Genomic DNA, 266,059 nt, shown 5'->3' with positions numbered 1-266,059 from the left:
ATTAAAAGTATACCCATTTGTACTAGCCACTTATTTCTAATAGGGCTGTAATTTACAGACCCTTTATAAGTTGGATAGTTTTCCAAAGAGCAGCAAACACTTTATTTTTATTTATTTGTTTTATTTATTTATTTATTTTTAACATATAATTTGATTATTCATTTCAACCTTTTTTTCACAAACAGAAAGACATTCATGGTCTTCACTGAACATTTCTATTATATATATATAGCCTATAATAATATAATAATATATCTATAATATATAAGTAACAGTTTTTAAGAAGATACAATCAGCAGTTTAATTGGTGACAGGTAAGGGTGTCAGCATTGGGTATAAAAGAAGCAGCCACTGAGTATTTCCAAACAAGGATGGAGCTCATCATTTCTCACTTCATGCCAAACATTTATAAAAATATATCTCACACAGAGGTTACAACTAACTACAAAAAAATCAGGGAGTTTGGGGAAATCTTCAAAGATGGATGCCAGCAGATGAACGTGACACTGGGTCCTCAGGTTGCACTGCATAAAAACCTGGTATCCCACTGTGATGATCTCAGTAAAGCCACATGAGCTCAGGAAAACCTTGGGAAACTATTTTGTGCCAGCACAGTTTGCTACTGCATACAGAATTGTAATCTGAAACTGTATTATGGGAAGAGGAAGGCGTATATTGTCTCTGCATAGAAACATTCCTTCTGAACTAAGATCTTGGGGAATAAGTTAATTTCAGACCAACAGAAAGACAGTGGACACTGCATCAAATTGTAGATTTGATTATATTTTCTGTATGTAAAAAGAAGTTGGTATGGAAAGACACTAAAAATAATTTTCTTATTCTGAGACTATTGAATAAAGTTTTAAAGAAATTAACAAACTTAAAGAAAACTTCCCAATTTTTTCTGAAAATGGGGTTCTCAGCTGTTAACTGTTTTTATAGGATATGTGAAGGTAACATTATAGACTAATTAATCAATAGGAAACTTTTTAAAAAAAAAAAAAGAAATAAGAAGTAAGGTTGTTGTTGTTCCATAATTAATACTAAACCAAAAAAGGATGATGGAAATAATTAAACTGAAAAACTGGTGTGTTTTTTCTACAATTCGGTGTAGTTTTTTTTTTTTTTTTTAATTCCACATTCTTGCCTTTTTCGGCAATATCACACTCATTAAGGTTATTTTATGCTCAAAGTTACATCCACATATGGACAGAACCTTCTGTGCCTTCTGTGTTCATTTGGTGCATATTTCAGTACATTTTCAGAGAGCTTTCAGTTGCAAACCAACAAACACAAACAGAGCAGTACCACCAGAAATCGTGATGGCAGTGTTGCACAGTATAGCTCACGTGCAACCAGTGAAAGCAACAAATAAGAAGAAACTGCAATGTTAATTAATGGCTAATTAATGAGTATTATCATTAAATCTTCCACATTTGCCAGGTTTGTGATGGTATATTGCTATAGAAACTGACAGTAAACTCTGAACTCTCTACTGCCCTCTAATGGAAGTATGGCCTAACATAAACCATGTATTGGTATGTGAGCAGTGACACCTGAAATGGACGTGTATATTTACACATTTAAAGTGAGCACAAATAAGCCCTTAGACTCATTGCATTACTGATTAAAAGTTTGTCTTTGCAGAGTAGAATTATAGTTAACATTTATTAAGATAAAAGACTAATTTTACTTTCTAATTGTTATATAATAATATAATAACACTTTAATAGTATCTGTTTTTCATGCAAGTTGGTTTTATCCTTTTCTTACTCATCAAGGGTTTGAATCTGGCTTGCAATCTCCCCATACCCAATGTTTGTTACAGTCACGTTTAACTTTAAAATCTTTCCTATTTCTAACAGCCATATCAAAGTTTGCCTGAAATTTATATAAGAATTAGCTTAACCAAAATTAGCTTCACAACACAGATAGTTTTCACTCAGTTTGACTTATGCTACTAAGATTGTAAATGGCACCATATTTTCCTAACATTTATTCTTATCCATTTATTTCACAGAATTAAAAGGTTGGTACAGTGAAAGTAATTTCCTCACATAAAACATTTTTCTTGAGTGTGTAGATGAACCCATGCTGGTAGTTATCCTGCATGGTCTGACATGGATCCTGTCCCTGGTAAAGTCATTCAAATCAGCAAGGCAGACCAAAAACAACCCCCTCTTCTTAACCTCAGTGAGCCCCTGCAGGTGCTGGTGTGTGTGTGTGTGTGTTTGTGTGTGTGTGTGTGTGTGTTTGTGTGTGTGTGTGTGTGTGTGCTTCCTCTGAAGGGTGACATAGCAGTGCTGAGGTGATAAAAGCTTTGATAAACAGGATAAACAGGAGTGCTGATGTGTCAACTCACACACACCTCAGGGTACTACAGGAAAACAGCCTGAGAACGGGCCGGTATAGTGAGCATGGGGAGTTTGTGTGTATGATATGAAGGTACCCATATAGTCCAGCACTTCCACCCACACTGTGTGTTTTGGAAACATAGTCAATGCATCATAAAGTGTATCTGATTTCGCGTTCTGTGTGTATTTGTCTGATGCATACGTGTGTAGCCCACCTATTTTTAGAATGTTTAAAATGCTAATAAAACATTTTAATCATTAAGGATGCTGCACTGTTTTGTTGTTGTTATTGTTAGGGTTTCAATCCTCATTTTGCATTACTAAAAGTAACATAATATTTAAGTAACACACAAATGTTAAATCCTGAAATCTGGAAATGTAATGTCACTATTAAAGTTAAATATGTTCAAGATCTTTTTTTATTACTATTGTTTGTATTTCTTGAAACAAATATGATTGAAACATTTTATTAGCAATCAGTTCAGAATTTAATGGTACTTCTGGAAATATCTAAAACCCCTTCTTTGGTCTCTCAGTATATTGCCCAAACTGTTTATTATTGATGATCGGATGTTTCTACTGAATTATTACCAACAATTTGATTGTGTCTGACTCCATTTTGCCTCAAACTTTAGGGTTTGAGATGCTCTGGCTCACTTTTTTTTTTTACAGCTAGCTGGTTCATCAAACAGTTTATATTTCAGTGGATGTCAGGATTTAACTTTGAGATCAATAAAGTAAAAATGATCTAAAAAAGTTTCATATAGTTGCAATTTTCTGTCATGCTGATAGAACTGATTGATTGATTATAGCTCTTCCATGTGTTGAAGCTGCTCTGGCTGAATCTTCATGTGGTCATCTGCCTGTGCCTATTCATCCCATTGTGTTCACTTCCCCATGCGAGCCGTCCCTAGCATTGTATCTCATCACCCTTTTAGTGTAAACAGCCTTTTTAGCTGTTTACCCAAAACAAAAAGAGGTGTGGACAGACGCATGAAAGCACCGTCTCACTCAGCCCATCTCCATCAACCTTTTGTCTCTTTCCTCTGCCCTGATGCAGGACCCTCCTTCCATTTATCTGCATTAGCCCATCCAACAGCAGCCTCTCTACCTGCATCGATCCTCACCGGTGGAGTGAGATGTGTTTGAGCACGCCTTTACGAGTTGCCCTTCAGGGAGTGCAGCAACAGCCCGGCCTATCGTTGCCGATCTATTTCCGACACCCCCTGGCACCTCGGTAGCAGTAACATCCCTGAGTAATGATGACTTAATAAATGGTGACACACTGTTGGCAGTGGAATGAGACACCCATTGACAAGGGGCTTCCAGAGGCTTTCAGCGCCTGGTGGTAAAAATAGAGGGGGACATGAGACACCCTGCTTATGAGGACGTAGCGAATGAGGGGGACAGGCGTCAGGCAGGTCTGGGTGTGTGGCCTGTGTCAATGTGCTGTTACTGATACGCTGGCGTATCTTCATCCTGTGCGCTGTTAATGTTCTGTGTGTGCGTTGGAGAAAATGATTACTGTAACCTGACCCCTGATGTCTGTTTTACACAGAACATCGGAAATGTTCCACCCTGGATTTCGCACACATCGCCCTTTGACCTTGTTTAGCCCACACCTCCAGACCACCCAGCTCATATCCTAACTGACCCCATGTTCCTGAGGCCATTGCCACTGGGAATCCTGCAAAAAACCTGTCTCTATAAGTGATGCATGAAGTTCAAGGTAGGAAAAACCATCATTTCCTTGACACTGTGGGAGTTCCTCTTCCTACTCACTTCCTATTCCTGAACACAGCATCCTATTGCATGGTAACGGGGGTCACAAAGCAGCCACTTAGTCAGCAAAGCAAACAAAAAGTTCAGAAACGACAGGAAAAGGGACAAAGGAAGAGCAGTAGCAAGTTGTGGGAGTTATGACAGAGCAGCATTTACTTATGACAAAATATCGACCAAGGCCCTAACCCTGATCAACTGACAAGAAAAAGAAAGATACTGGGTTGGGAGTGGTGTAATGTTGTCATATATATGGACATGCACATGGGAGTGGGAAGGAGTAGGGGCAAAACACAGGGTGAGAGAAAAAAAATGTAAAATATTTCCACAAACTACTGATATATCGCAAAAAGCAGGAAAAATGGAGTATAATTTAAGGAGATTAAGATACAAGTCTGGACTTTTCAAGAAGGGTTACTTTTTAAATAATTGGTGGCACAATCAGTATATCACATATACATATTTACCTGAACATGTAGGCATAAGAAAGGGACAGAAAATTCCTGCAAATAGTCTTGTCAGAGTATACAATGAGCCATATGTAACACTTATAAAGCAAGAAAGTATGTCTCTTTGACCACTTTATGTCAAAGATCATTTGTTTCTCAGATAAAAAGACACCTGGAGTGTAAGAGGAATAAGGTATGGTAGTTGTTTGACATGCTGACCTCATTCTAAGTCTTCACAAATGCAAAAGATATAAAGTCAGGCCTCTTACAGCATGTTATCATCAGTCCAGTCAAGTGTTGACACCTGTTTCTGCTCTTGCATGCTCGTTTTGCCCTACATTTGCTCTTCAAACAAAGTGGTGGTTTCATTAAAAGTCCATTCTCAAGCTCATTAGCAATGCTTTCGTTAAAGAGGAGGTTTCCCTCCATTTCATCACTTCTCAAAAGGTCAGAGGTCAGCCTCCAGGTTTACAATGGGGGTCACACAACCTCATCATGTGCGTGACGGAGCTTTGGTAATCTCTTACAAAGCCCTCCACCTATATATACAGAACCACGGTTCCATGCATGCACATCCAGTTTCCACATCCACTCAAGAAGAGGACAGGAATGAGAGAGTAAATAAACAAAAGTGGAACCACATTACACCATGGGAAAGAAAACAGTGCAGAGCTTGTAACATCTGTTGCACTGAGGGTTGAATGAAAGGAAGTTGTTGGGTGTATTTATTCATTGCTGACGCTCTTCCATCCATCTTCTGCTCATGTAAATCTCCTGTGGAGGCCAACCTCTCACAGATGTGTCTACCTTTTTTCAACTGATGACGGTGGTATGCAGCAGATCAGGTCCCATTTACAGGAAGAAAGGGAACTTCCCTGAAACGTTGCACTGATTCATAAAAACTGCATTATTTCCCGCAAACATTTGATGATGACGGGGGCAGAGGAGCTGTTTACGTGACGTTTACTGACATTAGCACTTATTGAGCAACAATTTAACCACGTCAGAAGTAAATAGTAATTGGCTTTATACATGAAAGCAGCCAGACAAAAAATAAGCTGTAACAGAGGAATAAATGAGTCACTTTCAACTGTGAGATAAAAGATCTCTATCTTAATTCCACAGGAAGCTCATCATGAAGCATCAGTGATGTGGAAAGGACCAAAAGGGGTAGTGGACTAATCCAAGACAAAAGATTCCTTTAAATTGTATGTATATGCAAATGCTAAACACACCATTTGTGAATGAGAGTTTGTTGGGGGAGGACTTAAATCTGCAGTCAGGCAGAAACAACAGTGAGAAGCTCATTATTCCTTCTATACGGTTAAACCAGGGAGCTAGCAGCCTCTTTAAAACTCCCTCACCCCTTCTTTGCAACTACTAAATCAAAGTAAATGGGACCTCTGGCAGATCTCTCAAAGAGCATTAGCTTCTGTGCTAGGTTACTTAAATTAAAGAGTAGCCAAATACCTGGAAATAATGATGCCCACACCATAACAGATTAAGTTTGAAGAGATCATTGTCACTCTTTGAAAGTCTTTCTGGAGTTTCTTTCATTAAAATATAAAAAAAGAAAAAGAAATGCTTATATTGTTAAATCTGGAATTTGAAACTCAGTTTAACATAGCAGGCCATCTATGCAAACATGGGATAAGGCCTCAGCAGTCGGTTTAACTGACAACACTCAGATAAAGGTACATTTTCCGTTCTCATCACTGCTCCATTCAGACATACTGACAACTGTGACGAAAACGTTACGACACATGCAGTATTTTGACATGGCTTCCTGCAACATGTCTGAGTTATCCCTGCAATTCAAATTAGCATGATGGGTTGTGGTTGCTTAAAACATGGTGAAAGCAGTAAAAAATATCGCCTACATGTTGAGACTTGTTGAGACAGGCCACATGTGCAGCAGTAATGAGTGTAGCTGTTGTCTGCTTTAAAAAAACATCAATTCACCTGGTTTAATGTCTCCACTTTCACCTCTTTTTTTTTTTTTTTTTTCCCATTGTGTGTTTGTAGCAGAGAGGAGAGGCTGCAGCCTGCAAAATTAACAATAAGAAGAAAAATAGCATTATAGTATTAAACATTACCATTAGCATTTATTTATTTATTTCTAAAATGATGTATCCTGCATCATTCAGACATATAATGTGCCAAATCAGGAAAAGACCAGCCACTGCTACTTATGTATACCTGTCCATGTAGGCAACAGCAAGCAGTTTAGGGTTGTTATAAATGTTGGAGAGTCTGATGAGTAAGATGACTGTAGCAGCTGTTACTGAAAAGCTTGATGTATTTTGATGCTGTCAGATTGATGGACACAATCATGTGAAAGAATGACTGTATGACCAGCTGATGTTTGGTCTATTTGCTTAAAAACGTATCCAAGCTTTCTTTTTAAATACAACATTTTTTCTTTCGTTCGTTCTTATAATTAACTTTATGGTAAAATACAAATAATAAGATAAGACATCCTAGACTTCATGACCATCACAACTGAAATAACTCTAATTTTAAACATAACCTAATTCCAGCCCTGACTCTAAGCCTTAAACTGAAAATGAATAAATAAAAAAAATTATTTTATACTGTCAAAATCTACTGTCCCCATGTTTACATGAAGTCCCCATAAGTTGGTGTGCAGTAATGTGTGTCCCCATCATGTATGACAATCAAGTCACACAAATACAAAAAGACCATTTCTTATGAAAATTTTCACAGGATTTGGATTTTTTTTTTTTTTTTTTCTAAAGCCTAACAGGGACTGAAATGCTTGCAAAAGCTGTCAGCTTGAAAATATGAATGGAAAAAGTATTTCAGCTTGCATCTTTCTTCTGCAAACAGCATGACCAAACAGATGCCCGAACACACCACAAGTCTGGAATGCTTTCACCCCCCACAAATCATATTTCATACATATCAAGTTTGGAATCAACATCTATACCAACTTACATCTTCTTCATCCATAAACAGCTTTTATATCTATGTCTGTGTTACTGGATCCGAGAATGTGACTGTGACCACGAATAAGATCTGTTTTTCTAGCCACTCCATAAATTTTCTCCTGTCAGGAAAAAGTCCTCTCAGTATTTCCTCTCTCTACATCTGCAGGGCTGACAGGGCAGGAACAGTGACACAGCACTCCATCGCGCTCTTCTATTAAATATTTACACGCTTGTGAAACATATAAAACTAACCGCCAGTGCTGGCATTACTGTGCAGCAGAGGAGTCAGATTTAATATGGCTCGCATTCACTTCCAAGAATATGTGTTAAATAAGGAGAGCTGGTGCGAGATACACTGACAGAGATACCAATACTGCTGAGAGAATGTGTGAAAGTTGGACGGAAATGATTTTTTATGGTTTTTGTGACAAACCGAGGCATAACACCCCTTATGAGGATGTTCCACTAATATATTATTTTAAAAAATTATATTAAAAAAATTAGCTGAGGAATTTGTGGCTTCGATGACGTCTCTTCCTCTATCATTAACGTGGTTTTATTTTTAAACCGAACCGTAATTTAAAATGCAGTGACTGAGCCTCTGTGGATTTCACGTCAATCCTGTTTATCTTTTAGGGCTGGTAGATGCGCTTTAGTCATAATCTAATTATTTCTCAGTGTTGTCTAGCACTGTGTGACAAATTAATATTTAATTTCCAGCAATAACACAGCACCGACAAAGTTTAATTCAGTTAAATGTAAGCCCTCAAGATAAATGGATGTTCTGTGCATGAATTATGCATAAACATCCATCAAATAATCTTTAGCTGCTTCCTTTCACTCAGAACACATTTTTTTACACAATTTCTTTTTTCCTCAAAGTGAAAGTATTTTAAGTCCTGCTATTCTAGAATGAATAATTATTACAGTAAATATTTAATTTTTATGCCAATTACCAGGGAATGGGAATAAAGTTGCATTTCACATGTGTTTCCTGTTGCAGCAGGGAAACCTCTAAAACCTGCAGGACAGTTGGTGATCTTGCATTAAATTGCAACATATCAGCCCTCCTCTCTACATTTAGGGGAAAAAATGCTATGAACTGTATTTCAAATGTCTCAGTGGGTCTAGATGGATTTTGGTTCAGAGTAAAAACTTTTGGATAAGTTATGTTCAGAACATATTTACTAATCTGGATAAATTTCTATGTTCTTCTACAGGTTTTCTAAATTCAGTAAGGGAAAAAAATCTGTCCAGAGATTGTTTCAGTTTAAGCTAAAGATCAGTGCTGTTACTAAATGCTGGTAGATAAAGGGGGAATATTGATTTTAAATTCCTTGGATATTATAATGGAGTCTACTAAGCAGAGAAGACGGAAGATTATCTTCACACCTAAAAGTGACTTGAGACTTGACTTGGAAAAAAAACTGGCGAACATCTCTGCTGATTATTGACAAGAAAGGGGATATCTCAGTTATCTTTAGGAGCAGCATCCCACCTTATGAAGGTTACAAATTTGTTGTGTACAAAGCAGAAGTTGCCTCTAGTTGTACATAATTGGAAGGTGGAAAATATTTATTAAAAATCAAATATTTAATACCAGCAGGCCTGCATGAGTGGTGGGTTCTTGATCCTGGCTGATGCATTCAGACTGAAAATAAAAGTTGATTCAGAACCTGTAAAGTCAGTTCCCAGTTGGAACCAAATGGTTCTTCTTTGTAAACTGTGACATTATTACTGGGCAAATGCTGTGTTTACCTGAGCTCCGGACCAAATAATCAATAAGATAAAGCTTGTTTTAGTTCGGTCAATTCATACTCTAAAAGAAGCTTTCAGATAACCAGGGTGCAGAATTCTCCTTGTGCAGCAGCCACAAATGAAGAAGAAACTGACCGACCACTGCCTTCCACCCCTGTGTCTTTTACAAATGAAAATGGCATAGAATAGAAATACTTTACTAATCCCTCCGGAGAGCCCTCAGGGAAATTTGGGACTACATGACTAAAGTGTTTTCAAACAATTAGAGTGAGCTGCCATTTTGCTTTTGCAATTACCTTCATTAAAAAAAATTCCTCCCACTTTGGTTCTTGTTAAACTGAAGTGAACGTGGGCTAGTTTGAGACTCCAGAATGGAACTGGAGCCAGAACCAAAACTGTCTGTCTGAAAGCACTAACAATGTTCACGGCTTTTGGCTTGATGTTTATGTTTGCCAACCACCAGGAAAGACCCAAAAATACTTCACTATTGTAAGTAAGTAAGTGTGTTACTGAGACTCAGGGCTAATGTACTATAAATATGAGAATCATGAAGAGTCGAAGAAAACAACCACTAAAACATTCTGTGTGGATCGCCTTTATTAAATGGAAAAGAAACCTGCCAGTTAAAACTAGCATATTTTTATTTTTTATTCAATCTTTATTTGACCAGGAAAGTCCTATTGAGAAAATTAAAAACCTCTTTTCCAAGGGAGCCCTGGCCAAGAGTTGGTAAAAATTCAAACAAACAACATAAATATAAAACAGGTCATGAAAAACAATAGCAAGTTACTGAGGTAGTCTGATGCTTTCAGCATGGTTTTGAAGGCATTTAAGGGTAATAACTGTAAATTTCCAGCCTTTCTGCAACATGTGCCAAGCGAAAGGAGCTGTGTGAACAAAGGCTCTTCCCAAGCTCTGTGAGGGCAAAAGCAATAGAGAGCAACAACTTTTGATTTGATCGTAAAGAGTACAAATCAACACTTTTCTGTGTGATTAAAGCACAAATGTGTGGAGGCAGTAGTCCAAGCATAGCCTTGTAAATAAATGTGTACCAATGACCTCCTATTGGCCAGAGAATGCCATATAAGTCAAAACAATTTGAGATTTTAAAGCAAAGCATCTAAAAATCAGCTTCATCACCAAATAAAGCTCAATGTTAGACATAAAGATATCAGCAGTTTTGTAAAAGTGAATGTTTTCAAAAATTGATGGAAAGTGTTGAGCCTTTCTATAAAGTCCCATTGAAGAAGCACCGTGAAAAAAGGACTAGAAATAAACTATTTGATAATACTGTAGGTGAGCTTTGCACTCATTAAGCAAGTGTAAAGCAGGCATCTCATCACAGATTCACAGACAGCGCTCACAACAGGGTCGTATGTAACTGTCACGTTAATAAGTATTTGAGTGGAAGATGCAGAGCTTTTCTGCAGGGCAAAGCCTGAGCTGCACACTGCTGAATACATTATTTCCACAGCTACTAAACACAATAGAATAGAAGATAGCAGAATTGTAAAAGGTTTTATTGTCAAGCGAGTTTGCATGAAACTCAACAGTAGCCAAATACAACAGCAAATATATAAATATAGGCAGGAGGGTATTTGAACGGGTAAATTTCAGAGAATTTGAAAAGTATGTTTTCTTGAAATGTCTACCCCGAGTAGTTAAATGAGCTGTTTTTTTTCCAGGAGCAAGTCCTTTTTGATCATGTCCATGTGATTCTAGGAAAGGTTCTCTGAAAGTAATATTATTTTCACTAACTTGCTGAATATCTCTGTTTAATATAATAGATGAGCTGTAGTATGTGAGCCACTCAGTCACCACATATCAGTATTTCTCCACTGTGATTTGCTCCAGCTGTGTGAACAGACCAACACTTCCACGCCCGAAAAAAAAGCTTACTGTGTTTTATCAAGAAGATAAAACTCCTCAGTCACGCAACACTCTTAAGTCTTTTAAGTTTTTTTTTACCTTTCATTACTTAGAACTTTATTTTTCCTAAAGATAGAAATCACACCTAAATAGTTATGGCTTCTTGTTTTTGACCTTTTAACCATAATTATCTTTTTTCCCCAAAATTTATTTATTGTCTCAGTCTTCTTTCAAAACCATTAGCACAATATTATCAGTTCAAAGTTATTAGGCCTCATAAAGCAACCTTGGGAAACTTCAGACAACCTTTGTGCCCCTGTCTGTGTGTGGGGGGAAATGGTTCTTGTCTGTCACCTTTAACTTTTTTACAAGACCTTGTGTCACAAAACCCTGAGAACAAAACTGCCATGCACTCTCCATTCAGACAAAGTCCACCTACTCTGCTGGCTTTACAGCATTCATATAGGGCCCTGGGTGAATACAAACCATCTGTGTAAACATAGACTTCTGACAGGTCTGTATGGTGAACGATGAGTCCCACCTGTACAAAAGTAGAATACCTCAAAAAAGGTCCTAAGAAGTGGTTCTTTTAAAAATCACACACATGAACTCATGCAGACTCCGGCTTTATACCTAGGAGAGGTCGTTCCCTGATGAAACTGATGACTGAAATGACTCACTCCATTTGGACAGGGGATAATTGAAGGACAAGCAGCCATGTTAATGAATGATATACCCTGCCATCTCATCTCTCTCTAGTGCAATCAGCCACTCACGAACTGATACTTCACATTCACTGTCCCTTAGACACCTTGTAAATCAAGTGTAATTGACAGACAGAAGTGATGAAATGCAAAGCGGTGCAGCTAAATGACTCATCATCAAAGCAGCTCCATTTAAATCTCCTAGGTGACCAATTATCTTTCACACTCGCTTGGCGAATATCACAGACTTACTCCTAACACCAAACTCTTGGCGGTGCACTGTAATGCAAAAGTAAGTTCGACATGAAGTCATAAAAGTGCAGTTTGGGGAGTAAAAACTCTTCGGTACAGCAACAGTTTATTGCGGGATTTTGGAATCCAGCTGGCATGGCTCTCTATGCACATCCAGCTCTTTCATTTGTACTGCCATAAGTTTAAAGGCTTGGTCATAATCGACAACTCATCCTGGAATTAGAGAAGGAAAAGAACCTTGCAGTGAATAAAATAAATGAACAAATGAACAAACAAATTTATTTCTAACGAACAAAACAAAAAACTATATTAAAAAAAGAAAAAACAGAATAATAATAATCATATTGCACTATCAAATCATAATATAAAGTTTGAAAAAGGAGAATTGAGCATGCAGTGTCAATGTGCTTCACAAATAAGTGCTGAAGGAAAAGTATAAATTTAGCTATGTTCTGCATTTTTAGGACCCCTAAAAAGAATTTTTGTAAATGCTTTGTAAACCCTGTTTAAATCATAAACTCTGGAACTGAGCAGAAACAGAAAAAAACAAAAGCCAGTCAAATTTGCTTTGTTATCTGGTATCGATCACTAAAGTTATGGTTTCGTATACCTTGAAGCGAAGCAAAATTTCTAAAATGTTGTTGCCCAAAATAACTTATTCCTTTGAGTCCTTTGTCTGTTCTTTCAAGCCCATGCTCAAAATATTGCATACCCATAATGAAATGAATATATTTCTGCAACCATAAGGTCTATGTAATTACTTTTGAAGCTGTGAGTTTTTAACCCTGCTTTCTGTCTGTTGACCTGATGCTGATATTCATCACATATTGTTCCTTCTGTGTTCAGAAGGAAGCAGCTTCACAGCTTTAAATTCATCCCGCTGACTTTTTACCTTTTAGTTAGTAAATTGTGTAATGTGTTTCCGGATTTCTTGAGCTTCTCACTGAATTTGTGCAGTAACCACAGAAGAAAAACTGCAACGCTATGCTGTAACCCTACGCTCGAGAGCGAGAGCTTATCTCACGAGCTGCAGCTATGCCGGCACTACCGTACGCTAGGTCTGAGCAGATCAATCCAAATATCGATAGTATCAATACCGAAGCTAGTATCCGTGTTGGTCGATACCAGCGTGATGAGATCAATAATTTTCTTACAGAGTGTTTTGGGGCAAAAAGCCAAAGAATATGAATGAGAGCCAACCAATAGTAGCTTTTGCTTTTGTTTAGCTAGCTCTCAGACAATTGTATCATAATCTTGGATTATGATAATAAAGATTAATAATTAAAGGTATCAAATGAAATTTGATGAAATACTTGCCCTGGATTTACTTGGTAGGATTTTGATACCAAAATGGGCAGTACTGCCCAGCCCTGCCGTATGCAGAAGCCACGCAAGTAAAAATCCAGCTTTACAAGGAATGTGTTCATGTAATACTGTGAAACCATGTGTAAAACAGACTGTGTCAGAGACCACAAGTAAAAAACAGTCTGATGCCAGTGTGTTGCAGTGTAAATATAAATGATATAATGTTCTCTTGAACCACTATGATATTTGTTATGTTTGAGTTGTTTTAGATAATGAATATGTTGCTCTTCTGGTTGGCTTAGCTCCCCCATCAGAATCCCCCCACTTGTTTCTCCAAAACTAAGAGCTCTCTGAATGCTGTCTCCTAAATTCAGACACTGACTACTCAAAAGTTTGATACAAGCCTTTCAACAAGCTGGAACCTGGTATTTGAGCATTACAGTATGTACAGTTTTGATTTATACAAAAAAAAAAATGTTCTTTTAAAAGACTCATTACCATCTGCAAGAAATATTTTTCCCACAGGTAAAAAAAAAAAAAAAAAAAAAAAAGTTACTATTAGTCTCATCACTCATCATCATGCAGACTCAATCATTTAAGATATTAAAGAATCCCTTTCCTCAGCTGCTTCCCCTGACAGACTGCAGAGCCTTTCTGTTCCAAGGCTAAACTCGGACTATTAAACAGATGGACAGACGGATTCAAGCACTGTCTTCAGGGTGATTAAGTTTCATTATGGCAAATGAAACACCCCATTACTCTTTACTGTCTTATAATAAATGTCTTTAAGGAATGCTTTAGAAAAAAAGAGATAGTCCAGAGATTGGAAAAATGACCGCAATGACTTTTGAGGCTTCGACTGATCGAAGAAAACCAGAAAGACATGAAGGATGTCAGAATGAGGAGAAAAGGAATATAAATGTCAGCAGCTTGTGTCTGTATGGTAGGACCTTGTTAAAATAAATAAGTCAGCGTATCATTTGGATGCTCTGTTCGACTGGCACGACACAGTCCATCTGGAACCTGAAGCTCAAGCATGAAGACAAGCAATCCAACACTAAACTTTCTCCTCCTTGGTAGAAATACTGACAATGCAGAGGTAACCGTTCTGCCCGATATCCAAAGCACAACACACAACATGCGTTGCAACACTATCATTCTGTTTGGACAGTTCCCTGGAAATACTACTATCTCTGCATATCAATAAATGAATGTGAGGAGGATGGATAGTAGGTTAGCTGAGGGTTTCTCAAGGGTGGAGCCTTTAGATGGTGACCCCTAGCTGAGGCTGTCTGGCAAGGGATCAATCCCATTTCTCTTCAGGCAGAGGCTCCTTTTCTTTGACCCGTCAGGCTTCAGGTCTCAGAGAACTGACAGGAGAATTGCAGCTTTAAAAGCAGCCTCTGGTCCTGCTGGTGAGAACTGGACACATACAAGCAGTCCACTGAGCTCAAGCCACATTGGATTTGGTAGAGCTAACATGACAGTGTGCATCAGGATGCATGACTGTGATAAAGAGAAAAGTTTAAGATGACACATACTGTATGTATTAAGTGTCACAAACAGCTGCATTGCAAATGTTTTGGCATCGTTTCCCGCCTTTGAACTAGAGCCTTTGTGATGTCTGTAAAATAAGACGTCGAACACCGACAGTGTCAGAAACCGCATCAGTAACCTAGAAAAATTGGAGCATAATGGTGCACTGTTCGAATTAAGTAGTTTTTTTCTTGAGGTATAACTTTTTTAAAAGTGCTCTAAAGCCTGAAGTCTTTTCAGACCTCAGTGCATTCAAGAAAATGCATTCAGTCCAACTTTTTGCACACTTGTCTGCCTCCAAATGGAACAAAAGACAATAAAATGACAACTTTTATGTGGACATGAATGACTGGAGGAACTCTTTCCTCCAATAACAGTACAAGTTTCCAGGCTAGTAGCCATTCCGCTTCACCAGTCACCTCAGGCACAGAAACTCCTCACATCTTGTTTTTCCTGTGCCAGCCAGGTTGGACAATAACAGTGCATCTCAGCGCTGTGTTTTTCTTCAGGGTGGATTCTTGTTGGATGATAGATGAAGCAGTGTCCTCCTGTTTCCCTCTGATGTTTGGGCTCTGGATTATCCCTGAGCTCAGTGTGGTTGTTTTGGGTGGATTCTGCTCTAATCTCATGTGCTTCTGTCACACTGTGATGAAAGACAGCCTGTTGGTATTGGCTCAACACTGAGGCTGACTCATTCGCACAGGTGCAGCATGATGGAGGAGATTTTACACCAACAGAGCCCTTACAGTGCATTTGCATCTAATGCAAAGCATACAAATAAAGGCAGTGTTTTTCCAAACAATCAGTCAGAAAAAAAGCAATAAATTAGCCAAATAATGAAGTTTAATGTTAAAATTTGTATCCTGATGAAGTAAAACACTAGTTTGAACTTGAAAAACCTGAATTTGCAGTGACTAACCTGAATGAATTCTAAATTCTGCTTTCCCCTCCCACAATCCTTTACAAAGGTAGAGGTTTTCTCCTTTTTTTCCCTTTAAAAACAAATCAGTCACTGTCTTCTTTGTTGTAGGATTTTGCTAACTTGACAAGTTTAGCCTCTGCAGCCATGCCGTTTAGAATGAACATGACTACTATTTCTAAAAACAGGATTACCTTAAAACAACAGCTGTCAGGACAAATATGTTGGAAAAACCTACATCACAAATTAAGACATGTCTCCTCAATTATCTTTTTATCTGCACCAACATTGGATTATCGTACTCTATACAATATCTGCATGTTATAGGTGTGTTTGGTTTTTGTGAGTCAGCATAATTTTTCCTTTTCTGGAACTCTCTTGGCCGGCATGTTGAAATCATGATATAAATGTTCCAAATGTTTTATCTCAACAAATAAGTTTCATGTGTTTCAGAGTTTGCAGACTGTCCACTAGTGTTTAGCATTTAGAAATCTTTGAGCAAACTTATTAGAATTATTACATTTTACATAAAATGACTGACCTTGGCATTTGGTTGATTTTATAAATAAACCTGTTGTGCTGGGTCTACAAAAACAAAGTCCCAGTGGACTAGGTGGGTTTCCTAACCTGCTGCCACACAGCATGCAGCCTCTAATCCTGCCAGACAACTCCTATATTTTCCGCTTGGTCAAATATCAACATGTTTTGTTTACAGCCGGTGAACATTAGCCCTTTCAGAATGTACATTAAATTATGTCGGGGCATGGGAGGAGGAGGGTCCTCGTCTTTGGCCTTCTACCTGCTGGGGTGAGATGAGTAAACAGTGGCTCTAATAGTGGTTGGTGGTCTACAGCATTCAGTGGTTTACTGGTGATTTGCTCCTCTGGGGAGCAGTCCTGAAGAGGAGAGGATTACCTCAATCCTCTCTCTCTGCTTCACCCCATCCAAGCCGACACTTCAGATTCAAACAAAGGCTCGGGGACTGTGGGCCTCAGGCCCCTGGCGCGCTGCTAATCCCATTCCAGCTGGACAACAATCCGTCTGGCTGGTGGCCCCTGTGGGCCTGTAAGCCCCCCGTAAGAGGCTTGGAGAAGTCAGACAGCTTGTCAAGGATGAGGACTTAATTAGCCATGCAAAGTCAACCTGGCTAATTGAAAAAATTCAACCTGAGTGCCGCCAGAGGAGTTGGAGAGAGCTTTTTTTTTTATCTTTCCATCTTTCTACCATTCTTCAAGGTGTTTTGTTGCCAAGCACACAAAAATGCCAAGGATGAGGTACCCCCGCTGCTTAAGAGTTGGCAACATGAAAAGGCGCCTGCTTGTAAGGTTAATTGCACTGGACACAGTGCCAAGATGAAGTACGGGGAAACATGTCATTAAGTGTTTTGCTGGATCTGAGCTTAATCTTTCATGACGGCCTTTATCGTGGGGTCACAAGGGTAGTTCTGGGAGTGATCCTGAAAGTTGGTTTTATTGAAGGCTACAAGTTAAAAAAAAAAAAAAGAAAGAAAAACTTATATCTGCCTATATGTAGATGTCCATATGAGTATCTCTCAGTTCATGACATTGCATGTGAGCCAAAACACTCTCAGGTTTGCTTGGAGGAGAAACGAATGACTCAAGTAAGTTTGTGTATCCAGTTTGAGCTGATGTCAAAACTCAGTCAGCACTCAATGGGCAGACAAAGCACACACACCTCACTGAAATAAAACAGAAACTCTCTTGACCCCTTCCCTCTCCTCTCTCCATCAACACTCGGTTAAAGCATGCCATCGCCGCTCCAGCATAATGTGTTTAGAAACACTCGCTCAACCTCACAGACTCTGTAATGCATTTTGCTACATGACCCCCATCTCTCTTATCCATAATGTGTTTGAATACGCCACCTCTCCTTAAACACCATGTGTTTAAAAAAAATGCCACACTCCAGCTTTCAGGCTCAATCACTGCAGGATGTGTGAGAGCACAAACTACCTCTCTCTCTTTGTATGATTTGTTAGACGATGGCAGCCTCTCTGACGCCACTTACATCTAATGCACATTCACAGAATCACAAGAACACAGTAAAACACATGCAGAGTGATTTTTTTCATACAACTTATTAAGCTTTAAGCAGATAAAATGACTAATTCATGAGGTCTGGCAATCACCAGTTCTGCCAACATTCGTAATGTCTAAGACTTTATTAAAAAACAGCAAGATGAGGCCTTGAATTAAATATATATATATATTAAGAGTATGTAATTAACACTTTTTTTATCTTTGAAAGTTCACAATATTGGATATTTATTATATATTCATGTACATACATATTCATGGCTCTTTGTGTGGTTATGTGAAGATTCTCTTGCAATGTCTTTTTGGGGTGAATTCCAAGATGAACATGTTAACATGCTAAATTAAATCTGTGTCTAATATTCCCAATTATTTTATGTACTACTGTTCAACCTTTTAAGAAGAAATGGGACAAATTTAAACCAAATATTAGCCTGAATTAAGCAAATAAAACAACCAAGGCAGCGATGTCCAGTTTCAGTACTCTAGGCGCTAGAGCAGGGCTACTCCATTCGGTCCTAAGAGGGCCGCAATCCAGCAGGTTTTCAAATTAATGAGTTATTGTGTAGAACCTGATTGGCTGTTAGAGACACCTTATTTGACTCAGGTGTGTTGGTGCAGGGATACATGGAAAACCTGCTGGATTGTGGCCCTCGTAGGACTGAATTGAGTAGCCCTGCGCTAGAGCCTATAGGGCCACAATCCCATATGTTTTCTTCCCTCCTTTAACACACCTGACTCAGACTGGCAGCTAGTTAAGCCTTTGCAGCCATTTGATTTTAATCAGGTGTGTTGGATGTCTAAAACCTGCAGAAAACCAGATCCTTGAGGACCAGAACAAAACATCCCTGAACTAATGAGATACTGAAACAACTTTAGTTGAGTTAAAAATTATCCAACAAATAATATGAAAATAAAGATAGCGTGAGCCATTATCTTCAAGGAAGAATTTGTATAAAAATCTTGAATGACTGTGAACAGAGTACACTTAAAGGTATTGACCAGACAGCTGGGTAAATGTATGAAAACTAATTATTAATCAGCCTAATTAAAAAGGTGGTTTACTTTGTTTGGAAGCACAGATTTTAAAGGTTTCCTGTCCATTGATGCTTTTTTTTTTTTTTTTATTTATTATGTTGAATTAGATGCTTCATAAATATAAAACTGGAGGAAAAAAAATTGACAATCCATATATTGCATTTCATAATAAGCTGTAATAAAAGCTAAAGATGCACCAAAATATTAGTAAAAAAAATAAGATTTGTGTATGGTGGATTTTTTCCTTGTTGTAACTTCTTGGCATTAAATCTTATACTGTTAGAAAGCCTGTCTATTTCCTTTTTTTCAAAGGTGACACATTTGTAAGGACAATTCATTTATAGGATGAGCAGCAAAGTGAAGAACGTGGGTTGCACCCATTGAAAAACTTGCCAAATCTTCTCCACCAGTGCCAAAGAGCTTGTTCTGCTATTGACTCATGTTTTGAGCTCCTGGTAACCCAGTTGCTGACAATGAGATGACTGATTTGCAGCACCTGTGAGCATGCACCATACTACAGCAGTCAGTGGGATTGTAGGCTCAAAGATGTGTAGCAAATCTGGAGAATGCTGTGCGGATAGCTGCATTGATAGTGTATCAGCTTTCAATGGAGGCCGTGTCATTAGTTCCTTAAAAATGTGCCACCATTTAAAAAAGAAAAAAACAAACTTTCCAACTATATAAGATTTACTCATAAGAAGTATTGTTACAACAAGGAAATAATCAACAAAATGTAATGTAATGTGCAAAATGTATAAAAGAATATTTGATATACATCAATGAAACTATGGCCTGTACAACTGTTTTCATACTAGAAAACTGGTGTATCTTACAATGTCACTTCCTGAGAGTCCTGTTGTCACTTGGTTACTGTGGTAACCAACCAACACTTTTACACTGATGTTTAAAATAAACTACTTTAAAAGCTATATGAGGGCTGGTAAAATTTTGTGTTTGTCTTTTACTGCATATTATGGGAAATTTATGCCAATGTGTTTGTACACTGTACATCAGCAAACATTCACCTGCTGTGTATCATAATGTCAGATTTACCACTGAGGGCTTGCTTCTCATGCTAGTGTTTGTCTTAGGCTCAAGTCATACTTCAGTCAGACAACTCAGGAGTTGCTGGATAAACGTTTTATTGAGCATTGTAAGGCTCAGATTCTATCACTTCTTTTGCATGCATGTTTTTAAGTATTGGAGTGAATGCTGAACAATATTTTCTCTTCAAACCAGTGCCTGCAGGTGGATGATGTGATGGCAGAGGGGCTTAAAACAAAAGCAGACAATATGCAGTGATCATGGCAGCAGCAGCAGTGGTAGTGGCAGCAGGTATGAAGCAAACAGCATGAGAGGATGTGTGCAGCTTAAGTATACCACCCAGATTGGATGGGTATGTCTGATATGTCGCATGAACCTTCGAGGCAAATCACATGGGATGCAGCACAGCAGCTTGAGTTTTCTCCCTGAACTTGCTCACATGTGTTGTTTCACTTATGTTTCTTAATCTGTTCAGAAAAATATGTAACATTAATCTGTTATGAGCGATAGCATTCTGTATTTCAGATGATTTAAATAGGCAGACATTAAAAAGGCAAAAAATTTAGTTAACATTACTTTCAAATCTGATACTGGCCTTTTTTTTTAATACAATCAGCAGAACTGAAGGCGCTTGTAAGGGCTATATAATGTTTTACAATTACGTTTCTGTCTTGTAATTATGACTGCAGCATAGGAGATTTCAGCAGTCAGCATATCCTTAACAGGACAGGATAAATAATTCAGCGACATCAGCTGTCAACATTCTTGTAAGCTGGAACTTCTGAACACTTTTCTGCCTTGTCAACCTAAATGTTTCTTTCAGTTAGTTCTTCTGTCTCTGTGTGTCCTCGTTCTTGTTTGAAAATCTCACTTGGGTCAACATCTGTCCTTCTCCTTCTTCCTGCTACCTCAAAGTAAACCCAGCGCTGACCCAGAGCCGCAGAAATCAGTCACCCACAGCTATGATGCTAATGGTCTTCACGGGGTGACGATATTGTGCACAATGCAGTCATAAGGGATTAGAGCAGCGCTTTGCACATGGCCCCATCACTCAAGGGTGAGGACAGCTGAGAGTAAAAGGAGTGTGAACTGAAAATAATTTTTTGGATCGGCTTTCCTGGTTGCAAATATCATTAAATACATGCAAAAATACGAAAATAAGACATTTTTCTTTTCTTTCTATTTTCTTTTTTTTTTTTTTTTTTTTTTTGTACTGTGTTATTTTATTAACATATTCCCAGCACTGAACCTCTTCCCATTCACATGTGTAAATAATCCAACATTTTGTTATCATTACACAAATCTCTTGTCTGTTTAGTATCAAAAGCAGTGCTTCTGGAATTAGCTGAAATAGCACGGCTGGCGTTTGAGGCAATTATCCTTTTCCACTATGTAAATGGCTTCGGGGAGAAAGGGCAAGTCAAACAGGAATGCAAGTCTGCCTGTGCGTTTCATCCACTCGGAAAACTACAAGGCACATTTCAGGAGAGGCCGCAGCTGACATGGGAGTCATACAAGAATCCCTGCACAGTGTGTGTGTTGCAATGGTGGGAGCCAAATGTAAAATAAGTGTGGTCTGTACAGCATCGTTTGGAGTTAATAAAATGGGGGAAGGGGAGCAGTGTGTGGATGCTGAAAGCAGTTGGACGAAAGGAGGTAAGACACAAATAAAAACTAAATCAGTCAATCTTGACATGAACACCCCTTTGTTCTTTGATGCGATGGCAGCAGCCACACAGTCGGCAATGTGATACATCATCCATGAGGGCGCTGAAGAACCCCCACTACCTTCACCATCCCCTTTCTATTACCTCCAGAAGACCACATGCACTCACGTTCTTTCTGGCTCGGTCTTCAACTCTCTCACATATACACACTTTGTGGTTTAATACCCCCCTTCCACCTCCAACCCTTACCTAGGAGGCTAATACCCAGAGCATGATAATAGAGCGCTGTGTCTGATTTGTGTCTGCAGGAAGGAGCCATGAAATTACCTTCTTATGCATCAAGGGCTATAGCATAAAGCTGCACCTCAATCACCAAGAGAATAAGACCTATTGTTGCAAGCCAGAGCTTTTAAGAAAGTAAGTGATCCTACTGGGAAAAAAAGAAGATGATAAGCCTTGATATCCCTGAATAGTACAACTGTTGCCCAGAGTTAGAGCTTTACATAAATCCAGGTCAAGCCTTAACTGTGTCTCTGAGATCTTGAAGGAAACTATTGAGCGTGTGATTATATATTAACCCCTAAGAGCAAGAGAATATGTGTCCTTCTGCAGGGTAAGTTTCAGTCAAGGATTCCTATCTTTTGTCTTCCTAAAAGCCAGACTTTCAGTGTGCTGCGGCTATGAAACTTGGCAACAGCAAAATGCCATTATCCTCCTTTTAAATGCTATAAAGGGCACGTTACACTGAAACAGTGGCATTCAATGACCCCAAACACTATAGGTAAAAAGAGTTTTGCTCGAAAGGTCTCTAATGGCAAGAGGTCAACATGCCATGTTTGTCTTGCCTCCAGTGAATAACAATAGAGCAGGGTGGCGACGGACGGAGGCCGGCAGGTAGACAGATAATTAGATGGATGAGTGGACGAAGAGTTGAATGTTATCAGCAAGAAATAACAAGGAAGTAAACAATATCTGATCACCATGTCCTAATCTCTTTGTTGGATACACAGAGTCACAAGCTCATCAGACTCACAATAATCATGAGGTTAAATCTGGAGCCGCAAAGGCCTCAAAACATTTTGTGAACAATTTTTTTAGGATTATTTAAAATTGTATGCAATATATGGCTGACGTGTGATGCATGACATAAAGCAAAATTTAGCTGTAAAGTGGCGCAGCATCCCAGAAAGCATCCTAGAAAAGTTGTGAAGTGTGGATTCTCAGCTTTTGGATGCTGCTGGATGACAACTGTTCCAAGAATGTACATAATAAATGTCACTATGCCATCAAACTGAGTCAGAAACATATTTTTAAGGTCAGAAAGTCACATAATGCTACAATAATATTAGGCTAAAAGTTTATAGTTAGAGCTGGGTTGGATGACCCTTAGCCATGTCTTGAGTTATGCTGCTATAGGCTTAGGCTGATGGTATAAATATCATAGTACACCAACTTGCTCTCAACATGACATGATTATTGCCTTTAACTTGTTTTTTCTTTTTCTTTCTCAGCAGTTATCCTGATATCCCAACCAGTTAAGGCAGATGCCTGCCCAGGTTCTGCTGGAGGTTTCCTTTCCTGTAAAAGAAAAACTCCATCAAAAAGAAAATATGAGAGTTATTATTTATTGGACTAATGCCGAGACTCAAGCCAGAATAGGCCACATATACACAACAAGGTCCTATATACTGTATGTATTAAAAAAAAGTAAAAAAAAAAAGAAGAATTCCATTTTTGTTGAAATCCACAAAACAAGCCAAGATGAATAGTGGTGCAATTACCAAAGCAAGAACAATAAGTCGTCAGTGGCCGTAGGCGCTCGGTGACTTTAACTGGGTTGGAGAGCTCTGTGGTGGAGAAAGAACTGTGATCAAGATCGATCAAATTTTCATTACCGCTGAGTGACAGGCGTTTGAGACGGGTCGATCCTGAACCAGCACTGACATTGACTCAGTTCCCTCGCTGCATGAGTCCTGTGCCACCCAAGTCCATCATCACTGTCATCAGCACCCAAAGCCCCCAGGGTCAAAATGTGCATGAATTGATTGTAGGGGGTGCATGTAGAGTATTAGCTGTGGAGGCGCTAGACCCCATCCAAAAATCCACATCCATCATTACTGCATCTCTTTTATCAATTTACCATTATGCTTAAATTAGAGCTCAGCAGATCGCCAGTCAGACACCAGCAGAGATGTGCAGCTCTGTGATTTTAGATAAAACCTGCCTGACTCTGCATCACAGAATGAAGAGACCAAAAGAAGAGTCAAAGTGCTTGTTGTTACATGCTCTAATCATACCCACCGTTCTCTCACTTTCAGTCCATTTGCTTGAAGACCGTTATATGCTTGGTCTATGAGAAATGATGATTACATGCAGCTAATTAACAACATCACATATTTTTAAAAGTTAATTGAGTTATTTGATTTCTTTTTCTTTTTTTAGGTTAACATCTTTTATTTAAACTTCTAGTATCTTAGTTTTCCTGATGCAGTTGGTGCAGGTTAGGACTTCGCTTTTAAGACATCGTTTTATGTATGTGCATGTGAACATGTCATGCATATGTTGGATTTATGGGTTTAAGAATTAAGTGAGATGAAAAATCTTTAATAATTTTAACTTTCATAACACCTTGTTTATTCATGTAACCATGGGGAAAAAAAGTATGACCAGACAAGGTCAATATTTGGTTGTTATTAATAACATTTATACAGTACATGTAGCTTATATCTGCATTTGGTACAGTTATAAAACACTTAAAGCATTTTGGTGCTTTATAATCCAAGTGTGTGTTAAGTGACTGGAGTTACTTTCAGTGGCATCAAGCTTGCTCATGAATTTGCTCTGACACTGTCACACATACTTGTCTCCACCAAATACCATTAAAAGTACTTTTATAATAAATTCAGTGCAAGAAATGCTTAATTTTATAATAGTTATTTTTCCCCATACCTTAACTCGTCACTCTTGTCTGACTCTATAGGAAACAACAAACAATTTACAAAGTAAATTCACAAGTTAATGTCTTTGTGTCTGTTTTCTGTTTGTTTTGTTTTTGTTTTCCTTCCACATCTAAAATCTAAGAATGTAAATATATGCCCCAGCTCAAACAATTGGGTGCTGTGTGCCATTACAGTACAGTAAAGACTGTTTAATCCCCCTTAGTAATAACTCTTTTTATATGTTAGTATGGTCAATAAAAAAGTTTTAGTTTAGTTAGTCAGATTTTGTTGGTGTAATAACGGATGTAAGTTTGAGAGGTGGGAGGGGCAGAATAGTACATATTGGACAAGTCTGGATCAGTGATTCATGGTATTCTCTTCGTTTTAATCTTTGATTGAACCACTTACCTGTAGCTATGGAGGCACACTTTCAAGCACGTCCTGCTATATTTCTGCAAAAAACATTCATGTCAGAATAAAACTTCAAATCGAAAATCACCACAATCTACTCTTTCCTGTCAAATCAATAGATTTCTTTGTCACATCATCTCTTATCCACTGTAATGTGGCAATCTTAGTAGTGCAGCTTCTGTCTTTCTTTCAGCAAAGCCCCCCACCAGCTCTTCCTTCTAACCCTTCTCCCGAGGGAATCACTCCAACAGACAGGACCAATTTTCTGCTAATTGGGCCTCAGGAAATTGCTCCTCGTTTTAATTTACTGTTGGACAGCCATGAAGACATGCGATCCACCTCTGTGTCTCCCTCTCCCTCATTTGCTCTCTTCTCTACAGTGTGCAGGTGTGAGGAAGAGAGAACAGAGCACAGCCTTCGCCCTCTTTACTTTCTGTAAAATGAAACAGCATGCAAAAGTGGAGACTGAAGCTTTACTTATTGTGGTATCCATATGTGTTAAATACTCCACAGTCCAGGTTGATAGGTCAGATGCTCACATGGTGACGTGACTGAAATGTATTTAAGTGAGCGATTTCCTTTAAAGCAGAGCAAGTTAAATATGTGTGGGCCAGTTGGGAATTTTACCAAACAAAGACTGTCACAATATTATCCAAACCACCCGGACATACTGTCCAAACAGGAACTGTATTCATTGGAAAGAACATTAAGATTCGTTATCAGGCAAAGGCGGCCGAGCAGTGAGATCACTGGGATCGAATGACTCTTACTAACAGAGCTGCATCGTCCAGAGGATTGTCCGGATAAGATTAATAGCTATATAGTGACAAAACTAACACAACAAATATGACATTAGCGACACAGATTTCCCTGTTAGCAATTACAAGGAGAGAAGATCAGGGAAAATCTACACCACACTGGAGAATTTGAAATTGAGAGAGTGATAAATGAGTGAGAGTCTTTGTCTTCCTCCACAGTAATACAGAGATTATAGAGTTATGTTAAGTTTAAATTACACTTTCATTATGGTGCACGATTCAACGTTATTGAAAGATTTTAAACATTTGTCATAGTGTTGATACCAAATGCATGTTTCACAGTCTACAAATAAAACTGTATGAATATTTGGAATTTTAAAAAAGGAATGTCCTAATCAAGATATGTCAATTTATTAGTAAAATTTTCCAAATAAATTAAAGAAAACTTGAATGCATATCTGATTTTGAACTTATAATTTAAACTAGTACAGATGCTTGCCCTCAGAGGCAGCTTATCTTTACTGGTGACATCACCCGTGGGTGGGGTTGCAAATGGAAAAGTCATATCTGCAAGCATAAATCAAATTTAGCAAAAATTTAGAAAAAAATTAAGAACTGCTTTGAGTGTAACTTTATTTACTCTCCTATACTGGACACATTTTGTCTTGTATTAGATACGGTATACAACACTGACATTGCTGATATAATTTGAATAATTAATAAAAATAAAGGTTATCTCAAATATTTACAAACAAGTAAACTGGCTGTTGAAGTGAGCAAATAAAAGACAGAAATACAGACAGATATCCAAAAAGAGATGGAAAAAAAGAAAAATCTTGCATTGAGTATAAATGAAAGAAACTGATGACACCGTCCCAAAACATGACGTCTGTTGCTGAATTTTTATGTGCAAACATTTTCAACCTATGGAGCCAGACTGTAAGTAAATGGACTGCAGAGTAGCTAACCTTACACAACGCCTACAAATACAGATTTAAATTTAATCTTTCTGTATTTACAAAGCAAGTTAAAAAAAAATACATGAAGACAGAGGTAGGAGAAGTGGGAACAGCAGGTCATGAACATCACTGATACCATCTTTCAAATGAACCTGAACCGACTGTAAAAAAAAAAAAAAAAAAAAAAAGAAAGAAAGAAAACACTGAAAATCTGACTGTGAATGACTGAGGTCTTTTACAGATTATATAAAGAGTGTGTGTAGGTTACTTTACACATGTGGACTGAGTTATATCTGAGATTTCTGTTCTTTTCACAGCCTCCCAAATGTATTTATGTGGGAGTTGCAAACCTGTAACCTTCTAATCAGGGCACATTTAAGTACGTATATTTCACACAAAACATCCCAGCATCATGTGGTTTTAATTCTGGTAGCTGCTTGGTATTTGTTTATGAACTGGGGAAAAAATGCATTTGGGAACACCACAAATTACTCACGCCTGTCAGACATAACTGTAAATCCCACTTCTGCTGATAAATTATGAAACGTGCATTTCTGTCCATACCACCATGTCTTTGGCAGAGCTGAGTTCTACTCTGCGAAGCTGAGCTGTCCCTCCTTTATGTATTTCTAAGAAAACAGGAAATAGGTGCAGTAATTCACTGAAACATGTGCAAACAAAAAAACATGAGCTTGAAGGTCAATATTTATTAATTTTATTCTTCAGGAAAAGTTTTCCAGGCTTCTTGAAGGACTTTCCAAAGCTCAGCTTTCGATTTTGGCTGCCTTTTGTTTAATTCTCTGTCAAGATGATCCCAAACTGCTTCAACAATGTTGAGGTGTGGACTCTGGGAAGGATTCATTTTAGTCCAGTTCTGGTTTAATTTGGCAAACCTCAGCCCTTTCTCCCTATTATGGCTTCTTGATAGCCACATTTCCATGTAGACCATTTCTGATGAGGCTTTGGTCAGTAGTAGATGGGTTTCTGCATCGGGTATTTGTTGGATTTATTACTATTTCTCAAGGACATCACTTTCAGCAACCTTCAGGGAATATAGATAGTTGTTTTTTGTTTTCTTCCACTGTAATTTACGTGTCCAGATTCCTCAAATTTCGGTTCAAGCCTTGAGTTAGGTGCATTTCTATGTTTGAATATTTCATGAATCAGTATTTAGTGGCTTACCAGTTAAGAAAAGAAAGACTAAAGATGGTTAGATACAAAACTGGGCTCAAAATGAAAAAAAAAAAAACATGTCCAAAGACTTTGACAGACCGCAAGAAACCCTGGAAAACTATGACTGAAGACTATAGAAGATTACAAGAAAGTCTGGCAGCTATGAAGTAAAATATTAAGAAATGAAACGCAGCTCGAGCCATATTGACAGTACTGTGCAGATCATGGTGGATTTTATTAAGTTTAGTTTGTCACATTTATTGCATGTCTTACAGGCATAGCTGGTCTTTTGTTTTCTGAAATGAAAGTATCCACTCCCCTTGTGTCAGAGGGCTAACGTGTTCAACTTCAAGCTCTTGTGAATCAGTCAAGGTGTCTGCAGAAGTCAAAGAGAACTGACAGCATTCTAAGAGCGCCTAATGGAAAATTCCTTTCTGGTCTTCACGGTTATATATTTTTCTCTCTCTGACAGCATCAATCACTTTGACTACAAGCTATTGTTTTTTAGTGTTTTGCAAACAGAGGCAAAGTCAGAAGAAGTCTCTATATTTTGAGGTCAACTACTTGACTGACAACTGTGAGAATAATTCAACTTTAAATGGATTTCTTTTAGCGGTTCGGCTTTGATGACACTTCCCTGCATATCACAACATGAAAAAGAATATCTTTAAATTAATTTTGGTATAGCTACATGTCACAGGTCTGATAGCGCTGCAGTTACATTTATTACGACACAGTAGAAAATGAAAGGCTGTGTATGAAAAATGTTTTAGGAAATTGTTTTTGTGTTCACAGTGGAGACGCTCAAATACTCAAAGGCAAAAAGGATGTAAGTTTGTTCAAAAGAAGCACAGCTATGGAGAAACACTGCACGCTCACATTGCCCACAATCTTTCCTAAACACGTGTTGCTGAATGACTGCACGTAACCTTGGCTGACATTCACGTCAACACATCCACGGTCCCCCGAGGGCCCACTCTGACCCTTACGCTGGGTTCATTTGCATCAACTGATCAATACACACAAATATTTCAGCAGAGAATTCCTCTACTGCTGCGTATCAATACGGACACATTTCCCAAGCCAAAGATCCATCAAGCAGACCGGCTTGATTTTGAGCCAAACAGCATCATCCATCAGCACTGGACTTTTATAAACCTAACGACCTAATATGAATCAATAAATCACGTTTTTAGACTTTCTGCACAGTCGATATGCAAAACTGCAGCTGTGACCTCCATTCAAGGACCTGAAAGCAATCACAACAAAGACCCGGCTGTGTGGAAAGACAGTCTTTTGTGTATTGATGTACTATGCAGTAGGTCACTGTATAGAAGCAGGAAATAAAGTTAGCATGACTTGTAATGGTGTTCATTGATCCTGTATTTCTAGGGATTAGTGAGCAAACAACGGCACAGTTAAGTAGTCATGGTTGATAAATCTGCTGTGCTTGGTAAGCTGTTTTGTTCTCTGATCATTAAAGAAAGCCATCTGAATGACTCGTGTTTGTTAGAGAGGAGGGAACGGAATAACCGCTGAACACAGACTTAAAGAAAAACATTCAAGCATGCAGACACCATCAAAAATACCTCTTTTGTCTTGCACACTCAAAAGCACACACATACACACACTGAGCTCATTACATCCACCCTGCTGCCTGATGTCTGGTTGACAACTTAGCACCTCCAACTTACTTTCACACTTTCCAAACTTCCTAACTGCTTGGCCTCTGCGCACTGCAGAGCTGATTCACTTGAGGGAACAAAGCGGCGAAACCCGTCTCCCTTAAATCCAGTTTCCTATCTGCCTGAACTCCTGACTTTCTACTCGTACTTTAATTGTTCACATACTAGCTAAACAATGCTGGACAAAATTCTCCTAAGTAAAAAAAGTGGAAAACTTTTTCCCCAAAGCGAACAAGGGGTACTGTTATGACCAAAATGTCCATCCATCATGCAGATAGGTATGTGTCCCTTGAGGGGGCTCTGGCACTCCAGCTGCTGTAATAAAGTAAACCCATCAGTCAGGATGGAGTAGACTTATTACTGTCTGTGTGGCCTCCCAATACTTTACACTCTGTAAACCTCCTGCTGTTCATCCTCACGACGCAATAACACGGCTGCATGAAAGGTGGATTTAGGAACAGCGGGAGGCGAAGCCCAGGGTTACAGCTCAGAGCAGGGGAAGTATAACTAGGGTTTGGGAAGTGTAATATTCTGTGATGACAAACACAAACATGCACTGAAAAACAAATGCTAAAAAAAAAAAATAATAGAAATTGAAACAAATTACTTGGGACTTGTTTTTTAGGCTGAATAATTAGGATTTTTTCCTTAAAAATAATTAAAAATGTTCTCATTCGCTGCGAAGGATAAAAGGAAGCTTCCCTATAAACAATCTGAGTCCGACATCAACAATGCCTTTGTCAAGTTTTTCTCCTTCAAAATAAGAGTTCCGTGCTGGAATAACTTGGGTGCAAAGTGTAGCTCTTTCCAACTTCCTGGTTCCTTAACCAATCATATGCGACTCTCCACGGTTGCCTAACAACAACAAGGCAGCGTTTGGTATTTTATGTCGGCAAAAGAGCAGCAGCGTGCACGTATGGAAGCTAGTAAAAGAAGCGGACCAGATATAGTTTCAGAAAACCTAAAAAGCCTCGGCATCAATATTGGAGAATCTTTTGAAAGGTGGAGAAGTCTGAGCTGGCAAAGTTTCTCCTCGACAGGTAAGCACCAGAATTTTGCTTAAATTAACCGAAAAGTTGATCTTGATTTACAAAGAATTTACTCTAATTTATTTCTCGGCACTCATTAAATGAATTTGTGTGACTGTATGGATGTATTAGTGGAGTAAATTGGTGGCCTGTTGGTTTACAACAACAAATGTAATGATGTTTTGGACAAGTCAATACTGTGTTCGTCCTTATAAACTTATGAAATTACAATCAAATTAATTTATTAACTGAGACTAAGGAAAAACTGCTGCGTGGGATTTGTTGATTAATGTAGCGTTTGTTGACACTCCATTTTATGCTAACGTAAATTAGAGCGTGAAATTAGTGCTAGCATTGCAAAGCATAGCAACTTACTGTGTGTGTGAATCATCTTCGCTCCTCATCATGATGTTTGCTGGCGCTACGTTCTCCGTCCTTCAATGCTACTTATTTGGCCTTTAACTCAAGCCGTTTTTGATGATGTATTGTTTGGCTATATTCATGAGGACAAGAGCCAGACACATTAAATCAAAGGACAATAAAACAATGTGCTGCACTGCAGTCACCACAGACAGGCTGTGGCTGTAGCAACAAGACAAGGGCATTATTAAGGATGCAGCACCACTGCAAAGACAAACAGAACTTTTTTTTCCCCTTCAGAGAAATCCCTCGGCACAATGAACTTTCAGACAGCAGACTTATAGATGATGAGGGTTTGGTTCTCTAAGTGTATTGCCTCCAGATAGCAGATAGCAATACAATGTGATCACAGCAGAGTCCGATATGCGTACGACCTCCATTGTAAAAGTGATTTACTTTCCTATTGTGTGTCTGAACTGAAAAACTGCAATCAAAAGAGCCACTTTAAAAAAATAAGCCTTGACTTTCTCTGGTAAAGAAATTATTACACAAGTGAGCCAAAGGTTAAGTCTAGCCAATTGACTTATGCTGTTGAATTATACAGTTGCTGCCCAAAAGTTAATGTATCGGGACAAGCTTTAGTAAATCACAGCTTGTACTTTCACGTATAGTACCCAAACCTGCAATTTGAAAGCCCAGTGGGTTTCTAATGGTGCAGCAGGGCATCTGGACTATGTTGAACAACGTTTGAGGCAATGCAGAGTAAGAGTGCTTGCTCAATGAACACAGTAAATATTCAACCTGGGTGGTGTACAGTGAGAAATTACTGGGAAGGATTGTTATGGATTTATACATGTCAGATATCACCTGTCAAAGAAGGGGAATATGCACGGGCTGAGATCAATAATGAAGTGGCCGTAACCTGTAAATTGGTTTTTTATATCTGTGGGGGTGAGGATCTTTCTCCTCTTTGTCACACCTGTCTTATCTTGTACTCTGTCAATACTTTTGCTTAAGACAACGACTGCTGGTCTCAATTGTAAACTTGTCATTAGAAAGTCCAAAAAGCTATAACGTCTATCAAAACGTTGTAAGACTCAGATTTATTTGGTTATTGTTAGAATCCTTAAGCATTTGTTTCAACAGTGCTACAGCTCATGGTTTACAACCAGCACTTGCTCGTGGACCAGGCTGTACTGCATCTGACTCCTAACTCCACCACACCTTTTCTCCACTAAATCTCATTGACGTGGCAAGTTTTATTAATCCCTGTCTGATTTAGAAATGTCCTGTCTGTGTAAGTTTCTATCAGTTTTACTTCCTGCAATGCTCTCGCCACACCTGTGCTAAGTTTATCATGCCTCATGTTTACTTTTTTCTTAGCAATACAGTCGCTTTAAGCAAGATTTATTACCATTTTTTGTTTTGATTTTCTAGTGTTTCATGTTTTTTTTTACTTTTTTATTCCTTGTGTGTCATAATGTTATTGGAGTTGTATTTTATGGGCTTTTTCCTGCTCACTGCCTGTTCAACAGGTGATTCCTCATGCTTTCAGCCAGCATATCTAATAAAATTTTATTTTGATTTTGATTTGACCTAAGCTCTTTTACTCTGGTAACACTGGTTAACATCTTTAAGTGCAATGGCAAGAATTTTATCATTTAGTATTCCTCAATCTACTCAATTGATGCTGATGGCTCCAGCTTCCATTGGCATTTATGGGAAAACAACATTCAGGTGTAAATGCTAGTTTTTAATGAAAGTGCTGCACTGAGGGCTAAAACAGTTGGCACAGCTCACCTTTCTTTAAAGAAAAAGGAATGGAAGCTCTGAAACTGCAACAACTTACAGGCAAAAAAAGACAAGATTGATTTTAGAGTCCTGCGCATCAGCTGGAAGCTCACTGTCAGCACAGCTGTGGACCAACATTTTCACCCCAGTCAGAAATAAGAACGTAATTACTTGTATCTCTAGAAGTCATGCTTAGTAGAAACAGCAGCAAGATACAATAAAACTATACAGATACAACATCCCGTGGCAAGAAGTAGAACTTACTGGATGCAACTCCAGTTGTTTGTTGTAGCCTACACCAACCTGCAGGTGAACACGCTCCTACTGGAAATAGGAAAAGATTTAATCAGTTGGTGTACAAGTTAAAAAAAAGAAATGATAAAACACTGCTTTAATGTTGAATCTCTCCACAGTCTGGGTCCTCCACCCCTGAGTTACACTTACAGCTCGCTTATTTTGACTTTGTCATGCAAGTGGTACCACATACTTACTGATACTTTTTCAGTACTACCTCACCTGACTGCTTATTGATCAGAAAATTATAACCTCTGGGTGTAAAGAAGCACACACAATGACACACCTTCCTGTTCTATAAAACATGTTTATAACTAAGTATGGATTCACAGATCAGTCTGTAAATTTTTTGATCTGTGAAATTATTTATCTGAAATCTGAATCAGAGTTTAGGTATGTAGAGCTCAATCGATATACCAAAACATCTTCAATTCATGTTCATGAGCATGCCAAACACACACACACACACACACACAAAACATACCTGGTTGTGTGTCGTCTCCATGTTGCCACAGCTTCACACTGATTAAAACACATCAAATTAAAATATACTACAAAACGCAAGAATATAGAAAAGTTCTAAAGATGTAATTTCAAACATAGTTTTAATATGTTTAAAATGACATATAAAACATACATTTAATATTACTGTCTGACATTTTCTACCTGTAAATAGTAAAATAAAGTGTTAACTCTAACACCAATACAATACAATAGGCGAGGGTGCTGTGATCAGACTCCAGGTGCTATGGCCAGTCATTATCTTGTTTACTGCCCAGGTAAAGGAACATGCTGCCATTCCCAGCCTCGGCCTAAAGCCAACTTTCAGGTCATATTTTGAAGGACTGCCTGTTCTTTCTTGCATCATCGTGTACAAGCTCTTTGCCTCACCTGAAAGCTTTAGGGGAACAGAGCATCACAGGGTCAAGGAAACACACTGGCTCTAAATTGATACCCATCACCTGTCATTATATGGCCCAAGTAATGCACTTAAAACAGCCCATGGAGCCTTGGGGGTATTTCTCTGTTTTAAGTGTCCACAGTCAAAACTCCTTAAAATATCACTGGTTTCCCCTGGGGTTAGGCACACCGGCAACCTTTGACCCAAAAGGTCAGTGGACTAATTAGCCAACACCTCTGCGCAGCCCTGGAATGCTCTGTGCTGCAGGCGAGAAAACTAGAAGTGTTTTTCTGTCAATCACGTTCTGAGACTGTAAACACTTGCTGAAAGATACCTGAAAACTGGTGTTATGTTACGTACAGTCAACTAAAGCGCAGTGGGTCAAGCAGAAAGCAGCCGATGAGAAAGGGAGATTAAGTTTTAGTTATGGTTATGAAGACAGGGAATTCTGTGAGAAAACAAAGAATAAATGTGCTTTGATATGACATTACATCCAGGGAATGTAATGTCATTTGATAACATTAACTCTGGTCTACTGAAAAGCTCCTTTTCATTGCCAAAGAACCTGAAATTGATGCAGTATAATTTAATGTGTTTAGATGGCGGCTTTGAGCTAAATCTAATGACTTATAATGGTCTGTGTCCTACAGGGGTTTATTGGCTTTTCAAGGACATAATGACAGTCAATGGCCATGCATTACATTGCCGACCATGGCCTCCATTAGGCCCAATAGAATCTTTCATCTTCTACATTCTTACTTGTGGCCAACAGAGGATCCTGTGTCATTGTCAAAATGCACTCCCCACGGTACAGGAATCAACTCCAGGCCACCTTGACACAGAATTCAACATGATTGATGGTAATTGCCTTTTGTGAAATGCGACGGCCGCTGAAGACTTGTTTTCCTTTTCCTCTTTCCTTCACATAAAGACAAACTAAAAGACTTTACCTGCTCCATATGAAGAAATAGTAAACACAGAATGAAACACATGACACATTCAGTTCGCTGCTCTAAATGGCTTAATTACAATGATGACATGTTGCAACTCGTTGGCCCATTTTGACGAGGTGGCTGTGGTGAAGCAGAGCCAGATTTAGAAGGGATGAAAAGCCTATTGTGTGAGGATGAACGGGAACAATATTTAAGTAGAGGCATTTGAAACTGAAACCAGATGTGTGCATAAGTGTGTATGTCTGTGCAATTCCAGTCCTTGATTTAAGACTACCAAAAATGAAGATGCTTGGGCAGTATTTTTTTTTAATGTGCGGTTTTAGAAAAAGTAGTTTAGGTACAATTAAAATAAAGGATAAAATGAGTAACATGGTCAAGCAAGAAACTTAGCAGAGAGTGCCTTAGGCTGTAATGTGATTTGTAAGAGGCAAAGACTAATAGGAAGGGAAGTTATGGAAAAATGCTGTCCTGACTCGGGAGAAACGGACAAGATTGGAGGAGAACCTGACATCTTGGATTCACATCACTGCAACAAAGAATGGGCAGAAAACCTCACCCTAAGTTGGCCTGCATGAAGCAGACATCTTATGTAATTGACTGTCCTACAAAGAAAGAAACTCAGCAGCTAAATGTTTAGCTTATTCAGAACTCAGCCAATCAGTAAAATAACATGACTGAGCTACAAAAAAATCACTTATGTTGGGGAAGTAATGAAAAAAAAGTGCTCTGGCATGGCTCTGGACAATTTAAGCCAAGAGACTCATTCCACCACAACTTTACAAATGTCCCTTTTCTTTGCACCCCAACCATTTCCCGCCAAGACAAATAAAATCGTTCCAGGTGCACCAATGAAAAGGACAGACCTCCTTTCCAAAATCTGGGGCCAAGGGCTGTTAAACAGAGGCGTGAATTCAGCCGGCTTTGTATTAGCTTGAAGTGCTGGCCAGTGGTCCCTGTGAAGGTTGAGTGCCCTCTCTCACAATACTGAGGAGTGTTTTATTGACAGGTGTCTGCTAAGCATTAGAGCACATGGCAGATTAATTCAGTCTTATTGCCTTTGTCAAAAAGAAGCAGACACAACCCAGGATACAATTTTACAAAGATACTCAATAAAAGAAGTCCAGCCTCACATATAACAGGTGAGTTCGTCCAGATGCCACAAAATGAAGAACAACCCAACTGCTAAACAGTTGGGACACTGCAGAGAATTCAAATAAAAACAGAATGGCATGATTTGCAAATCTCAGTCAGTTTAAGTCTGGATGGCAGGCAGGCCAGTCCAGCACCCAGACTCTTCTCCTATGAATACTGTTGTAGTAATGCAGTTTGTGGTTTTGTGATGTCTTGCTGAAAAATACAAAGTCTTATATGAAAAAGACATCACATGGATGGGAACACATGTTGCTCTAAATTTTTTATTCCCTTCAAGGTGATGTAGCTTTTCCATATGTGAAAGCTGTCAGCTCCATCAGTACGAATGTGCCTCCATACCATCAGAGATGCAGACTTTTGCTGGATGGTATAACTCCTCTTTAATGGTAGTATTTCTGGATGATGTTCAGACATTCAATAATGGCTTGTTTGAAGAATCACATCCAGATTGTTGGAATCGCGATGATATAATGTACTATACTCAACTTTTTTCAGACATGCTGCTGCCATTATATTCATAAAGTACTAATATACAATGTAAAATATCTCACTTTTAACATTTCATGCATTTTCTATGTTCTTCTGTGAAAAAAATATTGCTTTATGAGATTTGAAAATTGTTTCATTTTGTTTTAATTTGTTCATTAAATTTATAAGGTCCCAGCTTTTTGGAATTATGGCTATTGTTTTACAACAGAGGCCCAGAAATTGTGGGATATTAAGGATTTTCATTGTGTTAAGTGTAAGTATTTTTGTGTGGCAATTTCTTTGTAGAAATTTGGACTGGTTTTGTGAGGAGACAATGTGTGGGGTTGCAGTGTTGTGGTGTCCTGGCGCCTCATGAACACCTCATGGGTGAGGTGGCTGGTGGGTGGAGCACTTCCTCTTATTTGAGTGTAAGTGCTTCAGCTGGTGGGGAGTTGAGGCCAGCTTCTGAAGACAAGTCGGATAGAATGCCACAAGCGTCGCAAAAAAGGTTAGCGACCACCTTATTTGCCGACTCATGAAACCAGCACCAGTCACCTATGGCTTGTCTTTAGTTGACCCAATAGTCTGAATGCTAGGTTACTCGGTGAGCTCTGCTATGTCTTAACAATTGGCTGTTTCTTTCTATAAGACAGCATCTTTTTTTTTTTTTTTTTTACATTCAACTCTAACTTGAATTTTTTATGCCAATCGCAAACTGACTAAATGAAAGATATTTTTAGTATGTAAATAAATAGCAAAATGAAAGACCAGCTTGTTCTGATTCTGTGTGAGCTGATGTGCATTTTCTTTTGTTTGTAAGTTTTTTTTTAATTTCCACTGGGTTCTTTTTCTGTAACAGAGGTGAGTTTACTGTTTGCACCATGTTATTTGTTCTGTTTGTGATCCAGAACTAAAACTTCACTGATGAGTGTTTCTACACATCTGCTGTAACTGTTCTTCTAGTTTGCTGCTGCGTTCATTGTCATGCATATCTAGTTGTGGTAATAAAAATATTATCATCTAATGGCTATTTATAGAAGTGTCTGAATTTATTAATTCAAGATTGTGCTAAAAATGGCAATTGTCAGATTCATGTATGTGCATTTACTTTAACAATGATTGAGATTCACAAAAGAGAACCATGCGTTCACACCGCTTGATAATTTAAGTAAGAATTCATGTACATTTCCACTGCTGGATACACAGTTTTAGTCATTAAACTACTGCTGTTTAATGCATCTGGTTGCCAGTGGGAGACTGCTTTCCAATAAATATTATTATTTTATCTTCAAATGATCTCTTCTTATTGGACTGTATGTGAATGAACAAGCATTTTATAATGTATGTCATTTAAGATCATATAACTGTTACACTAACTGTTCATTACACTATCTAAAACTACAAAAGTCATTTTTAAACATTACAACAGTTAACAACAGTTCCAGTTTTGTGGATTTCTTTCTAAAGCCCTCACAATCACCATCAGATCTCTCTGTCTGAGGTCCATCACTGCCAGTAAGCTGAAACCAGAACAGAGGGAAAAGGGCACCTCCACGTATGGAAAGGTTTAGGTGAGCAGTAAACTCCCTCTTATGGAACTGATGAGAAACACCTGGGTGTCTGAACAAAAACATCAGCCACACAAATCAAAGCCAAAAGAGATGATCGAAAGCGAGGCAGCAAATCATGACCCCCGATCAAACAGTCCAGAGCTGTATACGAATGTCTGACTCAATGACGCCGGAATGAAACCTGAAACTCTTCATCAAAGACGCAATAGAAACAATGGATGATTAATAGAAAATTCACCACATTAATCAAATACGTCACAGTAAATGTTGAACACACAAGTGTAAGTCTACATAAACTGAGAGATCCAAGTCTATTTCATGAAAAAAGACCTTCAAATGCTGCGATACAGTGGCAACCCGTCCAGGTGTACCCTGAATGCTCCAGCTTCCCCTCAGCCCTGAATTGGACTAAGCAGTATAGAAATGGATGGATGGAAGACCATCAAATGCAACTTTCTTGCAGGTAAAAGGGGTTTGTGCACAAATAAAATCACATATGGACTGCTTGCCTCATTTCCCCACATCCTTTCCCTTGATTGCACCATAAATGATTAAAACTGGGCATTCTATCTGTGCTTTGGCAAAACCAAAATTAACTCATTGGAGAAATGACTGTAAAAAACAATCAGTGAGAGCAGAGGAAATGCAGAGGGTCTCGAGCTGATCTAATCCTTAGCTAGTGTTGCCAAGGACTTCTCCCTTCATGCAAACAGCTATATGTTAGGCAAGACCAAGATTTTAATGTGTCATAGGCAATTTTAGCTCACTTCCCTGAGTTGCAAGCTATTTTGGATGGTGTAACCAGACATTTCTTAACTTAATATGTCTTCATAAATCCCAATTACACCTCAACCAAGGGTACCCATTCTAGATGTTATTCATCAGTTGAAAATAATTATATTTCGGATAATCGAAGGGGTTTGATATTTTAATTTCCTCTGTGCGGGGAAGAAGAGGCCGTTGGGAAACAGTACACAAACGGAAATGAAACACAAACGTCTCTCACCCTGTGGTCTGAGATTTGTGATGTGTTTAAGCAGGCACCATATGAAACGTGCCCTTTAGTGCCGACCGGTGCCTAGAGTATGTTTCTCTAGCATATGAAGGGAAGAGAGTTGGTAAAAGTTTTTTGCCTGCACTTTGTTATATACCATGAATTCCCCTGCTATGCAACACTGTACCCTATGTTTACACTCCTGTGTGTCTGCCTGCTGTCTGCTATGCTTGTGTGTTGGCGTCAGTACTAATAGGTCTGTCAGATGAGATGCTGCTGAGAGCGGTTGTCATAGCCCCGTGTCCAAACTGGCAGCATTCACTTTCCACTTCCAGTCCCTGGAGAGAGTTTGACCGGACTGGAGCTACCACAATCTGCTCTCATACTGCCGAGTTGGTCATCCAACTCTACACGTATTTACACACACACAAATGCAACATGGATAAAAAGCTTTAAAACCGAGTACAAAAACCATTCAAGGACAGCAGGCATTATTTTCAGAGCTGTAAAGTAATCAAGAAATGTAATCCTCATCAACTGCATGGCTTTGTGTAGTAGAAAATGAAACCCCAATACCTTTCACCAAAATTGACATTTTTAAACACAACAAGGTGATTTTAAGTGTAAAGACGTGATTCTTCAAAAAGTGTTAACCTGGGTTTTGAATTAGCTGTAGTGGGAAGCAAGTGGCTCTTTACCCCTTTATGTAAAGTGTGTGTGAGAGCCAAGCTGCAGCTGCTGAGTGCATGCTGACATTAGTGATAAGATTAGTCACAATCAGTAGATAGGCCAAGATTTATCTGGATGTTGTACACTGTTTGGTTTGGGGCTGAGAACCTGGAAGGTTAACAGCACTGTCTTCTACTTCAGCTACATTCCACAAAGTGCTGAACTAAAAGTTTCTGGTGCACTATTAACACACATGTTCAAGGATCAAACGGTGCACCCTGCAAACTTCCAGTGCATGTTACCCCACTTAACCATGTGAGCCAAGTGGCTGTGCATCTGTGTTGATTTGCAGGATGCTGACTTTTTTTTTTTTTTTAAACGTTTGATGGAATATTTGTTTTAAATGTTCAATATGTGAACAGATCCAGAGTCTAATGATTTCATTACTAGTCCTGATCTTCCACTGTTTCCTGTGCTTGACAATGAATCTGAAACTCTGGAATAATCTACTTACTCAGTTGGCTCCATCATTTTTATTTCGTTGGTGGCTGACAAACAGTTTGTGGTACATAAGTGAACCCCAGCAGCTGGAAGGGAAAGTGGTCAGGAAATCTAAGTATATAATAACTAAATACAAACATATTATAAATGGCAACAATGTTTTTCTTTCTTTTTTATTTAAAAACACATACTTAGTTAATAAATATTGATGATATACACTTACCGGCCGTTTTATTAGAGACACTTGTTCAACTGCCTGTAAGCACAAACATTTAATCAGCCAATCAAACGGCAGCAACTATATTTAGTCATGTAGACATGGTCAAGGTGACTTGCTGAAGTTTAAGCTGAGCATCAGAATGAGAAAGAAATTAGATTTAAGGGACTTTGAATGTGGTATTGTTGGTGGTAACAGATGGGTTTGAGTATTTCAGAAACTGCTGATCTATTTTGACATTGATTTCCACATGCAACCGTCTCTAGGGTTTAAAGAGAATGGTGTGTAAACCCTAGTTCAGTAAAGTAAAAAATATCCAGTGGGTAGCAGTTGACTGGACCAAAATGTCTTCAAAAGGTCAGAGGTGAATGGGCAGACAGGTTGGAGATGATATAAAGGCAACAGGAACTCAAATTACCACTGGTTTAAACCAAGGAATGTACGCTGCTCAAAAAAATAAAGGGAACACTAAAATATCACATCCTAGATCTGAATGAATGAAATATTCTTATTAAACACTTTGTTCTTTACATAGTTGAATGTGCTGACAACAAAACCCCACAAAATTATCAATGGAAATCAAATTTGGATTTGGAGTTACACTCAAAATTAAAGTGGAAAAACACACTACAGGCTGATCTAACTTTGATGTAATGTCCTTAAAACAGGTCAAAATGAGGCTCAGTACTGTGTGTGGCCTCCACGTGCCTGTATGACCTCCCTATAACGCCCCCTTCTTGCCGCGGATATTGGATACCTGTCAATCAAAAGGACACGCCCCAATTATGCCGAATTTCAAGATTAAATAACATCCAAATGGATGCGTTAGAAAAAAAATTCACCCCCTTCACAGTTGTCATGAACAAAAATTTGACCTATAAATCCTAAAATGGATTTTTGTACCAGGCTTTAAACATGTTTATTTCTGCTGTGAAGTTGGCCTTTTTAACATGGGAGTCTACGGCTGGTAAACACGGTGTTGGAAATCAACACAAAGAGACGGTGTGTGATGTCATGCTTTACTCCAGATAAAATTACACCTCTAGTTCTTCACATAGCTATTTTTAATTCCTTTAATATAGAAATTAAGAATTTCCGCTTTTTGCCCCTTTAAATAAATAAATAAATAATTAATTAATTAATTTTAAAAGGCATAATGCTCTATATCAGTTCGGATTGGTCTGCCTGGTACTGGCATGCAACCACAGACTGCTCTTGTCAGTTGTCACTAATAAGCCAATGCTGATTGGCCAGTAGCCTAATCAAGATTTTTTTTTAAGATTAATCACATGAGCAAAGCGCACAGAGGTGGAACAGATGAGAGGACAAAGAACGTGGTGGTGAAAATGGACTCGGGTAAATGAGAAAAGGGGGAGCAGAGAGAGGCCTTATTAAAAAAAATAAACACACTTCAGGATGAGTAAACGTTCTGATGTTTTCAAAGTCCCCACCAGCACCAGCCTGCAGCAACAGACTGGTTAATAAATGCGTGATACAGGTGACACAGCTGGTGATAAGCTGAATATATCACGATTATCACTAACTGAGATCCTTTATGACCCTTTTTATGCCAGAACCACAATACCATTTATTGACATTATACTGATACAACGAGATTGGGAATACAGTACTGATGAGGGTAGCTGTAACAATGACCCTGGTACTACTTACTGTCAGAACTTCATTCTACTGTTGTTGTGGTTTGTTGCAGTTCTATCTGCTATTAGCTGAAACATAAAGCTACTGCTTATTTCAACCTTGGATATAAAGTTGGTCCTACATGTGATTTCCTGGCATTATAGATAAAATATCAGTTATGTGCTGTGTTAAACTGACAGGTGGGTATTTTGATACTTTGGCTGCTTGGTCTGTACACAGGTCCACATCTGTCCAGCTTAGAAACAGCTGTGAAAACTTTGTGAATAAGGAACATTTTATTAGTCCAGGTTAAATACTAATGAAGAAACCTTTTAATCAGTGTGTGAGTGTGTTTTTCTGGTTGTAAATGATGTGATTGCAGCTGTTTTTGCTTGTTGGTTAAACGTTGATGTCTGAAGTTTTAGTTAACTCCATATGGAGTGTGTGTTTGTGGGTGTGTATCTGTTTACATGGTAATGACATGACTTATTCTACTGCATGAATAATTTGGTGGTTCCTGCTGAGCCAAACATGCCTCCACCAGCGGGTTGCTGTCTAATAAAATTTGGGAACCCCTCCTAATCACATCAGGTGAAGTTGCTGTTGATCACAAATTCTTTTTACTTTAGTTGTGAATATTGGTGTTGGTGTATTATGTGTACTTCAGTAAACTTGCATCTAAATAATTTGCTAATAAAATGATGTCACCATGTTGTTTATCTCAATATAAAACCATTATTGATGTAGAATCCTGTTTTGACTGTTGTGTTGAACCTTTCGAGGAGGATAGAGAAGAGAAAATCTATGTGGTTTGCTGTTTTACATGGATGTACGTCTGGAATAATAAGCTTTGGGATTACTTAGCCCATATATGTGTGCATGTATACTTGCGCGAGTGTGAGCACATGCATGCAGTATATGAGTTAAGGTGGCCTGAGTGACTATATGACTCCCAGCCTGCCTTTGTGTCCCAGCCTAGCCCTGCAGAATACCATCTGAATACCATCTTTGAACGTACAACACGTCCAGCCTTGAAGCACATGGGCTACAGCAGCAGAAGACCACACTGGGTGCCACTTAACTAAGAACAGGAAACTGAGGCTACACACAGACTCACTAAAACTAGACAATAGAAGATGGGAAAAAAAAGTTGCCTGCTCCATTTCAGTTGCAACACTCAGATGGTAGGGACACAATTTGGAGTGAACAACATGAAAGCATGGCTCCATCGTGGCATATATAAACAGTTTACACTGCTGGTGGTGTAATGGTGTGGGGGATATTTTCTTGTAACACTTTGGTACGAATTCGGCATGTTTTAAACACCATCGCCAGCCTAATGATTTTTGTTGACCATGTCCATCCCTTCATGACCACAGTGCAGCATCTTCTAATGGCTACTTCCAACAGAATAATGCACCATTTCACAAAGCTCAAACCATCTCTAACTGCTTTCTTAAACATGACAATGAGTCCAGTGGACTCCAACGGCCTCCACAGTCACCAGATCTCAATCCAGTAGAGCAGTTTTGGGATGTGGTGAAACGGGAGATTGTCATCGTGGATGTGCAGCAACTGTGTGATGCATACAGTCAAAATGGAACAAAACCTCTGAGGAATGTTTCCATCACCTTGTTGAATCTTTGATACCAAGAATTACGGCACTTTTGAAGCAAGTTGTCCAATTCTGTAATAGTAACATGGTCCTAATAAAGTAGCTGATAGGTGTTGCTTCTAACAATTACTCCTTTACAAATAACCCGACTGATCTGGATAAAAAATTAGATGTGTTTCTTAGATTTTTGTGGTTTTAACAAGCAATCAATAAATCTCAACTCTTGTAAATGGAATTTTTTGGTGGCAAAAAGTCTTCAACATACAACTATTTTAATAGTTCTTAATTAAACTTAAAAGTCTGGCAAAACAAAACAAAAAAAGAGAAAAAGAAGAAAGGAAAGGAAAGGAAAGGAAAGGGAAAAAAAATCTCATAATGAATATCCCAGTTCCACATTTTCAACAAAACTTTATAATTCCAACCACCATCTTTAAATATTGTTGAAGTGTTCTGTTAGGAGACAAAGTAATGAATGAGCTCCATGTCCACTCACTGCTGCTAATGTCTGCTTTCTCTGTGCCAAAGTGTCAAGTGAGAGGAAAATGTCACTCAGGCTAAAATTAGAGTCTGTCTCTTGGTATCGCTATAGGTTATCTGTCTTGAAACTTGTTCTCATAAATCCTAATTTCCTTGGAAAATGTCAAAACAACAATGGCTCTTCCTGCCCAGGGTCAGGGCACAGCCTCACAACTCAGATATATAATTCTCCTCGTGCATGCAAATTTTTAAGGTCACATACTTATACAGACTTTTCTTGCTACAAATATAGCTCATAAAAAGAAAAAATAAAACTCCCACTGTGCTCACAGATGAAGCTGTGTACACAATGGGGCCAGATGACACAGACCTCAGCAAAGATGTAACAGAAGAACAGCATGCCGGCAGCACGTTAGCCTGCCCATAGACATCTCACAAGGAAAACAGACTTGTATTATTCCAACCATGGGAAGCCTAAATTAGCCATTTTGCCTATTCTGCAGCAAGACCTGTTTAGTCTTTGACTGGTTTTACAGTAACTACTACTGTCTGTGGTGTACAATAACCACACAGCTCATGCTTTCATTGGACCTCAATGAAAGCAGTGACCTCACTACTTCTGACTGGACCACCCTTAAGTGAAAACTTACAAAAAAGTGTTAAAATTTGGGGCCTTATGTGAAACAATTCTCCCCATCAGGCGCCTTTGTTGAGCCTTAATATGCAGTCCTGAAACACTGTTTCTGGATTGAGGCAGCTGTGGAATACACATGTGCTGATGTTTATGAGTCAAATACAGAGTTCTGTCATTGCTTTGTATAAGCGTCTGCATGATGCTGTACATCTGCAATTGCAAACACACAGCACCACACAGATTTTGGACAGAAAAAGTGACCTCAGCCTGCAAATACTGCAGTCTTTTTATCCTTCATGAGCAGTTTACTACACTCACATAATCTATTTAAAAAAAAAAAAAAGCAACTTCCTGCAGCAACGATTTCTCTGAACAAATAAAACTGCACAGAAATCAAAATGGAACTCATCCATCTCTGTCTCAGGGGTTCTTTTTAATAAATAAAGAAAGGTCATGGTTTTAGCATAAGAATGCAAGACTACATGTGTGTGCGTGCTTGACCGAGATTAATTGTGGGACAAACTGTAATGCTTGTAGTACTGCTTGTAGTTTGTGCAGCAAATACTCCCTTGCAAGCACAACAGAGGACAAGTAGAAGGCACCCAGCTCCAAATGACTCTGTCCCTATGCATTGTTGCTGGCTCAGCAGGGTCTGAGTCCGCCTCTGTTGGCTCCCTGATTGCATTGGCCTTCTGTCCACCAAAGCCATTGATTTCCATGCCCCAGCCAAGCACTTTTCTGTTTGCCTGGCTTTCCTCTCAATACCTACATCTAAAGCTGCTTCAATACCAGTATTACCACTGTGTTACCTGTATTAGTGCTGAGGTCAACATGTTTAAGAGGAGACGGCTCTTGAGTAGCAAAAGATGTATGGATCCTAGCTTAGGCAACCTGACATAATGAATTATACCCTGCTGCAATAGTAAACCAGAAATTGGCCTGAACAATCTAAAAGGTCAGAAGGTACTGTTTCATCATTCCTCTTAAGATGTCAATCGCTTTAACTCAAGTTTAATAACTGGTAAGTGAAGTTCTATAAGCAAATGCTTTGCAAAGGTTGCAGGATTTAGTGGCAAAATACATAAAACCCTTATCCAGCTATACATAACATCCTATCCAGGGAGACATCTTAGCAGTTAAAATATCACTTTCAGCTTAAAACCTCCTCAAAAGCTTCAGTTGCAACTGTCAGACCAGCATTGGATCAAGATCATCCAAAGTGAAGCTGCTATGAATGAAAGTGATACTTGGTTTAAAAGAGAGCTCTCCGTGTAGGGAGAAAAACACAGGGAGCACATTGTATTTGTACTGGCTTCATATTAGATGAATGTCTTTGATAATAAGCTGTACAACTGAGCAATGAAGACATTTCAGGACTGTAATGCGTGCTGTCTATGACATGGTGAGATTTGATCCTTGCATTAGCACTGTCCCGACATTCATGCTCAGCTACAAGGGGGGTTTCATAATGGATAGAAACGTGAAACCGGACGCAGAGGTGGGAATGTTCGCAGACACTAAATATTCTGTAAAACAACCACAAAAGAATCCAGGTCGAGTCTTTGAAGATTAGAAACCTAAGGAGGAAGCTTGATCATTCCCTGACAGGGAAGTTTTATAGATCTGAAATTCTTTTTTTTTACCCCTCGAAGACCGCACACTGAATTTACCTGTATTATTTGAACAGAGACTACATGAAAGGTGGGAACTGTGGATACAAAGATGACTGATATAACATGACACAAAAGCACAGACTGGCTCTGTCATTTCGTTTTAGGAAACTCCTAAGAACAAATGCTTGGAGTAACAAGGGAGATGCTATTTAGAAAGTGCAAAGTGCAGGCAGACTGACCTAAAGGATTCCTCCTAATTATTTGACTCTTACATGTGGCCATGCACTTTAATGAAAATCAATAGTGTAATTTTCTACTTAGATAACCCAATCCCTCGAAACTGATTCCCTCATTTCCTCTAGGTCCATCTTCGATTCTTCAGCCAGAGAGCTGAACCCAATGGCTCCTTGGTTTGGAGATTATAGTTTTAAAGTCAGTCAATCCAACCCCTTAGGCCAGTCTTCAGGAAAGTTCATGGCAATTCAGCCCTCCCACTCCAAAGACTTAAATTCAGCAGCTGCTTGTACTATAATCCCTCTCACTAAGTCATGTCTCTCATTCATGACTTAATCAATATAGACCCTAACACCAAGAGGCCAATCAATATGATTACAGGGCTGTTAAGAATCCGTACACACTTGCCGAGCCTTAATAAAAATATGCTGAATGGGCGGCTTAAGAGGCTGGCGGTTAGTTGTCAGTCACTGAAGTCTTTATCAAGCAGCATCCAGGGATTTAGCAAGAGCTTAATCTGGGCAGGGGGAATTGTCCAGTTTGTGCAAATTAAACAGTCACCAAAATTTGTTGTATTGAGTTTCTAATCATCCAGGCCCAATTCCCTGTTCTTACGTTTTCCAGTTTTCCCCTAAGACATTTGAAATTATTAAGCAATAGCTGATCCAGAGTCTGGAGAAACTTCTGTGTGATTTTCCTATTTTCACATTGTTGAACAATTGTGATTTAGGCCGACTTCTTTATTTTTTTTCCCCTAGTGGATGCAAATTTCATTGTTCTAAACTGTCAAGTTTCCATTTCAGCTTTTGTTTCCTGTCAGGAAAACGGTAAAGCTAGCTGTAAGTGGAAGGTGCTGCAAGCAATTATGAATGTGTCTAGACACATAAACTGGGCTGGAAAGGGAGTAAAAGATAAGCTCAAGGAATGGCCCGAAAGAAAATGCAAACCATATATATATATATATATATATGTGTGTGTGTGTGTGTGTGTGTGTGTGTGTGTGTGTGTGTGTGTGTGTGTGTGTATAAGATGTATAAAATGTATAAATCTGAAGGGTTTTATTTATCCACTTATTTATCAAAAAAGACAATTGCTTCACTATAAAATTTTTTATTTCACAATCCGTACCTGGTTTAGTCTGTAAAAGGGTTTTATCGTGTGTGGGAGCTCCATAAATTCCAATATGCTCATGAAACCCAGGAAAGCTGTGCCAAAAGTGATTGGGAAGCTCATGAAAAGGAACCATTGTCCAGATGCAGTTAGCATGGAATTTCTGATTTGGATTTAATATGTTGTCTGATCTGGGCCTGAGGTAAGTGCAAGCTGATAGCTCCCAACAGCTGGTACGTATGCTCATTTCCATCATCTGGATGATCTATCTCCTATGGAAAACAGAAAAGGGGCTTATAAGGTCAACGTTGTTCACAGGGGGAGGATGGAGACACAGAAGGTAAAATAAAAAAAGGAGGATAGAGAAAAGTAAGAAGGAGGCAGATGGAAATAAGAAAAAGAGGACCAGAAGAGATAGAGGCGGAAAGTCAAAGCCTCGTGTACCTGATGAAACAACTTGACAGTGTGTCAACACAAATCTGGAGCAAACACATTCCCGAACACATTCCCTCCTTCTCTTATGAAACCAACTCCTCCCTTCCTCCACATTCCCCTGATACACAGAGATCTTGTTAAAACAAAACATCAGTGCAGTAATACATTAAAAGAAATGCTTACTGTAAAAAAAAAAAAAAAGACACACTCTAATTACATAATAGTTTCGCTCTCACACGACTCCTTACCGTCTGTTCGAGTACTTGGCAAATATTCCACATCTTTCATTCTCTTGTTTGTGCTTGGCCGCCTCGTCTTGTTTTTCTGAACCAGCCCTTTTTAATCCTTTCTAATAACACGTCATGCAAACAACACATGATACTGGAGTATACAATGAGCAACTGCACAAACACAAACATGTCCTAACATTTACAGCAGTGACTGGGAGTCAAGGCCTGAAATCTTACAGGGTCGGAGAGAGTCCATTTCCCCAGTGAATGCAGAGTGCATATGCGTGAGCTTCAACAGTGACCATGTGTGATTCAAGGCATGTTCTGGGGATTATTCTTAGCGGCTGGACGTATTACATCTGATATTGCTTCTGTACTGTAATAATAAACCAGTTCATCTCTGCTCAAAGGATGGACAACACAGTGCTTCCTGAAATGATACACCACATGCTGAGGACATCTTTCCTGTCTGATATAAACAGAACAGCAAACAGAAATGAACTGCAAGTTATCACTTCTTCAAGTGCAACACCTTTTAAAATGGTTGCAAATTAAAACAATGACTGACTCTATGAAAGAGGAGATAAATTAACTAATCGAATAGGCGATCAAAGACAATAACTGACAGCAGATGAGTTAAACAGCAGACTTAGTCACACACATGGTATGAAGATTCACCAAAACAGAAACAGATGCTTATCGCACTCAAGTGCACACAAACAATCCTGAAATCCTGAAAGCCCTGATGATATAACCGCATGTGTGATCATTAAACGACTGTGGCAGGTTGGTCTTGCCCAGGCTGCCCTCTCTGCATCTGTTCCCCATAGACCCTCATTAGTGGAATTCCTTTGAGAGCTGATGGGCAGGTCAAGAAGAGGGTCCCAGAGCTCTGCTGTCTGTGGATCTGACAGAGCTGATAATACTCAGGTCTGGACAGGATGAGGAGAAAAGTAAGAAGAAATGCACTGATCGGGACCCCTGACCTATGTGTTGATCATCTGATGAAAGGGTGCGGCTAAGGAAGTGTGTGAAAATGGTTTCCCAGCTTGCATCAGTGAATATAGTTATTTCACCCATATGGATATGATGGTGCTTTCAGACATTGCTTAACATGACATTTCCACCTGAATCAATGAGAATGTTGAAAAACTGACAGGAAGAGTTTACAAAAACACTGTTCTGCTCTGACACCTTGGGCCCCGGCCCTTAAAGCAATGACATTTCCAAACTTCAACAACTCTTCAAGGCGCATAACAAAAAGCTTAAGACTCACCCAGCCTTAAAACCTCCCAGATCCCAATCCATTCAAGCATCTGTGGGATGAACTTAAACATGTTCGATCCCCTGAAGACCCATCCTGCAACCCACAGGTCTCTTGTCAATGCTCCAGTGATCAGAGGTATTTTGGCTGCACACTGGACACCTATATAATGTCAGACAACTGCTTTTAAGCCTGTAGTTTATAGTCTAACATTTTTTTTCACACTTTAAAACTTTGCTACCTACTGCACAAACTGCACTTTCATATTTTAGACTCAAAGTAAGTGTACATGTGATTAAAACAGGACTTTTAAAGTATAAAACTAAGGGTGCATTAACACCAGCCCTTCTTAATTAAACCCTTACAGTATATGTTTACTAAGAAAGTCTGGTTCATTTGGGGAGATGTGAATGCCCAACTGAACTCCGATTCACATCAAAGACGCAAACTCTGGTCCATCCAAATAAGTAGTCTCCCAAATAAGTCTCGGTTTGCTTCAGTTGAACCAAATACAGGAAGCAGACTACAACTTGTGAGGCGGAAGTTGTCCTGCTTTAGCCAATAGAAGAATGACTTTTCTTGTTCATTGTTCTTTTGTCTTATCTAGTAATGCTTGATGCAGCAACACCACAGGTAAGGAGGAGAATATTCAAATGGTTCAGTTAATTTGACCAAAACTGTTTTCACCAACAGAACAGGGTTTATGTTTATGTGTTTCCACAGGCAAAGACTGGAATGCATCTGATACAACTTGTCCTACTTTTCTGGGACCCTTCTGTTGGGGTCCCAGGCTTGGATAGCAGCTTGACACTGCGATCCATTAATTGGTCCAAAAAAAATCATCACCTTCTGCGTAACTCAGCAATAAGACAAAAGAGACTAAATCAATGTTTAAATATGCCCCATAGTCAGTACAGTCAATGCAAACTATACTTAACACAGACCAGATAATTATCATCCACTGTTATCAGCTGATGTTATGTCACAGGCCAGCAGGCCATTTGCTGTCAGCATGCTGGATGTTGTCCAGTACCACTGTTAGAGTAGTATGGTTTACACCACCAGTAAAGATTCACGGCTGGACATGCTATCGGTTTGTCGACAGGGAAATCCTTAAATAGTTTCGTGATAGGTCAAAGAGAGAAAGGCCATTATTAAAAAGCTGACAGTGGATGCTCATCTCAGTGAAGTTGACATACTTTTGTCAACAAAGTAATTTATGTAATCCCTGCCCCTTTATACTATACTTTAATAATACAAATTAAATTGTCTAATTAAATGGCTGAAAGAAGTGCACTTCGGTTCTACCGTAGTCCTGGAATTAGGTTTCTTAAGTATACATATGTCTAATTATATTAATCTTTGTTTTTATTTTGACTTTTTACATGTTTAAGGGTATGTGTAGTCTTGGAAGCTGTGATAAGTCTGACTGGCAGAAAAAGTTGAAAACAAGTTGATATTTTTGCAAGTCATTATACACTGATAACACATGTACCTGTGTGTAGGTCATATCAGCTGCCTAAAAAGATCTTGCATGCAATTACAAACATTTGCAATGGCACAAGCAAGACTGTAGAATATCTAACGGGAACACGTGTGAATACTTCATTCATGGACATTGATCTTTCAGTGTTGGCATCGGTGGCAAAAGATTCTCCAGTTGATTTTTAACGTGTTGTCTCTAGTGGTAAGTTTTTGATTATCCTAAGGGAATTTTGGTTTTATGTGCTGAGACTTCCAGATATTTCTCAGGAAACCTGGCAAAGTGCAGATATAGTTCAAACAATAATCTCTGAATTTGAACAGTAATGTATCTGTACAGAGAAAATCTCCTTTTGTTGGTTTTGCTTTTGTACTGAGCTCACAATCCACTCTGTTGACAAGTTTGATGGGCTAACCTCTTCTGAATATCACAAACAAATTCCATCTTCCTCCACCGTATTTGGGTAATGATCAAATCTAGATTGACCTGAAAATATCAACAGATAAAAAACAAACTATATCGGTAATGTGGGAGAGCTAATGGTATAAGGTCTATCACTTCAGCCATCTCTCAGACTTCTAACTACCACATCTTTTCCCCTTATTCCTGTCCTTCTCATAGTTTATTTCACCAAATCCTTCCTGTCGGACACTTCTCTTCCACTGGCTTGTTCCCCATCGCCAGTTTACATTTCTTTGATAGCAAAATCAGTGTGAGTCAGAGATAAATATCAGCAAACAATGAATGACGTCTCCCAGCTGGTTTTGATTTTTCTGCTGTCTTAGCAGGTCAGTCAGCGTCTTACACCGGATCACAAAACCTGAACATGATACCTTGCAAATCCCGGTGGACCATTGGGGTTTGACCACTCTTGTCCCTGAATTATACACTTGGATGAGCTGCACAGCTAAGCGCACACACATACACTCATGGTCAATACCAGTGAAACTAATAGCATTCATGTGTACTGAGATATAAGAAAGCTAACACCCTGCAGAACAAGAGCGGAACACCTTTTTCAAGAAACAGCATTATTGGATACACTGGTTTTATATTATTTGCTTTAATGGAACTCGGTCTTAAATGATATTTTAGATCTCAGCATGTACTCTTTTCTTAATTAGAGGGATTTTTGCCTTAAGTCAGTCTATTTGAAGTAAATTGGAGCTGCATTCTTCAGCTGTCAGGTCTAAGGTGAGAGGAAGTTCACAGACCATCAATGCAAATGAACAGCTTTCACAAGCAATTTAAGTCATTCTGTCTGCTACTGAGCTGCCATCAGCTTCTGACAGACTTGGAGTTAAAGTATCTTGGCACAAAATCCAGTTTGATCTATTGAAAACATATCATAATGACTTATTCAGATGATTCCAAATAAATCTGACTGTCAATCAAATGAGTCGTAAGGACATGGATTATACAAAAAGGAGGCTCCTGAGGCATTGTGTTTTGTTTGTTCTTAAGATTTAATGGTGGATTAGTGGAGGTTGTTGCACTTCTGAACTGGCAGCAGAGAAAGTTAAGAGATAAACTGACATGTGCAAAGCTTTGTTTATGCTTCATCATTAGTGCTTTAGCAGTGTGGGTTTGTGTTGGTCTGCACCATTAAAAGCTTATATCTAATCTTACTTCAGTTAACAGCAACTGAAGATAACGGTAACATAATTATGGATCAGTGACTATGCAGAGAGCTAATAAATACTGAACAGTGGTTACTTTTACTTGAAATTTTGCAACATGGAGAAGAAGGAACATATTAGTGGTGTGTATGTGCAAGTATTGAACCAAATTTTAACACAGCCTAGCAGCTTTTTTTTTCTTTTAAAGGTGCAGGTGAGTACGACTTTAAGTGTTAGCATTACAAGCTAAGCTGATCCAGTTACCACTTCTAACATTGTACCACAGAGTCAAGTTATTTCAGCATGTAAACACATCCCATGTTAGCCAATCACAATTGTTTTCTGTTCCATGTAAAGCTATACACAGCTGAGTCAGTCTGACATTAATGCATAAATCCAGCTTGAAAGAGAGCAGTGTGGCAGAACATGCCTGTCTAGATACTTCTGCTTTGTCACCTCTAACTTTGTGTAAAGGAACAAAGGAGAATAGTAGCACCGTAAGAGGGCTGTTTTATAGCATAATATTGTGATTGGAAAGAAAAAGGCTCCAGACCCTAATGATGTTGTCACTACTTCAAAGCAGCACTAGAAGCGTGTGAACCTTTAAACTATGTGCTGTTGATTCATTTGGATAGCTCACTACTGTATGTCCTTAATGACCTCTCAACTTTGGTTTCCATCCCAAAATCACATACTGTAACTCTGTTTACAGTTCCACATGCGAACACCTAGATAACAAGGCAGTTTCCCTCTGATAAAGTTTAATAAGAAAAAGGAAAAAAAGAAGGTCAGGGGAGACACAGTGGGGCGACCAAAGACAATCCATTTGGAAAAAGTGAGGAAAAAGAGGGACAGTGGAAAAGAGAGGACCAATGTAAACACTGAAATTACTTTTAATCAAAACAAAACAGGAGAGAAGCTAATTCAGCCTAGTTGTTATTAGACTAGTAAGTCATAAAAATTAGCTAACAATCAACCCAGATAAAGTTGCCCAATTTGTAGGATGCAAAAAAACATGGTAACAATAAAGGAGGTTAGTATTTGATTAATTTCGAGATCACAGCACAAAAACAAAAATCGACAGCAATAGTATTATAGATGGTATGGAAGGCTCAAAGCAAGCACACCATGTTTTGTCTTAGAAACTTTACATCTCTTTTATTGTTGTCTATTCTCAGACCATAAATCCAGTCAAATTGGTCCCTACACTGCCCCGAGTGGTTACTCGCTTATTGCATCTTGCAGACTCATTGTGCTAACGTCTAAAGATGTACAAAAATGACACTTTAAACAAATGCAAAATACACAAGGCAGCCATGTAATCATGTATATTTAATTTAAAGTCAGTATATTGTCAGCTTAAATGGGTTTCTTACATTTTTCTAAATCTTACAATAAAGTCTTGGAAGTTTCCAAACTTTCAAAAAGGTTTTATGAAAGCTTGCAAAACAGGGCACTTTGATGTATACCATGCAAATTCCACTGTACATGTATTGATTTCACAGATATGCCACATTCAAGTACTTAAAAAGCTAGAAAATTTTAATTAAAATTCTTATTTTTGTTGATGTCGCAGCATTTGACAATATATTGTCTTATACTTGTTAGGTCCAATAACTATTGTCACCTTACATTTTTGGCAACTTCTGGTGTATCTGCACAGATCAGTGGTGTTAAACCCCACAACTGTAGGGGGAATCATGAAACAAGAAAAACGATAACTTAAAATGATTATCATGTTAGATAATATGAGTATCAAGCAGTGTTTTTTTTTTGTTTGTTTGGTTTTTTTTTGCTGCATTGTGTGCAACTTTATTAATACATCTTTTAATCTTTTCAGTAGTTATTACATTGAAGCTACTAAAATATTGTTTTAATTTGTCAAATTCAAGGAAAAAATATACATTTCATGAGTTCACAGAAAAACATTTTTGTTACAAATCCAAACTTGTGCAAAACATCAAATTTTATGAACTGTAAACTACAATGTTTCAAATTACAACTAACTTTGCGTTGAATGAAGTGTTTCAGATATATAATGAAAAACACATTCACATTTTTCCACTGAGCTCTCGTCCAAGCATTGATAAAATAAAAAGCTAGCAGCTTAATGAGAGCTTAATGGCTTTACATCTCAGACATGTGCCAGGATTGTACATTGCTTTTATTGTAAATGAGCCACAGTCAAGAGTGCTGCATAAAACAACTGTTTAACTCTCTCACCTTTTCCTTCTTGTCACACATGTGGTGCCATATTTTCCTTGTCTCATGCATGCACTGCTTCTGCATTGCATCACTCATAAAGAGTACAGTTAACTATTGGCAGGTACTCCAAAATCTGGTTGGATTTAATGAAATGTGACTGCCCATTTTAAACAGGCCTCAAATATGAAACTGTGCTCCCTCCACCTAATCCCACAAGGCTGAAAATATCCATATAAATATATCACATTTGTCTAAATCTCCAGATTTGACAGCTCACAGTGCAAGCCATCGTTTCGGGCTGACAGACGCTATGGTACGCTGAGAAAACAAATAAATAACGAATCTAAAACAGCAGTGCTATTTTACAATTTCATCCTCTTTCCATTTTCGTTATATTAAATCTCCCTACTTCCCGCAGTTTAAGAATTTCAGTAGGATTTTTCTGCATCAGCTTGAGGGGGAATTGCATCCAGATGTGGCCTGAGCCTGGCTCATGGTCATTCAGGCCTGGAGACAGAATAGGTGACTACAGGAAGGGGGACAAGGAGAAACCACGTGGCTTTCGGCACGCTCCAAGATCCACTGAGTAAATATAACCTCATCCTGACCCTTTACTCACCAGCTTCCCCTTGGGGGGCTCCTGCAGGTCCATTAGACATGTTCAGATACCTCGGGGCTAACCTGCCCTATTTCAAACTCAATAAGTGTCCCACAGGATGAGAAGTTATATTGCTGTAGAGCTACAACACACCACAACAAGGGTCTTTAATGGTGGAAAGAGAACTTTTATACCTTCAGGAAAGAATCTGGCTCTGCTGAAGGAAAACAATTCAAGCACTAAATTAGGTTTTGATTCTGTTTCTTAACAATATCCAGCTCACACGCCAAGGAGGCACAGAGGAGGTCCCAGAAGATAACATGTTTGGTTTCTGAAAAGGTTATTTTTCATGTATGCATTGTAGAGTCATGTCTAAAATCAGCCTTTTCATTCGCTGTAATGCATTCCTGTGGCTGCTCTTGGCCGTCATGCTCAAGTTGGTGAGCTGCATCATGAAAACACATTTGGAAAAAAACTTGTGTGTTCAACTGATGTCCTCTTGTTCCATTAAATGTAAAAGAACACAGCCACATAGCATGTATGTCAAACAGACTGATAGCTAAATAGGCACCCTGATACCACCCACCATTCGTTACACATGGGGGATTTTTGATTACTAATGGCTCACTGTTTAGTCTTACCTTATCCATCACCCCTCTTACTGAGGTAAATGGAGAAGAGTCCAAAAAGGAAGTACCAATTTTCCATTTAACCAAAGACTGGGCAGGAGAAAGCTTTCACATCAGTTCTTGGATAGTTGGAGCATTACATGAACTAAGACCCAGATCTTAAAATAAATCTGACAAACACAGAAAGCCAAAAAAAATATAAATATAATTAGTAAGATTGAAACATCTCAGTGTTGCTTTCATGCCATAAATGTAGTAGCTCAGCCACCTCAGAGGCTCATCCTCACTTTTCTACTCTACTTTTGTTTGGGAGCTAGCAGTGACTCTGCAGGCGTTGTGATCGTTATCAGCTCCTTTTAATACCAACGCTCACAACACTACAATCAGCACTGCAGGCACTTATTTTCACATGCTGAAGAGTAATTACGGAATGGTTGAAACTCATTGACGTTCTCACTGTGCCATAGTGACTGTAATTATATATTCACGCATCACATTCCTAAGAAAAGTGTTATTGATTCCAGCTGTGATGGGGTCTCGCTGCTGCTCAGAGCAACGAAGAAGCAGCAGAAGAAGAAAACATGTTTTCATTTTTATCAGCCATAAAACTCAGGAAGGACATTTAGCTCAACATACAAAACAAGTCTGAGAAAAATTACATGCTTTTGCTTTTAATGCTCTCATTATACCTGATAGTTTGATTCTCTTTATTTGTTATTGGTTTACTTCTTCTAAATTCCATATTTTTTATGTAAGAATATGTATTTGATAAAAATCATATTTTTCTTTTTAAAGACTTGTAATGTTTAAAATTGATATTTTTTATTGCTAAATCCTTTTATATGGTCAAACAAAGAGCAGCAGTGTTGTGAATTAGTATTGAAATAAACTACATAGTACAAAAAGTGAGTCTCCTTTACAATGAGGTATAACTTCTAAGGATCATGCTTCTGTGAAATGAGCAACAGCTGAATGTGTGGGTAGTTGGTAAAAAAAAAAAAAGGTGCCAAAACCCCCCTGCAAGGAGCTTTCAATGCTCCATCCTCCAGGTTAACAATGCTCTGCTCCCACACAGCCAGGATCATCACAGAGCACCTCCAGAATTTGGATGAATGACCTGCCATGAGTCCAGATCTCAACCCAACTGAACACACGTGGGATCAGTTTGAACGTGAGACGTGTTGCTCATTCCTTGAAAGCATGATCCTTACAAGTAATACCCTGTAAAAGCGACTTATCGGACTTCACAACTTTGCATAAATTAGTACCCACTGGTATTATGGAAGGTTAATAAATAATTAACCACACACTAATTTTCTTGCTTTTTATGCTAAATTTCTCTAATTTTCAAAATAACTCACATGGTAAATGAATAATTTCATGTTCTATTCTATTCTATTCTACAGTCATTTAGCAGACACTTTTATCCAAAGCGACTTACATTTGAGAGTAAGAACAACACAAGCATGAATTCAAACAAGATGGGACGTCATAATTAAGTGATAGACTGCTTTAAGTCCAGTTGGACCCCGGTGCTGTCATGTAGTGCTAGAGGCAGTGCATACATATATATATTTTTTTTTTTTAAGTTTTTTTTTTAAGTTTTTGTAAGTCATTTAGTTTAAATGTTTAAATACAAAAATCACAATTTCATCAAACAATATCATCTTGGGCATAAGTGCACACAGCTTCTTCAGTACTTGGTTGAGCCAAAGAGCTGGACAAATCTTTCTAATTCATTCTGAGTAGAAGAGTTAAGCTAAGTGTGTAAAATGCTCCTTAAACAACTGAGTCTTTAGCTTGCTCTTAAAAGTGGATAAGAACTCTGCGGATCGGACAGAGTTTGGTAGATCGTTCCATACAGTTTATGTTGACTGTAATTTTCTGTTTACATGTTCTGACCAACAATTATTTTTTTTACTTGGTCTTTACCCCCTTTACTGATATCTAGCAGCTCATCTCCTGCAGCAAGACAAACATAAAGCTAACTGCTAGTTGCTTTTAGGGGTCATTGATTCTAGCATTTCATCACTGTGTTGTTTCATACAATGTCAGCCAAAAATGCACCACTGTTTTCCTGTAAAAGTTCCACATTTAAATAATCTACAGGGAAGTGACACAATAAAATAATAATAAATTGATAATATAAAAACAAAACATGTTATTTGATCAACCCCTCACAAAGCCTAGACATTCACAAACAGGTGAAGAGACTAACTGACTGTCTTGTTACAATTCTGCCGAACCAGGTGGGATATTTTAGGCAGCATTTGTTCAAATAGGTAAGGATCTAAAAGACTTTGACAAGGAGAAAACAGGTGGATTAAACCTGTTTTTAGCCAGATTAAACTATGCAAGTCAGAAATACCTCCTGAAATGGGCCAAGAAAATATAAAGTATAAATGTAAAAACAATTTAAATTTAATAAGAACATTAAATTGCATAACTGAGTCATGAGTAAGTTGGAAATAACTAAGAAATGACCTGACTTTTGTACATTTATTACCAACCCCTTCTGTGGTGACAAAGGTGTTATGTACTCTTGCACAGGTAAATATTGTATGTCATAGCTGACTGGATTCAAGTGCAAATCTTTTGCTTACATGCAGGTGATGTCATAATCGAAGCAAATCTTCACTGATTTATGATTTCAGTTTGGTTTCTCAGGGTCTTTAATGGTGGTTATATAAAAGTGCATAGCAGCTTGCGGCACTCTCTAAACAGCCATGCTGTTCCTTGATGCAATGGGCTCTCGGCAGAAAAAAAAACATTTTTAAGAATGGTTTCACTAACATAAGATTGGCCTCTAAATTCCCCAAATCTTAAGCCAAACATAAATGAGACATGCTGGGAAAGAAGTCAGATCCCTCAAGGCTCTGTTTTTATGCCAGCTTCAGGAACTAAAGCATCTGCTACAAACATATTAGTCACAGGGCATCTTAAAAGGTCCTGTGACTAATATGTTTGTCATTAAAACTCAGCATTATTTCTTCATCGAAGCTCATACGAATATGTGCACAAGAACAATTTCTATCTTTATGTAGAATGAGAGTAACAAAACCACATGCTACACAGATAAAATCTTCTGTACAGTTTAAAGTGTTTTTGTTGACAGACAAAAACTGTTTTTGTCGTGTTTTTGGCATACAGGAGATTTTCAGTGCTTTCATGAATCTTTCCCTGTTAAAGTCATCGGATATGTTAGAATAAAACCTCAGTATATAGTTTAAAAATAGCAACTGCTACATGTTAAAGGTCAACTTCTCATCTAATTATACATCAAGCATGAATTAATCAGAATGTCAAAATAATTTGGGTTTGGAATTAGATTAAAAGATCTTGACAGGAGGAAATCATCTGAGAGTTTGGCTCTTGGAAGTTACATTGTTACATATACGAAAGTGTTTACTCTTTCCATGGCTCATCACTGACTGATTGGTTAATTACACAAGGGGCATAAAATCAACGATTGGACGACTATGCCTCTGTAGATTTCACCAAGCGGGGAAGTTATTCTGGGACTGCCGCAAGATTATCTGGATCCTTGTCAAGGCCTTAAATTGAAAACCACAAGCATCTGAGGCACTTCTCCCAGACCTTCAACTAATCAAGAAAGGAGACAAAAAGTACAGTCTTGCAGGTACTGGAGCAACCAGGAGTGGGCTTGACTCATTCACAAGCAGCTCTTTAGTACTTAAATTAGTACATCTGCCAAGAAGCCTTCTAGTCACAAGTTTCCCAAAAATTCCCACACGATTCTGTGCCGAAAATGAAGACTTTACGCTCATTATGGATGTGTTTATACAGACCACTGTATGACTGCTTGTGAACTACGTTCAGGGAGTGTTAAAAAAAGAAACGGCTGGCTTTTCAAGAGCAACTCTGCCCACACATAAAAACATCCACAAATATGTTACAAGACTATAGGGCAAATAGATATCACACAGCCTACAAATAACTGTCAAGCAGCAAATAAAATCATGTAACAATCAATAAAATGTCATGTTATGATGTTAAAGTAAAAGAGGAATCTTTCCCAATGCAATGTTGGTGAATCAAGTCCTTTAAAGACTTGCAATGTGGGTTTTATTCCATTGTTTTATGAGTTTTAAGGAATGAATGCTCATTTAGAAAAAAGAGCCACTAGGTTAAAAGCTCATTATGAAACATATTTGTTTTGATAACATATTTAAGTGTATTATATGGTGAAAATTGCATGGTCCAAAATAATCACAAAGTTATTAACATAAAAGGCTAAGTTTTGTTTAAAATATGAATTAGGAATGAAAAACAGGGAAGATGACGAGATAACATGAGTACAAGTTGATAAGTGGACACTTTTATCCCATTAATAATAACAAGTAGTTTGTGTGTCAGAGAAAAAAATGTCTGCAGACAGAAATATACATTTCCTACTTACTTGGCTCAAATTCTGTAAAAATGATGCTTGTGAGGAATATGAACGTTTCCACATGGAAATTAGGCAGATTTTTGCACTTTAAGGTCAGAAACGTATGTAGTGTTGCTACATAATCTGCAGAATTTTTCCCAAAAAAACAAATAAAGCCATCCCTTTGTGAATGTGCCTGTTCACGACTGTGAGTGTAAGCAGCTCAGACTTATAAACTGATGATGAATACGTCCAGCCTGTGAGATTGGGTTGCAGCTTTAGCTTGAAATCATGATGCTGACATGAAGCCAACACATTAGTCAATGCTGATAACAATGATAGTGTTGAGAATGATTATATTTCAGATACAAGTTCCCATGATCTGCATTATCTTGCAATAATAAAGCTATTTCAAATGTTTAAATATTAAAAGACTGAAGTTTTGTAGTTTTACTACTAAAAACTGAAATTAATATTTTTCTATGAAAGCCATTGTCCAAAAAGGAATGACAGGGGCTCTCATTGCAAAATGTGCTCACAGCACTAAAAGCCTGAGGGAAAAACCAGAGATCCTCTCTAAAGACAGAACCTGAAAATAATAACGATCATATGTGCTCTTCTCTATTATTGGCAGGGATGAGGGTAACCCTCTATACGGGATCAGTGCATTGCCACATAGCTGCATCAATTACTGGTTGCTGACGGTTGGATTGTTTTTCACATTTCAAGTCCAACCTGAGTTTCTACATCATAGCTTACATTCTGGACTGGAGTGAATCAGGTACCCAATGAAGAGTTCACATATGTTTCTAACAGGGTGAGAGGTCCACAAATAAACCCAGCATTCAAGATTACAACTGAAAAAATAAACAGCATCTGCACAAGCGATTGAGGCATGAACTCAGGCTGAGTTCTCAGTTGATTACTGCTTCTCTGTTTCTGCTTTGTGAGCAGGAGGGTTTCATTGCATCCAGGCCTCTCGCAGCCGGCTGGACATACTTAGACTTTTTTTAAATGGTGCCTTTCCTCTTCACCAGTTAAAAGTGTGTTTCTGTGGAAGTGCAATTATTAAGCGCATAACTGTGCTCCATCTAACACCGATCCCCTGCCCTTTTAGCCAAAACCACTAATTAGGTTACCACACTTCCCAGCCCAGCCAAAACCAGCAATGATCTGAACTCTTGAGAGCAATTCTGCCAAAACAAGGACTGCCATGAACAATGTGTAGTTGTCAGAGGTCATTGAAATTATCTGTCAACAAATTACTTTGTGGGCTCATGGTAATGTGAGGCCTCAAGCAGAGAGGGGGATGGGGAGCAGCAAATTCATGTCTCCTGGATAATGTCGGGTTGGTCTCAGCCCAGAAAAGTGTCATCGCAGTTCAGATGATCTCTCTGCGATCCTAACCGCTGACACAGAGGAAAGACGCACCATTGCAAAGCATCGGATACACGGCCACAGCTCTCATATCCGATTCCTTAAATTGTTGGTGTTGTTGAAACATGGCCAGATTGAAATGATACAGCTGGTTCCTTTGTCATGTTGTGATTGAGGATTGATTTACACAGGATTTTTGATTTATTTTTTAGGGTGTGTACATACATTATTAATGTTTAATAATCCTTAGATTGACAGCTTTTTTTTGTCCGTGCGTGTCTATGAAACTGTCATGGTAAAACTTTTCCTTAACCGAATCTCGTTACAGATCTATAGGCTAAGGTATTAATGTAGAAACTCACATTGTGACATGTTCACTGACATGTCAGCACCTGTGTTGTTAGCAAGTCAGCAGGTGTTTGCTCAGTCTGTTCCCAACAAAACTAGCCCGGCACTATTCTCCCACCAAACACACTGACCTGCAGTGAAAGTTCAGCTGTCTTCCGCCTTCTAGGCAGTTACGGTCATATACGAAGCAACAAGTGGGAAAGCAATCACGAAAACAAGAGGACAAGTGTGAGCTGGGGGGTGGGGGCGTGCACAAGAGAAGAAGAGCTGGTCACTCCTCGGACAAACAGGGTCATTAGCACTTTCAGAGGGAGTCCCAGCAGGAGGTCGGGACTCTGAGAGTTTGATCTCAGTCAGAGTGTCTGAAGCCGTGAAACGTGGGGGCAAACGCAAACCATGGGGAAGGCCACAAATGGTAGAGTGATCACAGGGCTGCAAGTGGAGCCTCACCTTAAAAAAAAAAAAAAGAGAGGTCAGGTGGCTTTTTTATCTCTGCTGTGGGCATTTGGAAAAAGTGACAGGATGCACAATGAACAGGCGCTGTGTTGATTTACAGCCAAGAGAAGAAAGGGTTAATGATATTCTACACACCCATGCAGACTCAACTACAGGACAACAAAGCAGAAATAACAAGAAGGTAGAGCAGCTAGGCTAGTCTCAGAGTTTCTCTTAGACAGGAGGATGAGAAATTGGACATATTAAGAGATGGATGCTAAACTGTCAGTTCTAATGGGCAGCAAGGCTGGAGTAGTGTACTGCTGCTTCAGGAGTCCAGGAGAGAACACTCCAATGATCAACACAAGGGAGCCAATTAAAACCCAGACTTTGGCAGCCAACTGCATTTCACAGACCCTCATGTGATGCTGGAAACACATCAAAATCCAGGGAGAGGGATTTTATTTTATTTTTATTTTCTGCTAAAACTTACCCAGCATTTTCAGTCTTCACACTACAGGATATTATCGATCCGTGGTCTCCTGTTAAATCACTGAACCTCTACTTATTTTTAACAGACTTGCTGCAGGAGTCTGGCTTCACCTCTTGTTATGGTGAAAAGAGATGAGTGCTGACATCATTCCCTCCTCTGATAAGATTGAGAGCCAAAACGACAAGGTCACTGAGGTGGAGGAGGTGAGGTCGCAGTCTATTCTGGAGATAACGCGTTTCTGTGAAGGCTTCTTTTGTGCCGTTGCCTGCAGAGATCAAACATAGAGACTGCTTTTTTCCCACTCTGTGGTTGAATTTGTCTCAGTTCTCAGCGTTCGCTTGTTTTCTCTCACTAATTGGAGAAGACTCTCAGATCCAGGATGCAGGAGATTGCTGAAACAAAGGAAGGTCACTGATTTAATGTCCCTATTTTTTCTTTCAAACCTCTTTGAAATTGTTTAAAAAGTGCTGTGTTTAGTTTTAAAAAGTGGAAGATCTCATGAGATAGCGAGGCATCCTTGAACTGGGGCATCGTCTGCCAGGTGACCAAGCAGCAAACGTGCTGGCAAAAAGAGATGCATTCTAAATACGGTGGAGTTATTTTTGTGTGGGAACTTCAGCACTGAAAGAGTAACTACGCTGGAGGCAACTAATTATATGTTGCTTATCGTCAGCCAATCAAAGAAACAGCACACATACATGGTCACATAAGTGTCGTGACTAAAACACGTTTCAGAGTGAAGGCAGCTGATGAATTCATAAAAATTCAAAGCTTGAATTTTTGTCTAATTTATGTGAAGATGGCAAATGGAAAACAGAAAAGAAATAATCCAAAACATATGGTTGGGTCCAGAGAGAGAAAAGTGCTCGTCTTCATAAAGCTTTTGTATCCTTCTTTCAAATTAAACCCCTATTCTATCACAGTGTAACATCACCACATCCTAGCAGGTACACTGACAGACTTGGTGAAAGAGATAGTGAGTGTGGAGTGTCAAAGATGCTTGAAGATGCGACAGGGAGGGTGAGGCCGACTGGAAATAGCACTCCCCAACAAGCCTTTGGTGTCGCTTCGGTTTACACTCATATGACCAGCGGTTCCACCTGACTGACATTCAGAGTATTAATAAACAACCTCTGAAATCAAATAAAAGCTCAATGAGATATGGATTGGGTCATGGGTTTAAGGTCTTTAAAACAGAGGTGCCACAGTCAGTCATTCCTGTCGTCTAGCGGGGGTGATTCCCCACGTTACTGTGTTTCGTCAGCCGGGGAAGCAGCAGGTTCATCTATCACCATTTATCCCCTGCAGACCTCCACTGTCATGCGCTAACATCTATCAAGCCCCATGTTGAATATCTTAAAGACTGATGGTATATCACATCTGCAGGGTCACACAGGTCCAACTTCTCTGTTTGATGATGAGCATATGAGACACATGCCGGTCAATCAGGTCTGAGAAAAGATGAGAGTTCCTCCTGAGACCTGTGAAAACTCTGAAACAGCCGAAGTAAAAATACATGTAGGTTTTTTTTTAAAAGAAATGCATCGCAATGCTATTAAACTTCTCATGCTAGAATAGGAAGAGAGGTGAGAGGAGAGGGTCAGGGTTCAGGAAGTCAAAAGGGTCGCGGTCTATCGACACATTTGTCAGGAAATACTTTCTGGCCTTATGTCTTCATCTGTTGTTTTGAGTTATGAGGGTCTCTGGTACAGTGGAAATACAAACACTGCTCACATGCAACTCACTGGAATCCTAACAAAGACTTAACAGGTCATCACGCCATCAAAGAGCCTCTCAATCACCAATCATAAAGATCAAAACTTTGGAGCGGGTTGTGTTTATTAAACATGCATGCAAATATGTCCAGCACACTCTTTCCACTGCGGTAGTTGAAGCCTACGCAAATGTTTGAAAAAATATGTCCATTTGATAAACTTCTGCATCTGGTCAAAATATTAAGACACACTTTTTATCGTGTATGTATAAGTCTGGAAGGGATTTCTGAATGATGGTGTGTGGGTGGCGGGAAACTTCTCACCATGCACTATTTTGGGATGGGTTGGAGTCAATGTGCAGACAGAATCATCTTTCCAATGAAGGGAATGTCAGGCTGCCTGGGTGAATTCCTGGCCCCTAGTTTAGGGGTCAACCCCCTACCCTTTGCCCCACAAATCTTCAGGTCCACAGGCCCTTTTACTGTTGGAGTCCAGGATGGCCGTCATGGCTGACTGGAAGAGACGAAAGTGAGGTGCTTGTTCTTTTCATTATGTGTTCATGTGTTATTCTTTAAACAGGAATTTGTTATGCTACCATTGGGAAGCCACGTCACCCCCTGCTGTTTGCTGTCTAAACTGAATAAATTTCTTGACATGAAGCCCAAACAAAGACAGACATTACTATTCTAATACATACACCTTACTGTAGCTGCTAGTGATTATTTAATTTACCTTAGATTTTATTTTCAATCAACAGAATAGCAAAGGAAAAACATCCACGTAAAAAAAAAATGTATTTTTCTCAATGATGCATCCCTTGGTAAGGAACAGACTCATTGCTTTGTTATCTACAGCCTCCCCTCACCATTGTAGACGTGTACATTTATCAAGCCAGGATCTTTCGCTTCGCCTTTACCTCTCTCCCACTCAATTTAACTCCTGCCATCCCTCCTACTCACGCCCACTCATTCTATCACCGTGTCTCCTCTCTCCGTCCCTCACAGGCCGCTGCAGTTGAGAGGATGAAATCACTCCATCAGTGAAAAGGCGCCTCTGCTGTCACTGGCATCAGACAGCTCTGGAGAAGGCCGTAATTAAACAACTCAAGCTCTGCTAATTATCCTACAGTGGCCGTAATTACCCCATTCTCAGGGTGATTACAGTCTACAGGGGAGAGGACGAGCACACACACAAAAAAAAGGGGGGAGGGGGGTGATTGTGAGGCTTTACTCCAGTGCTACTGTGGAAATGGAGGAAATGAGCAAGTGTATGTAGACAAAAGAACGATGTTGTTCTTGAAAGGCAAAACACGAGAAAGAAAGGCCAGGGAGCAGGTAGTGCTAAAATAAGCCTGGTGTGGTAAGAAAGGACAGCAGGATGCAGCTGTTTCAACTGCAACGAGAACCACAATAAGGCTGAAAGCTGTTCACACCGATGTACCAACGGCAACACCTTGAAACTTTGCCAAAAGGTTACAGTCAATGGCGTCCATCATGTTCAGGAGTGTATCTTACACAGATCAGCGCATCTCCTCTCTGTCTCAGCATTTTTTGTACAAGAGGGGCTATGCTGCTCTAAGCATATCGCTCTCTTCCCTGAGGACGCTCCGGCTGGGGGAGGGATCGATGCTCCGCTCCAACAAACACTGGTTTGTCGATTCAGCACCTGATCAGAGAAGCAAGCTAAAAGTAAAAGAATGAGGTGACATCTCAACTAAGTCTGAAGAACTTATGGCCCTATATGTGAAGGTGATCTTTCTACATGTAGGAACCCCAGGGACCACCGCAGAGTGGCTCTGTCCTTTGATGGAACAATGCAGCAAAGCTCACAAACAGCAGGATACACAGTGCAACACAGACAAATGTTATTCCTAATAGAACATAAACAACGTATTAGATGATGAAACTAAAACATTTTACTGTTTCATGTTAAATATTATTTTAAATTTGATGACAACAAATCTAAAAAATGACATTAAAAAAGTAATAAAGTATGTATTATTATAACAAGGACAACAAAAGGCTTGAAAAGTAATTGGTACAAATCAAAATCAGCTTGGATTTGACAACTAATGAGGTTAACTGGCAACAGACCAGTCACATAACTGGGTAAAAAAGGAGCATTTCAGAGAAAGATGAGCAGATGTTTACCAATCTGCAACAAATTGCATCTAAAAATTGTGGAACAAGTTCAGAAAAATGTTCCTCGATAGAAACTTGCAAAGAAATTTAAGATTCCACCATCTACTATGTATAGTATCATACAGAATCAGGAGGAATCACTGTGCCCATGGGACCTTCTTCCGGCCCTCAGGTGCATTAAAAACTACATGGTTCTCTATTGTGAATTGCTAAATGGGCTCAGGAGCACTTCCAGAAATCACTGTAAAAAATGCAGCTTAAAGATCTATCGTGCAATAACATGTGAACAAGATCGAGAAACACTACTTTCTTCTCTGAGCTAAAACTCATTTAAAAGCGCAAAGTGGAAAATTATTCTGTACTCAGAAGAATAAAAATTTTAAAAATTCTTAAATAGTTATTTCTTACGGGAATATTACGTAACAGTAAAAATCTAAAATTTCTATGCTAGTTATATCCGCCTGCACTTAAAAAATCGACTAATTTGAAGAGATATGTGTAGTTGAAGCATCCATCCTGTTTGACAGGATATCTGCAGTTCTGCACCGTTTAGAAAAAGCCATTAGAAAAGGGCAAGACCCCCCACCAACAGCCCCAAACGACCTCCATCACACTGCCTCCGCCCTTCAGGAGTATGACGTCCCCAGGAATAGGTTAGCTGGTTACTTACAGGTTTCTCAAGTTCAGTCTTTCATTCTCAGTTCTAACTTAATACAACTGAAATGAACTGAACGTTGAACGAGTTCATGAGAAGCACTGCCAGCTAATCAGTGGACAGGTGAAAAGCTGCATCTCTGATGGGATGGGGCTGCATTAGTACTTATGGCGTGGGCAGCTTCCACATCTGTGAAGCTCCATCAATGCTGAAAAGTACATGGAGGTTTTAGAGCAACATCTGCTCCCATCCAGACAATGTCCCTTTCAGGGAAGGCCTTGCAGATTTCAGCAAGATAAATACGCAATGTTTTTAAACTGTTTTTTTTTTACTGCAATTATTCATATTGTTTGCCAGCTTTGATAAACACACATCAAGCTCAGTACATGCCTTTTTTTTAGAGCCCCATCTTCTAATTATTTTCTTATTTAATCCAATTGTTGATCATGTTTTTGATTCAACCCTAAATTCAAACACACCTTTCACGACGAGTTGGCAGGTAAACAGAAAAGACACTCCTAAGTTTCTCTTTGATTGCTCATTTTACATATAATTAACACTGAATTTACAACACAATCCTATTTAATGTATTTGGATTCTGTCAGATGATGCTATAATAATTTTTCAGCATTGAGGGTATAAAGATTAAACATAGGGAGTTAAAAAGCACATTTTTGGTGCATATCTTATTAGATGAAACAGACAATGGTAAAATCCAGAGATGTTGATTATAGCCTTTAAGTGCACATAACATACTCAGTCTCTTTTATAGACCTCATCACTGAAAGAAAACAAACAGTAATTACTGCAGCAAAAGCTTTAAGATCCGGTTAAAACACCAAACAAGATGCTCAACCACACCCAACACCTTGCAGCCATGTTTGGATTTGTTTCGCCAATGCTACAAATCAATGTCATTAGCATGCATGTGGCATTATTTCTATGTGTGCAGGAGGATCAGAGTGGGACATCTGCTATGTGTTGAGTGAATGAGGAGGGCCATTTGAGCGAGTGTGCTGAGGACCCTGATTGATGTCGCACACAGTAGAAAGTCCCAGTGGCCCCATTAGCAGCTACAGTCTGCATTACTGTCACAGCCGTCAGCCGTTATGCAGGACTGTTCTGCCTCTACAGCCATCAGTAACCTGCCCTGTCTATGAAACGACACACGGGGACAAATGAATCGAATGCAGCGCCTCCCAAATGAACGCTGGCTGAAACCAGAGACTCACAGTGCTTTAATGCACCCCCCGGCCCTTGTGAAATTACTCCCATTTCCAGCAGAGCACATTTGGCATTCATCAAAATCGATATCACCTTTCATTTTCTCCGTTCCCTCTGTGGCCTGTTCTCACTCCTAACTATTCACTTGGGATTAATAAATAATAAATTTTGTCGGATTACTTGACAAATATTTACATGACAACACAATATGATATTATGTAGAATATGTGAACCAGGCCTAATGCTTTCCTTTGTTGGGATTGTCCAGATGCAAGATTTCATTACTTCCTCTTTCTCATGGATGAAAAATGATATTGTTCTTACTCACAGGTGCAACACAGAAGAGATATGAATCACCAAAAAACTGTATGTCAAAGGTCAGTCTAACACACAGGATAACATACTCTTGTTTAGCAGAAACATATACATGTTTCTGCTAAACAAGAGTATGTTATCCTATCTCCAGAAATGTTCTGCAGAGAAAAGATAGGTCAGTGTTGAACATTCTCAATTGGCAATTCTCACAGCCTCTGTCATGACTGAATTACCCACAAAGCCCAGAGGACCATGCCATCTGTCAAACTGGTGCTCTTAAACTTAAATCAAAAGTCTCTTACTGTTTAAAAAGCAATGTGATTCACTACACCAGACAACACTGTAACACAAAAGTCATCTTGTCATGGGTTTTGTTATTTCTCATCCCCACAGAACAGTTAGCTTCATATATGACGACAGCCCTCTAAAGTGTCTGTAGAAAAATTATTTACTCCATTCAATCTCATTACCCTGATCCCTCCTCTGCTTTCCAGAAGCCTTCAACTCACAATGGAAGTGTTTGTAGAAAGCCAAGTGGGGATTTTAGTTGACATAATGATGATGAATATGTAACTCGACCAAAACAAACAAGCGCAGAGATTTAAAATTCCTCAGTAATTAAATTAAAGCGTGACAAGATGTATCACATGTTGTGACATGATTAGCTGCTGTTAAGTAGAATGAACATACTGGATTATGGAAGTGCTAATAAATGTGCACTTATGTGTGCAAACACACATTTTATCTGTATCTAGACATCTGCACAACCCCTGTGCAGCATACTACATCCATACAGTATGTTCACTGTCTAAAGTCTGTTTTAATGGATACGCTTCTACCCTTGCTGAGCATATAAGTTATAGTTGGACCATCTTTAGTTTTGATCACGTCACATTGTTTCAATAAGTTCATGCAGTGTTGCACCATTTCTTTTGTCTAGAGTTTAGGGGTGTAAATTACAAATTTTACCAGAAAAATAAAATTATTTCAGTCGAGTGGATTCACTGTCTACTGATGTCGCCAATTCTGCCACAAAACAATTTCAATTTGATTTAATTCAAGAACCAGCAGCCAGAATTACATCATTTCACATCAATTCCATTTGTATAAAATCACAAAAACTAAAATATCATTTAAAATTCTTATTCAACTTAGACCTTTCACTAAAAAACATCTGTTTTTTTAATAGAACTAGGCTGTGATACTTTTAAGACTTAAAATAGGAAATAGTGGTTACCTGATTCCTGTTTAGTCTCAAACAGCATATTTTTAGAAGTCATCCAGGGATTGCCAACCAATGTTCCTGGAACAGAATTTCTACTCGCTATATGCTATTCAAGTAAAATAAACCAGATTAAAAGTGTAATTGTATGTATTTAATGGTACATATGTCTTTGATTTGTTTTTATTTATAAATTTTTATGAAAATTCCAAACAACAACAAAGAATTCCCTCAACTTTCTCTTTTCCAGCAAGGAATAAGGACATTTTTGCTCTTAAATATTTGAAATGACCTACATTTAGGTGTTGCTTAGTGGATTTTAAATGGTCTCATTTCTTTCCGTACACCATCCAACCACTTTTTTTTTTCTATTCTACAGGTCACTTACCTCATTCACTTTGTTCAGGGTACCCAGTAGCGGATTAATGACACTATGCACGCTGAAGTAAGCAGACAGCCAATGGATATACAGTAAGTCATGGAATAGTATATATGGGAAATGTAGTGATAGCAATACCAGCACAAATAACCAAAATCATTCATTATCTCCCAAGCTGGCAAGTAAGTTTTCATATCTTCACCAAAATTGATTTGAATCCACATTTGGCAGGTTGTTGAGTGTTAATTTAGACCTCAGATAATAAGCACGGTGGTACAGTCAGACTTTTTTGAGGTTATACTATACCTTTCAATACTGGCAATAAAATACGACATTCACACAATTTCACATTCTTTCTTAAGTGTTTCTCCCAAATGATTACGGGACTATATTTAACTAATATTTTCAATTTGGTTCAAAGCTGTTGGCTCATCGGTCATTGAATCAATGCAGACTGATGTACTGTTACATCCCTACTGGAGTTGCATTTATTTTTAGTTGAGATCTTCTAACAATGATGGGAGACTCAGACAGTTGTAGAAAAGACTGAAAGGGATTCAGGAGTCTGGACTCCGTGGTGGCCAATCAATGTGTGAAAATTACGTCTCATAGTGGCGGAATAACTCCTTCATAATTTGAGCCTGATGAATCCTGGCATTGCTGTCTTGAAATATGTCTGTTTGAAGAAAATAATGTATTTTTTATTGCTTGTGCTTCCTAACAAACGTAAGGTTTTTTCTTTGGCCAGCTGATATGTGGTTTAGTCACAGCACCTTGAGCTCTCTTTGCGCTGTTCGAGAGGAATATTTTACATAGCCATGAGTTTTCCTGTCATTTTTCCCCCCGATTTGATTTCACCAGTTGTTTAAGTGAATTTCGATCACAATTTTCTTCTGACCACACTTTTTCCTGGAGGATGATGGTTCACTACTATCCTTCCAAGTTTTAATGCCGCATTGGACAGTTCTTAACCCAACTTTAGTAGTTTCAGCGATATCCTTAGTTTTGATTGCTTGATATAGACCAAACAATTTTATCCTTGTGAAACAGAGAAACAACTTTTCTATGACTGGATGTGTCTTCCAACATGGTTGTTTAAGAAATTAAAAGCTGTTCACTGCATCAGTTAAGGTTAAATGGCATGATGCTGGCTGAAACATATTAAACACAGAAGACTTTCCAATAGCAGACTCGTACTTATTTGCTTAGATAAATTCAGGTGCAGACTTTTTCTTTCCGTTTTCATCAGCCACTGAATTTGTAACACTTTGTGTTTGCACAATGCAGTAATCTTTGGTAATTACTCTCTGTGTGACACAGATGATTTGATGGAATCTTTAGGAAATTTACTTTCAGCAGCGGGACTCTGCTTACTTTAGAAGAAGTAATGTTTCTGGTAAAGGGGCTGATGATCATCAGAACTCTGCAGGACTTCACTAGGGAAGAACAAAAGGTCACTGAAGGGAGGTCATGCTCCTTGCTAGCTTAACATGAAGCTGTAAGCTCTGTTCTACATGGTTGCTCTTCTTCATCATTTTAACATAAACTGTGTTGCAGAGACCTTAAAGAAACAACAAAGAGACTGTATTTTTCATCAGGCACATGTACATTACATTTTAACCCAGGAAACTTCACATCGTTAATGAAAGACTATTAGCATTAACAGATATAATACTATGTTATTTATGATCATGTCCTCTGCTTTCACCCACAGAACAGATCCATTAATGAGTATAAGATATGTATAAATAGGCTAGTACTCAGGCTTTAAAGTGATGGAAACTGTTCGTATTTGCATTGTGTACTTGTGAATTCACATCTAACCTGTGGCCTCCATTAAAAACAAACTCCTTTTACCTTACGGTTCACGTGGGCTGGCATTAGAGCTGCTGATAAACACCTTCAGCTGACATGACCCGAGTGTTTCACTGCAGAGCTCATTTTTACCACGATTCTGAAACTGTAGTCTGCTTACTTGCTGGTTTTCCTAAGTATTGAATTTTGTCTGAGTGGTTAATTAGATATTTTTCTGCTCTGTGGTAACCCAGTACACATATTTATAATCTATTTTATGCTTTATATAACTTCTGCAGACAATTATTAGTGTTAGTAGTGTTATTAAATGTTATGCTGTAGAATTGATTTCATAATTACGGCACTGTTGGACAGAATTGCAGAGTTTCTGACATTTTGGGCCTCTGGTGTGTGTCACACAAGCAGACATGAGTCAAGAATGATAACACATTTAGGCATGACAAATTACTGAAGAGCTGTTGTTTTTAACTGCATCACAGTGAACAGGTGTACTTGTTTGTACAAGTAGAAAAGGCCAAACCAAAGACACCATCAAAAAAAAAAGCCATGAAATGGGTCTAGTTTTTTTGGTGGGAGGAATTTATGTTCTGATCACTCGTGATGCTTCTAGGAAGACAACTGGAGAGTTGAGCCAAAGGCCGCACACTGTGAGCAGCATGGCAACTTTAAAGCTCCCTTCGACGTTACCACAAATCCACTACGACAGATGCCTGACACACATGTTCTCTCAGCCTTTAGTCTGTGCAAGGAGAAAGCAGTGGTGGATATGAGTGTCAGTAATGAGAGCAGAAAACAGCTCAGCTGCACTGTCTCAGCCTCATTGATCACATGGCTGTGAAGACTGATGATCCATGGTGCAGGGTGAGAGCAGTGTGCATGTTCTAATTCCTCTCGATCTATTCTAATTTGGCTCTATATTGATAACATCTCCCCTAGAATACTGTGTAGCCCTATGTTGTGCAGGTATAGACCTTTTATAGCCACTGAGAAGCATTCTTCATTCTGCTAAAGGCTGATACAATTGGAGACATTTATGGATGGATCCGTTCCCACTGTGTGTTCAACAGAAGGCTGCGTCAATACTCACATTAACAGATACTCTGAGCAAACAGTTTGGAAATGAGTTATTTGATTAAGTTACTTTAACACTTTGCTGACAGTAAGTTTGTCGCCATTCATCAGGATGAAGGCTAACATTTCACTGTATGATGCTGAGGTGGCAGAGCCAAGAGTTGTAGCTTCATCTTATGCTTCTGTCTCTGCCTCACAAACTCATTCTGTCTCTCAAAAGGTCATACTGTGAAGTGGCACTGTGTTTCAGCAAAGGATCCCATTTGATCCAACACCATTAACCAGTACGATTTCCCTTTCTTCTATATTTTCCTCCAGTCCATGCCTCATAAATGTCATCCCCGTCTGTGTAAGCATTAATCTCTATGAGGCTGGGGCCCAGTGACTCTCCAAAACAAGCCGGTCTTGTTGAACTGCTCCCCTGCTGAATAGTAGAAGCTTGGCAGAGCTAAAGGAAACAGAAAAGTATGGATGGGAAGGGAGAAGAAGAGGGAGGAGGAGGGGGTGTCTGTCCATTTTTAGGGGTAGTGAGGGGTGCAGCAGCAGCAACAGTGGGGTCTCTAGTGGGAAAAATATCAGCAGCATTATGGAGTGAGGCTGAGCCTGCCATCTCTATCAATGAAAGGAAGAGGCCTGTCAGAGCACACAAAGGAGAAAAAGACAATCCCAGACAAATAACGGGAGGGATGTAAGGAAGGATTGAGGAAGAAAGAGGAAAAAAAGGAAACAACACATAAGGAAGTGAGAGACAGACAAAAGGAAGAATGAAAAAAATAGAATTTCAACCAGGAATTGAAAAGAATGAGCGGGAAAGAGCTGAAGAGATCACAGATGAGAGAGTTAGATAAAGCACCACAGACACACTGGCTAATTGAAAGAGATGGAGAAAGATAACAAGCTGGAAAAAGAAAGACAAAAAGAAAAAGACAAAGGAGAAGCAGGAGTGGGCTTAAAATCCAGAGAAATTAATTAATGATTGAGAAGAATGAGGCGAAGAGGATCAATAGGGAAAAAAATAGACAATAGGAGACAGAATTAGATGAGAAGGAGAAAAACATCCTGTCGGTGGAACATCAGAGCCTACATGTGGCACCACTTGATAAGAAGTATCTTTGCCACCCTTCACGCTGGCACCCAAGTCCCTCCTCCTCTCCCTTCCCCAACCATCTGCGACACATAAACACACCAAGCTGTCCATCACCGACTCTAGCTTACAACATCGCCAGTTTTCTGACATTGGCCCCGAGTCCGGTTCTCAGAAACCACAAGGGGCCCAGAGATCGGTGACATCAGCACATGAGTGGAAGGTGCCAAGCAGTTAGCTCCCACAGAGGAGGAGGATTTGAGTCATGTGAGCTGGGATTTCAACCACAGCGGCCTAATGGTTATTCTGCAGAGACACCCGAGAGAAACAGAGACAGATACAAGTTCACAGGTTCCGCTCCCCTCTCTCTTTCCTCTAAACTCCCCCCCTACCCACTCTTTCCATCTAAAATGGCTGTGAACAGCTGTGGGTATTTGAGTTTGGCTTACGCACCACCAGCAGGGCAGCACCCGGTGGCCAGGAATGACGAACATCTGACAAAGAGGAGATAGGCGTGGAACACAGCGTGGAAGAGTTCAACACATGGATGAATGATAAGTAGAAATGCACTCAGCAAGATTAAAACCTTGTTTCCTCAATGTTACCCATAGACCCCCTGAAGAAATATATTTTTGTGTAACTAACAAGTTATTTGGTCATTTTTCATTCAGTATTTTTAAGCTGCTACCTGTTTGGCATACTCTATTCTCCCTAATACTGAAGATATGCTATCAAATATTCCAATCAAAGTCCTAGAAGAAATTAAACAGGATCGCTATGTGATGAGAACAAGCATTAAATATGACGCACAGTTTTCTAACATAATCATTAAGTCTAACTTGACCATGTACTTTTAAAGCAATGCTACATATGTTTCTAACCTTAAAACTCCTTCTGACTTGTTTTGATGGCACACTGACATTTGTTGTGCACATTCCTGGGAGCCTTCGTTGTTCCCCTGCACAGTTTTAGAAACCATACTTCTCAACCTTGTCTACAAGCCCAGGGCATCATGTTGCAGCTGCATTTTCCTTTCAAGATATAAGAGAAGAGTCAACATCGGACTGACTTTTACTGGCTGAAGAGAGCTCAGAGAAGACACAGGGTGCAAGACAGATGCTGGATTAGCCGTTGTTAGACGGAGCCAAAGCGTAAAAATCTAATCACAGAAATACAGCAAAATAAAAAAGCGAAAGCAGCTTGGAAAAGATTGTGCAGGTAAGGATGTGAACCAGCAATTCTTTTTTAATGAATGGCTGAACAGCTGCAACTTTCTGCATTAAGTAACCAGGATTCATATTTGTCACACTGAGTCAATGCACACATTTTATGATCCCTTCTAGAATAGATATTAATCATATAAAGTAGGGGTGGTCCATCTATCGATACAGATAAAACTGTACAAAAACTCACAAATAACATAAAGAAATTCAAACTAGATGTGACTCTTGAGACTGATGACTCGCTTTTGTTGCTGCATATTATTTAAATTGTATACAAGAGAATGAAACAAGTCACCATCGTGTCATCTACTGAATTTTGAAGCCTTTGATTTAGCATTTAGTCATTACCGCTTTGGGATTTTTCAGCCAGAAAGGATATCTAAGGTAGGGCTGGGCAATATATTGATATTTTCAAATATATCGACATTTTATCAGATGCAATATAGAATACGGGAATATCGTTTATATCGAGATAGCTTGTTTTGAGTTAAAAGCATCTTTTCTTTTGCATTTAGCACAGCTGTATTGTTATTATGGTCATTGAAAAACATTTTTCATTAAATTTTGTTTTAGGAGCATTTCATTTAATATAAACTGTTTTAATGCACATGTGCTGCTAATCCTTAATAAAAGTGTACTTAGCACTGAAGGCTGTAAATTAGAACTTTTTCTGTGGTTACTTGACAATACATATATATATATATATATATATATATATATATATATATATATATATATATATATATATATATATATATATATATATATATATTGAGATATATATTGTATATCGTGATTCAGGTAAAAAATATCGAGATATAAAATTTGGTTCATATCTCACAGCCCTAATCCAAGGTGTATGTGTGTGTAAGCGTGTTACAACAGAATGTATTATAAGTGGTTTTAATACTCATTTTGGTACAGCTAAACTATTATATTGCTATATGATGGTCAAGTCAGGTTCATGTCATAATTTTAGATCAGTTTATCAGTATTAAATGAGATACGTACGGCCAGCCTTCACTTGGAAAAAAAGAAAACCATAACAAATGAACAAACAAAACTGAATATCAACATAGTTTCTAATTAATTTAGGTTGGTCAGAACTAGTGGTTAAAGTCAAGAAATAACTAACACTGGAAATGTGGGATGTTTCTTAAGATGAGCTGAAGTTTAAAATATCAAATAAGTTAATTGCAATATTTCATTTTGTACATGAGAGTAGAGCTTAAGTTAAATCAGTTGCATTCTACCTCTATTTGTGAAGTAATTTCGTAATACAGGCAGAAATATCATGCAGCTTTCTCAGGTTCACTCTTCTCTGCTCTGTATCCTGTTTTAACTACCAGCTGTCACAATACAAAACAGAGCAAAACAGCAGGTTGCCTCAGTAAGAAGGCAAAATGACATCTCCTATCAGCTGACAAGATCATTAGATTTCAACTTCCTTAACAGAAATACAGAAGCTATGGTTACTGTTTTCCCTCCTCTTTCTCTTTCCAGGTTATCAAAGACCAGCCCTTCACTCAGCCGTTATTTTCCTGTTTTAAATGTATCTCAAAATGTAAAAAACTGATGCAAGGTAACATTATATCCATGGCAACGAATCAACTATTGTAAAGAAAAGGGGCGACTATGGAAAAAATGTGTCTAAATGAAATCCTGAAAAGAAATTAGAGCACTTTGTCTTTTTCCCACATGTACATGTTACATCCCATCGCAAACTATCTCATGTGAAGTGGAAGTGTTCCCGCACTGCCAGGCAGTGTATAAAAGAAGCTATAACACTTCTTTCTTTGGCTGGGCAGGTATTCAAACAGCCTTCACAGGCTTTGATGAAGTGTCCTGTCATGATGTCAGCCTCCCTTGGTCTCCAGCTCACCTGGGACCTCCCTCACTCTTAACAACTCCTGGCTAGGAGTGAAGAAGGGGGAAAGAAATTAAACAAAAAAAAAATCTGTCCTCTTCATTCACTGCTTCTGCTTTTTACTCCTTACAATTAAAACAATAATAATAATAAACCCTGATTCATTCTTATCTCATGTTTCTCCTCCTTTCTTTCCTTCATCTTCCTCTTCTCCCTCCTTCTCTCCTCCTCCTGCTTGCTGGCTGTCAGCAGGTTAAAAAATGCCTCGGCACAAGCAAGGGAGAAACAATTACTCATGCCTCAGGCTGCAGACATTGGGAGCCCTGTATTCCTCTGCGATCTCCGGGCCATGTGTTTCTAATTAAATGGTGCACTGGAGGACTTATCAAAGCTTAAGATTGCATAATGAGCACTGGCAGACATCTGCGGCAGGCGGTGACACTCTTTGTCTCCAGAGGCACAAAGTGCTTATATTGAATTAAAATGGAAACGTGTCAATAAGTGTCTGGCAGACACAATTTCCTTTCTTTGTTTTATTCAAAGACAAGATTCTCCAAGTATTTTCTTAATGTGTTTGTTCTGTAAACGACTTGTTGAAGCATCATGACTAAAAACCTGACAGGTGGAGGGGGCCGAAGAGTTTATTTATGACAGTATTTTCCTATTCATAAATACAACGCTGCCTTCAGATCACATTTCTATGCGTGTGTGATGATCACTAACACCTACCCGTTTTCCATCATTGTCACACAGCACCAGTTGGCCGGAGACGGGCACGGATGATTTAGCTCGCCAAATGGAGGCATGTTCATCCTTACACAGAGAGACACTTCTGTAATAGACGTCAGGCCAGCTTTTGTAAAACATCACCCATGCACATGCATGTGCTCGTCACACAAAGCGTGCAGACACACTTAAATTCTGGTCTCCATGGTGATTGTTTTAGTGCCCATGTGAACTTGCCCCCTGCATCTGTTTCTGTTTGTGCTGTTCATTTAAAAAGAAGACAATTACTTATTTGAAACTGCACAACTATTTTCATTTTCTGCAGCATTTTCCAAGCACCATAAAAAAAAGACCAAATAAATACCAGGATCTGAATATTACAATAACAAATAAATACAGGGAACAAACTATTTTAATGTCATTAGAAGGCATGCAATCTTTTTTTAAGTCTGGCCCTGTTTAGCTCATGTATGTCTCATGTAACACACTGATATGTATGATCATCCAAGCCACCAGTACACAGTCCAAACTGAAGGTTTACACGTCTTAGAAGAGAGACTAGAAAAGGATGCCTGCCTGGCAGTGCCAAAATGGCCATTTAGACCACCGAGTCCATCTGGTGGATAAACAAAGAATCACATCAACCGTACCCTCTTCTTTTATTGCTCTGTTTAGACTCGTAGCCAACACTTCACTCAGCATCAGCTAAAGCAGATTTGATTCTCATGGGGTACATCTCTCATGCACACATATGTGAACAGATAATCTTGGATACACACATGAAAAATCTACAGAACTTTGCAGGGGCCAGGAATAATGTAAGGCATGTGTGCCAGAAACCATGTTTTTTTTCTCTGTGCAGCATGAATCCTATTCTTGCTGAAGAAATGAAGTGAGTGTCTGTGTAAGGATTTGAAGGAGTCATCTAGAGTTTCCTTTTAGACACAAACGCACACATTCACGCCATTTGTGGTAACTGGTATAACCAGTGTCTGCTGAATCATCTGAACACTAAACCACACTCAAAGTTAAATCTGTCACAAATAAATCTTATGTCCATCTTTAACAGGATTTAAAGTATCTGACAGGGGAATTAATAAATAAATCTTCCCATATTTTTTTTTATTGCACTAATCTACAGGTTAAAGATTAAATTTTGGGTTTTATATAAAAAAAAAAAAAAAAAATTAAATGCTTTAATGCTTATTAACACATTTTTGCCACATTGTACTGCTGCAGCACCTTTTTGTAATTTTCAGTCTGAATTGCTTCATTTTAAAGCAACAATACTTCTAACCATAAAACTCTGTGCTTCTGACTCATTTTGATGCCACACTAACATTCACCATGCACATTCCTGGAGCCGTCATTGCCCACCAGCGTCTCGAGGCTGAGAAATCGCACTGCACAACTTAAGGTAGATTTTTGCTCGTGCGTGTCTGCGTGCGGTCGGTTACGGCGTAGCTGACGCTGGTGAGTTTACTCTTGCACTCGAGCGTAGGGGGTGCATGTCATTTTGGTGTCGTCTTGCAGTTTGTCCTCCTAATCTAAAGGTGGCAGCAAACAGCACAGTCAAATTTATCTGGAAATCTTCTACCTGGAGAGTGTTTTTCTAAAAGTTTTTTAGTACTAAACAACTGTGTCTGCATGTGAACGAAAGGCACAAATGCATAGAAAATACTGGCTCTGACTGATCAGTGGTTCAGTTATAAGAGATATAGTCCAAGGCAGTGGACCTTTATGTATTAGCAACCACTATGCTGAAAGGATTCACGGAGATGTTAAGTTATGCGGAAAAAAATCTACAGTACAAATGTTGTTTCTGGGAGTTAGCACAAGATTCATTTTAGTGAGCATTTTAAACGTTGAGATTTTGCAGACATGCAAAAGCTAAATGGAACAAAGAAAGTCAGGGAAATCCCTCAAATTTAGTCTTCTTTAAGGATCAGTTGCAGTGCACATTAACATCTTATTGTTTTATTTATTTATTTAGTCTTGTTTTGCATTAGTACTGAATCCAGCTGTTCCTCAGGCCCTGCTCAGTCATTTGTTTGCTAACATTTTCATGAACTGTGCACTTTGTGTGGCAAGTTTGCAATGTTACTTCATCTTGTGTTTCCACAATATTTTTAAGCAATTTATTTCTTCCTTAAATCATCTGTGGGCATCAATCATTTGTATCCCCCCTATTTTTTTCCCGCAAACAAGACATGTTTGCTGAGTGTTACCACATGTACGTTTCACAAAAGATCTTTGAATTAGCTGCATTACAGCTACATTTCTTTCAACGTGCTGGACTGATGCTTTTGAAGAATGTGATTCGAAGCAAACACTTGACAGAAAGGCATCTTTTAGGATAAATTATATAAACAAGGATCTACCCAACTAGATTTCTTAAAATCAGGATGTTTTGTAGTTTTTCCCCCTCTAGGAAACACAGAAACAAATGCTCTGTTTATAAATCACATCAGCTTGTAATCATTACATCTCGAATAAGTTCCACAGATGGGACGCATCACACACCAGGCCCGACCACTACAACATTCAAAATCATGTTCGGTGGATAAACCTTGATTTACTGAGACACATTTCATCTGAGTTGATGTTGAAATGAATCCCCAGATGCTGAGACTCCCGTGGAAGCAAAGATGCTTCCACATCTGCACACCTTAAGCCTCACACGCACCTTTCCGCCTGCACAAGAGGAAATTAAGGTTGACGCTTTGAGAGATGAATGCATAAACACTATCTCACTCCCATGAAACCCCATACACTGTTTATATTTCTAAACCTGAAAGAAAGATTCAGAAATGTCAAAATTATATTACCAAATAAGCCTAAGATAAAGATAAATACTTCAAGTGATTTGCTGCAGTCAAGCTGTCACTTTGGATAATAGTTTTTTTGTAAATACATAATTTCCTGGTCTGCTATGCCACATTAGGAACCCCATGTGGTGGTTTTATGTGCCGTGTTGGAAGGATTTGGGATTTTGTGCAAAAGAATGTGGGATCATTCAGGCTGTAAAGACTAATATGAGTGTTGGCAGATTTTGGAGACATTGAGGAGGACAAATGCAATTGTTAGGAGAGCTGTAACAACACAGTGCTAAACAGTCATGAACATCTAAAGCAGGATTCATCATCAAATGTTGTGTTTAAATTAAACCAAAATGTACCTTTCACTAGCTTACTTCTAAGTTATCTCTATAATCCTAATGTGGCGTTTAAGAAAGGGCTTCGAGTGTTATCACAATAAATGGAGTTATCACCTGTCAGGACCTCGATGGATATTGCCAGGGGTCGGCTATCTCCACTTCCTAATAGGTGCAGTCAGATTTCATCACCTACTCCGATCACTGATGAGAGACAAAGAAATCAAGATCATCTCCTGCAGATGTGAGTAAATTTAAGCAAAAAAAAAAAAAAAAAACACTTCAAAGATTCAATTTATAATAAAAAATACAAAGTGGATAAAAAAAGAGCTCTGGGGATAAGACCGATAATCTTTTATTCTTTTTAGGGATGCTGGTGGAATTTACTGCATGTAAAATATGTTTTTATTCAAAAGCTCCAGGTTTAATGCAAAGAAGTTGTTTGTTTTTGTTGTGCCAACAGGCATGTTGTTCAAATTGCAGCAACAAAGATGCTAGTAAATTCTCTTAGGAAAACATATGTACCCATTCCCTAATTAGGTAGTTTTGGTGCTTGAACTTAACCAAACAGTGATGGAGAATCATATGAGTAAAAGAAGTGTAAATTAAAACATTAACATTCCAATATTAAGCAAGAATTTGTTGAAGTCAAAAACCAGCTCATACCACCACTGGCTTCTCTAGTGTATATTTTGCTTTGTGCTGTGATGATAAAGGCCAAATCTGCCTCATTGGAGAAAGAATGGGGCAGCTCTTAGTCACATCTATAAGTCCAGTATATACAAGCCAAATACATTTTGTAAAATGAAAATTCAAACAGAATGCAATGATTATAAGATTTCATAACCCCCTATATTATTCCCAATAGAACAAACAATATATCAGATGTTAGCTCATATTAGCTCATTTTGAATTTCGTGGCAGCAGCATATCTCTACAAAGTAGGAACAGGGTGATGGTTAGAAGTGTGTGTCGTCTCCTCTGTCAGTAAACATCTGGGAAGTGGGGAGAACAGTTGCTGGAGTTTTAGGAGAGGAATGTTGTCCCATTCTGGTCTGATGCAAGATTCTAGCTGCTCAACAGTTGCTGCACAAAAGTTATGCTCTAAATGTTTTCAATTAGTGAAAGCTCTGGACTGCAGGCCAGTTCAGCAGCTGACTCTTCTCCTGTGAAGCCATGCTGTTGTGATGGATGCAGGATGTAGTTCAGCATTGTCTTGCTGAAATCTGCAAGGCCTTCCCTGAAAGAGACATTTTCTGTATGGGAGCAAATGTTGCTCTAAAACCTCCATGTACTTTTCAGCACTGATGGAGCTTCACAGATGTGGAAGCTGCCCACGCCATAGGCACTAATGCAGCCCCATCCCATCAGAGATGCAGGCTTTCACCTGTCCACAGATAACAAGCTGGATGCTCCCCTCTCCTCTTTAGTCTGCAGGAAACAGTCTCTCTGGTTTCTAAAATGAATTTCAAATATCACCAGCATCCATTTCTGACCTTTAGCCTTGTCTTTTTTGCACACAGAGATTCCCCCTAATTCTCTTCATCTTTTTATGATATACACTGTAAATGGTGCGGTCTTCAAAGTCTTTGCAATTTTTAGATTTAAGACCATTTTTCTAAAGTTTTTAGCCACATTTTTTTGCAGACTGCTGAACCTGTACCCATCTTTATGTCTGAACTACTCTTTTTATACCCAGCCATGTTACTGATACTGATGCCAGTTAACATAATAAGCTGAAAATCACTCCTCCAGTTCCTGATATGTGATCATTACGTTTTCAGTGTCATATTATAATAACTATAACTTTGAGTTGTGTTTCTGCCATCAAATTTAAAATGAGCTAATATTTTTTATAATATAGTAAAATGCCTCATATAAAACATCTGGTATGTTGTTTATACTCTGTTGGGAATAAAATATGGGATTTGTAAATCATTGATTCTGATTTATGGATATTTTACACAACACCCAACTTTTTGGGGGTTGGAATAACTTTTAGATATTGGTCTGATAAATATTTCAAAGTTATATTTACTGCACAACAAACGTAAGGAGAAAGGAGCACATGACAACATTAGCCCTGAGGTATGCAAAACACCATTTGCCAAATATTTTCAAAACAATGGGCATGAAATTTTGTTTTTCCATTTTCATTCTCTTCCCTCCCAGCTAATTTCCCATCTGCCTTTATTGTCTTCATTTTTACTCTCAAGGCTGTGCTCAATAATAGCAGTGCCCCGTGTTTGTGTTTTGACTTCCTGAAGGCCATTTTAAAAACTCTACTATTTTCACCGACTCAGTTCACTCACACGGCCAAGTCAAGGTTACTCTGATGCTCCCCTTACTGCCATGAATCTCAGGGGAAGAAGCAGAACTTATTCTCATGCTATTTAGTTCCTGTGCCCCATTTTTTTTTCTGTATGTAATAAATACATCCCCCCCTCCAGATATCATAACCACTTCCTCCTCCTCGATTCGTCTTCGGAGCATAAACAAACACAGGTCGACAGACTAATCTGTTTACAAAAGCCTTATCCTTTCCAGCTCACAGCTCGTTGTTTAAACTGATACCACTTCTCTCTTCATTTCGGGAGAAGCTGTCAGTCAGATTTTTCCATTGACTGGAAAGATAGAAGGTATTAATATCGTGCACAAATCTTATACACAAACCGCTCATGTGCGTCACTTGTTCAGATATGCTACCACAAATAAGTGCCTGTAGCAAATGAGCCATTAAGACATAACAAAAAGCAGCTCCTTCCTTCTAACCTCATCTCTGCAAATTGATCCTCCTTATTTTGCATTATGGCTTTGCTTTTGTCTGATTTTCTTCTTTTTTTTTTTTTTTTGTTAGTGCATGCAAAACAAAGGTCAGAACCATCCATAGGATTTAGAGAGAAACTACAGCCAGATTGCTCAAGTTTAAAGACTCCAACCCCAGTTGTAAACACAAACACCACTCCCTCTAAATAAATTAGATTGGATGGGTGCCATTAGTGAATACTAAAGAAAACCCAGCACCCTTTACACACTTAAAGCCTGAAATTCCACCACTTTTTTGGCCTCCTTTACTACATATAAGCAACACAACATCCATCACTTTGAGATCCATTTTTTTTTAATCCCACAGACACATTTCTTTGACTCACACTGGGAAACAAGCCTGTTTAAGTATGTTGTAATGTAAGCAAATTTGATCACTCACCACAAAATCACAACAATCTATTCAGTACAAAGAAGGAGTGTTACACAAACACACTGATGCACAAACCTACATTGTATAAGCATGTTAATTTAACTGTCAGAATTTATCAGAATGGTTGATGCTGGTCAAGTACACAATAGAGGAGTCATGAGGCGGCAGATGTTATGATGACCTCTTAACAAATTCCTGTTTTATCGCTGCTTCACCAGGTACCTCTATGGTATCTGTCCTGGAAGTTCTTCACGTCCCAATGTAGCCGTAAAAAGCTTCTTAACCACCCCGACATCTGTTCAGTATCAATCAACGCCCTCATCAACTCATCTCATCATCATTATCAGACAGAAGGCTTTTGAAAGGCCGTCTTGAAACACTTTCTGAAGTTTGTTTCCATTTGAACTCATTCTCCCATGGACAAAGACCCTCCCACACACAATGAAACATATACACACATACCGCCCAAAAACCACAGCTCTCTTAACTATGGGGGTACTGGGAAACAAATAAGAAACAATGTGGTATCTAAGAGAGGCCTTGATTTTAAATTATCATGTGACATGTTAAACATGTTAAATATGCTGATAGAAGTCTAGGATTCAGTTTCAGCAAATCCACTTTCATGCGTTTTTTTCTGTTATCTTTACACGTTGGGTCCCAACTACTCATTTTTTTTGTGCATGTGTCAAAGTAGTATTCCCTTTAGACTTCTGTGGAGAATGTAAAGGATTTCCTAATGATTTAGTGTGCTGGAAATGTTTTATAGCCAACATCCTGAGGGCCTCTTGAGGAAATGCAACCTGAAAAACCAACACATACATGACCAAAAGTAGCTCATATCCATGCTGGCTCCTCTTTTTGCTTCATATGGGCATCTATTAGGTTTCAGTTTATGCTGCTGTGCTGGTCTTTGGCCTTTTTAGCCTTGACATTCGCTGGTGAAGTTATCTCAACATACCACCTTCCTCCCTGCACCTTCGATCCTTATGGAAGCCTGTCAAACACATTCACGGGCAGAGTTAATGTGTTGCAGGCCAGATGCAAACTTGTTGAAAGGTGAGTCACACTCTGAAGGCCCATGTAGATTTACAGATCAAATTAAACACAGAAGTGATTTTGATCTGGAACAAACTGGGCCTTGCAAAACCTAAATCTGACTTTCATTATACTGATAAAAAATTTTTGTAGATGTAGCTATGCTGTTGGATCTACCAACCAGTGAGTGAGTGGCTATGCTGGTACTGAGTGGTTGCATGAAAGTTTATGTTCTGTAGTTGTGCACAATTTTGCACCAGTAGTTTGTGTTCTTGATTGTTTGCCATGTTGCTTTGAAGCCTTTTCCAGCTGTTTTAAAAGCTAACAAATGCTAACTGCCCATTGTTATAGAGTCTAATTGTTCCTCATTACCACATTAAATGTGTTTTGCTGAGCTTCTGACAGGTCCAATCAGCTGCAGCACCTGGGTAAAGATGGGGCTCTTGGACAGTGATGTAATCTCAGTTTCCCTTATTGCCCTTAAGCCATGTAAACAAAGGCATGTTCAACAACCGTGCCCAAACAATTTATCATTAAGCAGGCTTTTGCACTTTAACACACCTTCCTTTGAACACAAAATGTTCTACAGGAGTTTTTTCCCCAGATATCTATTATGCAAAAGGCGCAGCGGTATTCAATCACCACAACTGAAGCCTAAGTATTTTTGCACATATTGAACACAGGTGCATTTCCTGAGGCCCGCAGAATACACTTTAAAATACGACGGAGAAAACCCATAACTCAAATGTGTTGTAACAGGTCAACATGCAAGAGACTCTCCACTGAACAACACTTCAGCTTCGTGTGTGTGTGTGTTATCTGTGTGAATGCAAACACACAGTCATGATTAACAGATAAATAGAGTAATATTTGCTCTTGGGTAACTTCTTTGGACATCCTGCCGAAATATCACCCCTGTAGCTACAAAGTGATGAGGGTGAAGGGTGTAAATGGTGTGTGTGTGCATGCCTCTGGTACAAAGAGGACTAAACACTTGAGAAGTGTTGAATCTCCAGCTGCTCTCAATTCTCCCTCGTAGATCCGTCTTGGCAAAGGGAGCAAACCGCATGCTAATGTGTACAGCCTCTCAGCTATGTGTGTGTTTCTATCTTGTCAATATCTCTGAATCGTAATATGTGTGACATCTGCAGGAAATGAGAGCCATCCTCCTATAGCTGATGAAGACAAAGGAACTGACAGCTTCTATAGGCTCGCTGAGGCCAGGATGCTGGAGAACATCCAGGCTCTTTTAAAACTTTGCCCCTTTTTTAACTAAATGGGTGACAATGATGGATTGCTTTGAACAAACAGTTGCAAAAGTAATCTGGAGCAGAGAAACAAAGAGGAAGGGAGAAGTTGTGCGTCAACGACAAATAGCTAGGTCATGTGGCAATGATATAGCAAACAATGCATAAATAAGCTTAGAGCATGCTGGAGAGTTTCATATGTGGAGACTTCCCTAAAAAGAAAAAAACTCATACAGAACTGCACTGCAATACTGCCTCATAACATAAAAACAGAGGCGGTTTTAACTGGACATACTAGATTTCAAATATGGACATCTCATGCACATTTCAACACTGTTCTTCTGTTTGCCAAACAGGCACTGGGCCTAAAAGCTGAACTAGAACATTGTTAATATTGTTGGAGCTTGATTAACTCCCGCATTTACACCTTCAATCGTTCTCAAATGAGCCTAGGTGCTTCAAAGTTCCATTTTTCTGCATCTTCAAGAATATTTTTGAATAAACGTGGAGCACAGTTGTACATTATTAAAGCTGAATATGAAATGAAGCTGCTCTCATTCACATACTTTTCTTTCTACTGTCAGATGGTTAAATGTGTCAGAAGCTGTGTATGATTGAGAGCTCATTATTACTGTGCCAACATAAAACATTACCAAGCTGTCACTCTGCTCTAATAAAACCTGATTTTCCTCTGGCATAATCATTTAATTAACTTAAAATGGCTTTTTACTGTGAATGTCTGTAAGACAACATGAAGCTGCAAACTTGCTGGTAATTAACATTAGCATCAAAATGAAGAGACATCAAAACAAAGGGAGTCATCAACTTTTTTTCTCCCCCTCTTCATTTTATAGCTACATCATTGTCAGAGGAAATAACTGGCAGGGTATACTTACTAATCAGAATCAGTTGCAGACAAGCAGAATATCTCTTGAACTTCTCAGCTATCATACGTGCTTTGAAGTTATTGCTCACAAAGATAGTTCTAGTAATAAATCATGGCATGTTCTGCATTTTGGCTCTGTTTTTAATTCATGTTTAAGACATTATGGCAATTTATAGGTATGTTCTTCCCCTTGGTTCATCTTCAATAGCATTATTTAAATCACCCCAAAAACATTTCTGTAACACATTTTTAAAATGCAAAGTTTTTACCATTAGCTGAACTATCTCTGAACACACAAGCTACTTCAGTGGATTCAAAGCAGGAAATGATTACAAGAGAGGACCACCACTAAATGTGCAGATGACATCCTTATCCAACACTTACAGGTTCTGTTTCCGAGGCTCTGTCAAAGCAAATCAGCACAAAACATTTAAGAAAAATCTCTAACAAGTATTTCTTAACCATAAAAGTCAGTCAAGTTATTCTCAGTTTAACAGATTACTCTACAAGGTGGTACAGCTGCAAATGGAAAGTCTTTGTTGCCCTCTAGTGGTTAATTTCGGAGTTGACATAATCCTGAGACCAGGAAACAAAAGTTGGTCATTGAGGATGTCTGTCCTGCAGGTTCTGGCTGTTTTCTTGCTTCAACACACCTGACCCAATCTAATGGCTCATTGTACAAAACTTAATAAGCTGTTGGATCTATTTCAATAAAATAAGGTATGCTGGAGAAGGGAGGCATCTAAAACCTGCAGGACAGTGGTCCTCAAAGACCAGTTTGCTAACCCTGCCCTGGATACATCACAATCAATCATCATGATATAAAAAACCTGAACATGCCAATTCAGTCCAACGTCATTCACCCATGGATAGTGAGTTGTCAGTCTGGTATGCAACAAACATTTAAACATTTATTTATAAGTCTCAGATCATTGAATACAGTCAGTGGTTGGAGCACATGCCACTGTTATATAATCAAGAACCAGTTACATACATTAACATCCCTCCTTGGAAAGTCAGAAAAAAAAACACATATAGCTACAGTTTACACAAATCCCCGTGAGTCCCCTTCTACAAAATGTAGTACATCCATATATGGATTCTCCTTACTTTATAACATTTCATTTTTATTCCCACACCATAGACTAACAAACATCATGAAAAATTAGAGTAGGCACAAAAAAATGTTTTTGTATTCTTTGGCTCACAACATGATCAGTATCATCATTGTAGAAAACAAAATGTCAGTGTGTCTAGAAAATTAAGATCACTTTAAAACTTACAGAAGATTTAATGTGTTTGTTTTAAAAATAGAATCTTTAATGCTGTTTTACATCAAAGAAATTAATGACCAGTGGCAGCCTCTAGGTGGAGCTCTAAACCTAGAGATGTAGCAGACAATTAAGAAAATGACTTTAATAATGATTTTTATGTATAAGTGTACATTGGAGTGTTACTGTTGATTTAGCTTAAATAACACAGTGTGTGTCATTGTTCCAAAACAGTGACACACAAGTCTGGAGTGCCTTTACTCAACTAACTCAAGTCCAAAAATGGACAAAACTATGTTTATTAAAATATAAATTGAAAAAAAAATGTTATTTTTGCATTAGATGTGCAGAAAGGACAATATTTCAGTCCTGCTCAAATTAAAGCATGCATCTAATCTTTTGCATCTAGCAAAGGTGATGATGAAGATGTGCATGAAAACTACCCCGAGTTTACTGTAACCTGCTAGACTCAACAGCCTGATTTGTTTCTGAATGTAATGTTGGTGACCTGGAGCATGAATGTGCACCTGACTGAATAATCAACCAGAAGTCAAAACTCAAAAGTTCAAGTTAGAAATCAGAAGGCCATCTTTCATCTGCCTGTTGGTGATGGTGTGCTCAGTAAGGGTCCATCTTGATCCTCCTGTACAAGCAGCAGGTGAACACCATCCCACAGATCTGAAAACAGCAAGTGTTTAGTCAAAACCCGCCATGGAAGACTAGAGGAAAGTTGATATGTTGTCGACTGTGGGGTAAGGAAAGGGTTAAAGGTGATGGAGTTAGATGCTGCTGGAAAGTATGCAGCTGGTTGCTATGGAGATGTCAGGAATTAGGTAGCCATTACTGCAGTAACAGTATGAGTGCACAAATTTGCATAAACAAAAAAATGCTGGGGGTGTGGTGAAAAAGCATATTCATGCACAAATATTCATTTAGGTACAATAAATTCTTATCTGAAAACAAATAAATAAAACCACAACTACTTCATATGAATTCAGTTGTTATTCAGTTGTTTTCTATTGATTACAAAACTTTGCATTGTAACACAAACGGACACATGTCCACCACTTAAAGGGAATAATTTAGATATGACAAAAGGATAACGAGAAGCAAATCCATTATTTAATTCTGTTATAACAGACAAAGCCTGCAAAAAGTGCTGTGATGTCTTGGCATTAGGTCAAGAAAACGCATCCATATGCAGCAGAACCATAAACATCTGTATAATACTAAAAGCTGAAGTGTTACTGCAAACATTAACAGAAAAAAGTCTTTAAACAATGAATAAATAAATAAAAAGAACAGCAGCATGAACGGATATTGACCCACACTACTGGCTCCTTCCAAGCTTGATGGATGAACAGGCAAGTGCCCAGATTCTATCTGAGTCTCTAAAAGCCCTGAGTGAAAGCCTCATGAAGTGAGTCAGCATTGTGTTCTGACTTTTCACCTCTCAGTTCAAGCAACTTTGAGATTTGTTTTCTTTTCAACCACCAGGGCCGGATATATGTGGGAGCATTTAGATTTAAGGTTATTTTGACAAAAGCTGACAAAAAAAACTCTTTTTCTGAACTCTAATTTCCTCAAAACCTAATTTTAGGACACTGCAAATCCTTAAAAGCACTTATGTAACTGTAATTCAATAAAAAATAAGTAAATATGACACATAGTGTCCAGCTGACAGAGTATTATGTCAGGGTAATCCAGACAACTTTAAATACCAAAGAATATTCACAATAGCCTGGTCTGTAGACAGCAAGTAACTATAGCAACAACATGAAAGATCTCCTCAAATGTAACATTAAGGGTTAGTATGAAAAAAGCGAAGAGAAAAAAGTTAATATAGCATTCAATCAATACTAAAAACTTCTTAAGAATCTCCAAGTTCCAATGAATTTCATTGTTTTCAACTTCACTGCATTATCCCAAAAAATTTAATTATTTAACAAATTTATAGTATAATTACACTCTTGATGATTACAACTTCTCCTTAGGCCAAAACGCTGGAGTTAATACAGATTTCAGTACAAAGGCATGACGGCGCTACATACAACAAAACAGTATGAAAAAACAGATGTGAATGAAAAGTTTAGTTGTGATTCACAAGATGTGTTTGACCTTTCTCAAGATGGCACATACTTATCTTCCATAAAAGCTTATTATCACAACATGCATAGGAGCAATCTGTAATACGCAGCCAAGGAGCCAAGCAGCCAAGCAAGCTCATGTAAGAGCATAAAGCTTATTCAGGATACATGCAGACTGCAGATCTCACATGAAGCACATAGCCAGAAGGCAGATAAGGACAAACATGCAGTCAAATATCCACAATGCCCTCCAACCTTGTCTTTCCTTTTGATTAATACCACCAAGATGCTCTAGAGCCAAATTACAATGCACCAAATTCTTCTTCCTCTTCTTTATAGAGCAGATAGATAAAGCAGGCTGTCAAGAGAGCTCCGGCCAGCTACAGTGAGACCAAACACACAAAGACATACAGTGCGATACACCAAAGACCAATTAGTGTGGTACATAGTGGTAATGCTACACATTTCTGACAAAAGCTAACAGTAACCTAGACAGAGACAAGTCCAGTCAGTAAGAAGATAGACAAACATTTAGGAAAAACTAAATTACTCTCCGAGCCTTTTATAATTTAATTGGTTTATGAATACACCAAATGTTAAACCTCTCGTTGTGTGAGGCGAATGGTCCCTTCAGAACGTTACTGGAAAGCAAAATTCTTTAATTCCCTTATTGACAGCAGCAGTTAGCATCATGCTGATTAAAGACCGGTCATTTTATCTTATGCTGTTAGTCTCCATAATTATGGCAGAAAAATCCTGGCTTCATGTCTTTATTCTCAGTTCCCTGGTGCCTAATTAAAACTGAGCAGCATGCAAAATGGTGGGCAGTGAAGTGCCCATCAGTTTTACAAATATAAATGGAGACACTCAGAGTAGGCTAGTTTGGTCTCAAGTTTCCCTCACAATAATTTACAAAGAGCTGCACAGCTGCAGAAAGAGAGGGCGGTCAGCCTGCACAAAATAGTAAATAAAAAGCATACGTGTGCGTTTGGGCTCTGCAGGCTTAAAAGCTCAAGCCCATTTAGGATTGAAACTAATTAAATAACAGGAATGACCTAAATCAAATAATAACAGAGAGACCTGTGTGATCTGAAAAGAGATGTCCATTTAGAGATCGTTGACCTGCCAGGCTGCATTTTCAGTAATGACAATAATAAAACCCATCTCTCTGGGTTTTGTAAGAATTTATTCAACAAGGGCCACAGTTCAGTCACAAATGAAAAGTAGCTTCAGTTATCCTCAATACAATATTTAGGCTTAAATATTGCAAAGCTTCTTCTTTACCCACTGTCACTACGAATCATAGCCTGCTTACCTGCAGACAGGCCACTCCGATCCCAACAGCACCGATAACCAGTAGATGGTCTGCTAGAAACTGCTCCAGCTTAGTGATGCAACCACCCTGTAGAAGAAAAGTTTTAAAAATCACTAACATAAGAATCCATTGAAGAGCAAGCACAAAAAAACTCAAACATGGGTTTATTACCTGCATGGATATTTCCTCTGAAGGTGTTGTTTTTTTTTATTGTTTTTACATTTACAGGAAATCAGTTGGAAAATGACAAAAAAGTAAAGTTTTACCATCCTAAACATGCAATATGTCATGGCATGTAATATTTTAAAATACTCATGAGATGCCTGTATTCATACACTGACACATGATCCAAGTGTTGTGAGTGATAAGAGGAGGGAAACTGAAGAATGTGACACAAGCGGGAGAAAAAATGTCCCCTGTGCTGCTGGGATAAGCATTAAAAACCTCATCTTTTATTCATTGCTAGAAGCTCACTATCAGAGAAATGTTTCAAACTCCAGAGTTCTTTGTTGTTTCAATTTTACTTTAGAAAGTGAGACATCAGGATGTAGGGAAATCTCAGACATATTCTACTGACATCATTTTATTTCCAGTAAACGAATAAAGGACTAAAGGAACTGGCTCTCCTGCAGTGTATGGTGATAACGTTGCACAATGGCATATTAGTAGACATAACATGGGAATCTCATACATCTCAGAAACAGAGGAAACAAAATGAAGGGCAAAGCTGAAGCAAAAGAGGAGTCTGGGGAGAAGTTCATTCTGAGAATGTGAGATTCCTCCATCATTCGAAATTAGCTTAGCTATAGCACATGTGATAAAGGGCTGCATGATAGCAGAAGGTTGTGAGAATAAGACTTGTAAGATATACTTCAATATATGGTTTAGCTTATTATTAACAAGGGCTTCATACCACTTGTGTGTTTGTGCATGTGCGTTAGTAGAACATGGAAAAAAGCCCTCATAAACACACCTGTGATTTTCATAGTTCTTCCAAGTCATACAGTCTGTCATGAACATTTCCAGTCCAAGCAGCCTGTTACAAACCATTGTGCATGTTGATATTGTGATTGAGGTAAATGTTTGCTGTATTTTGCTGCCCTCACTGGATGTGAATGAGGCATCCAAACAGAAAGCAGATTTATATCACTGTGACTCATAGAGGCAGAGTTCTGCCAGACATTGTTTGTTATACTGTTATTTTTAATCTTATAATCCATTCAGGACTTAAAAACACCTTCTACGATATGTTTCCCAAACAGACTCTATAGGGTTGTTTTTTATTTAGTGTTTACTTTAAGTGTGAAGTTCACTGACCTCCACCTTGTAGATGTTTGAGGGGTGGTCTCTCTTTCCACATTGAGGGGTGATGGTCTTACAGCAGCTGTCGGGCACCACTCTGTGCTCTGCCTGTGTTGATGAAATGTACACGCTCTGCATCCAGTCCTGGGAGTTGTTGCTGCCACAGCATTTGAACTGGATAAGGACAGTGAAGAGCTGAGTAATAACCACTTAGCAGGTTTTAATGCAATAGTTAGCTCAAATCTCTGCTTTAACACAGACGTGTAAAATCAACTATTCCTGCAGCTGAATTTCACCACAAGGCTCATTTCTCCCCTTACAGGGAATACTTTGCTCCGACTACTTCACTTGTCAGTTATGATAGAATGCTTGGTGAAAATCCTGATAGAATATGCAGAGCTGGGAGAGATGTGTTCTACCACATCTCAGCATAATTTCAAACTCATTTGTCTGCATCGCTACTGCAGACTGACAATGGTAAACACATTCACAGCACATACACCTGACCATACTGGCAGATAAGGACTCCAAACACTCTTACATTAGCATATATATATACATATATATTACTTTTATTTATTTTTTTATGGATATATTTTCCATACATCCTGCTGTAGTCTGTCAACAGCTGATGTGATGGCCTCCTTTCCTGGCTGAGCGTAATTCTCTGTCATAGTCTGGTTGAGATGCTGCTTCAGTTCCTCACTCAGCTGGGAATAAGAAACAGGAAAATGAAATAAGTGCAGTGAGTACAGTGAAGGGTGTGTGTGTGTGTAGTTATGCAATGCTGATTCAACATTTATATTTTGCAGCCAGTTACTTTCATATAAGGAAAGGATGAACAGGAAAAGAACATTAGTAAAAGCTCTACAGTTAAATGTTGAGTGGGAGGTTTCATGTTAGAAAGGTCACATAAGTGCTGTAACAGAAGAAGAACGCATTCCCCACCACCTAAAACATGGATTTGATGAATTCATTAATTTGGACTCTTTGCAGTGCTGTCTGACAGACAGGGAGACCACTTCTATATTACTGCAATATTTCCATTATTTTTCCTTTTCAATCTGATTTAGACGCTTTTGGAGAGTAATTAATTCAATTTCTCCAGGGAGCTCAAAAAATGTCATAAATTTTTATTTTACTTTATATTTTCTGTGACCATAGATGGAAGTTTATTACAGACAGATGGGGCCTGCAAAAGGTGACTGAACCCCAGTCACTTTTTTTTCCCAAAATGGTCGTCAGACATCAGAAGCCTCATACTGACTTACTTTCTCGTTGTCTTCTTGGCACTTTGTTTTGCCAACTGCGAAGCTTTGACTGTTTTTCAAAATACTCCTCATCATATTCTGCGCAACCAAAAATTTAAACATGAACTCTTTAAAACGCAACACAAAAATTTAGACCAAAGAGACATGTCAGTAAATAGGTTTGATGATAATTCATCTAGATAATAAGTCCATCTTTCAGGGCAGTGTGATCTGTAGATCTGGGCAACATATTGATCATCTCACTCTGAAAACCCACAAACTTTATTTATTTTATCTTTATTGACAACTCAATCATATTCTTTTAAAGTGCACAGCATGAATTCTAACAAAGGGCTGGACAAACCAGAACTTATGTCTTCTTTCCTCTCCACTTTGTTGCATTTTGTGCCTCAATATGAAATTTCTTCTTATCCACTAAACCTTCAAGTACATCTCCAGATTTGTCTTCACCAACTTGTGTTTGTGTTGCACAGCACCACTCAACTTGGAATCAATAATAACTGATCACTTACCTTTTGGTAGTACACATAAGCCAATACTCCAGCCACCAGTTCGATCAAGAAGATCAACAGCAGGAAGAAGAAATACTGTAATTCAGAAGAATAATGGGGAGAAGAAAGAAGAGAGTTGTTAAAAAAAATCTAAGATTGTCCTCTTTACAAAATCAAGCTGCTTTAAATTGTGATGACGCGATATGAACTTCCATCAACTCTCCTGCAGCGTTTTCCAACACAGATGGCAATGCTCCACAAAAACAAGACAACTAGAAAGCAATCTGACAGGCGGTGGAATCCAATTCTCACAAACTGCAGCTTTCCTAGACTCTAATAGTGTAAGCAAAAGTTTTTATCATTTATGAAACAGCTCCTATACCCATCACAAACATGGTCCATGCCATGTTATACAAACACACACATCTAATTAGAACCAGCTGTCACACAGTGGGACAAAACAGCATGACCTGAGCACCAACAGCTCTTCTTTCAGGACCATTATGAAGAGGCAGATGCTGCACAACACACCAAGCAAACAGCTGCAGGGAAGTCATGCTCACAATGAAAACGCTTTAACAAATGAGGGGCATTATGATGCTGACTTGCACAGCTGAAGCTCCTTCCTAGAGTTGTGCAGCCACAATGATAAGTTTATTGACGCTTCTCTTAACTACTAATATGATCAAATAGCTCATGAAGGTATTAAAGTTTTAGTAAACTGAACATTCACATGTAGAAGATAATGCTCCCATTCTGTCAGTATCAGTTCATTCTGAAGGAGCATGTGAAACAGACCCTTCACCAATATTTAAGCCTTTTTATAATAATTTTAAGCCAGTTTACATGTTGATGAACTGTGGTATATAATATCTCCTTAACCAGAATAACATGCACATGAAAGCTACATTAAAAAATATTACCATGTGAATCAAAATAATCACTCAGCAACTTTTAAAATATTAAACACAGGCTGAAGTGCTGGTTAAATGTAAGACTTGAAAGTTATTTCATTTTATTTTTTGTGCAGCAGTTGACATAACATTAAAAAAATTATTACTAATTAGCATAATCAGCCTAGTACATATAGTTATAATGGATTCTGCCATAAAGAGGGATGTTGTGTGAAAGGCAAAAATTTATAAAAATATATAAAATGTTTAGAACAGCAAAAAATAAAAAAATAAATTAAATTAATAAAATTAAATAACTATCAATATTTTCTTTATTTTTAGTTCAGTTTTTTTAAGTGTAATTTTTTTTTTAATTAAGAGTCTGGAACATGTCACAACACTTAACTTTTTTAATATTTTTGTCCTCACTCTTTATTAATAAACATTACTCTGGTGGTAAGCCAGCGCAGGATCATCCAGCAGCAGCTTTGTTTCATTTTCAGCCTGGTCATGAAACACAGGTGAACGTCGTGCGCTCTGAATACAGCTGGAAGCTGCGCCGAGAAGACCAAGCCTCGTGTGAGTGCTTTTGGAAGGGGGAGGGGTCTGCACAGCACCCGCTCCTCATTGGGAAGAGTAAACTACGTTCATTCACGTCAGTCTCCAAAAGTCTCCAATAAAACCAGAAAAAGTCGCTAGATTTGTCGTTAGTCGCTTAAAAAAAAATAAAAAAATCACTAGAGGGGTCTGAAAACTCGCTAAATATAGCCACAAAGTCGCTAAGTTGGCAACACTGAGGAATATTAAATTCCCACAAGACCTGTCTCTTTCCACACATAAGCCAGTCACAGTGGTCATTCATCCCGCTCACACGGACATTGGCTGTCGTCTTCTTCATTGGTGTTCGTCTCCTTTTCTCGTATTAAAGTTAGTTTGAGTCGGCAAACCAGCAGCTAATTTGCTCATTACTGTGAACTACGGGGCTGAAGAGGGGAGCAGAAGTTTGTTAGTGACCAAATAAATTCAATTATAACTACTACAACAAAAAGACCGGCAAATATATTGCTCAACATTGCGCAAGTAGATGAAACATTCACTTGCACTGTCTCACATTTTAGTCGCAAAATGCGGCCATTTGGTCGCAGTCTGGAGCCCTAAAATTGCAAGATTCTTTTAAATTTTTTTCTTAGCATGAACTTAAAAATACCAGACTGTTCAGCTATTAAATAAAAAAAGGTTTGATGTTATGCTTTGTTTATTTACTTTACAAACTTAAAAAACAACATCCTCTGAGACTGGTTATAACATAGTTTTTGCCAGTGTTTGTACCTGTGCTCTAGTCCAGCAGGATAGAGATTTGACTATGTAAACAAATTAACAAATGTTAAGTATCAATAAGATAAATTTGACCATTTGTTTATTTTGGCCCAACTTTGAATCTACTTGTCATGCAGTTATTGAAGCAAACATGTCATGCAGACACACAACATGCTCCGTGTCTCCTGGTTACAAGACCTCCAGAAACATCTCCGTTGCTAGGTCTGCTGCCCACGCAAAATGCTCACTTCACACTTCAACACATACATCTACAGTACATACAACCATCACTCATTAAGTGATCCATAATAATCTATATGGACCATTGATGCAGGTGGTGTTGAAGCAAACAGCAATAAAGATCCCAAATGTTCTACATATCCACTTCTTAGCTCCTGCAAGCCCCTTGCTCCCTCCTATTGCTCCATCCATCATCGGTTGATAGGCAGACCTATAAATAGTCCTACAGCAGAGAACATTCACCTCCTGCCTGCTTCGCTCCCTCTGTGCCCTGTCTCTGTAAAATAATGAGGACAGTAAGGGTGCTGTCAGAGTCATTTGTCAGCATCTGGTGGCAGACCTTACAACAGGGCTAGCATGGCGTCATGTAGCCGTGCAAAGAAAGCACATCTTGGCATACAAGTAGACAGGCATCTAGCTTCTATAGCTAGGTCCTAGAGTGGACCATCTGTGGATTGTATATTGATGAAGGATTGCTGTTACCCATCTGGCATCCTTCATTTTAAACAATAAATGGTAAAATGTATGAATGTCTCATCTTTCATGTGTCCTGATTAATATTCCAGTTGCACAATAACTGCATGTCATTCATCTTCTCTCCTTCCTTACACTTCCTGTCTCAGTTTTACTCCATAAAATAAAAGTGGGGAAATAACTGTCACCTATTACACGTGTGAGAAACCTGCTTAACCAGTATGAATGCAAATATTATGGCATAAACAAAGAAAGAGATTTTGTACAGTCTGAACATTATGAGCACTCTGGCAAATTATAATTCACATGCAGTCACACCCACAACAAAGGCAAAAATTTCAGTAGAAACAGCCTGTGTGTGTCTCCTGTCCCTCATTTCTCACCGTGGACAGACAGCTTCTCTGCTCCCGGATAACAGCACAGCAGCCCAAGAAGCCAGTTACCACCACTAGGCTGCCAGCCAGGATGAGGATATACGCTGAGACGGCAAACGTGCTGGAAGCCAGCAAGCTCAAGTAGTCACTCTTCTCCAACAGCGTCCAGACTCCTACCCCCAAGACAGCAGCTCCGCCGACCTGGAATGAAAACGGCAGAAATAGACAACTTAGATAGAAATGGAAAGTCTAGCAGAAGGCTACAGAAGTTAAACTAACAGATTTGAAAATAGAAAAGAAAGATCAAAAGCACTGAGTATGTCAGGTCAGTTTATTCATAAAGAAATACTTTAAAAGAACACTATTCGAAGAAGGAAGTGAGTTATAGCCATTAGATGAGTCACAGATGTAAAGTAATGACAACAAAGGCAGGAGGAGGAGTGTCAAGGGGGCATAGCAGAGGGCAAAAAGCAAAAGAAAAGGAGGAAACGGGAGAAGAAACAAGAAAAGTGACACAATCACAGCCTCGGGAGCAGTGTGACCACAGAGATCAAGTCTGGGCATAACTACTTCCTTACAAACAATCCTGAGCAACTGGTCCAGGGTGGCTTCAAGATCTGTTCTTCCCATCTAATGAGTTTCACAGGCTGACCAAATAGGAAATGCCTCAGAGAGTTATTCCCCTTTATCCTCCCATCCTTTTCCGTCTTTTTCACAGCAATGTCCAATCAAAGGAGGCACCATATGGACAGAGGGCCCACTGAAAATGTATTTTTACATCTACAAAACTGTATCATATGTTCAATGATGTTCCAATGAACTGTAATAAAGTGAGATGTCTTTTAAATGCTCTGAACAGGGCATTCAAAAAAGTGCCCAAATGGTTGTGGGGAAAGCATTGAAAGAAAAGCTGAGGCCCCCGGGGGAGAGGAGTACAACTGTTTCTTCTAGTGCTGAAGCCTAAATATATCAACTCCATAGATTTATCCATTCAAATTCTACTTTTTGGCCCAGACCCAGAAACTGTTTCTAGGAAGACATTCAGGACTTTATCAGCAAAATGCAGTCACATAAAGTGGGATGCCAGACTGCAGGTTTCCTACACACTGCACCGCCATGTGCTGACAAGCTGTAAATAATCTATGACTCTCTTTGGGATGCATCCATAGCTCTGCCCTTTCAGACAGAACTTTCCTGTGCCTTTATTTCCATTATCTTTCTTGTCTGAAGTTCAAAGGAAGATTTATGTTGTGCATATGCCAAGCAAGCATTCAACTTCCAACATGAATGACCGATGACTTGTTACTATGATCACTGATATGTCAAAGTGAATCACATTTCTATGTACCGATTGCCTGGAGAGGTTAACTTTGCTGCTCATTTTATGGAAGTGCAGTTTATATGAGTAGCTGTAGCTAAGAGATTTGGTTTCTAACTAGCAGCTACTTACCCAGAAGAGAAAGTTGAAAACAAAGAGCAAGTACTTGAGACATACAGTCAACCAGTCTTCCTGGTCATCTTTATAAACCGCTGACATCTTTGCTCCAGATTAGTTTTGAAGGTCCAAACTATGTTTTCCTTACTGAAAAACAGAAAAAAGACAGCAGCAAAACCATAACTTTAAAGTGCAAAATTAACAAAAATACAGCTTAAAACAATTCCATGTAATAGAAACATGACACTTGAAAGGTGTCAATGATGATGCTGACACTTCCCTAATTGACTGATTTCAATTCTCCCCTCGTTTGTTAAATTCAAGGCTCTAAATCGGCATGAGACAATACATTTTAAAAAAATTAAATGTGGAGATCTGGCAAGCCTCAAAGTTAAATCATTTTTCCTCTGACAGGTATCATGTTTTGTTTCTGCAACAAAAAATACAACAATCTTTGTAAAGGGAGAGGAAAATGACATGATAAATAAATGATAGAGAAACGCAGACACCAACTGGTAAGTAAAGCAGTCCAATGTAGTGTGGCAGTGACATCTGGCAGATCTGCATTCAGTTTGTCCCACAGCAAGTGAGAAGTTACCCGTCAAGCAACATCTCAGCTGCAACATGAAAACCGCATTAAATTATTTTATGTAAAACATGCTAAAATAAAGTCGCGCTTCTACTATTATCAAGGTCTAACTTTTTGTTTTTGATGTTATCACCTTGTTTGTTATATAAACCACATCCTGAATTATTTATAACACTGAACACATCAACCTCTGAATCATTAACTGAGCGTATAGTTTCATTGCTGTAAATAAAGGGCAACAGAGTGGGAAGCACTTACTGAAGACCCATGAAACTGATCTATAGTCTGTCCTTCAGTGGACAGCACCACAAGAAACACAGCTAGTTCAGCCAGTCAAAAAAAGGAACAGTACATTTATCTAAGGGGGTGTTGATAGATTAATAACTACCTCCTTAAGATCCTTATCAGACTTTATTTTACTGAATTTGTATCATCATGTAACTTTAGTAAGCAAAGCAAAAACTCCTCAATATTTACTCAGGTAATTAGACATAATCTGGAATCCTTAAAAAAAATAAAACATCAAAAGTCAGAATAAAGAACATACAAAATGTCAAACAGATAAGTGTTTATGGTAGACTATATAGCTGTGTCCCAATTCAGGGTCTGCGCACTTCAAAGTGTGCAGACCCTGAATTGGGACACACCTTATATGTTCAGTCTGGTCCCTTAAAAACACTATATAAATGCAATACATTGTTTTGATCATTATTATGTATAATGACTCTTTTTTTTATCTTTAAGGTGTGGTGTCCTGTTTGCTTAACAATATACATTAAAAGGACAATTAACTGCAAACAAAATTAAATGGTTTATAGAGGAATGCATTCAATGAGGTATATATTTTGTGTCCAGTAAACTAAAGCATCTTTCCCCCTCGGTTTGGGTTTTTTTCCTTTACAAGAGCGCTCTACCTCAATGTGGGTGAGGACGTCATAGCCAGAAACCCCCGTGACATTTGTATGGCACACAAAGAAGACAGCAGAGAAGGACATCAGGGCGATGGTTTACCTGCTGCTAGCTCTATGGTGTTTGTTGGATTTGAGGTAAAAAAGAAATCCAGAGAAGGCTGCAGGGGATGAGATATAATACTGGAAAAATAGAGTAGAGTTTGGTGAGTTCTTGTGAAGGAGTCACTCTCATGATTCATCCAGTGCCTTCCCTCCCTGGCCAATCAATTGCCTGCAATCTCAACACTGTCAACTCAGCTTTCTTTGAACCTCAGCTGAGTCAGTACTAAATAGTACCTGGTACTAGGAACTACTGCCAAATGGTAAACCCTAAAAATTGAGTCCAGACAAGCCAAGTACACACTTATAGAAAAACCCTTTAAGTTAAGCTACAAGCAAAATGCAGTGCAATTGGTTAGTTTTATTTCCTTGCTTTGTACATGACCTTAAATTGTACGCAGAATGCAAATGACTATTTTAACTGAATTTGAGCTAAAGCAGTGTTAAATAATCAGCTATTCATCATCAGTTTTATTTTCTGACCCCAAATTTACCTGACCCACTAGGTTAACAATGGCAGTAGCAGTATTATACTGAACAATACTATAATACTAGACTGAAAGAAAACAAAAGCTTTTCACAAATTATCAGGAATCACAGCAGGTAAAGTTAACGGTGCATATTTGGATGGATCTCACTTTCTAACAGTATTTCAATAAATATAAATCAATAACATGTTATGTTAAAGTTTTGTAAAAGTATTATTGAAACAAAGTTTGCTTATTTAGAATGTTTGTCAGTTTTCTATTAGTTAACATAATATATATAGAAAGCAACCATAATCATATAATCAGTTATAAAATGTATATATATTTAATTAATTAACGATAATGAAAGCGTAGTAGTGTGGCCCCGCTCCGACTGCACGTGTGCGCGCTCCCGCGCCTAAAATCACACTTCCTATCAGGGATAACTAACCTGGCACAACACTGGCCGTCTACTGGCTTGTGCAAAACCACCTGTGACCGCTCCTTGTATATTAATTCACACCCAAAACGTCACCTCTAAACCTTTCCCAATCACTTTGTCATCAATAACAATGCAGTTAACCATATTCTCATAGTGGTTTGGAAAGTCCTGGGCTAGTCATATCAACTTTTTTTTCAGACTCTACAGCTTCTAAGCTAGCTGTTAACGAGGCCTCACTTCGCTCCATATTAATCTTATGTCCAGATGCGTTCACTGTAATAAACCAGTCGAGATACCTTTTCTCATGTCTTCTAAGAATAACATACGTCGCCTTGGGCAGTTTGGACTTTGACTAGTGCACGTGTTCTTCACCGTCGTATGCTACAGAAAAACAAAAAGAATGTATCTTTGATGTTTTAGGCCAAACTTTCTTCCCCATTCCCTTGGGATGGGACAAGAAGCCGAACATCCTGAAGGGGATGGAAATAAAACCACCTGCGCCGCTGATAAGGAGGAAGTTTAACCAAATTATATTACATTTACATCGATTTAACGAATGTTCTATTCTCATGCTCCAAAATATACTCACCAAAGTAACGTCGAGTGCGAAAAAATCACCTCGGCTTATCCGTCTACTATTGCTTTCTATGCACATGAACACCACTGCAGTGGTGGGCGTTTTGTCCAGTCCAGCTTGTTGCTTTCAGGGTGTCCGACCGTTTGCTGGGATGGTGCCTTTAGGTGAAGCTCGTATTTTTGAGTAGCTTGTAACACAACGGAAGCACCTTATAGATTCAAAAGATTTTTTTTGCGTTTACAATGAGATAAGTCTTTGCCATGTTTTTATTAAATTGTACAAAGTATAAACCGCTTAGATTACCAGTTCTATGAATATAAAAGGAACAGTTCTTTTTCTGACTAGACAACTTTTCACGTCTTTTGCTATACAATAAGACTACAGTGTATTGTGACATATTTTTGGCATCCAGTAAAATATGCATTATTAAAACTTTGACTTACAGTCAAACTCAAAATCTATAGTAAATACATAGGCTTTGTAAAAAGCAAGAGTTTTGAATGATAGATAGATAGATAGATAGATAGATAGATAGATAGATAGATAGATAGATAGATAGATAGATAGATAGATAGATAGATAGATAGATAGATAGATAGATAGATAGATAAACATGGTCATTTAATAGTTGGTGAATTTTAAATGGTAGTGCTATCATAAAGGTTAAGTATCAATTACTAGTAGTCCTGGTAATACTGCTGCTCGTAATTCTACCTAGAAACCTGTAGTCCTGACTGGCTTTGCCCATCTATTATATTTCTGACAGCCTATGAAGGTAACACTGGAGAGGGAGATGGAGCTTCTACAGTACTTTCCATTCCAAGATATGCCAAATACCACGTGCCTTTAGCTGCACAACCCAGGTTACAGTGTAACCACATACCCCCTCAAGCATTCATGATTGAACAAAGACAAAGAGGTTGTAACAAAGAAGAAAAGAAAGTACTGTGAACAAAACCTCACAGGTTTGTTCACAGATCTATCAATGATTGTCCAAAACCTACTGTTACTATTGATTTAGACACATTTCATTAGAAATTCCACATAGTGTAGTAAGACTGACAATTTTTCAGTGGATCTATATCATGTAAAGTGGACAGTTAAATAATGACTGTATTCAGTGACTTGCCTAGACTCATTTGTTTCATTTTGCAAGAACAATCTAATTACCAAAGACATTTAAACAGAGTGGCAATTATAAACTAGGAGAAAAGACAGCTAGAAATAAAAAACAGAACATATTAATTCATTATTGTACTTTTTGTACCTGCTTTAACACATTTCAATGACATAAAAGCCAAAAAGGTTTTTTTTTTTTCTAGATACAAACTGAAAGACCTGCTTGTCAGTCCCATCTGATGCTTGACAGTACATCCCTACCGCACAGTTATGCATTTTTAACCTAATAATCTTAATTACAACAACACTTCTTCGAACATGACCCCCAAGTTAGTCTTAGCTTCTTTTTCCATATGTAAGTCAATATTCAAACTGTTAGTGGATGACGGCTGCATGGATCTATAGTGGTCACCTGCACTGGCGACCATAAGTCTACCAAAACAACATTACTTAATGGAGGAAGTCATCCATCAGGTTAAATATTCTCCCAATGAACATCATCTAGTTAGAGCATTAAAAGCACATCATGATATATTTCTATGGCTGGTAATTTGGCAAATGTCTGCAAAGTCCCCAAATGCGACAGAAGATAACAGACTGTAGTTTCCCTCCTACGCTTCCTAAGGCCAGCTCATTTCTGAGCCCAGTCAGTAGCCTTGGTGCCAAGTTTCAATCTGCTGGAGTTAGTTTATCACCCCTCGTGCTTTTGTTGCTTGCTTAGCTCTCTAATTCAGTCTCCCACGAGGGGGGTTTAGGGGCTGGGCGTGACTGAGCATGCATGTCAAACAAACTGGTTAAGGGGAAAGCAAACATGATGTGCACTGGTGTGTGCATGTGTGACCAAATGAAACAAGGAATGAGCATATAAAGAGAGAGCAGGAAACATTGTTGGTGCTGTGTTTTCATAGCCTCATTTAAGGTTAACTTATATTTTCTAAGTTTTGCGTGTTTGGCTTTCTGGCTTCCTTACAAATTATGTAGATCAGTGTTTAACTCATGCTTAAATAACTTGCAAGAAATTGGAAGGTGGAGAAAGTCAGAACAAAATTTCTAATCAAAAATCTTCAGACAATGAAATAAAGAATTGGCTAAGGTATAAATAGATTTAGATTGATAAGTTTAGCTCATGGAAGCACCCTCAGAAAGTCCTGCTTGTTGTGCCTGACCTCTTGTGGTCAGACTTCCTCTGATGTTATAACACATGCCACACATTTCAAAGGAGAGAATAGATGTTAAAATTCCTCCATCTGTCTTCCATCTGATCCAAATAGAAAAAAAAATGTCTAAATTTATCAGCTTTGGTTTAATTAAAAAATCACCACAACTAATCAAGTTTTAATGACCTTACAAGGGAAAAGACAAAGGATGAAAACACAGACAAAAAAACCCAATCCAAACCAAGACAAACAATCCAAACCAAAACAAACCAAAACAAAACAAAACAAAACAAAACAAAACAAAACAAAACAAAACAAAACAAAACAAAACAAAACAAAAAAAGATAGAAAGAAAAAAAGATAACTAATTCCAGAAAAGTTGGAAAAAATAACATGAAAAATGAATTCAAGGATTTACAAATTTGCTAAACCAATAGTTTAGTCACAGCAGAGCATAGACATATATCAAATGTTGAAAGTAAAATATTTTACTATTTCATGAAAAATATTAACTTAAGAATTTGAAAACAGACAAATGTCTCAATATTTTTAATAAGAAATTATAATAAATATAAATAATTAACAATTTCTGGTAATGTGATACTAAAAGTAGCACCTAGGAGAGGCAGAGCCTCTCAGAAATAAAGATGGGTGGAGGGGAATCTCAAGGAACAAATTGTCATATGTCACGGTTTCTGGGTTTTGGTGGGTGTTTTGATTGTTTAGGATTTTGGTTTTTGTCATGATTAGTTTGGTCATGTTCTTGGTTTGTAGTTATGTTCATGCTTTAGTTTTCAGTTTTGTCATGCTTGGTTTTCCCTCTTGTGTTCCTGTGGTTTTCTGTTCCTGCCTCGTTAGTTCACCTGGTCTGATCAGTCATCCACTTCACCTGTGTCTTGTTACTCCCTCTGTGTATAAGTACTCCCGGTTTTCAGTCATTCATGGTCAGATCCTCATTTTGTCATGTTTGGTTTTTGTTCTCTGGAGTTTATCCCCGTCGTCTGTGGTTCCCTGTCGTGAGTTCCTGGGTAATAAACCTTTTTACCTGCACCAGTTCTGCCTCCTGCCTGCATTTGGGTCCTCACCTCCACCTCCATTCGTGACAGTAGGATCTGACCACAACTGGACCCAGCAGGTTTGATGGCTTGGCGTCAGTATTACGATCCGGGGGTTGCTGACTGGTTCCCTACGGTGGAGGAGCCAGACCCGTGGTTTCCTGATCCTCCTCCTACAAGGTCCAGGAGGAGGAGGACGTCCAGGAACCAGGGGCGACAGCCCCTCGAATACATGACATCAAGCGAACTGGTGGGAATGCTCCTGGGACTGGAGACGGAGTGGGAGCCGCAGGATTATCCAGAGCGGTCACCATTCTGGGGAACCAGACTGGCGATTAGCCCCAAACCACTGGGGCGGTCTGCATCTCGGAGGTCAACACCAGCTCCACGGTCCACATCTCGGGTGACGCCATCTGCTGTACTGTCACGGTTGCCGCCACCAGCTCCCAGGCCTACGTCTCCAGCTTCGCCTCCTGCTCCAGTGCCCCAGCTCTCCACGCCGGCTCCCAGATCTGCTCCAGTGCCTCAGCACCCCACGTCTGCGCCAAGGTTCTGCCCTGCTCCGCAGCGTCCGACGCCGGCTCCGAGGTCCTGCCCTGCGCCGCAGCGTCCGACGCCGGCTCCGAGGTCCTGCCCTGCGCCGCAGCGTCCGACGCCGGCTCCGAGGTCCTGCCCTGCGCCGCAGCGTCCGACGCCGGCTCCGAGGTCCTGCCCTGCTCTGCAGCGTCCCACGCCGGCTCCGAGGTCCTGCCCTGCTCTGCAGCGTCCCACGCCGGTGCCCAGGTCCTGCCCGTCTCTTCTGGTCCCAGTTCCTGAGGGGGTCTCCAGTGGTGACGCCTCTCTTCTGGTCCCTGTCCCTGCGGGGGTCTCCAGTGGTGACGCCTCTCTTCTGGTCCCTGTCCCTGAGGGGGTCTCCAGTGGTGACGCCTCTCTTCTGGTCCCTGTCCCTGAGGGGGTCTCCAGTGGTGACACTTCTCTCCTGGTCCCTGTCCCTGAGGGGGTCTCCAGTGGTGACGCCTCTCTTCTGGTCCCTGTCCCTGAGGGGGTCTCCAGTGGTGACGCCTCTCTTCTGATTCCTGTTCCTGAGGGGGTCTTCAGTGGTGATGCTTCTCTTCTGATTCCTGTTTCCGAGGGGGTCTCGGGTCGAGACGCCCCTTACCCACTACTGGTGCCCGATCCAGAGCTCCAGTCTGCCCGTCCGCCGCCAGAGCTCCAGTCTGCCCGTCCGCCGCCAGAGCTCCAGTCTGCCCGTCCGCCGCCAGAGCTCCAGTCTGCCCGTCCGCCGCCAGAGCTCCAGTCTGCCCGTCCGCCGCCAGAGCTCCAGTCTGCCCGTCCGCCGCCAGAGCTCCAGTCTGCCCGTCCGCCGCCAGAGATCCAGTCTGCCCGTCCGCCGCCAGAGATCCAGTCTGCCCGTCCGCCGCCAGAGATCCAGTCTGCCCGTCCGCCGCCAGAGATCCAGTCTGCCCGTCCGCCGCCAGAGATCCAGTCTGCCCGTCCGCCGCCAGAGATCCAGTCTGCCCGTCCGCCGCCAGAGATCCAGTCTAAGCCTGCCCGTCCTCCAGAGCGCCAGTCCAAGCCTGCCCGTCCTCCAGAGCGCCAGTCCAAGCCTGCCTGTCTGCCTGGAAACCTGTCTGTGCGTCCTCCGGGTCGTCCACCGGAGGTTCTGCCCCGGTCCGTCCGGCCCCCCGGCCGGCCTCCTGACCTAATCCTGCCGTCTGTTCTGCCTCCAGGTGGCTCCCCCTGAACTTTGTCCTGGGGCCTGTCTTGTTTTGGTCGGTCCCTCCTCCGGGCCCCCTCCGCCCACCCTGGGTGGCCGGCTTGGGGTTTTTCTCTTTTGTGGACTTTGTTGGGCCGTCTGGTATCCGGCCCTTGAGGGGGGGGGGGTTCTGTCACGGTTTCTGGGTTTTGGTGGGTGTTTTGATTGTTTAGGATTTTGGTTTTTGTCATGATTAGTTTGGTCATGTTCTTGGTTTGTAGTTATGTTCATGCTTTAGTTTTCAGTTTTGTCATGCTTGGTTTTCCCTCTTGTGTTCCTGTGGTTTTCTGTTCCTGCCTCGTTAGTTCACCTGGTCTGATCAGTCATCCACTTCACCTGTGTCTTGTTACTCCCTCTGTGTATAAGTACTCCCGGTTTTCAGTCATTCATGGTCAGATCCTCATTTTGTCATGTTTGGTTTTTGTTCTCTGGAGTTTATCCCCGTCGTCTGTGGTTCCCTGTCGTGAGTTCCTGGGTAATAAACCTTTTTACCTGCACCAGTTCTGCCTCCTGCCTGCATTTGGGTCCTCACCTCCACCTCCATTCGTGACAGTCATAATAATATTGCTCAAGGTAAAATTGTGAAGATCTTGAATATTTCATCATCAACAGCAAGTATGTAAATATTCTGAGTAACTGGAGAAAATTTGTGTGCAAAGGGAAATGGCTGAAATCTTCAAGCCCTCAAACTGAACAATAAAATCAGGCATGATTCTGTCAGAAATTTCTGTGTGGGCTCTAAAACTTTTCTAGAAATAACTGTCTCTGAACACAATTCACAGTGAAATTCACAAATGCAGGTTAAAGCTACATCATACAAAGAAAAAGTCATATGTGAACCTGATGTAGAAACACTGCCGTCTTCTCTGGTCATTGAAAATGGACTGAGCCAAAATGGAGACTTTCCTGTGGCCAGACCTCCAATATCTGAAATTTTCTTTTTAAATCAAAGACACCACATCCTTGGGATTATTATGGAGGAGAGAGACCATCTGGCTTATTATCAGCGATTAGTTCAAAAGCTCTCTGTCAGTAGTAGTTTCATTAGGTCCTATGCATCTAGCAACTTTCACATCTGGAAAACGACAGTCAGTATTGAAAGGTTTCAACAGGTTTTAAAGCAATATGCTCCCACCCAGATAACATCATTTTCAGAGAAGGTCTTGCATATTTTTAGCAAGACAATGAATAGTAGCTTAGTCGACACTGCTGGGAACTTTCAGCATCTTTACTGCAGTGGTAACACAACGGCTTGTGCATTCTTTTTTTGTTTTTTTTTATTGGCAACAATACACAGACCACAACAAAATCATTCTTCTCCTTTGTCACAATCTGTCAATCAACCTCATCCAGCAATGAACAGTACCTCTAGCAAAGAAACCCGTGAACATAATTTACCACATTTCTTCACAATGCTAGAACACATACTGCGTCTAAGCAACAGCAAGGCTTTAAAGATGCAGAGTAGTGTTTCTCTAATAGGGGTATACATACCCTTTGGGGTACATGGCAACACTCCAGGGGGTACATGAGAATATAAAAAATGGGATAACATAACTTGTTATATCTTTTATATCTTTCTTACTCAATGGATCTTAATGTCAGGATTACCACACAGATGTGGAAATGAACATATATGTACATTCAAAATAGTTTCTAGAGCTTGAAAAGTTAATGTACTTATCATAATATGAACTACTGATCACAGATACCTGTGATTAAAGATTTGGTGATTCAGTAAATCCCAAATCTGCAAGTTATAATGCAAGTGAAAAAAACTCGTATTACACATATAAATGTGTAATATGTAAATTAAATAAAATCTGTAAATAAAATAAAAACAAGAAAATAAATAAATATCTAAAATATGTATTAAATTAAAAATGGAATATATTTAATATATAAATAAAGTATATATAAATATATAAAATTGATCAATGTCTGAATAAATTTTATATATAAAATCTAAAGTTTATTTGCTAAATCTGTATGTATTTTTTTTTATCAAAAATGAATTTATTATTTTATATTATTTTAATTTTACATTTGCATATATATATATATATATATATATATATATAAAACCTGGTGACATTTATTACTTCTACTTGTGAAAACTGTTTTTTCTAAACTTAAACGGGTCTAAAAACAGTCTAAATACAAAGTAACAGCTAAAAATCCGTCTCAGTGAGTGCTTGTTATTGACTGCATTGAGTAATACAGCTTTACAATGGAACCCGTCAGAACAGAACATCACGTCTTTTTTGCCATATTAACAGCTTTGTGAATCTTGCAAATCAGTCAGTCGACGTCTGCCTAATGCTTTCACCTAACCCTGATGATGTGCTTCTGCCTCCACACTGGTGTGTGCATGCAAGTGATACAGTGGATGCACAAGTGTGACGCGTGGGCCGATGTTCTTAAGCTGAGCAAATTGTGCTCACTCATAACTGTGATTAAAACCTAGTGTGTTCTGTCCTTAATTAACACAAGACTATTTTTAAAAGTATGTTGCCACTTCTGAATCCGTGGATGCAAAATTAAATAAGTGAGAAAATGTGAAAATCAAGCATCCTGTTACAGGTATTTAAATCAAAAAAGCCACAGAGACTACACTCACCAGTGGACTTATGGTAAAAAAAAGAAAGAAAAAAAAGGGAAATCACGGGGATCTCTGTGCATGCCTATTGTAGTATTGCATCACATAATTGATAAGGTGGTGGATGTTTTTCGTTTTTGTAGCAATATCAGGTCTATTGCTTCTCCCCATAGCCATTCTTTTATCTGTTAATGGGGGTAGACTAGACCCTTGTGTCTAACCACAATGAATCCATGTTGGGAGCTATCAGGCTGACGTGTTGAATAACTTTGGGGACAATGGAAGGGTGGAGCCATATAAAGAACAGGTATCAGTGAATGGTCACAACATTGACTTTGAAATACACACTGGAGCAGGCAAAAAAATTGTGATTGAGAAAATATACAAACAGATTGGATGAGTGCTTCAGAGCACCAAGACTAAACTGTACACCTATACAAAGGACAGAATGGAAGTATTGGGAAATATGGACACATATGTTAGTTACAAGGGACAGAGCAAGAAACGACCACTATTTGTGGTAATAGGGGGAAACCCCAAATCCACTGGAGAGAAGTTGGCTCAAAGCCATCAGGCTGATCTGGAGGAGCATCTTCAGACTGCAGACAGGGCAACCACAAGAGCTTGAAACATTATTCTCACAGCACGTGTTTAAAGGTGAACTGGGCACATTAGAGGGGGCCACAGTCAAAATTTACATGGACCCCACTGCCAAGCCACGTTATGTCAAGGTCTGACCTCTACCAAATGTGTTGAGAAAGAAAGTGGAGACTGAGTTGATGAGGTTGGAGAATGAAAGCATGAGCCACTGAGTGGGCTGCTCCGATTGTCCCCATACTAAAACAGGACAAAATAACAAGGATAATACACAGCTGCTAGCATAAAACATGCTTATTGTATTCATGCTTTCTTGTTTTACTAATGAGAATTTCTACGAAAAATGTATGAAAAATGTAAGGGTTTTCTTTGAAATTTATTTTTTAAGAGATTAAGGAAAATTGCTACTTTAATCTAGTTTAACTAGAGCATAAAATCTATCTAAACAGCTGCTTCTTCATCTTGCTTGTCAATGAACGGCTCTGGCTTGTGTTCTTTAACAGTATAGAATAGAATAGAAAATACTTTATTAATCCCTTTGGGGAGTCCTCAGGGAAATTTGGGTACCAGCAGCAATACAACACCAACAGTAAAGCAGGATAAGCACTAAGATATAATATATACAGGTATAAAGTTATCAGTATACTGAATGTAGAGTTTCCACATCTCTAGAAAGGTGTGATATTTAAAGCCCTATGACCATAGATACACCTGTCAACATTGGCTTAGTAGTGAGGTAGTCTTTCACCCACTGGTCCACGGCCTCTCCTCTTTTGAGTGGGTTTGCCACCTCTACTGTGTTTCTCAAGAATGCTAGAATCATATGTCATATATGAATTATTCATACGATGCGACAAATCTTGTGTCAGTTTGAAAAATTAAAGATATGTAAGCACGTCATCTTGCATGTGCAGTTTGAACACAAACCAAAGGAAGGTGTGATTTTTTTTGGAAACCTCCGTCCACTCAAACAAAATCCCTGGACAGTCCTGGAGTGAATGCCCTCTTAGGCTAGGTACACACATAAAGATTCTTTGTAAATCTGATTAGATGTTTTATCTAATCGAGACCTCACACGTGAAGACAAAAATCAGCCATTTAACAGTTTTGATCATATGTGTGTGGTGTGCTCTGACAATCTCATCACAGAACAACAGCACAACACACACATAACGATGCTGTCCTGCAACCGATTTGGAGTCTTCTGAGCCAGAAATCTTGCGTGATCAAATGGGATAGACAAAAACAAAGAAGAAACATAGCAACAACCAGAAAAACAAAGAAGAAGAACCATGGCAACAAACACAACACCCAGCATGGAAGAGGACATACAGGATGAAGTAATGATGGTGCTCTTGTGACTATTGTTAACAGAAAAATCTAGAACTGAAAAAAAGACTGGAGACAGTGTGAACATTGACTTTATATTCTTCCTTGTTCCCCGTCAGTTTAGCATCATGGATCTGATCAGCTGGTCTCTCAATCCAATTGACCAAATTTATTTAAACCGCAAAATGGGCGTAGGGGAGCCTGCTTGTCCTGGTAAAATGTTCGTGGCTGGATAAGTGATGGACTCCTGGGGGGTGTGGAAGGTCATTTGTCTGTCGCTTCTTTCTGTTGAGGACGTTGAGGATATCTACACATTTGGATTCATGATAACTGGGTTTCTGCTGTTTGGAGCGGGCGGTTTCCTGGTGTATTGCAAAATTTGGGCACTGTTGGCGGCCACTGGCAAGCTGCCAGACTTTTGTGCAGGTGTACTCTGCCAAGCTTTGAACAATCAGACTATGACGTTACAAGAGCTTAATTGTAAACTGGATGCCATCCTAGCTCAGAATGGCAAGCTGGTTGCGGTTGCGGTTGCGGTTGCGGTTCCTGAGCTGCTCTCAGGTGGACACCAACTTGGAGAAGTTGTCCGCTCAGCTGGGTGGGAACAGACCCAAAACTCAGCTGATTAAGTAGCCAGCAAGACCACTGAAGACTTAAGGCAGACAAAACATGCTCTAGCCTGGAAACAAAACAAATGCTGTTATCTTAATCTGGCTCCCTGAACTGGCCTTGGATGGTTGGTTATCATGTTCCCCTGGAATGTTATGCAGTCTGATGCTCTGAACCTGCGCCTGAACGCAGTGTAGAGATGCCTCTTTTTTTTCCCCCTCACCCATTCTCTCCCTCATGTTATCTTTTCCATCTGTGAAAATGGTGTGCTGCTGCCTCAGTCTGCCTGATCCTGTTTGTTTATATGTTGTTGATGTCTACTCTTGGACGGGTTTGAACTGGAAAAAAATTTGATTGCATCTGTTGCAATGACAATAAAGTTTCATTCATTCATTCAGTCAGTCAGCTTGCTCTCAGGAGTCACCGCCTTTGGCTGCACCAGGTATAAAAGGTTTCGCCTATCTTCACTCACCTCTCACATTGACTGTTTTTCTATTATATGGTCACTTGATTTTTGTTCTAACCATGGTCATAGTTGATCACAATTAAGCTACTGCTTTACTGTTATTGCTAAACCATATGTGAGATTGGTTATATGCTAGATTGGCCTTATTTTCTTATTAAGCCTTTCTTGTTATGGTTTAAGTTCACAGTTCCAGCATTTAGGGTTTGCAGTTCTTGTTTTATATTTCTTTAGTGACCACAGCTTTTTTGATTTAACTACCTTTTCACTTATTTGGTCTAAGCTTTTATTTATTTACCACTATATTTTGTTCTTATTTTATCCTTATATCTGTGCCTGTTATCTCTTTAAATATGAGAGGTTTAAGAAACAACTAACAATTACGGGCCATGTAAGACAGCGAAAACTAGCTCAGCAGGCCTATAAAGTAAACCCGGTAATGACAAACTAACAAACACACTGGTATTGGGGCTTCCACAGTGCATCTACTTTGATAAAAAATGTCCATCAATCTTATAAAGCCTGGTTGGACAGCTACCGTCTTATCAGACATGAGTAAAACAGAAGCTACACAACACGTAAGTCAGAGTGAGGTTGAAAACTATATAACCAGATATTGCTCCTAAAATGTCCGTCCATAGTCCATGAGGGTGCATTCTGACCTCCTGGCTGCAGTTTGATGACCTCATTATTAGTGGACAAGGAAGTGTTCTTAAAGGGCCATTCCACAACTGTTACACAACGTTAAACACAAAGCCGTATTGTTGATCTGTAAACAGTTTACCACAGATTTTTTGCCTTTTACAGGAGTCCCACTCAGTTGAACAAGACAACTCTTTTTGGAGGTCACAGTGGGGAGATGACTTGTGGATATCCCATGGTACAGAGCGCTCTGCTGGCATCTGTATACTAAAAAGCAGATTTAATGGAAACATTTTTACCTCTGACTGTGACAAAGATGGTTATTATAATTTTGTGATACTTCAGGCTGCACACTATAAATATTTTAGTCAATGTGTATGGTTTCAACAGTCAGACAAAGAATATTTACTATTTTGCTAAGTTTACTGCACTGGTTTTCCAAATACCCAAATTCTTTGATAATCTTTGGTGGCAGTTTAAGGTCAATTTCTTTATTGGATAATGATTATAAAATATTAGCAGTGATTCTTGCAAATAGAGTAAACCCTATTTTAGATACCTTTATTAATGAGAGTCATTCTAGTTTTATGCAGAATTGTCATATTAAAAAAAACACAAGATTAATTTTAGATATAACAAATTATCCAGAATTTGTGCAGGATGGTAGTTTTATTATTTATTTATTTATTTATTTGGAATTTTATAAAGCTTTCGATTCTTTGGAACATGACTTTATTATTTCTGCCTTAAATAAATTTGGTTTTAGTGGCTCCTTTTGCAGTGCAGTTCAGATGTTATTTTCTAACACTAATAGTTCTATAAAACTTGCTAATTGTACTTCCCCAAGCTTCATTTTGAAACGTGGAGTGAGGCAGAAATAACCCTTATCAGTGTGTTCTGTACAACTGGTTATCACTAACAAAGAAGTATTCATAAGTCAATTAGCAGATGACACTGCTGTCTTTCTCAGGGATGCTTCGCAAGTATGGGTGGCAATGGATAAAATCAAATCTTTTTCAAAAGCCTCCGGACTTTCCCTTAACTTTAATAAATGCAAACTTCTGCCTGTTAAAGACTGTTGGCAACCTCAATTTGTGAAACTCTACAGCATACTGTGGTATTCAAGTCACTAGAATTAAGCAATCTAGATGCTCTATAAACTTCACCCTCATTATAGAAAAAAAACCCAACATTCTTTATAATATATATAGAATGATGCACAGATACACCTGTGTTATGTAAGAGAGAACAGCTGAGAAGCATAGCCACCCTGATAACAGGAGAGCGCGTGGGTTTTGTTTCTGTGGGGAACCTACCCTAGATTTTTTTTTTTTTTTTTTTTCCACCGGCAATGTTCATTTTATGTCACACTCCCAGTTTGAGCTGTTTTTAACTTTATCTTCAGGGAACCTATAGCCAGATCAGAAACACATAAATACAACTCCGGGCAGTGAGATGCGAATTGTGCGACTTTAGGCATCAGAGTCCCGATTCTTTGACATGCCTTGAAGAAGTGGCGAGAAGAAGAAGCATTTGGTGAAGTTTTGCTTCTGGCGTGCAGCTGGACTCATTATTATTATTATTATTATTATTATTATTATTATTATTATTATTATTATTATTATTATGTGGATTCGTGGGTAACGTGAGCTCGCGTCCGGAGATGTAGACACCTTCATGTAAACGTTGCACGTGGGTGTTAAATGGATCGACTGTCATTGCTGGAAACAATACTACAACCTTCCAGTCGCAACACAGTCCCTTCAACCAATAGACTGCCCTGCCACATTGAGTCCACCCACTGAAACAACCTGTATCACATTTACAGTATGGATACTCGAGCGTTTCACCTTGAGCAAATTCATTTCAGAACTTTTCTGGAGGAAATAGGTTTTACCAAATCTTGTCGAAAAATATTTATTTCAATGACTTTCATCTTTACATGTGCTTGTATCATATATTCTGAAGCTTTGTGTAATTTTTGACATATTGCTCGTAGGATTTTAGAGCCTCGGTTCACTTAAAAGAGTTGAAGCTTAAATCTCGTTGGCTCTCATGGGACTGAGGCATTCGTCGCGTTGTTTGCTGCTACGGAGGATCATGGCGGAGGCGGACAGCTCGGAGGTAAGGACCTTTCGGTGCTTTGTACTCGGTAAGAGTGGGAGCAGAGCACTTCTAGTCGTTATATGTATTGTGACAACACATTTGGCTTATATTTTATGTGTTTCTGTTATGTTCAGACACCAGTAAGCGCATTTAGAGTGCTATGACGGCGTGCAAGCAAAGTGCATTACACAGTGTCCTGCAGATATTACGGCTGAGTCTGCATTTACACGAGCAAACTCATCAGATTTCATTGACAGAGATAATGCAGAGTATACAGATGATTTGCATTTAGATGAAATGATCTTGTTACACTGACGAAATTAATGTGGTTAAATCCGCTGTCCTTGGTGCTGAAACGGAACTAGCATTTTTTTTTTTTTTTTACCTCCCTTTCCTTCGGTGTGCCATAAATTCTCCAATCTGTGCGATGATAAGGGCTGAATAATGTTAAAAATTCCCACTGCTTATTATCTTATTATCTTTAAGTTAAGATATATATATATGTATATATATATATATATATATATATATATATATATATATATATATATATATATATATATTATATATATAGGCAAATTTACTCACAAAACGACTCCAGTTATTACCTTATATGAAACCAGTTAATTGCGTTATGGGTTGAAAAAATTCTGATATAAAGTCATTCAATCCGTGTGTGCTTTTCCTTCTTCACAGCGGCAACAGCCTGTCATGTCCCCCCTCTCCCAGTCTGCTCAGCCCTCCCCACTGCCTAAACCAGTGCCTACTACCCACCACGTGCCCTGCATCCCCCATGCACCTCATGTAGCATCCCTGGCCACCTGTCCTGGAAGAGGCAAGCTTGCCCACTTCATCAGCCCAGAGGATATGACATCACGGGACTACTACTTTGACTCTTATGCCCACTTTGGCATCCATGAGGTAGGCAAACCAGGCTGACAGGGGGGAGCTTGGTGTGATTAGAGTAAAAGAATGGTACCAGATGCCTCCTGTTAACTCTGCCAAGGATTTTCAGCCCTGTTAGTCTGATTCTCTGGAAGCAGAATAAGCCAAAAACCTCAGCTGATTCAACGCTATGATTTCCATGGAAAAACTGGCTTTGACTTTGATAGTGATTTAATCAATCCATATGTTCGTGGTATATATGTTTTATCGGTACCTAGTAGACTAATGCATTCACATCCTTAATTCTGAGGCTTTTTGTTGTAGGAGGCTGATAGATTTCATGTTTTAAGAACAATATCTTAGTCGAAATAGGAAATTGTTGAATTAACTAATTTGATATAACTTGTGTTATTTGACAGATATGAGGCTTTTCCTTTACCAGCTAGTATAAAACACCCCAGAGGCTTGTAATAGTCTATTATCAGCACATCAACACTGAAAACTACCCATGTTTGTCTTTCACAATCATCTGCAGTAATCTGCTGATGCTTTAACCTAACTAATGACCTTGGAATGTAAAGGGAAGGTGGTGCAGAAGTTTGGGGACATATAGGCCTTCTTAAATAGTGTCCATATTTAGCATGTGGGTCAGCTTTTTGTCTGGTTGCAGACAAAGAGAGTGTCCTGATTAAAGAGTTCAAAGCAAGATAGAAGGAAAGTGGGATATGTGAATGGGCTTGGGGAGATGGGTATCAGGCAGTCCCCAACGGCTTTGTGTTGTACTCCTGTCTATTTCAAGAAGCTCAGCCACTGTCACTGAGTCTTTTTGGCCCAAATTTTTCATTTTTTACCTTACCTTTAAAAAAAAAAAGAAAAAAGAAAACGCATGCAGATATGCAACCACATTTTATTGAATCACATTTCTTTGCACCCATGGTCACGTGTCAGGTATAGAATGTGTGCTAACATGAAGGTATGTCAAAGCCGTGATTTCTTATCTCTGATACAGGAGATGCTGAAAGACGAGGTCCGGACGCTGACGTATCGGAATGCCATGTACCACAACAAGCACGTGTTCAAGAATAAAATCGTCCTGGATGTTGGCAGCGGCACAGGGATCCTTTCTATGTTTGCTGCCAACGCCGGTGCCAAACACGTGTACGGGGTGAGGCAACTAGTTGCACCTTCAGGCCAAAAACAGATGCTGCAATCTAACACTCACACCAACGTGGTGGTCAAATTAATATCATGAAATTGATGCTGTGGTCAACGCTGCTGCCTCATTAGCTGCCACATGGCATGCAAAAAGAGAATTCAAAGAGCTTTTAACCAATCATTACATGAAAGAACAGCTTGCAAATATTAAAACAGGAAAAGAAAAACATTGTTCATTAAAAGCAACATTAAAATGCAGTTGAAAGCAATTGATATTATGCAACAAAAACTAGAATTTGTATCGTATCATTGGCAGAACGATGGCCGCCCAAACTGATGGTTGAATATAAAAACAACAGAAAGAAAATAAACACATTATGATCAGATTCTGACATAAGTCTTATCTATTTTCTCTGCAAAATCAAGGAACGGGCTGCACTTTCTCTGATGAGCGAGCTAAATATAGCCCCATTTTCACCACTGGGTTGAATTGGTGCAGATTAGTCTTTATGTATTTTTTCATTTCCACAAGCAAAAGTTGGAAAACCTGTCCTACTTTTTTAGGACCCTTTCGTTGGATTTTTAATCTTACCAATCTGACCTAAAAGGGCGCTGCTTTACTGCAATCTATTGGTTGGTCGAACAAACACTAGGACACTAAAAAAGCGGCAACAGCGCCCTGTATAAATATACTGTGGATTTAATTTAATTTATTTATTTATTGTTGTTGAAAAAAGCCAAGATAAAGTCCAAAAACTGTTAGATGTCCATTGTCTCATTCTTTTTTTTTTTTTAAATTAAGCAAAGCATCACCCTGCTACGACATCATGCTATCACGTAGCTGACACATCTATCATTATCCGGCTGTAGAAACGCAACAGAGACTGGGGTTTACTAAACCAAAGCAATCTGAGCCGGATCCCTTGGTGGAAACCAGGCTCATGACAGCCTATTTAATACACATTAAGTTTACCATTTTTCATCTTCGTGATAAAAAACAAACATATGGGTCATATGATGTCTGGTTTGTTCATTGCGTTTTTGTGAGGAAAAATGTTTAACATTTTTTAAAATTTTTACCACAGAGGATTTTTAAAAATGCATGAAACCTGGCTTGGAATAAAATATTTAAAGCGTCAGTCTAGTGCAGAAACTGAAAAGGGCAGAAGTCACAAGTTTTTTATGTTTCCCAAAGTTTAATTCATATTTTGCTTTACACTTTGGGATGGCAGAGATCTCAGGTCAGGGGGCTGATTCCTTTGTGTTTAGATGGATTTGCAGGCCTTGATTAAATTGATTTTTTAGTATTATCCCAGGAAGTGAAGAGTATAGTGAAAGAAAAATGAGACCCCTAATGACCATTGTTACTGATGTTCTTTTGTTTTTATTTTACATTACTAATTGAAGCGTCGGTTGGATGTGGAGAGGGGGCTTGTGTAACCCGCTGTGTGGTCTTGTCTTTGTTCCTGCAGATTGAATGTTCAAGTATATCTGAATATTCAGAGAAGATCATCAAGTCGAATCACCTACATAATGGTAGGTTGAAGGTGTTTTTTCTTTCATGCAATGCTTTATATCCATCTGCCTGAAGACAGAACTGTGTAATGGCTTTAGGGTTAGAAGGAGCATGGAAAATCTGCCTATTTTCATCATTACGGTCTCACATAACAGCATAAGTCATGGTTCTGATGGTTAACTGGCAGCTCCTCTCTAATGTCAAATAACCATAATCTTTGCTATCAATCAGAATTCCCTTAGCAGGGCTTATTGTGAAACGCCACAGTGAGCTTGACAAATGGAGGACTGGCAGCAGATATTGGGTTCCATAACCATCACATCTGGCTGGATTTAATTAGATTTTTTTATAGTCAAAATTAAAGCATTTTCTTGTCAAAAAATAAGACTCAAAGGGTCATTTTTATTCACAGTCAATATAAAGAAGTGATAGAAAATATTAATGAGCCAATAAATAACCAAAGAAATTAGATGTTGTGGTTATTAATTAGCAACATGCAAGGAAAAATCTAGTTAGATGCTATAAAACAAGATGAAAGACATTAAGGTACACAATGAAAATTTTTTGTAAGCTGTACTCATTTACAGCCTTCCCAAGGCATGACAACAGTGTGATCTGAGAACAGAGTCATTGTCTGGATTGTGTTAATGTGATGAAGAAACTGTGAAGTAATTTGTTGCCTGCTGTTTTGTGTCTCTTTACAACACAGTCATTACCATCTTCAAGGGCAAGGTGGAGGAGGTGGAGCTCCCCGTGGAGAAGGTGGACATTATCATCTCCGAGTGGATGGGTTACTGCCTCTTCTACGAGTCCATGCTCAACACAGTCATCTTTGCAAGGGACAAGTGGCTGGTATGATGGTGCTGCTGGAGGCCTGGGGAGTTAGGATGGGCTTAATGTGTGTATGTGGCCTGGCTAGACAAAAAAAAGGGCAACTGACACATCAATACAGCAGACAGTGATGAAGGAGAGGATTTACTGTATGGTTGCTTGCTTGTGTGCTTGTGTTGTTGCCCATATGATGAGGTCACACATGAATGATTGGGTTTCTACCCCCAGTGGGTGCCAGAAGGCTTAGATTACATGCCAGGTGTGAGAACAATAAAGATGATGGATGACCTTTGTCTGTGAGTGTGTTGGAAACCTGAAGACTTTTTTTGTGTTCAGAAACCTGGAGGCTTGATGTTCCCTGACAGAGCATCTCTCTACGTCGTAGCCATTGAAGACAGGCAGTATAAGGACTTCAAGATTCATTGTAAGTAGTTATTGGAGGTTCTTTTCTCTTCTGTTTCTCTCGTCCTTTCAGATGTGAATACTAGTCAAGCTTTATGTTTTTAATCTAATGAATGTGTTATAATGTACTTGTAGTCTAAGTCGTTCTGTAGCCACTTGAAGGCACTAAACCGCCATGTTTTTGCAAGTCTTCTAACTTAATTTTGGCCTTCACCTATTCCATTGGGAAAAGTATAATTCTGTTCAGCTATTAGCTCCACTAAAATTCGCCAGGTCTTAGTTACAATATAAATTCCAGCATACAGTGGAGTCCAGACCTTAATATATTGAATTACATTCACCTCACTGCATGTGTTCAAATAGCTTTCACAGCCAGAGTGCAGAGCTTAACCCTATGATCCAGATCAAGGCACCGATATTAAAGGCACCATTCACTCTTGTATTGGTATTAAATCTGGGTCAATAACTCCCACTGAGTTTCTTTATGCTGCACAGGTGGTCTTCTCTGTTTTATTACATCTGAAGTATGCACATAAGTGTACATTCTTTCACACAAATCCCAAAAGAATTAAGTCTACCCAAACCTTCACATTTTTATTTTTAGTTGTTCCGCGTTGGTGGTGCATTCCTCCAATATACAGATTTAGTGTTTGGCCCCTCAACAAAGCGAGGGGAAGGGGAGGGACAGATGGATTGGGGCAGGGAAAGGTTGTTTTGTGTGTTATCAGTACATATTTTGATAGAAAAAAGGCTGCCAGACATACTGGAGGAGGCTGGAGTTTATTTTTAGGAAAGCTTGTCTTCCTCTACACAATATAATAAGTGAGTGTGGGACAGTCCTTGCTGGCAGGGTTAAGTGCTCTCTTCCTTTTTTTAATCCCCTTTTTTGTGTTGTCTGATTGGCAGAAACAAGGAGAAATGTTGCATGAAAACTAAGAAAACAAATACAGTATGCACATGAGTTGGATGTTTATGTTTTTGTCTGCACAGGGTGGGAAAATGTGTATGGGTTTGACATGAGCTGCATTCGCAATGTGGCCATCAAAGAGCCTCTGGTGGATGTGGTTAACCCCAAGCAGGTGGTGACTAACGCCTGCCTCTTAAAGGTTAGTTTGTATGCACTTTTCCAGAGATTTTGTTGTGAATATGAGATTGTTTCATACCTTGAAAAACCTTCCCAAGTTTCAGCTTTTCTGTCCAAGAATTGTTATAGTCACAGAGCCGTCAGCCCCAATCCCTCTGAACATTTACCATCCAGAGTCTATTTTCTAGCACATAATAGAGGTTTCTGGCAAACTGTAATAGACTGCAGCTCTGTTTCCATGCTTGACGATGCAACAGCGGCTTTCCTTTCATCTCACAAACAGAAAGCGAGAGCATTCAGAGAGGTGATGGCTTTTTTGTTCGTCCCATCTACCTCCTCTTGTCATTGCTTCCCCTTTCAGCATCCTCTCTGCTTTATTTCATGTCTCACTTGAATCACTCATTTTTTCTTTTCCCTTCCCCCTCTGTTTAAATCAGAGAATGTTTCAGGCTTCACTAGTGTCAACGAACAGGGAGGTCTCACTGTGTTTCTCCTTCTGTGTGATGGTTAAATGTCACACAAAAGCAGGCATTGAGTCTCCTCTGGGAATGAAATAAGCTCTGCATTACTACAATAAGTGAGGGTCCTCCTTTTGTGTTTAAGAAGAAAAAAAAGGTGATGTGTGTGTCAGGCTGGAAGGCTGGTTACCAGTAAGATGCTGTGAATTAATTCTCACTCCCTTTTCTTGTTTTCTACAGGTATGAAGTCATGGTTTGTTCACCCATTTTCCTCTGCTGCCAACCACCTCACGCTGTCTTAATTCACACTGTCAGTCATTCCTCATGCTAAAATTACAAAGTTGCTACCATGGATTCTTTTTTTTTCACCTACCACAATTTGCTGTATGGGCCTGATATCATTGGAAAGGACAGAGGTGTTAAATCACAATCTGTCACGCTGACACCTCATGGCTGGCCAGGACGAACAGGTTGCAGTGTAAAATTCCTCCCTCTGCTTTCAAATACAACATCAATTAGATCCAAAGCAGAGACAAACCGACTCCTTCTCCATGTTAAAAAGACCCAACAGGTAGCAGCAAAATGTCATCCATATTTCTACCTACAAGGCATGGCTTGATTTAACGCACACACACACACACATTAACACAAAATTTCTCTCTCTACAAGACCCAAGGGGAGACACCCACACAGCATGTGTACTGTGAGCAGGCTTTGTTTGCCAGCCATGATTCAACCTGTGGGCTTTCACAAACATACACTCACACATGCACAATAGCCGTTGTGAATAATCAAGCTCTGGCATATACGTGGACTGCATGTGTGAGGGTGATGGCAAGTGGTGGTGAGAGGTTGCATACGCTTTGTTCATGATTGAATGTTAATTTTCTGCTATTCCAGCAACTTCAGTACATGAACTAAAAAGAAATGGATATATTTTCATTAATCATCACAAAATAAAACATTTTGTTTTGTTTTTTTTTTTTTTTATCCAGGAGGTGGACATCTACACTGTGAAGCCAGAGGATCTGTCCTTTACCTCAGCTTTCTGTCTGCAGATCCAGCGCAATGATTATGTCCATGCATTGGTCACATATTTCAACATAGAGTTCACCAAATGCCATAAGAAGACTGGCTTCTCCACTGGTGAGGCTGGACAAGACTCATTTTTATATTAATACTCAGACTCAACCAAATGCAAAAGAAAAATTCAAACCTAATTTTAGCTACTGTTTTTGGTGACGACACCATGGCTGAGCAGCTCCGTCTTAACAACAGTACATCTGTGACATGTCAAAGCAGCACACCAGGAACAAGATGCTTATGTTAGCATTTCTTAGCTGTGTGCTAGAGGATTCAAGCTCATGTTTTCTGCATCAACATGTGTTTTATGCTCGCTTTCTGCTCTGTCTCTGGAGTATTTCTGCTGTGTTTTTGGTGTCTGCCAGGGTCAGTGTGAGCCATGGTCAAAGCTCCTCTGTGTTTAGCATGAGGAGCTTTAACCCACAGCAGATGCTGGGTCATGATCAGAAGTACACTCTGCTCTGGAGTCATGGATCTGTGTGTGCGAGGGGTCATAAAAGAAACGAAGTGCAATCCATCAAAGCCAACACACACTCACACACAAGGACAGAATACCGGTCGTGTCATCTCTGTTTATGGACTTAAAACTTCCCAACAACTGTTTTCTCATTGGTCCAAACAAGTGTTAATCCACTGAAACAGAGACCTGTCAGTGTTCTGGATCTTTCGGATTTACAAGTAAAGCACTGAGTTTTACTCTTGTGCTTGAAAAAAAAAAGTACTTTTTCTTTTTCAGAACTACATCCGAGCTTCTTTCTAGCTTTAAATTAGGGAATAAAAACTGCAGACAAACAAAGAAAAGAAGAGAAAAGAGGTAGGGCTTATTTACACACCCCTACACATACATACATACACTAAATTCTAAATAAGATATAAGTGAGTTACTCCTAAACTATTTTTAGGCACAAAGGGATCATTCCCTGACAAAAAAGAAAGAAAGATGAAAAATGTAAAGGAAAAAGCTCAGGTTAGGGGTTTAATCGATGCTGAAGTAATGTGAATATGTAGCCACATGTTTATTGGCCTCTACAGTATTATGACATGCGTATAAAATTACCTTTATAATACAATGGAGGAGCATGAATTAAGTTTACAAATAAAAATGTAAAATGTTTTTTTTAAGCGTGGTATTGCCTGGTAAAACATGCCAATAAAACCCTGTCTCTTTGCCAGTGGTGGCAAGCTTTTTCCCTGATGGCTAGCATACAACAACATGAAGGGATGGCATTACGCTGCATCCTTCTGGCTCTGTTGGACCACATTTTCTGATTATTACGAAACAGAGAAAGTTAGGCTAGTTTGTTATTTTTAACCAGACTAAGGACATCAGCCCCACACAGTGGGACTCAGAGTGAGCAGCCATCTGTCTTACAGATGGTAAAAACAATCAAACTCATCTCTTTTTGCCTGAAAGTTGTTGCTGTCCATTTTAGAATCTCCATCTGGAACATTAAGATTGGTAAAAGTGTGTTTCTGTATAGAAAACGTGAATTAATCCTACTATTGTGTCCCAAAACTTTAGCATTCTCACTGAAAATTAGATTGTACACCCGGAAGTTGTGTTCAGATTGATGCCATGCAGAGCTAGAGATAATAAAAACCAGCAACTACAGCAGATTTGACATGTGACTGAACACTTTAAGGGTTTCTTTTCATACTACGGGCCCCCAGACCTGACAAATAGAGTGCATATTTTAGGTTACCCTGCAGCAAAGTGAGCACAAAGTATTACAGCTGATTATTTTAGCTGTAATTGCTCTTGGCTACATTCTGTATATATGTTACATGAGCCAAACTGGCATTTGTTCCAATGGAATCACCACTCAACTCATGGTGTTGTAAGAGTAACAAAGCTGTTATGTAAGTTTATTTTAATACATGCATGCATCCACTGCTTACATAATCTTGTGTAGAGGAGGTTCTATGTTTGGCTGTGTCTGGTGGGCCTGGGGCAGAGCATCACCGAAGGAGTTTTCTCTGCTATCTGCCTCTGTCTTTCTCCCACCGGGTGAGTGGATCTCAGCCACTTTGCTATCAAATTTAGTCCATGTTTACATGTTCAAGGTAGTTTAGGATTATCAGAACTGTTCTGGATATCTTTTCATTTCACCTTACTCCTCTGTCTGCCTTACCTTTTTACTGCTTCACCACATCCCTCTTTAACCTCATTTTACCTTCTGTCCTGCCTTCAGCTCCAGATGCTCGCAGCACACACTGGAAGCAGACCGTGTTTTATTTAGAAGACTACTTAACTGTCAAGAAGGGAGAGGAGATCTTTGGCAGTATCACAGTCAGACCAAATGAGAAGAATGCGGTAAGACTCAATAGTTTAAATTTAAACAGTCATTCAGATCCTTTATCTCAAGCTTAAGTGGCAATACCACAGCGTAGAAGTGCTCCATTAAGAGGAAGCCCAGGATCAATGACATTTTGGGTGAAGTATATTCACTCTGCAAGAGGAGCAGATAAAATCATTATTAGGCTTATTCACAATAGATTATTCTGTTAAAGCCTGTTTGAAATAACTTTTACCACAAAATGAGACAAATCATTATTTATTTGATACAGAAGTAATTTCTTTTATGTTGGGGTATTTGCCTATCATGTTTTCTTTCAGACTGCTGGAAAGAAAACTACACATTTAGAGGTTTATTCTAATACACTTTGTCACTCTGTACAAACCAGGACATATTTAATAAGGCAATTCCTCATTTGCATTTTTAATATTGTCCTTCCTCTACCTTTTCAGTTTCTTGATTCACACCCACGACTTTGCTCTTTAATTCTTAACTTTCTTTTCTGCCTTGCCTTTATTTTCAGCCCACAAAGTATGATGTAAAGTGGAGAATGAATAGTAGCAGGATGTTGGGGATAGTTTTTTTTTAGCATGCAATTTTTTAAATTTGACCAAAAACAAAATGTTCCTCCCTTTCAGCCAAATGATAGTTTTTTCCTAAATGTGTGTTTTAGACATGTAAACATAAAAAAAAATTCCAGATGAAATTAGTTGATCTGACTGTAGTGGTTAAAAAATCTGGGATTTCTGCATGATAAAAAAGGGATTTGGTGTGGGACTTTGGGATTCTTTGGGAATGTCTCTCCAGATTTGGATATCTGGAAACTTTTGCAGATTTTAAGCTGATTCAGATTGGATGAAGAGCATCTGTGAAGATCTGTTTTTTTTTTAAGTCTTTCCACCTATGCTCAGTTGGATTTAGGTCTAGGCTTTGACTGGGTCATTCTAACACATAAATATGCTTTCATTTAAACCAGGGATCACCAAATCTGGACCTCTTGGCCCAGTGTCCTGCAGGTGTCCAATCTAAACCATTCTACCATTCTACTAACTTTGGTCTCATCTGACCTGAGCAGCTTCTTCTGTCATTTTCCTGCACAGCCTTTAGTGAACTGTAAATGAGACGTCCTATGGCTTTCTTTTTTTGCCTTTTTTTTTGCATTTGTGCCATACTCTTTCCATTTGCACATGATTGGTTGAACAGTGTTCCATGAGATGTTCAAAGTTTTTGTTTTTTTTTTGTTATCCCTGCTTTAAATGCTTCACAACTTTACCACCTAACCTGTCTGGTGTCTTCTTAGTCTTCATGATGATGTTTCTTTGCTGATGATCTCTAGCAAACATCTAAAGCTTTACACAGAACAGCTGTATTTATACTGTGTATTGATTACACACAGGTGGACTCTATTTACTAATTATGTGACTTTTGAATACTATTGGAGCACTGGATTTTATTTGGGGGCTATTAAAATAAAGGGTGGTGAATACAAATGCACACCACACTTTTCAGATTTTTGTAGTTGTAATGTGACAAAAATGTGGAAAAAGTTCAAGGGATGTAAACCCTTTTTTAAGGCACTGTGTATGTAGGTTTTTTTCTAATATGAAGTTATATTTATTTACAAAGTGGAGATTTTTTCTGTCAGATTTACTAACTGTTATTTTACCTTGTACAGCGCGACCTGGAGTTCACCCTCGAGCTAGACTTCAAAGGACAACTGTGTGAAGCCGCCATTTCCCACGACTATAAAATGCATTAGGAACAAACAAAAGCCCCGGTGCAGACCTACCCTCCAACCCTCTGGACACAACTAGAGAGCAGGAGGTGGGCACCGCCTCTCCCAACAACAATTCTGTTGGAGAAGAAGGGCTAGCAGGCTCATCAGATAGGACGGCATCAAGCCAGCATCTACGTGATGCCATCAGAATAAGTATCGCTCAGCAATAGTGCCATCACATGATCGGCTGGGGCTCTTCACTGAATGTAACATCCTAAATGAACTTGATTTACTTCAGTTAGAATTTTGAAATTTTATTATTTTAAATAAGAAACAAAAGCATTTCAGTCCTTACATTGTAAGTGATCTGTGGATGTTTGGAGGATCAATTTATTTTTTATTTTATAATTTGTTGAGTGTAGAAAAGAAAAGAAATAGCCATGTGTAAATCTATTATTTTGGTTTACAACTGCTCTGGAGTTTGCTAATTTCATGAATGAAATTGATGAATTCTGCCACAGTAGAAATTAAACAAATCTTTTTTCATGCTGTTAGCATCTAATTGGGCCAGTTAAAAGTCAAATTAATTGATCTAGTGAATATTTAATTTTAGGTACAGTTAAAGCCTCGTACAGGTTGACTTTTAAACAAAGAGAACAGATTTACAGTTTTTTTTTTGACCCTAGACAGGCTCTGTTCTTAAGATTTATGATATGCCATGTAGGTGTAAAGATGTTACAGTAACTCATTGTGTTTAAGTATTATTTAATATTTGCACGTGAAACTTTTTGGTTCAGTAATTAAAAAAAAATATGTGAAAATGTACTTTTATTTATTTCTTTTAATTCAACAGAAATCAGAGCAAATGTGCTTTGGTGGGACAATGTGTCAGAAAAGAAACTAATACAGATGCAATATGTTTTAAACCACTTTGTTTTGAGTTTGGTTGAGCGTGATGATAAATAAAATGTGAAAGAAACAAGTCACACTTTTCTCACATGATTTTTGTTTTAAAATACTGTGTTACGACATAATCTAGATACTCTACCAGACAAAGGGGAGTTCACATGTAAAAGCTTTCAGTCGTGAAAAAGCTACATGATATAATTTTCTTTAGATAAGATTTCTTCTTTATTTTAAACTAATTATTGTAAACAGTGTTTTTAATCTCACAGAGAGCACTACTGTGATTTGGCAGCAGCATTATTTGCAAGAAGTGGTGCAATTATGTGGTTTTAATGTATGCAAAGAGCTTCTAATCCTCATTATTCCAGCTTGACAGCAGTTTGTCTGCATGGGCGATATACTTCTTCCTAAGGAAGCATCAGTATACACACTGACTTTCTGGGCCAAAGTGAAAACTTCTTGTTATAAGAAAAAGGTTTAAAGTTTAGATTTTTACTCCAGTCCAACACTTAGTTTACTTTCCTACTTCAGACCCTGTATATCCAGCTCAGTAAATTGAGCGTACAGCTGGAATTCCTCAAAGATTAAATCTTTTGCTGTCAGTGTGTCTTCACTTGCAGCAAGCTTTCTTCTTAACAGGCTGAGCAGTGAGGATGACTGTGGTGTCTCTCACCCTGTCCTCCTGCTCCTTTAACACTCTGAGGAAAGACACAAAGAAGGAGATGAAAAGAGAGGATGGCATAAGCCTAAAACATGAGATGATTAGTGAGCAGTATGTCTGTTTTTACTTTCTCTGTTCTCTATTAGTATTTAATGCAATGACATAATAAGGCGTGGGGATCCTACCTGGCCAGGTGAGTCAGGGACTCTGTCACATTCTTGCCGGTGTAGGCGCTGACCTCAAAAAAGAACACGCTGCTTTCCTACACAAAGTGTGCACACAAGGATGAGTCAGAAAAACTGGGGGTCTAATGGAGAAGTCATTAAAAGTTCCATCTTTGTGTAATCAGAGCAGAAAGTCTCTGCTCTTAAATAAAAGAGAAAAGGAAACAAATCTATGATTGCATCAATCAATTATCCTGGAGTTAAAACTCACAACAGCCAGTTGCTCAGCATCTTTAAATGACACCTTCCTCTCTCTTTCCATGTCCATCTTGTTACCCAGCAGCAGAATGGGTATCCCTTCACCTGCTGCTTCCTGAGAAAAATAAAGTTTGGTTAGTTCTGTCTAAGAAATAGAGATTAAAGCCAGAATTACCAACTTTGGAAACCAGTTAAACAGCAAGCTGTGTTCTTAACTAAGTATATGAATTCTAAATACAGAGCAAAAAAAAAAAAAGTCCAAGTTCCTGATACATTTGAAGAAATTCCCTCAAAGTGTTCAACAGATTGAATGTTGAAAACATTGGTCCTCCTCTCAACAGCACAGACGCCCCAAAAAAAGCTGTTAAATCTGTTAATACTGCAAGCTGTGATACAGAAAGAAAACCACAGATAAAAACCCATACACCACCCTCAAAGCAAGGCATAAAATTAAATAAAAAAGAACGAGCATTCAACAAATAAACAAACAGTCGCATACGGCATCTCAGATTAAACATCCGACCTGGACGTTGATGAGCCAGGGCCGCACATCCTTAAAGCTCTCCTCCACTGTGACGTCGTACATCACCACCACGCCATCTGCCTTGCGAAAGAACTGCTTGGTTATGCTGCGGTACCTAAATCAATGACAGGGTGTGAATATCAGCACTCCCCCCATTAAATATGAGCAAGATTACATTCTGTGCATTAAATGCATATACATATGCATTCAACATCAAGCCTTGTAGTCATTATGGAAATCACATATTTAGATGATTTCTACAGATTTCATTGTGTGTATTAAATACAGAAAAGAGTACAAAGTCTGTGCAAGTTGTGGTAAAAATATATTATGATTTCCATAATCTGTCCCCGTGCATGTAGCAGATTGTAAATAGTAATTTATATAACAGTATTGTCACAATATACTTTGATTTTGAAACATTACAGCCAACAGATTACTAAATTATTTTGCACCTAGAAATAAACTCACCTTTCCTGACCTGCAGTGTCCCAAAGTTGCATGGCTATCTGCATATTGTCCAAGGTTAATGTCTTCACGCTGTAGTCAATCCCTGATGAGGAGATCTTTGTTTATTTTCCACATTTTGAATGATATAGCACATGGAAAAATTTGTAGAACAGATATGATTGCATTTGTGAATCTTTGGGGGCAACAATGACATGAAAGGCCACTAGAGGGCTGAAAATAGGAAGCTGGAGTTAAGGAGAGAAAAGGGGAACAAGGTGGTGATAACAAGGCTCAAGTGAGGTCTGAGAAAGATGAAAGCAAGTGGAGGAAAAATTCACTAGAAGTGACATAATCTCCAGTACAATGTGTGCCAGGACTCTTAGACAGGCAGTGTGACTTTACAAGCCCTTGCATGTGATGCTAAGTCACCCCCCCCATGATCTTCTTTGTTAGCATCTATGAATGTACACGCATTCCATTCATAGTTGCTCAAAACAGTCCCTGAATGTTAGTGGACATAAACACGACTGCAGTGTTTTGATGCCTTTCTTCTCACCCACAGTAGCAGTTGTGGATGGGTGAAAACGGCCCTCACAGAAGGAGCGCAGCAGGGATGTCTTGCCCACGCTGGAGTTTCCAACCAGCACCACCTTAAACAGACGATCTGGAGCAAAAAGAGCTCTTTCTTTTGTCTTCTGCAGAAGAAATGAACATGAGTAATTGTCATGTAAAGGTAAACTACTTCTGACGCTAGTAAATAACACATGAACACATCTGAACCGGACTGACTTGCTGAGACTCCTTCCCAACAGGCTGAACTCTTGGAAACGCTGGTATCTTCTTTGCTCGTGTGGAACGAGATCTCCTTATAGAAGGAGCCTCTGTGGACTTTAGAGTGTGTCTGGAAGGAGGAATAACAGCGGCATCTTCAGCTATGATGACACTAGATTCAGTATCACTCTGTGCTTCCACTTCTTCCTCCCCCAGCTTGTCGTCCTCTTCACTGAGCTGATGCAGTAAGGGCTGCGGTCCACCATGAAGCAGGTGTGGCAGGTGGTCCTCCTCGATGGAGATGACTCGGCGGAGGGGCCACCCATCAGGGGGCGCATCCAGAACTTCCTCCTCTACCCCTGTTGTCTTCTCAGTATCTATTCTCTTTGATTTTTCTTTGCTTTTCACCATCATCCTCTTGGTCGTTAACACTTTGCCAGACACCTTTCTGGCCTTTGACTTTACATCATGCGCTTTGGGTTGAGCGGGGCCGACGTTATCATTGGCTAAGCTCAAGTTCTTCTTCACTGAAGGCCGTTGTTGACATGAAAAGGTGCTGACAGTTGTTGTGGAGGAAGGCGGGGGGTCATCATCCTCACTGCAGGAGGAGGAAGCAACAAACACGATTTGAAGGTGCTCTATAGGCAAGGCTTCCAGAGACTGGAAGGACCCATCCACCAACAGTGGGGCTCTTTGGGAACAGACGAGAAACAGAGGATATACCGCATCAGTTCACTTGACTGAGATAAAAATCTGCAGGCCAAACTCTTCATAATTTTTTCTGATTTTACAAAGCTAAAATAAAAAGGATTTAGTTGATTTCTGTAAGTGTTTAGAATCAGATATCCTCTGTTTTTCCTCCTTTGATATATGATTTTGACATCACACTGAAAATGCCGCACAGGAAGTAATCTAACAGGGTGAGTTTTGTTAAAAGGGTATGGATATTATTAATTAATCACCTTTTTGCTGGCAGGCTGGCATCATCAAATAAGTCAGAAAGGCCCGCCCTCTGCTTCTGCTTCTTTCTGAGTGATGTTCGAGGCTTGTTTAGACAAAGAGTGAGTGACACAGCCTAAGTTTTATTAAGAGATAACATTTTAATGTACTTACATAGTGTAAGCTTTACTTACCACACCACAGTATATATCTCGCTCATCTTTTAAATGCTTGTTCATTTCTCTAGGAAGAATAAAAGGAAATATGTTTTTTTTTTTTGCGCCACTGGTGTCTTGACAACATATTTTTACTTTATTCTATTTATAAGCTAAAGACTGAAATAGGAAGAAAACAATCAAAACTAACTACTAACCCAGTAACCCAGCTTTAGTCAGTGATGGTAGGGTGGCCTCATCTTACCTGAGGAGGTCAAGTTGCTTCATGAGACTTTGCTTCTCCCTCTGAAGTCCTTCAGTTATTCTGTACATTTCCCTGCAATGAAATTGTGAAAAATACATATTTAATTGTAAGATTGCAAGTTAAAGTGTGTTTAAATCATAATTTCCTCACTCTTTGATGTTTTTACTATTGTGTTATCATTGGCTTGATTAAAGGTTGAATTAAAACAAAGAATTGACATATCTCAGACAAAGATCCGCTCATGTTGATTCATTAAGTGTTTTTCAAGCATATATGCCACCAAAGATTTTTACACTGCAAAGGTTAAAATGATGTTTTAAAAAAAACTTAAATGGATTAAAAAAACAACACTTATAAAACAACTTGCAAACCAAAAGGAAAATTAAAACAAAACCATGGTTAAATATTCAAACACGACATTGTGGTTAAACAACCAACGCACAAAGATAATTAAGTTAAATAAAACTTCTATCAAAAGGGCAACTTTTAGCTCAGTTTTAAAAGAAAACATGGTTTCAGAATTTTGTAACCAGTCTAGAAGACGGTGCCGTAACAAAGAAGCATAAATTCTAATATTTCTGACTTGGGTAATATTATTGCAGATGAAAGATCATTACTATAAAATGATAATTTATGTTGTGATTCCGGCTCTGGTGTGTGGCAGCAGTGGGCGTGCCTGTTTCCTTGGCTACCGGATCTTCACCTGCAGCGCATTCTGCAATCAAGCCGCTCATGTTTAAGGACTGCTCAGCCTCCAACTCATCGCCAGATTGTTACCTAGCCCGTGGTACAGTTCTCGGCCGTTTGTATGCTCAGACCACCACTTCTAGCCTGTTTACCTAAGCTTATCTTCTTTGCTCTGTTTAGAGATCCTGCCACCCGCCTGCCTGCTCGCCTGTCTGCCAGCCTGCCTGAACTCCTCCTCCATCCTTTGGTCTCCTTATAAATAAATCTTTTGTTTACTGCACTTCAGTGTCTGCGCTTGGATTCCAATTTTCCACCCGAGATCCTTAACAATTTAAGGGGAATTCCTCAATAATTTCTCTCAGGAGTACTGGAAGCCAAGTTGATGACATCCAGCGTACCTATATAGTTAGTTAGTAATCTCTGCATATTTTAGAATAAACAACAATAAGGTCCATTTTGCCTGAGATCAAAAGTTAAAAATGAATGTTCATCCAGGCCTTTATTTTTCTATGACAAGCTTGCAGAATCAGTAAAGCTCATTAGTTTAATCAGTTTTGCACTGTGTGCTGTGATATTGTCCAAAAGAAGCATGTTTTAAATAAAAGCTAAACAAAACAAAACAGAACTGGTCCCAGTCGAGAACCCTGTGGAACACCGTAATAGATTTTAACACATGTAGTGGACACATTATCACGCAATCTGGAACTATTGATCTGGAAATGTTCATATCTATGTAAATAGATGTTGTCAGTAGATGTATTAAGAATGCGTCCACTCACATCTCTTTCTCCTGCTGTAACCGGGCAGCCTGGTCCTGCAGCATAGCCAGCTGCTCCTGGGCCAGAGCCAGCTCCTGGCTGGTGCCCTCCAGTGCTTTAGACAGCTCATCGTTGGTCATTTTCAGCTTGACATTCTCCACATGGCTCTCCTGTTTCTCACTGCTCAGATCATGACACTGGAGCTCTAACTGAAGAGGGAAGAACACACAAGACTGAAAATACACTAATGCATTTAGTGAAAACTAAATGGTCTAAGTACTATTTAAATCCACACCCAGCAACACACAAGCCTGCTTTTCTACCTTTATGTGGACATTTCTATGGTAAACCAGTTTATATTTACTAAGACTCATACCGTCATTTACAGTTTTATACTCTTATTTAGGGAATTCTAACTTGGTTTAGTGGTTTAAAAAAGAATACACTGTTATCTAGATCATGTCTCTTTCAGGGCAGAAACACAAGTGAGGAATGCTAATAATAATGTTACTTGCAAATGAGTTAAATCCATTATCAATGTGGTAAATCTGCATTTAATTTTTCTGACCATTAATTTAGGCTTCCCATTGTTAATTAGTTATGCATGTTCACAAAACCCAGGACAGATATTAGGCAAGGTTTTTTGGGGAAAAAAATAGCAGCCTTCAGCCCTTTATCCCAAAGCCGTCTTGTCCCTGAGGCCTCGTTTTTGGGCCTTGATGCGGACTGAAGTATCACTCTTATCAAGCTAGTATCAGTCTGACACTAATAGCAATGTCAGCATTGATAGTAGTGATATTCTGATTGATCTGCCCATCCCTAACCAAACAATGGTGATATTAGTGTATGAACCAGAATCAGACCCAGAACAAGGAGACATTTAACTCCAGAAGAAGTCACAGCTTAAACCAATTCACAACGTTTTCACAAAATGGCAAGAAAACCTTCTTAATTACTTCCATTGTTGTTAATTTGGTCAGCGTGTGACTGGATGGATCAGGATAAGATCATTTGGTTAAGTGGAGCTGCAGCTCAAAATATAACATCAAACAAAGCAACCTGCATCCAGTGTTTACTGGTTTTAAATCTAACTTAATTTTTCCACATTTATGATCATCCATTAACATAAAAAAAATAAAATAATATAGCTCCATAAAGGAGGGAATTAATCAAAGCTGATGGTAAAAACAGCCACATGAGTTGTGCATCTTGCTAACACTGAGGATTTTCCTCATTGCTAAAGTAAAACAGCCATTTAAAAAAAAAAACAGTACACAGAGTTTTTCTGTTCCGATGATGCTGAATAATCACAAAGACTCATGTGTTTGAATGCTCTTGCAGGCAACAGAACATTTGGGGAGCTTTTCTTATGGCTAAGACATTTACAGTTAACACTGGCGGCTCTAGAGAGGAGGCGTTGCAGCCGGACAGCTGATGATTCTAGGTGGACTTAAATAAATAAATAAATATCAAATCAAATCAAATGTAGGAAATATACACCTGTCATTAAATAATGTTTTTAGAAGATGCTAAAATATCAGACTCACCCGTTTCTGCTTCTTGAAAAGATGTTCCAGCTCTCTCTCCTTTGACAACAGTTGGTGCTCCAGGTCCTGGCTGCGCAACTGAAGGCGCTCAGAGTCCTGCATGCCCAAAAGAGAGAGGATTAAAGCTCACAGGGTAACGAGTGACACATTACTAAGGTTATATTGGCTCTATCCTACAAATCATAAGCCCCCCCTTCAAATGATGTGCAAGCCAGACAACACAGGACTCCCAAAAAGTCCCCACAGGATGAATAAGGGTGGACTAATTTAATCATACAAAGTCTATTCTTAAAAGCAGTTGTTTAAGCGCCAAACTCAGACTTAAATTGAGGATATAAATGTGCATTGTATCATTTGTACCTTTAGTAGCAGCCTGTCTTTCTCATTTTTGATCTGCGCTTCCATCTCCTCGTATAAATGTCGGATCTCGCTGTCATGCGTTGCAGCCTTCCTGCAAAGACACAGCATTGTTAAAGGTAAACCCATGAAAGGCATGCCATATAAAAAAACACATCCATGTCTACAAGCAGAACAATTGTCTGGATTCAGCTTAAGGTTGTATTATTTCTTTTCTAAGCATAACTAATTACTTACAAATATTCAAGCACACATGCATACCAACATGGAACTGAGCTTAATTTTTGTATAACTTTGGTATTTACATTCCCTCTGAAAATTGTTAAGATGCAAACAGCCAATTAGTGAAGTTTAAAGTAATAACAAGCCCTACACGGTACTATGCAGCGCCAAGGGATATGCAACATCATATATAAGCTCATTCTGTTAGCAAATATCCCTGTAGGTTTAAACAGTCTTTCCAATTATCAAGTATAGGTGTCTCTGCATGTCAGGGGATTAAAGTAGTAAATATGGTGGATATATCACAATTATATTTTACTTCAGTGTCCATTTAAGGACATCAGTGAGTTTCTACAGTGGTAGAAATGGTCAAAGAGTCTGTGTTCAGATGACTGGTCATTTGACACGGATGAAGGGGGTGTTCTATAGAGAATTACTGATAAATCCATGCAAACAATCTCAGGCTGTACAAGTACCTCCAGCATAAGACCACAACATAAACACAAGTGCACAGACCTGCCATTATGCCACCAATCGGTGAGAAGCTGTTGGCTGAGATGGATATGTGGTTAGAATCTGAAAAGCAGTGTGTGTTTTCAAGTGTGGGAGCCACTTGAGGAATTAGGCCTCATTAGTGGCAAATTTCTTTAATGCACATGTTTCCATTTGACTGCATAAATAAACAGTTTTTTCTCAGTTGTCATATTAATAATAAGCATAAATACTGTAAAAAGTGAAACACATATGTGCATGTTTGCCCCAGTTTCTTGCCTCTGAAGGGCGCTCTCCATCTCTTTCTTCTCCTGGTGAGCTTCTTTGATTTGATGTGTCACCCTGGCCAGAAACTCCTCAAAATTTGACAGGAGATGAGGCTCATCTCGCCTGAGTTGTGCCCAGAGGCTGCGCACCTCACCTGGACTGGAGAAAAGGGAAAAGAACAAGATGAGGTTTGCTAAATTAACCTGGACATGAGTGAGGCTCAGGACAGAATTGCAGCACTGCCAAGAGACATGGAGATAAGGGCTTGCAGTGATTAAACTCACTCCTCAAACACATTACTGGCTCCCAGGCTTTCCAGCAGCATACAGAAGTGCTTCTCTTCCTCATCCTCAACCCCTGATAGCTTGGCTTCCCACTGGCTCTGGTAAAAAGCTTCCTTTGCCTTATAAACTGGGACAGGGGCTTGATTTTGGTCATCAGTTACGGAGATTCTCCGACCATGCAGAAACTGACCTGGTAGAAGCAAAGATGTAAGAACTGGTGTTTACAATCAATATTTTATTATTTGGAATTCAATTTTTGAGCTTTAAACCAATTTCCCCCCAAAAACATAACTTGTCCATTATCTTTAGCCATAAAACGCCACTAAACATGACTTAGAGTGAGATGGCTGAATAAGATAAAAAAATAGTATGGTGAATATTACATATAAAAGGGTTTTGATTCAGTATTTAAAAAAAAGAAAGGCTAAAATCATTAATAAAATCGACACCATAGACCTTGATTTTTGGATTTTGCTACTCTGCCTTATTTAGTCCACATCTCTCTCTGCTGAGCTTCAGCTCCGCCTCAAAACACCTTCCTGCTCAGGAGGCTGACATGGCTGGTCACCATGGCAACAGTAGAAATGGTGTAACAGACAACTGTTGTGGCTTTTTATTCATCCCGATGTGAAATTTTTAAGTGAGCTTTTGAAAAGGCAAGTGGTGTATAACTTTAATAAACAGTGTGGTAGTTGCTAAGTGGAACAATTTGCATTGGTCATTCATAACGGAAAATTTGTCCTCAGGGATTTTGTATGGAAGCCAAGAGGGGCCATGCCTAAAAATATTTATTATGATGCATTTATATCTGGAGATTTGTGAAAGTAATTTTTATTCAAGTTACCAAGTTCTGCTTGTTTTTGTGGCCTCTCTCTTACTAAAATTACATAATCCAGCTTAAAAAGCTCGAAACAATAAACTAATTGATTTTCGTGCATATTTTACATCAGACATAAATTTTAGTGTTCTCTGTTTCTGTTTCATCTGCTTCATGTTTGATTGACAGCTGTTTGGAGAAAGAAATGCATGCTACGGTAAGGGCCGCTGATGACAGGAAACCTACTGAATCTAGAGGAGAAGGCCTCCAGGGTGAGGTAACCAGCATGGTCTGTATCCAGAGAGTCAAACACATCCTCAAGTTCTTCTGCAGACAGAGGCAGCTCTCTGTGAAGCCTCTGTCAGGAGAACAAGATGAAAAGACAAGACTTTAAAATGTTGAAAATGAATTATTAGCAATATAAAACATGCTGACTTGGAATTAGTTTAAGACAGATTTAGAGCTCTTTATCTTGCATCTGGCCTTATTTTTTACACAGCTTTCATGTGCCTGGACTCTTACAAGCTTTCTAAGAAAGCTTGTAAGAGTCCAGGCATAATTATCTGTCAACACAGCTTAGACATGCTTAGTGCTTTAAAGGATTGAGTGGATTGTTTTCTGTGTTCTTTACTTTAGCCTGTGAAATGTGGAAGTATGTGGATGCTCTCAGTCGCTACTCCTGCATATTTCAAGTCTATTTAGGTAGCCTACACTACGGAAAAAGTTTCTTTAACAATATAAAAATGAGGGAAAAAAATGAGAGAGAATGGAGACACTAAGTGTTTCCCACCTGCTATTCACCATTATTAAAGCATAACAAGACACTAAATTGTGCTCCTGGTAAAAGCATGCACTTGTGACCTTTTGTACTCAGCAGAGAATTAATGCATTCACAAATCGTCCAGACTTTTTCAGACACATCAGAGAAAGAGAGTGCCAAGGAAAAACCACCTCTATACATGCATACATTAAGAAAATATAAGAGGTTACTGTGACTGATGAATCTGATTGATTGGGAAGCGCATAGGAAATTACATTGTAGTGTTTCATTAATCAGTTTGAAGCATTTTAAAAGCAAATGTATTATTTCCAGCCCTGACGCCAGAGCTTCATCATGTCTTTTAATCAAATAATCTACTTGGATTATAAGTGATGTGCAGATTTTTTTTTTTCTAAAACACAACACCCCAAGTTTGAAATCAAACACACACATCCTCTATCTCTAACCCTCATATCAGTGCGGTTAATGAAGCCTTTTCCCTCCACATCGCAGGTCTGGAAGAACTCCTTTGTCTTGTCCAGCAGGGTGATGTGACCCCAGTCCGAGCTCCTCCTTCCTGGGTTCAGTCCAAAGCCGTTCACCCTGCCCTCCTCCTCCTCCATGACTGGCACTCTCTTAAAGGACACTTGAGTGACAGTGTGTTAAGTAGCATGTACTTCAGTGGCAGTTCAGAGTAGTATCCTCCTCACTGGCCTTGTAGCCAGCCCTCTGCTGCCCTTACAGTTGTCATGACGATAGAAGTTGGAAGCAGCATCAGATGATGCAATCACTGATAACTTTGTGGCTGATATATGAACTGGCTGCAAGTTTCTATAATGGGAGAAAGAGCACAAAAAAGAGCATTACGAGGAAAGGTGAGATTCTTTAAGACAACTAAAGGATAAAGGTGGTTACATAAATTTTAAAGCAACAGTGCCACACTTGTTACAGCTATACAGTACTTCCTTTTTCTAGTAAGCCAGGAACAAGAGACTCACAAAAAGTACATCAACACAGTGTAAAGGATTATCTTAATACCTCGCCATACCGAACACATGACGGCGTAATGCCTGCAAACCAAAGCAGCCGTTCCAATGAAGCAGATGTAACACCTCTCTTCTCCAACAGCCATTTTATCACAAGTTCATGCAGAAAAGTTTTCATTTCTTGTTTGTAAAGAACTGGACCAGAGTTCTGGTTTTCTAAATTTGAAGCAAACTTGGCTTCAAGTGTAATGTGTGAGGTAAATGTGTGATTTTTGTTTTATTTTTAAATGAAATGTTGCTTTATTGGGTCCTGCTCAAAAACTGGCTGAACACACAACACATAAGATGCATTTTTTTAAACACACTGGCAATTAAATGTACTTTTGTTACTGCAATACTAATTAAAACAGTTACTCTAAATAAGAAAGTTAAATAGACTAAGCAAATATTTTTTACTTAAGTCACTTGGATTTTCTTTTTGCTTTGAAATAAACCACAAACTCTTTGAATCAACCAAAAACTGTGATCAAAAATCTTACCTTTTAAAAAATGTTATGCAGCAGAACCTGAAGCCTTCCTCCTCTCTGAGTATCAGAGCATTGACTGCACTCAGTGTTTAGAAAGTCTTGCCTCACAGATCAAATTCTACAAGTCATTCTGCAACCATGTGATGTCATGAGGAAGCGGCCGGAGGCTTTTCAGCCTGGGTCCACCCATAGTTCACACACCAAGAGAGCTGGAGAGTGAAATCCTTGTATGCAGGCTGCATGTGTGCAACATCTTTGCATCATCTGTTTGATGACGGCAGAAGTGAAGCTCAATGGGGCTTGGGTGTTAATGTGTTATTCAGCTTTTTTTTATTATACTTTCTTAATCCCAAGCTGGGAAATACTTTTTCTGCATGTAACCCATCCTAGCTGCTAGGAGCAGTGGGCTGCCAGATCCAGCGCCCGGGGAGCAGTCAGGGGTTAAGGGTCTTGCTCAGGGGTCCACAATGGTTTACCTTTGTTTCCAGCCCAGTTCTCCAGACCCAAAGCCCACCTCTGTAACCACTAGGCTACCACTCCCTATATTATCAGAAATAAAAATGGATTATGCATGATGAACAAAGATACGCCAGAAATGTGCTGATGTTCGTCATTTCTAAAAAGCCAGCTGTTGTTTCGTAGAGCATTTACCCTGTTCACTAGACATGCCGATCCATTGAAAATAATCAATTTATTAATAAGACCTGCACATATTTTCATATCTTACAATGCCATCTTGTGGTTTGAAAACTAAATGAGCTGCAGTAAAATCTTCAACACTGCAAAATTAGAAGAAATGAATGTTCTGATCAGTCAACAACAGCAAAGTTCCCGTGTCTCAGGATGCGAAACCACACCCCCAAATTCAGGTTTTAAAAAGCAAACTCAGTCACTTTGACTAGTTCAGATTCAGAAGTCACTTGTTAGTCCCTTGGATCTTCTGAAGTAAATACTCCATTTGGAGGTTCAGGTTAGGCTGTCCTTTCTTGGTCTTTTTGCTCAGCATCTGGAATGTCTCCATCTTTTTCTGTTTGTACCTCTGGATGGCTTCTTCTCTCTGCTGCTGGTTCTTCAGGTATTCCTGAAATCAGAATAACAAAAATGACAAAAGTACAAAAACAGGGACCGTATTTGATGGAGTTAACAAGCAAGACAAACATCCCACCTCTTTCTTCTTTTTCCGTTTTTCTCGGATACTCTCAAATTCCTCCTTTGTCTTCTGGTACGATGTCTTCTTCTGCATTTTCTTCTTCATGCGGTTGCTTACTGGAAGACTGAAAAATATACACAAGTAAACCTGAGTTGTGTTTCCTTTGATGGTTTGAAATACACCGCTAAGGAACGGGAATAAATTAAAGGATTTCAAAAGTTGCCTGAAGGGATAAAAATGTTGTCTTGTGAATAAAAATGCTAGGATGCTGAGTTAATTATATTTGATACTAATATCAAAGCAGGGGCAGATAATAAAATGAAAAGCATTACTGGTTATAAAAAAAAAACAAGAACTAAAGAAGAGGAATTCACCAGTCTGTGAAGGGCTGCGAGAGCAAATTTCATCATTTCAAGTACATAATATAACAGTTAATCTAGAGAAACCTGCCTGTAAAGCAATGAGGCTATGTACTAGTAATACAATACAATCATGACATTTAGGGACGTTTACACATAGAATTGCTGTGTTCACAGGTCAAGCTGGCAACAATACTTAAAAAAAGCAAAGAGAAAATGTAAAACTATATGATTTCTGTCAGTTTTATCCAGCTGTTTTTAAAAATGTTAATGAAGACTATTATTAAACCAATACCATAATTATCTGAAATAACTGTTAATCATGACAGGCCTAAGAATAAAGTGGTAAAACACTGCGATAAACACGGATTACCAGCTGTTTCATCATTTTTTTTAATGTGGGGTTAGTTTGAAAATCTAAATAAGCACTAATAAATAATAAATATATAAATGGTTTTGTTTGTGTAATTTTCAATCACGTTTAAAGGTATAATTATGTGTGAATAAACAGCACCTTTCTTTCTCCGAGGTTGTTGATGGTTCAGGGTTGCCAGATGCAGAATCTACCAGCTCAGATTCACCAGTCACATCTTCATCTGCGACAGCTTCGTCTTCATCCATCTCTTTCCCCTGCTTCTTCATTCTCAGCTTACTCCTGTTCACTCTGTTCTCCCAGGCTTTTTTGCTCAGTGTCTCTGCCTCTGCCATGTACAGATGCTTGAGGTGTTCTGGATACTCATCTTTGTAAAGCACTTTGGACTCAGGGTTCCTCTTCCTCTCCTTTCGCATCAGTTTGTTGTACTCGTGTTGGACTTTCTGCTTTCTCTGGAAAGCAAAACCTTGACCTGAAAGAGAGAAGTTGAAGGCTTGCTTATCAGATAATCTAAAGTGGATAACTTTGATCTGAGAGTAATGTAGTCAGAGGTAAACCTGTTCAAGAAAAGTGACAATTTATCAGATTAAGACTTAATAGCCTGAGACGTTTACACACTTAATTACATACAAAGTGCCTCGTTTGGGACCACTGACATTTCCCCCACATAACACGCACAAATAACATAAATTTTATTAAGTCACTAAACCAGGATGCATGTATACCTTCCTTAACGCTGCCCTGAAACAGTTTGTGCTCGGGGATCCATTTCCTCTTTTTTTTAACGTTAGCCGCCATGTTTTTTGTTTTCCTCAAACTGCCATCTTTTAATTTAAAGTTCTTATTCTTCCTTTTGTTGTCTGTCGGTGGCATTTTTGATCGAAAAAAGCGGAATATTTATAACCAGATAATTTCAGCTAGCATGCCGTTTGTCTACAGACGCTGCGTGATGACGTATACAGCAGGCATGAGCAATCAATTACAGAAGACCTGCTTTCAAAATAGTTTTCAGTTTATGCCACTTCATTTAAATGTATGACTTCAAAACATTTATTAAGGTTAATTAATTTAATAGTCTTTAAGAAAAAAACAACATTAAATTATGTCAAACTAGAAAATCTTCCACTCCCATCAAATACTTGTCCACAGATTATTCACCAGTATTCACCACCTCATTTTTTCCCCACACTCAAGGTGAATTTACTGAATTAGTAAGCCAAAATAAATAATAAAAAAATAAATGAATAAAACTTAACTTAAACTATATGTATATATATAAACCATATATACATATATAAACTATTATAAAAGTGTCAAGTAAAAAAAATGTAAGACAATGTAAACTCATCTAGCAGTGTTTTCTACTGCTACTGTCTTTGAGTACATCATAGGTAGTCGACTATACACATTCATCTGAAGTCCTCTTATAGAGCTTCTTAACATGAAGCCCTCCTCCTACAGCCTCACAGAAATTCAGCAGCGGGTAGATGAAGTTAAGCGGTTTCTATGTGGAACCATCCGCATCGCTAATGCTCACACTGTGGAGTTTTACACTCAAGACGTGTGGAAACGCTTCGTGGCTGTGTCCCCGGAGGAGGTCTTGACAGCCTTCAGTTCCGGTGGTGACCAGCAGGGGGAGCCAAAACACCAAGGAACGGGTAAACAAACTCCGGCTCTAGAAGGGCCAACACAGAAATTTTGACTAACATATAAAAAGTCTCCTCCTGGGTATAACTTTTAAATAAGGCATAGCACAGAGCTGTTTCATTTAAAATTTTATAATTTTGTTTTTTTGGCTGCTCAAAGGTCACCCATGTATTATTTTTTTGTGGATTTACATTTACTCTTTCCAAGAGCTGCAAAAATGTTCTGATTCTCCAGTTTTTCCCTTGTGAAGACCTTCTGCTTGAAATGAAAGGTTTTTTTTTTTTTTTTTTTAATATTTGTTATGTTATTACTTTGTGGTTGAACAAAACAAGCTACTAAGGAATGCCCTACTGTACTATTTTTGCAAAATAGCTGCAGAAATTCTACTTTTTCAATAATGACTAATGTGATATGGAAGTTTTATGAGAAAGCTATGTTCGTAGGAGTGTTTTCAGAGGCGGGCTTGGGTCTGAAGGACCTTGGATCAAGTCCGCAGTGTGGCAACAGAGGTGAGCCACTGTGGGCCCCTGAGCAAGGCCATTAACCCCCCAACTGCTTCCTGGGAGTCTGCAAGTGACAGCTCACTGCTCTCTAGTATACGCTAGAATGAGTGAAATGCAGGACCTAACTTTACAATCGGAACTGACAATGTAAAAACGATCATAATTAGTTATTATTGTTATGTTCTTGATTATTTTAATTTCCAATAAATAGCTGTTATTCAGATGAATAATTGAATTATTACATGAGAAAAAACAAGATTAGAGTAGTTAATTATGTTAAAAAAAAAGTTAATCCAGCTGCCTGAGTGCCTGGTTACTAACTAATATGAATGGTTGTATTTAACAAGGTATTAAAATCTTCATTATAGCCACAAATAATTAAGCTAAAAAGAAAAAAAAAGGATTTTTAAAAAATTTTTTTAAGAATAACGCATCTATGTGCTGTTTTATGTCTACTGCTCTGTCATTTTCATCAGAGCCCCACAGGACCACTTTTGGGTTTTGTATTGATTCCAACCGGCTGGTTGATATCCAGGAGCTTTTAAAGGCGGCCCGGGCCCACTCTCTTCCCGGCCTTGGAGTCTGCATGAGCAGAGATGAGCTACTGCAGGAGCTCAGAGGGAACAAGTTTGAGTCTGGCGCACGGCCAGATGAGATCGGTAGGGGAGAATGCATGCATTGTTTTATCCTGAGAAAAAGAAGCCAGTACAGAACCGTTCAGGAATTTTCAGCTCAGATGAGTCTGTATTGTACATTGTGAGGAAATGCAGCCTCTCTGGGTTTTTTTTTCTGAATCTAAAGAATAAACAAAAACTATGATTCTTTGCAACCCAGATGCAGAGCTGGAGCCAGATGAATTTATGAACTCCAAGAAATCCCATGAAGTCCAGTCCATGTCTGAGGTGGTGGCCTCTTTGACCCAGCACTGCAAAGTCAAACAGGTTGAGTACCATCTTTAAAATTCAAGCAACACAAAAAGCTTACATTCCTTCTAAGCGAAACATGTAAAAACATTTCTCAACTTCCAGGTGGTAGATGTGGGCTCGGGAAAGGGGTACCTCAGCTCCTTCCTGTCTCTGCAGTACGGCCTTCAAGTCTATGGCATCGACTCCTCCAGGACTAACACCCATGGTGCACAGGAGAGGAACAGGAAGCTAAAGAAGTTCTCCCGGGCATACCAGAAACATGCAAAAGCAGCCAGGACCCACCCAGAATCCTCAAACTCCCCTCAGAAAGAGATAGTAAAAATAAAACCTGAGGATGTTTCATATGGTGATGCAGCAGGAAGTCTGTCACAGGAGGAGAGGTTGTCAATCAGTCCCTCAGATGTGGACACAGCAGGGGAAAAGCAGTCAGAGCTTAACCAAGAAAGGGAGGCGCTTTTCCTTAGTGCCCTGTCAGCAGATGTGATACAATTAACACCCCCCAGAGTTCCTCCAAGTCAGCTCAGTGCTGAAGAGAAGGAGAGGAGGAAGAGGGAGAACCTGGAGAGGAAAGCTCAGAGCAGAAGCGATGGTGCCAGCCCCGTGTTTTCACCTCTCACATCTTATGTCACTGCAGAAACCGAGCTGCGAGAGCTCATCACTGAGCTGGAGGTGAGGTTAAAGAAAAAACAGAAAGCCAAAAGAACATGTTCAGATTGAATTTAATGGGTTCCAGGTGGTAGAGTTGTTCAGTTCAGCAGCAAAGTTTGACTCCCACAGCAGCTCCTCGATGACAAGCCTGTCACAGCGGCTGGGGTTTGCATTACTGGAGCGAGTGTGGGGTGTGACCGCGGTGTCAAATCTGTAGCGCACGTCATCATCAATAAATTCTACCATCGGTCTTCACCCCTCCCTTCCACCTTTTCCTCTGTTCTTTCCCTTCTCTGCGTGATTTTTCCAAACTCCAGAGCGCTGTCATGGTCGGCCTGCACACGTGTGGAGACTTGGCTCCGAGCACGCTGAGGATGTTTGTGGCTAAACCAGAACTGGCTGCAGTCTGCAGTGTCGGCTGCTGCTATCACCTGCTGTCTGAGCTGTTCGACCCGGCTGGACAAGGTAACGACACACACACACTCTCACATACACACCTGGAAGTTCAACCTTAGTTCCAACAACAGTTGGGACGCTATTTAAAAAACAAAACAGAAAAAAATGATCTTAAATCTCATGAAACAGAACATAAATAACATATGTTAAAACTGCAAGATTTTACCATTTTATGGAAAATATGAGCTCATTTAAAACTTGATGGCAGCAACACATCTCTACAAATCTGGAACAGGAGCAACAAAAGACTGAAAAAGCACAACTGGAGGAGTATTTGACAAATAATCAGGTTAACTGGCATCAGACCAGTAACATGACTGGGTATGAAAGGAACATTTCTGAGAGGAATAGTCTCTCAGATGTAAAGATGGGCAAAAATTCACCAATGTGCAACAAATTGAGTCTAAAAAGTGCAGAAAACTTTCAGAAAAATGTTCCGCAACTTAAAATTGCAACGACTGTAGATTATCATAAAAATATTCAGATAATCAAGAGGAATCTCTGTGCACATGGGACAAGGATGATGGTCAAAACTGGATGCTTGTGACCTTCAGGGCCTAAAAAAAGCACTGCATTAAAAATAGACACGATTCTCTACTGGAGATCAGTGCATGGGCTCAGAAATGTTTCCGAAAGTCACTGAAACAGAAATAAAATATTTCACAAAACTCTTAAAGTCCCTCGAAAATACAACATCCCTGAACAGACATTATGTGAGAATACATAATAAAATAAAAGAGAAACAAATAGAAACACTAGAGCAAAACAAAAAGACAGAAAAACATTCACAAAAACAAAAAGACAACAACTTTATTCAAACTTTATTTAAACTCAAATTGTACCTAGAAATGGTGGCCTCACAAGCACGTTAGAAGCCTGTTAATACTTTTAGTTATTACATATTTATAATTATCTGTTTGAACATTTAAGCTTGTTTTTGTTGACTTTTAATATGTGACTCCTACATGAGATAATTTTCTATTAAGCATTACAAACCTATATATATATATATATATATATATATATATATATATATTTCTTTTTTTCAAAGAACTGAATAATGAAATTAATTAAAAAAATTAAAAACAGGATCCATGATACAATTAACTAATTAAGGTAAGTAGCATCAGTTAATGTAAACATTTCGGGAAACAGCACGTTCCACAAACAAAGCAGCAAAACCAAAAATACAACATTTGACAAAGCACAACGTTTAGCACAACAATAGAAATGAAAATACAAGTCAGATGTTCCGCTGAGAGTCGAGACACTTGGCCAAGTTACCAATCTGGAGATTGAGTTGAGACTCACTGGTAGAGTCATCAGAAGAGATTTATGGATTTAGGATGGCCGTTTAAAGCTGCTGCAAATGAGATTTTTTTAACCTTTTTTATTTAGAAAGGGAATCAATTGAAAGGGACAGAGTGTGCAGCTAGCGTGCACAGTATTTCATCGTGGCTGTTTTATAGCGAGGCTGGTCTTTTCACGCTGAGGAGGCTGCTTCTTTGCTGCTGTTTCAACTTGACAGTAATGCAGATGCCAAAACACACGATCAAAGACTAATATCATCCCTGTGTCGAATATTCCTTCACTCCACAGTTTATGAGGTATGAAATTGTCTACATGTGTCTTCATGCTGTGACAGTGGCCTCTGTGTATCTGTAAGTAAGAGCCAGCCCTCTCCACAGTTGATACGGTATCGCGTCATCCTTTGTTAACAGTGCGACCCTCGACACTCACGTCATCTGGGCTCGTCTCGGCATCAGCCAGGAGCGGAAAATGATATCATGACAGCCAATTCAAAACACTCCTTTCCACGCTTGTTTCACAAAGTGAACAAAGGCTTTCGCTCACACACATTCACACACATGCACACACGTTTACTTCTGTTACAGTGCAGTCTGGGCTGCAGGCCAGCTCCCGTGGTTCCCTGCCTCACCGTTAGAAGGAATTAAAGAGCTAAAAAGCTTCATTACAGAAGGCAGTTATACGTTTACATAAGCCGCTCTTTTGGAATTTATGCAGTTCCTTAAGTGCATCATCCATGTTTAGCACTTTGTGTGGGATCGGGAGGCCACACTCGTGGTATTTATTCACATCAGCAACAACTCTTAGAGGAGTACAAACAGGCGTCTGAGCTGCTCTGCAGCCAGCTTGTTTCTGAGAGTCCGGTTACTCTCCAAGATAACAGAATTTCTCTACATTTAGATCTAAACTGGAGTCTGGCTCTGTGTACATAAACCTTCAGACTGAGTGTGGGTTTCTGTCTCAGCAAGCCGTGTGCGAGCCAGAGGCTAAGCTAACCTTACGAGCCAACCTGCTCACATGTTTGCATGCTCAGAGTAGTTTGCAAAAACCCGATCCCAGCTGTGCATGCTGTTAGTGCTTCCTTTGACTGTGTCCCCCTGGATTTATTGTGCCTTGGCCTCAGTCACTGACCCCTTCAGCAATGACATAAAAAGGATAGCAGGCGGTCAAGTAGTCACGCTCAGCACCCTCCCATTGGAAATATGCGTGTTTGTATGTACTAAGAAGTCCTGTTGCTAAAAAAAATACAACTCACAATGCTCCTTTTCTTCCCAAAAATAATCAAGAATAAAGTTAGCATAGCTTATCTTAGCACAAAGTCAGCCCACATAACACTTTTTAGTCACTGTGCTTCAGAATGGATATGCAAAAATTAAGTAGGTCCTATAAGTAGGCATGCTTTATATTCAACTACATTTAACAATCTAACAAAGGGCTTCACATAACGGAATAAGACTAGAAAGGTGGATATATCTACAAAAGGCCATTGGTTATGAACAGAGGAAAGACAGACACTGAAATGAACAGACATGATTCAGACTGGCTGCTAAATCAGGTCCACCTTGCTAGCACCATTATACCATCACCAGCCTAACCTGTTGACACAAGACAGGATGGATCCATGTTTTTACGTTGTTTCCATCAAATTCTGACCCTATGTAAAATGGCAGCTAAAATCATCAGACCAGCAACGTTTCTCCATCTTCTGTAGTCCAGTGTTGGTGAGTGTGTGTGAATTTTAGCCTCAGTTTCCTGTTCTTAGCTGACAGGAGGCACCCGGTGTGGTCTTCTGCTGCTGTAGTCCATCTGCTTCAAGGCTGGATGTGTTGTGTGTTCAGAGATGCTGTTCTGTAGTTGTTATCATCATGGGGTGTATCATCTCCCAGCAGTCTGTCTATTCTCCTTTTGAAGACATTCTGGTCCAGACAACTGCTGCTTATTGGATGTTTTCTCTTCTTCAGATCATTCTCTGTAAACCCTAGAGACGATTGTGTGGAAAATCCCAGTAGCCGTGGCGTTAGCTGAGTAGTGGGTGTGAATGGGTTAAATACAAAACAACAGTACCACAAAGAGTTTTGAACTCATAATAAATCCAGACAAGGCAGATCAAATACGTTTAAAACCAGAGTCCACATGAGTACGTAAATACAATTAAAAAGTCAAATCAAATAGGAAATTAGCTTGGAATTAAAGAATAATAAACAAAACTATTGAAATGTCTGTTTTTTGTGATGATCTTGGCCAGACCAAATGGGAAGGTTGTCAGGTTGAAATCATAAGACTTCTCACCTGCTAACATGAGAGTTCATAATCACACATGCTTCTAAGAAATCAGTGAATTTCTGTGTTCGTGCACGTGTGTGTTCTTTGAGTTTATATCTATATAAAACTGTTTCAGTTCTCTTCGTCAGCTGTTGGGAGATCAGATCAGCTGGATAGATGCTCTGCTGGGATTGGCTGTTACTCTAGGCAGCTGTTAGGATGCTGACGGCAGAACTGGTGCACAAAATTTAGTTTTTCTCAGATGAATCCGTGGTAGAAAATCAGGATTTTATTAGATCATAGAGACAGTCTGCAAATATTTGATGTGTCCTGTGATTTAAATGAGATTTTAAAGAGACTGGCTTTATTGGGAATTTGGTTATATTGATTTTCAAACACACTTTGCTGTGTGGAACTGTGGGACTTGTGCTGCATGCTTAGAGTCCAGTTCAGTGTTTTCATGAAGGAGTTCACTACCTTGGATTTTCATTACTGTGTTTATAGCTTTGATATGATATTAGTTGGACTAACATGTTTACATGCATTTTTAAAAGTTGGATTCAGGTCAGAGTAACACAACTATTTATTTTCTTGTGTTATCAAGTAAGTTATACGTATTTTCTTTTGTAGTTTTGTTGCTTCAGTGTACTGCACTTTTAGCATCAACTTATCTAATCATTATAACAAATAAAAGTCACCCACCCTTTTAAAGAAATACTCACTTTGGAAGGAATTTGTCATGCAAAACTAAATGTAGCACAAAGTTGTTTGCAAAATGCAAATTCCAAAAACTGAATGAAAACAATTAAAACCAAAATAGAAAAAAACAATAAATCCCACTTTGATGTGCCAAATCGATTATATTCTAAAAGAAACAGTCAAATGGTCATAAGAGTGAAGAACTGAGGAAAAGCTGTTGCATTTTGAGGGAAAAATCCTAGAAATTTGTGTGAGAAAACACTAAAAATGAATAAATATGAATAAATAAGAATAAAAATAAAATAAGAAAACATTATATTTAGTGAAACAATAAAATAAGATTTAAAGAATTGGAAAGAAGTGGATTAAAATGAATACTAATAGTGATACTACTGTCATAATGCCTGGATGCAGAATTTTAAGCAGATCAGACCATGATTGTTGCTTCATTCATGCGTAACTGCACTCAAACTGAGGAAAAAGTCTTTGACAGGAAAAGCTGTTCATATCACTGCTGTCATGTCCTTAATAAATACAAGTTTTTATCTTCTGAGAATGATAAAAATTTTAAATCCTCTAAATTTTAAACAGACTTGCACCACCGTCATTGAAGGAAAATGTCAAACCAAACTCTGGAGGGACCACAAGAGGAGATTGTGGGGTCCCTCATAGACACACATCTGCCTTGCTTTTTGTGTGGGTGTTTTATCTTATTACGTTCAGGAAATGTTTACGTAAATTAAAAAATACTCAATGTTATAATGGTGAGTACACTTTAAATGCTGATTGTTTAGAAATAAACAAGCATACTTTTAGAAAATAGAAAAAAGAAGAAACAATGATATACTTCTATTCCAAACACAAATAGAACTTAGATAAACACAGAAACTGAAACAGAGAGGGTGTTTTAGGGAAGATTAAGTGTTATTGAGTGAGATTGGTTAGGAGGTTGAGCTCAACAGATATATGAAATAAAGCCTACGTTTATAGCGTTAGGAGATATGGACCCTTTACTCTGCCATAGAAGCTTGTCTCAAAATTCTGGAAAAGTTGGGAATTTTTGTTAATGTGCATCATAGTTTTCCACAGCTGTTGCTCCTTGTTTGAAAGTTCTGTTAGATGGGAAGCAGCCCCTTCCATAAAAAGCATTTCCAAAAGTGCCTGCAGCCACAGTCTATCTTTTAAATTGATCTGCATCCTTCCAGTTTATTATCAGTCTTTTAGCCGTCATGCACACAGTTAGAATTTATTTGTGAATTTTGTTAAAAAAAAAAAAAGTTGAAAAGACTCACTGGATCACGATGAAATTACAGCCAGGTTTTAGTTTTATCGCTTAAATATTGTATAAAATTTTCCCAAAACAATTTTACCAGCTCTACATGTGTTGCGCAATCAAACGGGGGGTTTGTGAAGGCTTTTCCAGACATGATCCCATTCTTTTTTCCCACATATCTGCTCAAATGAGTTCCGCAATACCTTGGAACTACTTTGCACTTTTTTACTGATATATTTTTCAATGATTTAACCTTTTTTTGGCCCTTTCTTTTGTCTCAGTGTCTGTCTGCCTGGGTACGATTACTGTAGCTCCAAAGTATTTTCTCATTTATACGAAGTCTTGGTCTTCAGTACTCAGTTAAGTTAGGGTTAGTTCCTATTCTTATTTTTCCATCATGTGAACTTTTTCATATCCTCCAAGGTTATAATGCTTTGGATTTCTTGGTGTTATCAGTAAGTGGTCTTCTGCTAAGCAGAAATCTATATTGTTTCATAATGGGACACTTCAAGGCAGCACACACACAGATTCAGGCCTGTTTGGCATGATCTTAACAGGAACTACGATCATGGAAACAATTATTTAGATCCTAACTGTTCCATCAGTAAACTCAGATTTTATCCCTCGCAGAGTGTTTGCACAGCGTGTGTGGCTTCCCTCTGAGTCAGTACCTCCGCGACCAGTCCTGGTTCTGTGGTAGAAACGCCAGGATGTCGGCATGTTTGGTGAGTCTGATTATGAAATAAAAGGAAAAGATAAGAAAGAAATGTTCTGGCAGGGATGTGTCTGTAGCAGAAGCCCCGTCCCAAAAAAAACACAGATGCAGAAAATACTCTGATTAAGTCATGAAACAGATTCAGAATTTATTGGCCTTTTTTTTTTTTTTTTTTTTTAACAAATCAAATGTTTTTCCGGTTAACAATTTGTCTTAAAAGTTAGCTTTTTTTCTACCAAACAGGCGCTGGAGAGAGTTTCACTTGGCCAGGGGGTAAGTGCATCATGCTTACTAATTGTCATCAATATCATAAACTAATAGCTGCTATAAACAGCAGAATGGAAATGATGTGTCATCACACTCACCCAAACAAATCCATTAGACACTATCTTCATTGTAGATCTTAGTTTAAACACTCGGGCCATTAATTCTGCTATTGTTTTAAGTCTGTGATTGACTGCGGTGTATTTATTTGTAATGTGGCGTTCGGAGGCTGCAGGCCAAAGCCGATACACGATACGCGCCGCCATTAATATGGAATGTTTATAAATATTAATGCAATCACATAAAGATGGATTGCTCACTGGAACAAGGGTCTGAATCTCAAAACAGGCATGATTGCTTGCTAGTGTTGCATTAAGTTTGGAGAGTGTCAGAAATATTCATCAGCCATGTTGCATACATGTTGGATCTTTTGCTTTTCTCCAGATTCAGATGGAGTCTCTGTTCTATAGAGCAGTCCTTCATGTTATTCTGAGGGACCACTACAGCTCCTATAAAAGGTAATAAAACAACAACTTCAGGCAGTTTGTTGTTGTCATTAGTACAACAACTAACGCATGTGTGAGAATGATGCAGAACAGGCCTCTAGTTTTTGCTGCAGTCCAAAGGTTTTGTTTTTCTTATTCTGAACCAGAAAGGGAAACAAGATGTTTGTTTTGGTTCCAAATGAACCAAGACTTGCAAACCAAACCGAATCCACATGTACATGTAGAGCAGGATTTGGTTATTTGGTTAAGATACTACAAAGCTACAGCTATAGTATTATCTAATATGGGATTAAGGATTATGCTGCTTTGATTTAGATGCAAACATCAGCAAATGTCCATGTTTAAAATTGTGAAAGAGCTGCCTGAGGAGAACATGCATGTGCCATATTTCACAGAAGCCCAGCTGTTTACTGCTTGTATTCATGTGGAATCATGACTAGATGTTTCATTTATGATTTAGAGTATAGAGGAAGGAATAGAAAAGCTCCAGGTTAGTCCACCCAGCAGCTCTGAGCTCAGAGTGGATCATCAATCATTCTCATTCGTGTTTTGATAGTATAGTTATTCTTGTATTTGTTCACAAATTTAGCATTTTTTTAGATTTTGCAACTGTCCAATAACTAATTATTCACAAATGGAAAGTCTTCTGAAACTGATAAGCTGATGTGTTTCAAGCTAAAGCGTAAGTCAGGCATTGGTCTGGAAACATGAATAACAGACTTTAATCTGATAAAGATTTTTTTTATCCATTCGTCCTGAGCTGCTCTTCACTGACTAATTTCACCTGCCTGACTGAGCAGACTAGTGGAGGGAAATGCAGCAGACCTCCGATCAGCCTTTCTTAATTACACTTTAGACATTAGTTTTCTCCAAACAGAGCCTTTTCATCACGACTGAGTCCTACAGAAGTATTTATTTTCCTTTGAAAAGAATTGGGCGCAGCGTGAGACTGACAGTGTGGCAGGTTGTTTAGTTCACCGTGCAGAAGCTGACAGATAAAATGTGTTTGATCCGCAGTGAAAAGCGAGTTGGGAACGTTTATTCCAAAGCAAAGTCCTTTGTGGACTATGTTCGTCGAGCTCTGTGCCGACTGGAACTGGATGAATCAAAGGTCAGAAGCAGAATTTTGCTGTCATCTTACAACACCTTTAAGAAACTGTTGAAAAGTTTGGATGAAATGTTGATTTGATGGAGTGTCATTCCTCCTTTTACATTTTCACCACCAAATCGATGTCAGATCTTTATTTAGACACGCCTAATAGAGATTTAGTAAACTAACCAGGTGCAGTCATGTTGTCGACCGGTTGCCATGGATAGTCATGTGTCTGTTATATTTCTTTCAACTTCTATATTTTCCGACTTTGTCTAACTCTTATTTTTATTCAATCTTGACTCACTCTGCCTCTCCAGCTCTCTGACAGCGACATCCAGGACTACCACGACACATACAGAGCGCGTATGGACGAGATGCATGCATTTAACATGGTAACACCCTCAATCCATCTTAGTGGAAGTTTTCCAGCCTGTGTGGAGACTTTGTTTGTATCCTCATACCCAGCAACCTGTTTAAGTTTTATGTAAAATCTTTTCCCTGTAAAATGCTAATGTGTTACAGACCACTGAGTTAGATTATTTTAGTCTGTGGGGAAATAATGTGAGAACAATCATACAGAACAGGAAGAAAACCAGCCTCTGGTTTCTTCTGAAGTCATTAATTATGCTGTCAGCTGGGGTAGAAATTTGGTTTTTGATGTAAAGCAGTAAAATGGTCTTTTGGCGTTTGCCCACAAGCTACTGGGTGGACACCAGTTACGAGTTAGAAAGTAGTCTAAAGAGATGATTTACTAGAGCAGAGATTTTGACATGAAATACAAACTGCTTTTAGTAGAAAAATAACTTTTTTTGAATTTTGTTTTCTGTGTAGTTGAAGGTCAGCCTTGCTCCTTGTATTGAAGGTCTGATTCTCCTCGATCGCCTCTGCTACCTGAAAGAACAGGTAAGATACATGGCTGTCATCAAGGGATCATCTCATAGTTATAATGTTATGTGAAAGTTTGGAAATCCTAGATCCAAATACCTCTTACGATGAGTACTTAAGTGAGCAGAAGATAAAATTAGTTTGTTCCTGGATAGTTTATTTTTAGATACTTTAATGTTAATGAAAGAAGAGAAGTCTAGATAGCAAAACATGTTCAGGTGGCCATTTGTTCAGACTGGAATGTAATTAGAAAATGGCATTTAACAGGAGTGAATGTCAAGAAGACATCCTGAGAGAACAGCTTATTGGAGTGCAAGTAAGACAAATTAAAACCGTGATTTTAACCCATTGTTTATACAAATTATAAACTCTCTATACCACGGTAATACAACGTGGCACAGCTTACAAACACACACACACAAGCCGAGAATACGCAGCAGCTCAAAATGTTTCAGCACCTTCTCTGAATTTCAGTGAACGTGATTAGAATAGAAACGCAAAATAAACAAAGAACAAAAGCAATTCCAAATATTTAGTGACCTCTTCCTTCCTGTATCTGAGCTGGATGCATCCGTAGGATTGGTGCTCACAGCTTGTTGTTGGGATTTTAACTTTGCCTCCCAGATGATTAAAGTGCACACACAGAAATGTCAGCTGAAATCTGGACCACTGACACTAATATAGGTGTTGGCTTAATTGAATCCAGCCTGCAGTCGTATGCTTCTGCAGCCAAACACAACACGCTGACCTTTGCTTTGAGCCTCTGTGATGAGATACGTGCGATTGGACAGCTTTGAACTTATGATTATGTGTGATTGTGTGTCAGATGGACTTCCTTATTAAGGGCCTGTAATCAAACTACGTAACATCAACAGCACCGGCCAGCTCCCTTGAGGAGGAGTAAAAAGGAGGTGATGGATGTATGTTTATGTGATCCATGTGATGATAAGTGTGCTGAAGCATGTTCAGCCTTAATCATATGAACACACAGATCAGGTGTGGAAATGGATGTTTTTTGGGTTTTGTTGCGCAACTAAACGCTCAGAAAGGAAGAGAATTTTCTTTGCACATAAACAGGAATCCAGGAGATGTGAGATTTTTTTTAACCTTTTGTTTGATTTTTTTCTTTTTTTGTGTGTGTAAATCAGGAGGATGTGTCCTTCTCTGCACTGGTGCAACTTTTTGATCCCCTGCTGTCGCCCAGATGTTATGCAATCGTCGGACTGAGGAGTGATGCAAAGAGAATAACAAGCCGAAGAACTTAAACATGAAATACTCTGAGGCATAGCTATCAGATATCATCCTGCTGTATTGTGTTGCATCATCACCTTGTTTTTATCAGATGTATAATTTAGATATGTTCATCCTCCCTCTGTTTAATAAACACATTTTTAATGCACTTAACTGTTTACAATAGAAAACTGGCCTGAAACATTTCCGGTTTTTTGGTCCATGAGAGCAGCTCAACACACCTGGAAAAATTGTGTGGCCTGATTGAATTATATCTGTTGCAGCTTTCGGACTTTGTGTTTGAGTGACTCTAAAGAAAATACTTGTTTTTAAGGACCCTTCAGGGAACTGGGGGTATTGTGGGATTTAAGAAGACTTGGATCCCCTCGGCACGTCTGGAAAGCCCATTTCAAGTCTCCTAAACCAAAGGAAGTAGAGAAAAAGACTAACAAGGCCAGAGGCGCCCTTTTCTAGCCTTTCCTTTTTTGTTTTATGACATTTAATCTAATAAAAGATGCTATACTCACAAGTCTAAAAAATTTTAGTACATGGAGATGGTGAGGGTTTGTGCTTCCCAACAGCTGTACGTTGTCTCGATGAGATAAGAGCAACTCAACTAGAACAACTAGAAATTTTGTTCTGATTAAGGAAATGAGGGCATATAATTCTGCTTTTAAGAAAATTTTAGATAAGACAGAGTGGCATAATGAGAGGCTGGAACAGCGGCTGTGGCTCCGAGAAGAACATTGCCCCTGATATGTCAATCTGTGTGTAGAGAGAGAAAAAAGCTCACAGAAAATGCTCTATTACTGTTTATACGGAGGAGTAAATGAAAAACACATTTGCAGAGTCTAAAGCAAGGTTAGAAGGAGTTATATGAAGAAGGGCCATTTAGTTAGGTTGATAAAAAATAAAAGCTGACAGAGAAAGTAAGGTTTATTTATAGAGCACTTATAACTAAAAGCTTGCCAAAATAAAAAAGCTTTCAGATGCTTTTTAAAGGAATCAAAACAATCAGTACAATAAAGAAACAAGGGAAGTATAATCAATAGTTGGGATGCACTGCTTGAAATCCACCTGAATTTTAAATCAGGTGTAGAACAGCTAATAACCTGATTACATGAGCTGGGGTTTTAATTGTTGATTACAGCATTAACCTTTATTAAATATGTTTATAGGGCAGTGGGAATCATACTAGGATGTCACTATTTGATTTTCAATTTGCCTTTAATACCATGCAACCCATCCCCTAGCTGAGAAATTACTCTCATTTTAGTCTTGATATGAATTTAGTTGGCTGGATACTTAATTTTAACATCATCCAATGGCTCCCCACAGGGGTGTGTACTGTCCTTTCGTATGAGCATCTTATACACCAATGACTGCCATAGCTATCATGATGACAGGTACATTATCAAGTGGTTGATGTGTTGTGACTGTTCTGTTGATGCCACTAGGCAAGATTTTGTCTTGAGTGTTAAATTCCCCCAGATAGAGGCCTTTGTTGCGTGCTGCTCTCAGGTGTGGTGCATCAGGGAGAAAGACCTGAGTGAGTTCTCTGCCCACTCTGTCATCTGTGCTCACAACCCACCATCTTACACATGTGCAAATTGCACTTCTGTAAGCTTAATGATGATTGGTATATGCAGGCTTTGGAGCAATGTATGCTGCCATCCAGATATAGTTGCTTTAAGGGAATGTCTTGCTAACGTCAGCAAGGTCTTGCTAGATCACATTAGAATAACACTGCTCTGTAGTAAGAGTTTGAACAGCCTGAAGAGGCTTTTTAGCTCACTGATGATCCACCACTGTTGATACTGTTGCAGGACCAATAATTATGAAGTTCTTTGATTAAACTAAAGGGTCAGGATATGCTTTTATTTCCCAGTGTGTGCATCACTGGCACAAAGCATCTCTTCCCATCACATCCTCCACAGCTTCAAGTATTTGTCCCTGTAGCTGCAGCATCCTGCACATCTGCAGGCCATTCATACAATAGCTCTTTAAACATTACCACAGCAAAACTGTGTCCTAGAGCTTTATTTTTATCCTGGCAAAGACAAATGATGGGCCTCTCGGATGTGTCTGGACCATATTTGGATCCAGCAATATGTTTTGGTCTGACAGCCAGCCGCTGTTGCCTGACTGACACAAATACAAGCAAATCAAAGACATCAATGAGACTTGTTTGGGAAATAAACTCTGCCTGGTTTTGCTGTGGCTGAGTGAGTCATGTCCTCTCGCCCTGCCTTGTCCTTGATGCTTGCACGCATGTTTGCTTACATGTATGTACATATAAACACTCATCCTGGGACAGTCTCTTTTATGTGTCCACACAAAGAACACAACTGAAGGCCACGTGTGTGAAGCACCATCAAGAGGCCGGGCAGGTAAACTCCAGTGTCCTGACTTTGCACTTACAGGACAGGAAGAAGGAGTTCAGGATGTGGTAAATGCTCGGAGACACAAATAGTCAGCATGAAGAAGGCATTCTCACCTCTGATGACTTTTCACTGCAAGGTAGGTTAAGAGGAAGCGGAAGGGAAGTAAAGGGAGTGCGTCAACACTTCGTCTTGTAGCTTTGATCACAGGTTCTCACGGTGGTGTTTGAATACAAGCTCCTGCTACTCTCTCTACTCCAAAAAGTCATTTAAGTTCCCCTCCAGCTTAATGAAAATTTATCATTTTTAAACTTGAATCTTCATCAGACTTTCTACTTAATTCTGAATATTTCCATCTTAAACAGATGACTTACAGGACCTTGTAAAACCAAACTTTCATCTAAGAACTAAAGTAATTAAAGGATACACTTGAAAAGGGAAGTGGCAGGCTTTATCAGCCATAAACACAACTTAAAAATGAGGAAAAGGAGTGGGTACTTAAAGTGATCATTTGTTAAATGTCAGGAAGTGATGGAGGGCTGCTTTTAATGGTCTCTGCTCTCGACCTCATTTCCTCCATGCTCGTCATGTCGTCTCCTTTTAGATGTCCTTACTGAAAGTGGGACTTTTCAGGGGATGTTAGGACAGACGGTCATTAGAGAGAGAGGCACTTGAGTTGCCATTTTCCTACCCTCAGATGCATGAGAAGTCAGCCAGCTTTTTCTACATTAACATCATTGTTCTCCTGTCAAGTGTCTGCAGATTGATTCCCTGAAGACACACATGGGCAAGATGAGTTTTACACCTGTCACAGATGCATCTGTGGAAGTGTAAACAGGCATGCCAGACTGTGTAAATGTTGGACTCTGAGTCTCAAATGCTTTCAATTGGACACACAGACTTTGCACATTTTCAACAGCAATTGCTGTCCGTCTGATAATCTTTCCATTGGATCTGCCCATTCTCTGGGTGCATCCAATTTCTATCATATGACATCAACATAAACAATCAGCTCATGCAAAAAGTAATACAGTTGTTAAATTTAATTCAAGTTCAAAACTACTTTGTTTTGACAATTTTACTGACATTATTCAAAAGGCAATGTTATTTATTTGGTATGTCGATCAGGGAACACAAATGCAGAATTCATCTGTAAAACACATTTTCTGTCATGGCAGCAACAACATGTTGGTACAGACTGTTTAATGGATGTGACAGAAGGAAACTGAAATGGAACATTTGCTCTGATGAAGGCCACCAGGTTGAAAACACTTGCATGCTGTTCTCGACAAGGCCGGAATAAATTCTTGAAATTAAGATCAATCAGCCTTGTCCTGAAGTTGTAGGCGAGTGTGACCCATTTACCTTTGGATACTCCATGTTGAAGGAGAGTACAGCTCAGATTGAAAATGGATAAGAGCTGTTTTGTTGTGTATTTTTCTTTCTTTTCTTTTTTTTTTTTTTATTTAGTGGCATTACAAAAACCTCCATATAAATCTGACCCATGTTTCTGAAACATTGCAGGCAAAACTGATTAACCTTTTCCTCTTAAATGAGCTCCAAACCCAAACAATCTTCCTGCCAGCTTAATCAAGACAAAATTTAGACTTTGGATTTAGGACGTGGCACGCATGTGGATGCTCTACAAACAAGGGTGGACTTTGATTTTAGTTGCTGTGCTTCAATGTAAATATTAATAGCATCTACTTCTGCGAGGGCACAGCCCAGGCCTGCTCCTTCCAGCTGTGATTGTCTGTTTCCTGTGTGATGTTTATCGGCAGGGGTGAAGAGGCGGTGGTTCCGGAGTGAACAGCATGTGGAAATTACCATCGCTTGCTTTGTACTGCTGGATGTGTAGAGAGCTCCTGGTAATAACGAGTCTGACTGTCCTGTTTTGTTTCATGCTTCAGGCACACTGCAAATTTTACATTTTGCTGGCAGAAATAGGACATAGCTTACTTTTTAAAGACTTTAACAACTGACAGATTATGAAAAATAAACAGAAAATATCCCCATTTGTCCACCACTGCAACTAAAAGCGACACAAGCCATGCAGATATTTATTTTTTTGTTTGTCTCTATTACTCTGCCTATTGCAGTTGTTTTGCATCAGTTTGTGCCACTTTCTGATTAATTTTCCATCTTTTTTGTACTTCTTGTGGTGTTTTGTTGTTTTGTAAATCTGTTCTTACACCCTAAGGTAAATTAGTACTTTTTAAAACTTGTTTCTTGTCTTATGCTAGCTATTATGAGCCACGTATTGTTAGTTCTTTGATATAATTTTGCATATGTAGATTGTTTCTGTCACAATTATTTTCATTTTGCAACTAGTTTTAATTATTTTGCATATAGAGTTTTTCCCACTTGCGTCTCATTTTGGGGATTGTACAATCTATTGCAGACATTCTGTGTCACCATGTGATATTTTTTGCATCTTTTTGTGGTTGTTTTGTGTTTTTTGTTGGATATTTTTGTCAACTTTTGAGTCAATTTGCATTTATTTGCTGTTGTTTTTGGTCGTTGTTTTATGTTAATCTATGATTATTTTGTCTCAGATTTGGGTTATTGTTATTTTTGTGGTCTTTCTGTAGCCGATTCGCCTTTATTACCTAATTAGCATCAAATGTGACATCACATTTAGGCTGGTTTGTGTTTTTTTTTACCATCCACCATCTAAATTTAGCCATAGTATGTCACATTTTGACCCTTCTGCTTCTCTTTGTTGGGATTTTATTTTACTATTCACTGATGCATCCCATGCATCTAATTTATATAGTTTTCTGTTACTTTCTTGGATAAATATTATGTTTTAAGGCTAAGTTAAAGGGCCTCTGACACCAAGGGTTGTTGGTCTTGTGCCTGGCAAGCTAATTCATTTGACTTTCCACGGCTTTTCGAGGTGCTGTTAATAATTTTTTCTTTCTTTCTTTTTGTTTTCCCATGTTAGACAGAGTTTTGACTCTTTATGCAGAACAAAATGGCTGCTAACATTTAAAAAGCATGTATGTTTTCATGCTAAAGATATCATTGGAAAAGCTTTGTTCATGAGCAAAACAAAGTGTGTTTTAAATAAAAGTTCCCATGAATTTTAAATTACAGGCTTTATTAATGATTCTCATTTCCAAACAAAAAACAAAACAAAAAAAGATAGGTATTAAATGTGACAAACATTCAGACTTTTGAGTGTTTTTCTTGGGGTTGTTGCCTGTTTATAAGTAAAAAGCGAGCTATACGTTTATTAGACGTCTCCATGGTGAGGACATAGGACGTAATCAGTCAAATAGAGTAAACGCTTCCTGTTATGTGTTTGTCTGGCCCTGAGCCTGTTTATATTCTCCACAGGAATATTTTTTTTCCTGATTTCTCTTTGCTAATCCCTTAATCACTCAAGCAGGCTGTTGCCAGACGCATCAACCTTGTCTCCATGGGCAAGACTAAAGGGACAGTTTTCATCTCTGTATTTGCCTATGAGTATAGATTCATCTGAGTACATGTTGTACTAGTCTTGAGCTACCATTCTCCTATAACTGACAACAACAGAGCTCATGTTTTTAGTTTTTTCTTTACAGAAAGGGTGCTGAAAGGAAGGAAAATCAGACACAGTGTTGGTAATTTGTTCCCTCCAGACACTGACGAATGCTGCAGAAGAAGAAGCACCACGGGCACAAACACACAGCAGGCTTCCCTTCTGAATTATCCAACAGGTTCCACGAGGTCGAGGTCAAGTTCTGTTCTGAATCAGGGTCAGTGTTACAAATGACTCTCTGTCCAAGGGCTGCAATACTTTGTCACTGTCTCAGCTATTGGAAGCCAATGCTCTTATGCTCCATACATCCTTCTTCAACCATCTGTTTTCCTTTCTCCGCTGTTCCGCAGTGCGTTTATCCTCTTGGAACTCCAACTGTGGAACAGGCGTTGGTCCAGCTGGTAGTCAGCGGGACCAGGCTGCACGTTTCCAAACCGGTGCCCATACGCACTCGCCATAGGGTGAAGTGCAGCAGTTCATCGATCACACCCACTACTCCTGCTCTGTTTAGGCTGTCCACAGATACAGCAGGGGGTTGGTGAAGGGAAATTAATCAATATTTTTAATTTAGGGTAAGAATGAGTTAATGTGAGACCTTAAGACCTCATCTCATGCTTCTCAACATTTAATTTAAATTGATTATCAAGGAAAGCAGTGCCTGTGGCTTCCAACTGTCTACATTATTATATATACGGATCTTCTTTAGACATCAGAGGATTTATTGTTAAATATATTTTGTCGTCTCATGAATTCATGGGATGTTGTCTAAACATCTCAGAAGATGCATGTGGCCAAATAAGGGATATTAATATTATATTACATTACAATACACAGTATATAACATCAAAAAGGATAACATTGCTGTGGTACATAAAATATTTTAGAAACTTGTTGGAACGACACAAGCTATAATGTTACATAAAATACATGAAGGGGTTATTGTAGGTGCAGGGAACAATGTGGTCAGGGGACCTTCGGCCTCTGAAGTTAGAAAGTAATGAAATAGTCACTGATAAAAAAATAAATAAGTAGCCACATAGAGATGCAAAACTAGTAAAAAAAAAAACAAAAACAAAAAACAAAACAAAACAGGTATGTGACATAATGGACAGACTGGAAATTAACAAAATATGATTACTCAATAATTATAATGAGATACAAAATTCCTAAAATCTGTGTAAAATAACCATTAGGATGCACAAAGGTGGTTTAAAGACTCCATCACAGAAGAATAAATGACAGAAAAGATACAAAATCACCACAAAAAGATGCATATGAAAACACACACACACACACACACACACACACACACACACACACACACACACACACACACACACACACACACACACACACACACACACACACGCACACACACCCAACTCAGAAATGCATCTGTCATCATATAAATGTATATTAATTGGCTTACAGTTAAAATAAGCTGTCGTCATGGCAACTGTTATTTTATGTCAGATTTTCATTTCGTTACTGATTCACAGCCTCCTCACTCCAGCATCAGTAGCCTAATGCAGAAGCCACACTATCCCCATTTTCAGAGCAAAGCCCAGTGCGCATGCTCAGTCTAGCTGAAAACCACACGCGTCTTCCCCTCTACAGTCTCTCCAGTGCCAAAGCAGAGCGATGCGCACATTGAGGCCACCGCAGCATAGATATGCGCACAGCTCCGAGCCAGACCCGGCTATAGCTTCGCCTCCGCTCCAACAGCCCCGACCGGTGTCTCTCCCTGCGGTGGGTTAGAGAGGACATGGCAAACTTTGACACACTTTGCATGACACGGGCAGTGCCCTGCGTTGACAGGAGAGCTGTGCTGCCGAGCGGCTGAATTTACAGCACAATAACACAGAGACTTCAGAGAGAGAGGGGGAGATAGAGGTGGAGACGCGAATCCAGTTTATTTCTATCCCGGTTCCTCTCCCACTTCGGCTTTGAGAGATGATCACGGAGCTGGTGTGCACCGCCGTGGCTGTGGGTCTCTATCTGAACACGCTGGACGCAGATTTCTGCTATGATGACAGGTAGGCTAGGTTTCTCTCCGCAGAGCGCAGCAACGCCGCTGCCAACAACATCCCCGTCCGCTCCTCCACTTGTCATCCCGCCGGTTAACTCAGCACGGAAACGGAGGGGGGGCTGCTCGCTACGCCTGTCCTTTTGCTTACATGTGCTTTTGTCCGTTTAGTGTAATAAATCACTCCTTGTTAGTCTTTCGATAGAGGCACAAAGACAGGGAGAAGGGATGGGAGTGCACTGAAACATGAACGCTAATTAAAGTGAACCTGCAGTGGTGTTTTTAATAGAACTTCTTCTTTTTTTTGCTTTCCTTTGTCATTTTTATAGCTCTGCAGAAGATTTTCCTTCATCGTCAGAGACTATTTTATTGTTGGAAATGTATGATATTTCCAGCGTAGGGATCACTTCCAGCTAAAGAGGTTAAGTTCAACACGTTGTGGACTGCCTGGGTTCCGCGCCTGCTGCGCATGAAGCGCGCCTCTGATCCTCTTTGTGTTGATGAAGCACTTCTGCTTGTTTTAACAATGGTCCTCACTCTGGGGAATAAAGCTAATTTAAAACTGGAGTAATTGATTTTTGCAGACTGCAGCAAAAACACGTCAACATTTTCTGATTGTGAAGGGCCAATCACATGATGGGCCATGTGGAGGTAAAGGAAAAGATGAACAACACAGGACTTGATCCAATTGTCAAGATACTTCTGTTTATTTTGAACACGGTAATTGCTATTTCTGATCCAGTTATTTTAGACAATAGTAAAAAGTATTCACCTTGGTTTCTTCAGAGGCTTCTTCTGTCTGTTAAACAGCCTAAGCATATTTAGTTTATGGTGATATAAATTAGAAAAATTCCTAAAAATCCCCTAGAATACTTATTTGCTTTCAAATTTGCAATGATAATGAAATTATCTGCATTTTGTGGATTGTGTTTTGTCATACAATTTTTCTTTTTTCTCCTTAGGATCATTATAAAAAGAGATAATCTTTACAGACATAGTATTCAAGGTAGAGTTATCTGTAATTAAAGGCAGGAAAGGTTGAGAATCAGTGGTAAATACTGTTTTTTTTTTATTTCGAAAATATATTCCAGAGCCAACTGAGATTAGTTTAGGTGACAAGCCAGAAAAAAAAAATGTTGGTAAATTTCAGCGGGTAAGTACACAAGACCTGCACCTGTTCTTGGGAGAATAATTCATACACATCTCTAGTAGTAGTCGCGTCACAGCTGGACTCGATTTTAAAAGAGCATTAGGACAACTATCAACTTGGAAGACTGAATATGGGGATAAAGGGGGTTTTTGTTGTCAAACTGAAATAAACTTGTCCTCCACTATCTAGCTTTAAATCTTGGGTTGAAAGTACTAATACACAAGGTATGTGATAGATTTCTCTTTTGGATTAGATTCATGAATAGACGGTGAACAGGTTGCCTCCCTTATTCATCCAAGGCTCAGTCAGCGGAAGCTGTCTGGTTAGCATCTCTAGACACCCCTTAAAGGTCAAATATTCCCCTGGTTTGCTTTTATGCACCCTTGGTGACCCTGCTAAAAGTGTGTGTGGAGACAAAGAGGTAGGAGGTGGAATGGCGGTGGAAGAGAGCTCCCTACGCCGTCTACGGTTACATCACACCTCAGCGAATATCCCCGTTAAAACGCCCAGAGGTTATGCATCCATCAGCTTCGTGTGCATGACTCTGCGAGGTTGTCAGAAAGCTGGTCGGTGACAGATTACCTGGGGTGCTGCTCTGCCCCCACCTATGCCTACACACACTCTCCATCCCCTCAGAGAAAGTTCAGAATCCGCCACGCTGTGTATCTATCAAAGTCACCATGGTAATTTACACTCTAGGGGACAGACACTGGTGTTTTGGTTCAGTGCTCTTGGATGGAGGAGGCTGAATACCAATCAGAGGTCTGACCTTCCATACTCGTTCATCAAACAACGTCCCCTCTTGGGGTCAAGAGTTGTACACTCTCTGTCTCTTCCCTCAGGGATTTCAGGAGAGTTATGAGCTAAAGGTTAGGGCAAGGGACAGATTGAAGTGGAAGAGAGTTCAACCAATCATTCTACTCTGGAGTTGTCCAAAAATGACCAACTTGCTTTTAAACCCACTTGTTATGCTAAATTTGTCCCTTGCCAAGGGTTGAAATGACCTTATCTGACCTTTCACTCTATAATCAAATCCTTGTTACTTGTTACATGTCTCAGTGTCTTAGACAAGATGGCGAAGCAGATAAATCCTTATCCAGGCACTTGAAGTTGTGGGGATGTTCTGGCTGGCCTCTGCTTATTCAATCATGTCAAGTGTTTTTCCTGGGCATTACTCTGGGCCTGGCCAAGCGCTCTTCTGGCCAACTGTAATCCCAATGAAAAGCCTCTGCGTGTGAAACGACTGCGTTTTACAGGAGCTGGGAGAGGACTTGGGCCAGGCCGTTTTTGATCTGAAGAAAGAAATCAAGACATGGTCTGCTGGTTTACAGTCTCGTGTTCAGCCAAATGTAGGAGCAGAACTTTTATTATAATTTGAGCGATTTTGTCATAGTGCTGATGTTTTTCTTAGATTGTTTCCTTGAGAGTTGCGGTCATATATTGGAACCTTTATTTACTGTAGCCTTTGAATGCTCCTTTAAATACACATCAGTAAGACTTGTGATGGACAAAACAATGGATTTAAGTTGTGTTTGTTTTTAACCAATGCCAGAATTATAAAAAATGAACTCAAAGCGTGATTGTTTGTCTTTCAAGGAAACCTATCATACAGAAAATGAAGCAACAAAAGAGGTAAAGGAAGCAATGCTGCTGAAATGAAATGCATCTTATAGATGGCTTTCCAGATTCACAGTTGTGTCTTCGGAAACATCTGTGACCTCAGTAACGTCACAACCCACAGTCACAGCTCAACTCTGAATTGCATTACTGCTCCCCAAGGGGATTCTTGTGAAAATATCTTTCCTTTGTCTCAGGCAAGCAAACATATTTCATCTCTTGTTCTGGAATAGTTTTAAGATTGAAATTTAATAACTGGGACATCATAGTTCTTTTATATTTGCTGTAAATCATGTTTTAAACAACTAAACATGCCACACATACTACTAAAGATGACAGTGTAGTGACTTCAGAGAAGCAGGACTATGAAAACAGATGATCTTAGAAGCTGTTGGTTGCAGCGTCTGTTCCATTTTTAGCTTGGTTTTTGAGGTTTACTAGTAAGTGCATCAAGATGAGACTGCATCTAAGCAGTGCCCTTTAATCAAGTTCAAATCATAGTGTTTTGACAGGAGGTGTTAATAGAGTTCTTCTTCATGTATGTTAATTGTGCACACATTGCTTCACATGCTGGGAGATCTACAAATATGCCCAGCATTTATTTGTCTTGTAGTAAAGAATACAGTGAAATCCAAGAAAAGCCTTTTTTTTTTGCTTCCCTTTTATTGGCATATTTGTCTACAGTCTTCTGTTGACTTATGCATAAATCTGTATAACAACAATGTATGTATGCTTCGTTAAGTTTAGCGCATTGTTGCTGGAATGCACATATGCTTGTACCAACAGTTACTTGTGATAAGAGAAGCTGTAAATTTAGCCAGCTTAAAGCAGGAGGACAGTTTTCTTAGTTCTTATTCTATGTTTCTTGGCTGTAGAAAGTAATTCCATTACTCCACTTACAGCTATGAATACTTTTGCTCAGAAGAGATGCAGTACAGATGCCCAATAACAACTGCAAAGACACAAGACCCAAATTTTGTTTGTCAATAATTTGATTTTACATTATCTTCTCTTTCAGGGTCTCATTCTACTGAAATGGTGGTATTTACACAGTTCTCGTTCAGTTTTGTCACAGCTTCTGAGTTGGAACTAGCTTAGAACAATACGGCTGTGGAGGCGGTGGATACTCAGAGTTAAAAGAAGAGAAAGTCCTGAAACTGTCTTTAAACTGATGTTTACTGGTCAGTTATGGATTGCTGACTCATTGTTTTGATTCAAGATTATCACTTGGCCATTATTCATTAGTGGAGCAGAAGTCAACAGCATAGGTTTGATTAATTTAGCCAGTTCATTGTAATTATGGTTTGTTCTTTTGTTTATTTTTCCTACAAGTCAGGGTGTCATTTAATAAATTAATTTCCAATAATCTGTGTGCTGCAGGTTGTTTGGGCAGTTTTTCCATAATTAAATGAAAGATTAAGTACATGAGACATCTTGAAAGGTATATTCTTGTTAAATTGAGTTTTAGGTATCACTCTCCAGCACTTCTTTCTTGTCCAAATATTGCCAGCTCTGGTTTAGCATCTGTGGTTTTAAGTCAAATCCACTGCTCTTCTATTGCTGCTGGTTTCTGAAGAACAAGAAGATAATGGCCAAAATGTAAAACTCGGCGTCAAAATGTTTAGAAATATATGAGTGATGCTGAGAATGAGCTATGTTTGTTTTATAGTATATTAACCAGAAAATTTAGCTACTAGCATCTAGTTAGATTTACAGTTAACATAAATAATAGTTGCAGCTTGCAAACCAGAGTAGCTAGCTACCATGAGAATTAGCTGTTAACTTAGCTAATTAGCTAAGCAGTAATGAATTAGCTAATAGTTTGTAAACATAAAACTCAAAGTTCAACAAGGTTGTTTCCAAAAAGGTACATCAGGGTAGCTTTGTTGTTGCTTATTTACAGTCTAGATACTTACAAGACCTTTCCATTAGCCTCTTCCATAAGCTAGCTAGCAAGTCTAAAATGTCTAGACTAATTGTGTGTAATAGTGTAATATAATTAATATACTGCTGTATACATTTGATAGCATTTAAAACAGGTATTTGACACCAGATTTTTTATTTCTTATAATTATTATATTGTAATGATCAGTGCTCACTTTGATTTATTTCAGTCTACTGTAGTAAATGCCAGGAACACCAGTGCCTTTTGTGGAACAATTATACATACGCCCTAGTTGTATTGAGGCTGTTTGAATTACAGTATATGCTCAGAGTAGATAAATATTGAGTCAAAAAGTAGGCTAATGAAATGAGAGAGCAAATTCTCTGGATAAATTGCATTAACACCGCTGAGGTGAGAAGCCATTGGTTTGTCGGGAGGAGTTTTTACTCCAAGCATTACAGATTGCCTCAAGATAGAATTAAAATGAACAGTGTGGTGAAGATAACTGATGGGAAAAAGTGTTTATGAATAGTAATTTGAGATGGTTCTTGAGGCAACAGGCTTTCCACCAGATTTGTGTTCATAAAGGATTTTGTGTCTTTGAGGAGAAGGAGGCAGACCTCATGAGAAGTGTGGTTTGGTGGTGAAAAAGTCTTCTGTGGGGATGCGTCACCATCTATGCACTATCCCAATGTCTTTAAGCATTAACATATGTTTTTACTCCCTGGGTATAAGAAGTGTTGCCATTGAAGTCTTGTTTTTGCCATCTGTGGGTCTCCTTAGATTCAGGGTGGATGACTCAGACTATCGCTGAAACAATAGGAAGGCAGGAGCAAAGAATCTCGTTTTGATTACTAGCAGATTTGATCAACATACCCGCTTTGTGGTTAACTCTGCAGATATTGTGGCTTTAAAACAGCTTTCAATCCCTCAAATGAAGGCTTGAGGAGCCACATATGTTGAATAGGGTGAATTATAATTTCTCTACATTGGTGCCCAGTTCAGTGTTAAAGGAAATAAATGGCAACAGTGCTGCTGAAGACGGGATGTAATGTTAAAACTCATCTTTATCTGCTGTAATGGGCTCCAGCTTCTCATGGAAGGAAAATTGGTTTTCTGGCAAACAGAAGCCTTGCATGGCTTGTTCTTCATGATGAAGGGGTAATGAGGCATGTGCAAGTAAGTATTTTTTTTATTAGAATCAGGAACATTTTATGGAAGGTACTGCATTCACTTCATCTAAAAAGTCTTCCAGTGTCAGCGTTTTAAATCTTAGCTTTCAGAGAGTTTATTCAACTTTTGAATGGCTTTTTAAGGGAAGTTACACTGAGTCTCAACACAATTGGGTTATAAAGAAATATTTGCTTCCAGGATGTCCTCCAGCACCTGTCACTTGTCTCACCTTTTGTTTTTAGGGAAAAAAAAAACACTTAAATTGGGACTATACATAACTACTTGGGTCATAGGTGGGCTTAAAGTTCTCTCTTTGCTTCTCATTTTCTCAATTAATGATTTTCATTTTCTACAGTACTTGGCTTATAGATCTGTCAGAGTTCACATGCACTTTTTGGGCATACTCAGTTGCAGTTGTTCAGTTTTGAAACCCAACTTTAAGTTACAACAGCTTGCACAAATGTGATGCCAGTTTTATGAAAAAAGAGTCATCTTGCTTAAATTGAATTCATAATGAAATCATCATCAACATCTGAGAATGATAAATCTAGATCAATGTCTATTTGAATCAGGGGTGGAGGAGATAAGTTACTAAACTGTAAATAGAAGCCTTTGGTTTTCTTTTTCTCTCTCTTTTATTAAAGAAGGCTTATGATGTAAAGGAATCTAAAACTTCTTTTTTTTGTCAGCGTTGACTCGTCGAGGTTCAGGATGTAAAACTTTATGCTTAATAAGCTATTTTGGATACAGCTAATTTCCTGTATCCATTACATACTGATTTTGCTCATTTTGTGTTTTGTTACAGTAAGTGCAGCTGAACAGCTTATCTCAAATTGCTTTTTTAAGTAGGTTTTCTTTTCTTTTTTTGCCTTGATACTAAACTGAGTAATTGAAAACTTCTTATTAACTGATGCCAATTCTCAGTCTGGTACTTATATTTCCCTACAGCACACAATTATCAAGTGCAGTTAATATTTTTTCAGAAAAACAAAAAAAAGCATGTAAAAATGTTTTTAGGGAATGCTTTTTACATGTCTACAAAGTGCAGTATACAAACCCATTTTTTGTCAAACAAAACAATGTTAATGTAATTGCAATCTAAATAAATAAATAAATCTAATTTAAACTTAGCACCACATTTTAGAAGTAAACTGGGGCACACAAAACAAAAAAAATATGACCTTCAATATGATATTAAATGATAATTTTTCTGTAATTATGTTGAATTCAGCCTTTTGAGCCATAACTAAATTGAATATAGCTTAACAGAGCTACCATTACAAGCTTCACTGGAAAATGCTGCTTTGTTGCTAACTCCTGTTAACCCTGTGTGTCTTACAGATTCTGTGATATTGATGAGTTGCTGTGTATATTATCAGTGACATAGTGAGTACAGTACCACTGAATTAATATGCTAATTAGCCATATGCTAATGAGCTGATGTTAAATAACAAAGATAAGATCTGAGATGTACACAGTCAACACAGTACTGGTCATTAAAAAAAACAACACTGATTGATAATCTGATCAGATATTTTAGATCAGGACATTCCCACTTTTAACTATTTGGTACTTATTGAGTATCAGTCAAATAGCCCAGATACCTAATTGTTATCTTGCAAATGCTCTTTGGATTATGTGATTATAAACTAAATGTTTTTAGATGTTAGAGTGTAAGAAACCTAAATAATCAGTAATAGAAATAATTATTAGTTTCAGCCATAGTTTGACAGTTTTAATAATTTTCTCTTTCTCTTTTAGAGGTTAATTTAATAAGGTGTAATTTATGAGTGTAATGCATAGTACCAGCCTTGCCTCTGCTCCCACTACTCAGACATAGAAGCATTGGGTTTGTTTATTTTTAGGCTGTCCCTGCTTGTCCTCTTAGATCTCAGTGACACATGAGGCTGATTGAGGCGGCTGCTAACCTTTGGCTGGCCCTTGTTCTCCGCAGGCCGCAGTCACCTCGCCAGCCTGCCAAAACACAGCCGCCAAACCTCAGTCATGACCCTCCCTGTATACTAACCATATGTGTATCCCTAAATAGTGGTATCCACAGACAACAGGGCTTACAAGTTTGCCAGCTCTATATAACATACACATTCCAAAACCATAGATTTGTTATGTAGATTTAGAATGAAACCTTCCAAGATGCAGATAAAGAGGCGAAGACAAATTTCCAATCTGGCCAGCTGCATGCTTGTTTATCTTGTTTTTCCTCAACTGAGACCCTTCATAAGTGTGTTCAGCAACATGGGCTTGAATTTCCACCACAGTGCACTACTAGTGACTTTGAAAGCAAGATGCTTTTGTGGCATTAAATTACACTTAGAAGCTGGCATCTACTTTCTCTCTTTAAACTACAAGGTGGACCTTTAAAACAACCTACACCTGTGGCGTAATTCAAAACCAAACCCAAGCCGGGGATCACACGAATCATGAGCAGTCACTCTTTCTGCTTTTTGTAATCGATAACCAGTGAGTATAATCTTTCAGTGACTACAGAGTTTTTTTCTCTTAGTCTAGGACAGCTGTCAGAAAGTCAAACATGCCACACTTGACAAAGCTCTCATGTTTCACTACACAGCATCAGATCTAAAAAGAAAGTTCTGACATTCAGCAGCCAGTTCATCAGAAAAAAGGAAGACAGCCGTTACTGGATGTAGGATTTCTTTTTCATGTCCACCGACCACTGACAGGTTTTCCCTGGTGATGCTGATCAGGTAGTCGGATCAGTCTCAGCCGTCAAGCTTGTGGTCAGTATGATATTTGAGCTGTGTGTAGAGGGTTTTTTTTTTTTGATTTGTTGGAAGACTTTAGTAGGTGAGCACATGACATAAAGTTGTGTTGATTTTTTTTTCTTTTGCTAGGAAGGATTTTTCTTACATGAAAACAAATTATATAAGAAGACAAATAGCACATTTCTTTCTTAATTTCCAGTCAGAATTTAGCAATTTCCACCTGCTTTGATACTTCATGCTGAATTAATTTTGAAAAGAAAGATCTAATGATCTCATACTGCAGTTTATTTTCATTTTGCATAAAGTATGTTCAGATTTTTCTAGAAGTTAGTATCCTATTTTAGAGTTTAGTCACTCCTAAACAGATTACTAACCCGACCCATCTTAATTGTTTGCAGCTTTAGGCCACTGCTGCAAGAATCCCTCCATCCTTGGACTGATTCATGGCAGATATTCCCACAGTTGGTCAAATGCACCTCATAGTGCAGTTTCTGCTGTCTGCCTTCCTATAGGTGCTCCTCATGGTTTTCTGCTTTGTTGTTTTTACAGAAGCTGTAGGATGTTTTCTGCTAAGTTTCTTTACAAGTGTAGCAGCTGGTTGGTTTTTCTGTTTTGGTTTTGATTGTATAGTTGTTGCTGTTGTTTTCTATCGTGTCTATCTTTGTCTCCTTTCTCTTCTTTTTATTTCCTTTATTTATTCCCCTTGTTAGGTCCAATATTAGCATATAATTTAGCTATAACCAAATTTAAAAATAAAGAATAACGCTTACGAATCAAGATGAGCCTTATATCCACAAAGATTTATTCCTTTATATCTGTAAAGCTCCCCTTGCCAGTATACCAACCACCTCACTTCATTGCATCCAAACAGAGCTTCACGTTAAAATAAAAGCAAACACATGATGCTGACATTTAGGAGCTAGGCCTTTATCCAGGCAACTATTTGCAGTCAACCATCTCATGAGATCAATTTAAAGTGGGTTGCAATTTTATGCTAAAAGATTGTAAAATGGTCTTCGATCTTCCGAGTTTCTTGACAAGCAGTTCTTGATTGTTAGAAACACCTCAGTTAATGGAAATGCAGTGTTTTTTTTCCCTTTTCCTGTATTCAGTTTCATCAGCTAACTCCTAGTAAAAAAGTGAAAAGGCATGCTGGGCAGGTCCCACGGGCTCAAAAACTTGCAAATTCCACACAGAAAGACAGCAGCAAAGATTCAAACCATTCTTATTGGAAAGTACCACTTATCATTGAAAGTTTGGCATAAAAACACAAGCAACAACCTTTTGATTGCTTTGAAATTTGGTACAAATAAAGGCCGCACAGAAAGACTGAGCATATTTAAAGCTGCTGTTATTGTTAGCTGAGTCAGTAAATCCTCCCTCATAATTACCTCATGCATGAAGTCAAGTTGTAAAACTGCTCCCGAAAAAGTGAGAATTGTTTTCAAACTGCTTGGTTAGGCAAATATCAGGAATATGACGACGAAAATCTCTATGCTGTTGAAGCTGTGCTGAAACTCCCATTCATCTCAGCATGGGCTGCTGAGACTCTGCTGTGCCTTAATTATTATTCTGAGAGCCAAGTGCCTCACAAAACCAATAGATTCATTAGCCTGGCAACCTTGGCACTGAACCCGAGCTGAGCACCATGCAAACTCGCTCCATCTTCATGCATGATTACCCGAGCTAGTAAAATATACTAATATGCATAAAGAATTTTGGGTCAGAACAGGGCCAGCTGCAGAATACATGGTGTGTGCACAAAGAGAAATCAGTTTGTGATTTTCACCTCATAAAAATCTCAGAGTGGGGGGGGGGATGTGAGAGCTGGTGTGAGGGCTAGAGATATTTAAGGCTCAGAAGGGATCATATGACAGCTCTGCTACCTTTACTCAAAGGTACTGTTATAGCTTTTGGTTTTAATATGAAGTGACAGTGAAATGATCACTCTGGAGGATCAAGTGTGTGATAGCTGTTTGCTATCAATGTATTTTTTAGGAAGTTTTCAGAGATTTCTGAAGCAGATCTTCAGTGAAATCATAATGAAAATCATATTGAGGGATTTTAGATGGGCTTTGTGATCCATCCACTGCCTGTTCACACTTGCTGGATTTAGAAGCAATATAGCAGGGCCGTATCATTCTCATCCACTTGATGTACTCTGCCGATGGAGATAACCTTCCTCCGCTTCCCGTTTCCTCACGATAAGCCACTATAAGTAGAAAACCACACTAGATAGTACAGATAGGGGAAGTGAAGAGGTCTCAGTTCAGCTGTGTTGTTTAGCTGTGTAACTTTGTGATACAACTGAGGGCTATTTGGAGGAGTGATGACACAAGTTGTAACCGGAAGAGAGATGGTGTGATAACTGAGGAGAGTTTGTAATAGAAAGTGCTTGCTATTTAGTTTAAATTGATTCTTTATGCTATAGTTGGGTTATGTTTTTGTTTTTCTCCATATATGCTCAGTTTGTCAATGTCAGTTCACCAGAGAGGATCTGAAACCCTTAAACGAGTGTAGCCAGCCTCATGAAGCTGGTTCTGAGTCTGCTGAATAAATGGCTCTTTAAGTAAACCTGGCAGTTTGGACTGCAGAGAACTCATGCAATCTGCATTTGATAATGGTGTTTTTCAGATAAACAAATCACCATATTTTTCTTCCATTTGTGGCATTTTGATATTCATGGATCAGTGGCTACAAGAAAGATGGTAGTGCTGTGACAATGTTGTTGTTGATTTCTGAGACATTTTGGAGGAAATGTACTTCACCACACAGGTTGTCTTCCTCATTTAGTTTCTTGTTTTTATCTTTAGATCAGGTAGACTCTATGGAAGGTCTGAATTGTAAATGACTTTGGATAAGGACATCATCCACTTTAACCAGTTTGAACTGCATCAATGATAGGCTGCCTCCTGCCTGAAAGACAGGGTTCAGCCCTTTGTTTTCATGTTATGTGAGTTAAAGGAACAAGAGAAGAAGAGTAATGCTGCTAATTTACACCACAGCTGTGTGAAGCAGTCAAGTTAGAGATCACCACAAAATGTGGCCATAAAGGCTGGTATGTACTCCACAAGACCAGAGAAATTTGTTTGTTTTCTTGAGGCAGTAAGAGCACGAGCTAATTTCATTCTGCCAAGGTTATAGTTTTTCTTCACAAGTTAATCCAAAGTCTTGTCATGAAAGTTGTTCAGGAGTTATCTCAGGACAAAAGGAATGTATTTATCCATCCATATATCCATATGTCCATCTTAACCTTTTTAGCAAAACTAATGAGTTTAAATTTGGAGTTGTGTTTATTAAGCTTGCTATTAAAATTTAAATAATTAATTATCAAAATGTGGGAGCGTTAAATAAGAGAAATGAGTACACTCTCGTGGCTGTGCAAAAGATATGAACATATAAAGCTGGCTAACTTAGCTTAGTTTGCTAACAGGAACCGCCACAGTCAGTCTGAAGTATAACAAAACAAAGAAAATCTGGTATCTTTGTAAACATTGGCCTGTACAAGAAATAAAAGTTTCATTACCAAATTTTAAATGTTTTTTTTTTTTTTTTTTTGGCAGAATTTATTGTTTTCAGACTTTTCTCACCTGTCTGTTAACTATGTATGTTAAGCTAAGCTAACTTCTTGTGGGATTTTCCCTTTAAGTTAAGCTTCATCTCAGTTCTTTGTAGTGTTCAATTTCTTTTCATAATCTTTCCTTTCTCCTTTATGTTTGCAATGAAAAACAAAAAGAAAAATTTGGTCTCAGTCACTTGTAACCATGGAATTTAATGCACATGCAGAATTATTATTTCACGTGGTTTCTTTACTCCATCTCAGATAGGCTTGTGGTATTTTCATGATGCTATACTGTGTGTTTTGTGGTTTCATATTGGATTTCCCTTCTATACTTAAGATAAGGCTCTATATTTTAGAAGTTCTGCTATGATTTTGACTGACTTTGATTAAAATTTCTGCTATACAAGCAGACAATTTTGGTGATTTGTCAGCTATGTTTGCATATGATCTCTGTGATACAGTTTGCATTGCTAAAGGTGTTTCAGACATGGATGAAAATGGCTTTTTCTTAAAGTACTTTTAGACAGCTTTGTCTAAGTCAAGGGTCAAAATGGGATGGGTTTGGTTTTTTTAGATGACTTCATTGGTTCCGTATATTAAGGCAAATGGTTGTGTTGTACCAGCCATGTTTAACAGATCAGAGATCAGAATTTGAAAAGATCTCAGATAATTAGCACAGGTCCTTGAAAAGAAGACTGATTTGGCTTGGGTTGGCCCCCGTAGTACCCCTCTTTAGCTGCTGCTTCTTTTTAGCTATGCTGGAATGCAACAACTGGTCACGGCAGAAGAAAGGAGACCCTATTCTGGATTGGATACAGCTCTGTACGGTCTGTTAGCGTGGCTTACTTGGCCATTACAAATGTTGCACATGAATCTAAAAGCTGTTGAAACAGAAAAACAAAGTTTCACTGTCCCAATCTGAACAAACAATAAATGGACTCAAATCCTTTACATTCTCAAAACAGCTGCATTTTTTTTAAATTTGTGATCAGATTAAAAAACAATTCTGGTGAGGCTTTAAAGTGTTTTTTTTCTTTTCTCTGATCAGAGACGGAAAGCGTTTGAAGGCAAACAGAATGCGTCTTTGTTTCTCCAGCTGCTCTCCTGGCAGCACTGCAGCACTCAGACCATCTACTAGCTCCATAATTTGTCATCAACAATTAAACTTGTTCTTATTATTAACTCAGCAGCAGAATAAAAGGGAGTAAAAGTTTTTTTTAGCCTGAGCAGTCTCTACTATGCCACTAAAAACAATCTCTTCTTTACCACTTCTGGTTAGTCTCCATCAAAAGTACCAGCACAGTTTAGTACTTTACATTCTCAATGAAGAGGAACTTTTTCCTTGCCATTGGAAAATAGTCTCAGCTGGTCATTGCCACTGTCTGCCATGCTACTGACTCCTAAAAATAGCATAGGTCTGCAACACTCTTAAGAGCCTATATTGTCAATGCTTGCATCCACCTGGTGCGCTGCATGTGTGTGTGAATTATAGCATATGTGCTTGCAAATTAAACATCTGTACTGAGGTCAACACTGAGCCCTTTAGATTAAAAAACAAAACAAAATAGAATCAATTCCACTGCATTTGTCACCGATAGTGGAGGACCCATTTTTAATTCAAGTGTGTAAGGAGAGAGGGGGTCCACGGTGATGAGTTTAGGTGGTTGGAGGAGCATGTTTTTATAGGTCACTGTGACAACACTTCTTCGTAACTAGGCCAGTGGAATTGATTGCACAAGTAGAAAGTAGAAATTAATTAAGATAGTAAGACAACAGGTAAATCCTATGTAGAGCCAAAAGAAAGACACCACAGAGGGGAAGCAGATGCTCTTTATTCATTCATTCTGTTTTTATTTATTTCGCACATAGTTATGCACAGCCTCAAATCGAAACAAAACAGATCAAAACAAATGAAAAGTAAATCTTAACTTGATGCCCCACCATGCTTGAAAAGGAGCAGGATGCTTTTAAAAAGGCTTTTGCCTTTATTGGATCAGACAAGATGCTTTATCCTTGCCTGTGAATCTTAGTTTATGATTATTTTAAAGCAAAAAACTAAATATGTGTGGCACATTGTGGATTGATTACTACCAAAAATTCTTCTTCACATTATTTCTTAGTTTATGTGTGAATAAGATAAAACAAAATGTGAATAATATGTGTGCTTATTTTAGCATGGTAGGAGATACTGAAAAGGAATAGCAGCAAATGAACGGGCATGTGAAATAGTGTAAATTCCAGTGGAAGCAACAAGGATTTATCAGCATCTGTCTGGTATTTAAAATCATATCCCCCAACCTGTACACAGCCATGATTTATTTATTGTTTCTCTGACCATTTTTAATCAAGCATCACATTTATCATTGTGTACGCAGGCGACTTGTGGAGGCCGCCCTAATTACCCGTCTACATTCAGACACTGTAATTAACTGTCAAGCCTGTGCTACATGGAAAATTGAGAACTGATTGGCTGCACATTTGTTTTTTTCTAACATGCCGGAGGTTGTTCTGGCTGGATTTTACTGTCAGGAGGAATGGATGGATGGAGGGTGCTAAAGTTGGCCACTATCCACTGATAAGTGCTGGATGTGTGGGAAAGCCAAGGATTTTAAAAATTCTAATAGTCTCAGCATCCAGTGCTCCTGGAAATTTAGCATTTAAAATGAACTATAATTGCTGTTCGGCCCAGTGCTGTACTCCAGGTATATGAGGTATTTATTGGGTGAGACTTCTCAAAACCTGTAAATGTAACACTAAGGGCTCCCAGCTTGATGTGGGAGTTCTTGGTGGTCTTTGTGGTGTTCAGGAAGGTGTGAAACCTATGTTGAATTGAACCATCACTCGTTAAATTCAGTCTCCAGTGATTTTCTCTTTTTTTATAGTTGCATTCACTTAGTTTTTGTTGTGCATTATTCCCAGCCAACCATAAACAATCGTTGCACAATAAGTTATCATGAGTTTTTACCCCCTTAAATCTATACCAAGTCATCCCCACCCCACGCCCGGAGGGAATGTAAAGCATTTGCTTTATTAGCAATTGATTTACCAGGCCGGGGACTCATCAGAGCCTTTTATTGACACCATCACTCAGGAAATACTGCACCAAGCTCGGCTTCCTTTTTAGCTGAAGTAGCAATGGTGGCATTGTTTCAGATCACCTTGAATTTTGTGCGACCACCTAAAGGGAAGCGATCAATCAGTCCATTGGACTTAAAGATTCTGCAGTTAGCCCAGTGAAATACAAATGATTGTTTTTTTTAACCACAACAGTAGAAAGGCAATATATTAAAAGTTGTTTTGCTAAGGCTTTAATCTACATGTTATATTAACCCAATCATACAAAACATTAAAACCTCTCTTATACACCCACAAAATATGAAGTACCCAACAAAAAGACAGGAGGTTTAGTTAAAACTGACCCTGTGACCACAGAGCCTACAGTAACCATGGCAACTTACATTAATCTGCTCCCAAGGAAAAGTATAAAGCTGTAGGCACACATTAGACTGATCTATGATGAGTCATATATGTTGCATAGTTGTTTAATGCTGAATAAAAATATCTCAAATGTAAGATAAACACATTAAAGTTTTAAATCAGTTCAAACTAAAATATTTTCTTATCAGAGGTTCTTTCCTCAGCTGCTGTGAATTTTCATCCTGTAAGCTGAATGAATATATTATAATAAGGGTAGAATTCTCAGAGGATTCAAACTTTGATATTAAATAGGAATTTGCTGCTGTTATTTTTAATATGACTGTTATGGTTTGTATAGTCACACATTTATATTTTTAGTACCATTTAATTAAAAGGTTCTTTTTTCTTTTTACCCTTTAATCCACTACCATGGTAAATCACAGTATCAGAACTCCCTTCATGATGACTTACTTCTTATTACCCTTCCAGAGACTCATCTCAGAGGGAGTATACCCAGTTGATTTTAACCAATGCTCTCAAGGTCATCAAATTGTTCCATTCTTTTATCAACTATAATGAACTGTTTCATTAAGTGGTTCTTTCACTTTTCATGTGTGCTGTTTACTTGTATTACCCTGGATACCGGTTCATTTACATGACCAGTTCTGGTCCAGGCATACAGTTTTGTGAATCTTTTTAATTTGCTGTGGCTCTTTCTTCTTATTCTTCACTAAATTGGCATTTTGCTGCACCTAGATATCACTGATTTTATCTGTTTACATCTCGGTTTGAGTTTAAGCCCTCTTTTGGTGCACATAGCACACTTTCACATTAACTACAGCAAGTCTGCCCCAGTAGTTGGAGTTAGCTATTTGGCTAAACAGGAAACAGCTTCAGAGTGGACATGAAAGCCTGACAAAAAGAAAGGAGGCCTACTTCCTGACTTTAAGCTCAGACTGTTTCTCCTTCTTTGAAGCCGAGAGCCCCCGGAACAAATCTGCTCACCCCGGTTGTCTGGCAGGGACAGACCGAGGATGTAGAGGAGACTTTCTTAATCAGCTGTGAGTTGACCTCTCTGGCCTGACGGTGATGACAGTAAAGAAACTTTACTTCAGTGACGATGAGTGTTTTGAGAATTAAATCTATAAATACTTACTTAAAAATAAATTTTTTTCCCCCTCTTGGTAGCATAAGTAATTATTTCTGAGAATTACATAAATATGTTATAAATATGTGTTTTTAGCATGTAATTTAACATATTTAATTACTGATACACTCTTTGCACCTTCTTATTTTTTTTTGCATGAGAGTCTAGTCTTTTATGGAAAGCTGATGAATTATGGCCCCATGCATTTAGTTTTTACTCGTATCCTGCTCCATTTCTACTGGGAGCACCAGCAATTACACTGTTTTTGTTTAGTTGGGGTTCACATACAAATCCTCCTTAACTCTATAACTAATGTAGACACAGGGTCAAGTATCATGTTGGTATTGGAAGCAGTGGAACAACAAATGATCAGTTTAGTAAATTCCCTATAAGTACCAGTGTGAAATATACAAATACAGACAGCAACACAAATGTTTGTTTAAAGCTCAAAACACACTGTTTATATCGTATGTGTACATCTTTGCACTGCTAATATTTATTTTTTTGGGTCACTCGAGTTTTGTGCTTTAGTATTTATTAGAATGCACGTGAGACTGAGTCAGATTATCCTTTTTCCTTGACATGTTTATGCAAGTTTTGTATATCTATACCACCATCAGGAGGTACATCAGTAACCTTTACCCAGTAAACATTCTCTTAAGTATAAACACATGATTCTTCATAGTAGACATGCATTCAATATACAGACTTGGAAGCAACGGTATGGGAATGATACAGCAACAGTATTTTTTTTAAATTTCATATTTGAATGGATTTTAACTTTCCAGCTAGTTTCTCTGCATTCACAGGGAAACTGCAGGGAGCAGCAGGGTGGGCTGCTTTTCATCAATGAAGCTGGTTAAGTACTTTGAATCCAAAGCAAGCTTCGTTCTGTTCATGTTGATATATAATACCCAATAACATATAAGAACACATGGAAATCTTGCCGGTTCGCTCTCATTTTGTCATGTCATCAGTGCCCAGCTATGTGGCAGGCCGACCAGCAGCAGTTTATCACCATTCACACGTTTCAAGCGATGGAAAAAAACAAGTAATTGCATCTGAACGGGGCATAAAATCTGCCAAGCTAATGTCAAATTTCATCTCAAGCACTGGGAGAAGGAAGAGACTCTGCAAAGCTCAGCATAAATCTTTCACAACCAGGCTGCTGGAAGCATGACAGAGTTTTATGAATGGTATCTGGACGTTTATGCATTTTCCCTTTCCACACATATTCGTGCCGCTGTGGCGTGGGACAGAGTGTGGGAAAGTAGCGGTGCCACTCCTAGTTGGGGTATTGTTCTGCTAGCGGTGTGGATGACGTGTCATGTTTGAGCACACCCTTAATGATCGCTTCCTGACCCGTCAGTTTCAGAAATATACAAACTAAACAGATACAAAGAGTTGATTTGTACAGAAAATGTTTTATGAATGACTTTATTGTTTCTACAGCACAATCATTTAATGAGCTGAAGAGATGTGTATTTATGAAGATGGAAAGAACAATGATGGGAACATTAAATCATAACGCGAGTTCTGGTGTCTCTTTACTCCTGTACATCTCACTCTTTCATCTTCATCTCCATCTCGTTATTGCCTGTCATCATGCTATGGCTGCACACTGGCTAGATCATAGCAGCTGATAATCAACCAGTGAGTGAATTATTTATTTTGGCCCAGTAAGCAAGATAAATACAATAATGCATTTCTGTTTAACCATGCAATGTGATGGATGAGTAACAACCCTTGGATTTAATAAAAATAAAGGACCAGATCACTATCTTCATGTGTTCATTTGGCTCGTATGGTTCACTCGGGTAAAATCCATCGGATTTATGTCCTAAACCAGTTGTGGCTTTAGCTTTGAGCAAAGCCCTGAGCTCTACTTTACTGCCAGCTGGAGCTCCACATGAGACAAAATAGCAAAAATTACATGCACTACACATATACAGATAGAAACACACACAACCATTTATCAGAATACGTGTCGACCCTTGACTTTTGTACATGTCCGGGAAAACTGTACTGCATTAACTGCTCTCTAATCCTGTTAGTATTGGATTAACACGGACGTGATCTGGTCTAGATACCCACCCACATACTCAGTCCCTTTGATACACTGGCCTTTATCAGCCTGTGCTACTGAAATCAAATGAAGATTAAATCAATGAGCAGTAGCAGTTCTCTTCCAATGCAAATCAGTTTTTTGTATACAGAAAACTGGATTTTTAAATAAATTTTTTGCTATTTGTTGAAAACAGCATTTGCCTTATGGCTGAAATCGGTCATCAGAAGCATCATAAATTGTCAGTTTTCTGCAGCAGAGAAGCAAATATAAACTGAGGACTGAAATTTCCAGTGACGTTTTAGCTGTTCTGCACTCGTTTAATGTTAATCACCCGTTCATTGTTGCCATACTGTTTGCAGAGCACTCTATTTCTCACTGTCATTGCTGCTTGAGAAAACCAAAACCAACTAAATTTAGACATTTTATAAAGTTTGATCCTTGAAAGGGATCCTAAAGCAATGTCCATTTGCCAGTTTTGATTTTTAGGGCGCATTTACACTGGTGTTGTTTAGTTTGTTTTGAATGGACTGTGATTCTACGGATAGTATGCTTTGTTTGGAGTGATGTGAACATGCATTTGCATTCTGCATTTGCATTTTACAATAGGGTTTTTACAACAGGGTTCACTTGGAAGCAAACGTGTCATAGTGCTGCCTGTCCTGTCCATGCAGTTTGGTCCCCTTGAGTAAAGTATAGTGTGAAAGCAAACCAAACAACATGAAGGTGTACATGTTTTTGTAATTTTCTGCCCAATGGAACTGAGTCTCCCTGACTATCCTGGTCTGAATGTGCTCTTAGTGACTGAGATAATTCTCCCAGAATTGACTATGGCCAAAGGCTAATAAGTTTAGCAGTCATGTAATTTATACATAAAACAAGATTAACAATTTAGATGAAGATTCACATTTTTCACTGACATACTTTGGAAGAAGCACTACTGAAGTTTGGCAGATTTTCTCAGTGGGGTGCCCCCCGTCGACGGGCACTTCAGCATCCCTCTTGCATCCTACCTGTTCGCTGAGCAAATAAAAGTCAGTCCGATGCTGACTTATCTCTCGCTCTGTGCCTTTCTCTCTTTATTTTCCTCTCTTCCTCCAACAATGTCCCCTTGCGTTTCTTTGACGAATCAGCCATGGTCCACATTAATAACGACCAGTATGTTGATGTAGGTTGAGTGAAACTCAGCTGTAATGTGATGCTTCAGGCTGGAACACAAAGTTATGAAGTGCAGTTTCTAAGACTCGGGACGTTGCAGGACAACAACAGCTCCAAAAATGTACATAATAAATGTGACTGTGCCGTCAAAATGAGTAAGAAACACATATTGTTAAAGTCAGAAAGTTACATAGTGCTACTTTAAGTTAGCATCCAGCTGTTTTGATGCACATTTTGACTTCTGCATTAAAATGGCTGAATGGAAAGACAAGACATTTAAACTTTAAATGTCACAAATTTTACACTTCCAAGGGAAGAAAGTTGTTAATTACAGACACACATAGACAGATTGTTTGTAAAATTTGTCAGCTATGTATCGATTCCCTCCACCTTCTGTTGTGATTTGGATTTGTGTTGTCCAGCAATATTGGAAGTTTAAATTATGAGCAAGCATCATGGTTCTGCACAAAGCTGGCAGCAGCATCAGTGGTGCTCCAGCATAAGATTAGCATTGTGTGAATGGAGCTGTCTGTTTAATTATAACTCAGTTTGCTCATTAAGTAGATGGAAGTCTAATAGATCTTGGCCAGAAAGTGGGTATTGTAAAAGGCTCAGCACTGAGGCACAATACCAGTTCAGATATAGTTTATGAATTTGATTGTAGAGCGAGAGAGAGAAAGGAGCAGGGAGACAATAACGATGTGAATGGAGGAGATCAATCCAGCTTTGTATAAAGCTGTGGTGAAGGTAGACTAAATGGAGATGGGGAGGTGCTTGAATTTAACATAATGGCAGCAAGTGGATAAGAAGTGAAAGAGAAAGTGAACCAAGAGGTGATACTATCCATGAAAAAATGTCCAAGCCTGTATTCATTAACAGTGCAGTTATAGGATGATTGTCTAATCTATCTCATTAGTGCCATCAGGGAGGAAGAGGATGCAGTGTGCTACAAAAATCTGTGATTCAGCCCATCCTGATTATGTTAAGGGATGGCAGTTTAGACTACAGATGTTTATTTAAGTGGAGCTCAGTGACCAGTTCTCACACTGCAGACAGACAGGCTGGAGGAGAGCCCAAATATTTAGATTAGACTCAAGTAAAGCATTTTGAATTGAGATTAATATTGTTTTCTTTTCATGAGATGCCACAAAAACATTTGAATTAATGGTAGGTTTATTCACTTGGACCACAGAGGGAGAGTAGTGCAGTGTGTGTTAATGCATAAACTCATCTAAAAAGCTGTAAGCTGATGTTTGCAGATCTTACTAGAAACAGTTCGTGTCTCTGGTGGTTCAAACTTTTAGCTGTGGCACAGTTCAAACAGCATGAAGCATTCAGTCCATTTCACTGATTTCTCCCACATGGTCTGCCTCTTTAGTGCTCAGGAACCCTCAAAGCACAATGTTGTCAGTATATAGCCTGAGTGCTAACCACAAGCACATACAACAAACCAGACTCACACTACCACACACCACACTTATGGAGGAATATCCAACCTGTAGATTTATTCTCAAATACTTAGATTTGCTGGCACAGTCTGGTTAAGAGTCATATACATTTCCAGCTTCAAAAATATGGAAAAAATATAAAGATGAGGAAGGCTTGCTAGAAGTTAGATTTCCTTGTAGAGATATAAAACATGAGGTGTTAGAGCATTAATAGCACATTTATTTATTAAGTGAACTGTATAACTACTAATGTGAAATTGCAATAAATAACTAAACAAAAAGCAAGAGCAAACTGGTTTCCTGCTTCCAGAGATACAGCAAATGCAGCATTGAACTTGAAGTTGGGTGGGGATGTAATACGATTTCAAGACAGATGACCAAATATGGATGTTGGACCGTGGAAAGTGTGTAGCACCTTCACAACTGGCTAAAAAAAACTGTACAATAGTTATATTTCCTCAGTTGTAGTTATCTTCTATGATTCTGCAGTACTCATGGTACTGATGACATTTCCACAGTCGCCACCCTTGACAAGGATAAAGAACTGCATGTAAAAGGGAAGTGGAGCTATTTGAAATTCACTAAACTTACAAAATGGGGATATTTATAAGAAGCCTGGTGAAATAACACAATAAACATATTTCAGGTTTTTAAATGGGCTGTAAATGATTACACAGCCAGTAAAGTTGATACACTTTGACATGGGAAAGAGCAGCTGGACTGGGAAATATTTGTAAGGTCTTGCAAACTTAGGATAAAAAATCTCTGGTGTAAATTTTTGTTGGCAATGGCAATGACACACAAACACAATAGCCTAATATTACGCTTTGTATTTAACACATTAAGAGGTTATTTCTTTAATATTTTACAAATGAATTGTTTTCATGTTTAAAGATTTGATCATTTTTGATTACCAAATGTCCAGGATCCTGCTAGTCTGCTAAAACCTGAACAAAAGAAAAACTGATCACCCAGCCTCCAAGCTAAAGATTTCTAGTATTTCCAGTAAAAAGCAGCATCAGGGAGGCAGCTCTCAAGCCCCCCTGTCACACAACAGCTCCCTCTCTGTAAGTACTGCTGATGAGCTAATTAACTCTGCTCATTAGAGGAAGGTTGAAAAGAGCTCAACTCAAAAGCTGAGGATGACATTACTGAAACATCTGCATATTTTAATCTGCATATATAATGAAAAGATTACATTCAAAAGAGTGAAACCTTTTATTTTTGTTCTGGGCTTTGCTGCAAAAAAAAAAAAAAAAATAGTTCACATATTTTTTGGATTTAAAACAAAATTCTTTGGATTTCTGCAACAGAAAAGCTAAAGTTAAATGCTTTTTATTTATAATTATAACATCTGTCAGACTAGATTATTAATTGATAGCAATGTGAATATTTTGTCAATTATATTTTTCTACGTTTAGGGTAACATAATGTGTGTGGAAGTAGCCACAGCCCACGATGAAGCAAATCCCTGTGGTGAGATCATCGCCTGGGAGACGGTGAAGGGCTTTAATTTGCATATTGAAAAGGCACATACTCAAACAATGAAAGACAGGCTTTCATTATTTTCCACTTCAAGCAGCAGCCAGGTGAAAGAAGACCTCACTCCATCACAAATGGACATTTGAAGAAAAACAAAAGCATCCTGACTGTGTTTTCTGATATGATGGATATTTCTCAGATTTTACCTCCCCCACTGTCAGGTGGGGAAAAAAAAAAAAAAAAAAAAAAAAAAAAGGAATTGAAAAGACCAAACCTGTCCTGTACTTTATGGATTGTGAATAGAGAGCTTGCAGCCTGCAGCCTGCCTGCCCCACATACGGTGGTTGAATACAAAAGACCCCCCTTCTGTAAGAGCAGTCACTACAGGAAGCCACTCTATCTGCACCACTGCAGTGACAGGCCTCAATGAAGCCATCAGCACACACTCACTTTCCACATGCACTCACAAACACATTACATTGCATGCCCCCCCTCCCCAGTCTTCAGACACACGGACCCATTCCCAAAACCTTCCAGCTAATGCATTCCTTTAATCCTCTGGTGCTGGGCAGGAGCAGAGCAGTGAGGGAGATGTGTGGCTGCCGCTGATTTGAATATTTAAATTATTTATTGCCACAGCGTACCGAGACCCAACACATGCAAAAGGGACACAAGGGATCTGGGTGGTGGCGAATGAAGCTGTGTACTGGTTTGATAGTGTGTTAAATTGATGCCTGAAGGGACAAGAAATAGGTTTTACAGTTTTGGTGTTACATTTGGTGGACATCACAAAAAAAAAAAAAAGTTCCAGTGTAAAAACTTTCAGTGCTGATTATTGTTCTTACATTTCTCACATTTTACTCAGAAAAAATGGATCTACAGAGAAAGTAGGAAGAGAGTTTGTAAACTGAATGAGGTAATGGTGTGGGTCCTTAGAAATATCAGCAAAGGAAGGTTCCACGTTAGCGTGTTGTAGCCTGAGAAACACACACTTGCTCTTTCCAGGCAGAACAATCCTGGGAAATGGGGCTCATGCGATGACAGGCCTGTGGGCGTGTAGGAAGAAAAAGAAAAAACGCAAAACAAAACAACAAAAAAAAAAACACTTGGATGAATTCATTGAGCAGTTATTGCTTAGATAGAATCTACAGGCTTATAGTGGAGCTCTTTATCTTCTTTTCTGCTTTACTATCAGTCTTTCATGTTGTCTGCTCTGGACTGGCAGCTCCATCTATCTCTTTTTTCTTTATGCGCTCTGCTCAGAGTTACAGTCTCCAGACAAAGGAAGTCCCTGACTGGCCCCCTTTTTTGCTCTTTTTTTTTTTTTTTTTTGGTCCTCTGCTGCGCTGTGGACAAAGAAAGAAATGTCGCTGATGTTAATCAAACCCTGAGAGAGTTTGATCGAATCCTGGGAACACAAAGCTGACGCCTCAACGACGTTTTATGTAGCCTCAGCGTTAGGCTTTAGTGTCTGGTTGGCCATTGTCTTTCCCTCAGCTGCTTTTAATTGGCTCATCAGCACACACATTCTGACAGTCTTTTAAATCTCTGTATACTGTAAATTAAACACACATCTTTTTATGGTCCGTTTATGTAGTATGATTCAGTGTTCTTCAGTTTCTTTCATATTTTTGTTGATTTTAACTTGATCCACTCTGGTATTGTCTTTGTTTCCATTTAAAAGAAGGGTAGGAGATGTTTTCCAGGAGCATTTTTTACCTTTTTACATTTCACACCCCAATTGCAGCCAATTAATTAAAATGCTCTAACACAAAAACAAAAAAATTGTCACCTGTGGAATGGACAGGACTGAAAAAACACCATCCAATTTTTTTTCACTATTTTTTTCATTTAAATTTTCATTATTGAAATAAATGATTTCACCAACCAAAAGGATTGGTTGGTGAAATGTTTATCAAACTCAACTGCTATTTGTCGCACCCCCCTCAGTCCCTCTCCATACCCCTCGTCATGCAAGAATCGTGCGCTAGGCTAGGAGCACTCATAGAGAGCCAGAGCTTGGCTAGCTTACTACTTCAAAATACAATACACACTTAAACGTGAGGCACATTATGGCAGAAAAGGTGCCTATCAAGTCGAGAAAGAAAAACTGTTTTGGAAAAGGCAACTTCAAAGAAAAAAAAGCAGAGTGTTAGCGAATCGATGCTGCCCAGCCCTCGTGAACCCTCAGACAAGCATTGTGCGTTTTTTGTGTGCTGTGGAGGAAAGGGTTTTGGACTTTTTAATTGTGTATTTTTAAAATGTAGCTTGCTCGAACCGTTTTTCCAGGATCTTCTACTCTTTATAAAGCCCTTCATATAGAAGTCATTACATCAAATCACTATTTACTACTTGAGAGTGAAGCTTCTTAAACTTTTATAGTTACAGAGGGTTCTTTATTTATGTAATATGGTTTGTAACACTTCTCTGCAGTCTGCTAGCTTTTTTTTCCCAGTTTCATGCTTAAACCAGCAGATTCAGACAACATGATTGAGCTGTTCTGTTGTCAGCCTAAACTGTCCAATACTGATGTTTTTTCCAATGCAGTAGACAAGTAAACGGCTGGAAAGGTGATCAAATAAATGCTGCTTTCTTAAAAAAAAGAAAACTTTTTTTTTTTTTTAACTTGTCAAGTTAGGACTTTTCTATTAATGCAGTTGGGTTTATATCAGCAAGGAAATCTTTTAGTTTTATTTTACTTTTCTACATAAAGTTCTATTTTTATACAGTTTTTTTTTAAACCGTTTTATGTAGTATTATTTATTTATGTATAACTTATGGCTTCTGTAAGAGTGCTTATCCTCATCCAGGTCTTTAACGCAGTTTTTCCCCCTTTTTTTTAAAAAAAATCACTGTTATTGTTTTCTGTACTTTTTTTACTCTGTGAGGCTGGAACTTGTACTTTTTTTTCTGTTTTTTTAATTCTTTGCCTGGTGATATGAAATGAAATTAACTTAATATGACACACATAATAGGATAAAGTAAATATAAAAAAATAAAATAAAATTTCACTACCCTGAGTCCACAATTTCTGCTAATGAACCTAACAAATAAAAGACAAAAACCTTAATAAAATTTAATAAAAACATCAAACAAATTAAATAGATTTAAAGAAGTAAATTAAAATTCAGCCTGCAATTTATGTTAATGATGATTTAGGAACATTAAATAAAATTAAATAAGATAAAGTAAAGAAAATAATAACATTTATACATAAAGAATACAATCACATTTTTTAAAAAAATTAATAAACATAATAAAATAAAATACAAACAATTACATTAAATGAAATTCACTGCCTTCAGCCCCCAATTTCTGCTAAACATTAGTAATAAACCTTTTTCGTAGCACTTAATCTCATATGAAATAACAGGTAAACACAGACATTTATAAAGACTCAACTATAAATAAAACAGATGAGTAAATTAATGTTAGTAGCAACACAAGAAAAACATTTAAACCTGCCAGAAAGTGAATAAAATTGTCACTCTGCAGTTCGACAGTTAAATGCTACCTTTAAATGGACAAAGTGAAGAAGTTTTTATTTATTTATTTATTTAAAGGTTAAATTCTTCTTTTTTAATCAAGAAAGTAAAGCAATCAGATTAAGATTTCAGGTGAAAGTCATATCAGTGTTTCTGCTCTTTAGGCAGCATTGCGTGGTTTTTATGTAGTTCTGAAGTCCGACCCTGCTCAGCAGCTCGGGGACATACACTGTCTCAAGCACTGAAGGCTTTTATTGTATTGAAAATATACAAAAAGTGATTTACAAAGTATAATCTCTCGCATGTAAGACTGAAGCGCTCCCAGCAACCGTTTAAGCATCAGAAGTGAATTTAAAAGTAAAACTCATGTAGTCTTTTGTTATCACTTCCCTTTTTCTTTGTTTGGTGTTCTTTTTATTCTCTCCAACTCCCACTTCCAGCAGACTGTGCAGTGTAAGGGAAATAAACATTTTAGGTATTTTCAGTTACCTTGCACTGATAAATTTCACTTTCCAAAAGCTAAACAAGATAATAAGTGGCGGAGGACAGTCCCAAGTGCTTTATGACCATCCAATTAATCACTGCCTGTCCCTGCGAGAGCATCATTTGTTGCACTCTGAGTGTATACAAATGTTCGGTAATGATCCCCTAATTATGAGACTGTTCTGCAGCCTTGGGGTGTGAAACCACCTGCCCTTGTGTGTGTGTGCAGGTACCTGTGACACATGTACATGCTGCGACTGTGCACATGTCTGTAATTAATTAAACACTCTGCAGCCAGTTTATTATATTTGGCATCCTCCTTGTGTTTTTATTTTAAATTTCCTTTATGAATTGATGGAAAATTATTTAAATGAAGTTCCTTTTGGGGGAATTATGCACACAAATACTTTATCATACAAAATTATTGGGGTTTAATACCTGTATTCAAATTTTTCAAATAAATTTAATATAATGAAAGTATTTTAAATAATATGGTTAAGATAAATTTACTTCTTTTGCTGTTTCAGTCGAGCCATCAAGACCAACCAGGACCTCCTCCCTGAGACTCCCTGGACCAACATCCTGTATGATGACTTCTGGGGGACTCTGCTTACACACAGCGGCAGCCACAAATCCTTCCGCCCCCTCTGCACCCTCTCCTTCCGCCTCAACTACACCCTGCATGGCCTGCGCCCCTGGGGCTACCACCTGCTCAACATTCTCCTGCACGGCCTGGTCACTGCCCTCGTCACAGCCTTCAGCCGCCCGTTGCTGGGTGGGGGACTTTGGAGCCTCTTGGCAGGCCTGCTTTTTGCCTGTCATCCAGTGCACACTGAAGCAGTGGCTGGTGTGGTGGGGAGAGCGGACGTTGGTGCTGCTTTGTTTTTCTTGCTGTCTCTTCTCTGCTACGCTAGACATTGTGGACTCCGGAAGGACCCAGTTGCAGCCTTTCAGAGTAGGGGATGTGGTGGCAGCTCAGCCAGACGATGCTGGGGATGGATGGTGGGCAGCCTGTGGTGTGCAGCTGCCAGTATGCTGTGGAAGGAGCAGGGGGTGACAGTACTGGCTGTGTCGGCAGTGTACGACCTCTTTGTGTTCCACAGACTCCGGTTTCGCCAAGCACTTCTTCTACTGCTGGGAAAGGTAAATGAATGCATGCTCCTGGTATGTGTCTGCTTGTGTGTATTCTTGGCATCTTTACATATCCAGTTTCCTCTTCCTTCCCAAAAATGCAAAAAAAGCCAACCAGCTATTAATTGTTTCTGTTTGTTGGATTAACTTCTGTTTTACGTGCACACTTTACTTGGTTTTGTTTGTGTGTAAATTGTGTTTGCCTTTCATTTAGTGGAGTAATTAGGAAAGTTATTTGCTTGTGCAAAAACCACAGTTGGTGCATGAAAAATAAGCTTTTCTCATTTGATCCAGCTTAACAGGAAGAAAATGTATGTGAAAGGGAAGTTTTCCACTTCCTTGCAGAGTTACCACCAACTTCCATCTGCTGCAGTAAATAGACACACACTGAGGCAAGGAAATCTAAATTAGGATCTGAGCCGCATTATGAGTGTGTGTGTGTGCATTTAAGGAAACAGGAGTGGAGGAGAAAAAGCTATTCTCTGGGTGATTTGCTTTTTCATTATAAGGTGACAAGAGATATGTGCAGAAAAACAAAAACGCACGTTTCTAAGGTATGTAATTTGGCTCATTTGTTCAGTAAACTGTCCAAAAGACACACAACACCTCCTTACACGCCATGTGCTTCCACTGCAGTCAGGCTCTGCAGGGCTCCACTTCCCCTTCTAAATGCGTGTTATTTGAGGAGGACAACCTTGATGCAGTGACTCATCTGATTATGGGGAGTTGTATTTGAGTAGAAAACCTCCTCACACAGGCACTCCACATTTGATTAGAGAAACAGCTCCTCAGCCAACATGATGACCCTCATAAAATGCATAACTAGCGTGATAAAAAGTCCCCTTGGGGTTACCGAGCAAGGACAGTCTGAGTCTGAGTGTGAAAGAATGTCTTTTTAGAGAGGTTTCTTCATGTGGAAACACCTATAAATTCCTTGTTTGTTGCAAGCTTTGGGCGTGTGTAACCTTGTGCAGCAGGTCACAAACATCTTGAAAAGATGTTCTTTCTACAAGAGTGTGATGCTTTACTATACCTGTGAGGCAGCTTCCCTTGTATTTATTCCACAGAATGACTACCACCAGATAGTCTTCACAGTGAGTGGTCCAGAGAGATCAGAAAGGTGAGACAGAAAGAGTTACAGTATGTGATTTTTCTAAGCTTTGCTTGGCAGGAGTAACTCAGGCACATATGCTTTCCCAACTACTAGACCTCAACAGATACAACACCTGTATTTCAAATAGTCATAGTTTCACAGCTGCTGCTACTTAAAACTACACCAGCAGATTGTGGTGACGCTAAATAGTGATGGGTAATGGTTTTTGAATTGGCATTTAACTTAAAATTGTCAGATAGTTTATCTTCTTCATATGCAATTGTCTTATTTTAACTAACGCCTGATAGTAATGTGTTGTTACCACCAATTCAGTTCAGCTTGACATGTATAGCACCAACATCAACCATCTCAAGTCTCTTTTACAGATACAGTTAATTCATTGTAGTCAAGTTATATTCCAGTTAAAACAAATCCATAATCCACAGTAGTCCAATTTATGATAACCATGTTCATAAAAATTCCTCTCTGAGGAAACCACTAGATTGCATTGAACTTTGACTCAGTCCTCCATCCTGAGCATGCACAGGGCAGTGGGTGACAGTGAAGAGGAAAAACTCCCTTTTAACATGAAGAAAAACCTCAAGCAGAATCAGACACAAGTTAAGCCTAATTTTAAAAGGTGGCATCAATTTGCCATGCTGTTTCCCAACCACCACAAGAATAGCGACATATGAATGCTTCACTATTGCTAAGCTCTGCTACAAAGTGCGTGACACTGTGGGATTTAACACTAATGGAGTACAAACATCAGTATTAGTTTATTATTATTATTATTATACAATCAGTTTTGCTGGAAGTGAAGGTTTTAAAATTTGTAGAGCTTTACTTTACAGTTCCATCAAGAAAAACAATCGACACAAGAAGAAGAGAGGTGAGGTGAGCTGTGCATTCATTTACAACAGAGTTGTACCATCACATCACTTTGTACTCAACTTTCTGCAGACCAAATTCATGACTAAGCAGCATAATGCTGAAAACCTCAGGAACATGCTCTCCAGAGCAACTGAACACGAGAGGAATAAATGGAAAACTAACAGCATGAGTACAGGCTAATGCTAGCAACAGTGTTCGTCAACACCGAACGCCAGCTCAGGCATTTGAATAATGTTCAAATAATTCTCAGTGATTTTATAAAGTATTTTGGCTTGAAATTTCCATCTCTAGTACTAACTTGTCAACATGAGGTATTAAAACAGGAACATTGCCCATCCTTAATTATTAGCTAATCAGATGCTAATCCCTGTTAGTGAGAGATGCAAGTTTGTCTTAAATATAAGTCATAAACAGCAGATTGGTTTGTGAATGCTTTATGTTCACACATGGAGATTATTTAGTTTTTAGTTATGGTGGCCTTGCTATGTCACCATAACTTGTGCATGTTTCTGACACCGTCTGGAAAAATGAACTTGACAAAAATAAAAAAGAAAATGACTTTGGAAAACAATTTAATTCACTACTGAAACCTTAAGCTCCGTTTTAGGTGTTTTTTTCTTGGACAAACAAAGGGGATGGGCAGTCATGGTAACGAAACCACAACCTGACAGACATCAGGTACTACTCGTTTTGGTCGGTTACATTTTGGTTTGACAGATTTGATCACTCTCACTGCTTCTTAGAAGCTGTTATGCAAAGTTGAATTTCCTTGTATTCATCACACAGTGGAATTCATCATCATCAGCATCCTCCACCTTTGCCCAGACACAATAGCCTTGGCCAGTATTCCTGTGGCAGCCCGTCAGATCCCGATGCCCACCCTCCTCCAGCACCTCCCATCACTGCTGCTGGATCATCTGGCTCATTTATCACTCTGGCAGTGCCCTCCTTTACTGCCCCAGGTCCCAATTATCTTGGCAGGGAGCGCTTTACGTGCTGGGGCAGCCATGGGGACAATCATTGACTTGATTATGAGCCAGACATGTCGGGATGCTTGGGAAAACAAAAGGGAGTGGGATATCGAGCGACAGATTGAGCAAAGGAGACGGAAACTATGCTCTTACTTCCTTTCCTTTATCTCTTGTTTGCCTGTCTCCCATAATGCCCTGGGTGCTCTTTGGGAATGGAGGACTTGAGTCACCTTTTTGTGTTTTACCACTGAAACACAATCAGTTGTTCATGCATTATAAAGACAGCAGAGGTTATATTTTCTACTCTATCAAAAATGTACTTAATATTTTTCCCCAAAAGACTTGAAAATACTCTACATGGCACTATCCACCTTCTGCACCCACAAATAGGGAAATGCAAACTTGCTGCAGCATACAGAAGGGACAGATGTGTTCCCACTAGCACTCTCTTTCTCATTCTATTAACCCTCTAATCAGACCATGATGAGATTTCAAATGAGACAAGTTAAGATGGTGGTGGATTTAGAAAGTGTTGGAGACAAAGGAAGGAGCGGTGCTAGAACTACGGTCTGTTGAGAAAACAAAACAAGTCTCATATCTAAAGGTAACAGAACATAACGTCCTTGTTCATTGCACCTTTGGTATGCAAGTGGCAAAAAACAAACGTGATGATTAATGAGGCTCCAGGTATTAGATGTTAGACATCTAAATGTCTCAAAGCCTGCTTTGTTAAACTTTCATGCAACATATATTCTGTTTGGATGAGTTTGTTTAAATGATGAGCTTTTGTTCATAAGGAATTACCAGATTTGGAAACACAGATGTCAGCCATTATACAGTTTCACTTGAGGTCCTGCATGAAGCGCTCTAAATCCAAGGTGATAATTTAAAACTGCTTACTCAAACAAAAATAAGACATTTTCAGCTTCATCGTTTTAATCTCTCTTTGTTACTGTAGTGTTCTGCACCTGGAGCCAGAAAAAAGATGACATATATGGTTTTAGCCGAGCCACACAGACATTGAGGGTGTTCGCAGTTTAACTATCATGGATGACTCCTCATTTGTCTCAATGAGTGCTGCAGACACACAGATAAAGTTCAGTGTAACCAGCTGACGACTTGATGAATGTTGGGCCAATTATCCTGCAGCAGAGGCATTCGCCTGTGAAATGATGTTCTCTAATGCAAGTTCAGCATTCATGCTCTTTATTTAGCTGGTGTTCCTGTAGATGATGGCAGGCCAACCATAGTTTTGTACTCTTCCTCCTGAGTGTTTCCTGTCATATTAGGTTAATTATCTTGATTTGTTGTAAAACTTTGTTTAAGCAATGCTTTATAAAGCTTTATATCTTATTTTTATTCCAAAAGAAATGACCAATGCTGACGGTTCTGAAGTGTAAAATCAGACCTGACCCTTTTTTCATTTGGACTTAAACACATTACAAAACTGGTTACCCTTTTAGTAGTAAAACAAACAAACAAACAAAAAACTCTGGATACAGGGCTGGACTTGATATGACAATTTAATATTTTTTATGGATGAAGTAGCAGAGCTTCAATAGTATCAGCATCTTTGAAATAATGAAGTATCTTTGGTAACTAATTGCAGCTAACAAAGTACATCTGATGCATGACATCTTATTAACAGCATAAAGGAACCATGTGTTTTACAGAGCCTCCCTTTGAATGCTATGCCTCTACATTATTCAAACAGGAAGCTCTTAAAACATCAAGTTAACCCAGATGGCACCTTTTCTTTGATCAGCCATTAGCATGAAGGGCGTGCAAAAGTGCAACCTTTGACCCATCTCATTACAGGTCTCTGCCAGCAGCAGCACAGCTTTCATGGAGACAGCTATGGGGGTAATTGGGTTACTTTATCAAAGTCATCCCTTTTTAGTGCAAGCCATCCTGCTGTCTGATGACTTGGCAGACTTGTGCCAAGTCATCAAAATCCAACACACAGAGTGCTGGAAAAAGAACTGGATTCATGCCTTCCTGTTCTTTTCAGCACAACTTCACATGTCACTTCTAATTCCTCGAATGTGAGCACTGCTGGATGTGTTGTAGCAACAATGTCCAAAACCCTGAAGGGCTTTGCCTGTGGAAGATATTACTTAGTTTTGTCAGTGCTTTAGGTCTACTTAGATCACTATGGCCATTTAATATGGTTTTCAAATCATACACTGGAAAACAAGATAAAAATTCTAATTTAAACTTCTTAAACAAGGAAAAGGAAAAAAAAAAAAAAAAAAAACCTGCTCTATGATCAGACCAGTATGTTGGAAAAAGTGATGAAAAATTTTAATTGGACGTGACTTTAACAAGAAAAGTCCGGAAGACTGCACCCCTGCTGTGTTGCATCATTCCACAGCAGCTTTAAACAGTAAAATGTATGAAGTCAGGCGTAGCCCTCTGTTTCTTCCGACATGCTTTAACATTCTGCATTCTTCAGTATCAACAGGAAGACCACACACTGGGATTAATAAAATGGGGGGCTAATAATGAATGGCACATGTTAAAGATAAAGGATTGGGAACTAACACTGTTTATTTGTATTCGGAGAGAATAAGAGAAATGTTCATTCAGGATAATAATTAAAAAGTTCTAGAGGGAAAGACTCCAAAATAGGTGCAGAATTTCCAGGACAGGTTCCAAAGTGGATAAGATAGTAAGACATGGACTAGCTTTATAGCTTCAAAGGTTATTAGAACAAGATGATAAGTTTGACAGGTGCCTGGGGTTTAAGTCAGCCATTTGCCACAGATAATATGCAGATGTCATGAAGACTAATCAGGCTTTTTTGGAACCACTTCCAAGAAGTTAGACTAAACCTAATGAAATCCAAAAAATGGAATTTCATTTTCATTTTTATATTTTCCCCTTTTTTAATGAAGATTTCTTAGTATTTTTGATTGAGAACAAGCAGAAACATGATGTAAAAAGTTAGAACACTATTTACCTGAAACTGCAAAAGCAAAAAAAAAGACTGTTCATTTTAAGGAGTGTTTATTGTTAAACTTTTGCCATTATTGAATAATTTTGAACTCAATATGCTTCACCAGAATGTTGGTGTTGCAAATGTACAAATTAAACGATGTTAGGTACTTACTGGAAATGGCAGTATTTGTCAACTCATGTTAGCTGCCACTTTTTGGCATTTATATTTTTTATTGGACCTCTGACCAACCACACATTTAGTACAGTAGTGAAAACAACAGATTAACAGGTGTAAACACTAAATAGTAAACATCACAACTTATGCTCATGCATACTTAAACAAACAAAGGCTGTCAGTTAGCTAGCAAAGTAGCATTAGCATAGCCTGTGATATTATAGCCTTTTACTGGCTGGAAATTGTGGTACACAATCAGAGTTAAGTCTGAGTGTGAGAAGTGTATATAAACACTGATGGTGTACTAAAAATTAAACTAACATATCTTATTGTAAATGCAAACTGGTTATGGAAAGAAGCAAGTGTAAGGTTTTTACGCAGTTTGAGATTCAGCATTTCTGTGGCGGCTGTAAAGACAAAGTAAAAAAAGTTAACAAGAAGCTGTTGTGTGCAACATATTGTGGTCAAAAAGTTTTTAATAAAGTAACATGGATATTTGAAAAGCTTTCCAGTGTTTTACTTGTTTAGCAAACTCTTGCAGATGTTACATTATTAACAGAATTATTAATGAATTAATTAGAACCAAGTCTTCATAAATGTTGACTTCATCAGGAAAACCTAAAATATCAGTCTCACAGATGAGGTACATTACAAAAATAAGCTAACCTAACACTTATTGTTAGTAGTAGTATATTTAGCTGTAGAATAGAAGATGTGGCTTGTTAAATACAGGTGCAGCTCATCACCTGAGAAGACCCTGTGATGCTGTCTTATTGGCAAACTCTGATGTTGCAGAACTATCATTAAAGCAATCAGTCACACCTGAGTGTGTTTAGGAAAAATGAAGTAAAAAATTATCTGAAGGTGTTTGATACATCTAATTCTCAGAGAAGATACATATTACTATTTCTGTGATAATGGGGATGTTTGATTTTGAACCTAAAGAAGTGCAGAGGTGGAAAATTTTCTAGTTTTAAGCAAAAATTGCAAAATAGATAATAGTTTGGAATGCCCTGACGAGAGGAGGGCAGAGCTGGAATTATTTAGAGAAATCAATAAATCAGCAGTGATGCAAAAAGGTCAAAATGACTTTCCAAAGCAAATAAAACCTGCAAATTTGAAGCAAATTGATTCCTTAAAAAAAGAAGAAAAAAAAAAGAAAAATAAATGTTTATAGAGGATCTATTTCTAAGTGACAATAAGACTCCTGAGTGGAAAGACCCAGTTACACCACACTTCAGCTGTACTGGTTACACATCTATCAACCAATGCTTTTCATGCGTAACCAACCTGTTGCCTCTAAAACAGACTAATTAGGAAGCTCATGTTAAGTTGACTGTGAAAGTCCACTTAGTTTCTGGTGAATTTGTGATTTCTCTGCCATGAAGAGCAGAGCCGATTTGCTGCTGGAGTTGTGTCTATGTGATTGATCGCAAAGTCAATTAAAGAACGATTTTGAAACAGGCAAGGCAGCTCGGAGCAGAATGAAGCTCATTTACCTTAACACCACAAATGACTATTGCCGGAATAGGCTTATCTTCCAGTACCAAGCATAATTGGATTTCTCAGACAGTTTCCTCCCTTGACAGGGAATATGGGCTCATCCATCAATAACCCCATCCCCTTTTTTGTGTACAAGGCACTCCATTATCCTTTATGTCACATCTTTGAGCCTCTAAGTCAATATCTTTTTTTTTTTTTCTTTCTTTCACAGTCAGTTCTTCACTTCCACAAAAATGTTGAATTCCCAAAACTGCCTCTTTTCCATCTAATTATTGACACGTAGCTTTCTGGAACTATCTACAAAGATACTGCCAACTTTAAATGACTTCTCCACAGAACTTGCTTTTCCCTTCCAGATCTATTGAAACAAACCACTAATCTGGCACGAGTAGGTCAAGCCAGTAAACCTCTTTTTCTAATCCTGGTGTGGGGTAAATGTTTAACTTCTTGGTGCACAGATGAGCTTACTGAAGAATCTGTAAGGGAAACAGCTAATTAGTTTTTTGAACAATGGGCGGCAGGTTATAGAGTTAGCAATGTCTAGCTAGTATACAGAAAACAGAAGTACACCGGGAAAAAATAGATTTGGGAGGCTGTGATAATAATTATCTCTTAGATCAAAGCCAATGCTGACAACACAACTAGGACACAAGTATGCAAACTCCTCTTGCCCTGGCCCTACACAGTGTAAACAGCATTTGTTGTACATGAACCTTCATTCGTGTGCATGCACAAGGCTTCAACTCCCCTAATACAGGTTCAAACAGAGTTCATTTTGGAAAAAGAATAAATCGGAATTTAGCAGAATCTTAGTAAGAATTTTCCTTATTGGTGAGTTTTTAATCAATGTTTGATTCAGATTAAGTTTGGAAAAAATGGGCCAAAACAAATGCAAGAAATAACTGATCAAATGAAAACATAATATTGACGAAGTTTTTGGTCAGTATTAAATAACGGTTTAATATGTTTACTCATTGTGCTGAGGCAGGACATTTGCCCAGGGTATACCACAAGCCAGGACCGCCCCTGCTTTTTGATAATTGTTGCATCAGTCAGCAGCAGCTTTGCTCATGCACAATTAATGCAGAGCAGAGGAGAAAACTCCTGCACTAACCATAGTGGGGAGGGACAGCAGCGCGACGACAGGTGTGGTGCTGAAATGAGCACCCCTGGCATGCAAAGCACTCCTGTAACTGCTTTTGCAGGGGGGATGGGCTTATGGCTTCAAATTGAGACGATCACTGGTTGCAATTATATGGATCAGAATAATTCAAACTTCCATACAAAATAACTTTACTCCAAATCTTTTCACATGGCATTTTAGTAATGCAAAAAAAAATAAGAACAACAAAAAACACAAAACTAAAACAATATATAAAAATAACTTATAAAAACATGTACCTATGTGACTTCAATGCAAATTTTAGTAACTGTTTTAGGTAAAATTCAGTTTTTGCTTTTGATCAATATGTGCCCATAGGTGCATTTACATGAATGGAATGTGTTGGAAAAAATAGCAACTCGGTTCCCATCGGTCACTTAAAAGAGCCATTCAAAAGAATCAGTTCATTCATGTATGTCACATCTCTAAGAACAATACACACGTTTACGTGTAGTAATTGTGCAGTTGCAACTTTTTAATGTCTTCAAGTGTGTGACGTATGACTACCACTACTGCCAGAGCTTATGCCATTTCAAACTTTGAGGCTTATACAAAGGCCCATTTAGTTTTACCTCCGGGTAGCACACTGAAAGGTGCTGCGTGACAAAGGACTTAATAGTGATCATGCTACGACATTAATACTCTTATGAGATATAAACAGCCTCAACATACCAACACTATACGCTAATACCAAAACTGGTAAGCTGATTACCAGTCACATTTACTGCAAACCCTGACTGGCAAGACTTTCCAGAAAAGCCTCAGATCAGTCACAGCCTGCAGTTATGGCTCAAATGTACTTCAAAGTTGACCACAACTAGGTCAAAACGGAGTGTGGGTTACTAATATGTGGAAAGTTATTGAAGTGTTTTGATTTCTCCTTTCTCTTTTTATTTTAGACTGTGGGATTTCCTCATTATCCTTTCATAAAACCTCTTTGACACTGAAGAATTTATTGGCAAACCAAATGTGAAATTTAATAATAATCTTTCACTGCGCCGAGTATACACATGCTTTATTTGATGTGATTGCGTTTAGTTAAAGTGACAGTCGTTGCAGTGCACAGCTGTGTAAAAGTGTCTTTCACCAGTCTGAGTTTGTCACTTTTTTCATATTGACAGAGTAGAATTGTTTCTGGCTTTGGTGCATTTTCATACACATTACTATATAATTGTAAATGAGTGTGGTTCAAGCCTGGGGCAGCAATCAAAGAGATTCCAGAGATTGGCTTATGTCCTATTTTGTCTCCATACTGTAGCAATGAATTCATAAGTTAACACTAGAAGTCCCAGAGAGGGGTCAATGGACCTTTCTACCTTTACAACCCAGAGATGGGTCGATTGACCAGTAGGATTTTAGCTAAAATCCTGTCTTAAGCTGCGAACAGCTTCTTTTGTTTGTAGACGAGTCAATTACTGGCACACCCCAGGAGGGCGCATACTTAGGGGAGACACTGTAGACTCTTGAAACCGGACTGTCAACTTTTGCCCAAAGCTTGGCTTGAGACACTGCTTGGTCCCCTGAGTATGAGATTGGAGTAGACCTCAAACAGAAATCAGAAAGGTTTTCCTGCATTCTAGTATATTTCAAATAATTAAAAATATATTTGATATGATATATGATATATACCTCCTCGACACATTTGTGTGCTTTTAGAAGAAAAAAAAAAGATAATCATTGTGGGCCTTCAATAAAAAAGCAAACAATTTAGAATGATATGACAAAATGATGAATTCATATTTTTTTTAAAAATCACTTTAAAAGGTCCAGCTCTCCTCTTTTCATACAAATGAAAAAATACAAATTTTTCAGAATTTTTGACCAATTTTTCAAACTTTCTAACCCAATGTTCATGTACCTTATGTCCAAAAAGCCCAAGCAATGAACAATTTTGAATATTTAAAATGAACATTTTTTGATTGTGGTGGTACAGGCAGGGTCTGTGAGTAAAATGTCCAGAAGCATTAGTGTCTAAGTCAAGAGGGCATAAATGTCAACATGACAAAGATATAAAAGAACAACTGTGAATTTTTTCCAATGCTTTTTATTTTTGTCATAAAAAAAACAACAAAACAGTTAAAATAATGCAAGTAATGAAACAATTTCACAAATATTTACACAAGGCTACAGTGGCATGCCCTTGTGTGAATGGCTTTTCTGCTCTTTCAGCAGTCCGTCTGTGCTAAGTCCAAACATGCTTGGCACTTCCATGGTATCTCCATCCTGCATTTGCCACATGTGTATTTGTAGCAGTCAACACATCTTACAGTTGCGCAATTGTTCTTGCATCGATGGTTGACCTGACATTTTGCCCTTTTCCCAGGGCTAGGTGTGGGAGGTTGCTGCTGAAGCAGTTGCTCCTTATGTGCCTTCTTCTGACTCACATGAGAGTTGGCCAACTCTTTCGCGAGCTCAACCAGGAAGTCCACTCTTCTCTCCTGCACTCCGGTGCATTCCTTATGAAGAACATGAGCGTTCAGTGCCGCCATGTCGATCATGTTGTAGAACACGGCGACTGGCCATCTCCGTGTTCCTGCACGCACGCTGTACTCCCGCACCATCTGGTCCATCACATCCACACCACACTTTGTGGTGTTGTATTGTGTGACAGTGTTTGGCTTTCTTTTGGTGGTATTCTCAGTCTCAACCACATTGTGCATGCTGCTGAGAAGATAGACAGTCTTTTTCCGTTTCGGCGCATATACTGTGAGTGTTGCACCAGTGGTGGAAAACACTCGAGTGGTGAATTTAGTGTGGTCCTTCTGTCTAGTTGACTGAGGAATTTCCCGGCGAATCTTGTTGACTGTGCCAAGGATGGTGGTTTTCCGGCTAAGCAGTCGTTGCGCAAGGGACAGCGATGTAAAAAAATTGTCTGTTGTTACAGTTCTGCCCTTATCCATGAACGGCTCCATCAGCCTCATCACTACACTCTCAGAAAGTCTCTCTCCACTGGGACGACTGGGGTCCTTGCCAAGATATGGCAGGATATTGCAAATGTACTTTGATTTCAAGTCACAAGCCAGCCAAAACTTAATGCCAAATTTGTCCGGTTTTGTTGCAATGTACTGCAGAAAACTGCAGCGAGTCTTTGTCGGGAAAAGCTGTTGATCAATAGTGATGTGTCGACCAGGGTTATAAGATCTGATGCAGTTATTGACAAAAGATTCCCACAGATTAGAAATTACAGCAAACTTATTTGTCTCCACTCGCTCACTGCGTGTGAACATGTTATCAAAGCGTAGGTGTTGCATGATGTTTTGGAAGCGGTTTCGGGCCATAGTAGCAATGATTCGTGGGTTTCCCAGCTCTGCTGACCAATTGTCACGTAGTGATGGAACTTTCTTCACCCCCCGCAAGATAATAATTGCAATAAATGCCATTAGTTCTGGGAGGTTCATGAACCAATCTGCCTGCTCCTTTTGCCGTGCATGCTGAATGGTCCATTCTTGAATGCTACGAAGCATTTCAAGTGTTATAAAACAGAAGAAGCTTTGAAGACGAGTCCGGATACTTCTTCTGGCCTTAGCAGTTGGCTCTCCATCTGTGCCGTATGGTTCTATTGGGGTGAAATTGAGACATGTCCCCAGCTGTTCTTCATGCCACACTGTGTCATCTTTAGCCATCTCTGTCCTCTCACTTCCCAACCGAGCCCTCTTTTCTGGCAGTGGAGCAGTCTCATCATCTGCAAGGTAAACAATTTCACAATTTCAGAGGACGAAAATAGGATGTTTTGGAAATAAGATTAAAAAAATCCTTTATTTGTACCAAAATGGAGAAATTCCAGTGTTGCAACTCACAGTACAGGACAAAGCAGAAAGAAAGAAATTTGTCATACCAAAAAGTTCAATAATAGTTTCAAATCTTACCTGAAGACTGCTCAGAGTCAGAGTCCGAATCCAGCTGAATTTGTATCTCTTCTCCATCTGAGTCACAAGGGTTTGTATCGCTGAGGATCAGGTCCAATGCCTGCTGAGTTGTTAGCCGCCTCTGCATTTTGCTTCCTTCTATTTGTTGGAGGTGAAACTAGCTACTATTTATCCCCCTCAGCCCACCATCCCCCACTGCCACAGAATTTACCAGACGTTTCAAGGTAACAAGGAGGGGCTGGATGCAATGGGTGCATTCCTCAGGTAATGGCTGCATTTACAAATGAAGAGATGCTAATTTTTGCCAGCAGAGTCGTCAGTTTGGACTAAAGGTCTTTCGACCCTTCTCTGGGACTTTAGGGAGATATCAAAATTCCTGGGACTTCTAGTGTTAAGGGATATGTCGAGTTTTTATTTGCCAAATGAGGATTTATATTTTAGAGCACAAAGACTAAAACTAAGATCCATTATCACAATGGGAGATATGTATATCTTCACTTGCTGTCCACAGAGGCTAAAAATAAATTACTAGCACCATTTCTGCTGTGATTCAAAACTGATCACCAAAGATTTTTCATAAATCAAGAGCAAGTAGCTCAGTGTAGAATACCTCAGGTGCTTTGGGGCACAGACTTTGGCTTTGACCTAAATGCTGATTTTATCTATTTTTATTTCAGCTTATATTTCCCCCTGTCTTCCAGAAAAAGAACATCAGTGTTTTGCTGAGTCTTGCCGTGCTGGCTTCCTGGGGAGTGATTCTGCTGTCAGCCCGTCTCTACTGGATGGGAAATAAGCCTCCCAACTTCTCCAACTCTGACAACCCAGCAGCTGACTCGCCACATTTTCTCACTCGAATGTTAACATTCCTCCACCTGCCCGCTGTCAATGCCTGGCTCCTTCTCTGCCCCGACAAGCTCAGCTTCGACTGGTCCATGGATGCAGTGCCCTTGGTCAGGTCCTTGGCCGACTGGAGGAACCTTCACACTGTTGCCTTTTATGGTGGATTTATCCTTTTGGCTTTGTTCGGCCTTCGAGGTCCTGCTTCAAAAGAGAAGGAGACCACTGGGAAATCCCATGTAACAAATGGGAAATCTATCACAAATGGGAATGGTTACCATGCCCCTGACACAAACCATAACACAGATCAGGGTTTGCCAAAGACCGCCCTGAACGGGTCAGCTGGACTCCACCACTGTTCTCCACAGACATCCCTGCCTCCTACAGAAAACTTGGTACTGTTTTCATTAGGCATCCTGGCATTGCCTTTCATCCCAGCCACCAACTTGTTCTTTTATGTGGGATTTGTAATTGCAGAAAGAGTACTTTACATTCCCAGTATAGGCTTTTGCATACTGGTTTCTGTCGGTGCAAGAACCTTGTATGTCAGACTAAGGACTAGAAGCTGCAAGGCAGTAATGTTGTGTCTCTGCATGGCGTTAGTGCTGCTGAATGGGCTCAGAACTGTTCAAAGAAACAAAGACTGGAGCAATGAGGAAAATCTCTACAAGTCTGGGATTAATGTGAATCCTGCAAAAGGTGAGATGATACCAGTTATCATTAGATCTAAGGGTTTTAAAAAGTCAATTTTACTATTTTGAGCTTATCCTAAAATTTTTTTCCACAAATAGAACTGTGGAGTACTGTTGAGTTTTTAAGTGAATACCAACATTGTGCTTTCTTTCTATGTAACTTTTGACTGACACATGTCTCATGTAGCCTGGGGAAACTTGGGGAACGTACTAAAGAATCAAGGCAAGATGGCAGAGGCGGAGGAGGCATACAGAAACTCTCTGCACTACCGAGGGAACATGGCTGACATGCTGTATAACCTGTGAGTATTAACGACACCCGTTGCACCTCTCCTGTTTGCTCAATCTTGCCACAAACAAGATCAGATTCTTCCCATCCATTACTCGAGATAGTGTGTGCAGCAGCAAAGCAAGAAAGGGAGAAAGAATAAAGAATAACAACAGAGCAGGAGACTGGAATAACTTTCAGAGAGCACACAACAATGAATCCGACACAGCAGGAAAGAAGAAGGTGAGACACGGAGCGAGAGTGTGACGGAGAAGGAAATAACTTTGCAGATCCCTCAAGACTCTTTGTAATGTCTCCTACTGATTTGATTAGTCATGGTTTACAGGGCCGGTGGGAGAACACACAGCTATTTCTAGTTCTGTAATGCCAAGTGTCAGGTGCCAAAACCTCACAGCAGAGCCACATTTCGTGCGCTCCCCCGCTTCTCTCAAGTCATGGGCGTCAGGAAGCTGGCAAATAAAGCAGGCAAAGGGGAAAAACCAAATGGAGTTTGTTGTTCTTAAGAGAGGTGCTATTTGAGTGTGATGGATGTTTGAATTGAGTGAGGTTAACTGTTAGAAAATAGGGCAAAAAATACAAAATTTGTGGTATTTTTATTTATTTGATTTTGACTATCATCACTTTGATGCAACTCCATCTCATTTAAAGCAAAGTGTTATAAAATGTCTGCCATGTTCTTTTTCTTTCTTATCAGAGGATTGCTGCTGCAGGAGAATGACCGTTTTTCCGAAGCTCTTCGTTATTACAAACTTGCTATCGGGAGCCGGCCAACTCTGGCATGTGAGTATAGTCTTGTCTTATTTTGCAGATACATGATGAGTTGGATCACTCAGGAATTACTCACTCACTCAATTTGCAATTTTGGCTGAGTCATTGTCATTGTTTGGGATAATGAAACCCAAGATAATAGTCCTTTCATTGATTGCTATGATGGGCTAATTTTAATGCTGAATTAGATGTTCTTGGAAACATGGTTATTTGGAAAGCCATATTCAGCTTGACAAACAGATTATGAGATTCAGTCTCACATATGAGATCAGGTCTCATCTTTGGCCATCCCAAGTTGACTTTATGAGAGGACACATTTTGTTGCAGCTGTTTTGGTGTACTCATGTAAGCAGGAGTCTTTAGTCATAGCCAATTCTATTTAAAGGTTAAAAAGTATAACCTCCAACAGGTTCTTCCTTAAATTTGTGCCTTTTTTTCTCTTACCTACAGCGGCCTACTTAAACACAGGAATAATCTTAATGAACCAGGGCAACCTGGAGGAGGCCAAACGCACCTTCCTCACTTGTGCTGAGATACCCGATGAAAACCTGAAGGATCCCCACGCCCACAAGAGCTCTGTCACCAGCTGCCTGTACAACCTGGGAAAACTGCTTCATGAACAGGGCGAGCAGGAGGTTGGTGTGTCTGATTTGTGGTTTCAACCTCACTTTCCACAAAGTGCCCATTTTCTACTGTGGGTACATAATGGATGCAGAGATCCCTTCTTATATTACACACTGTAGATGGAAGGATCTTCAAAGTTTTCCCAATTTTACTTTGATGAACATTTTTCTGACATGATTCCATAATTTTTAGACATCTCAGAGCCTCTCATATGGAGGTCTGAGAGGCTCTGCCTCTCTGAAATGCTCCTTTTATACCCAATCCTGTTACTAACCTACATTAACCTTATTAGTTATCATATGCTCCTCAGGTTTCTCTGACTGTTTCAATTGCTTTTCCAGCCTTTTGTTGCCTCTGTTGCAACTTTTTAGAGATGTGATGCTGCCATCATATTCAAAATAAGCTAATATTTTCCATCAAATTGTTTATTTTGGGCATTAAATTTGAATGTATGAGTTTTGCAAATAACTGCTTTGGGTGTTATTTGTTTGTAGAATCATGCAACCCATGTGTTTGTAAAATACATAATACTGTTTTTTTATTTTTGTTTTGCTTTTTTTTTATTTTATTTTTTTTACTATTTATGGAATTTATCCATAAAGTCTCAGTCATTTCATTGCAAAAGGCAATTGTAGTCCCTCAGTGGTTAAATGACTGGCAATATGCAAATCAAAAACTGAATTTACTAAATGAACTATGCTGTTCTGCTTCAGGAGGCCCTGTCCATTTATAAGGAAGCAGTGCAGAAAATGCCCAGACAGTTTGCACCACACAGCCTTTTCAACATGATGGGTGAGTCACTGCTGAACCTTTGTTTGAAATGCAGCAGATGAAATGCAAGATTAGAAATGCGTTGAAATTTTAATTAGTGTTTCTTCAGTAATTTAACCGTTTCATACTGTCATCACTATTGGATTAAAGAATGATTGGATTGTTTTATGAAATGTATGAAAAGTGTGTTGCTTAATTTTATCTTTGTTTCTTTTTTAGACATTCATCTTTTTATCTCAGCGTAGACTTAACTAAAATAAATTGACTTTAACTTGTTGCCAGGGAATTGACTTTAACCACCTGTTTGTTTCCACCTCTGAAATGTGTGCAGTGACTTTTTGTCCTTTTATGAAGAGGATTAAAGCTAATCCGTGTCATAAATCACATCTCACTTTTTGTTATTGTAACACTAATTACATTATTTGAAACTCATCCTCATGACATAGTTGGGATTACAGAGGAATGTGAGGATGAATTCCTGGGACAGGCTAAATGAAAATAGGAAATGTGTTTAGTCAGGTGCAGGGAGAGGTAAAGGAAGGCCAGTGTGTGTATTAGTGTGATGTTGGCAAAAGGATACTTTATAAAAACAGATGTAATCTACCTATCCCTTTACCCCATGGACCAACAGCATATCCTGAGATCCAACAAAGTCTCAGTTTTGAAAAATGTAGTCCCTTTAATATGTTTTCTGTTCAGTCCAGATGCCCCTCCTCCACCTTCTCCATGCAAGTGACTTATCTGGAACTGGTTTTGTGCATTTCAGAACCGTTAAAAAGCAAGAAACCAGTTTGTTTACAGGTCTATTAAAGAGAGAAGTTGTTACACTTTTGTTCAATAGTAAAAATAGTGAATATAGGTAAATCATTTTAGTTAAACAAGATGAGATCTTAATGCCTACTCCACATGCACACATTTTTTAAGTAAGGTTTTCCTTTCATCTTTATGAAAACCCATTCAGAAGTGCTGTCCAAAGCATTCTGAGCTTTCTTTAGATCATAACACCATTTACAGTATGGTATTTACATTTTTTTAAACCTTAACCTTAAACCTTAACCCTTGTGTGACTTTTCAATGATTAGATTTATGAAGTTAACAAATTTCTTAGATGTGCACATGATCTACGTTTGGTGATTAGACTCTATGATTACATTAAGATTGATATAAATGAATTAAATGAGATTGGATAGGACCCTCCAGGGTTTAGTCACTGGTGTTTGTGGACAAATAGTGACCATACAGATGAAACTCTTCTGGGAAAAGAAGCTGAGGAGGAGGAAAGGGTTGTCACAAAGACAGACTCAGGGAGAAAGGACTAAATGAAGATGGCCTTTAAAAGAACAGGGATTAGGTTGTTTGGCTTTCTCAAAAGTAGGCAAGAAGATCAGTGATCAGAGCATTGATGACAGCAGAAGACGGATGTTGCAAAGAAAGACGACGAAAAAAAAAAAAAGCCTCTCCACCTTAGGATAAGAATAGGTGACATAAATTATTATTTGGCCTTATTTTGGCTTATTGAGGTTACACTAAAAGTTTATTAAAAAGCCAAAATGTATACATAAAAAGCCACATTTAACGCATGGATAAGGCCAAAGATGGATGCTTTATTTGTAAAGCAATTGTCAAAGCTGCATTACAATGATAATAAAACAGAATGAACTAGACCAAAATGATAACTGTGAAAGCCTAATGTTGAGTCTTTTTCTGATCTGTTCTAGGAGAGGCCTATATGAGGTTGAACAGGCTGGAGGAAGCAGGTCATTGGTACAGAGAGTCCCTCAGAGCCAAGCCAGACCACATCCCTGCCCATCTCACTTATGGCAAACTCCTGTCCATCACTGTACGCATTATCAAAGACGCACAAACACCCACCAGCCTTCCTGTCAAAGCCAGAAGACAAAGCATCATAGTAGTGTAGTGGCTAACCATGTAGCAGGATGTAATTAAATGGGATAAAGTAAAAGAGCGAAATGATGAATAATGTATTGAAGTAAGGCAAATGCATCCTATTGATCTTCCTGCAGTGTCTGAGGAAGTCTGATAATAGTTATTAACTGCAAGTGTCTGATAAGGAAATTTGCATGCTAAAATTCTCCTCTCCAGTGTGGGGATCTTTACATACATGAGCGTGTTAAAAGAAATCTAAAGCTGCACAAACGTACCCAACCTTTACCAGATATTACCTTTAATTTCTAATCTGTTTTCTGCACATGTTTTTTACGCTTCCTGTGCTCCCACCACATCTCTCTGGCTATAAGAAAAACAGCAGATGTGTTCACAGCTGAGTCAAGTTTAGCTTTAAGAGTTGAACTGTGTGCCCTTTGTAACCCTCCTGAGGATGCTTGACCTCTTTCCTTCCATAGCCTGCGGTGCAGAGAATAGACAAAGCCAACCTATATGAGTGTGCAAATACAAATTTGCACCTGCAGTCCTTTAGGGTTTCAACCCATAGTTCCACTATAGTTATAAATATTTGATGATATTCAATACAAAGTATGTGTACATGTATAATATTGTGTCGCCCACTAAGGCTGAACATCTGCACTGCTCTTTTAGGTTGAGAGTTACAGATTCATTCTGAGCCCTAATGTACAGAAGGGCCACCTTTCCTACTGCAGGGTTTAAGAAACAGGAGATTGGATGGGTCCTGGACAATAGGCCGGTGGACAGGCTTATAATGCAATTACTCTGCTTCCTTATTGAATCACTCCAGTTTAGGCTGTCCTGCCTGAGTCAATCAACGTAGACAAGGAGGGAAAAGTTAAACTAAAGTCTCACCTCCACATGTGTTGTCATACTGTGAGACTTGGATTGCATTGCCTGCAACTATGCTTTTAAAGTGACCTTTTAATCCTTTTGTCCACTGGATACTAATGTTAAAACCTGCTAGTATAGTATCTGCCCACATCCTGCAGCCACAAAACAAGTAATCTAGCTTGTTCTTGCCAAAGTCAATGTCTGCTGAGAGGCATGCTATGTTGCTGGAGTCTAAATAAAGTGCTGTTCATTAAAAAAGTCATCAGCATTAAGCCCATTTTTTAGTTTAAACTCAACCATTGATAATTCAGCACAAGCTATCGTGAAGCAACTTTGATAGCCGTCTTTGGCCTCAAACCTTTCACAAATATGCTTGATGACGACTTACTCTGATTTGATGAATGGTTGAAGAAGAGGTGTAATTGAATGGAAAGGGGGAAGCAGCCAACACAAATATGAAAGAAGCTTTTCAAGCCTCATGCTCACCTATTCATTTAGAGTGACTGCAGATATGGGAAGAAGCTAATGAGGCAGTTCTAATATGCCCAGCCTGCTCATTTCTGGTTGCATGGCAAGTCCGGTGGCAATATGGAAGCAATCAGTGCTGAAGCATGAAACAGAAGAGGTGGCGATATTTAATATTCTCTGTTTGGTTGCAGATCCACACATATGTGTACAGAAATACTTTGGAGGTTTCTGGCATCCCTTCCCTGCTGATAGTTTGCAGAATAGACTGAACATTCATATTCACTTCATGATGAGTTTGGTATATTTACTAAGATGTATTTGTGATGACATCAGATATGTCATCAGGTTTTGTATTTTCCCCACAGTTTAAAGCAAATAATCATAAAAATAAAAGGTGTTTTTTTTGTTTTATTACAGAGCTCTTTTTTGTCTAAAATCAAATGAATGCCTATCATTTTGATATTTGTTTATCTTCCCAATCATAAAGAGCAAATACAAAAATTAAAAAGAAAATGAATTGTATTTTGTTTTCTTTATAGGGGCGGAAGACAGAAGCAGAGAAATACTATTTGAGAGCAATTCAACTGGACCCCACAAAAGGAAACTGCTACATGCACTATGGTAAGAAAGCATATCATAACATTTATTTATAGACACTTTCAAATTTTTGTAAAAGAAAACAAAAAAAAAACAAGATTTTCTGTACTTGAAACAAAGCTTTTTGCTTTTTTAATAGTAAAAAGCAGTTGGATAGGTCACCTATGAGTTAAATAAAATAATAATGTTTTACTGAGACTTGTCATTAGGAAATTTGTTTATCCATCCATCCATCCATCCATTGTCTGCTGCTTATCCGGAATCAGGTCATTCAACAGCAGATCCTGCAACTGTGGCTCATTCTCCCTTCTAAAGCTAACAGCGTGAACAGAGGTGTAAAGACATGGTCAGAAAGGGAGCTGTTATGTTGTATCTCTGTGTTGTTTAGACCCCATCATGTCACAAACATTTCAACCTCAAGAAACTGTCACAAACAAACGAGTCCTTGCAAAGTTCTTTATGATAGTTATAGCTGCTTACAGTGTGAAGCACTTGTTACCACACTGTAATAATCAGGCTTTGCTGCAGTAAGCTGTCTTTATACTAATAATTAGACACAACTTGACACGTTTTAATCCAAAAGCTAATCTCCCTCAGAGGGGGAACCCTTTCCATCTTGTAATCCAAATAGGACCAGACTGTGACTGCTGTTTTGAGAAGGTTAGTGTGCACACAATGGAGGAACTACATAGTAGCATTGTCATGTGCCTTTTCTTTTACATCCAATCAGGTTTCTATTTACAAGTTTTAGAACAAGTTTAACACTGTCAAGATTCACATATCTGCTTATTATTGCAGCTACTGCATCACTGTGTTCTTTTCTGCCTACAGTGCAATGAATCCTTAGCTCATCTTAGCTGTTTTGAGCTAATTTAAAATATTACTCTGTATGGCAAATGTGTATTCTAATATATTTTCTTGAGAAAGTTTTTATCAAATACATTGATTGTATGCCCAAAGCAATATAGCTGGCTAGCTTAGAAGTTAGCAACTGCCTCTAGTTTCCCATCTGCTCCTTCTGACCTCACTTTGTGTGTCTGTTGTTTAGTTACCCTCATGCAACCTGCAGTCATAATGGTACTTATTTTATACACATTTTTTTTCCAGAACTGGAGACAAGCCTTTTTGAATTGGAAGCAGGTACAGCTCTGCACTGGGAATAACCTTTAGCTGCGGTAGCTAGTGCAAGCTGAGCTATTGTAGCTTCCGTTAGCTATCCTTCAGCAGATCTTAGCTGTCAGGAAGCAAGGCCAGCTGGATGTAAAATTCATAGTACTGAATTACTGAGAAATAATCATAAATGATTGATAATTACATTGGCAATACTGAACATAGTTAATATTTGAAATGTATAGATTTTAGGAGAATTTCATCCCTGAGCTTGTCCTCTTGCTGTTTCTTTTTTCCCTCCTCAAGTTTTGTCAAGTATTTGCTCAAGGGTCATGTTTTTTTTCTAGAGGTAGAACTGACCTTAGACATGTTTTCAGTGAACTGGCAATGCAGATTTAAGTCCCTATTGATCAAAGCAAAAGGAATATATTTTCAAATCAAAATAGAACAAAGTATTAACATTGCTGTCATACAGTTCCTGTTATAATCCATCCCAGTCCAAGCATTTAATCTTATAAGTGTTTAGGAAAAAAATCAAAGTGGGCAATAATTGTGTGTCTAATCTCTTTCTGCATTTACTTTTACTGCTTTTACTGTTGCTTTCAATGCCGGCACTGTTTGAGCTGTTTGAGGTTTTGCATATGGTGCGAACACATGCACAAGAAGATGCCTTCGGTGTTTATCTAAGTGAGGAGACAAGATTAGAGCACAGTGTTTACTATTCATAATAGTAAAACATGACACCGTGTTCCCCCTGTGCTGCTGTCTGTGCAGCATTTCACATCGGTTTGGAGGAACAGACTCCTTGCTGCTTCATGGTAATATCTCCAGGATATTCATCGGAAATTAAATCTGTCCTCTGCTGAAAGTGCCATTGTGCATTATCCCTTTCTCCCCTTTCTTATCTCTCTTAGTTCTTCCTGGTGCTTTCTGTACTCTGATATTTTTTTAGTTTAGCTTGGTCAGTGGCAAGAGGACCGTTGCTGTCTTTGGACCAAGCTGTTTCCCGTTTTGAAGCCCTTACACTCTTTCTCTATTTTCTTTTTCCTGTTATCTTGTAGTCTCTTGCTATAGGTGATGTTTATTTGGGCTGCTTTGCCTCCTTTGTGTCAAATCTGTGTTCTTTGGCTGTGCATGGGTCAGTGGAGGAGCTCCATGTATGAGTGTGTAAGGAGTGATGATATCTGTCTGCATCACAACACAAAGGATGAACACACACACGTTGGAGAAGACGTGGAAGGGAGAACGCAAAGGGTGAAAGTCAAGATAAGGTCCCCTTTCCGGTCATTGTTCTCAGTGGCAGGTTTCAATGTAAGCAGTCCCTTACGTGACCCAGAGTGTGTTGTACTCATTCAGATTCAAGTAGAAAGCAAAGCAATTCCTCTCTTCTTATAGTGGACGATATCTATCGTCAGGCTTAACTGATAATTTAAAAACCCTTGTGGATGTCGCAGCAGGTAGTCAAATTCCTGCAGGATGATGCACGAATTACCTCCATCTCATGTGCACTCTAAACAAAACAGCTGTGCCTCACTCTCTTTTTTTTGTCATCTTAGCTGTCTCCTCATTCTGTGTCACTCATCTCTAGCCTCCAGTCATCATTTTCTCTCTCCATCAATCTCCAACTATGTACAGCTTTGTTCCTCTACAAGCTTTCCTCCTATCTTTTTTTCATCATCCTACTTCCATCAGCTTCCTGCAGCATAACGTCAAATAAAAAATATACAAACAGAAAAGAAGGGAAAACACCCCATCTGTGTCTAAAAACAAGAAACGAGTCTTAAATTTAATCACATTGCATGATCCAGAGCTGCACTGGATATTTGATATTTGACTTTCTGTAACAGGCAAAATGAATTTCACATAATGACTTAAGTTTATTAGAAAAAAAGGTTATTTTACATGATTGTGAGAATTTTGTTGCAATAAAATAAACATGACATGAGAAAATAATTAGATTTTACTTTGATTTATTTAAACACATCAAAAACACCAAAGAAAAATCCCTTGTTATGCCCCTGAGGGACCATCATTACTGCTCCCTTCCTTGCTCCATGTGAGGGTCACTCCACTCTCCTTTTTCAAATAACCCTTATTAAAATAACTAAAGCAAGGTGAATTGTAATGCTGAAAAAACTGGATCATTACAAACTTCCACTTTTCCTCAGGTTTCTGTTTGCAAGGAAAAGGAGGGATCAGCATTCAGTAGCTTGAGACCTGAGAGACTATTGCTGTTTTATTTTATTTGTCAGCAGGTTTTCAGCTAAACTCCCTGGATAGAAGCCACTCAGAGATACAGTAGCTGTTTCCTTCTTTCAGTTCATACCTTCCTTCAAGTTAACCCATTGGTAACTAGAGTGGGATGTGATGAATAAATATGTATTTTACTCCGTCTCAATTCCTCGTACCCTACCTACACGTTATACACGACTGCAAAGTTAAGATTCCTGAGATTTCAATGATTTAAACCATTTCAGGCTACAATCATAGGGCCAGTAAACACTTATTTGTTGAAGTGTTGAAGGTGGTGAGGACCCAAATGCAGGTAGTCAAGGCAGGAGGCAAAACAGTTCAAAGGACAAAGGTTTATTTCTTCAAACCCAGGATAAGGAACCACACGCAACAGGGAGTAAACCATAAGGATCTGACAAAGACAACTGAAAACCATGGGGCATATATACACAGAGGGAGTGATTAGGAGCAGGTGAAGCGAATGAGAAATCAAACCAGGTGAAGTAACGAGCCAGAAAAAGAAAACTGAGCACATGAGGGAAGTTACGAACAGGAAACTAATCTAAACGAGACAAAACCAAAAACTATGATCTTAACAAACTAAAGATGACAAAAACCAGAACTATAAACCAAAATCATGACAACTTAAACATGACACAAACATGATCATGACGTAACGTAACAGAAAACCCAAACATATCACATGATCATGACAATTTCTGACCAGTCCCCAGTGCAATTTATCTTTGAAGCTAAACTGTAGCAGATGAAACTCCAACAAAAATGGTCCTGTTAAATCGCAAGTGTCCACTAAAAGTAGTCCAGTAAAATAGTTTGTCTCCAACAAGTCTTTTATCCATTAAAACCTGTTTTAGACAAAAATTAAAGGATTTTTAGGTGTTAACATTTTTTTAGGCTATGTGGTGCATTCCATGCATGAGGCAACACATGAAAACAAATGAAAACAAAAAATAGAGTTGAAGTACATTTACAAAAGTGCAAGAATAGGAGATAAATAATATTTAACAATCCTCTCAAACAGTATACAGTGTTTTTTTGTTTCTTTTTAAAAGGTTCAGCTAACGAGATAAATGCTGCATGACAGAAAATAGTGCAGTTAAGGATTTGGAAAAAAAAAAAAAATATTTGAGAAATAAAAAAAGAAATAGTTAAACCATTTGATATCACACACACTCTGCAACCTGATGACAGAACCAAACAGAACATCTACCTCTTGGTACTATGATCCTTGGGTGGTTTAAAATGTGCTAAAAGTGACTTTATTTGACATAACTTGCACATGCACATTGCCAGCATAATTGCAGATGCAGCTCTTAACTATTTCATTTCAACTTCAAGGGAATTTAAAGTATTGTGGGTCCAGCATCTAACACGGGTGACAGAATACAGCCCAGTAGTTATTAGGAGATTTTCGACCTGTCTCCTATGTCAGTATTTAGTAACTCTGCAACGCAGATCTTAAATCATGCCATATATCTAACAGCATCTTTTTTGGGAAGCTTCATCCGATCACAAGCCACTTCTTACTCTCACCAAGCAGTTCCCTGAAGATGCATTCATTGTGTTAAAACCACAAAGGCTACTAGTCTGTTTCTAAATAAGCATAATTACTAACTGAGTACTTATTATTTTGATGTGATGAAGAATACATGTGGATGCAGAAATTGCTGTGACACCAGCAAAAATATTTGCATAAGCAGGTCAAAGCTGTTCTTTTATTTATGCACAAGTATAAGTACAAGTTGGTTCTCAGTCACTAAATAAGTAAAAATCTGTGCACAAATTTGAGCCCAGGACTATATCCCATGTCTCCCTGATCTATATCATTATTTCCATTGTCCAGTTTGAGCCATTTAAATCTTGTATATAAAGAATTTTTAAAACCAAATTTCCTCTCCTTTATTAACAGGCCAGTTCCTGTTGGAGCAGTCCCGTCTTGCTGAGGCTGCAGAGATGGCAGAGAGAGCTGCAGAACTGGACAACTCAGAGTTTGATGTGGTCTTCAGTGCTGCTCACATGCTCAGGTTTGTTAAACTACTGACGTAAAGCAGTGCTGCTTCGGAGTGATGCGTCCCCCTGCGAGTACCAAAAATTCCAGAGTTTGCTGAAGAGTTTGACATTTGTGAGTTTTATTCTGGCACTTGAAGTATTTTTAATATATATATCATGCCTAGTTTGTAGTGGTGAATGCTCTGTCAATGGAAAAGCTGTCATGGAAGTTATTATATAATGTAGATATAAAGAGCAACAAAATTTCAGTCCATCAGGATGAGGTTTTAGTTGAGGGCTTGTAAAGAAGCCACTGGAGAATTTTTCCTCCAAGTTTGGCAAGCACATGCACAAGCAGCTTATAAATTTTAAAAAGTGTAAAATTTGACTGCAAATGTCCTCTACCTCCAACAAATAAAGGGAATATTAGAATGATGAACCTTAATTCGCTTTTGCTCTACATATCTGCATAAGTCATTACTGCCCTGCCGCATTCCTCTCCAAGCACCACCACAGAGGATTAGTAAAACGTTGAAAGTCTCTGGGCTCGACCGAAGTTTGCTTTGGACAATGTAAGAATAAACCTCAGTGACGGGTCATTCTGCTCTGCTCCGACTGGATATTTTCAGCTAAGACTCTTTGTGACAAACACCTGTTAAAGCTAAAGCTGCTCCTCTTCTGATAAAGATCAGACAGAAATCTTGGCTTACTTTCTGTGCAGCTGTTCACTGATCATAGAGAATAATAATTATTTAACAGCGCAGGCTCATAACAGGCTTAGCAAATCAATCTGCACGCATTACACCTTTATCTAAGTCGAAGAAGGAAAGTGGCATTTGAAGTGATTTAACAACCAAGCTTGCCCTTTTTTATGTGATAAGGCTTCTCCCAGAGGATACCCAACAATCCTGACCTTAAACCCGACTTCCTGAATCTTAATCTGCCATTTAACAACTCTTTAGCACTTTTCCAAATAAAACAAACATTAAGGAAACACACTATACGATGACTGTGATATCAGACCTTAAACCTGTGGCATATTTTGCTTAAAACACAACCTTATAAATATGAAATACCATGTCAGGAAGGAATAATCACCTCAGCTGTATTAGCTTTGGCGCAGTCTATGTACTCTTTGCATATATTTCTGTGGATCAACTGTTGCTGCTTTATGTACCCAGCTGTAATGTGGGTTCATAATGTTACAAGCAAGACTCTCATTGCTCTTTATCTGTTTTTGATCAAACTCTAAATCATAACAAGAGCTAACTCGTGTTTAAATAACCCCTGACATGATGAATTGTCTCAACTGAAAATGCAATAGTGCTATCTCAGTTGCCACAAGCCAAAAGACAATAGTGGCAGCTCGATGCAGAACTTTCACTGCTAAACAAAAACTATTCAGTGATTCTGCAACTGAAAAAAATCTGTATCGTCTTTTAGTTACTGACTTACATGCTGTATACAGCATGCTATTTTTATTTTTTCTGCTGAAACAAAGATCAACAATTACCTCGTTATACATTTGAAAACAATATTACAGGACCTGGAAGTGGCCATATATAAGATTAAATGCATTATTTTACCCCCCGTATGTGCACAAAATGTTGTTGTGCCATGTGCTCCTGCATAGCAGCTGTTTCAAATCTCTGGTATTCATGTATGAAAACAGTCAAAGTTTTCATACATGGATACAAAACAAGCAGTAGAAGACAAAACAAGTAACTATAACATTATGAAAAGGTGTTCATCAGCAATTTCCAGCTTAAAAAACCCACAAAGTTTAACTTAATTTTCTGGACTCACAATCCAGAATTTCCTTCACTTCATATTTTTGTTTCTTTAACCAGGTCAATTCATGTACCTTTGCCTGTGTTATGTAAATAAATATGTTCTTCCATTTCTCACATTCTCAATTATGACATATTCCATGTTTTTCTTTTTCACTGCCCTCAGAACAGTAATCGTCTACAAGCCTTTTATGGCAGTAATATGGCAACTGTTCCCCTGTGTTTGAACAACAATGAAAAAGAAAAAGAAAAAAAAAAGGACCTAATTATCTCCAGATCACCCCAAAGTGCCTAAAAAAACTGAAAACCCAAAGTTTAAGATAATATATACATTTATGCTTGCATACTTTGTATGTTGTAGACTATTATAGATACACACATTATATGTTGCTGGATCAGTATTGTGTGCAGCACAGTGGATGTTAACTTTAAAAGTTGCTATATAGCTCAGTCACTGACCTACAAACAATCAGCTAGCATATGCTCCAGCTACGCTAGCTGCTTGTATGTCTATACAGGTATAGACAATGGATGGATGGATGGATGGATGGATGGATGGATGGATGACCTACTTAGCTCTGGCACACTGTGAATAACAGTAATATAATGTGAAGTGTACCTGATTGAAAAAATAAAATAATAGAGCATCATGCATTATTCCAGGAAAATAATAAGCTGTCCACATTAAACATGTAAAGACATTATTTCCCCGAAATTATATGCAGTTTTGAATCACAATTAGTTTTTAGTTACTTTACAATGTTAATTAATGACTAGCAATTATCACAGCAATTTAAATGCCAAACTGTTTAACAATGAATGAATGCCGTGGAAAGCACCAATTTTCATTAATGGAACATTATTGCGAATAAAAACTGTGTGATTATGTGCACATTTTTTACTCACTGTTCCTCTTCCTTCTCAGACAGGCCAATCTAAATGAGGCAGCAGAGAGGCAATATGAGCGTGCAGCCAGCCTCAGACCAGATGTAAGTACCTGCGACTGTTTGCACTTATCATGGAAATGTGCACACACTCCTGCAGTGAAAATGCAATTTACAACATATTACTCGTTACCCATCATCCTGACATCATATAATAGCACCGTTGCTGTTTTCTCTTTCTTTAGCAAAACAAAAAGAAAAAAGTAGGTAGTGTTTTCTGATGGCGAAGTCATACACTTCGCTTTAGAGTAAACACTTGATCATCCTAGTGTAGTTAAACAGACAAGCCTCGGAGGGGATATCAGGTCTCTTGATGTCAGCACACACGCCCGAGGTAGTTGAGAGCTATTATATCCTGTTTCTGCCTTGTGTGCATCAGTCACTTCAAAGAGGAAGGTGTGTAGAGGTGGGTTGCAATAGAGGTCATTTAGATTCATAGGAACGAGACCTGAGGGGAGCTTCCTGCAGTGATTTAAGTCGGGCTGCTTTAAGGCCTGCTCTGTGACTTATGTAGCATCACAATGAAAGAGGTTTAGACCTTCATGTCTCCGCTGCATTAACCAGTGTTATATTGCTGCACTCTTGTCTGACGTACCCCCACAAACCTTTCAGCTGCTGGCAGCTTTTTATCTGTGATTTTTAGCTAAATCTTATGGGTTTGCATCTCAGTACCTTTTCCATTACTTTTATCTTTTTGTACTACTGCTTTCAAGGTTTTCTGCAAAGTTACTCACAGATAGCATGTTGAAGGTGGGAATCTCTGCTTCTCAGCATATGTTCCTGTTTTAATTAGTCTGAGCTTTAAAGGCAAAAAGGAAAAAAAAAAGAAGAGAAGAATAATCATAATGGCTGTTCATTTCAATATGTAAAGGTGTGTATTCATATTGTTTTTTGCTGAGAAGAAAAAAGTTCCCCCAAACTCATCAGAGCCTCAGTGCCTCTTGTCTTTGACATTTTCTCTGCATGTGAATGACAGCTGATCGAATATCAACTTAACACAAAATCTTTCAGGTCAGAAAAGATTCAGTTCTGGCTCTACATGCTAAGAAGGCAACAGATGTGCAAGTTTTTCATTTCCCCCTACTCAGAAATTCATCAATGTTTCTGATTGTGCAGGGGTCTACCAGTTGTGCCAGCAGATCAAAAAGGATAAGATGAGCTCATCTTGTTATTTATCTGGGTGTTTGTATGGTTTCACTGCTTGTTGAATGGCTGTACTTATGGTTTCCATAGTAACAACAAGTGTTTGCTACAGAAAACATTCTTTGAACAGCCACAGAAGAGAAACACCAAAGTTTGTTGCTTTGCTGAGATCCTCTATTTGCTGGCCATTGCTAGCATTCCCCTAATTAATCTTGGAAGGTTTGGAATAACAGAGATCCTCATTTATCTGGCTTAGCACTGCGTGTGACACCTTCTGCACAAAGATCTCGTACGGAACATAAACCAGAACAAGGTTTTGAAGGGCTTTCACATTTCTCTGCTTGTTAAATTCATTTGAGAAGGTAAGGGGGAAAAAAAGAAAAGGACACCAGTAAAATTTCATTATAGAGAAGACTCAAAAGTTGCATTTGGAGAAAAAAAATCAGTGAACTAGCAGCCAAATTGCTAACCATACGTCATGCAGAGAGGACGCAGGGCTGGGAACAAGGCCAGGTCTGGGGGATGAGGTGTAGACGACTTCTCGGATGAAACTTGGTGTGTTTGATAGTTACGTTTTGGTATGACTTGGATTTGTAGATTTCCAACAACTCAACCATTATTTAAGTCCAGATGGTTTCACTTTGCAACTATGAAAGAAGAAAAAAAAATGGGGGGGACCTCTGAAACGCGTCTCTAAATAGATTTGTTCATCCATATCAAGAACAAAAGTGAGCAGTGGCCTGCAGACAATCTATAGCAACCTTTTTGCTCATTGTGTCACTTTCAAAGCGATGAGCTTTCATCTCTAAAGGTTGATTTTTTCAGCCTTAAGTAAATTTCCTCATTGTTATTTCCTTCATCTACGTTCTGTAAAAAGTCTGGTAAGTTTCTTGAAACATGTATCTGATAACTGTGTCTGCCAAATGTAGAAAGGTGAGAATAGGTTTTAAAATAGTTTTCCCAAATAAGGTTATCACCAGCACAGTAATCCTGTAACACAGCACCTCGCGTGGCGCTCTCATCAGGCACCGCTTTGTTGTCTTTTCTCTTAATTGTCTTCACTCTTTTCTTTTCTCAGTACCCAGCTGCTCTGATGAACCTCGGCGCCATCCTCCACCTGAATGGCAAACTTCCAGAGGCGGAGGCGAACTACCTGCGGGCTCTCCAGCTCAAGCCTGACGATGTTATTACCCAGTCCAATCTGCGCAAGCTGTGGAACATCATGGAGAGGCAAGGACTCAGGACAAAGCTGCAAAAAGGCGACCTTTGAGCTTTGCTGATGAAGGATGGGAAAAGAGCTGGAGGCTAAAAATCTCTGTTCGTAGATGGTCACGTTGGCCCAGTGATGCTTGTGAAAGACAATTTGAGGCTTGGCATGTTTGTATTTCTGTGGTCAGGCTCCACCACACAACCAGTGCCATATAGTGGCTCAAACTACAAAATTCTGTCTCACATCAGCAGACAATCTGATTGTCATTTAAATATTTGGTATGTTTGGAGCACTTAATATTAACGCAACCGGGTTTGACTTCAAGAGGAAGCATACTGAAGTTTCAAGGAGAGCTACTGCATCTGTGGGGGGGGGAGGGACAGAAAAAACATGTAGAATCTTTCCATCATACTGTAGCATCTTCAATTTAGGCTCACAGCTTAAAGCCATAATTGTCACTACTGGATTGAAGTTGCATAAAGGGCGAAGTAGGCCCCAGGTTTTGATAAGGAAGAAGGATCTCTTTTGCTGGTCTGAGTCAGCGAACACATGTCTTTTAGTACAACTCTGTGCAGCACACCGGTGCATCCAGGCCCTGTTCGTAGTCCAAGTCGGTGAGGATTGTCTATTCTTGGTGCATTTTAAGTGTATGAGACTGTAAGAATGAAAAACAGCTCATGAGAAACCTCGTCAGTGGTGCCAAAGCTTGTACTGAGTCGTCACACCTCTCGTGCCAAGCAAGAACTGTTTCTTCATGTTTTGTTTCTTGTGTTACATGTGATCATGTGATCAAATTTAATTTATTAATAATGTGTTATTTTATATGAGAATGCCAACACTGTCATATCAGCCCGCCTTCCCTTATTCATTCGCCCTAAAGGAGTTCAGTAGGCACCATGACAGTTACCTGCAGGCGTTTTTATACATGTATGCTATTTTTTCCTCTCTGCTCAGGGACATCAGGTTGTGATTTCGGTCACAGAACTGAAGATCTGTGACCCAGAGAGCATTTCGTAAAATGATGTTAGATGTTTTTTAAAGATTGTGATGTTCGGTTAAATTATAGAAAATGTGTAGCTTCAGATTTGTGTTGTGTTTTTTGTAAAAGAACAGTGACCCTTTTTCCATAATAAACAGATGATTCTTTTTGTTTCTGTTCTGCTGAGTGATTTTATCCAGAAAGCAGCTCCACATTCCAGCAGCTACACCTGCATGGGGATATGTCATGTGGAGGTACTCATACAGGACGTTTGGAGAGGATTTGGCTGTGATCCAGTCGCCCTGTGCAGCCGTACATCACGCTGTGCACAGCAGAGACTGCAGAGCGACGGGGCAATTTGAAACAAAAACCAAAGCTGTTTCAGTGCAGCTGGAGTCCTTTGTAATACATCTCTGTTTCTCACTGGTTTTCACATCTCCTCTGGCTATAGTTCAGACTCTAAACAATGGTTCTCAACGATTAGATAATGACTACAATAATATTCAAAAGCATTACATAAACTGAGCCTCCCTTATCTTTGGAAAGTTAGTGAGATTTCATGGTCCTAAACTATATAAACACGTTACTCAAACTGAAATACAAGACTGTTCTGTGACAAGAAACCACGTGGTGTCAGGTCTGTCCTTTAATAGTTCAATAGAATACAACAGAGCTGACAAGACTGGTGTCAAACAGGGTGCAAAGGGGACGACATGTTGGTACTGTTCAGTCAAGATGACAATAATGCCATATAGATTGTTAGTGAAAGATAATAAAAAAAACAGTGTCAGCAGTGTCTGTGCAACCTTTGTATTTTCTGGATGCTCCTTCAAAGTGAGATTTGAGGCCAGACTAACATCTCAGTGGCTCAACTATCTGAGAATAAAAAGTAATGAAGGAACAAAAAAAGAGGTAGTGCTGCCTCAAGTGAACCATTCCCATCAAAAGTAATCAGGCTTCTTTAAATAGAAAGTAAATAAATTTACTTCAATACAGTCCAGTTCAGTCCATTAATCATCCATTTCCTATACCCGTTTCAGGGTCACAGAGAAGCTTCAGCCCAACCCAGTTCAAACCAGTTCATATGAAACCAATCCAAAAGTTGTCTAGCTAAGGAATCTAACATGAATCAAATCTATAATTTGATGTGATTCCCAATACACAGAAGATCCAACTGCACTTAATTATGTTGAAAATCATCTCTTAGAAAGAGCGTTTGGATGATCAAGCTGAGAAAAATAGCTTGGTCCTCAAATGCAACTGTCCATTCCTAGTGTGCGCTATCTGATTAACAATGTCTGAGCAGTAAAATGTTAAATAATATAAAAGAAAAAGAGTAGTGACAGCAACTCCTCCATCAGTGACACAACATACAGATCCACTAATTAGCGCTGCTATTTTCAGTCTCAACATGTTGAGCTCATCCGATCAAGCAGACATCAAAGAGTCTGTAATCACATGCAGACTTGGCAACCACCAAGCTGTAAATATTTCAGAAGATATGCATCTTGACTTGCATGAAGTTACAGCCCCAGTTTCCAGCTTTTTTTCTTATAATTTAGCACAAAATTGTGAGGACATGATATGTTATTTAATGCAAAAAATAACAAACACAGGACAGCGCTTGGTTTGGAAAATCCAATGTACCCACAGGATCGTTTCATATGGTTCACTCACAGATGACGGCCTGGCTCTGGAAAACAGCTCTATTCAGTATACACACACACACACACACACACACACACACACACACACACACACACACACACACACACACACACACACACACACACACACACACACACACACACACACACACAATGCACACTTATTGAAAAGGCAAAAACTGAAATGGCACATCTGTTTTTAGAGTTCATAACATTTTTTCTGACTGCACACAGTCTGTCAGCTTTCGTTTGGGTTGCAGAAGATAGAAGTTCTTCACATACAAGAGCTCCATCTGAGGTTTCAGGTGTTCCGTTATGTCCTAAAGCATCAGGCTACTGTGATATCCCTCCAGTTAGACTGTTTTTACAGTCACATTCACTGTAATCAATGGAAATTCACCTTTAAAAAAAGTCTTGCTCTTCTGGTTTTAGGAAAGCATGTTGCTAACTTTCATCCCTGATTGGTGGATGTTAACCTGTTTGGAACATCTGGACGTCATTTGGAAGTTTGCTTCAAACATTTTTTCTTTTGCAAATGGTTGTAAGTTTGTAGCTGAGCACGTCTGGTTGAAAAAGGTATGATGATGTATGCTGCAAAGCAACACCTGTAAACGGACACCTGTGACAAAGCATTTAGATACCCAACCATAGTTTTTAAAAACCCATTTAAAATAATTGTCTTGCTTTTTTGAAATATGAATCCTCTGTGTGGTTCTTCTGCACACTAACCAGAACTAAGGGAGTTTTTTAAATTTTTTTTTAATTATCATTCCAAAACATACACACTGCGCTCTGTTGGACTTTTGTTAAAATTGCAGTAAAGACTTTGCTTTCACTCATCTTAATATTTATTATTAAAATGAAACTTTTTTGTTTCATTTGGGGCATTTGATGTCTGGTTTGAGATGTTGATCAGGCTGTATTTAGCTTATGTTCGCCCAGTTAGACTTAAAATATACATTTCAGGGGGGTTTATATAAAATCCTTAAGAAAGCTGCATGTGCTTTTTGTTTAATTTTTATGAGGCTTCTCGTAAATACCACCATCTCAGCTAAACAGAGATTAAGTGCCACCCACAGACCACATCAGAGATGATGAAATAAACCCTTACTTCTTAAACTCAAGTATCACAACGTTGCAGAGTATTTTAGTCAAACTGCAACAAATCTAAATAAAATGAACCCTCACCTCCCATGACCACACAAACACCATGCACACACATACATGTGGCAGATGAAGATCACTTACCAGACATGATCACCTCATCTCATTCCCACACAGCATCATCAGTAAGAAGAAATTTTCAAATAAAATTTACATTTGACTTTAAATGTTCTGAAAGGAAAGATGCTCATAAATCCAAACTCTTTGTTGTCTTCTGGCAGAAATGGGCCTCCACATCATAGCTCATATGTCAGAACAAAGACTCCAAGTACAAAGAGAGATCATGCGTGGTCCAGTCTTCATTCACAACTGCAGCAGTTTCAAAATATATTGTTTTAAAAACACTTTCATTTTAAATTACAGCATTTTGGATGTTGTTTTCACTGGAAAATGTGAGGCTCTGTGCTTCAAAGCCATAACACACACCAGAATTTTCTTTTAAGCATATATATATATATATATATATATATATAAATGCATTATATGCTGTAGTGTCACATTCACTGCCCGGTTCTTGCCATAATTTCTGATAATATGAATACAAACTATGATGAACAACTCATGAAATACTCATGAAAATTTTACTGAAGAAAAACTAAACCCATGTAAGTGTGAAAAACGTAGTCCACCCTTACTGCTTCTATAAGAGCAAGTAGGAGCTGGGTTTGCTTATTAACACTATGAGCACCTCTAGACAACCATACCCTTTAGTAGAGATGGGATTTTTGGCTCTTTGAAGGGAGCTGAATCTTGAGGAGTCATTCCTTTCAAAGAGCCATTCAAAAGACTGGCTCGTTCTTACAATATCTTACAAAATGTTACGATATATAAGAATGACAAACAATCAAAATATGTACCTATATAAAATCTACTATACAAGATAAAAAAAAAAAATATAGATTAAAAAAAGGATAATTCTAGTAAATGTTTTGGATAGAACACAAAGTATTTGTTTCCTAACAATGCTCTCTGCCTATAGAGGCTTCACATGAATGGGGTGTGTTGGACATCAGACTTCTATGATGTCACAAATGTGATGAAGGCACTGTGGAAAATTTGTATATAAAAAGAATGGCTCATAAATGAACAGCTCACAGCTCTGACTCAGTTCCCATCGTTCATTTAAAAGAGCTGTTCAAAAGAATCGATTCGTCCATGAACATCACATCTCTTTTCTTTAGCAATTTAAACTCAGAACCAACTTTTGATGCCCATCAAACTGGGAACAGTTAGTTTTTTTGAAGGGAAAAAGAAATGTTAGAGGCCTCCGTCAAGCCAGAAATGTTGCTGGTTAAATTAGTGCATTACAGTATCAAAGTAGCTAATCTGCTTTGTCGTATAAACTTGAGATGATTGAATAAATTCCCTCTGAAATGTCAGACAACAGAATAATAATTTTGCATAAGTACCTTAAATTTGTAGTTGTTCTTTAAACTAGTAAACTGAACTATCGGTTGTCGTGAGGAGGTTGACAGTTTTGGTCATTAATTATGATGAGCGTCTGACTCAGTTTGGACATTCCTTATATAGCAATAATCCCAACAACGGGCCACGGAAACATCTACCAGTCTAAGCTGGAGTAAAAACCCTGCCTTGTGACAACAGCTGCCCCTGCTGACAGTTTCCACAAATTACAGTTCATTTCATCCATCACGTGATGGTTGGGTGTTCTCAGATGAGGTAGTAAATAAAAAACTTCCTTCAGAAACATACATGAGCTTCTTAACAGATATGAAAAACTCTGCATTTGTTACAGTTTATTCCCTCCTGCTGGCTGATAACTGCTGAGTTCAGTAAGGAAACATGAAGTTATTTTCTTTCAGTGTGACAACTGATGTAACATATTGTGAAACTATATACTCACACAGAGCTGGACAAGCGGGATTGTGTGAGTTAGGTACCGATCTTCTGCTTAGATGTGAGTATGTGCAACAGCAGCAGAATTATGACCGGTTTGAATCATGGTGTCATGCTGCTTCAGGGTCTCAGCTTCTAGCTGAGCCATAACCAGTTCCACCTGTGTTCTCCCTCCTGTGTGCTGTCAGTTTGCAGATGCACACAGACAACTTTTTATTTACCTGTTGTTATTTACCTGTTAAATGTTGTGGTTTATCATGAGATTTTACAGCCTGGCCTTTTAACAAAGTTTGTTTTCCTAAAGATAACTGATTATTCCCAATGCAGGGTAACAAGGGGGTGGAAGCCTATCCCAGTTCTTCCTAGTGCATCACAGTAGGGACATCCAAATATCGATATCAAGGCTATTATGAGACCCGTTCGATAGCAGAGTGATGAGATTATTTTTTTCTTGCAGAGGGCTTTGGGGGTAAAAAAAAACCAAAGAATATGAATGAGAGCCAACTAAAAGTTGGTTTTGCTTTTGTTTAGCTAATTTGCACTGTTGATTTTATTTCTCAAACAATTGTGTAATAAAAGCGAATAACACAGATGTTTTATTATTTTGTTACATTGCTGATGTTTTTTATAATGTTTGCAAATAAAAAGGCTTAAATTTTAATTTCTCAGTTCTGCCATTCAGTTGGTTAATTAAAAAAAATGAGAAAAATCTTTGTTCAGTGTGTTACTGTGGTGAAAATCATGATCAATGATTAAATGCTGAATCATTTCATTAGACCACCCAAATTTAGAGTGTGGATACAGTCAAAGTTGTGATCTTTCCATCAGTGGTGGATGACAGAGACAGTTACCAGTAAAATGGACCAGCATGCAAACTGGTCTGAGTAAAAACACTTTCCTATGACAACAGCTGCCCTTGCTGGTAGTTTCTATGCATTACAGCTCATTATACGCATCACATGATGGCTGGGTGTGTTTTCAGAGGAGGAAGTGAATAAAAAAGGACTTCCATCAGGAAAAAAATAGATAAAAATCAGACATCAGCTGCTTGTTAGGTATTTAAAGCTATGTATTTTTCCATAATGCATTTCCTGGTTGCTGGTGGATAATGACTACAGCTGGTTCAGTGAGGAGATGTGATGTTTGCTTTGGGTCTGATTACTGATGTCAGTAGTTCTGAAACACCCACAGACAGCTGTAGGTATCAACCTCCTGCTGAGAGTGCTTTCTCATAGTTCGGATGAGCTCTACGTGTTTGTAATAAATTACAGAAACAGGTTGAACTATGGTTGGTTTGGATCAGATTCCAGATGCGTTCTCCTGCAGGTTTGCTCCCAACATGCACTTCTGTTAAAAATGTTTAAAATGGGATGGTGCAGTAGCAGGATATTAGTCTCAAAAGTATAAAATGAAGTGGGCATTTTAAATAATTCAATATATATGTAAAAGAAAGATGGGAAAAAGGAGACAGGAAGGGCGTTATCAGTGGAGGATTATGAAAAGATGAATGAGCAATGGAAAAGAAAAAGCTTCCACTCATGGAGAGAAAGTGGTTGGAAATTTTATTACATAAGAACAGCATAATGTTAAGATATAAAAATGTTGGAGATTTTGTGGAAAAGATAAAAACATTCATTATCATATCTTATTCTATATAAAATGGACATTTGAAAACAACTTTTAAAACCTAATAATGTTGTCAAAACACATTTTTTACACATTCTGAGTTTATCTGTATTGAACAAGATATTCTGGATAAATCTGATTCGGATCAAATATAACAAACATTCTAGGGGGACTGATATCATCCACACAGCTGTCGTGTGAGTTTTCAAGACTTCCGTGATCTGGTTTCTGAAAATGACGTTCTCCAACAATTGAGTTTCCAACCATTACTCGCGCCAAAAACATTATTTTAGTGTAGTCACGGTGTCCACCATCCTGGCCATGTAGCGGCAATGGACGCGAGCTGCTGGTGCTGTATTTGTCCGCGTACGATGCATGAGTGGCAAAATATATTCCTAAATTTAAAAAAAGACACGGATCAGTTGAGCAAACTGAAATCATAATTACATTTCCATGATCTCGTCAGTGAATTTACCTTTTCCAAATACGTTGCCATTTTGTCCGGCTAACCGTAAATCAAAGTTATATTTGCAAATGCTGTCGACATTTTTAATGTCTGTCCCATGGAAAAGTCTTCTCTCTTGAATTTCTTTCACATGTTGAATCCTCATCAGGTGCTTCTTTTTCCTTTAATAAATATGAGAAGAAATATTTATCGTAGCACAGAAAATATGAAGGAAATACAAACATTACAACTTTCTTACCTGCAATATATTTCCCAGAGGTCCAAATTCTGTATTCTGCTGATTGATACAATGGGTTTGTTCAGGAGCCCCTCGTGCTTCACATAACTTGCCACAGTCTGATACTCAGGGGTGACGTCACTCAGAGGAATTAACTTCAAAACATGAACAAAGCTGAGTCACAATCTCTTCCAGCATGCTACTGCTGCAATTACTGCATCAACATGGAAAAAAAGTGGGAACGTCATGACGCCCAAACCAGCATAACCAGTGTTTTAAAAGACGGTTGAAAGGGTTAATATTAGGGCTGGTTAATAAGTTAATAAAACAATAAACTATCACATTATAATGCGATATGTTCCACATTTTTAAAATAAAGCTTTTAGGTTATAGCGGGATGTGTTTTGCATTTTTAAATAAAACATCAGGTCATAACGTGAAACGATTCATGTTCTTACAATAAAAGATCATATTATGATGTAATAAATGTGTTTTTTCAATTAAACATATCACATTTGTTTCACATGTTTACAATTATCAGGCTACAATATGATATGGTCCAATTTTTATTTGTATTTGACATCAGAAGGATTTCCATCTACTAGAGCAGGGACGAACCTCTCTACACTCTAGATGGGTCATCTCTACCTCCACTAGCTTCACTTACACTCTGACATTTCAGTATAATCACATAGATTCATGGCAGTGTGTTCTACATGCGACTGACTGTGAGGGTACAGTGAGAGTTGCTGCTGACTGTGCAGAACACAGAGCTGTACTCAGGCTGGATAAGATTTGAATATAAGGAAGCAGAACCTGGCTTGGCTTGGCTTTGCCCAGGGCCAGTGCCGATGCAAACATAACCCCTGCTTGTAATTTCTTTTTCCAAGTTTCTTTTTTTTCTCGCACTCACCTGGTATGGAAGTGTGGGATCAAATCTTTCCCAGAAAACAGGTGCGGCGGTGAAACAGGAGCAGCTGAACAAAGAGAGCAATACATTTCCTTTGTGAGTTTCACTTTCATTTAAACAGAAACTAAACTTATGGGTGAACTATTGGCAGCATTTACATCTTTTTCTTACCTTCTTTCAATTTTGTAGCTTCGTTGGATTCTTCTTTTCCTCCCTGTGGTGAGATCGGTCTGCAACATTACTGCACAGGAAGACCAACTGTCAATCATTTCAGCAGTGCCTTACTTTGTAAGCCAAACAGAACAGTGAGCATGAAGATGTACAGATACCAGAGAAATCAATCTGGTTGTGGCAGCTGCTTGATGAGATCTTCAGAACTGCTTTTGAATCTCTCAGGTAGTAATTCTCAATATTCTCACTGCTGAAGGGGTTATCAGGGTCATCCTGAAGGATTGGAATAAGACATCAGAAGGTGAACTACATGATACTTCACAGCTCAAATCTGAAATGTATAAATAGCTTACCTCAAACCGGTGCCACCTCCCACAATCTGCCAGGTAATACCAAGACCACGGGGTATCTGATGTGTCCATATATTCCACTTCATTTTGAAACATTGTCCCAACAGACAGAAATTAAACTATTTAAGTCACTAAATAAATGAATGAAAGCAGCCTTCCCAGCTCTAGTGTCAAGTTGTTTTTGAAACTGATTCAAAGCCACTCCCTCTGAAGTAGGCTGGCTTTATTTTAACTTGATAAATGCTGCCATTTGTCTCCCTGCTTAACTACTGTGTAGGCTGGAAGGAATTACTGAAGGTGCTATGTTGAAAACTTTATTTATTTTTATTACAGACACATAGCTTCACACACTCCACCTCACACACTCTCAGGTGTTGTCTTCTTAATAAACAGGCTGTTTCTTGCATCTTAACTCTGCAGGAGTATCCAGTTTCCTAACCCTGAACTTGATGTTCTGACAACTCAAAGCAGACAGTCATACAGTTTATGCAACAATGAACACAAGAAAACCTTTTTACACTGTGTGGGTGAATTGTTACAGTACGACACATGTGCTGGCTAAATCTTTCCTTTTAGATGGGATGAACGTACAGCAGGTGCAACATTAACCTGCCTGTGCTCATACAAAGGAGTTAACAGTTCATGAAATCACACTCTGTTTCTCCAAGTATGACGATAAACCTTGTCATCTCTTGAAATGAACTTAAGCTGCACATGCTTAATAATAGCCGTAAGTCACGCTCTGTAGTCAGAAAGGATAAAACACACTCCTCAGCGATGACAAGTGAATGCAACAAATTTATGCCATTGTAACATAGCTGTAAAAACCTTTCACAGAAAGGGAGAAAAGTGCACTGATGCATGGTTAAAGAATGCAGAGGTAGAAGGTTTTATAAAAAAAAAAATCTATGCAAATTCAAGCCATATATGGGCGACAAATTAAGCGAAATAATTTAAACCCAACCAAACACCTTTGTACTAATGTGGTAAAGAGCAAACATGTGGTTAGGGTATGCTCCTCCAGTCAGCTAAGTTCCACAAACTTGAAGGTGATGTGGAGCAGTTCTAGAGGTCAGAGTCTTTACTTTCATCCATCACCCATTTGCAACACATTGTACTAATTGCAAACAGACTTAAATGTCGCTAACTTGACCGCACATAGGACATAATAAGCAATCGGAACATGTTTTTGGTTTCTCACATAAGCGTCTGTGTGGCACTATGGATGTAAAGGAAATGATGCTCCCAAAGGCTGGACATCACCTACTGTATAACCTATAGGCTGCAGGGGGGCTGCCCTTATTTCACACAACTGTTTAGACATATTGAACAAGAAAGCACAGACTTCTAATTCAATACAAAACTTTAAGTTGCAAGCTGAAAACGCAGCTTTTAAGTCCTATTTTTTCCCTTTTTTCTCCATTTTGTCACATGAACATTCTTAGAAATTCCCCAAAATCCCTGCCCTGGAGTGTACTGTGCAGTATAGAAACTGTACACAATGTTATAATTGTCCTCGTGCTTTTTCCAACTTCTCCAAAGGCACTTTGGATGACCTATGATCCAATTAGACACTGGATCTGACTGAAGTAAAAAAACAAAAACAAAAAACAACAACAACCGTCTCCTAAGAGGCTTCTTTTCTCAGTAAATCATATCATTTGATTCTCGTTCATATTACAGATACAAACTGTATATGTATGTATAAAAAAGTAGACAGTTTTGTTTTGTTTGGCATCAGTAGAACTCAATCAGATACTCTGGGTAAATCTGGTTGCTGTCAAAAATCACATAGATCTTTGGATTCGCCATATCGTCCACGCAGCTGTCATAAAAGTTGGTGAAGCTGGCGTCCTTGGAGGGCGGTCTGCAGTACATAGGATGGCCGACTGTGTGCTCTCCAACAAGCACTCTGGCCAGGAACATGGTCTTATATGGTGGGTCGCTGGCAAATATAGGCGGAGCGAGTCCGTGTCTCTGCAAGGTGGTGTTGTGTTTCCCTGTGGTGTGGCAGAACTTACTGGAATATTTGGCATCCCGGGCAAAATAGCTCCCTGTGGGAAGGACAATTGAAAGATGTTACAAATCAGGCAAAAAGGGGAGTCTGGCGAAGTCTTCTGGGATGTTACACCACAACAGAAAGGGATGTACCTTTGCCATAAACATCGCCATGACTTCCTGTCAGCCTCCAGTCAAAGTTAAATGTACATATAGCTTGTATGTTGCTGTGTCCTGTGCCATGAAACAGCATTCGCTCCTCAATATCCAGTGTTCGCTTGACTTTTCGCAACTGTGTTTTCTTCCTTAGGGGAGAACACAGCACAGAGTTTCTCTTGTATTTACAAATGACAAAGATCTAAACTAAAGTATGACTAACTTTTATCTTTTATAAGCAAAGGCAAACTCAAGAGTGGTTTCAGATGTTGCACAAAAGTCAAATAAATACTGCTGCAAACTAACCTAAAAAATACTTCAAGTATATTAAGGTGGTAGCTTTTTTACAACTATCACTGTCCGACAGACTGTATGCAAGCCTAAATTCGTTTAGGCAGTATAAAATAAAATGACATTACAGAGTTGGGGCCTCAGTTCCCACAAGGAGCCACTGAGGAGACACAGAATTAAGCCCAAAACAACTCTCTACCTGCAGAAGAACTCCCATAAATCCAGGTTCTGAATCCTTTGGATGGATTTGATTGGGTGATCCATTGTCCTCTCGTACAGTCTGGCTACTTCTTTAAACTCATATGTGTCTCTGCCGAGCTGGATGAGCTGCAAAAACACAACCAGCTATGAGTGAAACGGTAAGTTGTGAAGTCAAAAGAAACAACACAAGTTCGGTAAATAACTGCAGACTTGCTGCTGTAATTAGGTGGTGGTGAGGCAGTTTCTTCTATCTCACAGCTTGGAGAGTCATATTTTTGTTCAGTTTCTTTACAGCATGCCTATTATTACTCCCTGCAGCATCCCCACTGGCCTTGCAGTGGCAGCACAAAGGTTCATCTCATTTGCTTAATTTGTATGTACCGCCTTGTCTCCACTTTAAAGGATACTTCAGTCCATAAAAATGAACCCGGAGGACCGAACAGCAAGGGGGAGAAATGTCTTACTGGAGGAACTAAAGCTATGTTTTGTGGCTTATATAATATCTGAAGGGGTGTTTTATGTTAAATTTACATTAAATGTAAATGCCACAACAATTACCTTAACAAGTCTAGCAGAAATATTGAAATCCAGCTGTTAAAAAAAATTGGCTGCATGATGCAGCTGTGTCACAGACAATATTTATTTAACATCTATGATAAAGTTAGGACATCTCATTTTGTCTGTAACCTTGACTCCGTTCTCCTCATGTACGTCCTCGCCTCTACTCAAAGAGCAGTTAGGAAATGGTATAAATGGTGAAAGTCTTTGTGTGGTGCATGGGCATCGTTGTCTTTTTAGGTTATATATGGCTGCACATGTAAAAGTTACAGATAAATGACTTGCTTGGTGTGGATTTTTAGCAGTCCCGGCTAGATTTTAAAGTAAAATTCATGCCTGTGAAATGCTTTGCAAAACGTCCAGATAAGATAATGAAAATCACTTTGCAAGGCACTAAAAAGTCAGGCCTTGAAATTTTCTATTATTATTGTTTTTTTTTCATTATTTATTTGTTGCATGAAGAATTTTAAACAACCAGCTGAAAGGAGCTGAACGAATAAGGTTAAAAATACTTGTATACAATATACAGCTGTGTGATCACCATCACACATTCACAAATATCATTTCCCCCCAAAAAAACAAACAAAAGAAAAAACTGGCAACCACTCTCAATCCCAAAAGTGTGTGAAGTAAACACAAATAAAAAAAATGGTCATTTACTCACCTGATAAGGCTCATCTGTATTGATTCTCTCCCAGTGACAGGGCACAGGCAAGGCCAGATTATCACAAATAAACCTGATGGATCAGGTGAAGGACAGAGTATCAGTAGATGTAATGGTGGGGATTAAAAGCTTACATTCACAGTTAGAAATACTCATGTCCGATATTTACAAAAGACTGAAATGTTTGACTTCAGGGATTCATGATGCCATCGAATGCAACATGCCTATATTGTTGAGACGCGTCTTCCTTTCCACAGCATGATCCTACTCCCTTTAACTTCCTCTCTAACGTGTCTTCTTTAGTAGTTGATGAATGAATAAAAACATAACTAAATAACTTATAATTCTGCAAATTCACATAAACAAATTAAATCTTACCTGAAGCCAGTTGCAGAGTGGAGTGAGCGTTTAATTGGTCGCTGCTTTCCTGTTGTTACATTTATTTGGCGCATAACTGGAGAAGAATTAAATAGATTAAAGCAACAGAGGCTCCGAATCATTAAAGATCAATGAAATGTTACTGTGGATTTTTTTTCTTTTACTTCAATTCATTAAGTTATTTTTGTTGCAAGAAGCTTTATTGTTCTCTCTTTGATTAAATAATCTTACTATTATGTTTGTAAGTCTCCAACTTACTTGAGAAGTCCAGTCTGTATGTATACTTGGCTGTGTAAAACTCCATGACCCCACGTTGGTTCCTGTTGTAACATTGCTCAATCTGAGCACTGGTCACAGAGCAGGCGGCACTGGGATCAATCTGGCAGACATTAGGGGGTGAGCTGAACCAATCAGATAATTAACTGATAAAAAAATGTGACAAAAACTTTGATAACATACAGAATCTTTGTGTCTTAATTTTAAGTAAGTAAATGAGTGGTTAAATAAAAGGGGAAAAAAGCTATTTTGACATTGAATTATGTTTTTTCAAGCATCAAAATATAGTGTGTATATGCAGCTTTTAAATGATGAGGATAATGTTCTTAAACTGGGAATTCTTCATTCAGCTAAACTGTTACTTGCAGCTTTAGCTGATTATCCTACTTGTTTTAAATGCCAGAAATTAAGATGTTTAGAACTACTAGTAATAATCTGAATATGTCACAATTTGGAAGCCACAACTGTTTGTAGTTAATTAACTGCAGTTCAGTAATTGCACCTAGACTGATATTTAATGTCCATTTTTTAAAAGAAAATCAACGATATTTGAGGGTAGATTTATCAATTTATGGTCCTCAAACAAAGGGAAATGTTATATACATACTTGCATCTAAAACTCTGGTTGGCAGACAACATTGCAGACACTTTTGATAAGACCAACTTTGTGGAAAGTATGCATACGATATGCGGTGATATAGAATAAATATTAACTGTCATGTTGTGAAACAGTGTAAACTACCTCAAACATGTGCCAAACTCCACATTCGGCCAGATAAAACCAACACCAGTTGGGCTCTGAGGTGTCCATCTCCTCATTTTCAGCGGACTCCTCCTCGGACGATCTGATGGCTAACATGGCTAAATCTGAAATTAACAACACACTTAAGGACTCTGGAAGACAAATTGAAACTTAATACAAGCGAGAATTGTGGGAGGGTTGGGTGACTATTTTACTCGACAAACCTAAAGTCGAAGAGCTGCGTTTAAGCCATGGTCGTGAGGGCATTTCATCCTGTGAAAAATTTAAAACAACACAACAGAAATTGCCATATCGAGCTATCTGTCGTTAGCCTCTGCCGCACCCGCTTCCTCTCGATTCTACGAGTCTCCTACGAGTCATCCTCTAACTGGGGTCCCCCTTCTCGGAATATAAAAACTCCATGCACCGTAAATAAAACATCAGAAAAACCACTGAGTTTTTCTACGTTTAAATGTCTGAATATCATGTTCCTCTCCGAATTCTTGTTTACTTTTATTTCCTGATACGTCAAACAACAAGACGTCACTGCGTAAGTCCACCAGGAAGCTCCTCCCCCATTATACACAGAGTATTCAACCCAGAGTTTAGCCTGCCAGGTGCACACATCTGTTTATCTCAAATCTCATATCTCAAATTAGCGCTCAGTTTAGGAAACATTTCATAGTATTCGGCAACAAAAGTTAAAAGTTGATAACAAAAGTTACACTTCAAAGTCCGAGTTATAAAGTCCAAACTGTAATTTCAATTCAAAGTGAGTTTTTGCTTTAATAATAAAATGAAGGAAACATTCCAGATTTTCCCCCTATTTTATACCATTAAAGAAATGCGATTATCTCTTTTCACACATGCATTCTGTATTTAAATATTGCTTTAAATTAAAAGCAAATTTCAAAGAAATTTTCTATTTTTTTTATTTTTTATTTCTTTATTTTTACATAGTTTAATTCTAGTTTTGCTAGCAAAAGTTTAGACTGCATAACTTTAAGGCAGTGAGGTTAAGACATTTATAGTTTATGCCCTTAAGCGTTTGAACAGCTTAATCCATCTTCCATGAGCTGCTCTATGGGACAATCCGAGTGTGTCTTGCAGGACACACCCTCTTTATAATAAAGCTTTTCTTCAAAACTTTTCTCAGTCGGTGAAGGGATTTGTTGTCGGCACCGAGTAGGACGCGGGTGAGAACGGTTTTTGTTTGTTTAGTTTTGTTATTATTTATTCGTTTATTTGTTTTATTTTGGCATTCTCTTCACATTATGCACTGGTTGGGTATCTGGGAGTCTGATGCGCTGCTCAGAAGTGTTTTTTATTGATGGATGAGTCTTAATATACTGTAGTTTGAATAAACATGAACACCGAGCCTTCTTCTTGAGAAGGTACAACAGATGTTATATTTAATTTATCTTAATCATGTGCAGACTGTAAGAAGGGGATCATGACAGAGGAAATAGGCAGAGGGGCCCCTGCTGATGAGTCTGAGCAGGATAAACAGGCTCCCGAGGAAGGGGCGCAGCCGCGGGAAAAATGGGCCAACAACATGGAGTTCATTCTCTCCATGGCCGGAGAAATAATCGGACTCGGAAATGTTTGGCGTTTTCCTTATCTGTGCTACAGGAACGGAGGAGGTAAGAGGCTGCATTCGTGGGAGTTTTTGTCGACTGATGCAAGCCTGCTGCGCTCGTGCATGTTTGAGTATCGTGCACATGTTAACAGATGCTGAGAATGTCAAATGAAATTTCGGCAATAACATTATCAATAACTAAAGGAATCCATGCTTTACAGCACAAATTAATGCCATTTCCTCATGAGTGTCTGTGTTTTTAGGTGCTTTTCTCATTCCCTACTTTGTGTTCCTCCTCTTCTGTGGCATCCCTGTGTTTTTTCTGGAGACGGCATTGGGCCAATACACCAGTGAGGGTGGAGTGACTGCCTGGAGGAAGATTTGCCCCATGTTTCAAGGTAAAAACTGTGGTGGAAGATACAGTAGTTGACAGAATTTGTGTTCACAAGAACACATCCGTGCATACTTCATCTAAAGTTGTGCATACATACAAATTTATAAATTCTCATCTAAATCACACATAAAATGTTTATTGTGTGTTTTGTCTTTAAAAAAACTATTTAAAAATGTATAATAGCAATAATAATAAATACAAAATTTCATTTATGATTATGGCTTCTTCATTATGACTTTACAAACCACTTTGTTTAGAACTTTATTTGCGTATTTAAATTATACCAAAATAGTAATACATTTTTTCAAGAAGCATAAATAGATTGTCTGATATAAAAAAAAAAAGTAAACAGTGGAAACATATGCCAGAGGGTGAAAGAAAAAAATAAATTAATAAAATACAGAGTTGCACACATCAAAATATGGATTGAAAATTGGAGACCAGAATCAGATTATCTAATATATTCACAGATCTGCAAAGATTTCAAAGCCTCTGATTAGAAAATTAGAAGGCTTGTAACTTATTAAATCATATTCTCACAGACAAAATACACAATGAACATTGTGTGATTTTACACAGACGAGAATCTACAAATTTATATTTATGCACAACTTTAGATGAATATGCACGTATGTGTACACACAAATTCTAACAGACAGCTTTCTGAAACCATAAAAAACAAATTTCAGATACAATGAAGAAGTCATCAAACCTCAACAATAGCGGCTTTATACACCCACAGACAGATTTGTTTTCCCTGAATGGAATCAGTACTATATGGACATAGAGATTTTATATATAGAAATTTCCTTTATTTTTTTATATCAAATCCAGCTGTTAAAACATCTTGAAACAAGACAACACATATGTATGTTATGTAACCCAGCACAGTGTTTGAATATAACTGTTGCGTAATATGAAACAGCAGCCCCAAACATCTGCTAACTGTGTGAAAACTCACTTTTCCTGCAGGGGTGGGATTTGCATCCCAAGTGATTGTAATCTACTTAAACATTTACTACATCGTCATTTTGGCCTGGGTTATCTTCTACCTAATACACTCCTTCAAAAGCCCTCTGCCTTGGTCCTCGTGTGACAACTATTGGAACACTGGTAAGCCTTTTTGTCATTAATAGAAGCAGCTAGTTTAGACACGTCTGCATTGGATTAACATAACAAGTTCTCACAAACTCATCCACATTTCAAAGTGTGTGACATTAATCTCCCTTTTACCCAACATGTCTTCAACCTAGAATCCTGTCACAGTCGCTCTGGAGTCTTTGCCAACCCCAAGCTTTTTCAGAATGGGTCCAACTGGTCTTTCCTATACAATTTCACATCAAACGACTACTTTGAGAATGACAGTTATATGTAAGCTGCACCAACATGTTTATACAGACTTCTTGGCTGGAATTCATTTAAACAGGATTTATAAGAATGATGGAATTACTCTTTTGTCCAAAACTTTGGGACACTCCTATGTTTTCACTGTGAGAAGTACCTACATCTGTTTTATGGTCTAAAGCGGATGGTGCTAATTGTTAGAGGCTAAAAAGTAGTTAAAATAGATCAAAAAGGTATGTGTAAACTTTATTTATCGAGGTTGCCACTGCACACTAACTCCAAGGATTGTATTTTTAGTCACACACTGTATGACAAACCTCTAAATCATGTTATTTCTTCTCCTCATAAGCAAATGCTTAATAAGAAAAAATGAAACAAAATTCACTTTTCACTAGTTTCAAGGTTTACTTTGAAAAGGAAGCCAAAAGAAGTGAGATTCTGCTGTGGATTAGCTCAACAGCAGTGTGTTAGTTTTAAGTTTATTCTCTGAGCCTCTGCAAAACTGCATGAGTTTACTTGGAATTGGTGCTTTTAAATTCCCATAAAATGTATTAAAAAACTTTGTTTGCAACATCAAAAAACTGTGATAATGTATGCCCCACACATTATCACAGTCAAAATGATGATTCAAGTTTAAAGCAACCTATATATTCGTATTTTTCTTTTTTTTTCCCCCAGCAATTCTTCAATTCTGCACATTAATTCACCTGAGGAAGAGTTCTGGAGGTGAGAAACAGCTGCAGACACATCTCTAATGATTGATTGTTGTTGCTTATCACTTAGACAAACATGGTTTAAAATTGAGCAAAAAAATGAGTAAATCCTTGTATAATGGCTCAGTAGTTTACAAATGCTGCAACTGTTTAATGTCAGCTGAGAGTTTCTCTGTTTTAAATCAGTTTAGTACTTTTACATGTCAAGGGTTGATCTGTTAAATCACAGTGCTGGATATCAGTAAAAACATTCTCAAAAAAGATTTCATTCATAAACTTCAGGCTTCATCAGTATCCTTGCTGTCAGCCAACGTTAGTGTCTTTGACAGAATCCTCTCATGCATGTTATCTTAGCTATGAAGAAGTGCAGTTTTATGATGTATGAGCAGACCAATAAGTTTGCAGCCAGTGATCACCCTTATTATTCATCATTTAGCAGCATTGGGAGAAATACTCAGAGATTTAGGATAAGTTTAGCAATTTTAGTGTTGGTTTAATTACGTGTGTTAAGTCAGGAAAGTGTAATTAAAATACTGAGAGTAATCTGTGCTGAAAAATGGCACAGCCAGGATCAATTACTGTTGTAATGGCAGTACTATATACATTCCATTAATGGAATGTATATAGTACTGCTACATATATATGCCATTTTTCAGCACAGATTACTCTCAGTATTTTAATATATATATATACTATCTATATAATTAATCACTGATTTTATTTCTACTTCTATAGAATTGATTATAACAAGTGGTGAAGCAAAACGCTGGTATTGACAATAATGATAATATTATGATTTCACTTTATGACTACTATTTGAGCAGAGAACTCATATAAGGAGGCAAAAGCTCCTCAGTGCAGACGGACCAGGTCTGAATACCAGTCTGAGGCTCTTTGCAGCATATCACCCTCTTTTCTCTGACTCCTTTCTTCTATTTATATATCTTTTTACAAAGATTATCATTACAGTGAAAATCTAATATCAGGAAAGCTCTGCCCATAATGAAAACATTCTGTAATATCTTATGAGGTTTTAAGCATTTATTAAGTTAAATCTTTATGTGCAGCATGACTCGGCTCTCCGGTGTCTGAGTAAGTGTAATAAAGAAAAGAGTGAAGACTTTTTCACACATACTTTAAGGCGTTCATTACTTGAGTGAAGTCATTAGTTACATGTAATTTACAGTTACATTCATATTGTTCATATTTATTTATTTAAATCACATTTACTCAAATACATGTCTTGTTTTCTTTATGGAAGCATGCTGCTTGACATCATAATGTATTTAATAGTTCACACCCTGTTTCAACCAGTTTCAGCTGACTCACACATTTATCTCCTTAAAACACGAGCTGAGCTGATCTCACTGTAGAACAGTCCTATGTAATAGCTCGTAATTCTTACCAGATACCACGAGGTCAACTTCACTCTCAGTGTCCTGCATTAGCTTGATGAACCAACAGAAGGTGAAGTGGGGCCATCCAAACACAACAAAGGAAACAAGCCAGTTGCATTCCTCAGAAACCACAAGACGATTCAAACAGCTTCATCCAGTATCAAACTTTGATTAATAGTTGTTTGACTTCTTATTTTTTTTCTTTTTCATTTATGTAACAGATGTTGGGAAATCCCTAGGCTTTGATGAGAAAAATGCAGGTTTACAACATAAACTAAAGTAATGCAAAACAAAGTGGAAACAGTTGGAGCTGTTACATTTATAATGAGACATTTTGGAAATCTGTTTCCATTGTTGAGGATAAATTCATAGGACATCATGAAAACATATGACAGCATTGCTGTCATGAGTCTGGACAATGCATGCATTGTTCATTGCAGAGGGTGAATGTGCTGTTGCATGCCTTTCCCAACAGAAGGCGTGTTATCAGAATATCAGATGATATGTCCCTGGGTAAAGTGCACTGGGACCTGGCTCTGTGTCTCCTATTGGTCTGGGTTATATGCTACTTCTGCATCTGGAAGGGAATCAAAACTACTGGAAAGGTAAGTATTTCTTTTTTTTTAATATTTTGTTTTTATTTTAGATGCAGGGTATTGACTCAGAGTCTTAAATACAGACATGGAAGCTCCCTTTATCTTACCATTCTTTCTCTCTCATTGCTAGCATTGGTTAAGTAAAAGAAAACAGAAATATTGCAAGGTGATGTAGAAAAGTGAGAAAGGAAAAGCTTTTTTTTAAGGTTTTCCCTACATTTTGCATGCACAAAAACTACGCTGAGAAATAGACATATTTTATCTCTCAAATAAAGAGGAAGGGAGCAAAAACAAAACCTGGTAAACTGAAAGTTATACCTTTTTTTCAAGTGTCTGGATAGCTCAGTTGGCAAAGCATCTGTCTACCATGCGGGAAACCAGACTTTGATTCCCCCAGGGGATGGATATTAACACTTTCCAGTTGGGTTCTTAGGCAAGACCCTTAAAGCTACTGTCTAAGCATTGTAAGTTGCTTTGGATTAAAGCGTCTGCTAAATGATTGTAACATACTCTGTACTCATTTATGCAGCACTGGACACTCATATTGGATTATTTTTCTACACATATAAAGCAACACATGGCCGTGCCTGGTGAAAAGCAAGAACTATCAACACAATAAATTAAATAAATTAAGCAGTAAACACACAAAAAAGAGAAAGTGTTTTAGGAGGGAATATGTGTTGAGTGAGTAGAGTTCAGAGGGTGAACAGATATTTGGATAAAAACTACATTTTTAGCTCTATATATTCCTATCTATAGCCATAAATAAAGGGATACGGACCATTTACACTGCAATAGTATTTTGCTTCAAAATCTTGGAAAAGTTTGTAATTTTATGAATGACATGCATTGTAGTTCACCACAGCTGTTGTTCCTCATTATAAAGTTCAGTTAGATGGAATGCAGCCTCTTATGTGGAATATCATTTCCAACAATGTCTGCAGCCACAGTCCATGTTTCAAATGGTCTGCATCCTAATAAATTTTAGACTAGGTCCTTCAAACAATTCAAAAGCCACAGTGCCTGATCCCTAGTTTGTTTCACCATGTCTACTCCTGTAGAGAATGCTTTCCGTAAACTGGCTGTTTCCACAGAGCAGCTTTTAGCTCATCTGAAATGCCTGATTCTGCTTTCATGAGTTCATTTTGTTTAATGCTTTATGGCATGTGTGGAAGAAACTGTTAACATGCTGGGAGTCATTAAACAGCTTTTTTACGCAAGCAGAGTGGTGAGAAAGAAAATGGTACAAACAGAATTTTATTTATCGATGTACTAAACCTGAACTTAAGAGGATTTATTTGGAGAGATTGGATTCTGATGCATAATCTTGGTGGAGCAATGTCATGTATAAGGAAATGGAGTAAGATACCCTTGATGAGGTACGTAAGTTTCGTTACTTAAAAAAACAACCTGTTTAATCTGCTTGTATGTGCATATGGTTTTGCAGGTCGTGTACTTCACAGCTACATTCCCATACCTGATGCTGATCATCCTTTTCATACGTGGAGTAACGCTCCCAGGAGCTGCAGACGGCCTCAGATACTACCTCCAACCTGACTTCAGCAGGCTTGCTGAGGCAAATGTAAGCTCTAACCCTCATTATTAACTCCATGGTTTTGATCAGCACACATCACAGAGCTGACACTGACATCATGTTAAATTCAGAAGGTGAAGGATACACAAGCTTGTGCTCTGTAGTGGATAGGGGTACTGTTCTTTTTTTTCTTTTTAGTTTTTTAAGAACATCTCTCCTTGTTAAATTTCTCTCCGGTTCAACATGATAGTTCCTTATCCTGTTACTGTCAGTGTCAATATCCTCTGCACCCATCTGTTTTTTCTTCCTTGACTTATGTTTCCACTCCCAAGACATGGTCTTAACAAGAAAAGCAAACCAACATCCATCTGCAGTTGGAAGCTTCCAGAGACTTTACTCCAGAGCTCCTTTACTACACAATTATGTCAACATAGATTGAAAACACTCCTCCTTCTCATGGGGAATAGTAACGCATTTTGAAGATGAATTTCCTCTTTTCTTTGACTGGCGCCCCCTTTCAATCTCAGTTTTGTTCCTGTTTCTCCTCACAACTCTCAGTCTGAAGGATCAGTAGTTATTAGCGAAGGTTTTAGTACTGGGACTAAAGAGGCAACTTCCAAAATGAGAAAAACACTGAGCAATTATGCTATTCATGGCAGGGCTGAAAAGAAATAAATTCTCTCCATGAAGACATGCAGACAAGCCAGAAATTGGGAAAATGTTTTGTTGAAATAAATATTTTGGCTCTAAATGAGAGGATGTACTCTTTAAAAAATGAAATTATTGCACTGCCTCTTCAGAACATTTCTGCATATGTAAAACATGGTGGTGGTAGTATCATGGTTTGGGCCTGTTTTGCTGCATCTTGGATGGGTTGGCTGTTCAGGAGAGTAAAGCGGCAGGTTTTTTGTATTGAAAATAATTGCAGCTGCTCTCTGCAGAAGAATAAAAGAATGAGTCGTGCTTATTTTGTTCCGTCTTTTGTTTTACCCAATATTTGTCTTGGATAAGATAAAATGTAGCTTTTCCTACAGGAAAACAGAAACTTGTTCAGCTCTAATCCATTGTTGGAATCTGGAGGTTGTGGGAAAACCCGGGGGAGAAAGCAGGTGAAAACAGTTATGTGTGACAAAGCACATTTATGTAATGTCAGATGCTCTTTAAAATGCATACAGCTTTTGAGTCTTGCTTCAGCATCCAAGTGTGTGTTTTGGCTTGAACTGCGGAGGAAATGCTGATTGAGTTCTGGCCTTCGTCTAAAGTCTGTTTATTGTGTGACTGTCTCCTTTTATCAATGTGTAAGAGTGCTTGTGTGAATCTGTATAATGGGCAGCTGAGAGGACTTCAAAATGGCTTCTAAGGCCATGCCAGTTTCCTCTTTGTCCAGTGGAAGCTGTGAAGATCTTTTGCCACAGATTCCAGCAGGAATTTTTGACCTACGGCAGGGAAAAAGTGAAACTCACCATGGGGCCAGAGAAGGGGCCTGTATATTGCTTTGGAGACTTGCCAAATCTATAGTTTCATGAGATGGAGCTGTGGTGCCTCTAATGATAACCAGATGCTCTGAAGACAAGAGTCTGCAAACAGACGATTGTGTAAATTGTGTATGACTCGTAGAACTAAACAAGCACACACTCATGCACATATTTGTAAAGAATGACATAAAAGCAGGGGCGGCGCAAGAAGAAACTACACCAGTTTGAAGTCAATTTCAAAGTGGTTTCATAAATAGTCATCTTTTTGTCCCTGTGCAAATACCAATACTAATGTTATGTAGGGCTATTAACCTAATCTAACATTTCATTTAAGTCAAGTATTGTCTGCGCTCTAATGATTTTCTTTTTCTGACAGTCCCTAAAGCTTGCACTGAACTTGGCAAAAATGCTTTTAATTCTCTACCCCTGCAGCCTGGAAGAGCTTAAAAATGATTTAAAACAGCAGGAGCTGACCTCAGAGTTTTTAAAAATGTATTTAAGAGCTGGGAGGCTGACTTATTAGGTGTTTGTAACTGCTTGTCCAGCTAACTATACTTTCCCTATTATTTTGCCCTCCTAGATTTAGATTTGATATGTTTTATACCGCCTGTTTTATGTTGTTTGTTTTTTAAATGGTTGTTGTAATCATTACTGCTTGTAATGGAATTTGGATTGCTGCTGTCTTGGCCAGGACTTCCTTGAAAAAGAGATTTTGTAATTTCAATGTGACTTACCTGGTAAAATAACAGTTAAATAAAATGAAATAAAATAAAATGAAATAAAAAATAAAATAAAATCTACATAGAAGTGCTTTGAAGGACTTTGTCAACTCAGTTAATCAAGATTAACACTGACGTTGAAAATAAACTATAAAGATACTTAAAGAGTACCTCAGTACCTAGGTAACTTAGTGTTGACTAAGCTTTGTAGAGGAATATATAAAACACAGGATATGTCAAGGATAAGGGTGGAGGGCAAGAACCTCACAGAAATTAATACATGGTGATAAAGTAAAAGAGGTTCAATAACAAAAATCTGGGAATTGGTCAATTCCTGAAAAAGCTGTGGAGATAACTGATTGTTAGATGGCCATGCAATACCACTGGTAAGCAGACAAACTGGCACTGAATGAAGAGCAGTCCCAGGCTTTTATGGTGGAGCCAGATCAGGAACAGCTGTGTCCAACAATCAGCCACACAGGAAAGCTAGGAGGATGTTTTGACTAATATTATTTTGTAACTTGAAATGTTGATGTATGTTTGTGATTTTATATGTGACTTTATTGGTGGTTTTGATTGATTTGTAACTTGGTTTGCTGCTGTCTTGGCCAGGACACTCTTGTAAATGAGATTTTTAATCTCAGTGAGGTTTTTCCTGGTTAAATATAAAAATAAAAAAGAAAGAGGAGCAAAACCACAAAACAAATCCTAACAGGAGAACGTGAAATATTTCTGATTTTTTTGGGAAAGAGGAAGGACACAGACAGCAATGTGGAGCTAGCTATGCGAGTCATTTTGGTCAGACACAAGGATCCAGTCCAGTCTACCACCACCAGAAGTAAGCCAGAACCAACATAGTGGAACAGCCATGGATCCTCTACTAACACATCAAGCACCACACACTGCACCCCAAAACAACAAACGTACATTAACCTTTTTGAACTCTGAAAATATTTCCACTTTGATCGCATGTCTCTCTACACACGACCACAATTATCACAGCAGTCTATGTGATTGTTTTTTTAGAGAGAGGAACACAATAATTTCATTTCTTAGTATATGACCCCCATGTTAAAGTTTTGCCCACCCTCTCATAGTCACTCCTCCATCCTCTGCAGGTTTGGGTTGATGCAGGGACTCAGGTGTTCTTCTCCTACGCTGTCTGTCAGGGAGTCCTGACGGCTCTGGGAAGCTACAACAAATACAACAACAACTGCTACAGGTCAGCGTCATCAGGCCCGAATCTCATCACTTTTAAGACTGCGCTGCTTACCGTTTGTCTTTGTGTTGCAGGGATTGCCTGGCGCTGTGCTGCCTGAACAGTGCCACCAGCATCTTTGCTGGCTTTGTAGTCTTCTCGGTACTGGGATTCATGGCTAATGACCTTGAAATTCCTGTGAGTGAAATCTCTGCTAGTGGTGAGTTGATTACACCTTTTCCACATTTTGTATTTTTGTTCTGCACCTACACTCAGCTGTATGGAGTAAATATTTTTAAACAGTTTTATTTATTTTGACCACAAGATGGCACCTTATGTTTAGATACTGTTGATGATGCTGACCTTCTCTGGCCTTCTTTTTAAATATTCCTGTGCAGTCATTTCTATAGTTTATCTTTATAAATTAATATGTATGTCAGATGATCACATGGTTTGATGATAGTTTCTCTTTTAATCTCAGCACTGGGTTAAAAGATGCATTCACATGTTCCCAACAGGTCCTGGCCTTGCCTTCATAGCCTATCCCAGAGCTTTGTCGCTGCTTCCAGGCTCATCCTTCTGGGCTGTGCTTTTCTTTCTCATGGTCCTCTTCTTGGGTCTTGACAGTCAGGTATTAACATGGCGTTCATTGCACACAACACAATGTCTGAGGATTATGTTCCAGCTACTATATAACCTTCAACTTGGACCTGACAGTTTGTGTGCGTGGAGAGCCTGGCTACAGCCATCACAGACCTCTTCCCCAATCGTCTGAGGAGGCCATACGCCAGAGAGATACTAGTCCTGGTCATCGCTGTTGTTTGCTTCCTGTTGGGGCTGCCATTTGTGTCTGAAGTAAGCTGGATGAGCCACAATAACTTGATATTTCTTACTTTTCCTTCTAACAGCTATCTGCTTTTTGTTTTATGTTTTTTAATCATGCTTGTGTTTCATGTTTCAGGGAGGGTTATACCTCTTCCAGCTAGTTGATTCCTACGGTCCCAGTGGAACCAACCTCCTAATCATTGCTTTTGTAGAGACGGTTGTAGTTGCCTGGATATATGGTTAGTGGCCGGCTGTTTTGACTGCCTTTGATGATGCTTTCTCTGCATGCAACAATAAGCAGCACAACTCAACTCAGCACAATTGTATTTGTATGGCACTTTTTAAGCATTTCAAGTGGAACCAAAAGTGTTTTACAAAACAGTAAAAGAGAAATCAAGCAGAAACAATAAAAAGAAGAATTCACGAAAATAATTTACAATGGTAGTGAGATATACAAATAATCAACAATAAGAGCAAATATCAAAAGATATAGGTTTAAAATGTTTATTAAATTACCTAAACACTCTATGAAAGAAGAACATTACTAGAAATCACAAGCCAAGAGTTCTTGTGGGTCGATAAAGAACGATGACATCTTTAAGGTCATACAGAACTGCTGTACCGTCCTATAAAGACCCTTTCAGTTATCTCTTTTATCTGTTTTAGTAATTTAAAAATGCACACACTGAAGTGAATTTTAGTAAATGAGAACAAAAGTTCCCTTTGATATTATTAAATGGATGTGGCATGAAGTTCTTGTTATCTTAATAGTGTCTTCAAAAAAGAAGATTCTGTATTTTTTTCTTCAGTTTAATCATTTTATCTTTGCCTTTGTAAGTGTATCTCTAAGAGACTACTGTCTAAAAGAAAAGATAACAAACTGTAGGAATCAAAGGTGTAATTTTGAACTTATTAAATTAAATCAGTTAACACGATGAAGTAGAGTCAGAACTTTAAAAAAATTGCTTGTCGTTAATTTATTAGGATTCTTACTCTTGCAAATTTGAGTCTTCTTTTGCTTCCTGGTACGTAACACATTTTTACAGGTGTCTTTGAGTCTGGATAGCCACTGTTATTCACTCCACTTGTCAATTATTGAGAAAGCATTTTTTACTTAGTTATTAAAGGTCCATATTATAAATTTTTTCAACAATTCAGCATGGGTGTCAGAGGTCCAACAACATTGTTTTCAAAGTGTATTACCCCAAATTCAGCCTTCGTCCTTAATTTCATCCATTCCAAAAGTAGCTCTAGTGAGCTCTATGGAGAACAGGCTGTTTCTGTAGCTGAACCTTTAAATGTTCATGAGTGGTGCCTGTCCACGACCACTCCCCACCCCTCTCCAGGAGACGATCTTGCTTTCGCTGGTGCCTGCTCTGTGGCTTTAGAGGGCACGGGGGGCAGGTCAATGACAATATCCACTACCAGGGGTAGTATTTATTCCCTTTGTGATCTCAGACTTACCTGTTTGAGCACACATTCGCTAAAAAGTGGAGCAATCAAGTGAGAAAGATGACAGAATTTTCTAATTTTTGGACCTCAAACAAAGGCTATGAGGACACATGATTGTTTGAAAACCTTTAGAAAGGGAATTTTGCATAATATGGGACTTTTAAAGCATTTGCCATTTTAAAGATGGTCTTACGTTCTGGTCCTAAATTATCACCATAAAATAAGAGTTGACGTCTGCAGAGAGGCTGTCTGGTCAGTGATGAGTGCTCCATCTGCCGGTCTAACAGCAGCAGCTTTAGCTGTGAAGTCAATCCATATCTGCCTCACACTAAAACAGAGGAGTTGCTTTAAAGGCAAGGCAGTTTATTTGTATAGCACATTTCATGTACAGGACAATTCAAAGTGCTTTACATAAAACAAAGGCATTACAGATATTTAGAAATAGTAAAAGGCATCAACACTTAATCACAATAAAATAATAAATTACATTAAAATGATTAAAAGCAAGATAAGTAAAAAAAAAAAAAAAAAAAAAAAAGTTAACGTGCAGATTTCATGCATAGGCGCACGAGAAAAGTAATGTTTTTAACCTGGATTTAAAAGTGTCTACATTTGGGGAAAGTTTAATCTCCACTGGCAGTTTGTTCCACTTGTTTGCAGCATAACAGCTAAATGCTGCTTCTCCATGTTTAGTCTGGACTCTGGCCTGGACTAGTTGACCAGAGTCTTTGGATCTAAGAGCTCTGCTAGGTTTATATTCTCTGAACATATCACAGATGTATTCTGGGCCTAAACCATTCTGGGATTTGTAAACAAGCAGAAGGGTTTTAAAATCTATTCTGTGACTGACAGGAAGCCAGTGTAAAGATTTTAAAACTGGTGTGATGTGTTCAGATCTCTTAGTCCTGGCTAAAACTCTAGCAGCAGCATTCTGGATGACCTGCAGATGTTTAATGCTCTTTTTAGGAAGTCCTGTTAAAAAACCATTACAGTAATCCAGTCTACTGGAGATGAATGCATGGATGAGTTTCTCTTGGTCTTTCTGGGAGACTAAACTTTTAATTGTGTTGATGTTTCTGAGCTGGTAAAAAGCTTCTTAGTGAAGCTTTGATGTGGCTGCTGAAAGTCAGGTCTGAGTCTATCAACGCTCAAGGTTACGAACTTGGTCAGTGATTTTAAGAGCCTGAGTCTCCAGGTGTTTTCCAATGCTGACCCTCTTCTCTTTGCTACCAAACAGAATAATCTCAGTTTTGTCTTCATTTAATTGTAGAAAATTCTCCCTCATCTAGGTGTTTATTTGCTCCAGACACTGACACAATAAGTCTATTGGACTGCAGTCATCTGGTGACAGAGACACATAAAGTTGTGTATAAATACTGAAAGTGGCTCATTTCAGGCTAATTTATTTTAATATGTGAGTCCACAAAGGCAGGAATCAATCCAGCATTTTTCACATAACCCTTTATTTATTTCTCAATCCTCTCTGTAGATCCTCAGATCAGCTTCTGCCAGAAACAAGCTGACTGAGACTCTTCCGTCCTGAGCCTCGCTTCCCCCTGATACGGGCTGCCTGTAATTGATCAACTGCCAGGAGTAGTTGTCGGGAGTGCACACAGTTTTTATCACAGAAACACTGGCAGAATTGAAGTAATATAAATACTCAGTAAACAATGTCAACACAAAACATACAGCCGCACATGTTTGAGCCCAAATCAGACCCTGAAAACGAGAGTGAACAACGTAGCCTGGTTGTTACGTTTGTAGCATTTCCATCTACAGTGTTGATCGCTAACTTTCTGGTCAACATTACATGTGTATTACCTGCTGGTAGCGATTAGACAAAGTAAGTGTGGTCAGATGTTGACTCACACACTAACTATCAAAACAAAATGGACAACTTATTTGGTTTTACTTACAGCTTGTGGCTAAAGCCTGGTTGCAAATCCCTCGTTGTACCAGCCATTATTCATCTGGCCGCCTTCAGTGAAATTCCGGTCACAAATGCAAACGTTGGTGTAACTCTGTGGCTGGCTTCCAAAAACAAACTCCATCCATTGCTGTGGAACTGTTGTTTCCTTCGCCCTCACAGCCGATCAAGCACTTCTTGTGTGACATGTTGACACTGAAAACGTGGCCATGTCCACTGCAGTGCCTTCCTCCTTACACTGAGTAGTGAAGGTGGGTGTGTCTTTCTTTTTGCACAATCTAAGAAGATGACCAGTAGCTGAGTCTCCCCCTGGGACGTCATTGAAATATCGAAGTAGAAAAAACTATAACTTATTGTTTTCAGTGCCATGGTAACTGAATGCACACTGGAAAAGTCAAACATGGCTTTCAGCACCGCTCACTTGTCTGATGAGTGTTCAACACTATAATACTGGAGAAGGCTCAGAAAAGTTGAAATAGCACAACAGCGCCCCTTTAATGATTCCTTATTTTTCTTTTCCAAATTTTTAATCGCATATAATTGCTTTATTTATTTCTTTACCTCAGAAATGCTGGAATATACACAAGACATTTTCCTCTTCTTTTTCTTTTCCGACATCATTTTGCATGAAAAAACTTCTGAGCTCCTCGGCACTTCCTACACCTTCATTATCGGCAGCATCGCGCGTTTAATGAGATCATGTAGGTAGAGAGTTGTACTGTCATATTTCCAGCACCTTTTAGTTTTCAGACCATATGTTTTGAATTGATTCAGGCCTTTTATAATGAATCTAAAAGCTGTGCATCTGCATTACCCTGTAGAAAGCTTTCATCTGAATGGCGCACATTCACATTAAACATTTTTGACTGAGTAGTCCAGTACCATTATCATGTTTATTTTATTTTATTTTTTTTTATTGAAAACGGCAAACTGATGTAAGATATCAATCAGTTTGTTTGCTCTCCGTCTTGTTAGACCAAGTGCTGAGATATTCTCTCACCTACATTTTAATGAGGAGACTCACTTTCCTCCTCCATAAAGATGCATGAAAAGGTTTAGGATTGATTACTTCGACGTTTATCGAGCAGCAACTTCGTCTGCTATTGTACATTTGCAGAAACCAGTCTGTAGATGATGTTCCATTTAGTCTCCAATATCAGTTTCCTCTTATTGTCTTTTAATGTCTTCTCTCTATGGAAACTGAGGGGAGAAGCTCTCTCATCTTCATCTCCATTAACCTCTTCCTCCTCCTCCACTGCCTACAGTTGCTGTCCTATTAGTCATCATGCTCTTGGGTTACATTTCTTTTTTTTTTAAATATCTGGTTTATGCTACGTTGCTTTGTTCATTTCCTTGTTGATTCTTTGGACAGGTTGTGCCTTTTTTTTTTTACACACTGCATCCTGGGACTTTATTGGTTTGCGGATACTTCCCATAAAACAAATAAATTTAGTTCTGTGACTGAAAACACTACCATCCTTGCAGGTGCTGACCGTTTCTATGACAACATTGAAGACATGATCGGGTATGCTCCACTCCCTTGGCTGAAGTATTTCTGGTTGTTCATCACCCCGTTCATCTGTGGGGTGAGTCTTCACACCTGGGTTACATCCCTGTAATCTGATTCTTCTACCTTGAGTTTACACTTTTATTTTCAAACCAATTTCCTGCTTTAACATCTCTAATGTTTCCATTTATGTGCATAAATTTCACCTTAAATTATTTCTGAATTTATACCACTTGACATTTCTTGTCTGTGCTTCAACTTTCGTGGCCTTTCATCTTTGCTGAGTATTTCATTTGGCCACAGCAGTAATTAAGCTTGAGGACACATTTGAGGGAAAAAAAATTGAAAGTGGACTGCTGCCATTAAGTGTGGCTGCAAAATGTGGACAGATCTGTTTTAGAGCAGAACCCACTACAGACATGATCAGTGCAATGAAAAATACAGCTGCAGTCAGAGCTTTTATAATGTAAGTTTCAGATATAAAACCCAGGTAATAGGGTACGTTTCTCATGCTGCTGACTCCATTCTACCATTTTTTTCCAATTATATTTTTCGCTCTAGGACAGAAGACAATAACAGTGGACTACTGCGATGTGTCATATGACTTGTATAAAGTGCTCATATAGGAAACATCACAATGCAGCCCACACCCTACCACACAGATCGTGTGCTGTGGTGAAGTTCTTAATAAATAAGTAGATTTTTTTTTGTTTCAATCAGTGATTATTTCTTAAAAGCAGGTGAATGACCACAAACATTAACTAAAAAAGACACAATTACTTTTATATTACTAAAATAATCTGTGTTTTATAATAAAATGTTTGCAATGAAAAATATTTTAGCCACATTGGGCTTATAAACATTGTGACATACCTGAAAAGGTATGTTTCATGGTTGAATTGCCCTGGTTATTTCTCAGTCTTACAAACATTTCTCATCCATTTTACAAAAAAGAAAAACATTTAAAGCAGCGCTACTGAACTTTAGAGGATTTTTGCACTTTGATGCCCCTGTCTTGTATCCTGTCTCTTCTCTGAGCACTCTCAGCCAGGAAAAGTCAGTCAGATGTTGATTCTTGTCTTATTTCTTGCTCAGAAATCTCTTCATCCAATAATGTGCTCTTGGGGATTCTTTGCTGAATTAGCTATGGTGTGCATTCAAATGTGTCACATGATGCTCTGGGCTGGTTTTTCAGCCTCGGGATGCTAAAGAGCAATGACCTCTCCAGGAATGTGCGTAATGAATGTCAGTGTGTCATCAAAAGGAGTCACAAGCAGGAGTTTTAAGGTTGAAAACTTATGTGGTACTGCTTTGGAATAAACATTAAGCACATCATTGAAGAGGAGCTTTGTGGGACATAAGCTAGGATGTGCTTGTATGGCGCTGACATTTAGTTAAAAATCTGTTTTTCAGGAGTGGGGACTTTAGAAAATACCCAGTAAATCACTCAGACCATGTAGGAATTTCAGACTTGCAGGATGTAGAAATAGATGAATAAACCAATTTATATGGTGTCACTTGAGGAATACAATGTTTTGGTTAGTGTTTTGTTGAAATTTCAGCAACTGAAGGTAAGGTGTCCCCCTTATTAACAACTCACGATACACAGTGAGATTTGTGGCCACATTGCATCTACTGGTAAATTGCATTACACAAACAATATAATGTTGATTTCTAAGAATGAACAAACAAGTCTGATGCAAACAGATGCAGAGCAGCTTAAACCAAACTATTTATCTCTTGTGTATCTATAATTGCTACACTGCGCCTATTACTGTCTACTTTTCTGACTTTTCCATTTCCTAACCCCCTAGTTTACACTGGTGTATAAGCTGGCACAAGTAAGCACTTTCAGTTTCGGATATGGGTTTGGCTCCTGGGCCACTGCAGTGGGTGCTCTACTTCTTGCCCTTCCGCTGTTATGCATCCCACTATTTATTTTCATCTCACTATGTCGGGTGAGTAACCTAAAACTTTTTTATTGGATCATTTTCAGTATTATTGAATTAAAGCTGAAACACATCCATCATTTTGTAATTAAATGTTTTAGTACACATTTTAATTACACATCTCTTCCAACAATAAGTATCCCAACGACATGACTACGCCATCCAAAGACCTGCGACAGATTCGTCCCCATAAGCCAGTGCTCACGTTGTGTAACCTCGTCATCTTCAAAGGGCAGAGGCAGCCAAAGAGGGGTGTGGATGATAGCAATGAGAAGATGGTGATGGAGGAGCCAAGCGGGGTTTGATGTTGATGATGTATATATTTGCAAAAACAAAAAATATAATCATTTTATAAATGTTTACACATATTAGTCTTCAGGGAAATTTTTTTGTCTTTTATCAACACAATTACCGTGATTTTTTTTCTTTTGTTTTTTTTAAAATACCAATGTTAAAGACTTATGTAGTGTATGTTTATCTGTATACATATTGTCCTTCATGTATTGACAAAGCCATAGCATAATTTAACACAAGCACTACCTACGGTCCAGTCCCATGGGACTATAGGTAAACAGCATGGAATGTCCTTCTAAAATTATAACAAACAATGTTGTATGTTTAATTTAGAAATCATTAAGAAGTCTCATCTTAATGTTATACAAAGCTCTTTTTTTAAATTTATGTTAATCAATTTTGTTTTTAATTGTACTTAAAATATAAAACATACGTATTTAAAAAATAAATTAAATTCAGAAGAGGATTTTCATTTGTGAAGCCAGTTTAAAATATACATACATTCATGAATAGATTATTCTCCCTATGCTTATGTTTTGGAAAATGAGTTTGTTTTTTGATGGATTAAGATATCACTTCAGCTGTGAGAAAGACCAGTTTTAGCAGATTTCCCACCCAATTTTAAAGGATATGCACATATAATACAAATGTTTCAAACAAAGAATAAAGTTTGACGGTTATTATGACTTATGAGTTATCAGTTTTGTAAAAGATGCTTGAACAGTTATGCTTGTACCTTGGATGACTACCCATCATTTCAGTCCCAGCTGGCTCACTATGACTGCAAAGTTTTCAGTATCAATATTCAATGCATAGTGATCTGTTTTACTATTAAGCTTGAAGGTTTTTAGCATCCTTGTTACTTTATTTATCCAACACCCTGGCATGTAGAGGGGTCTCTCTCTGAAATCTCCTTTTTGAGGCAAATTTTAAAGGACAAAACAGAAAGTGGAGTTCTGCAGATTTGTTGAGGATTATAGGAATCCCCTTACCAATTTACAGCTGTTTGTATCACATTTTAAGAGTAAGTGTTAAACAGTTAGAGTTAGTGTTTCCAGCCATAAAAATAAGTCATTGCAGAAAAAATATGACAATCCCTAGAGTGCAAATCAGAGGCCCCGTCCCTGAAGTGGACTAAGTTATTAAATCTTCTGCATTTGACTAAATATGTTATATGACCAACTTAGACCATCATGTGAACATTCCCAGAACATTTATCTGCAGCATTAAGCTAAGTGGACATGTTGGAAACCTCTGCAATGGTTTGTTCATTCTGTAATGCAATTCACCAGTTTGCCATACAATTTATGTCTTCCTCAAGAATGTATGTTCATTGTGTTTTGTGTCATTATGTGTTTATTTGTGTTTATAGGCAAAAATAAAAGGAAAAAAAAAAACGGCATTAAATATCCTGAGGTAGTGTGTCTCTTTGATTCTGTCCACATTGATTTCCTACCAGACAGGATAAACATCCAGCACCAGTGGTCAGCTTGTCCAATCTATGAATCCAACATTATCACTGCCTTTTTGCAGACACATATACATTTATTGTTTGGTAAATGTATGAATAAGTTAAACAGATTTGTGGACTTTTTTTTCTAATACTCTTTGTGAAACAGAAAAACCCTGTGATTAAAAAACGTGAATTTGCTCCATCATAATCTCAAGCTCAGTCATCTGTGTGATCCAAACCGGCATTCAATTAACAGATGATTTCGCTCTGTTGCTTCCAACCTCTCATCACCTTTGATCACACCACTCCTCCCCCAGTGATGCTGAATAAATTTTAGTTCTGAAACCTTATAATTCACCCCTGAACTTTAACTACTCAGAGGATGAAACAGTAACTTGTTATAGCACTTTTTGCTGTTTTATGTAATTGGTAGAAAACAGCAGTTATGTTATATATGTCAGGTCATAACCCTGTTTGGTATTTTGATTGATCACATGTGAGACTGGGGAATCCCTGAGGCTAAATGAAGAGATATAGGTTAACAAGTGTTGTGGCACTTCCTGTATTTATAACTATTTCTAACTGTAAACTCTTACATAACCGGCTACCACTCCAGTGCAGGAGAGAACCAGACATGTAATGGGAAAACCAAACTTTGGTATGAGTACCAACAAGCAACCAGATCAAAATATGAAAATGTAGAAACCAACAAAAGAAAAATGAGGGCACTAACAGATGAAAACAGTAAAACGACGAGCTCAAGTTTTACCCAAAGCTGCCACAAATTTACTTCTAGCTAAACAAAATGAGGAGAATCAGTTTAAAAAGAGCAAATTCTTAAAAGCAAAGCCATTAGTAATGCAGGAGTTTAGTACTGTGCCTTAATAAAGTTCTCATAAACTACAGAGCTGGAGCAACAGCATACGCCTCAGACGCTGACTTTTTACGCTGTAGTTTGGGTCAGCATTCAAAAGTCTGATACTGGCATGACCTCATTAAAAAAATAAATAAGTTAATAAAAAATTTTTTCAAATCCTGTTCTGTTCAGCATTATAAAAAACCGAATGATGGTCTGCCTTGTTGCACCAAAAGAAATTCCCTTTGCCAAGTTTTATGGATATTAAGGAACGTATCTCTTTGAAACATCGATATTATTGTTTTTCTTTTGATTTCTTTATTGCTGAATTACATAATAATGCTGGAACTGAGAGGTAACAAAAGAAGTGAGAGAGTGAAGAGAAAAAAAAGCAATGACTGAATGACTGAAAACAACAGTAGCAAGTGTGCAATCAAAATCCAAAAACCAAAAGACAAAAAACAAACAAACAAAACAAAAAAACAGATAACCAGCTGCTACACCTGTGAAGAAATGTCCTACAGCCTCTATACAAAAACTAAGTCGAGATTCACCATTTAAGCATGTGTATTAATGAATGAGTGTGTGCGTGCATGTGAATGTGAGGTCAAGATAAGGAATTCTGTTTAATGAGACTGTGATCATGCAAAGGCAACCGTGCTCCCTCTAAAGCAAGGATTGGGCCTAGAGGGCCACTGTCCTGCAGATTCTAGATGTTTCCCTGTTTCACTACACCTAACTCAACTTAATGGGTCATTGTGCAGAACCTGACAACAAGCTGTTGGATCCATTTAATTTAAAACAGGTGTGTTGGAGCAGGGAAGCACCTAAAATCTGCAGGACAGTGGCCCTTGAGGATCATAGCTGCCCATTCCTGATCTAAAGGCTCTTTTATGCTTTATGCTAAATATGCATTATGCATGCAGATGGAGATTTTTATACAACTTCTGTATCCTTTATGCGAGTATTTTTGCCAATGGAGCAGTACCACTGGAAACCATGGAGACAGTGTTCTGCAGTGTAGCTGATGTGCAACCAATGAAAGGAACAAAGAAGAAGTAACTACAATGTATTTAAACATGTTTAAACACAGACAACCATCATCTACTCCACTGCTTCTTTTTATATGTTTTTCTGAGAATGTAGAATATTATGATCTCCACCTTCACCGTGTTTGCTGTTAGGGAAGTGCAGGTGAACTCCAAAACTCTGCACTGCCCCAATAAGGGCAGTTAGCTTATGGCTCAACCTGGGCCTCTTTCCAAAAAGCTTTTTAAGACAGAGATTGTTGATCAATTTTATTAGATGGTAACAGATTAACAGATAGTCCTGCCCTGTTGTACAAAGCATCCTCAGAAGGTTAATATAGGCCAAATATTTAAACCATGATAAGTTATTTTATTTGCCTGAAACATTTCCTGCTGAGTATGGCATCACTGAAGGACATTTTGAGCATCATTCTTACTGCCATATGAAGTCATTGCCATATGCCCATCTCCTCATCAATATTTCATGATACTGATTGTTTTGGGAAACAATGGTGTTGCAGATGAATACACTTAATGCATCATGGGAACATATATCAAAAAGTTTCATGGAGACTGTCATTCTGCTTGATGGCCTCTTTAAGTCTTTTTGTGTGAAAATGCCTTGATGTTATTTATTTCAAGGACAATTACTTTGAATATAACAGGGCAAATGATTTGAGACAAACAAGACTTGTGAATAATGGAAATAGAGCAAGAGGAGATTCAGAAGGAGGCTGGTGATAGATTTTCACATTGCAAAATCACATCTGCAGAGAAGATGGTGAACATATTCAGGGTTCTCTTATCAAGCAAATTAATGTAGACAGTCTGGTGTCCTCTGTCACTTCTTTTATCTGGTGTTCTCTGTCTTCCAGATTTTCATTGTACTTCCTGCAACAGAACAGCTTCCCTTTGAGTCAGTTTTTAAATGCTATGTATCTTTTATCAGGCTCTCCTTACAGCTACCCAAGCAATGCAAAAACATATAATCTTTCCCATTTTTATATAGCCCTCTTTCCATTCTGCCTCTAAACCCATATGTATGCTATTCCTTTTCATTCTTTGCAGAAAGTCTCTGTCTAGCTTCCCCATCCTTTTCACTCTTTCCCTCTCGTTAACATAGTGATCCTCATGATTATGTGTCCTTAAGCTGTGGAAACTGCATCGTCCTACTGCAATGCAGGATGAAAACGTTAGTAATATTTGCTTCCTTTCCACACATGCCGATTGCCTCAGGGTGTTCCTTGCTGTATAATAGCTCTGCATTGATTCACAGAGCACAACACGTGCACTGAATTAAATATAACTTGCAAATAAGCTTCAAATCCAGCAGGTTTTTCTTCTCAAACTGTTATCTTTTTTTCTTTTTTGTTACTGAGGCTAGAAGTATATTTTTACATTATGAGGGTTAGATTTGAATTAAACTGTGGAAATTTAATACCTTGATGTAGAATTGACTCAGAGTTGTACTTTTAATGGCTGAAAATATGAAATGCTGCTTGCATTCTGCAACAAGAGAAAACTTAAAGACTATGTTTTTACCTCATTGTTGAGCACATATTTAGTCTTTATTTCTTTATGAAGAGGTATGAGCTGTGAGGCTAAATGTAAGAGAAATCCTACATCGACTTTGCAATGACAAAAAATAACATGGGGATAAGAAGGACCTTGCTCGCTATCCTAGCACATATTAGCATGCTAAGCTAACAACTGCTAGGAAGGTTTTGTAGAGATGCTAAATAGAAAGCATGGAAAGCAACCAATACAATTCAATCTGCTCCAGCGATCCTGCATTAGCATAAGTGAGTATGGCTGATGTACAGATGCATGTTTTTCTGTATTGTATGATTCCTTGGTTATGTCCTGGTACCCTGTGACACTTGGTCCTCTGTTCCTGATACCCACACCTACTCCTCATTTAGTAATTAGCTCCCTTACTGTAAATACTTCTTGGTTCGCTTTATTCTGTGTTATTCTCATTGTTGCCTTTCATATCCGGGTTTATTGGCTGAAGTTGTTTGTCATTACTGCTGTCAGTCAGTCTTGAGTTTTGTTTTTGTTGGTTTCCTATTCAGTTCCTGAAACAGTGATGGGCAAAATAATTATGAAGTATTCAAGTTTTTCATTTAATTAAGGGAAAAGCTTTGTGATGCTTTAGTTGGTCTTCTAAACCATCTGCTGGAAAAAAGAATTAAATAGGCCAAGTTATTACCCATGACATGCTTGTGTACCTCTTGAACTAAAGTGAATTAACATATGCTAGGAATGATACACTTAAATAGTGTGTATTTTTTGCTATTTAAATGTTTTTTGTTTGTTATTTTAATAAAGAAGGCTGCAAGGGGAAGTGGAAATGATAGAATAGGTGGTGAACACAATGAACGTGTTTTTGTAACATGGAGGAATGCTTTTATTAATTTTAGTTTAGATATAACTTCTTAAAAGTTGGTCTAATTTGACTTGTTTTGTTTTTATTTAAAGATAATTTCACTGTTAGGCTTCAGGGGACACCATCAAATACATAACTGACACAAGCTTGATATGTACTTTGCAAAAATATTTCCTGGGTTTCCCAACACATGCTCTGAATTCTCAGCACATGAAGTTACATCACTATTGAACATCCTGTCTGAGCATTGCTTTATGTTAGTTTAATAATAAAATCCTGCCTCCTGTCGTGTAGTCCATCATTGGGGTCATTCCCCTCATCCTCCATGGATTTGAGCATGAAAAAAAAATCCTTTAGATGTTGGACCAAAATTTAGATTTAATATAAATAATTACTATATTTTTTCTTCTCATCGCAAATACTGTAGAAACTGATAAACAGGAAGTAAAGGTGAAATAATCCATTTGTATGGTGGAAGCAGTCTAATCATTCTCACATGTCACTGCTTCAGAGGACAAGGCCCTGACAAATGTGGTTGTTAGTTGAGTCCAGCTGAAAATGTAAATGATTCAACTGAGAAGCAATATAATGTTCACATTTTTCAAACCAGCACATCAGCTCTAAATGGCAGTTACCTTTTCAGTTATTTCCATTGTCCATCATTAAAACAGTCAAATCAATCCATCATCAGCTTTGATATTTAAGTCTGGAACTGAATAGTGCAGAGTTAAGATCAGAGTCAACAGAGATAGGTCTAATAAAGCTGCTAGGAAAGTTATTTTTTTCCTTCTCTTCTTTTAAAAATGACTACAAGGAACAATGTAGAATTTACAAAAATTTAACTTTTCTAAACTATTGTGAAAATGAACCATTACTTTACATATTGTCCCTGTAGGCACTCATTGCACAGGAACAGGGCTGGTGCTCATGCATACAAATGACTTCACTGTTCACGTTAATCTCAAAGTGTGCAAACTCAGCAGATCTCAGAAGCAATCCTATCAAATTAAGCTTCTTTACAAAGATTTCTACAGTGCATGTAACATAACTAAATATTTAGAAGTACACACCTAATGAGAAGAGTTTGCAAGCCTTTTTCTTTATTCAAACAACTCTTCACATAGTTTTTTCCAAGGAGAAAATATGACCACTTGTCACATTATGGCACAATATTCATAACTCAAACATAATTTATCTTTTATACCATTCAGCCATCCATCCAGTCTTTGTTACCTACATAATTGCTCCCTATTATTATTGGCAGTGGATGCTCTGGAAACATAATCATGCTGCATTGATTGCTGGATGCTGTAAGCAGGTTGATGAAAACCAGCTTTGACAACTCCAATCCAGCCCAGTTATCATCATTTGGATCCATATGGACAATAAACCTCACCAGAGATGACACTGAATCACCTTTTGAAAGGAACAACTTGCCACAAATGTTATTAAGCCTTTAATATGATTTTAATTTTTCACTTTTGAAGACCTACCCACAATCCCCTTTTCACTGCAAACCAAGGGGCATTGTTGAATGTTCATTAGTCACTTTAATTGGCTGGTGAAAGAATATCCAGAGCAGACATTACAGCCAAGAGGTCACCTGCCAAAAGAAATGAGGGACTCTTATCTGCTTTCATTAATATTAATGAAGACATTGTTTAATTGTCACTTTTGTAATCAAGCATAGCGTCTATGTTACCTCTTTGCTTTGATTTGTGCATGTGCACTTACCTTTACATCAAGAGCATTCTAGGCAATTATTAAAGTCCTTCCCCCAGGTTTGGATTGATATGAATAAAACTATCTGAATCTGTGTTTTTGAGACTGCTGTTCCAAAGTTGATATGCATTGCCCCAATGGTTCACTGTGAGAATTGTTGCTAGGTTCTGGGTTTACAAACTTGCAGACTGGTTGCTCATTACAAGCTGCGTTCTCCTCCCCTTCAAGTATCTGCATATTTCAGAGTTCGATTAAAGCTTGAAAATCTGCTTGAATCCTTCAGCGAGTGAATCTAAAGATCTACAAAGAATTTAAAAAAAATCCAGATATCCTTCCATTTTCACTTATTTGCCCCATTTGACTTAATTTCTAAGGGGATCCAAGATGATAGACTGAAACACAGAAACGACGCTATGATCTTGCAACATTTGAACAAGCTACAATAGAAACATTACAAAGCAGTTCCAAGAGTTTAGGAATACAGCAGTTCAAACACAAAGCTTGGCACTGCATTT

The 266,059-nt window shown here is 38.6% G+C and overlaps 9 protein-coding genes across 12 annotated transcripts; 4 read left to right on the top strand and 5 right to left on the bottom strand.

Moving 5' to 3' along the window:
• Positions 1–89,182: 89,182 nt before the first annotated feature.
• tspan11 (tetraspanin 11) lies at positions 89,183–104,005 on the bottom strand. Of its 3 annotated transcripts, none has more exons than XM_041977916.1 (9): positions 103,859–104,005; positions 100,777–100,908; positions 99,336–99,527; positions 96,050–96,124; positions 94,872–94,976; positions 94,282–94,440; positions 92,965–93,051; positions 91,905–92,029; positions 89,183–90,240 (listed from the first exon to the last, which is right to left on the bottom strand). In XM_041977916.1, exons 2-8 carry the CDS (start codon positions 100,861–100,863, stop codon positions 91,952–91,954), a joined length of 783 nt encoding a protein of 260 aa, XP_041833850.1. In that variant the 5' UTR covers positions 100,864–100,908; positions 103,859–104,005; the 3' UTR covers positions 89,183–90,240; positions 91,905–91,951. The 3 variants fall into 3 exon arrangements, with proteins under 3 accessions (XP_041833850.1, XP_041833851.1, XP_041833852.1); XM_041977917.1 differs by lacking the exon at positions 103,859–104,005 and adding an exon at positions 101,275–101,294; XM_041977918.1 differs by lacking the exon at positions 91,905–92,029.
• Positions 104,006–116,871: 12,866 nt separating this feature from the next.
• On the top strand, positions 116,872–129,692 carry LOC121634878 (protein arginine N-methyltransferase 8-B-like). The gene is made up of 10 exons (XM_041977838.1): positions 116,872–117,296; positions 117,975–118,199; positions 119,173–119,328; positions 120,791–120,854; positions 121,544–121,686; positions 122,002–122,089; positions 123,058–123,173; positions 124,605–124,755; positions 126,885–127,006; positions 128,665–129,692. The coding sequence occupies exons 1-10, from the start codon at positions 117,228–117,230 to the stop codon at positions 128,746–128,748; spliced, it is 1,218 nt and encodes a 405-aa protein (XP_041833772.1). The 5' UTR covers positions 116,872–117,227; the 3' UTR covers positions 128,749–129,692.
• A 69-nt stretch (positions 129,693–129,761) lies between these two features.
• On the bottom strand, positions 129,762–142,077 carry cracr2ab (calcium release activated channel regulator 2Ab). The gene is made up of 18 exons (XM_041977840.1): positions 141,515–142,077; positions 140,457–140,820; positions 139,476–139,587; positions 138,413–138,602; positions 138,141–138,287; positions 137,151–137,241; positions 136,791–136,886; positions 135,265–135,452; positions 133,799–133,870; positions 133,573–133,621; positions 133,402–133,484; positions 132,458–133,037; positions 132,225–132,363; positions 131,690–131,771; positions 131,219–131,333; positions 130,709–130,810; positions 130,459–130,535; positions 129,762–130,310 (listed from the first exon to the last, which is right to left on the bottom strand). Exons 2-18 carry the CDS (start codon positions 140,610–140,612, stop codon positions 130,223–130,225), a joined length of 2,367 nt encoding a protein of 788 aa, XP_041833774.1. The 5' UTR covers positions 140,613–140,820; positions 141,515–142,077; the 3' UTR covers positions 129,762–130,222.
• A 97-nt stretch (positions 142,078–142,174) lies between these two features.
• Positions 142,175–144,348, bottom strand: ccdc59 (coiled-coil domain containing 59). Its single transcript, XM_041977839.1, has 4 exons — positions 144,110–144,348; positions 143,526–143,856; positions 142,668–142,776; positions 142,175–142,583 (listed from the first exon to the last, which is right to left on the bottom strand). The coding sequence occupies exons 1-4, from the start codon at positions 144,255–144,257 to the stop codon at positions 142,419–142,421; spliced, it is 753 nt and encodes a 250-aa protein (XP_041833773.1). The 5' UTR covers positions 144,258–144,348; the 3' UTR covers positions 142,175–142,418.
• Positions 144,349–144,776: 428 nt separating this feature from the next.
• mettl25 (methyltransferase like 25) lies at positions 144,777–157,968 on the top strand. 2 transcript variants are annotated; one of them, XM_041977955.1, is made up of 12 exons: positions 144,777–145,042; positions 146,011–146,193; positions 146,369–146,475; positions 146,563–147,129; positions 147,426–147,573; positions 153,737–153,831; positions 154,065–154,094; positions 154,530–154,603; positions 155,609–155,702; positions 156,002–156,076; positions 156,516–156,587; positions 157,718–157,968. In XM_041977955.1, the coding sequence occupies exons 1-12, from the start codon at positions 144,826–144,828 to the stop codon at positions 157,832–157,834; spliced, it is 1,779 nt and encodes a 592-aa protein (XP_041833889.1). In that variant the 5' UTR covers positions 144,777–144,825; the 3' UTR covers positions 157,835–157,968. The 2 variants fall into 2 exon arrangements, with proteins under 2 accessions (XP_041833889.1, XP_041833890.1); XM_041977956.1 differs by lacking the exon at positions 144,777–145,042 and adding an exon at positions 145,058–145,540.
• Positions 157,969–165,309: 7,341 nt separating this feature from the next.
• Positions 165,310–224,896, top strand: tmtc2a (transmembrane O-mannosyltransferase targeting cadherins 2a). Its single transcript, XM_041977637.1, has 12 exons — positions 165,310–165,742; positions 193,073–193,688; positions 206,982–207,816; positions 207,997–208,111; positions 208,793–208,878; positions 209,317–209,501; positions 210,204–210,282; positions 211,980–212,101; positions 214,026–214,107; positions 219,356–219,470; positions 222,151–222,214; positions 224,391–224,896. Exons 1-12 carry the CDS (start codon positions 165,660–165,662, stop codon positions 224,580–224,582), a joined length of 2,574 nt encoding a protein of 857 aa, XP_041833571.1. The 5' UTR covers positions 165,310–165,659; the 3' UTR covers positions 224,583–224,896.
• Positions 224,897–231,725: 6,829 nt separating this feature from the next.
• Positions 231,726–234,157, bottom strand: LOC121634402 (protein mono-ADP-ribosyltransferase PARP11). The gene is made up of 7 exons (XM_041976999.1): positions 233,933–234,157; positions 233,738–233,852; positions 233,580–233,649; positions 233,412–233,475; positions 232,520–232,653; positions 232,291–232,442; positions 231,726–232,210 (listed from the first exon to the last, which is right to left on the bottom strand). Exons 1-7 carry the CDS (start codon positions 234,023–234,025, stop codon positions 231,918–231,920), a joined length of 921 nt encoding a protein of 306 aa, XP_041832933.1. The 5' UTR covers positions 234,026–234,157; the 3' UTR covers positions 231,726–231,917.
• Positions 234,158–234,449: 292 nt separating this feature from the next.
• Positions 234,450–239,721, bottom strand: LOC121634401 (protein mono-ADP-ribosyltransferase PARP11-like). Its single transcript, XM_041976998.1, has 8 exons — positions 239,418–239,721; positions 239,194–239,318; positions 238,434–238,554; positions 238,176–238,251; positions 237,798–237,870; positions 236,574–236,701; positions 236,081–236,232; positions 234,450–235,983 (listed from the first exon to the last, which is right to left on the bottom strand). Exons 1-8 carry the CDS (start codon positions 239,458–239,460, stop codon positions 235,667–235,669), a joined length of 1,035 nt encoding a protein of 344 aa, XP_041832932.1. The 5' UTR covers positions 239,461–239,721; the 3' UTR covers positions 234,450–235,666.
• Positions 239,722–240,324: 603 nt separating this feature from the next.
• On the top strand, positions 240,325–259,502 carry LOC121634399 (sodium- and chloride-dependent GABA transporter 2-like). The gene is made up of 16 exons (XM_041976994.1): positions 240,325–240,389; positions 240,630–240,836; positions 241,036–241,170; positions 242,139–242,279; positions 242,420–242,537; positions 243,189–243,236; positions 245,096–245,225; positions 246,664–246,798; positions 250,063–250,166; positions 250,238–250,362; positions 250,661–250,773; positions 250,860–250,997; positions 251,104–251,206; positions 255,832–255,932; positions 257,668–257,811; positions 257,940–259,502. The coding sequence occupies exons 2-16, from the start codon at positions 240,647–240,649 to the stop codon at positions 258,105–258,107; spliced, it is 1,893 nt and encodes a 630-aa protein (XP_041832928.1). The 5' UTR covers positions 240,325–240,389; positions 240,630–240,646; the 3' UTR covers positions 258,108–259,502.
• The last annotated feature ends 6,557 nt before the right edge of the window (positions 259,503–266,059 follow it).

The sequence above is a fragment of the Melanotaenia boesemani genome, chromosome 23 (assembly GCF_017639745.1).
Source record: "Melanotaenia boesemani isolate fMelBoe1 chromosome 23, fMelBoe1.pri, whole genome shotgun sequence".
Classification (NCBI taxonomy): Eukaryota; Metazoa; Chordata; class Actinopteri; order Atheriniformes; family Melanotaeniidae; genus Melanotaenia; species Melanotaenia boesemani.
This window is presented reverse-complemented; position numbering and strand designations above follow the sequence as displayed.

What these genes read in the sequence shown, in the direction of transcription:
- tspan11 (XM_041977916.1), bottom strand. Translation starts at nt 100,863, where the DNA reads ATGTCAGCGGTTTATAAAGATGACCAGGAAGACTGGTTGACTGTATGT. An exon ending in CTTATGTGTACTACCAAAAG is followed by an intron (nt 94,977 to 96,049) that starts GTAAGTGATCAG and finishes TCTTATTCCCAG; the next exon opens with CTGAGTGAGGAACTGAAGCA. An exon ending in TTGACAGACTACAGCAGGAT is followed by an intron (nt 94,441 to 94,871) that starts GTATGGAAAATA and finishes GTCCTTATCCAG; the next exon opens with TTCAAATGCTGTGGCAGCAA.
- LOC121634878 (XM_041977838.1), top strand. Translation starts at nt 117,228, where the DNA reads ATGGGACTGAGGCATTCGTCGCGTTGTTTGCTGCTACGGAGGATCATG. An exon ending in TAAGGACTTCAAGATTCATT is followed by an intron (nt 122,090 to 123,057) that starts GTAAGTAGTTAT and finishes TTGTCTGCACAG; the next exon opens with GGTGGGAAAATGTGTATGGG. An exon ending in CTAACGCCTGCCTCTTAAAG is followed by an intron (nt 123,174 to 124,604) that starts GTTAGTTTGTAT and finishes TTTTTTATCCAG; the next exon opens with GAGGTGGACATCTACACTGT.
- cracr2ab (XM_041977840.1), bottom strand. Translation starts at nt 140,612, where the DNA reads ATGGAGGAGGAGGAGGGCAGGGTGAACGGCTTTGGACTGAACCCAGGA. An exon ending in GCCAGTAATGTGTTTGAGGA is followed by an intron (nt 138,288 to 138,412) that starts GTGAGTTTAATC and finishes CCTTTTCTCCAG; the next exon opens with TCCAGGTGAGGTGCGCAGCC. An exon ending in TTTTCAAGAAGCAGAAACGG is followed by an intron (nt 135,453 to 136,790) that starts GTGAGTCTGATA and finishes TTCCCTCTTCAG; the next exon opens with TTAGAGCTCCAGTGTCATGA.
- ccdc59 (XM_041977839.1), bottom strand. Translation starts at nt 144,257, where the DNA reads ATGCCACCGACAGACAACAAAAGGAAGAATAAGAACTTTAAATTAAAA. An exon ending in ACAACCTCGGAGAAAGAAAG is followed by an intron (nt 142,777 to 143,525) that starts GTGCTGTTTATT and finishes TATATTTTTCAG; the next exon opens with TCTTCCAGTAAGCAACCGCA. An exon ending in AACGGAAAAAGAAGAAAGAG is followed by an intron (nt 142,584 to 142,667) that starts GTGGGATGTTTG and finishes TTCTGATTTCAG; the next exon opens with GAATACCTGAAGAACCAGCA.
- mettl25 (XM_041977955.1), top strand. Translation starts at nt 144,826, where the DNA reads ATGAAGCCCTCCTCCTACAGCCTCACAGAAATTCAGCAGCGGGTAGAT. An exon ending in AGCTCATCACTGAGCTGGAG is followed by an intron (nt 147,130 to 147,425) that starts GTGAGGTTAAAG and finishes TCCAAACTCCAG; the next exon opens with AGCGCTGTCATGGTCGGCCT. An exon ending in TCTGCTACCTGAAAGAACAG is followed by an intron (nt 156,588 to 157,717) that starts GTAAGATACATG and finishes TGTGTAAATCAG; the next exon opens with GAGGATGTGTCCTTCTCTGC.
- tmtc2a (XM_041977637.1), top strand. Translation starts at nt 165,660, where the DNA reads ATGATCACGGAGCTGGTGTGCACCGCCGTGGCTGTGGGTCTCTATCTG. An exon ending in AAACTGCTACATGCACTATG is followed by an intron (nt 214,108 to 219,355) that starts GTAAGAAAGCAT and finishes CTTTATTAACAG; the next exon opens with GCCAGTTCCTGTTGGAGCAG. An exon ending in AGTGCTGCTCACATGCTCAG is followed by an intron (nt 219,471 to 222,150) that starts GTTTGTTAAACT and finishes CTTCCTTCTCAG; the next exon opens with ACAGGCCAATCTAAATGAGG.
- LOC121634402 (XM_041976999.1), bottom strand. Translation starts at nt 234,025, where the DNA reads ATGTTTCAAAATGAAGTGGAATATATGGACACATCAGATACCCCGTGG. An exon ending in CAACCAGATTGATTTCTCTG is followed by an intron (nt 233,650 to 233,737) that starts GTATCTGTACAT and finishes CTTCCTGTGCAG; the next exon opens with TAATGTTGCAGACCGATCTC. An exon ending in AGCTACAAAATTGAAAGAAG is followed by an intron (nt 233,476 to 233,579) that starts GTAAGAAAAAGA and finishes CTCTTTGTTCAG; the next exon opens with CTGCTCCTGTTTCACCGCCG.
- LOC121634401 (XM_041976998.1), bottom strand. Translation starts at nt 239,460, where the DNA reads ATGCCCTCACGACCATGGCTTAAACGCAGCTCTTCGACTTTAG. An exon ending in ACGCAGCTCTTCGACTTTAG is followed by an intron (nt 239,319 to 239,417) that starts GTTTGTCGAGTA and finishes TGTTAATTTCAG; the next exon opens with ATTTAGCCATGTTAGCCATC. An exon ending in CACTCTGCAACTGGCTTCAG is followed by an intron (nt 237,871 to 238,175) that starts GTAAGATTTAAT and finishes CTGATCCATCAG; the next exon opens with GTTTATTTGTGATAATCTGG.
- LOC121634399 (XM_041976994.1), top strand. Translation starts at nt 240,647, where the DNA reads ATGACAGAGGAAATAGGCAGAGGGGCCCCTGCTGATGAGTCTGAGCAG. An exon ending in GGCTGCCATTTGTGTCTGAA is followed by an intron (nt 250,998 to 251,103) that starts GTAAGCTGGATG and finishes TTCATGTTTCAG; the next exon opens with GGAGGGTTATACCTCTTCCA. An exon ending in TTTTCATCTCACTATGTCGG is followed by an intron (nt 257,812 to 257,939) that starts GTGAGTAACCTA and finishes TCCAACAATAAG; the next exon opens with TATCCCAACGACATGACTAC.